The 239916-nt window shown below is 38.7% G+C and overlaps 2 protein-coding genes across 4 annotated transcripts; one reads left to right on the forward strand and one right to left on the reverse strand.

Annotated features, from left to right (window-relative positions):
* The first annotated feature begins 36241 nt into the window (after positions 1 to 36241).
* PPP2R1B (protein phosphatase 2 scaffold subunit Abeta) lies at positions 36242 to 62301 on the forward strand. 3 transcript variants are annotated; one of them, XM_072611136.1, is made up of 16 exons: positions 36262 to 36423; positions 37456 to 37546; positions 37991 to 38091; positions 40324 to 40389; positions 40564 to 40796; positions 41040 to 41187; positions 45246 to 45401; positions 47360 to 47474; positions 47825 to 47895; positions 48201 to 48335; positions 48910 to 49083; positions 52970 to 53030; positions 59000 to 59154; positions 59518 to 59660; positions 60405 to 60496; positions 60923 to 62301. In XM_072611136.1, the coding sequence occupies exons 1-16, from the start codon at positions 36310 to 36312 to the stop codon at positions 60937 to 60939; spliced, it is 1872 nt and encodes a 623-aa protein (XP_072467237.1). In that variant the 5' UTR covers positions 36262 to 36309; the 3' UTR covers positions 60940 to 62301. The 3 variants fall into 3 exon arrangements, with proteins under 3 accessions (XP_072467238.1, XP_072467237.1, XP_072467239.1); XM_072611137.1 differs by lacking the exon at positions 40324 to 40389 and having other exon boundaries at positions 36242 to 36423; XM_072611138.1 differs by lacking the exon at positions 40564 to 40796 and having other exon boundaries at positions 36299 to 36423; positions 40324 to 40524.
* A 16127-nt stretch (positions 62302 to 78428) lies between these two features.
* Positions 78429 to 239089, reverse strand: SIK2 (salt inducible kinase 2). The gene is made up of 15 exons (XM_072611135.1): positions 238778 to 239089; positions 209806 to 209922; positions 206558 to 206621; positions 128512 to 128673; positions 108957 to 109081; positions 105077 to 105200; positions 103642 to 103862; positions 101715 to 101867; positions 93892 to 94056; positions 86803 to 87031; positions 86130 to 86414; positions 85807 to 85970; positions 80921 to 81031; positions 80288 to 80379; positions 78429 to 79517 (listed from the first exon to the last, which is right to left on the reverse strand). Exons 1-15 carry the CDS (start codon positions 238910 to 238912, stop codon positions 78893 to 78895), a joined length of 2772 nt encoding a protein of 923 aa, XP_072467236.1. The 5' UTR covers positions 238913 to 239089; the 3' UTR covers positions 78429 to 78892.
* Between the last annotated feature and the right edge of the window lie 827 nt (positions 239090 to 239916).

The following is a 239916-nucleotide window of genomic DNA, read 5'->3' on the forward strand; positions in this document are numbered from 1 at the left end:
ACTCCTAGCTTAAATCGTATGGTCCTAACAGCAGACTGTGTTCATCATCAGAAAGCACAAGGGGATGGATTTTGGGGGCCATATTTATGCATAGGATCCCTTAAGGTATAGAGTGGTTTTAGTCTGCATTGATGAAGTATAAAACACAAAAAGCCTAATTCAGGACATGCATCAGAAATAGCACTCCCCCTTTGGATACTGGTGCATTGAAACAGTCAAACCAACAAATATTTATTGAGCACCTTCTCTGTGCAAGGTACAGTGCTACAAGTACCTGATGGAAGGAGACACAAAGAAGTTTAAAATAGTTCTTGGCCTCAGGGAACTTGTCATCTAATTGGGCTATCCCTGGGCACACATAAATGAAAAGGCATCCGTGTCTTTGCAACAGGTTTGAAGGGAGAAGTGTGATGGGAGCCAAGGTGAGCATTCCTAAAACAGAATCAACATCTAGCAGAAGGGTGGTTGCCCTTCTGGGGTGACTGGTCCAGTCATTGGGATGATAAAAAAAAAATTGTTTCTATAGATTGCATGTTGTTTGTCGGGTAAGGACTGTTAGACACAATTGAAGAGAAGGCTTTCAATTTTGTTTAATGTTTCTGGATTGAGGATGACTAGATATGAGAACCTATTCTTGGTGGATTAATTGCTGTTTGCACAAAAGTCCTTTGACCACCCAATTTTAACTTCTGACTTGGTGGCGCGGAGCAACATTGTCACACCGGTATTCAGTGTCTGTTTTATATCCAGTAGATTTAATCTGATCTGAAATCATTCACATCCTTTCATTTATTTTTTAAAGTTTTATTGGTGTCTTTTGTTTCTGCCACATCATTTCTGTATATCCTCCTCTTGTTCTTTGAAACAAAAGAGAAAGAGTTCACCAAAACCAACAGAGACCAGGTTTGACATTGTCTGCAGCACTTTATGCTTCTTCCATCTCTCCAATGAAAACTACACGATGTGTCTCCATCTTTTCTGCAGAGCTAAGACTGATCATTACAACTCCACTCTGCCCCTGGGGCTTCTTCCTCTAGTTGAATGATTCCTCCCATTTTAAGAAAAGTGCCCAGCCTAAGCATGGGTTCTCCAGAATCCATACCCCCTTGTGGGTTCCTCACCACTCTGTCAGCCTCCTTTTGTGTGTTTTCTCTCATCGGAATGAAAACTCTTTGATGGACTGTCTTTCTTTTTGCTTGTATTGGTATTTTCAGAACTTAGCATGGTGCCTGGCACATAGTAAGTGCTTAATAAGTTATTATTGATTCGGCTTGATGTTAACATCCAATTTTATTTAATGTTCTTTTATTCATGTAAGTATAATAACTTAAACTACTTTTCTGGTTCTACTTATTTTACTCTGTCAGTTCTTACAAATCTTTCTGTACTTCTCTGAATTCATCATATTTGTCATTTGTTAGGGTGCAATAATAGTCCATTATACTGATATATTAAATGGTTGTTCAACCATTCCCCAATTGCTGGGCGTTGACATTGTTTTCAGCTTTCCACAACCACAAAAAATTCTGCCAAGTGACATTTTGGCATATATGAGACCCCCTCCGTTCTTTATTTTCCTTGGGATATTTACCTATAGGAATGGGATCTCTGGGTCATTTTTATCAGATAATTCCAAATTGTTTTCCAGCACAGTTGGACCAATCTCACAATTGTAGCAATTGTGTATTAGGGTGCCTGGCTTTCCAGGGTCCCTTCCATAACTGACATTTCCATCCTTTATCATCTTTTCTGGGTTGCCAGGTGTGAGGTGAATTTCAGAGTTTTCAGTTTTCATTTTCTTAGTGATTTGGAACATGGTTGTTGCTAGCTTGGATTTCTGTTTTTGAAAGCTGTTCATGCCTTCTGACCATTACTAGTAAGAGATAATTTTAACCTTTTGGAATATTCATAGGTAATGGATATTCCCACCATAAGTATCTTGCCATACTTATGTTTAACTGAACACCAAACTTAAAAGCACTTTTACTTTAAACCAAGGTCGTATCTCCTGAATTTAGCTGAGTCGTTTTTCCCAGATGCAGAGGCTTGGGAGGGGGATAAGTCTTTGACTTCTACATAATCCTTATAACCATAGACTCTTTGCACTTGAAGAGATGTTAAAGATGATCTGTTCCAAGACCCTCATTTTATAGCAGAGAAAATTAAAACTAAATGAGGGTCTGAGTGACTTGCCAAAGTCCCACACCTCAGCAGAGCTCAGATTAGAGCCCAAAGCTTTAGCCATCCAGACTAGTTCCTCTTTCCATTATATTATTCTGCTCCTGGGGATGAAAGGAAAAGCATCTGGAAGACTAGCACAACTTTGGGAGTAGGGGAGAATAGTCATTGGTAAGAAACCTCCTGGGGAGACAGGTGGCACTCAGCTGTGCATTTAATGCAGGTATAGTGAAGGTGAAGATTGTATGGGGCCTAAAATATTCAAGTTGATATTAGGCAACTCCAGTTTTCATATATTCTCATAGTTTCCCTATCCCACCCCCACTCCCCCAGCATGGGGAGGGGGGAGAGAAAGAGTTTAATCTGACAGTCCATTCACACATTAAAAGTCTATGCATTGCTATATTCTTATGCTCTTCCACTAAATGTCTTGAGTAAATGGATTTAATGTTGTTTGGTGGGTTCTAACAGACATGTCTAGCTTTAATCTTTTGTAATAGACAGGCATCTTCTGTACAGTATCATTGGATTTTAGAGGCCCTCTGGTATGTCACTGAATCTAAACAAGTTCTGGCTTTAATCTTCCCAATGTTTTAAACTGTGTGATTCATATTGCAAATGAAATCAGGAAGCAGGCGGAACAGTATTGAGGCAAGGACACTGTCCATGCTGTCCTCTCCCTGGTCCTGGTTGCTTTGTTGTTTCACATATCACTGTTTACATTGTGTTCTTATTGTATTTACTGTGAAACAAAAGTCAAATAAATCCTATTGGTTTGATTTTTTTTTTTAATAGGTGATACTTTCTGCTTTGCTTTTCGGCTTTAATCCCTTATTTGAAACTGGCAGCGAAGGAAGACCTTTCACCATCATGTGGTGAACCATGTGGCTCTCAAAGAGCCAAGTGGTAAAGAATGTCCAGGAAACCCTTTGGAACTTCCAACAAGCTGGAGAGAAACTAACGCCAGTAGTAGTAGTAACTGGTATGCCTAAATACTAAAATCCTAGTCCTTTCTATAGTTTTTTGGATATGAAAATTCAGTCTGCATAGACATGTGAGTATAGTTATTTCAGTTGTTATGTGGTTTCCCCCTCCTGAGGGTCCCCAGGCATAGTGAAGCTGTTTTTTATGCTGAGACAGCTATGTGGCACAGTGGATAGAGCACTGGGTCTGAAGTCAGGAAGATCTGAGTTCAAATCTAGCCTCAGACACTTCCTAGTTGTGTGACCCTGGGGAAGTCACTTAACCCTGTTTGCCTCACTTTCCTCATCTGTAAAATGAGCCAGAGAAGGAAATGGCAAACCACTCCAGTATGAAAACCCCAAATGGTGGCACAAAGAGTCAGACAACAAGTGATGCCTCTGTGCTTATGCAGTTCACACCAAATGACTTATAACTCACCGCTCTGTTATTCTTTCAATTTTACCGTGTTTTTCTTCATAGTAATCTTATGAAGTATCATTAGTCATTGTCCCATTTTACAGATGAAGAACCTGAGGCCCTGGGTCATCCATCTAGTGAGTGTTAGCTCTGAGACTTGCAAGTCTTCTGACTCCAAATCCATCGCATGTTCTACTACACGGCATTACCTACCAGCCATTTCCTCTGCCAGGAGCATAGGTCTCACCCTCCTGTCTTTCTATTTTATGTCCCAGCTTGTCACATTTTCCTGTGAAATACTTATTAATTATTTCAATAAATTCAAAGTCAGCCATCTTTTATTAAATGCCTCCTATGTATCAGGTTCTGTGCAGGGTACTAGGGATACCAAGATGAATCTGCCCCCTCAAGGTGCACTACTGGGGTAGAAAGGACAGACATATGCATGTGGAAGCAATCACCAGTTACATACAAAATAAATACAGAGTAAATTCAGTGTTTGGTGGAAGGAGGAAGATCAAGAAAGGCCTTGAGTAGGAAATGGTTTTTGATCTCAGACCTAAGGATTTTAAGAGAAGAGCTTTCCGGCATGGGAAGTAGTCTGTGCAAAGGTATGGAGGTGAGAGGGACGATGGTAGGCCTCATTGACTGCAGAGTAGAGTGTGTATAGGATGCTCCAGGAGGGCTGCTGAGTCCTTTTCAGGGCTATTCATCCACCTTTAGTCTTACCTGTGACCCCAAGAAGCCGGAGCATGCCTGGTGGCCACACCCAGGTAAAATCTCAGTTGCCAAGCTCAGTCAGGTTGAGGGTAACCAACAAGTTTCCATTGGTGAGTTAGGGAGATGTCTGTGTGAAGACGTCCCCTATTTGTTGTAACGGCCATGAAGGCAGTTGAAGCAGGCACTAGGGAATGCTTAGAGCTTGGTCAAGCATTGAAGATGCCAGTTATCCGCTGCATCCCAGGCCATCCCCAGTCATTCTGACTTTTGTCTTACCACTGGATTTCGATAACTCTGGAAGAGAGAGTGAGGCTGATGACTGTGCAACTCTGCCTCGCTTAAATCCAATCCAGGCATGAGTCAAGACATCACCTTGGGATGTCTGGTCCTCTTCAGAAACGAAGGATGAACAACACCAAGAACATGTGAAAAAGTCTGGAAAAGTCAGCTGGAGCCTGATTATGAATAGCTTTAAATGCAAGCAGAGGAGTTTAAACTTTCCTATTTTATCCCTAGTGCCTTTGCACCCAGTAAGTATTTAAGAATTGTTTTGTTCATTCATTCATATTTGGAGATACTGAAGCTTTTTGAACAAGTAACAGACCTGTGTTCCTGCAGCACGCAGGGTATCTGTTCTGCTTATATTGATGTCCTGTTTCCTCATCTTGGTGATGGAGCCCTCATCTTAAAGCACCTTTTATGCCCCAGACCTTGCACAGTTCCCTGCAGGTAGTAGTAACTCCTTAACTGCTATCAGTAACTCCTATCAACTGCTGATGCAGTTGACAAGGAAAAAATAGTAAAGGAAACTTGAGAAACTCTCTAGCCTTTACCCCTCTACCTGGCCACAGTTTGTACCCAGAAAAAAAATGTAATTGACCATAAACTCTGTAAAGAGTCCTGATAACAACTCAGAATATGTTCAGGACGTGTAGTTTTCTTCACCTGCAGACTTTCACAAATGATGAATCCACACAGAGCAGACACAAGGGGCTGTGTCTTGCCCCCCTTTTTGCCAGTGTGCTTGGAGTATGATATTTCTTCCAAGAAAACTTCCAGGAAGCAAGTAGGAAGCAAAGGGGACCTGAAATCAGGAAGACCCGAGTCCAAGTCTGGCCTCAGAAATAGTGCTGGGCAAGTCACTTGAGCCCTGCCTCAGTTTTCTCAACTACAAAATGGGGATAATAATAGAACCTACTGTGAAACTCAAATCAGATAACATGTATAGAACTTAAGGTAGTGCCTAACACAATAAGCATTTAATAAATGCTTCCTATCCTTTATATTTCTTTCCCTACTTAATTTTTATGAACCTGCTATCTGGGGGTACTTGGATCCCATCAGCTTCTATGCCCTCTGAGGAAAGAAGATCTAGTAGCAAAATTCCTTTTTAATAATATGTGTTACATTTACATTAAGCGACAAGTAATGTTTTTAATGTAAAAGATTTAGGGTTGCCTTCAGCTGCTAATAATTTGTAGGCCAGTGCTTTGGATATCAGCCTAGACTTGACATTTAACCAAGTTATAATCAATAATGAGAAAATCATATCTAAACAAATGTAATAAACCAATAAGGAAATGGAGCCATTGAGAATGTGAGAGTGGGGTCATGAAGTTATGAAACATTGGTGATGCGATTGGACTAGAAATTTCCTGTTATAACCCCCTAGAACAAATAGACTCTGTTTAAATTAAGGATTAAAGGACATAATAATTACATTTGCATGAGAGTAAGAGAACTTTTTCCCCAAATTTCAAAGTATGTCTCCTATATCTTTGTAAAAAGCTTCAGGGTAGATATTCCCCTAAGAATGAGTTGATTTTCTATGGTTAGGTGCCTACCAGGCTAGTAGTAGGAGGCTAGTAGGACTCTTCTAAAATTGCAAGATAGCTCTCAAGTTTAGATTAGATAAAAGAATAGATTAGATTACTTCTCAGCTAGAGAAGTCTGTGATTTAAAACTAGCTACTCCTGATGGTTTCATCTTTCCCAGACCCACATCTATGGATTCAGGACAGTGCCTGCTCTACCCAGATTTTTTGGTTTTCATCAGCATCCAGACTTAGTAGTTTGCTATTCGAGTCTCTTCCCTATCATTTACCAGTTTAATTATGTAGTCCCAAGCAGTAGGATGAGGACATGCTGCAAATTGATGGGTTTAGTGGCTACCTTGAAAGGGGCCTCTTCATGCTGAAGAAGATAAGCTGAAAAGAGGGAGCAATGGAAGAGGTCCATGTGGCTGGGGAAAGCCTATTAAGCCTTTGGGCAAAATTACATAGAAGGAAGTCTTGGGGACAGAGCTCTTTCCACCCACTCAGTGCCCTCAAGCCACCCATTTGCTACCCAGGTTAGTAGCAAATATTTAGTCTCATGCCATGGAGACACAGTGACATAAGGAGAGTAGAATGCCATCTTCATTGTGGAAGGCTATTTTAGGTATGCAAGTTGTTTGGAACAAATCATTGGCTCCCCAATGCTTATAGTTTCCTGTTGTAATATATCTGGATTAATGAATGAAGTATTCATTAACTACTTACTATGTGTAATGCACCAGGGATACAGACAAAAATGAGACATCTCTGCTCTCGAGGAATGCACGTTGTAACGGGGGAAACAACACATTGGAAGATTTTTGCTGCAAACAGAAGTCCCATCATCCTGAGGGTGCAGTGGAAAGAAGATATCAATGCCTCTTTAATACCATTTCTATTGATAAAATAATTTGTTTCTGAGAACTTTTGATGGTAAGAACTTTCTTTTCTGTGTCTTAAATAGTTGTAGCTATAGCACCTACAAAGCAAATGCCAGGCTGTTTCTCTACTCGTATGACTCTCTAGGATGATGGTTGAAAGCACTGGTCTCTTCCCAAGGTCCTGGGTGGCCTCCATCAGGATCTGAGGGCAAATGCTGGTCAAGGTTGTGGTGATGATTAGACTTGACAGGCACATGCTACCTCCTCTCTTTCCCTTGGGTGGCCTTTCTGCTTCATCTAGACTGACCTGCCTGAGCTGCGTGTGGCAGTTGGGAGGTGACTGATCCCTTCTGCATGGGAATTGCCTTCCTGGATGATGGCTAGGAGGGCTGGGCTAGAAGCAGCACCAGAAGCCTGGGAAGTATTTCTATTCCCAGGGTTCCTGTGCCTATCTGACTTAGTGGTAGATGTCACTGGTAAAGGTAAGAAAGGTTGGCCCCTTCTCCAAGATTTTTCCCCTCAGTTATTGCTGTGAGGTCTGGGCTAGAAGCAAATCTAGTGTTTGGGGGTTATGGCTATTCCCAAGGCTCTTGAGCTCAAGGTTCGGTGCTATCTCCATTAGGATCTGAGGGGAAATGGTGGTCGAGGTAGTGATGGTGGTCTGACTTGCCTGGCACATGATGCCTCCTTTCTCTCATTTAAAGTCTGTTGCTGTTTCTTTTTGCCCTTACATAATCTGGCTGATTCCCCAACTTTGGCACTGCTTCTGTGGTCTTTGTCCCACCTCTTGCCTCATCCTTTGGATTTAGTAGTCTGATGAATTCTGGTTTAAACTGACATAATCTCTGGTTTTACCCTCTAATCATGATTTGGACCACACAGAATTCTTTTTCTGTTGATTGCCCATAATCACTGGTATTTATTACCCTATACCCATTTGATAAAATGAGAGTGGGTGTGGCAAAATGGATAAAATTCTAGACTTGGAGTCATGAGACCTGAGTTCAAATCCCATTTCAGACTCTTTATAATTCTATAATCATGGGCAAGAAATCCAATTTTCTCATCTGTAAAAGGGAGTAATAATTTTGTACTTCCTATCTCACAGGGTTATGAAAGAACCATTTTGCAAACTTTAAATCATTAAGTGTGGGTTATTATTGTCCTATGTCTTTCTGTGCCACCCACCACTCAGCCCTCCCCCCAGTCTTTCCATGACCTTGTGGTTCAGACAATGGTCAGGCTGATTGCTACCCAGCCAGCTCTCCAATTGAGGGTCACAGAGACTACAGTAGTGCAGTAGAAGCTAAAGCTGATTTCCAAGGAGCTGACCACATTTTGGGAAGGATTTTCAGGCTTGCAGTAAGTGAATAAATGGCTCCATAGGTGGGTGGAGTCCTCTGCCCTCCCAGTTGGCAGAAGTGAGTCCCCAGATTCTTTCACTGGGTGGACAGAAAGTCATGGGATTTCTGCTTCCTCGTACTCTCCAGCTTATTCCATAGTGCCCTTTGTCACATCTTTCTTGGCAGGACAGGATTCCTGCAGGGCTAATCCTCACTTTGTGGCAAGTATTCCCTATACTGACATGGTAGATAGAGTCCTGGACTTGGAGTCAGGGAGGCCCGAAGTAAGATGCAGCCTCAAACACTTACTAATTAGCTGTCTGATATGGGGGAAGGGAATGGAGATGATAATAGCACTGACCTCACAAGGTTGATGTGAGGATTCAGTGAGACATACATGTAAAGCACTTAGCAGACTTTAAATCACTACGTAAACGCTAAACAGTTATTTTTAATAATAAAGTGGGTGGATTCCTCAAAGACAGGGGTCTCTTAACCTGGGTTCCATGAACTTTTAAAAAAATACAAATATATGTACTCACCAATTATATACATTATATAGAGTATATCTACATAGAACACATTTGATATATATTCTGTATCTTACTTGCATAATACAAATGTATAAATACAAATATATATATATATAAAACTGTATTTCAAGGTAACCCTATATGTCTTATTTTATGCCTTTAATGACATATTCTGAAAAGAGATCCATATGCTTCACGTAAGGGTATGGGACAAAAAAAAAAAAAGAATTCCAGAGCTAGGAACTCAAGGCAGTTTTTGGCACCGTGACAGACTCTCCTATAATATAAAACTTTTCTAAAATTCTTCTGTGACTAGACCTTCTAAGTACTTGCCAGTATTGGATATCTAAGCTCAGTTAATTACTCCCTATGCTGGTATAAACTTGAGGAAGAAGGGTCAGTTTCTGGTAGACTTCTGCATTCTCTTTGTACCTAGAGGCCATCCCCTGGTGAGATGAGACTCAATGGACAACGTACCACCTCTGCCTTGTCTCCCCAGTTGCGGACTATATGGGCCTGTCTGAAATATTACATAGAGTTACCCAACCAGTTTGTAGTTTCTATGTCTATACACTTTCATCTATACAGTATGTCCCAAAAGTCTTAGTGCTGTTTTAAGCTAAGCTTAAAAGTTCATAGATGCCAGGTTAATGACGCTTAGATTAGTTTTATGCTAATTCAGTTCCACAAACATTTACTAACAGCAGCCTGTGTGCTGGGGATATGAAGACAAACATAAGATAATCTCTGCACTGCAGGAGATTACATGTGACCAAGGGGGTGTAAGATATACACAAACAGATAATTGCAAAGGAATTTGAGGAGGGAGAGAAAACATTAACAATTGAGAGGAGGGGCAGAGTGAAGGTGAGGAATCAGGAAAAGCTGTGTAATTCCAGAACTGGAGAGTGCCTTCTGACAAGGCCAGACAGCAATGTCACCCAGACTGAAGACTGAATATTGATTTCAAGGTGGGACACTTTGGTTGGCACATAGAGTGTGTAAGGGGAATAATAATAATAGAAAATAAATCTAAAAAAGTAGGTCAAAATCATGTTGCCATGAATACCAGGCCAGGTATCTGACTTTTCTCCCACAGGCAATGGGAAGCCACTGAAGATTTCTGTGCTGAGGAATGAATGATGGGAGTAATAACAGGCTATTTTTCATAGATATATGATGGCCCTGAATCACAGGGATCAGGTTTGAAGTAGGAGGGATTGGTAGCCATAGTTCTGGGAAGTATTAAGTGATTGGGGTCCTACTCTAGAAAGTCCTGTGATGAGGAAGGGCAGGACACTAGGGGATGGGGGTGGGACATTTAGGTTGGTGAATACATGGTGATGGATCTAAATCCATCTAAACTCATGGAGGAGATAGAGGGCTTGACATACCTAGGGTCAAAGGCCTAAGGAAAGAATGTGAGAGTCAGTACATAGTGTGTATCCCCCAGGGTTGGCAGAGGTTTTTCAACAATGTTTTTTGCTAAGCAATGCCTTGGATTTCTAGGGAAACGATCCCCAAGGAAGGATGAACTAGCATTTTGTGCACAAACTTACCGTTCCCCTTTGTGCAGTTTGCCCTGATATACTCTGCTGACTTCCCGGTTCTGTCTTTGGATTTGGCACTCCCATGAACTCTGGCTTGCACTGCACAGGCTTTGGTCACTCTTAGAGCCTTTTCCTAGAAGACTTCTTCCCTTGGGGCCTGTGGAATGCCCTGAATCACAGTTAGCCCCATTCTCTTTCAGAGGCTGGGATGGGACATATGCTCCCTGGTACTTCCCAGCCATAAAAGTAGCTATAGTGTATCCAGGTCTTTTAGGTCACCTGACAAGGGAACTAAGGAGCAAATTTGCTTGGTGAATTCTAATAAGTTAATGAAATAATTTCCCCATGCCCTCTTTTACTCTACATTTAAATAGAAATCTTCTGGGGGAAATATGCCAGGGATTCTTAACCATTTTTGTGTCACAGACTCTTTGGCAGTCCAATGAACCCTATGGATGCCTTCTTAGAATGTTTTTAAATATATAATAACAAAATGTAGGTTTGCAAAGGAAGCCAATTATATCAGAATACAGTTGTTAAAATAATACTTCCAAGTTCAGAGTCCCTTTCCTCCTTGAAATCTGTGGACTCCAGGTTAAGACCTTTACTCTGAGAGGAGTGACTATAATAGTGGGAATTTTAGGCAACATGGTAGGTAGGCCAGAAATGGAGTAAATTAGGAGTTGGGTTCCCTCATACAGGAAAGAGGTTCCCTGCTTTGCCCACATATAGAGCATAAAGCCATCTGAGAGCCGGTGAACAGAGAGAATCTATTGGAGACCACCCTGAGGGAAGGCATTGTAACAAGTTTGTTTTATATAATCTTTATACTTTGTTCTAAGGGAGGTGGAGTTAAAATGTAGGAGTGAGGGCCAGCATTTTTGCCCAGCTTACCCAACACACCTCCTCTACAACAACTTAAAAAAACATACTATACCAAATACTGATTGGAAAAGCCAAAAAAAAATTTGCAGCAAGTCATTTTTCCTGCCCAGGGCAGCTGAGAAAGACAAAGAGGTCTGCAGACATTGGGTGGGCGCTAGGCAGGAGCACAGCAGCAGTGGGAGCAGATATGAGATTCATTCCAGCATCCAGGGGCAGTAAGGGGTTGTGATTGACCACCAGGACTAGAAGCATTGGGATAAAAGAGATCCTAGGGGCCCCCTGAACCAGCACTGGGAACAGAAACAGGACCAGCCAGCCATTCTGTTGCCTATACTATTTTTTTTTTTCACAAAGTCAGCCAAGATCAAACTGCCTTTGTTCCTGTCTAAACACAGGTTTAGACTGCCTACTGCTAACACATTCTGGCCATATGTAGAAATGGCATGCTGGCTGCACTTTGGAGATGTTGCCATCACATACAAACATGAGGGCAGAAGGATAATCCTTTATGGGAGAATGAACTTCGAAATGTCAACTCAAGCAAGAAGAGTCAGGCATAACTTAGGGAGTGGCGCTGCCTTTTTCTTCTTTTCTTTGTTGACAACCTCTCAATGACTTCCTAGAATAGGTATCTAGTTTGTTTTTACTAGGGACCTTTCCCAGTTATTATCTCTTCTACATAAGCTTGGCCTCAAATTATAGGGTCATACATTTGAAGCAGGAAGGGACCTTTAAAGTCACCTAGTCCAACCTTTTTTATAGATGAGGAAATGGAGACCCAGAAAGATTAAATTATGTGTCTAAGGCTACAGGTGGCTGAGGTAAGGTGGATAATTACCTTTGTATTCAAGGAACTGTGCAAAGTAAAAATAATAAACATCAGGTTTGAGAGAAAGGCTGGGTTTGAGGCACTTGGCTTTTGAAGGCTAGGCCAATCAAGTACAACCTTTAGCAGGTTTTACAGTGTTTTAAGTATAGTTCCAGTTACAAACTGCTTTCTGAGGGCTAGCCTAGCTCAGTACAAAGAGTTTTATTAGCAACAGGCTGGCCACTTGGTGATGAATTTTTGGTTATGACAAACCATGTAACAAAGAAAAATACAAAGCAGCTCTCAGTCCTATGAAGACCCAGCCTTACATCTATAAGCATTAACGGGAGTGACTATTCTAAATTTGAGATCTCTGTCTGACAGCAGAATGGATATACTAATATAGAAACTGAATCGTATCTGACATTCTTGAAACCAGGAAACAAATAAAACCAGTTATAGCTAAATATCTGTATATATATAATATGCCTATAAGTACATGTATGTAGATGTACATATTTGTATATATGTGCATATATTTATATACATATAAAATATATTAAGGACTTACTGTGTACTATATGTGTATACATACTCCCATATGTATTCATATACACATATGTGTTTGTATATGCTTATGTCCACAACATATTTATATACATATAATTTATTAACTTATTTATGTATTTATTAACTTACTATGTGGCAGACATTGTGCTAAGTGCTGAGAATAAAAATAAAAGCAGGCAAGACAGTCCATGTCCTCAAAGGGCTTATATTCTAACAAGGAAAAGCAATATATCAAGGAAATTTGGAAAGAGGAGACAGTACACATAGGATAGCTGGAGATGTCTGGGAATTTCTGTGGACATCTATATCCAAGTAGCTTAAGGCCAGAGCTGGCCTTTCACAGCCCAAGGTGGTACAGGGACAGAGTCCAATGTTCTTGTGTGGAGGGAATGGAGAGGACAGTCCAAGTGGAGTCCAGAGAGCAAGGATGACTCACAGGTTCTTAGAGAGACAAATGAAGGAGTCTGTAGAGTTGGTTTTATTGGGTATCCAAAGGCAGAATTCCTTTTTAAAAATTTCATCTTGTTTTTACATCACCTTTGTTTCCAGAATATTGCTCTTAAAATCCCTACCTTTTATGATAAAAAAAGAAGAAAAGAAAAAAGTTGTTCAACAAAATCAACCTATCAACCAAGCCTGACTATACATGCAATACTCTACAACTGTAGGCTGCCACCAGACACCACAAAGAATGGAAGAAGATGTATTTTCTTAGTTATATTCTGGGGTTAAGCTTGGCTATTGACATTTCCTGGTGTTATATTTATTTTTGTTATTTGCATTTACAAATATATTGTTGTAGATATATTGTTTTCCTAGTTCAGAATACTGAAGCAGTTCAAATAAGTCTTCTGATGATCCTCTGAATGTTCACGTTATCCTCTTAAAGCACAGTAATGTTTTGTTATGTTTCTTCCTTCTGTATGTTAGCCTCTTCTCTACATTCTCTCCTTTCTGACCACGCTCAATCTCCTTTGCTGGATCATCATCACCACCATATATGCTGGGTCACTTGCAGTTGTCTTGACATGTCTTGCCATTGGACTCCAATGACCCTGGAGGAGAGAATGCACATCTCTGCTTCACTTAACTCCAACTCACTTGCAAGTCAAGACATCACCCCTCCTGAGGTCATTGGTCCTCTGAGAATGCAGGACAAACAAAGCACACCCCCTGAAAGTAGTTGTGTCCTAAGGCCTTTTTTCTGAGCCCCCTTCTCTATGCTCTCTCACTTGGTGACTTCATCATTCCCAAGGATTTCTGTGCAGATGACTCCAGCTCTGGTTCCTCTCTGATCCCACATCACCAACTGCCAGTTGGACACTTAGACTTCTCCCTCTGCCCTGCCTACCTCCACACCTCTTTAATAAATTCTAGTGGCTCTATATTATCTCTAGGATCAAATACAATGTCTAGGATTGGTATCTAAAGCTATTTATGACCTGGCCCCAAACTATGCTTCCAGCCTTATTCCAAATTTTCCTTTTCTCTGTGGTCTAGCCAAATTAGCCTCCATAAGGGTAAAGGTTGCTCTGTTTTTTCATATTCCCAGTGCCTGGCACATAGCAAGTGCCTAATAAATGCCTATTGATTGATTCATATACCACAATTTGTGTAGTCAAAGAAACACCAATTCAAGGGATACTTGGTCATCTCATGTTGCAGTACTGGTGATAAGTATTTGCAAAAGGGATTGTAATGGAAATGACTGCAGCTTATATTCCCATATCTGTTGTAGAAGATAAAAAGACAGAATTTCTGTGAAGAATGTGATAAGACCTTTCAAATTAAATCAATATATACTTTATTACTCAGTGCCTTTCAATAAAAAGGTAAGCATCAGTGAGAATGATAAAAAATGAAAATATGGTTGAGGAATATGCAGTTAGAGAGGTCAAACACTTCTAGTCATCAAAGAAATCTCACACTTCTATATCTGGAATACATTTCTTTAAGAAAAAAAACTTGGCAGCTCTGGTCATGGAAAGCATGTCCTAAAATGAAACTAATTTTATTTTGACAGACAGCAAATGCCTAATTAAAGATGTAGAAGTCACTCTTGGACCAGTTCTGTAAAGTCAAACCACCTACATCTTAGAGGAAAAAAAAGTCAAAATTAATACAAAGCAAGAAACAAGAATAAAGATGAGAAATGAAGAGAATGGTTTCAGAAAGGTCTGGGAAGACTTGTACAAATTCATGCAGAGTAAAGTAAGAAGAAACAGGAAAACAAAATAAATAATAAGTTGTAAAGACAGCTTTGAAAATCAGGAATTCTGATAAAAGTAACAACTAATTACAATTCCAGAGGACTCATAATGAAATAGACTACTCATCTCCTCACAGAGAAATGAACTCAGAGACAAATTTTAGACAACTTTTTGGGGACGGAAAGAAGTGAATTTTTGTTAATTAAAAAGAAGTTTAAAAATGACAGCACTGACTGGTTAGAAAAAAACCAAACAAACCTGAAAATACAAAAGTGAGGGAGGGTGAGGAGAAAGGAATGAGCATTTACATAACACCTACCATATACCAGGCACTGTGTTAAGCCCTTTTTACAAATATTATCTCATTTGATCTTCACAACAACCCTGGGAGGTAAGTGCTACTATTATCCCCATTTTACAGGTGAGGAAACTGAAGTAAAAAGAGGTTAAGTAACTTGTCTTGGGTTCACACAACTAGTAAGTGTTTGAGGCCAGATGTGAACTCAGGTCTTCCTGACTCTAGGTCCAGCACTGCACCTAGCAGCCTAATACAAAGTAGTAAAAAATAAAAATGAAAAATACAGCATTTGATTAAAATAACCCCAACCTGACCCCTTCAAAATGAGAAATGGATAAAGGAAAAGCTATCACTGATTATAACATTATAATGCAGAAGTTTAATTGATGTAAATAAATTTGCATAATGGGAGACCAAAGAACTTAGCCTACAAACACTTGACATATTTATCAAACTAAGAAATGTGACAGCCAAGGGCAACAGTGCTTTAGAATATAAACATATTTTAAAAATCTTATATTAAAGAATGATAGAAGATTATGAGCAGTATTTTTTTTAATCTGATATTTTATCAGTACAAAGAACATCTAGGGAGGCATTTCCTTTACCAATCCAACTTATTAGTCTTAGAGAGTTACCTTGGACACTGAGATGTTAAGTGATTTGACCAGCCCCTACACTACGTATCAGAAGCATGAACTGAACCCAGTTCTGCCTGACAACAAAGTCATGTCTCTATCCAAAATACCAAAAATCAGTAAAGGAAAAGTTTAAGGACTGTCTTATGTGAGCAAATCATCCTGAGAACACTTAAGCATGAAACTGAAAGGAAGATAATAAGTCAGTAATCAAAAAACATTAAATAATCTACCATGTTCCAGGTGCTACATCAGGTGCTATTGATACAATGACAAAAATGACACAGTCCCAGCCCTCAAAGAACTTACATTCTTTCTATGGAGCAGTGATGGTTCAAGGAATGATGGCTGACTTTTGAGTAAATACAAAATATATAACAATTGAATGCAAAATAATGGGAGGAGGTACTAATAGAAGGGGGATCAAGAGAATCCATACATAGGAGATGGCAAGTTAACTGAGTTTTAAAGGGAGCTAACTATTTTTAAGAGGCAGAGGTGAGAAGGGAGTTTATTCAAGCATAGGAGACTGCCTATACTTTCAAAGGTTCAACAAATGGGGACCAAAAGCTAATATACTTGTGTTTGTCCTTCGTTTTCAAAGAGGACTATGACATCAGAGAAATGATGATGTGACTTTTACTTGACTTTGTTTTGAGGGAGGGAGGGCTGTGCAAGGTCACCAGCCTCACTTTCTCCACCTGAGCCATCTGGATCCAGTGATCCAGATTCATTCATTAGAATGACTGGAGACTGCCCAGGATGCAGTGTTTCAGGTACTCACTTAAAGTGAGGTAATGACCATTCAGTGAATAGGCCTCTTTAAAAAGTAGTCAGAGAATGGCCCCTTTAAATAGAAAAGAAATAAATAAGTAAATAAATCAAGGTAGGAGGGGCAGGAGCCTCAGGGTTGTTGTTTGCAGCAGAAACCGTTAGTGTTGACATTCACTGTAAGCCAGGAGGGTCCAAAAACAGCCATTGAGTGGAACTTGGCAGAGCCCCATTGTTGTTCAATCTGAAGGAAGGAAGGAAAGAAGGAAGGAAGGAAGGAAGGAAGGAAGGAAGGAAGGAAGGAAGGAAGGAAGGAAGGAAGGAAGGAAGGAAAGAAGGAAGGAAGGAAGGAAGGAAGGAATCTAGCCAGTAAATCCCAAGTTAACTGGCCAGCTTCTGGCCATCAAAATTTACCTTCTTTTGGAGAGGAGAAGGAAGAGGAGAAGAGGAGAGGGAGAGGTTGAGAGACAAGATGAGCTGAGTCACCCAGCTACTTGGGTCCCGCTCAGGCACCTTGGTCTACTCATGGGTTGTGTTCATCCTTGGTGTTCGAAGAGGACAGCAGAGAAATGATGACATGACTTGCACTTCACTTTGTTTTGAGGGAGGGAGGGCTGTGCAAGGTCACCAGCCTCACTTTCTCCACCTGAGCCATCTGGATCCAGTGACCAGATATTCATCAGGATTATAAAAGCTATATACTAGGGACAGAAAGAAAGCCAGTTTAAAACCAGAATGTAGAATATATCCAGGGGAGTAGTAAATATGGACAATTTAGTTTGATTCTAAGTGCGAAGGGCTTTAGATGTCAAAAAGCAAGAAAAGTTTGTATTTTATCTTTGAGGCAATAGGGTGCCATGGGGGGAGGGAGAAGGAGCAAGTACTTATTAACCACCTACTACATGCCAGGCACTGTGTGAAGGGCTTTAAGAATATTATCTCATTCAATCCTCACCACAGCCTTGGTAGTTAGAGGCTATTATCTCCATTTTACAGTTAAGGAAACTGAGGCACACAGGTTAAATGACTTGTCCAAGGTGACAGTACTCTGTGTGCTAATTCTCCACCTAGCCGCCAACTCAGCCACTGAAGCTTCCTGAGCAGGGGAGGGACATGGTGAGGCCTATGCTTTTGGAAAATCCCTTTGGCAGCTGTAAGAAATATGGATTGGAGAAGGGAGAGACTTAACGGAAGAAGTTCAATTGTGTGAGGTGGTGAAAGGCCTGAACTAGGGAGCTTGTGTGTGCAGAGAGGTGCTGATAGGAGTAATATTGTGCAGGTACAATTTACAAAACTTGGGAACTGATTGAATATGGAGGATAAGTGACAGTGAAGGGTAGAGAATTATCCCAAGGTTGCAAACCTGGGTGAGTGGAAAGTTGGGTCTTCTCAACTGACTTGGGAAGATGAATGTTTTGGGGAAAGAGAAGCTTGATTTTGGATGTGCTGATGCCTATGAAACTTTCAATTCAAAATACGCAAAAGATGTTGAAGCAGGTCCAGAGCTCAGAGAAATGAGGGCTATATAAATACTTCTAAGAGTCATCAGTATAAAGATACCCTAACCCAGAGCCAATTAGTTAGTCAATGAGCATATATTAAGTACCTACTTTGTGCCAAGCACTGTGCTAAGTAGTAGTGATACAAAGAAAGACAAAAAACAGTCCTTACTCTCAAGGAGCTCAAAGTCTATTGGGAGAAGACAACATGAAAACAACTATCTACAAATAATAAATGTATAGGCAATAAATTAAGAGATAATTAAAAGAGGGAAAGGACTGGCATCAAGAGGGAAGACCCCTTGAAAAATAGAGTAAGAGAGATAAACTTGTTTGATGACCATTAATATTATACCCTGAAGGCAGGGCCTTTTTCATTTTCACATTTAAATCTCCAGTGCCTAGCATAGTATCTGGCACATAAATAACAGGCACTTAGCAAATGCTTATTGATTGATCAAATGAGACATAACCCAGGAGGATGTATGTTCACCAAAGAGGTTTACCACTATCATGAAGGAGACATCAACAGTCTAAAATGAAAGGGGATTCCCTCTAGATGGTGAGATCTTTGATGATACTATTTATAGATAACATTGTGCTAATGATATTGGGCCCCAGGACATTGCAGAGAATCCTGGAACAGATCCATAATCACTCTAAAGAAATTGTCCCAACTACTCACACAGGAAAAACCCAGTCGAGAAAGAATGCTTATGTCCAGATTATTTTAGGCAGCTAGACAGGCAGCCTATCTTATCAGTATATATACCTTGGATAGGTACTGCAAAAAGACAATGAATAAAGTCCAGAACTAGACAGGAAGAGAGTAGCTAGACTGCCTTTGCAAAAGTACAAAGTTACTGTAATAATTCCAAGTTTCTCCCTGCAACAAAGGTTCATTTTAAAAATATCATTAATTCTTCAGATGACATTGTATGGCTGCAGCATGGACCACTAGTTTCCAAAGATCTGAGGTTGAGGATCATCCCAAGGGCAATAAGAAGGCACATGATAGGTATGAATCAAAGAAGGGGTATAAAGGACATCATCAAAAAATTGAATACCTATAAACAAGACAGACTGGCCATGTGGTAAGAGTGAAGAATAAATAATGGGCAGCCCATATGCTCCATTGTATGTTTTTAAAAAAATTTATTGGTAGTTTATTTCTTATATCGCCATAGTATCTCATGTATACCTTCTCCTTGAGAGCCTTCTCATATGACAGAAAGTAATTTTTTAGAGGGAAAAACGTCAGTATAACTGATTGATACCTTGAAAAAGTCCAAAAACATGTGCAATGTGTAATGCCTGTGCACTTCCACCTCCACAAAGGAGTAAGTTGGGGGTGTCTTCTCTTTATTTAAGTCCCATTTGATCATTATAATTTATTTTACTTTTGATTTTTTGGCATATCATTGTTCTTTCCATTTACATTTTGTAGCTACTGGGTATATTGTTTTCTTGGCTCTACTTACTTCGTTCTGTATTTGTTTCATGCTTCTCTGTATTCATCACACATATATTTTCTTACATCACAGTACTTTTTGTCTTATTGATGGCTCATACAAAGACTTATTTCCTCATTCAACCACTTTCCTTCTTATCCTTGTGCCCTAATGCATGGTCAATTTTTATAAGACTTCTCTATGTGGTGCAGAGAAATAAGTCTATTCTTTTGCTGTTCCATTTAGAAGATGCCGTAAGTCTTTTAATTCTAGTTTCTCCAGAAATGTGTTCAGTTCTATATTTTCCCTTTTATCTTTGTTAGATTTATCCACAACTGATAAAGGTAACTGAAGTTTTATATCACTATTGTGTTACTGCTGTGTCTTCTTGAACCTCAGATATTTCTTTTACGAATTTGGACACTTAAGACATTTGAAGCATACTTATACTGGTTTGTTGTCTATGGTTCATTTCAACATAGTATAGTTTCTTTATCCCTTTTCAGTTTTTGAATATTTGCTTTTACTTTATCTAATAGCATGATGACAACTCCTAATTTTTTTGATTCATAATACATTTTTTCCATCTCCTAAGTTTTATTTTGTGTATTTGTATTTTAAATGTGTTTCCTGTAAGCAAGATTGTAGGGTTTTGTTTTCTTATCTAGTCTGTCACTCTTTTTCATTTTATTAGATTGTTTAATCCATTCACATTTAAAGTTTTAAGAATTAGGTTTATTTTTTCCTCCATCTCTAAAACTGTTTTTGCCCGCAAATTACAATTTTCTTTCCTCTTCTGCTCTAAACACAGTATTATATTCCTTCAGTTACTTTTTTTTAAGGTGTCCCTGTTCCCACAATCTCTTTTCTCCATCCCCCTTTTCTCCTCTTCTCATTCATTATCTCTTTCCCTTTAGGGTTTTATATATTAGTTTCTCTCTTGCTTTTATCTTTATATATTTCTTCTTTCTCTCAGGAAAATTCTCTCTTCTTCTCCTCCCCTTTAGCTAGTCTCTCTTATTATTTTTTCATTTTTTGCTCCCCTTTCCAAAAAGGATTTCTCTTACTCTTTTTATTATCTGCCTTCTCTTTCTTTTTACTCTAGATCCTCATTCTCTGATTCATAACCTCTATAATCATCTACTCTCTCTCTTTTTTTCTGAATTCTTTATGCAGTCAACACTTTCAGGATATTCACTCTAGACTCTGCTCTAGGTGCTTTCTATCACTGTCTTCTGTCTCTATGAATTCCCCTTTACCATTGTGTCTAACTCTCAGAATAATGCCAATTACTGCAGGTGTCAAAAAGGACACTGCTCCATGGTAGGGACCTTCCCCACTACCCCCTTACTGATCAAGTACCCTCGCTTGTTGATTTTCCTCCCCTACATTTGCCAGGAATCCACTTGTATCTACGCTCTCACCTTCTCCAGTTGCCAATTGCTCCCACTGTGTTTCACCTCCCCATCTTCCAGGATGAGCAGACCTCATCCAGCTTAAGGTACTTACCTCCTTTCACCCATAAGAGCATTCATCAGAGGAATCCCTTCTTATCTCCAAAGTAAGGTCTCCTCCCTTTCTAATCTTCTCTTCCTTCTCACCTACTCCCCTATAGGTTGAGACCACAGAAGTCACTTTCCCCTCATTGCTGACCCTGGATTTGACCCTGGCACATCACTCACTTCTCTCCATCCTCCTGTTTCACTCCGCTTCTTTTATGTATCCTCTTATGTTGTAATGGAGTCCCACAAAAAAAAGTATTCACCTATATAGGCAAGGTGTAACCAGGTTCTGTCTAAAATACCCCCATCTGCCTCTTCACTGTTACTTATGCTAGATTTCTGCCTTCACTCCTCTCTTTGTGTACCTTTCCAAAGAAGTTTCTTACCGGTCTTCTGTTGTCATTCTGTTGCTATTACTATCTGCATTTATTTACACTTCCTGTAATTCTGTTGTTTGAAGTGTTTGAGAAACAAATAATCTCTTTACCTCTGCTTTTCTTTACAAACTCTTATTTATTTAAGTTCATCTTTGGTCCTGTATGGTTAAGCCAGGGTTGGACACTCTGGGCTTCATTGTGAGCTCCCCTGCTCTTCAAACACATTCATCCCTTCCTTCTTTTTCTAATGCGTGCAGAATAGTCTCACATTTTTTGGAATGTTCTTTCCTTTGCATTTGCAAGTCTTTCTCCTGATGGCTTGTAGAACTTGTTTCTGAACTGAATTTTTAGATTTAACCACTAAGTGTCTACAACCTTTGGTCTTTTTTTCTGGAGGTAATCTGTTAAGTTTTTCAACTGGGATTTTATTTTCTACATTCAGAAGTTCTGTGAAGTTTTTTCTAATTTCTTTCATTGTTGTATCAAGATTTTTTTGTCCTATTGTGTTCTTCCAGAAAACCTGTGATCTTAGATTGTCTATGCATCCTGTCTTCAAGACACATATGCTTTGTTTGCATAGTGAGCATGTTTTCTTTTAATTGTTTTGTTTTTTGTTTCATTCCTGATCTATTGTTATTTCTTTTGTTTCTTTGGTGAGGCTTACCATTGCAGAGTCAAGTTTTTCTGTTTTGCTTGTTATTTTTACTGTGCAGGACATAAACTCTGCTCTCATAATTTTCATTTTTCTTTTAAACCACTTAGGAATAGCAAGCTATGTTTCCATGTTCTCCTCAAACTTCATAGGGTCCTCTGTCTTATCAAGTGTTTGATCAATTCCCTTCATTTTGCAGGATTTATTCAGGAATGCCAGAGCTCATTTACCTGATCTGGAGGTCACATTTCCTTCTGTTACTGTTTTACCTGCTAATTTGTCTGTTTATGTTCAGGGTCTTTGAGATTTCTTCTTCCTGAAATCTTTGGTACTTTTCAAGCTATTCTGCCTCCCTTCAAATCATGCAATGACACACCTGTGCTATAGGTGGGGAAAGGCCTTTGCCACACATGGGGTCCACCGTACAGCTTAATTTTGCAGATGAGAAAACAATCAGAGGGAGATGAAATTACTTGTCCAGTGTTGTGAATGTAGTTAGCAGAGCAGGGAATTGAATCCAGTTTTTTTTTGTCTCTTTCAGTTATATTATGCTGCTTCTGAAATTGATGTTTGTAGGGCTCATCAGTTTGTAGTTCAATAAAAGTTTGCTCACATCAAGTTCCTTCATCTCTATCTGACTGATGCCAGGAGTTTGCAACTTCTAAATTCTGGTTACTAAAACACAATAGATTAGATTTTTTTCTATTACAGTTAAATTTATCTATATGCTTAAAATAGCTACTTTCTCAAATGCCCCATTCTCAATATATTCCAGTCCTCTTTCCCCTTTCCCAGAAGGCAACTGCAATCAGCCACACCTTCCATCCCTTATGTCATTAGCCTAAACAGTGCATTATTGATAGTAGAGCCAGTTTAAACATCTCAGCTTTGGTTAAATACTTTTTTAATGCCAGATTTCTGAATTCTAGCTGGTCACATCAGCAATCTTCTTGGTACAGCTGTAAAAATTCCTTCTAAAAGTAAACTATTGAACACATTTTCTGGATAGCTGAATTAGCATAAAGTTCTGAAACTTCATGTGAATCTAAAATACAGGTAAGCTCTCCCTGAAACTTTTTTTAAAATGTATTTTATTAGAAATAATTTGATAATGAATTATCAGTTCATACTCAGCTATAGAATCATATATATAACACAGCTAATCATCATGGACAGTTATTGATGGATTGTGGTCTGCATCATGACAGGGAATACCCATAAGGATGAGGTCACAGATCTTTTATTGGAATATTGGAATCTTTTAACAAGGATCTTCTGGAATAGTTTGATACTTCTTAGAAGCTGACTATGGTTCTTATGCTTCCACCTCGTTTCTTCTGTACTTCTCATTGAATGGTAAAAAGTTCCTATAGGCATTCTGAAGGGGTTCTGTCTTCGTTTTCATCTATTAGCAACAGGCATCCTCATGGTCTTGGACATCCTGATGTTTCATTTGCCTAGCTCCCAGCAGAGGGGGCCCTGCTCTCACTCAAGCTATTAGGGCTGGGTCCCCTCCTGAAAAACTGACTTCCTGTTTGTTCTTGTGTTTGTGTGGTTCTTGGTAAGGGAATTTAGCTGCGGGGTTGGAATCCTTGGGTTATTTGTCTCTAGGATTCATCTCTGAATGGCATACTGCTATGGGGCAGCAGTGCTATAAACAGTTCCTGTAGACTCTGTGTCTTTGGCTTATTGGTGGGATTACACCAGAACTGAAGATATTTAACCGTCAATTTCTTGCTTCCCCCTTAGGACAGTACACAGACACTCAATCATGTCTTTTCCATTTCAGTCCTACTTGGAACACTGATTATTCCATGTATTAAGATATGTATGCATATAATGGAAGGAGTTTCAAAAATATCATATTCATTCCCTTGTTCTTGCCAGAAAAATTCGTGACTCAGCACAGAAAAATACTGACTCAGGCAACCCAGGTGCACTCAATGTCTAATAGCCCCTTTCAGCTTCTCCTTGCTACCAAAGTACAGTCAAAGTTCACTTAAACCATTTCTTCCATCATGAACCAACACACTGGCTTAAATGCAGCCACTTTCAAAGGTAACAGTCTTTGGTTTGCCTAAGTGCATGCAGCTTAGATTGGTTATCTGCTATAAAAAGGACACCAGAATTGCCTCGGATGACTGCTTCTGTTCAAGTCATGGGGTGGTGGTAAGAAGGAACTAAGCACTACAGAAGGAAATAGTATTTAACATTTAAATTTAAGTTGCATTTAAAAAGGCCTCACTGGAGATTCAGTGGTCTCCTTTAGGCCTTGCAGACCAGATACTGACAGGTAAAAAAGGGAATGCCCTGCTTCCATATGTGCATACTATCATACTTCCACTCAACTTCATTGTTAGATGCATTTTTTTTGGGGGGGGGGGGGAGGATGATTGATCAAGATTTGTCAAGGTTGTCCTCTTTGAAGTCTAAAATCCTATGATCTATGATTTCCTGGTATATTATGTTGGAGTCCATGAGACTGGATGGGCACTGATAAGGTTCAACTGAGCCCAAGTTCTTTTACTTTTCCATCACCTCTTTAATATGTTCCAAATAGCTGTGGTCTGTGGTAGGGGCTCTGCGAGGCCACCCTGGTAAATAAGCAGTGTACAGACATGGTAACCTTTAGTAGGGGCTCTGTCTGGAACGTGATGTGCCTCTGGCTAAAGTTTAATTGCAGGGCTGGATCAGAGAGGGAGCTGATTTCCTGAAGTCCTAGAAGTTAGTGGAAATTCCGGTGTCTGATTTCATTCCCTGTTGGATTCTTGCCGAGGCATGGACAGAGTGTCCAAGGGATCTTGGCACAGGTTTTTTCTTACTCCTGTGACCTCTCTGGGCAGTGGTGCCCAGATCAGAACAGGAAGTGGAGAAGAATACTCTTTCCAGCTGAGACCACAGGGGAAAGTTTTAGGGAAGATGGGGAGTATTTTATTTTATTTTATTTTTATTTAACTTTTAACATTTATTTTCACAAAATTTTGGGTTACAAATTTTTTCCCCTTTTATCCCTTCCCCCCCAACCCCAAGCATTCTAATTGCCCCTGTGACCAATCTGCTCTCTCTTCTATCCTCCCTCTCTGCCCTTGTCTCCGTCTTCTCTTTTGTCCTGTAGGGCCAGATAGCTTTCTTTACCCCTTAACCTGTATTTCTTATTTCCTAGTGGTAAGAACATTACAGTTGATCCTAACACTTTGAGTTCCAACTTCTTTAGCTCCCTCCCTCTCCACCCCTTCCCTTTGGAAGACAAGCAATTCAATATAGGCCAAATCTGTGTAGTTTTGCAAATGATTTCCATACTAGTTGTGTTGTATAGGACTAACTATATTTCCCTCCATCCTATCCTGTCCCCCATTACTTCTATTCTCTTATGATCCTTTCCCTCCCCATGAGTGTCGACCTCGGATTGGATTCTCCTCCCCATGCCCTCCCCTCTATCCTCCCCCCCACCCTGCTTGAGCCCTTGTCCCCCACTCTCCTGTATTGTGAGATAGGTTTTCCTATCAAAATGAGTGTGCATTTTATTCTTTCCTTTAGTGGAATGTGATGAGAGTAGACCTCATGATGGGGAGTATTTTAAACAAAATTTGCGACTGTCAAATTGAACCTCTGCTTTGGGATGGGGAGGCTTCTGAACAGCTGTTGCTTATATTGTTTAGTTTTGACACCAGGAATATTGATTCTGGGTTTAACAAAAATAAAGGAGAAATAAGAGGAAGCCCACACCCTGTAGGACCAGTTTGTCTGCCTAAGGACACAGGAAGAGCTGAGCAATGAGAGGGCTCTGGTGACTATGCATATTGATAGCTGGAGAGAACCTGCATTGGTAACTCCTACTAGGTACTTCACAAGAGTCATGCCTTTTTCCCCTCTCCAGTCCTCAATACTAGTCTCTCAGAAGGACTACTCTTGAACTCTGCATGTGGGTTCACAGATGAGTCTTTTGGGGGAGATCAAATCTAAGTAGAGTTGATTAGATGAATGGAATAGTGGAAGAAAATCTTTGGAGTGGTGACTGGGTTTCAAAGAGTTTTTGTTGAGCTCTGTCTGGCATCCACTAAGATAATCTGCTCTAATAATACCAATGGGACATAGGAGGAGTAGAGGGACTGAAAATCTTTATTTGATCTCAAGATCTGACACAGACTGAACATTTTCCCTGTAGTAAGGAAGCCCTGACTGCTGTGCAGAGATGGTTAGGGATTTGTTTGCTTTGATACTGGGACAGGCTCTCCAGTTTGTCTAAAAGTTTGTTTTTTTCCCTACATCCCCATTTTTCAAACTGAAGCTCAAAGAGGTTATAAGACTTGTCCATGGTCACATAGCTAGAACTGGGACTTAAACCTTCGCTTCCCGATTCCAGGTCCAATGTAATTTCTACATCACTCTTCCTTCTCCCTGGTTCCATACAAATGCCCATTCTTATTGGTTCTTTCTCCATGTATCTCACTTCAATAAATACCATACTATTCCCACTGACACCAATCTAGACTTGGATTAAGACAATCAGATACTGCAGATTTCCAGGCTTACAGGCCTTCCTTCCTCTGATTCTACAAACCACTATGAAATTAATAATTTTATTACAAATGTCTGATTATTTTACTGCTCAAAAATATTCAAGAACTTCCCAATATTTAAGACGTAAAGTTTGACTCTTTAGCATGATATTTAAGGGTTTCTACATTGTGGTTCCAATCTACCTCTAACCTTATCTCACACTATTCCCATTCCCAATTTTGTTCTCTAATCAAACTGCTCACCTCTTTTAATCTCCATACCTTCAATGTTCTTCTTTCCCATCTCTGCCTCTCAACATTCTATCCCTCTTTCAGTTAATATTTAAAAGCTTCTACCGTAAAAGTTTCCCTGATTCTCCTTTCCTCATCTGTTCTCCTAGCACTTTGCACTTTTTATAATAAGCTGACAGGTATATGGTGCTTTAAGATTATACTTTACAAACATTATTATGTTTGACCTTCATAACAACCTGGTGAGGTGAGTACCACAGGTACTGTCATTTTCTTTTAAAAAGAAATTATTCTTAAAAGTTTTAATTATTATGAACTTGATAAACATGAACAAAAATGAACATTTCCTTATACAAAGGACAGAGAGGATTTAAATGACATCACAAATCTCTATTATATCAGCTTTTTCAAAAGTATACAATTAGCTTATTTATTCAAATTATATTCAACCCAGTAGTTACAACACTGTCCTGCTTATCTTTCTCCTTCTGAATTTTAATTTGCTATCTTTTGTGTGTTGTCTTAATGTTTCATTAATAGGTTTTTCCCCCTTTGTCATCAGTATTATTGCATCTACCCTTCTACCTCACATTCCCACCTTCTCCCCAAAGTCCTCCCTTGAAACAAATAAGTTTAAGGGATAAGGATAAGACCTGTGATTTAAATGGTAGAGGAAATTCCCTGATGAGGAAAACTCCCTCTACCAATTCAGGCTGGCACCAGTTCTGTAACTTACAGTCTTGGAGAGATTAGGTGACTGCATGGAGCACAGCCAGTATGATTCAGAGGAAGGACTCTGTCTTCCAATACAGTTCTCTACCTACTACCCCATCCTGCTTCTAGCAACAAACATCTATGGTCAAGTAAGATAAATCGACATATTGACCATGTTGGACAATGTCTCTCTCATCTAGTCTGTCATTTCTCTATCAACAATAGGAAGCATAATTCATCATCAGTCATATGGGAATAAGCATTTATATGGTGCCTACCATGTGCCAGGGACTGTGCTAAGTGCTTTTTATAAAATTGTATCATTTTATCCTTACAAGTGAGACAGGTGCTATTATTATCCCCATTTGACAACTGAGGAAACCGAGGCAAAGAGAGGTTCAGTGATTTGCCTAGGATCACATAGCTAGTAAGTGTCTGAGGCCACATTTGAACTCAGATTTTCTTGACTCTAGGCCCAGCACTCTATCCACTGTGCTGGTGAGCTGTGAATGGTCATTGCAATGATCACAGTGCCTAAGTCTTTCACAGTTATTTTACTTTACAATGTTTTAATCATTGTATAAATTCTGCTCCCCTGACTCTGCATCAATGCATATAAGTCCTCCCAGGTTTCTCAATCTATTCTTTTTGTCATTTCTTATAGTACAATAATATTCTATTATGTCCACATAGCTATTCCCTGATTTTATGGGCACTAGTGTTTCCAGTTTTTTCCAAGAAAAATAGCTACTTTAAATATTTTTGTTCATATGAAACTTTTCCTTCTTTCATTGATTTATTTTACCCCCATTTTCCAAGTGAGATAGAGGTACAGAGTGGCTAAATGGTTTTGTCAGTGAGTACACAGTTGGCCAAGCATGAGAGGTGTGACTTGAGTCTAGGTCTCCTCCCAGTCTTACAGGTTCAGAACTTCAGTGTTATGCTTGACTGCTCTCACTCATTCCATGAAATCTTGTCACTTCTACCTTTACAACATATCTTGTACCAATCTGTTCCTCTCTACATAGTTACCATACTTGTACTTGATCACCTCTTGCCTGAACTACTGACATAGTTTTCTGATTGGTTTCCCTGCTCTAGGTCTTTTCCTACTCCAATCTATCTTCCACTTAGCTGCTGAAGGGATTTTTCCTAAAGCACAGGTCTTATCCTGTAATCTCATCCCCTTCCTCAATAAATTCTAATGGCTCCTTATTATCTTCTGGCTCAAGTATAAATCCTCTCTTTGGCATTTAAATCCCTTTACAACCGGACCCTTTTTTACATTTCCAATGTTCTTATATATTTACTCTTTCATGTATCCCATAATTCAGCTACAGTGGTGTATTTGCTGTTCTTCACACATTAATACTATATATCCTATTTCTGGGCATTGGCTCTGGCTGTCTTCCAAACCTAGAATCCTCTCCCTTTTTACTTCAGGCTCTTGGTTCCCTGGATTCCTTCAAGACTCAGCTCAAATCCTACCTTCTGCACCCATTCTCCCAGATGCCAGTCCCTTCCTTCCAAGATTACTTTCCACTAAGGGTGGATTTCATATGTAGCCATTTGTCAGCCATTTCCCCAATTAGAATGCTTTTCTTTGCATCCTCAGGGCTTAGCACAATGCTTGGTACCTAATAAGTGCTTAATAAATGCTTGTTGACTGAGGTTTTTCGGACTCCAAGTCTGGAATTCTTACTATTACACCATGCTGCCAAATTCTAAGCTGCGTACATTTCTAATCATCCCTCCTTCATTGTAAGGCCTTTGAAAGGAGGATGTCATCTATAATTTGTATCCCATCCAGTGCCTAGTACAGGGTTAGTATATAACAGGCACTTAAAAAAAAAGATTTTTGTTGAGAGTGAAATTTCAGATTCCCTTAAGATTGATCTTCCTGGTCCAGACCCATTGCCTTGGTGTTGAGCTCTAGGAATGCTACTAAGGCTATATAGCAACAGCTTGGGTGCATTTAGTGCTGATGCATGTTTCCTAAAATAGGTCTCCAATGTTCCTAATGACAGCTGAGTTTCCACTCATTCTCTGCAACCTGTTAGCTGTAAAGCCTAGGCAAGTCACTTAACCTCTTAGCTGTTCACTTTTTTTTTTAATCTGTAAAATCAGGGAGTTGAAATAAATGATTTTTAAGGTCCCTTCCAGGTCTGAAATTTAGAATTCTTTTTTTCTGAACTTTTTTTATTTAATGATATGACTTACTAAAACCAGACAAGTCTAACTCTGTCTTCTCTTCCCTGATTAACTAGATGTCTAAACTAACTGCATGTGGGTGTCAGTGCTGAGAAGGCTACTTTGTGTCTTGAGAGTTGTCTTGGTTTCTGTTTTCAGCTGTTGCCTCTGGCACTCACTCCTTGGACATTAGCAGCTTGCAGTATGTGAAGGAGGGTGGGTGACATAATATGGAACTAATTTATTGGTAATAATAACTCATCTTTTAAAAGTGACTTAAGGTTTGCAAAACATTGCTTAAAGTTTGCTGGCTACCGTACTTAGCTGAGCTACAATAATAGAGGAAGAGAGTGGGTATATGCTTAACCTTGTATGTACTACAGTAAACAGGCCATACATAGCTTACTAATGACTTGCACCTGTAGCCTGCTTGCTTCGAGACAGCAGCAGGTGGACTCTATTACATCTCTTTTCCATTACATCAGTGACTGAGCCCCTCTTTCTATAGAAATCATGATACCTGATGAACTTTCTCCCTTCATTTGATTTTCTTTTCCCACTTAGGTCAAAGTCTTTAAGCTTACTAAAGGTTATTTGCTGTTTTAAATACATATCAAGTTGAAAATGATGCTATAATTATAAGCTGGTTTTATTAGTATCTCTATATTTATTCTATCTTTCATCCTTACCACATTCTTAATAGCTACAGGAGAGACCACAGGTCGTTATCTGAATTTTATGAAGGGGAAATTGAAGCTTTGGAATGGGAAGATTGCATTGAGTCAAAGATAGTCTGGAATAGAATCTAGGACAACCCAAGCCAAAGGGCTTTCTCTATAGATACAACGCCCATTATTATGATTTCAGACTTTTTCTTCTTGCCCTTGGTGTTTAGAAGTAAAGGAATCTTGCTTTCTGACAGGTAGGACTGGGAATTGGTTTAAGGTATTTAAGGTATAAATGCTTTATACTATAGCTCTTTATGTAATGATAAAATGAAGCAAAGGATCATCTGGATATTTCAAGTAAAAACATGGCTAGAAAAGAGGGGCTTGAAACCTGAATAGGACTGGATGTGTACAGTTATCAGATGTTGCTAAAGTAAACCTAGCCTACATGTATTTTAAGTTCTGTCTTTAGCCTTTCAATTTCCAATATTCCAGTTCTTATACTAAAGTATCAATACACATAAATATTAAGCTTCAGTTGTTATCTAGGTTAGTTAGGCTTAAGGAACTAATCTAATCTGTTTCTTTTTGCTTTTGCTTTCTTCTTTTTGAGTATTGAAAAAAATTAAGGGAACTGGATTCTCCTTAGGTTTATAGAAGTTAGAATCAGAAGGGACCTTAGAAATCATCAACATAACCACCAACATTATACACATGAAGAAACTGAGGACCTGCGAGATGAGGTGCCTTACAACAGAGCAAGAATTCAAATCTAGGCCTTCTGGTTCCAAACTACACTAGATTTTTTCTTTGCATTGGCCATTGGCTGAGTAAGGGGAACTGGATTAGACAACCCATAGGCCTGTCAAACCTTAAAATTAGAATGGATCCTAGATATTATGGAGTCCAATCTCATTTGAAAGATCAGGAAGGTAAGGCCCCGTGATTCTGAATAATTTGCCAAAGGTTTCAGAGCTAGTCAGTAGGAGAATCCAGAACTAGCACCTAAGTTTTGGGATTCCCAATGCCTTATGCTGGCCATTACATCATGCTAATTCCCAAATCTAATTCCTTTCTTACCCAAGAAATCTGTTCACCAAGTAATTTTTATGGATTAAGCACCTGCTTCAATGACACGCTGTATGTAAACTGCTTTGCAAACCTTCAAATACCATAGAAATATTAGCTATTATTATTAATCACTCTACCTCAAGCTACTCACAGGGATGGTCACTCCTTAGTTTTCACAATGACCCATAACTGCTCTACCTCAATGACTTAATAATTGCTAAGGATAATCTCCTAGCCTTCTCTCTCACCCTGACCCACTCCAATAAACCTGTTGTCTTCTCTGCAACCTTGCTCTCTATACTTCCTTGCTTTTCAGTCTATCACCCTTGCTCTAGCCTACTCTTTCTTTTCCTTCATAGTCTTGACACGGTTAGTCAAGTTAATATATTTATATCATGTACCCTCGAATTCCTTGTTCTCTTGTCTTATTGTTGCTCATTTCATGCCAACCCCCAACATGTTATACCCTCCCTTATGATTTCCCTACTACTACCAGCATGTTGTTGAACACCAATAGTCATAATCTGTTAATTGGGTTTGCTGTAAATTCATGATATTTAATTACAACTGATCCTTTAACTTCATCATTGTAATTCTTTTATTTTTCCTGACTCTTTCTCATACTCCCCACAATGACAGTCTCACATATTCTCTTTACTTCCTAGGTACACTATGTTGCCATCTTACTTTATAGAGAAAATAGGGTCCATTTGTCTTAAGTGCCCCTTTCTTCCCCAACTCCACCAAGAAGTGGCTCTCCTTTTTGCCAAAGCCAACCTTTCAAGCTCTCCTTTATTCTGCACCCCTCCCCCCACACTTTTTTCCATTTTCAATCTCTCTTCATCCATTGGCTTCTTTCCCATTGCCTACAGATGTCCACATCTCTCCCATCCTTAAAAAACCTTCACTTGACTCTGATATCTCCTCAAACTATTATCCTATATCTCTCCTTCCCTTCATAGTCAAGACTCTTAGAAAAAGCCATGTTACACTAATTGCTTCCACATCCTCACCTCCCATTTATATTTCAATTCTTTGAAATGTCTTCTGATTCAACTGATTGAACTGTTCCATCCAAAGTTAACAATGACTTGTTAGTAAATAAATCCAATAATTTTTCAGAAATAGTCTTTACTTTTCTTGACCTATGGAGCTTTTGAAACTGAAGAGGACCTCATGGATGCTCGCTCTTCTCTGTTTCTTTAACTATGCTTTGATCTGGTTGTACTATTTACCTGATTTTTCTATGTCTCCTTTGATGGATTGTCATACATCTCTTTTCCTCATATAATGTGTTCCTTCAGGCCTTCTCTCTCTACACCTTTTCTTGGTAGTCTCATTAGTTCTCACAGGTTGATGATATTTTGCAGATGACTCCCCAGACTTCAAATCTAATCCTTTTCTCTCTTCTGAACTTATCTCATCTTTTAAAACTGCTTATTAGATATATCTTTTTAGATTTTACACAGATACCTCAAGCTCAACAAGTCAAAACTGGACCTCATCATCTTCCTTATAAAGCTAACTTTCTTCCAAACTTCCTTATTTCTATTGGGGACACCACCATCCTTTTAGTTACCAAGATTTATATACTTACCTCATTGTCTTTTAGATTCCACATTCATAATCTCTCATATCTGCCTCCTCTTTACTCACATGGCTTCCCTCTTGTTTAAGCCCTTATCATCTCTGCCTTGAAAGGCAATAGCCTCCTACAGGGTCCCCCAACCTCCAAAAGACATGCTCCAATGAGATGCCAAATTTATGCTCCTAAAACAGAAGTCTTACCATGACACTCTGCTCAAAAATTTTCAGTGGTAACTGGTTATTTCCAGGAAAAAATATAAACTTCTCAACTTGACATTTACAACCTTCATAATATGGCTCAAGCCTAACTTTCCAAATTTAATTTCACATTATTCTTCTTATACTCTGACTTCTGACCTCAGCATTCAACTGAAATTGTCCTTTCTAAAGTTACCAATGATCTCTTAATTGCCAAATCTAATGGTATTTGCTAAATCCTCATTCTTCTTGACCTCTTTATAGAATTAAACACTTGATCACTGTGTCCTCCTGCATACTCTCCTCTCTAGGCTTCCATGACATTGCTTTCTCCTTATACTCCTATCTGCTTGATCTCTCTTCAGTTTCCTCTGCTGGTTCTTCATTCATGTCATGCCGACTAATTGTGGGTATCCCCTAGAGGCAGCTAGTTGACACAATAGAGTACTAAACCTGAAGTTAGAAAAACCTTAGTTCAAATCCAGAAGTTAGGAAAACCTTAGTTCAAATCCAGCTTCAGATACTTACCAGCTGTAGGACCCAGGGCAAGTCACTTAACCTTTATCTGCCTCAGTTTCTTCAGCTGCAAAATGAGGATAATAAGCACCTATCCTCCAGGATTGTTATGTCCATGGGCCCTTTCCTCTTTTCTCACTATACTCTCATTTGGTGATTTCATTATCTTCTTTGGGTTCAATCATCATTTATGCAGATGATTCCCACACCTATATACTAAGCTATAGTTTCTCTCCTGAGCTTCAGTTCTGCATCACCGACTGCCTTTGGACATCCTGAATTGAAGGTTCCGTAGGCATCTCCAATTCTAAAATAGAACCTCATTGCCTTTCCCCTCAAGACCTCCCTTCTTTTTTTACTTCTCAATTACTATAAAGGGTATAACCATCCTCCCAATTTAATCAGACCAACATCTTTGAGTCCTCATTCTTACTCATTCCATATATTCACTCTTATCAAATCTTGTCCTGTCTACCTATATAATGTATCATATACATGTCCCTTTCTCTTCACTCAGTCATCACCCTCGCACACTCCCTCAATTCTATAAAATCCTTTTGCCTGGATTCTGAAACAGTTTTCTAATTCGGTATTCCTGCCTCAGGTCTCACTCCACTCCAATTCATCCTTTACTCAGCTACCAAAGTGATTTTTCTAAAGCATAGGCCTGACCCTGTCACTTCCCCTCTCTTCAATAAACTTTAAGTAGCCCCTTATTATCTCTCAGCTCTGATAGAAAATTTTGTTTGACATTTAAAGCCCTTCACCACCTGGCCTCTATGACACTCCATCTCCTCTCTAGGCATTCTCCCTGGCTTTCCCCCATGCCTGGAATGCTCTCCTTTGTCCACCCCAACAACTGACCTCCCTGGTTTCAAGAACCATATAAAATCTGACTTTCCACAGGAAGCCTTCCTCAATTCCTTTTAATTTCAGTGCTTTCCATCTGTTAATTATTTCCTGTTTATTTCACAAATTGCTTGCTTTGTATATCTTTCTTTGCCTGTTGTCTCCCTCATTAGACCGTAAGCTCCCTTCAGGAAGGAATTGTCTTTTTCCTCTTTTTTTGGGGTTTGTATCCCCAGTGCTTACCACAGTGCCTGGCATATAGGAAGCACTTAATATTGATTTTTATCCTTCCAATTTTCTTACACTTTACTCCCCTCCAACACTAGCCTTCTTGCTGTTCCTCACACGTGACATTCTACTTCCTTTCTCTGGGTGTTTGCCCTCAGCTGTCAACCACATTTGAAATGTTCTGCCCCTTATGTTTCTGACTTCCTTCAAGAATGAGTTTAAATCCTACCTTCTACAGGACTTCCCTAGTTCTGACAGGGGCTAGCACCTTCCCCTCTCAGATTACTACCTTGCACCCTCTCTGCATTGCATCTTGCACCTACACCGTCTCCACCACTAGAACATAAGCTCATTAAGTCCAGAGACTGCCTTTCTTTGCGTTCCCATGGTCTAGCAGAAGGTGAGGCTCCTAATGCTTATTTACTGACTCGTCCTTTCAGGCAAACTGGCCTACCTGCTAATCCCCTCCAGTATCCGTGTCTGGAGAGCCCTCCCTTTCCACTTTCATCCCTTAGAATCGATGCTTCCGCCAAAGTTCTGACCTTGTGCTGCTTGTACACAGAGGTCATGCCCCGTCCCCCCTCCCGCCCCCGCAGACGACAAGCTCCTGAAGGCAGGGGCTCCGCGAAGGCAGCTCCTTTGGATGGGGGCCTCCAGGAGCACTGGCACTGGTTTTTAGTTTTTATCTGCACCTCCGGCGTTTAACTTCGTGCCTGGCACACGGTAGGTACTTAATATTGTTTCACTTCCGTTGTGGTATCCTTAACACCCAGCGCGGCGTGCGGTACAGAGGAACGTCTTTATATATGTCGGTTTAATTTAATTCAGGAATAAGGGCCGGGGGGAGAAAAGCGTAGAGCAGGCACAATTTCAGGCCCGAGATGGAAAAGGAACACAACCCCAAGGGGGCAGCGAGCTTTTCCCGGCTTGCCCGGGGGCACCGGAATAAATACCGAGTGCAGGGTCCGGCCGGCTCTGCGCCGTCCTCCTCCGGTCACTCCTTGTTTTCCAGCAGTGCACGCTAGCTGTACGGGAGCTGCTGAAGGACGGGCCCTAGGCCGGGCCCTGCTCCCTGGGGTGCCGGGGAGGGGAGGAGGAGCGGAGAACTCACGGAGAAGGGCCTGGCCTGCTGGCTGGGCAAGAGGGAAGGGGCAGCGGGGCCTCCGTCCTCCGGGCCTCGCCGGGCACAGCCCTCGTGAGACCACAAGCGGGCGAGGGCCCTCCTCCGACCCCCTTGTAAAGCTCAGACGCGCTCGTCCGAACCCCTCTGGGCCCGAAGCCCGGGCGTCGAGAGGCATCTTCACGCTCCCGAAGGATCACGAAAGCAGTAAACGGCTCCGACGCACGCGCACGCCGTGTGTGGGTCGCAGCCCGGGGCGACGTGCAAGCGTGTGCGTGCGTGCGTGCGTGCGTGGGGCGGGGCGACGCTCTGAGCAGGAGGCGGCCGCGGCGGTGGCGGTAGCAGCCGGGGGAAGAACATGGCGGGTGCCGCGGGGCCCGGGAGCGGTCCTGGCGCCGCGGGCGGAGACGGAGACGACTCGCTGTACCCCATCGCGGTTTTGATCGACGAGCTCCGGAATGAGGATGTGCAGGTAGTGGGGCCGAAGCGGGCACCTGAGTCCGGGCCGGCGATGGGGAGACGGGGGGAGGTAGGACTGAGGCAGGAAGGCCCAGTGACTGGGGTGGGGGGGTAGCAGCCGGCCTGAGGCCGGGCCAGGTCGGCCAGGAACCCGGGGGAGACCAGAACCTGCCCCAGAGTTACCCCTACACACGCTGGGGCTCAGCCCTGACCCCGCAGAGGTTCTTCCGAGTCTCGGGGCCCAGCCCGGGCTGGGCCCGCGGCTTCCGAGGAAGACGCTTCCCAATTTCTTTGACGCCTCGTGGGGGCTGGTCTGTGGAAACAAACCCCGTCAGCCCCGGGAGAAACTGGGCCGCGTTAGCCCTAGCTTAAGAAGAAAAAAACCCTTTAGTATCAGTGGGGGGGGGGGGGTCGGGATTTCTGATCGGGGTGCTTCCTTCCCCCCTCCCCGCCCCCCAGGGGTTTCCCTTCAGGTCTTGTCCCAGTTCCACCGCGCCCCTAATTTCTCCTCTTCCCCCTACGCTAAGTAAATGCTGGGCCGAGGTTTAATTAACAGGATGCCCAGGGGTCCTTGGAGTTGTAGAGTTGAAATATGTCCAAGGTTTGCACATGGAAAAGCCGGTTGGGTGGAAGGAGGGATGCATGATTAAGCGAAATGAAATGTGTATTTTCAGGTTAAAAAGGAAAATGACAACAATTATCCTCCAGTTTATTCTTGCCCACCACACTCCTGTCAGCATTCTCTTTCCTGTTAAAAATTCTTTCACTTGTCAGGCTTTCTTTCATTTTTATTGTATTTTCCCAAAAAAGTATGACTGCTCAACTTGAGGAATCTTCTCTTGTTTATATGGTTAGGTTAACCTGACTTCTGGAAGCCTTCCATGCTACATCATCTTCTCTGAGAAATCTAAATTAGAAATTTAAATTTTATTTGTCTTCCTTGCCATCACTTGTCCATTTAGCACTTTTCTTTTAGATTTGCACTTTGTCTGCTTTGTACTGATTTGCCCCTTGCATCTCCATATGATTTTTTTTTTTTTGATAGCTAAGACTCAACAGTATTAAGAAGTTATCAACAATTGCTTTAGCTCTTGGAGTAGAGAGAACAAGAACTGAACTGCTGCCATTTCTTACTGGTATGTTAATTCTGTTTTCTTAGAAAGTGTGGGATTTTTAGTTTTTGTAGCATTTGTTTATTGATTTAGCCATTTCATAGGCTACGTTACTAACAGCATTACTGAATAGTCGTGTGAGTAAAGTGGTATAGAAAGACAACACCATCTGCCTTGGTCCAAATCAGAATATAATAATATGGACAGAAATATTACGGACATATTAAGCAAGTAGAAAAAATATTTACATGACACAGGAAAGGAGGTTGAGCAGTTTCCTAACTCAGTTCTGTAGGAGAGATTCTAGGTAGTATCTGTTGAAAGAAGGAAGAGTAGGCTTTCTTACTATTATAATTTGACTATGTTGCCATTTATATGTCTAATTTGTTTCCCCTTGTGTTTCATCTTGAGTGTTCAGCTGTTGGTCCCCTAACTCTGTTTATGAATTCCCCATTGTTGCTATTTTAGATACAATTTATGATGAAGATGAGGTATTATTGGCTCTTGCTGAACAGCTGGGAAATTTCACTGTCCTGGTAGGAGGTCCAGATTTTGCCCACTGTCTCCTGGTGAGTGGTGATGTGTGACCTATTCTCTCTATATTTTCTGAATTTTAAGAGATAAGGATAGGGACTGGACTTTTGATTTCTTTGGTAAAAGGAACTTCTAGATAAGGGAAAACCCCTCTATCAATGTGGGTTAGCATGTTTTATCCTAACTTCTTGTCTTAGAGACTTGCCTAAAGCATTGAGAGGGTAAATAATTTGCTTAAGGAACATAGCCATAATGTGTTAGAGGCAGGCCTTGTACCCAGGCTTTTCTGGTTCCAAGGCCTGCTCTTTCTTTTGTATGCCATGCACTTTCTTCTCTGTGGTTTAAATGCTGTATTATTTGGAGATGTATTGCTGCCACTCCCCCAACCCCCTACCTGCAAAGTTGTACGTACTTTTAGTGAAAGTTTATTCATTATCATGTTGTGCAAAGATGATCACAATTTCAGTCATTGAGAGCATAAACAGTATGTGTTCTATAGACTTAGCAAATTGACCTTCATGGCCAATCTCTTCTCTGTTCTTTGACCAGTCCTTATGGACTTATTTGTAAATCCACAAGATGGGGAACCTGAATTTAATTGTTTCTGAAAAATAGGGATTTCAAGTTCTCTCCTAGGTGTGTCATTTACCCTGGGAAACTTCATTATTTTTTGTTTTTAACACCTCTGTTGTAAAGATTAATAAATATGTATGCTTTTCTTATTCTAATGAATACAATGGCCTATGAGTGAGCTTTCATTGTGGTGTAGGTTTCTCCATATATACATATCAACAGTATTCTTTTCCAAATTGCTTCTTAAATGCCATATGGAGAGGGAGTGGGTTTAGCAAACTATCATAGGATCAGCTAGGTGGCACAGTGGATAGAGTGCCTGGTCTAGCAGAGTTAGGAGGACCTGAGTTTAAATCCAGCCTTAGTCACTTTACTAGTTGTGTGACTCTGGACAAATTATTTAATCCTGTTGGCCTTGGTTTTCTCTTCTTTAAAATGAGCTGGAGAAGAAAATGGCACTCCAATATCTTTGCTAAGAAAACTCCCAATTACAGCATTACGAAGAGTTGGAAGTGACTGAAAATGATTGAACAACAAACTCTTAGTTGTATTTTTAAGGGCATCTAGGTGGTACAGTGGATAGAATGCTGGGCCTGGAGTCAGAAAGATTTATTTTCCTGAGTTCAAATCTGTCTTCAGATACTTACTAACTGTGTGACTGAGCAGTTCACTTAACTCTGAGTTGGAGAAGGAAATGGCAAACCATTCCAGTATCTTTGCCAAGAAAACCCCAAATAGGGTTACAGACAGTAGGACCCAACTGAATACCAACAAATCACAGGATCATAGATTTAGAGTTGAAAGGGATATTAGAGACTATTGAGTCCAACCTCTTCATTTTATACATCAAGAAACTGAGGTGCAAGAGTTAAGTAATTTTTCCAGGGTTTCATAGCTAATAAGTGTCTGAAGTGGGATTTGAACCTAGCTCTTCCTCTGGATACTGTGCTTTATATATTTGACTGAGTGTCAGAGTTTGGGACAAACTTTACTTAACAGATATACATACTCCTTAGCTTCATTTTATCCTTCCACAAACATTACAGGTATACCTTGGTTCTCACATGGAGATTTTGTGGAACTGAGAGCATGCACTTTAACCTTTCCAGAAGCACAAAGATTTGTAGGTTAGCCTGGTGTTTCCAGAGCCCTGGGCTTTTAGAACCATCCTATAAACATTGTTTACTTTTCATGTGGCCATGTCATAGTCAGTTATTGAGACCTTTTGAGATATCCCTTAGGGTCTTTTCTGCTTATTTTCTTTCAGTCTCTGACATTGGCCTTATGTCTTTCATTCAGTTGTCATGACAAAGTGTCCTTGTTATGGGTGACTGGCTTAGATAAGGATTTGGAATATAATGTTGAGAGGCATCTGTGTTATAGTAGGATATTTAGTGGAATGGAGAAATGGAGGGTATGGAACTAACGTTGAGGTCAATGTTAGTATCACCTGCACTTCCAGTAATGGTGGTCTATGGGCTTAGTGGCTTGATGGAAAATGAAAGTAACTATAATGCCTAAAGAAATTCCTAAAGAAAAATGTTCCTCTTTTGTGTACTTTGCCTTTTTTAATATATCCTTGTTGAACTGTGTATTATACTTTTAACCCATATTTGACTACATGTCTTTTAAACTACCATTCAGCTCAGTACTGTTAATATTGTGGCAAGTCTCTTTCACTGTGTCATTTGTAGACACCATCTGTGAATTGCCATCTGGGACATGAGATCTTGGCTATCCTTCAGAAGTCGTGTCTTCAGGTTGGACATACCTTATGTTGCCACTGTGAACTGAAAGCTACCATTTGATGTTATGTAGTTAAAGTTCTGGTTACATGTACCACCTCCCTTCAGTCACTACAAAAGGTGATACTCTGCTGCTTCCAACTTGATCCAGTAAGTTTTCTTTGATTTTCCTTTTTGGTTCTCTCTCAGCCTCCTTTGGAAAGTTTGGCAACCGTGGAGGAGACTGTAGTTCGAGACAAGGCAGTGGAGTCACTGAGGCAGATCTCCCAGGAGCACACTCCTGTTGCTCTAGAAGCCCATTTTGTACCTCTTGTGAAACGCCTGGCCAGTGGGGATTGGTTCACTTCTCGCACCTCTGCATGTGGGTTGTTCAGTGTTTGCTATCCCAGGGCTTCAAGTTCTGTCAAGGCAGAAATTAGACAGTAAGATGTGGTATCTTTTCACTTATTTTGGGTTGTTGGGAACAAGTAATTAAAATCTGCAATTTCATCTATGGGCACCCTAAAGGGATAGTGGGAATGATGGTGAATCTTTTTATATGTAATACTCAGAAATCTAAGCATTGGTATTTTTGCTGCCCAACAGAAAGATTATAAAATGTGTTTTCTGATTATTGTAGTAATATTGTTGGAGGTGAAATGCATTTAGTATTTCATTTGCTGCAGGCACTTTCGTTCCCTGTGTTCTGATGACACCCCAATGGTCCGACGTGCTGCTGCTTCCAAACTGGGTGAATTTGCAAAAGTCTTGGAACTGGAAAGTGTTAAAAATGAAATTGTTCCATTATTCACTAACCTAGCTTCAGATGAACAGGTAAATATAAGTTATTGTCAACATATGTACTTGGATGGATAAATCTCTCACTTCCCCCTACCCCTTTCATGTTTCAAGAGTCTCTTGGCCCAGAGAGGAGAAGTGACTTGCTTGTTGCCAACAACTCTGGATATTTGATAGTGACCTTGTTCCTTCCTTAGAAAAATTAAGATTTCTATATGATATGGGTTAGTCCAGTCTATCTTAGTGCCTTTATGGGTTTGTTTGTTTTTTAGCAATTCCTGTTGCCTCTGTCCTCTTCCCCCTCCATAGAGTAAAAGAAAGGAGTAATCAAAGAGGAAATGGGAACTATAATTAGGAGGGTGGACCAAAACTGTAATACATAGTAATATAGCTTTATAATGTGGGGCAGTGAAATTTCCTGTCATTTTGGGCTTGCATCTTAACAAGAGGCACATAATCCTTCAGATTCTAATGTGTGACATGTATCAGATTCTTTAACATTAGTGTTTAGAGACATTTGGTATGAGTATAAGGAACTCCAAATCAAGAATATAGCCTTTTTCCTTTAATATGGTTAGGTTTTGGTTCCCTAGAGAATTATTATAACATGTAAATAACTGTTGGACTAGTCCTCAGAATTCTGGCATTAGCAAAGAGGGTCCTGATAATTTTTGAATTTGGTTGCTGTTCATATTTTAACTCTAAAACAGTCACTATGTTAAGGAGGTCAGGCTAGCTTATACATTGCCTGAGTCAAGAAACATTTGATCACCTTGTCAAGGAACAGATAAGAGAAAATAGGCAACAGCAGCGCTTAGAGTATAAGCTCATTTATAAAATATAGGAGAGGTTAACTCAAGATTACACAGATTACTGTCTCCAAACAGTTGAGGAAAAAAGCTTATAGACATTTTAGGATGAGACCCAACTAAGTCCAATCATCCTGAGAATATTTGTAAATGAAGTTGAAAGGTCATGAAATGGAACAGTGTTTCTGTGGTACTTTAGGGAGAGTAGTATGCCTCTTTCATCCAAACTTTGCTACCTAGGTAAGTGAGGTATCAGGTGAAGAAGTGATCAGGATACTTAAGCTGAGGTGGGGAAATCAGAAGAAACATCTGCTGTTACACTGAGGCAACCGAGGGAACACTTTAAAGTTCTCCAACTGAAGAAGACTAACAAAAGGGAAATAATTATAGTGGTTTTGTTTTTTCAAGTGAGAAACTAGTGACCCCTCTCTTCTCTCTTCTGAGAATGGTCTGTATACACATTAAGGATGTCATCAATGAAAGTATGAAAAGGGAATAGATAGACTTGCACTTTTTTTTTTTTTTAACTGCAGGCCACTTTTGTAATCACACAAATGGCTGAAAGATAATAGAGTGTATAAGATGTTGATGCTAACTTATTTGTTGATTTCAAGAAAGCATTTGACTTAATGAAATAGAAAGTGCCTAAAAGTGCCCTTCAGACAGGGTGTTGTCTCCCATTGGTATGTTAAATGATAAAAAATATTCTGTGCTAACAAAGATATTTAATGATTTTCCAATAGAACAGAACATGAAGCAAGGAGGTATATGTTCATTGTTCCTCAAAGGTGTATGCCAGTGGCATGGAGGTTTTTCCACGTAGAGTCTAGATAGGATTTTGCATCGATAGGAAGATTTTTCAAATGCTTACATATAGCATTAAATATGCACAGGAGTACTGTGTAACTCTAATGATATCCATACTTATTTGAAAGCGATTGGCCTAACTATCCATACATACCCACTCAGCGCAGTTATGTGACTTTCTCTAGCACTAATCCACAACATGCAGATAGGAATGTAAGTACCTGAGGAAGACCCCCTACCTAGTACATTGAGTAGATCCATTGTCAAATTTACAGAGAAATGTGGATGAAAATTCATGAATTAGATGAGGGGGGACTGTGCTATACTGATGATACCAAAAATCTGTTAAAACAAGAAATTTGCTTCACTTCAGATTTACTACTTGCCTAAGTGACAGAAAAGCCTGCTATGTAATACATATATGCTGATAAATCTTTTCATTATACTTACTCTGGATTTGTTATTTTATTCAAAATTTTTATGTTTTTGATTGCAAAAAGTGGGATTTTTTTCTTCCAGATTTAACATGAAAAACCACATTACTCAAGTATTTATCTTGGTTTTGGGAAGATAATGATATTTGACAGTACAGTTTAATGCCTAAATAAATATAGCTATTGAAAACCAATTATTCATTCACCAAACTTTAGGACTTAGTCTGGCACCTTCAACTCTCTTCATATGATACTGGTTCACTCAAGTCCACTCTCATTTATGCCCAGAGAATTACTTTCCAAAACAACAGGACAAACAGGGATGGCAGCATGATATAGTGGAAAGATAGTGGGTTAGGAATCAATTCTGCTACTCTACTGATTTTCCCATTTCTTAGTTTTGTATTCTTGTGTAAGCATTATGACCACCAGTGGTCCTGTGGATCATAATGAGTTCCATTGCTTTCCTGATAGTCATTCTTTTTGCCATTTCTTTTACACTATATGCAGTTCATTGCCTTATTTTTAAAATACTTTTGGATTCAATAACCAATTCTGTAGAACTGTTCTGTATTAGTATTCTTTGTTGATTTCTCTTTTTTTCCTCCTCCTTAGTTCTTGCCATCTGCTAAGTATTAGTCCTATAATTTGTTATATTTTGCTCAGTGCCCATCATTAGTTACTACAGTTATCCCTTCCACGTTGTGACTTTCCCCATCATGGTTTCACCATATTGAAGCATAAGAAATTAAATGAGAATTTTTGGGGAGTTTTGTGGAAGCCTTACATGACACATGAAAGCCAGCAGATAACAAAAAAAGTTTAGAAACTCAGAAATGCATAAAATATAATGTATAGTATTGCATAGTATCAACATGCTTTATCTTCTAATACCATAATAATTCAGACTTCTTCTCTGGTACGAAGGGAGACCCAAAATTTTGCACTTGGATTGTCTAGATCGCAGGGGGCGAGAAGGCAGTGAGGGGCACCATACTCCTAACCCCTACAATGTGGAAGGAATAGTGGTACTTTTGTGTGGGAAAACTCACAGATAGGCTTTTTTTTTTTTTAGCTCTTTTTTCACCATTGTTTTGGTCTGTGTCTTCATTTTTAAAGCTGATGTTTTTATATATATTATATATGTTACGTATACTATTATGTATAATTATATAATATGTAATACAACATAATAATATATTTTTAAAGCTGAGGTAATTATATTGACAAGATTTCTCTTAACTGCCCTCCATGCCCCCCAGTATTATGGTTCTTCCCAAATTCTAATCTCAAGAGTATTTTTCAAACTTTTTTCTTCCTTATACTCTTCTGCCTCCCCCTGACACAAATTGAAGTTTTGATCTTATTTTTTTATTGTCAATGACTACTTTTAATTCCACCACCATCATCTTAGTTCAGGTCTTTATCACCTTATGGCTAAACTAGTACTCCTGTATTGGATACACTTTCCTCAAATGCCTTTTTTTCATGTTCATCTTCTTACTGTATCAGAACTATTTTTTAAAAATTTATTTGTGTATTTATTTATTTGTATCAGAACTATTTAGCCGTAAAAGCTCTTCCCCAGCTTTTTCTTTTTCCCCCCATCTTACTGTGCTTTAAAGTCTGTGCTCTCACAGAATTTACTATCTAGTGTGTAGTTTGTATGTTTCTGCTTCCATATGTTTGACATACTATTCTCATTTGAGTAAACTTACTCTGCCATTCTGCATCTTTTTATCAGAAATGTATTTAAAAAGTCACCTCAGAGAGGCTTTACTAAATAGCTTCATTTATGTGACTTTTATAGTGCCTTTATTCTCTTGCATGTATAGAGAATATATATATATGTACTCAATTTCTAGCATACTGTTTGTTCTTATGCATGTATATATGTTCTGCCTCCCTAACTAGATTAGAAGAAACCTCCTTAGGTCAGGGAAATTATAGTTTATTTCTCCCAATATATGTTAAAATGTAGCATACAGACAGTTGGTATGCATTAAATATTACTGACTGACAGTATGAAGTATTTTTCTTTCAGGATTCTGTGCGTCTTTTAGCTGTAGAAGCATGTGTCAGCATTGCCCAGTTACTATCCCAAGATGATCTTGAAACTTTGGTGATGCCTACGCTCCGCCAGGCAGCAGAAGATAAATCTTGGCGAGTTCGATATATGGTGGCTGACAAATTTTCAGAGGTAAAAACACATGCAACTTTAAAAATTAAATAGGAAGGAATAATTTGGTGAAGTCTTTAGTATTTTGATGATATTTCAGTTTGAACTGCTTTTACTAAAGACTCCAAATTTACAGTTTCTCAGGTGGAAAAAACCTCAGAGGCCATCTAGTCCTATCAGTATTTGGACAAGAATCTCATCTATCATAACCTGCCAAATGGTCATCTAGCCTTCATTTAAAAACTTTCAGTGAAGGGAAATCCACTATCTCTTAAAGCAGCCTGTTCTCTTTTTGAATACTTTTAATGGTTAAGAGGTTTTTCCTTACATCAAGCTTTAATTTTTATCTTTTTGCAGATTCCTAGTTCTGTTCCCAAAGACCAGATAGAATAAGACTAATCCCTTTTTTGCTTTGCAGACAGTTATGTCTTCTTTAAGTCTTTATTTTTATTTGAACATCTCTAGTTCCTTCAAATGATAACTCATGTCATTAATATCTTTTATCCTTTTAGTTGCCTTTTTCCGGATACTTTTTAGTTAGTGGCCTTCCTAAAACATGGTGCTCTAACTGACCTGAACGTATTTGTTCAGATAAAGTCAGTAGACATTTATGGTCTTTTATGTGCAAAACACATAGGCGTGAGGGAAAATATGAAGATTAAGCAAGATGCAGCCTTGCCCTTGTGGAACATACATAATTAGTAAAAGGATATAACATAACTATAACATGATACGTAAATGCATAGAAGTGTAAACAAAGTGCTAGCTTAGGTCTGAGATGGGAAAGGTGATTACTGGGATCTGAGAGGAAAAATAATCAGAAAAGGCTTTTTTACACATTTAAGTGGCATTGAGTTGGACTATCGGTAGGATTTCAAAAGCAGAGTGTATTAAAGCTTGGGAAGTAAGATGATGTTGAGGAAGAGCTGTAAGGTGGTGCCAAACTGAACACCAGGTTAAGGGGTTTGAGTTTTAGTTAGTATAGAGTTGTTGAAATATTTGTAACACAGGCCTAATACAATGAGATCTTTGCCAAGGAGAATTTTTTTGGCATTGATTTGAAGGATCTATTAGGGTAGACTGGTGGTATGTAGGGGCTGGAAAATTGGTTAGAAAGCCAATCTAACTGTCAGGTGGATAAAAATTAGAATTTGGAGTAGGGTGCTGAAGAGACAAATGAAAAAGTATTAGGGTTTTTGTGGAAGCACAATCAACAAGACTTAGTGCTGTAATGGGATATGAGGGATAAGGAATAATGGAGTGGCAGGGTTTTGGATATGGGAGACTAGGTGAACGTTGGCACCACTTAGGAAAAATTATTAAGTCAGAAGATTGCGTTTTTTGAGGAAGGATAAGCTTGGCTTTGGACAAGATGGATTTGAGCTACTGTAGGTAGAGATATTCTGTAACCAGTCAGAGATTCAAATCTGGAGCTTAGAATAGAAGCCAGTGTAGGGATACGAATTTATAGAGAGTATGTAGTTAAAACTAGGGGAGTGAAAGAGATTTACAGGGAAAGAAACAGAGAAAAGAGGGGCAGGAGCAGATATTCGCTATTAGGATGAGGACAGGGAGCCATTGAAAGTTCTGGGTAATGGTAGAAATAACTTTTCATTTAAAGTCTGAAGACCTGCATTTGAATCCTGGCTCTGCCATTTACTAGTTGGGTGACTTGAGCACTTAATTTCCTTACCTATAAAATGAGGAGGTTGCATTTTATGGTATCCAATCAATGTCCGTTTTGGTTTTGTGAGAGACAGGAGGATGTGGGCAAGAAAAGGCAATTGTTATTGTCCTTAATGACCTCTTAGGTGACACCTGAAGAAGCTAACTCAGGCTTTATGACAAACTACCTAGGGTTGAGGAGAGAGTAGGTTGATGTGGAGGTAGAGGCATGGGTCCTAGATGGAAAGGTTACAGTGCTTTTATGCAGTCTTGCTGATGGCATTCACTAATAAATTGCACATATTCTTTGGTAGCTTCAAAAAGCAGTGGGACCAGAAATCACCCAAAATGACTTGGTTCCAGCCTTTCAGAACCTTCTTAAAGACTGTGAAGCTGAGGTCCGAGCTGCAGCCGCCCACAAAGTGAAAGGTAAAGAGTAAGCTCAGTAGTGTTTGCACCATTGGGGCACTTAGTGTTCATGACCTTTATGTTTGTTTTTACTTCCAGAAAATATATCCAAAATAGAGACCACTGTATATAATATGCAAAAATATCACAGGCAAGGTATTAAAAATGTCATTGCCTTTTTAAGTTTCAGAGTATGCTGATTGACAGATCAAATAAAAAAATATATTTAGATTGGGTAGTTTTTGACCCCCAAGTCTTGTTTGCTTAGATAAATAAAGTTGTTTGACTTTGAACTTTTGATAAACTTGAATAAATTTCTTCACTTTTGTGTAATTGATACCAAGCAGACATTTTCTCATTATGCCCTTTAGAACTTTGTGAGAACTTGCCGGTTGATGGTAGAGAAACTATAATTATGAATCACATTCTCCCCTTTGTTAAGGTAAGACTAATGTTGGCTTACTTTGTTTTCTCAAAGCTCTTTCAGCTCCATTGTAGGTATGGGAATCAAGTATTTTGTGAGATATTTCAATGTATGGCATACCTTAGTTCTCATGTTTTATAAATACAAAATGCTTTACCATCTTATTGTTTGTGTTACTTAATAGAAAGAGGAAACGCTGAACTAAAGGGAATATTAAAACAGTGCAGACTTCAAGTTTCTTGGGATTGATAAAGACCTACTATCTGGTAAAATGAAATGAAAGGATTTTAATATATATTTTTAAAAATATTTTTTAAATTTAGGAATTGGTGTCTGACTCCAATCAGCACGTCAAGTCTGCCTTAGCTTCTGTAATTATGGGATTATCTACCATTTTGGGCAAAGAGAATACCATTGAACACCTTCTGCCTCTTTTCTTAGCTCAGTTAAAGGATGAGGTGAGTCTAGAAATTTATTAACCTGTCTGTTTGATAGGATCCTATTTTTCAGTGTGGGTATCACTGCATAGAACCTCAAACAGTGAATTTCAAAACTCAGTAATGGAACATAGGATAGGTATATGGAAAACTTTGAAAATGACCACTGGGATATCCCTCTGTGAATTATGCTGAATTTAGATAAGTGATTCCTCACCAGTGGTGTGGACAAAAAGGGGATAATATGCTTCTTTTCCCTTAATTTATCAATTTTAGTTTAGTAATTTACTGATTTTAAATTCTTTAATGGTATTTTTGGCTGTAAATAATTTTGGATGACCAGTCATTTTATTTTTTATAACATACTTTTTTTCTTTTAAGAATTTATGTGATTGTGGTATGTGGAATTAATTATTTGGTGCTGTATGTCCTTTAAGCTATAATTCCCCAAATTTTACTTTGACTATTTTTATCTTTAATGTCTGTATTTTATATTTATTTTAACAAAATTATCCTGTATTGGTGATTTGAGCATTAGGCATCTTTTGTATAAGATCAACAATTACTTTCATTCTTTTTGGTTTGGTACTTTTAGTGTCCTGAAGTTCGTTTGAATATCATCTCCAATTTGGATTGTGTAAATGAAGTGATTGGAATCCGGCAGCTTTCTCAGTCTCTTCTTCCTGCCATTGTTGAGTTGGCTGAAGATGCCAAGTGGAGAGTACGATTGGCTATCATTGAGTACATGCCATTGTTGGCAGGTCAGCTGGTGAGTGTTTTACATTGCTCTATTTTTTTGGTAATAAATTGAAAGATAGCAAAGACAATGTATCATTTTAGATAATTGGCACATATGTAGTAGATAGAGAGCTAGGTAGAATTATGTTCAAGCCCTACTTCTGACACCACACTGGTTGCATGACCTTGGGTCAGTCACTTAACTCTCTAAGACTATAATTTGCAAATAAGTTGCTTATCTTTATTAGTAGGAAGAATTTCCTCATCAACTGTTCTCTTTGCCAGTGGAATTATAGGGCCCATCTCTAATAGGTACAAATAATTATATGAAAAAATGGAATATGTTTTTTGCCTTATTGAATTTGTTTTTGAGTTCTTCAGTAGAAATTCTATGTGTTTAAATATTTTTATTTGAAAAGTAGCAAATTTATGGTACCAGATTATATTAAAGGCTTTTGATATATTTTGTTGTTTTTCCCACTTAAGGATTTTTTTTAATCAGCCAAGAGGGGTGGCTAGGATGTTGAATGATATAAATGGGATTCAAAAATACCTCAGATTGGAAATAGTCTGATATTTTATTTATTGATATTAAATTTCTTCTACTTTGATTAAAACAATTGGTAGTCCCAGTTTGTGGAGTGAGATATTGCTAAATAGCAGTTCATGTGAAAGAGACCTAACTTTTTTTTGGTACTTAGAGCTCAATATGAATGTGGCATAGCAGTAAAAAAAAAAAAAAAAAAAAAGATAATGTAATTTTAAGGATACTTTAATAGAAGAATATAATTTTTTGAATGATAAAGGTGATAGAATTGTTGTACCCTTCCCTGTCCCTTCCTTCTACCTGTGACTTCATCTTGAATATCATGTCTAATTCTGTGCATTCTAGAAAGGATATGAAAAAGTTGTAGCTCATTTGGGTTGGTTTGAGGGCAAGATGGAAAGAGCTGGGTATTTTGCCTGAAGAAAACGCAGTCCTGGTATTCTAATATTTGCATGATTTTTGTGAAAAATAAAATTAAGACTTGATTTGTTTATTCCCCAAATTCAGAGCTAGGACTGATGAAAGATGGGGAAGCACATTTTAGCTTAGTATAAATGAAGTACTTCCTAACAGAGCTATCCAAAAAAAGGATTGTCTTGGAAGATAGTAGGTTCTCTGAAATGAGGAGCTGTTCTATTGGAAGGTAGATAATCACCATTGGGGGAATCTTGTTAAAGGGGATTCATGCTTCAGGTGAAGGATTGTACTAGAACTAGGTGATCTCTGAATTCTGTTCCAAATCTGGAAACTGCATAGTTCTTATAGTAGGGTGGAAATTCAAAATAAGGAAACTTGGGTTTATTTTTTAAGATCCTTTGACCTTTGTTTAGAGTAGAAGCTTTTTTGTCATACTGTTCCTAGGTCTTGACTGAGATTACCTTCTGTTTAAGAAAAAATTGAGAAATGATCATATGTTATGGAAGTATCAATACCATATTCTGTTGTCTCTGCTAGGGACCACATTAAAACTTGGTGGTTATGGTTTTTGTAGGTTCTACTGGTTTTTTAAACACTGGAAATTCTTAGCTTTTTCCTTTATAGTTGTCTTCAATTTTGATTGTCTTGAGTATGTGTTTATGTGTTTATGAAGTAGACACATACATACATACATACAAATCCAAGGTATCGAAAGAGAATAACTCCCTGAGTTTTATAGTATACTATAAAGGTTTTACTCTGTGAAAAGCCTGAGATAGATCTTAGTTTAGTGCTAACAATGATCTGTTTTTCTCTTCCTTTCAAATCTAAAGATATAGGATTTATTTTTTTTCTTTCCCAGAGTCATGGCTTCATTTTGGTGTATTTAGCCCTGAAATGTGACTGTTAGTGATAGATTATCTATCTTATTGAACTTTAAAGTACTACTTTTCAGGGCTGTCTATCCTTTGGGACCCAGTGTGACACCTTTTCCCCTTTCTGCCTGGGAATCCAGCTTCAGTCCATTGCAGTTCCTCAAGCCTCACAGAACAGGAGCCAACTGTTTAGGATTAAGTTAGGGTAGGTTTGAAGCTATTATCCAGAAGACTAAAGGAAAAATTTGATGATATTTCCTTTCAGTGTCTGTTCACATAGCAAGGCAGTCTTCCTAATTCCTGCTTCCTTTCAGTGGACTTGTAGCAAGGAGACCTAGTCCCAGCCATGCAGTGATGGGAAGAGGAAGTTAAAAACTGCAGAGCCTTTACTTTTCAATTTGTAGAATCTCTTTGTAGATTTGAGACTGAACTAGCTTTTATTTTTGCTTACTTAGAATCCAGGAATTGGATATTATAGAATAGAATATAATTAGAGCATAGAATATTATGGAACCAAAGCCAGGGGTGATTCTTGACAGTCATAGTCTCTGGCTTAATCCTGTGTTATGAACATTTTTCACAATTTCTTATGTATTAAGTGCATTTTTCTTCCTAAAATTTGTAAAACTTTTTTTTAAAAAATAAGGTAACCAAGAGAGAGAAGCAGCAAGCCATAGTGAATAGATAGCCAACTTTGAAGTCAGAAAGACTTGACTGATTTCAAGTCCTATCTTTCATCCATACTTCTCCTGTTACTGGGAAAGTCACTTACCCTTGTCAGTGTACCAGGCAACTCAAGATAGGCTTAAGTTGTAGAACAGACTCTGATCTGTACTTGTAAAGAAAATTTTCTCACTGGGAATTCCCTTCACCCGTGAAATCACAGGTCTGACCAAAAAACAAACATTAAACTTCAACCCATTAATTCTCATTTGCCAAGAATAATTTAATCCATAGATACAAAAAAGTGAAATTCAAATAAGACTTGAGGAAAATACTGTAAGATATTAAGTAGCATGGTATAAAAAGGGCTACTTTCAGAGCTGACACTGTAATTTGACAGTGTGATAATATAGAGGAATTAAAACCCAGTAACTCTATAGTATTATGCTATTTTTTAAAAATTGTTTTTTTCCTGGTTGGAAGGGACCAAAACCCCAGTTTTTGCATTGAATTAAAATTTTTAATAACTGACCAGGAAATTCCTTGGATTTCATCAGTATCTTCAACAAGTGTTATTAAGTGCTTAGTGTGCAATGCAAAAAAAAAAAAAAAAAGGCAAAAAATGTGGTCCCTGCCCTCACATTTTAATGGAGGAGACAGCATGCAAGATATATGCATGTAGATATGAGGAAATTCACAAGTGCTTATCAAAGATGAAAAATATAATTTGATCACAAGGGTTTAGATATCAAAGGGACAGGTGAGAAATACTTTATAAAAGAGCACACAAAATATTGTATAGGGACTAAAAGGCAGCCAACTATTTCTGATCTATACTCTTAATAGTTTTCTCATTAATAGTTCAAACTGAAACTGAGAGAAGATGGTTCAGAAGTTTACCTGAGTTCTTTAGCCTGTTTTCTTTTTCCTTTTCTCCTATCACTATTTTTCATCCTTTTTCTTTGGGAATGTCATTTTTCCTTAATCTCATTTTCATTATATAGCTGTGTCTACTTTCTCTTTTTTCCTTTCCCTCACTCTTTCCTTCCCTCTCTTCTTTCCTCTCCTTTCTTTAAGAAAGATATGTGCAGCAAGGCATAGTGGGTAGAGTGCTGGGCTTAGAATCAGGAAGACTTGAATTCTAATTTTCTATCTGACATTTACTAGCTATGTGTCCCTAGATAATAGGTCAGCTAACTTCTCTGTATCTCAGGCAGCTTCCTAGGACTGACTCATGTGGGTTGTGAGCTGTGTTGGAGGAATGAGAGTTCCCATACCTTGAATTTCCTGTGCTGCCTAAAACCCAAACCCTTTGTGCTTTAAATTTCCCAAATCACAACTTTGTGTAATGTAAATAGATTATCTTATTTCTTGGCTTGGGATGGTTGCATATTAACTGACCTCTCTGTGTATAGGGTGTGGAATTCTTTGATGAGAAACTGAATTCTTTGTGTATGGCCTGGCTTGTGGATCATGGTAAGTAGAAGTTGAGAATAATCAGATTATGAAAAGCAGATTTTCTTTGCTTTTTCTGAAAAATTTTAAGGCATTCATACTTTCTTTTTAGAAAGAAACACCAGTGAGTTATGATGAATGGCTTGGTTTCAAGAAATTTTCCTTTGGCTATGGATATATTTCCACCTTTTTCATTTTTTCTGTTCTTATTTTTCCCTTTTTTTCTTTGAGTTAAATGAACCCATATTCTGTCCCTTTTCTCTTATTTAATACCTATATCATACCTCTCTAACATTTTCCTTGTAACGTACAGATGTGTGTACATATATGTACATACTGACCCATTTTTCTCCCTACCTCAACTTATTTTGATCATATCACTAGTAATTATAATATTAAGTTGTATAGGGTTTGAGGACAGGCAAAAAAAAAAAACCCAGGAAAGTAAATTACTTGGACCTTTTTAAGTCAGAGTGTTTAAAGAAATGGAACATTCTCACTTTGTGAATCTGAGTGGTTGGGGGGTGGTTTGGGGCTGAGTCTCAGAGAAAGAGGGGGGATGAATTTCTTGATTTAGAAGAAGAAAGTAGTGGTACCACTACTGCTGTTAGACCTAAGACAATGATCCTGAGGTGGGACTAGTTGGCAAGTAGCAGTAGTTTGGATCCTGGTGGCATCCTCTGGCAGAAAGGAGTACTCTTTGCCTGTGGTGGTGGGAATGGATAGGCTCAAGCAGAAAGTGAAAGTACTGTGTTAACTTTGGGACCCTCTGCTGAATATGCTGGAGCTTATTGAGCAAAAGATGACTCGCTAGTATGTTAGTGACATCAGTTTTCATATCACCCAATGAAAGATGCAATGCGTTGTTGTACTCTTAAAGTACCCATGGTCAAACAATGGTATATTTTTGTAGCTATGTATGGATTTTATATTTATATGTATGAAGTGGAGAAATTTTGCACTTGTATGGCTGTTAGGTATTTATGTGCAGGCATATTTGTGTTTATTAGAGTTCATATGTAGTTGAGCAATTAATACTTGTCCATCAGTATCTGGGACAGACTACAAATGGATAGTGAGGTAGTTCTAGAATTGAAGAGAAGAGATTTGGGTAATTACAAAGTTCTTCTATGACACCATGTCTTTCCCTGAAACAAAGGCCCATCTTTTAATACCAATAGTCTTTGATGAGGTGATGTTACTTTGAATTGTGGAATACTGTAGCCTCCTAAGAATTGATAGTGAGGCTTTCCAGAAAGAGAGTGAAGAAGTACATGATGGGCATGAGTAGGCTGCCACACATAGATGATGAATCATGTAGGAGAAGTAGTGTGAAGCTAATCATAAGGGAACTGATGACCAGAAAAACCATGGGTTGGTCAGATAGCAAGAGTGGGGGAAGGTTAATATCTGTTCTTCTATTAGAAGAACAGTGTGAGGAGAACTCCCAGATTGCTAGGTGAACCCGTGCGCTGAATTTATGAGAGGACATAGAGACTTGCATAGGAGGAGCAGCTGTGGATAGGTTGCAGTGTGCATGGCTGAAGGAGATATCCATATCAGTAAGATAGCAGATATATTGCAGTATTGGAAGAGTATATAGTTAAAAAGAATGAGAGAGAAGAGTAAGAAGAAGGTAAGGTGAATATCTGTGTAACTGTATACATATAAATGTATATATATTTATATTTAAATGTGCATATATATGCATGTGTATGTATGTATGTGTGTGGGTAATTTACTTATTGAAAAAACTTTGTCCTAGAGTAACTTTTAACTTCCCTGTTTTCATAGAAATGGTCTCCTCTCCAACCAAAATCTCTTGATTATTTTCCTCCACTCTTGATTTGGTGGTATTGACTGACTAGTCTGCAACTAATATGGGCCCTTTTTGTCCTTTCCCTTTGTAACATGCATAAGTAGAGATAACAATCGTTGGTTTGGAAAGTAGCTCCTGAGTCAGTGAAATGTCTGAGATTATTTCTGTCCTAGAGGACTCACTTACTTACAAAGATGGTGTATCTCAGAAGTACTGCAGTTACCATTGGCAAAATATCTGTTTGGAGTTAACATCTTAGATTGTTTAAGTGTATTTACTGTTACTTTGTTATGACTTTGGTCTACGTGACCTTGCTAGAGAGGAAGATAGTTGTTAAGATCTAAATTACCAAAATCCATGAGTCCTAAATAATCAAGATATGGGTCATTTGTTACCAATGTAAATATCTTTCTAAAATCAACAATAAACTGTTTTTGTAGCATTCCTTTCTATCAATTTGGTAACAGTGGTAAAAAAAAAAAGTCTGGCATTCCCTGTCCTTGATGAAGCCATGTGCTTTGTTATCAGGGACCTTTTCGTTGTGTTCGCTAGCCCTTCAGTAATGTTCTAGAATTTTGTCAGTATTTAATGCCCAGCTTTATTTACATGTCTATAATCTGTAGATTTCATTCTCTTCCATTTTTTGGAAATCAGGACATTTGTTCTCTCAGATGTCACTGACAAGGGCTTAGCAGTAACACCTGCCAGTTCTTTCAGCACCTTAGGATGTAGTGAACTCACCAAGGGCAGCTGGTTATTCTTTACTATCTCTTTACATATCAGCTCTCTCTTAGCCACTTTTGTTCCTTTTTTCAGACCAGAGGTAATTTTCTTTGGCAGAAAAAGTTGAAAGAAACACATTAAGAATTAAGCATCTCTGCCTTGTCTTTCTCCTCGCTTAACATTGCACCATTCATCCTGAGTGAAGACCCTACTACTTTTTTGATCTATTTCTTTTGCTAAACAACAATTTTGTTGATTTTTAACTTTCCTGATCAGCCTCAACTCATTATGAGCTTAAACATTCCTGAATAGTGTTTGTAAGGTACCATTTTGTACCATTTTATGCTTTTGTTACTCATCCTTTGTTACTTAGCCCTTTCTTCCATTTTCTGTCCTTGTCTTTATAATCTGAGTTTGGCGTTTTTTTCCCCAGTGCATTCACCTTCATCTCTAAAAAGAAAGGTCTCCTTTACTACCAGAGTTGATTTTGCTTGATGTCTTTAGAATTTCCTAAAGTCTTGAATATTATGTATGGTCTCATTTGTATGTTGGAGGGCCTCCCATGTATGAAGCACTGTGTATCTACTGGGAATACCAGAAAATATAAGACATATTATGATTTTCACTCTCTTCAGAACTTTATAAAACTTGAAATCTTCTTAAAGTCCACCCTTGTTTTCACTTAGTTCGTACCTTTGTTAAAAACATTAAAGATTAATAATGTGACACAAAATAGCAAAAGAGTGTTGGAGATAGGATGTGCAGCAAGCAACAGTCTACATTTTATTTCTAACTGCTTCATTTTAAGAGATCTTGAGCTGGAAGAATTAGTTCAACTTAGTTCAACCTTGTCATAGCACAAAGAGGGCAGAGAACTAAGACCCAGAGAATTTAAGTCACTTGCTCTAGGTCACCAGGTACTAAGTGCTTGAGGTTTCAAGCCAAGGTCCCCTGGCCTAGAATCTAGCACTCCGTCTGCTGACCCTGGCTACGTGACAGCAGGTTTGGAAGTCACTGACTCACTCTTCCCTCCTTATATCAGAGGTTTCAGGAAGGACACCAGGATTTATCTGCAAGGCTTGATGATTTAATGTACATAAAAACCCTTGTGAGTTGTGCAGTATTAGTCGCTCTTGTCCCCAAGGCAGACAGTGCTGCATGTTCTGAATGTGAGACCCCTTCTTGCTTCTCCTCTGCAGAAAGTGAATGGACACCTGGCCACTCTCTAGTTCCAGTGTCTTTTGTGCCTGTCCCTTTACATTTCCACTGTCACTGCCTGTCCAGATCCTCCCTAACTGGATCCCTGAAAGGTAGCATCTTTCATGGAAAGAACACTGGACTCAGCCCAAAGAGTCTTGGCTCTCATTCTCTTCTTTGACTAGAGAATCATGACCTTGAGCAAATCACTTGATTTCTCTGAGCCTCCAGTTTCTTTATTTGGAAAACAACAGATGTTTCACATGGATTTTGTAAAGATGACATGAGACAATGTATATAAAATACTTTGCAGATGTTAAAGTGCTATGTGAATATCAGTTGTTAATGGTGATGTCAGATGTTAATGGTGATGATGATGAGGTTATTCTTAACAGCTCTTGTTGGCTTTCCTGACTTCCAGTCTCTTCCTGCTCCAATTTGAGCTAGATATCTGGGCAGTCATGTTTTTACTAAAGCTTCTTTTGAAAACCACTATCATCATGTCCTCTGCTTTAAAAAAGCCTTTGATGATTCCCTATTTTCATATCACTGACTTTTAAAATCTTCCACAATCTGCTCCTACCTAGCAAACCTCGTTTCTTACTGTCATAGTATATAGATTATAAGCTTCATGAGGAAAGGTGCCCTGTCTTAATTATTTTATCTCTCCCAAGGCCTAATGTAATGTTTTTCACATTGTAGGCTCTTAAAAAAATGGTTGCTAAATGAATGTACAAATAATACCTCAACTGTAAGCAAACTTGCTCATTCTATCAGAAATTATAATCATTTCCACCTGCACGCCTTTATTTATTATATTCTTCTGTTTTGGGAATTCTCTCCTTTTATCCAAATTGCACTCATCCTTTAAGGTTTCATTCATCTCTGCTGTGAAACCTCTGACTTTTTTACTTCTTATTCTTTTTTCTTCAACTTAAAAAAAAGTTTTCTTCTGATTTTGACAAACTTAAACAAAAACAAATATTTCCATATACACAGAACAAAAAAGAGACTTAAGCATGAAACCATGTGTCTATTTATAGCTTGCATTAAAATATATATATATATGTGTATATATATATATATATATATATATATATATATACACATATATATATGTAAAATTCAACATGGCTTATTTCAAAGCTCTTTGACTTGTTGACTCCTTTGGAACCTCCTCCTGTTCTCTTCTGTATGTCAAAAATGCTACAATGACACTCTTTTCTTTTTGGTATCACTATTGCTAGTCCTTATATCTCTCCTATATCTTCCTTCATCTCCAACTAAAAAAAAACCACAAAGTTTTTGTTAACAGTCATTCTCAAAAAAAAACCAAATCCACAAATTGACCATGATGTGTGGAAATGTATAGCTCAACCTGCGTCCCAGATGTCTCTTCAGCCACTGGGGTAGTGTGCTTCATCCTTGATCCTCTAGAATTATAGCTGATCATTGCATTGACCAGACCTCTAACATTTTCAGAATTATTTTTTTTTATACTGTCATAGTTACTGTTTGGATTATTCTTTTGTTTCTAACTCACTTTACTCTTCAATAGTTCAAGTCTTAGATTCCTCTGTATCTGTCCCTTTTGTTATTTCTCACAGTGTACTAACATTTGATCATATTGATCTACCACAATTTGTTTAGCCATTTCTCAATTGATGGATTCCCCCTTAGTTTCCAGTACTTTGTTACAACAGAAAAACCAATGGTGCTGTACATTTTTTTGTTCATGTAGCTCCTTTTCTTTTTCGGCTATCAGTGGAGTATAGGCTTAGTGGTGATATTGTTGGGTCAAACATTTTATAACACTAGCATGCAACTTAGCATTTACTTACATAGGGTTTTGTATTGTGTGATTTTATGTTGTTAGTCTTGTAACGCTCAATTAGATAAAGTAAGTTCCTTGAGGAACAGGGGCTTTATGATATGTCATATATCATAATCATATATCATATGTCATATATATATGTGAAAGATATGCATCTTTCACAATGCTGAACAGTTGGTAGCCACTCAGTAAATAGTTTTTGATTCATGAGTGTCATGTTCATTACTCACAGTTTTGCTTGGGTTTAATGTGGTTCTTTTGAAAGGGTATTAACTATAAGACTAGAGGAACTTATTGAAAATATGTCATTATAATGTAACAGTAAATTTTGTGTTTGCAAAAAAATGTGGTTGATTATTAATAAAATAGATTGTCTGTGATATGGACTTATTCAGAATTTGTTTACATTTCTTTTAGTGTATGCAATTCGAGAAGCTGCCACAAACAACCTAATGAAACTGGTAGAGAAATTTGGTGCTGAGTGGGCCCAAAATACCATTGTTCCCAAAGTACTAGTAATGGCAAATGATCCTAACTACTTACATAGGATGACCACTTTATTCTGTATTAATGTAAGTATGGAATGTATGTTATTGTTGAAGCATGACATTAAACCAGCTGTTCAAAAGCTTTTTTTCCAACTGGACACATTTGTTGTCATAATGCCTCCGTGAACCCTCTCTGTTAGTAGAAGGTAGTCATGTACTAAATGATTTTGAAAGCCTTCTCCAGATCTGAAAACTCTTTGATTCTTGGAATGCCACCTGCTGACTCATGTGCATTGATGGCTCATAGTACAGAAACTTAAATGTTGATTTTTTGCCAGAAACTTAGCTACTTATTTTCTTATCTTGGTAATTAAAAGTTTCATTAAATTCTAGAACAACTGTCACCTGGAAGGGTGTTCTTTGACTTGATGTTTTTCCTTTTTCTAGGCACTGTCTGAAGCCTGTGGCCAGGAAATCACAACTAAACAAATGCTACCCATCGTATTAAAAATGGCAGGAGACCAAGTAGCAAATGTTCGCTTTAATGTGGCTAAATCTCTACAAAAAATTGGTCCAATTTTAGATAGCAGGTATGATTTTAGTGTTTCCCTTCTTGTATATAAAGTAATTTTAAATTTTAATTCAGTGTGAAATATCACTGAGGTTAAAATGTTTACCAAAGAGAAAGTGCATTTTGGAAAAAACACTGATTTGGCGCCAGAGCTTCTGGGTTGAAATCCCAGCTCTGCTCCTTAGGTTCTTTGTGACCTTTGGCCAAACTTTTTCCTTCTCAGCTTAGTTTACTTATATGTAAAATGAAGAGATTTGTACTAGGTCAGGGGTGGGGAACCTGTGGCCTTGAGGCCACATGTGGCCCTCTAGGTCCTTAAGTGCAGTCCTTTGGCTGAATCCAAACTTCACAGGTAAAAATCCCCTTTATTAAAAGGATTTGTTCTGTAACACTTGGACTCAGAAGGCTGCACCCAAGGACCTAGAAGGCCACACATGGCCTCAAGGCCACCTGTACAGGGTGATTTCTATGATCCCTTCTAGCCACAAATCTTTGCTCATAAGGAGGTTTTTTTGGTTAAACATTTTGCAGCCACTATTAAGGATACCCATTCTAATTTTCTGTAACAAGACCTCATATAAAGGAACAGAAAATTACTTGATTCTGAAGATGTTCATATTAAGTTTCCATTAGTTCATGTCACATTTTTATTATAATTTTTAAAGATCTCTCTGATTTTTAAAGAAGCCATAGAGTTTACACCATTATTAGGTAGTAATTTTTATGATAGGCTACTTACTTTAGCAATAATATTTTGTTTTAGTGCATTGCATGTTGAAGTCAAGCCAGTGCTCCAGAAATTAGGGCAGGATGAGGACATGGATGTCAAGTATTTTGCTCAGGAAGCCATAAATGGTAGGTATTCTTTTTTGTGCTTCGTAATATTTTATACTGCTAACAGGGCATAACTCTTTGGCAAAAAGTACATCAGATTTTATAAGATACTATATTTGGGGAGATGTCCCTCCAAAGTCTGTTTTAAGATAAATATTGGTGGACAGACCCTTCATGTTCTGCTTTGCCCTCCCATAATGAACTTGCTCATTATATCTTTGACTAGGAGATGGGAAGAAAAGGATTATTACTATTAAGAAAAGTAGGAAAAGATAATTTCATTTTAATCTTAAGTTATAGACAAGTTAACTACTTGTGTAGCCTAGTAGAAATGAGGGACCTGGCCAGCTTGAGAACTTTATGCTTTATGGTAGGGTGAGAGTCTGATATAAACCTGTATCATGTAATGTCTGTATCGCTAACTTTATTTTATTTGGAATTTTCCAGTTCTTTCCTTGGCATAATGAGGAACAGGAGGGAAGAGATTTTACTAAATTCTTATCACAGATTTCTGGTCAATGTGTTCTTAAATGGGATGCAGAAAAAAAAAGGAAAACCTTCAAGATCTCATCCAAGCAAATGGCAGCAACTGTTAACAAGAAATCAGATTTCAGTGACTTGACTTTCTCAAGATAAAATGGGGTTTTTTTTAATTTGTTTTCTTTGCTAAGATAATTATTTAAGCCATTCTTATGGTTTCTGACTAATTCTCAGCATTTAGTACAGTCAACTCTCAATTATCCACTAATGGGTTATTCATGGCAATTTCTGTCTAGCCAGTTCTTGGGGACTTTCTTGTCAGGACCAAATTGGGGGCAGGATTGGGTGTTAGGGTTTTTAATTGAACATGGGACATGGAGTTGAGTCAGTGTCTGTGTGTTTATGTATTGTCTGAGTATTTCTGACTGCATTCCAAAGCTCTGTCCATGTGATTTAATACGACTTGTTATTTTATACCTCATTTCTCCATTTGTATGGATGATTGAGATTTGGCTGTAATGGAAGTCTCCTTTTATTGGATGATGGTGACTCGTCAGTGTCTCCTGAAAGGGGTGTGTGGAAACACAAGTTTAATGTATTGGTTGCTTTGGTTTTTATTTGCTTGATTTTGACTGTAATCATGTCATTCAGAAATCCAATACAGAAGCATAATATTGCTGCTTATCGTTGTGATGTTGAAACCTAACTGTATTGAAGCTCATTGGTGTGAGTACATCGAAAAATAATTTTCTTGTCTGAGAAGCCTTAAATTTAGTACTACTAGTAAGCAGTAGTTTTTCCCCTGTTTCACTGTGAGATTCCACTTTTGTGTTTCCCAAGAGTAAAGGAACACGGGTTTAATACTGTGTGGATTACCTATATAAACTGGTTCTGCTTCCAATAATGTTAAGATCCAGTCATTGATACTGTACAGTAACTTTTCAAACTGAAGTTTCATTGCTCTCTTTTTGAAATGGTGATGTCTTGTCTTTTTATAGCTTAAAATTTGTTTTTCTGCATCAACAGTAAAACCTCATTAATTCCTCTTGGAATTTGTGAAGATGGATTTCATAGAAGGGTTTGCTAAAACAAATTACCTGTGTACATCAGATGGAAGGAAGCATATTTGAACTATTTAAGAAGACAATCTATTTTCAAGCACTCTCAAGTCCTTTGAAAGGAGCCATATCATTTGTATGGTCCTTGATGTGCTAAGAACTGATCATTCTTATTATATAAAAGTGGGTCCATTAGGAGCTCTGCTAGGCAATATTTTTGTTAGCCTAGTTTGAGTTACTTTGTGTACTTGAAAAATAATAAAATTATATTTCATTAAAAATTTTAAACATGTAATTTTAAATTTGTAAATTTTAAACAGATTTTTCACTAACACAAGTTTATCTTCCTCATTATAAATTAGGGAGGTTTTACCATACTATATATATATATATTTTTTTAGATGATTCTAATGGTGTGGTTTTCGTCTTTTAGTGTTTTTTTTTTTGAGTTTGATTCATAATTTTTTAGCTTAATGAGCCCTACATATCCTGGTTTTGTGAAACCACTAGAAATCCTTGGTGACTTTGTATATTAAATAATTATATAAAACCCAGTTTTGACTAACTACTTTCAAATTTGTCTTAAATCCATTGAAAAAATTATTTTCTGTGAACATTTAAATAACATTTGTGTTTTGACTGTCAAAGTGCCTTTTAAGAAACCTATACTTTATTCCTTTTTTTGGATTTTATCTTTTCCTTAAAATCTTTTAGAATTTTCCATTTTACTTTCTAATAGACACTGATGACATTTTCTGACATATTCCCATAATTTCATGTATGAAAGAAGTAACTGGAAATAATAACCTTCAAATTCCAGAGATTATGTTTTAATGCCAAAAACCAGAACAGAAAACCAAGTTAACATTTGACTGAATATATCATTCCTGTTTCTGTTAAAAGGGATTCCATTTTCCACCATAGAAAGCTCTGTGCCTAGACTGTTCTAGCCGCTTCTTAAGTGTGTTTCAATACAGTCACTATTGGTCCCTCTTCTTTAGGGAGGGAGCTTTTTGTGAACTTAACCATGTCTTCTTAGTGGCTGGACAGAGCCATGCACCAGCAATAATAAGTTCCCTTTTCAGGCTTTTCAGCCAAGTTACTTGGCAGCTCTGATTGGGACACTCTCTCTTTAGGTCAGTTTTCCTATCTGTAAAATAGTCCCAGTGGTATATTGCACATGCATGGGATGAAACCAGTCTCATCTTTGCATTACTTGTTTCAGTTCCTTAAGAGGGTTGTGAGGACACTTCCTCTATCAGTATAGATAGCAATCTTTCCTTTTTTTGCCTAATGCATCTCATCTGGTCATCTTAATGGTGATGAGCTTTTCAGAATTCAGCTAGTCTTGTCTACAGACACATGGTCCTTTAATGGGCTTGTATTTTATTAACTGAACTTGGTGTAGGACCTGCTGCAATTTGTGATCTGGTGACCTAGCCTTCAGAAATATAGGGTCACAACAGCACAGAGAGTCATTGGAATTGGCCTTTATGTAATGTAGAAAATGATCATTTTTATGTACATACCTATTTCTTGGCATGCCATTTTTATAAGCTGTCTTCAGAGGATCACTAAAGATCACATGTTACTTTAGCTGATGCTTTACTTTCATCTGATTTTGCTTCTGCTATTTTCAGTGTTGAAGGGAGGTGAAACTTCTAATTTGGGATTATGTGGAGTTTTTCTGTACCTAGGGCTTGATGTTTTGGTCTTATTTTAGCATTTGTGGGATTTTTTTTCCTCTGTTTATATTATCTTTGCAGATTATTGTGGTCCAAGTACTTGATTTGTTAGGATGTGAAGAAATGGACACATGCAACGTTGTGCCCAAGAGCAGCCTCTATTTATTTAAGCCACAGCTCAGCTTTTTGTTGAATTTTCTAAACCAAACAGACAAATACTGGGTTGCTCAGAAACTTGTGCTCCTGAAATTACTTTTTAATGTAAAGAGCCAGAGTAGGCACTTAGCTTTCTGTACCAACCTAGACCCTTTCCTAAGTGTAAATTTGTTATAAATGTTTTCTTTCTTAAAAGGTTGGGTTTAGCTCAATCAGGATTACTAAAGCTGCTTTTTCCTATTTCTGTTGTATTGTCAGGCAGTTATTATTAATCAGACTGGCCTCTTAAGGTAGAAGAATAAGCCAGTGAACAGTTTGTGGTGAGGCTGTGTTGAAATATTGGTGATAGTCATCCCCGAAGAAGTAGCCTGACACTAATTGCATAATGGGGTCTCCAAGATGAAGTTGGACATCTTGACCATGCAGGGTGTATGAGAAAAAATTTTAGAAACTTTCAAAGGACCACTTTCTGATCCCAGATGTTATTCCTGACCCAGTTGTTGAGTTCTTATGTCATATCCTTTAGCCATACTTAATTTTTGCTTCTATGTGAAATAAGCATGTTGTGTGTGACATTAATGTTCTGGAAGAGATGTCTGTGGTTCGCAGGATTGTACAGAAGTATTTATTAGTGAAAGTCTAACTTTGGTAGGAAGTTGCTTAGGTAAATGGATACAAGAGTATGAGTTACTCAGTGACTTTTCTTCATTTTGCCTTTTGTTTACTTACCTTTAGTCTGTTTGAGTCTAAGCTTTTGCCATCCTCACATTGCATTTCACTAATTCTTAGTTGTCCTCTGTATCATAATGCATGTAGATGGCTTTGTTTTTCCCATTTCTACCTTACTAATCAACCTTTCTTTAATCACCTATGTTTCTTGCCCTATTGACTACCTAAAATATTCATGTTCCTTCTCTTGCAAGCCTGCTAATTCCTAGAACTGTCATACTGTTGGTGTGTGATATAAATCTTCATCTTGAGATTGAAAGGAATTAAAACTAAGTATAAAGTAGAAAAGATGGGGAGACCCTCCCCAAATTGTGTACCTTATATTGAGATGGTCCTTCCTTTAAAGATCAGGTTTCTAATGAGGAGGCTCTGTAAGTTATCATCACATGTATGTAACCAAATGTGTACATAGGACCACTCAGCTTGATGGCTGAAAATGGGATCCTTTTGGAATCGAGGGAAGGCACTTAGCTTTCTGTTTTTGTCTTGACCCTCTCATACATAGGACTTGAACAGTCCTCTCATTACACCATTTGGCCTCATATGTAAGTTATTGTGCCTACCATGTGTGCTTATGGTAGCTTTGGAAGCACAGAAGCTCATGGCAATGCAGTGGGTAGGGATTAGGCATGAGGCCAGGACAATGGAATATTGACCAGGAGAAGTGGTGGTACAGAAACATAGGAAGTTAAATCTGCCTGAGGACACAGGCCCCTGGGCTGCTGCTGACAGGAACTACTTGGGACCCGCAGGTCAGAGAGCATAGGTAAGGTCAGTGCTTCAGAAGACCAAAGTCCAAACTTAAGACAGTATTTTTTTTTTAAGAGAGCTGAGGTATTGGGGAGAATAGGCCAGTGAGTATGAGGTCTCTTTTAAGGAGAAGCAACATGGTCTAAAAGAAATAGACTAGGAGCCAAAAAGACCTAGGATTGTGTCTTGACTCTGCCAGCCACTATTACTATCTATGACCTTGGATGAATCACTTAACCTCTGAGTTTCACTTTTCTTTCATCACTTAACCTCTGAGTTTTACTCTTCTTTCATTGGTAAAATTAACACACTATAAGTGTACAGAATTTTGAGGATGGAGTGAGGTGTTGTAGGCAAAAGCAGTCTGTGACCACAATCTTTAACTCTTGGGTAGTTTAGGAGAGCTACGGCCAGAAGACCCAGCCAGATCCTCAAAACTCCTGTTTCTCATCTCCCAGAGTATTTTGGAAGAGCTCCCCTGTTGAGGTCGTGCACAGATCCATGTAAAAAGCTGCAAGCACAAGACTTAGATAAAAGCAGGGTAAGTTTGGTAGAGGAGTAGCCATGGAGAAGATTGTTCCATCTCTTGGTATTTTAAAAAGTTAATGTTTGCCAAGATTTTTCACAGGTAGTGATTTCCACTCAGAGAAAAAAAAAGCATTTGCTGAGCTCACTGTTTAGTATTCCAAATGTACTGCATGCCTTATGGGACACTGTTCTTCATCAAGGAGAGAACTCCCTTTAGGAAAGACACATGTCAAAGTTCTAGGCAGAGCAAATCCAGCTGGGGCTGACCTCAGCCCCGGGGCTGCAAGTTACAGAATTATTTAGAATTGACACTTTACACTTTTGGAAAAGAGTTCCTTTCATTGATGTGCTCAGACCTCTGAAAAATAAAAAAAACATTTAAAATTCAATTTGCATTAAAAAGGTTAGATGCTGGAGGGAAGAAGCAAAGCTGCCCAACTTTGGTTTGGTTTACTTGGAGTAGTTTATCATAACATCAAGCACTTTTTATGGAGGGGCAAGGATTCTTGACAAGGAGATTTTTTTCTCCCCTTGTGGCAGTTAAAGTGTTTGCTTGGGGGAAATGTCAGGGAAAAAAATGTTTGTCTTAGAAATCTCTTTGGCTTTTCCCTTTCTTGCATTTTGAACCGAAGGTGAGGTCATGAAACCTGGTGTTCCTCTGCCTAGTTCATTAGCCTAATATTGTGGCCGTTTATCTTGGAACTCTCCATCCTGAGATGCTGTACAGTTTGTTTCCTGGAGATGTATTCCATGAAACTTAAGACTGCCAAATGTCTGGCTCGGAACCCTGTAGGCAGAGGGTGTGAGGACAGCTAAGGAAACAGGTTGTCAGCAATAGGCATATTTTACCTGTATTTGGATGATCTTCAGCACAGGTCAGTGTTTGGAATCCTGGACTGAGATCTGACATGACTTTCGATACTGGAATATGTTGCAGTGTGAAGGGCATCTACATCCTACTGGGGTGAGATGTCCAGGCTGTTCTAAATTAGCATATGTTTCAGTCAGCATTTTGGGCACCTTAGCTTTGTAACTTGCTAACTTGACTTAGAGAGGTGTAGGCTAGGTGAGTTGCAATAGCAGTAGTATTATTTGAGATCTAAATCTTTACTATACTGGTTAGATAGGAACGTGGTTTTCCTAACAGATTTGGTATCCTCTCAGAATTTTAATACATGTCATGTGCTTGAAATGAGGATAGGATTGTGAGAGTTGAGATCACCTCAGTGGTGGTAGGGTTCCCTGGAAAGATGGAAAGTTGTATTTTTCCCTAATCCTTGAATCTGCCTTCCAGTGTTTTCATTTTGGGGGAGTTGGAGCCAGTATCAGAAGCCCAGCAATGTATAGACCTCAAGGGATTGTCCATTCAAACCTGAAAAATGTCATGCTACGTGGTGGTGGGAATTTCTCCTACATTTTGTTTCATATAAGGAAAGTATAACTGGGATGTGAGGAAAAAATGGAAATTGAGTACTACTGACACGGCAGGAAAGCTCTGCATCTCAGGCAGCCAAGTAGTTGGTAAAGTTGATGGAGTACTGGCCCTGGAGTTAGGAAGACCAAAGTTAAAATTTTCCTCAGATATTTAGCAGTTATGTGTCTCCGGAAAAGTCACCTCTCAAAGTTCAGGTTTCCTCATCTATAAAATGGGGACAATAGCCTTTCATGCTATGGTTTTCAGGATAAAATGACTTAAAATGTCTTCAAAGTATTTTGCTAAACCAGAGCCTTAGGTTGTGTCTTAAGGTCTCTCTCATGAACTGGGGGAATGGTTTAACTAGGTATGTAGAGAGTATGTAGGGAGGAAGCAGATTCTCCACCTTGTCCCAGACAGCCTCAGGTTTTTTAGTTTTAATTTCAGCCCTTACAAAGTGTTGTATGAAAGTGGATGCTGGAAGTTTCTGTCACTGAAGTGCCTGTTGGAGCACTATGCTGGAGGTAGCAGAGTGGGTTAGTTTCTCTCTTCTAAACCTTATCTTTAGGGAACATGCATCACCACAGCCTTGTGAGGCCAGTGCTGTTAGCCCCCTTTTGCTCTGGAGAAAACAGCCTCAGAGAGTTTGAAGTGACCGACTTGCCTAGGGTGACAGTGTCCGAGGCCTGATTCCAATTTCACTTCTTTCTCCACTTCACACTGTCTACAGTCTGACTTCCTGCCTTCAGCTGTCTTCTACTTTTGTCTCCAGGCAAAGTTCTGAAAACACAAAACTCCGGTGGGTTTCACTCTCCTCTGAGATGGAGGTGTAGTTGATTGCTTCCTGATGGATGATTTGTTGCCAGGCAAGGGTTAATGGAGATTTGTTTATTGAATCATGAAGTAGCTGTCACATGATTTTAATCAAAACACCATTTCCCTGACAACGGGTGATGTCAGTCTTGTTATTGTAGGAAGGAGCAGCTGTGAGGGACATTCAGTCTCCATGCTGAGCTGAAGTTGGAGACTGAAGTCAAGTGAAACATCAATAAATAGTGGTTACAAAACCCACTGTGGGTCACTGAATCCCTGCTCCTCCTCTTCCTCTTCTTCCTCTAAGCTAGGACAATCTGTCCTGGGCAAAGATAGTGACCAGAGCCAGCAGCCTGCATCCTCCAGTGACCAAGGCGGGAATCAAGGGAGAATGTCTGCTCTGCTTCTTCGGTTCCTTCATCCTTCTGCTCTTACCTCTTTCTTCACACTCAAGTTTTCACGGCTTTTAAATTTTTTTCTTTTAGTTCTGATGCTTCTGTATGCAACTTTCATTTGTTTCTGTATATCTATTGTCCATCTTCTTAACCAAGGACTCTGAATGAGTATAAGACTGACTTTATGGGTCCAAACCTATGGCCTGTACCTGTGATCCAGGAGTTGATTTTCCTTAACTGACTGCCTGGGATCCTAGTTCTGTTGCCACAGTAGGGTCAGAGTACAACTGGTTGTCTGTCACTGAAAAGTCTTACTCATAGAAGGTGGGCATCCCACTCAGTACATGGCTGTTCTAAAGAGTTTACCCATACTCTGGATGCCTGGTATCTGAAGCTTTGAATGACCAAATGTCTTTAAGAAAACCAGCTTTCTTGAATCAAGCAAGACAATTGACTGGGGAGTCTGCCAAGTCTAGTTGGGGGAGAATCTTTTCCTTCTTATGTTTAAAAGCAAACACTCTAACTGTGATTCCTAGCATCTGTAGTTGGTTTAACCTGGTCTATGAGCACTCAGTACTAATCAAGATTTGGGAGTTCAGAGGTGGAGTCCTAGGGATCATAAGAGCAGAACTGAGTAGGTAGTAATAGTGATTCCTTAGATTCTTCCAGTTCTCATCCTGAGAATTTATCCTTTACCTTAAAGCAGTACCTTTTTACTGGGATCGGGCAAAGAGCCCCTTAAGAAGGGTTAATGCTCATTTGTGGTAAAGCCTTTTCTGGTCAGTCCCACTCTCAGTTTCAGGAAATCAGGAGGAGAGGCTAATTCCCCATGACTGTGTTGGGACAACTCAGTGAACACTGAGGCCAAAGGGGTGAGGGGCTTAGATTTTTTGCAAGTGAACAGCGCTGACAGCCTAGTAAGAGCTAGATGAGAAGCAGGGATAGGTTACAAGGGAGGGCTTGTGGGAGTCAACTTTGGAGATTCAAAAGAAAATACTTGAATTTGCATAGTATTTTATGATTGTGAAATACACTGGACCCCCACAAACATCCTGCTAAGTATTAGCCTCACAGTGGAAAACAAACAAACCAACCCTGAAGCCTGGAGACTGATTTGCTTAAGTTCTTGCAGCTTGTAAAGTGACACAGGGCTGGACCCCAGCTTTGCTTCACTTTTCCTCCCTAGGTACTTTCCAGTTGATCATTATGATGGAATATGGGCAATCCCCATCCAAAGGGAGGGAGGGAGGGAAGGAAGGAAAGCAGAGACAGAGAGAAAAGCTCCAGAGTCTAAGATGCCCCAAGCTGATCAGTCACATGAGGCCATTTTGAAATGTACCATGAGAAATGCCAGCAGCTCACTGCTCCTTGCCTGGCCTCTCTGGAGACGGGGCCTTCTTTGTGCCACCATGGTAGCTTTTCTGACCCTGCTGTACAAGGACCCTGGTGCCTTTTGCAGATGTCCCTGTGTGAAGTCTGTAGCACTTTGACCGACTATTCCTAGAGCAAGGTTAATGCTTGTCAATATTCCTTTTCTGTGTTCTTCATTCCTGCCTGTCCTAGTCCCCTTCCCCCACTCCAGGGAATGGAGTATCCTGAGATGGAGAGTGACCACTGGCCCTGGGGCCCTGGGATTATTACTTCTCGCCTGGCCTCCCCCTCATACCTCCAAGATCCACATTTCCTATCTGAGAGGATCTGGTAGTGAACCCTCGGTGTCCTGTCTCCCTTCAGGAATTGCCCCAAGGGTTCACAGTTGTTCCTATCATAATTTTATTATAGTTCCTGTAGTAGCTGAGGTAGCAGCTAATGCTTACCTAGTGCTTTAAGGTGGGCAAAAGCACTTTACCAGCATTTGCTCATTTCATCCTCAGGATCCTGTGAGTTAAGGGATGTTATCCCCATTGTTTCTGTGGGTGGGAAACTGAGGTTGAAAGAGGTTGTGAGTGACTCGGAGGGTCTCAGCTCTGTGACTTCAGGTTCAGCACTATCCATGATGACAATAAGCTGCTTCTTTGAAACCAGTGATTTGTCTTGGGGCCTTCCTACTTCTCTTTGTGTTATATTACTTTCCTTTGTCTTTCCCAAACAATGCCTCCTCCCCTTCCCCCCAGCCTCTTCTTTGTAGCCTTATTAAATGAAGCCCACCCTGCCAAGAGAGTGCTTTGAAGTCTACCATTTTCCCCTCAAAGCCTGAGCTAGACTAGCTTGCCACTGGACAAGACTGAAGACTAATTCATACTGAAGTGCTAACAACTCCTAAGAGCTTAATATGTTACCTCTCATTTTATGAGTTTTGCTTTAACCTAAAGGTAAGACTCTCCAACAACAGGCAGTCGAATATCATTGGCAGCTCTTTTGAAAGAGGATATGAACTTTCCTGGCATCCTCCAAATTATGCAGTGTAGGCAGTTATCTCCTCTGCCTAGCCTAAGGACAGCCCCACTGTCTGTTAACTTGATCCCCTCTCTGAGCATAGTTTCTTGCCAGGCTGATGAGGGTTGATTGGCCAGAGATTATCCAAAGATCCAGCCACTTAGTTACCACCAAGACAAATATGAAGAGAAAGGCTTTGTCCCTCGTGGTTTGTGACCCAGCACCCATCTTTCCAGGACTTGAATAACTAATAACAATGTCCCAGTGAAAGCTAGAGTGATGTCTCTTGAGGCTGACACTTGTCAGGACAGCACCCTAGTCACCTTTGAAGATTCAGCATCCTTCCTTCCTGCTCTTTCATCATCTTTAGAGCGGTCATTAGGACTGGCAGGTGATCTCCCTAGGGAAGGTATGTTCTCCTGTTTGGCTTGAGAAGGGGGCTTATATAAGAGCACTGGTACAGTGCTGGGGAGGAGGAGGAAAAAGGATTATCTGTCTCTATCATTATGGCCAGAGAGCGCCCACAATCCTGTCCATAAAGGCTGAGCCTCCCATTTTAGATGTCAGTGGCAAACAGGCAAAACCGGCTTTCACTTGGAGAGAAGAAGAAAGCAGGCCCGCACTCTTGAAACTAGGGTTCTGGCTTGTGGGGGTTGGGAGATGAGTATTTAAGTTAGAAAAGCAGAGTTCTTCACTTTGCTGTCCCTTGTTATTTACTCATTTCCAGTTGTGTCCAACTCTTTGTGACCCCATTTCTTGGCAAAGATTGTGGAGTGGTTTGGCATTTCCTTCTCCAGATCACTTTGTAGATAAGAAAACTGAGGCAATCAGTTAAATGAGAGCTCAGGGTTATGAAGCTAATGTCTTGAGGTTGAATTTAAACCATCTTCCTGATTCCAGGCCCAGCACGCCATCGACTGCACCACCTAGCTGCTCTCAGATTCTAACAGAGGGTTAATCTGAGTTCTACTTTGTGATATAGTTCCACAAATGTTGCACTGAATGAGTTGACGCAGACAAGTCTTAGGAAGAGGCACTGCTATGTTTTTAGTCCCATTATGGAGGGACTTTAGAATATGTAGTAACTTTGGTGAATCATGCTGCATAATTTTTGAAATTTAAATGGAAGTTGGCAGAGTGGAGTTTTCTTATCCTAGCCATGCAGCTCAAGGTTAGACAGAGGCCCTGTGTTTGAGTGTAGGGACCCCTGGGCTGACTCCTTTATTTGCACACCTCACCCCAAAGGCTGCAGCCAAACCTGGATAACTCCAAAAGATCATTGACCGCAATGGGTGCCAGTGGGCAAGTAACTGGACTCACTTATCTGAATGGGACCTACAGATGGCAACAGTCTGTGAGGTTGGGCAAGCCTGGAGCTGGGCAGCTCCCTAACCCTGATGTTGCCAGGTTCTTGAATTGAAATATAATTTTTCGAGCTATTAGGATATTAGGAGGAGGATGGAGACAGCAGAAATGGCAAACGTGAAAAGAGCAAATGTGAGATGACAATTAGTAGTCAAAGTCTCCACAAACTTGTTTTGCTTCTGGTGTTTTTGGCTGCCACTAAAGAGTTTAAAAATGGCATAGATTTGATGGGTCATAAAAGCATGAGTAAAACATCCTGTTTTTATGCTGGGGTGGTCAGCAGGTACAAATGCAAATGTTTGGTTTATCGACTCCCTTGTCTACTTGGTTTCTAGTCAAAAGGGCTGACTATGGGGAAGGAGCTTCTTGGCCAGAATCTACTCCCTTCTATCCCCAGGAATCTCTGTAGGTTCTACTGCCTACACACATCTAATGAGTCAGCCATTAGCAATGTAGCAAGTTCATTCATCCAAAAACATTTGAGTGAGTGCCCACGATAAGTAAAGCGCCATGCTAGGTTAAAAAAAGTCTCAGTACCGTGTACCATGAGTACTATCTTAGCAAGAAAACTGGTCCTCAGAATAAAACTCCCTCATTGGTCATGGTCAGTGGCTCCCCTAGCATAGGAATATATTTGAATTTGAGAGCCAATCACATGACCCAGGGGTCGCCAGGGGGCTCATTCTATCCATAGTGTCATATAAATTTACAAGGAAGTCCTGCATCTGTGTGAGTGAGGGTTGCTATTAGCTTCTCCTCTGGTGATAGGATTTCTCCAAATTCCAGTCTTGATGATGGAGTGACTGCCCTACCTTGATATCCAGATTCCAGTCAAGGCTCTGTACAGTGTTGCTGAGGTGGGGACCGTGGGGGTGGGGCAGCAATGCCTGCGCTGTGGTTAGCAGCCTGCTTTAAAGAGTAACACATGCGAGGTATTATTTACCCTGTTGACGTCAATGAGAGCACATTATCCACTCTCCTTTGCTGCCTGAAATAAGCCCTGGAGCTCATAGGACAGCACCCTTCCCCCTCCCCCTACACACACACAGACACACACACACACACACACACACACACTTACAATGCCATGTAGGGTCTTCACAGCAAAGGAGTTAAGCCAGTGGAACAGATATCATTGAGTCCAAGGGCCTGGGAGTGTCAGGCCCTTCGAAATGCAGCTCACTCAAGTGCTAATAAAAACACTGTTGCCTTTATTTTCTGTTAATTCAACAGGGATTACACATAAAAACATTTTCCTTGCAGGAAACAACCCCATTAAATTACCTTTTGTTACAAAGATCACTGCATTTTCAACAATTTCCTAACACTGAGTGGTGACGGGGATACATTTTGATTTTTTCACACTGAGTTGTAATTTCTTTTCAAGATACCCCAAATCATCAAACTCACCAAAAAACTAAAAAGCCCCAAATGAAAAATTCATCAGACAGAATCTTATCAAAATTAACTCTTTCACAGACCAGCCCAAAGAATAATCACCCTCAGAAATAAAAGCAGCTTATTTTGCCCTTTTCTCCAATTCTGGTTGTTTTTATTGCAGTACAAAAAGAGAAGTAGCATCTAATTCTTGCCATTTTCTTCCTTTTCCATCATACTTTGCCAGCAATTGTATATTACCATCACTAGAACTGCCATAGTCTAGGTTAAAAACTCATTTAGTTCAGATATGGTCTAAACTGTATCTCAAGATGTTAGACCATTTAGATACAGCCTGTAGCAAACCATTTGATTGACTTTGCCAACTTAATACTGCTTATGTTTGGGATCATTTTCTGGATTTCTACTTCTCCCCCCTCCCCTGAAAGGATTTCAAGTTTTTGTCCAATCAAAGCAAATTATATTTTATCCCTGAAAAGATCTCGTCAGTAGTGGGAATCTTATCTGAAAAGGTGCAAGTCTGAAACCTTTGTTAGCTGAAGTTTAAAATTCCTCAGTCAAATTCTCTGAAGCTATGATAGAACAACTCTAAAACCTCAGTCATTATGGGAAGCAGTCTCTTTGGGGAAAATGTAGCAAAACAGGAATACGTGATGGCGTACAGGAAGGTAAAGTCATGGTATCTAGAAGTGGCAGGGGTTTAGAAGGGTTTGGTCCACCCTCTGACTTCAGACAAGATCACATAGGCCAAAGCAGGGAATCTTAATATATGAATCATCACATCTTGAAGTCATGCTATATACTCATTCATCAAGGATGATCATCTGTTTAACGCCATTGAACATATCCCAAAAGTAGAGAGGGAGCAATGAATTTGGTAGACAGCATTATTCTATTCTAATATTTATTCTCCCTCTTTCCCCACTTCTGACGTTGTAGTGAGAAGTAGGGAACAAGAAAGGTCAAAATTGGAAACTAAAGCTTTCTAAATCGTACCAGGCTTGTAAGACCAATATTGGTAAATTACATCAGTGTTGCTTTTTAAAAGTTAATGACTCATCAGGTTTGGAATGCAAGTTATTCAGAGCATGAACTTCTTTTAAATAGTGAGCTAAAGTAGAACTGTCTGACATTGACTTCTGAGCAGCATGCAGAACAGAAAACATTAGGAGCCTAAAATGTAGGTGGTTTGCCTGTGATGGTTTTATGACGTCTAAAGGCAGTAGCATCAGGGAAATGAAATTTTCCATAATCCTCCACCTACCTGGGGGGATGTCTCAATGAGCCTGTACCTAAAATAGTCTAACCAGTTGTAGCAGGAGTAAACGGAAGTTTCTGGGAATAACCTACCATTATCCCTACCTCAGATTGTAAGTAATAGAAGTATTTTTCCTTTAAAGGTTAAGAGCTGAGCTGCATTTTACTGCCCCCCCCCCACCCCCACCCCAATCTTATGATCCTAAGGTAATTAGCAGCGGCACAAAGGGTATAGGTTCTGAGCAACCATAAAAGGTTACCACCTCATCTCAAATGGTGACTTCTGTTGAGGCTATTATTACTATAACTAATGGGTTCATATATATCACTTCTCACTAATACTCAGTAGGTTGTTCCAAATCAGTTGGTCTGAGCTCTGGGCCTCTTTCTCAACTGATTTCATGAGGGGAGTTACCTATATCTCCCTAATCATGAAACTAAAATGGAAACATAAGGAGAAAAGGTCCATGTTTTAATTGTAGCCTAGGGCCCTCCTAGTCTCCCAAACTCGGTGTGTAGTTTAAAAAGCATCCTCCTTTTCCCCCCTCCCCTGACTGTCAGTTTTCAAGGGGAAAATGGTACCTAAAGAGACTGACATCAAATTCTCTCCTCCCTCATCCCCATCAAGTTGGGAGGAAGGTGTGAGGCAGAAGTCTAGGGTAAAAAATGGTCTAAGCTAGGGTGGGCTGAGTCCCTGAGTCGTGGCTCTTCTCAGTGGTGGGCCAGGTATTTTCTGTCGCTTGGATAAGGGAGGCCTACCACAGCAGATGCCCATTTTGTCCTTTGTCCATTCCCTTAAGTCATAAATGGCAGGAAAATAATGCTTGAAAGGAGGGGAGAGAGCTGGTGTTGAGTTTGGACCTGCTGGTGTGCAGCTTAGCCGCCAGTGATTTAAAAGCAGCTGCTGCGTCCTCTTGATTCTTTAGAGATACACTGCATTACAGGGTCCAGCACAGCAGCTGCATGTAAATGCTAATGATAAATACACCCAACTGGCACTCACATGGCAGGAGCCATTTTTCCCAAAGCAAAAGACTAATCAATCCCCGTGATCTAAAAGAAAAAAAATAAAAAGAATGTACCACACACATATTGCACTTTCCTCCATGTGAAGTTTTTACCCCAAAGTTTCTTCAGAGGCATCTCTTATTACAAGACAACAAAGCTAAGAATTACTGTACAGTAGTGTACACTCTGCTAATGTCAGACAGATGCAAACAGAAGCATCAATATACATGGGACTATGTCCTCTTAGTGTTCTTTTAGTAACTTTAAAGAAAACCATATGGAGTTGACAGGTCACTGATTAAGGAACAGAGCAAATAACCTCATCACGTGGAGCCACCTAACCGTAGGAAGAATCTTCTCTGCTTATCAGCTGAAACACTGGTAAATATAAATTGTTAGAGGAATTTATTGATTTCTCCTTGAAACACACTGATACTTGGTCTACACAGACCAGCCAGGTTTCCTCGCCAGTTTAAGCTGGTGTCAAGCCTCCGTTTTGGTAATTAATACTCTTAGGGTCCCACACTGTTGAATGTTGCGCTACTTCTCCTCTTTGTCCCTGATGCCTTTAACTTCTCCGCTCCTTTTTTCAACGGGATGGGCCTTTCCAGTGCCACATGACCCTGTGGGAGTTCCTGGGGGCAGTCAGCAACCCTACTGGCCTCTGGAGAGATTTAGTCAGTTGTCTGAGTGAAAGGGACATGGAGGGAGAACTGAGATGCAAATCTGGAACCAACAGAATTCCTGTGCTTTTGAAATGGTTCCTATGTTCAAAATGAAAAGTATTTCAATTTCATAAATACCAGAGAACAACACTAGTACATCTTTGAAAAAGCACCCATCCTCCTTCAATCTAAACATATCAAGCCATTTTAGGATCTGCAACTGTTTGCTGACTTGAAGCAGTAAGAGATCAATATCTCCTTAGAAAAGAACACAAAGAATAAAATAAATGTCTGTCATCTAGCAAACCAGGAAGCAATGTAAGGCAACTGCTGCTATTTATGTCAAAAAAATTTTTTTTCCCCTGGCTTAAGTTCTGTGGAATCTTAAAATGTGACAACTGGTAGGTAGCACTACCCAGAAGCTCCCTTGGTCACCTTTGCCAACTGTATATGCATATCAAGCCTTAAGTGTAAAGACCCTGCCTTCCTGCATACATTTTCTAGATAAATGAAGACTAGTTGTTCTCCAGGTTATGACTTGAAAATTACTGTAATTCTTTCGTTTCCACTAGCCCCTTTCTCTGTCACATGGAAGCGAACCAAAAATCAGTTCTTTACCTCCTGAGCTCAGAAGTGTGGGGGAGGTCATCAGTGCCACTTGTCTCTGTCCACCTGACCCAGAATGTTAAGTACATGATGACAGGTGAGTTGGCTTTACTGAGCCAACAACTGTGGGCCTCAGAAACAATACTGAGGCAGGGAGTGAGCAGGGTGGGGGCTGGTTTAAATGGAATTCTCAGTTTCCAATCCTGTCAGTGTATCAATGTAGTTTCTTACCTCCCTGCAGGAACAGTGCAGGATCCCTAGTCTTTGTGCTTTACTGCGCTCATCTGCTCTTTCTAGGAGCGGCCACTCTGAGGACAGGGATACTTATTCCATATCATTAATACTGAATTTCTAACACTTGGGTGACACTGTCCAAATGAGTAATCACTGATTCTAGGTATACAGGAACCTTGTAGTCACATCTGCTTTTAACTCATTTTTGATAAATTCTAAGGTATGAGGTGAGATTAAGTCAAGTGACTGGCAGAGGGTCTGCTGTGAGATGGTTACTATATCCAGAGTTCTTTGAATATTGCTGTCATACGTTTAACATTTCAAGCAGATAAGCAAGTCAGAACATCAGAGGCCATGAGCACTCTGTATCCCACATGGTGGAACACCCCCTCTGAAGTGACTTTGGATTCAGCATGGATACAATGGGGTGCTGCTGTCCAGCGAAGAACCCAGAAAGCATGGTGCTGCTCCTAGTTTACCTGGGATGCTGCCACTGCCGCAGCATTTGCTTGTCCTTAACAGGTGCTAAAACCCAACACCACTGTCCAACATACAAAGCTTAATAAACCACTAGAGATGTAGAGTTTAAATTCAATGTACAGTTATTACTTTTTAAGAGATTGCGGGACCCCTGTCGATCAGCTGCTCTGAGGCCACAAGTCTTCCCAATGGACTGTGCACAAGAAGGCTGCCTTCTTCTGCTCAGGGCTGGCCTTTGTGATGTTTCGAGTATTTCTCCTCTGTTACACAGATGATATCTTTGGAGAACAAAGAGCACTGACTCTGACAGTCACAGCAATCCTTAGAGCTGAAGCCCCCTGGGCTGGTCCCCTCTCTGCAGGGGTCTGCCCCTTCTGAGGGGTGGCCACTGTCGACCAGAGGGAGGTGAGGGTTCATCTCTAGCTTCTCTCAACATCGATGAGATGCTATTACTTATTAGTCAAAGAACAAAGCTCGTCACACTCCACATTCAATGCCACGACATGACTTTCTTTTACGATCACCGGTGCACCCACAATCATAAGCATTCTTGATTTACCTTTCAGTGCCTAACACTTTGTTGCTTTATTTCAGTGGAAAATATATTGCTGTTATTGCCAGGAAATAGGCCATGCTATGTTCTTGGTTTAACCAAGTTTCCCTCGGTAACTGACTGGTATAACTTGGTATAAAATGAAGGTGTGAATTCCTTTCTCCCTACAAAAATGTTTTCTGAGTCTTCCTCATGTCTGCTCCATCTGCCCAGAGGGCATGATCTCCAGCCTAACAACTACGTTCAGTACCTGCCTCTGAAGCTCCTGTGGACAAGGCCAGGTTGAACTAACCACTCAGCCTCAGCCAGGCCCTGACAGTTCCAGGTGGGCAACTTGCCATTTCTCCACTAGGAGAAATGCAGGAAAATAAGCTGTGAATTTCAAGGTTGGAATAAAAACACAAATTCACACTCTTTTCCTCTGCCTGCTCGCCTTGCTTCCTGACATGAACGCTCTGTGTGCTGGGCTAATTCACGAGGACGTAGCCACTGGGCTGGGGGTCGACAGCCTCCACCATTTCACAGTCAAAGAGTCCAGGCAGCTCCGAGAGCGCTAAGGGGTCATAGCCGGAGGGGGGCTCCCGTGGCCCCGAGCTCCTGGGACAGTCTGGTGATGCTACACTGCTTTGCTGAGCTGGGTCCATGGAATACTGACAAGGGGGAGGATAGTCCGGCTCAGGGGGGGGAGCACCTGACAGCTCACCAGTCTGATAAGAGAAGGGCAAGGGTGGGGGGGCTGCTGGTGGTTGTGGTGCCTGCTGCGGCAGCTGTGATGACAGCGGAGGAGGGGAGCCAGGAACCTGGGAGGAGGGCAAGGGCTGTAGCTGCAGTTTTCGGTACTGGCTGAGGAAGGGGTCGTACTGCATTTGCTCTGAGGAAGGCTCTAAGACTGGGCTTAGCGACTGGGCCAGGCCAAACTGAGGTGGCTGGGGCGGCTGTGGCGGCTGTGGCGGAGGACTGGAGAGCTGCTCTGGGTGGGGAAGCGGCAGCTGCTGGTTCGGCCTTGGGTAGGAATTCTCTGCTATCTGCATCTGGTTAAAGTATGCCTGCAGCTGGGACTGCTTCTGGAGGAAGAGTCTCTTCTGATGGAGCCTGAATCCGGGAGAGTAAAAGGCATGAATAAATACCTCAGGGAATTCTGTCTTTAAAGAAAAGACCCTGCCCAAGTTGCCCAACAGCCTTTCCTTCCCAGGAGAAAAGCCACAATAGTGACCAATCTTTGCTTCTAAAACCCCTGCCCACCCCAGCAGAGGGTTCTCCAAGGTTTTCCCTTTGACATAACGCCAAGCTCTACTTCTCAGGTCAGACTTGGGACTCCATATGTAAAACCAGAGGCTCCAGCTCACGTAGGGATAAGACAGGGCTTGTGCTCTGGCTACAAGGGAATAACCACCTGCTGGCAAGACCAAGAATGGCCCAGGGAGCTGGCCATCGCCAATGTCTGAGTAGGGGTGAGCTCCTGGCATTCCTAAGCACTGAACTAAGAGACTGGGGGAATTGGTCCTCCTCGGGGCAGATTCTGAGAATGGGGCCTTGAAGGCATGCCTGACCAGTTCCCTTTTGCAGCACCTGGCACCTTGTTTGGTTTGCACTGTTCTCTCCAGAAACTGACCATGACAAAGAGTGGAGAAAAACCTCCAGAGGATTAAGAGGCACGGTTGATGCCTGTTACCCCTTGCCAGGCCAATCAGTGCTTTGGTTAATGCACTGCAGAACCAGCAGCTCTCCTGATTAGAGAGATGCTCACAGAAGACCAGAGGACGTTGTTCCTTCACATCTACCCTGGGGCAGCAGGTGGCCTCTGGCTGGCCCACACAGAGGCTCTACCAGGAGCAGAGATCCTGGTGACCCGGGGCCCCCACCTGTGCTCCTGCAGCTGCTGTTCCAGGCTCCGAGGAGGGTCCTTACAGTAGAGCTGGCAGGTGTTCTGGGCTTTGGACAGAAGACTGGGTTTCTGCAACATTTAAATAAGGGAATTCAGGAAAAATGAGCTTACCAGGATATATCAATTAAGACTTCTTGGGCCTGGAGGAAAATCTTGAAGAAGAATGAGCTAGAATCTTTGTAGGATCTGAGACTAATACATCACTGTTAAGTCACTGACAGGGCAGCAGACCCTTATAGGTAAACATGGAATGCAATCAAGAGGAGTGACAGCCGTTTTCAGTTTTGACCCTTCTCATTCCTCAGTTACTCACTTCTATAACTTGAAGAACTACAAGGATTAACTGGGTTTGAAAAATAAGTTACTTACTTTTTCAGATTAGGGTCAGTTGGGGAACACAGAGGGGTCAGGTTGTCCCAGATCAATCAATACCTCCAGGACATTTATTTTTCTGGGTTTTGATGCCAGATTTTGGCCCAGGGTATGGGTCTAGTTACATTCCCAGAAGCCACAGAGAGCACATAATGATAAGAACGCAGCAGCTCCCAGAACCAATGTTTGTTCTGCTCAGCGGCAGAGCCTGGCAGAGGAGGAAGGGGAAGGATCCCACCTGGAGTCTATGCTGCAGGTAATGGGTCTCGAGACTTTGCCGTCTGGACAGCTGTGGATGCACAGTGTTAGGGAAAACAGAGGCATTCTCCTGTGGCTGAGTGGCTTCCTCCTGACAAGGGGAAGAAGAGAAAGAAAAGTAACTTAAAATCCTCGATGAGGGTCCCAGTTTGTCACCTTAAGGACTATCAAGAAGAATCTCAACTCTTTGTAAGGTAGCACCGAGATTCCTTTGTGCTAGGCAGTGCAGGGGCTACTCCTTTGTGGGGAAATATGGCCAATCAAATGGAGACTGCAAGTTACTCCAGCGGTGCCAGATCACTGCCATCTCACAGCTGACTCTCCTGGACCTGGCACAGTAGTTCTTGTGCTCCAGGTACTTCTGCTGGCTCACAAGCAGGTCTCAGTATTCTCATACTTCAGTCCTCAGACACATCTGTGATTTCACTGATGGGGTAATCCTCCCTTCAGTGATGCAGAGTGCTCCTGGATCCATGTTTCTCATATCGTGGATTCCAATCTGTGTCTTTCCCTACTTAACATGATGGAGTTGGGGTGGGAGGAGTGGAGGGGAAAGCTCCTTGAAAGTTCTTAATGTTACATGGGTACAACGTAGCAGAAAGGCTGACCATCTACCACTTTTACTAGTCCAGCTTCTCTTTTGCTGAGATATCTCTTTGATATCTTTTATGCAAGCCTTAAAACCCAATTTGCTCCTGGTAACATGCTAAAGTCTATGCATGCTTCTGTATGGTCTTTTCATGGCACTTTGGATGACTCACAGTTTTTATGGAGACTATAGTTCCATATTTTCAACCACATAGTATCAAAGAAAAAATATTGATGTTAAAAATGGAATTTTATTTTATTTACTGGGGCAGCTAGTGGACAGAGTGCCAGGCCTGGAGTCAAGAATAACTGAATTCAAATGCAACCTGAGACATTTACTAGCTGTGGGACCCTGGGCGAATTATTTGACCACATTTGCCTCAGTTTCCTCATCTGTAAATGAACTGGAGAAGGAAATGGCAAACACTTCAGTATCTTTGGCAAGAAAACCCCAAATGGGGTCATGAAGAGTTGGACAGGACTGAAATGACTGAACACTAGCAACAACAGACATCATAGAAAGAATGTTGGTGTTAAAAATTGGTATTTTATTTTTAGGAAAGAGCTTGGGGTTAATGGAAGTGATGCAGAATTTCCCAAATGTAGTACAGCTCATTCTCTTTTCCCTGATTAATTCTGGGCCCAGATCATCATAATGCACCTGCAGTGCCTGCTCCAGATCTATGGACTGGTGACCCAGCTCTACTGTGGATCCAACAGCATGTCATACTTTGGACAACAGGTACTCTTTATCTACTTGGGTTTTCCTGTGTAGATTATTAAGTTGGATTCTTCTGCATGTTGTGAATCTCATTTCACAACCAATGCTCTACAGTTTACAGAACTTTAAGCAGACTTTAAGCACAATATCTGCAAACATGTAGAGGACTTTTTGCATTTGCACTCTGCCCTGACATCTTCTATGACTGTAATAAACACCTTCAGAGAGCACACGTGGCTCCTTGATTTTAATAATCAGAGGGCTGACTGTCAAAGACCTCTCTGTTGTGCCCTTTAAGGAATCTTATTCAACCCTATAAAATCTCAAAAACAATCAACAAAGAATAAAGCACAGTGGGATCTTGTGTTCTCTATGCTGCTAGTTCTCAATCTTTTTGGTCTCATGACTTCTTTATACTCTTAAAATTAATGAGGACTCTAAAGGGTCAATGTTTATGTGGATTATATCGACCATTATTCACTATATTAAAATTTCCTGATATTATTATGAAAAATTTTCACCTCCCAGACCCCCTGAAAGGGTGTTGGAGTCTCCAGGGATCCCTAGGTCACACTTTAAGAAATACTGCTCTGTTACTTCTCCTTGACAGAGGTCATCTTTGGGGTGATAGAACTCATGCCTTCAAATCAATCAATAATAATTTATTAAATCCATACTAAGGGATGAACTTTGTGCTAGGCAATAAGAATGCAATGACAAAATGAAACAGTTTCTATCTTTGGGGAGCTAATTTTCTGTGAGGAAAAATAACACACATATACAAATGGGTAAATATAACATCTACACAAAATAAATAGAGGTAGCCTGGAATAGGGGAAAGAACCATGGTTTTGCAATCAGAAGACTGGTTCAAGTCCTGTCACTGATGCTTATTGCCTGTATGACTTTGGGCAAGTCTTCAATTTGCTGGTCTGGAAGAGGAAGGGGTTGGACTCTGATGTCACTTCCAGTTCTAGATTTATAGTCTCATGTTCCTAAAGAGGAGCTAATTCTGTGTGAATACTAGTGGTTGGGGGGCATCAAGGGCATCACCTAATCTGAGCAATGAAAGAAGTTAGAGGTTTGAAAAAGCACAGACAAGAAGGGAGATGGTTCATGTAGGAGGCACAGCCTATGCAAAGGCATGGTGATAGGAGGTGAATGGCTGTGTGTGAGGAACAACAAAAAAGACCAAGGTACTCTCTATCTTGTATTTATGTGTATCCATTCTCTTGGTATTCTGTAAATATTTATATACATAATTGCCTCTCCCATTAAAATGTGAGCTCCCTTATTTTTTGTATCTGTAACCCCAGTGACTAGCACATGGTAAGTACTTGAATGCTTACTGATTAACTCAAAGTCATCTGAACAGAAATGATCAGTGAACAGGCAGGAACTGATGAAATAACTGAGACAGAGTGTGTAGTAAGAGAAAAGGGCCCAGTACAGGGCTTTAGGAGATACCCACAGGGAGAAGGAAAACCAAGAGATGGCAATGTCATAGAAATCTAGAGAGGAGAAACTTGTCAATAGGATCAAATGTTGTAAGGCAAAAAAAAGAACACAAAGTGAGAAAAAAAATCACTTTGACCTGGCCAGTACAATCACTGGTAACTTTGGTTTCAGCTGAGTGATGAGGTCAGAAGTCAGACTACATGGGGCTGAGAAGTAAGGAAGAAAACAGAAAGTAATGAAAGCAAGTAGGTGCCCATTTTCCAGGATTTTAACTGAGAAAGGAAGGCAAGAGAGAAGGTCATATTCTGAGGGAATGGTAGGGTCAAGTCAGAATTTTTTAAGGATGGTGGAGACCTGGGCATGCTTCTATACAGTTTGTAAGAAGCCAATAGAAAGGTAGAGATTGAAGCTTAGAGAAAAGAAATGATTTTGGGGACAATGTAGGGGAGAAAATGGCAGCAAGGGTCCAAGTGGAGGAATGGCCTTGGTGAAAAGGAGGGACACCTTTTCGTCAAATACTAGAGGAAAGGAAGAAAAAAAGTGATACTAAGATATTTTGAAATGTAGGAGAGAAGAGAGTGTTTATGGTGATTAATTAGCCTCCATTTCCTCACTAAAGACTAAGGCAATGTTCTTTCCTAAAAGGGTTAATGATGGGGGTAGTCACATAGGAGACTTGAGGACAGAGGATAAGACTGGATATAGCTGTTCTAGAGAATCTGTTGGAGAGAATTAGGGAGGAGTCAAGATTGCCTTGGTGTAGTGAGGGCCCAGGTGAGAATAGCTAACATATGTAGTAGACTCAGTATGGTTATGCGATTTTCTCCAGTTCCAGTCAGCAATACATGAGTAGGAAAGGAGGGGGTCTATGGTAGGTATAATCCAGGGTTTAAGACTGGCAAGGGTAAAGCAACAGTACGATAAGGAGGCAAGGGATTTGAGACTGGTAAATTCTAGATTTAAGGCTGGGAAAGGAAGTGGAAAGTGAAGCCAGATCATGGGTGAAGGACTGGGAGATTATGAAGAGGGTGAATAACAGCTTTAGGGGAAGTAGGGCATTGAAAGAGAGGAGAAATGATAAAAAAGTCATGGCTGAAGAGGAGAATTTAAAAATTCTTTATCCTGAAAGTGGAGCACTTATGAACAACTGTGAGATCAAGGGTGTGAGTTGGGTGGCGCTGCAATGGAATGAAATGTAGCCTAGTTGAGGAGTCTAAGGAACTTTGACCTAAAGGAGGTATGAAGGATCATCAACTTGCAAGATGAAGTCATCTAGCATGACAGCAGGGAATGGGGCAGAGAGGAAAGCCAGGTACTGAACTTCATGAGAAAGAAGAGAGAATGACTTGGAGACAAGTAGATAACTACCATGAGGATATGGCTAGGATGATATATGTGGATAGAGTGACCTACCCTGGAGGTAAGGATGCTGAGAAGCTGCAGCAGGGGTCTGATAATGGCAATAGGAAGGAAGGCTTACACCTGCTCCTCTTGGACCAGAAAACTGAAGGTCATCAAGGAAGGTATATCCAATACTGGAAAAGACAGCCAGGAATGCAATATCTTTGGGAGCAGAGAAGAATGGGAGAAGAATCCAGGTCTTTATCAGTGCCAGACATGCAAGGAACATAAGAGGTAGAAGTCTAAAATGAGGGGAAATGTCTTAATGATGGAATTCTAGAAAGCATAATGGAAAGAACAGGAAGAGCTAGACTGGAATCTGGGAGTCCATGAAAGTGGATACACAAGGAAAAAGTGGACTGCTGGGGAGCTCAGGCTTCATCATCGTTGGGGCTGAGAGAATAAGAGTTAAGAGTTTAGTAGTTAAGACAGTATGAGAATGGTGTGGGGATGTAGTACCTTTTGTATGAAAAAGTCATGGCTCCAGAGCTTCCATATGCTGTGGAATTCAGTTTGGAATGCTTAGTTCTGTGGGGGACTTTACTGATGTTAAGTTAACAAGAAAAAAGTTAGGTTAACCTTCGGGTGCTAACCTGAAGGTTCTGGACAGAAGGAGGACTTGTTTATAGTTATGTGTTTCCAGGACTACTGTGTACCTTGAACTTGCACACATTATATAAAGGGCCTCCAGCACCCACCTGTGAGGCACTGCTGACGAGGTCTTGGAGCTGAGGAGCTGCTGAGGCTAAGCTAGGTTCTGCCTCTGACCCCATCTGTTCATACAGCAACTGGACTTTGTTCAGTTCAAGAATTCCTTTGGTTCGAGCCAAGTTCTGAAGATGCTGCCTAAATGCTACAAGCCCTAAAAAAAAGAAAATTAAAGAAAAAGAACAAAAAAGTGCAGACAAGTACCCAAGGTATTTTAGTAAATAATCTAACAAACATGATTACAAAGCCCCACTTAGCTCCTATTGTTTATAATTTTGAAAACTGGCCGAAAAGTAGAGAACAGAAGAGTTACCTTGTGTGAGAGAGGTATCTGATGCCCTTCGGCCTTCTCGGAAGCTTACTGGGGACCTGTTGTGAGCCTCTCGTTTCTGTGAGCTTAGCGCCTGCATGGCTGGATTGGCAGGTCGTATGCTTATGAAAGGAGGCGTCAAGCGATGTGTAGGCTGATTGGCCAACATGATGTCCTTCAGAGATGGGGTATCCTCCAGAAAGTTCAGATCCCTCTGAATGGATCCCATGTCATACTCAGAATCCACACTGCCCAAGGAGGGGTGATCGTTCACAGAAAAGACTTTTCCTTCAAAAACCAATAAAACAGATATAACCAAAAACAGTAAATCTTTCTTTGGGCATGTGATGCATAGCACAGCCTGCTAATTAATCAACCAATAGTTTCATAAACTTTTCACATTTCTAGGCTAAATTTTCTAGGGATGAAATGAACTATATTCCCAACCCCCAAATTTGAGAACAAATATAACGGACACGTTAGCACCAGTAGATGAGAACTCCTGAAAATGTCCAGATACACTGGGTTCTAGGATTTGTTGCTATATGGGTTATATAAAAAGTGAACACAGACTAAAACTTAGGACTTGATTCTTAAATGTAACCGACAACTCTCCGGTGGTAAGGGTACAAGTGAAATACTGAAAGTTTGACCTGATACCTATCCCAGTGTTTACCTGTGCCAGGCATCATGACTAGCTGATTGGTCACTTCTGCCAGTGTGTGACGTCTCTGCCCACAGCGTGTTGATTGGAAAGCATCAAATGTATGGCTGGGCTCTTCCTCAGACTCTCCTTCTGCCTCTATTCCTTCATCAATGGAGGTCTCCATCATATTACTAGGCAGGGATTGGCATCCTTTTCTCATCATTATGGGGGGCACTGGGTCTAGCAGACAACCATTCACCTACAATATCAAGAGTATGAGAGTAAAAATCATCAGTCACTGCTCTGCTGAAACACTAGATGTTTCTATAAAAGAAGATGGCACAGTTGTTCAGTCATTTTTCAGTTATGTCCAACTCTATGTGACCCCATTCAGGGCTTTCTTGGCAGATATATTTCCTTCTCCAGCTCATTTTACAGATGAAGAAAGCAAGGCAAACAGTGTTAAGTAACTTGCCCAGGGTCACCCATCTTAGTAAGTGTCTGAAGCCAGATTTGAACTCAGGAAGATAAGTGTTTCTGACTGCAGGCCTGGCACTCTATCCACTGTGCCACCTAGCTGCCCTAAGATGGTATAGACTTTGGAACAAAATGTAAACTTAATGAAATATGGAATCCTCATGTGGCATTTTGTTAAAGATTTAGGACCAAATCCCCATGATTAATCTAAGGATGATATACAATCATTGACATAGGGAGGTAGTGGATATCTCAGGATGGGCCAGGATGCCAGTAAATATCCTGAAAACCACTTTGATAGGAGGTACTATTATCTTAAGAGTGGGATAGTGGGAGTTGGGGTTTAGGGCAGAACCCACTTGCAAAATTTAGAAGAAATAAACCTGTTGTATTTTAAATAAACAAATTTGCAAGGCTAAAGGCACCTATACTGTATATACACACATATTACATATATATATATATAAAATTTTCCCTCCAATTACATGTTAAATTTTTTTTTAACATTTGGTTTTTTTTTTATTAAAGTTTTGAGTTCCAAATTCTATGCCTCCTTCTCTTCCCTCCCTTCCCCATTCCTTGAGATGGTAAGCAATCAGAAATAGGCTATACAATCATGTAAAATATTTCCCTGTTAGTCATTTTGTACAAGAAGACTTGTAAAGCAATGAAAGAAAGAAAGTTAAAAAAAAAGATTTAGGACCAAAGCTTCAGGCAAGACCACTGCTCTGCTGTCCACAAGATAAAGGCCTGCTCTACCACAGACTGGCATCTTCTTTGAGGCTGTTCTTTCTGTGGTTCTGCCTTCTCAGAGGTACTCCATACTGGGGAAAAGGGGGAGAAAAAGCGAAGCAGTGGAGAGGAACAAGAGCTCATTTGTTGTACTGTTCAGGAGGGAGGAACCTCCAATATTCTTCATGTTTTGAAGCCATAAACTACTCCAGAAGGTTCCCAGCACACTTCTGTTACCACAATCATACTTTCTGCCCACTGGATTTAACTTTTATCGTCCCCATGTGCCTGCGGTACCTAAGTGTGAACATTCTCCATTATGGCTGGAAACACAACAAAGGACTGAAATAATACTGCAAATGGTCAATGTCTTCCATTACAGAATAATAAATGACTTACATGCCCCCAAATCCAGGAGAGGTTAATGAATGCCAGAGTACTGAACTCACTCTGCGCAGACAACACTTCCAACAGAGATTAGCTCAGTTCCACTCAGAGGTGAGAATCTGGCATGGGGGAGCTTTTAGAAGCTATTGCCAAGAAAGCCCACTTACACTTGAAAGGTCCACAACAGGGTGGACAGAAGCATCCGGAAAGGAACTGTAGTCTGGCTCTCTCCTGGATGATAAAAGTTCCAAGAAAAAGCAAGTCTTTGTCTTGATACTCAAACTGTGCCGCCACTTTGTGTAATCATGTATACCCTGATAACAGCTTCTGAGAAACAGGGGAACTCAGTTCTAAACAACACTGTCACCTGGAAGACAGTGTAGAATGATTCTTTCCTTTGGAAGCTAGACAGACCCATCAGTGAGGTAAAGTAGGAGTTTCTTCGGCCAGAACCTTCCCCTTCCCTGGGGCCAATTGTTCCGGAGGAATTTTAGGTTCTTTATTTGGAGAGGGAGACTTGGGTGACTCAGACCTTTGTTTGCCGGTGTGCCATGAAAATAGCTTTGAGGTTGTGCCATCCTTGGGCATTTTAAAGAAAGAGCACTTGGAGATGAAGTCAAGTAAGGTCTCCAAAGGAGGGTTTCTGCCCAGTCTCCTGGCACCCCACAACTCTAATCCTGACAGTTACTTCTATTCTCAGCCTGGACTTTCCCCAGGCTTCACCCTTTCTTAGGTCGCTCAGTCTTCCAGAACCAAGCAGCTTCCTGAGAAGCATCTTCTAACTCCCACTTTGGCTTCTGAGACCTGTGCATACTCTACTGATTCAGTTTTCTGACACTGTCCAGGCACGTAATCATTCCATTTACTGGATGCCTACTTCATCTGAGAGATTTCAAGGACACAAAGATGGGGAAGCAAATAAGGTCACACTGCAAAGATCAGGGAGTGGAGCAGACTAAGTATGTTGCTGTTCAACAATGTTTAATTTATAATTTCTACTAACATCTTATTAGTGAGCAGGGACTGATGTGGATATCACAGTAGATCAGTTGTTATAACCACTTGGATACTCACAAAAATTTGCTACACACTGCTGTGACTCCTGGAGAAAAGAAACATCTACTTTTTGCTTCTTGGATGACAGAGACAGAAGGTTTGAATAGGCATAACTATGGGCTGCACAGCTCTACCTCACTCAAATCTAATTCAAGCACATGTCATTGGTCCTCTTTGAGAATGAAGGATCAACAACCACAACAGGTTTGCCCTGTACTTAAAAAGAGCAGACATTCATAGTGTCTTTTCTTTCTGGCACTCAGAGCCTTGCCCACCTGACCCTAGGTCATCTTTGGAAGAGGGCAACTTGATGGCACACCAAATGGATCCAGGAAAAGCTTGTGTTCACCATAGTCTTTGAGAAAGGGTAGTCTCTTAACTGTTAACTACAGCTTGGATTTGGGGAAATGAATGTTTTTATATATGATTAACCCATTTCCTCATGAGGTAATGGTGGAGAGGGTAGCCAGAATAATCTCTTGCTCTTATCAGCACACTTCAGAATCTGCTCTTTGTTGTAGCATATCCTTCTCCTATCAGTAAGAGCTGCTTAAATAGCCAGGTGATAAGACCAGGAGAAGACATTTTCAGATGCCCTCAGATGCCCTGATCAAGTTTAAGAATGTGTTCAAAAGTGGCCACCATTCTCTGGTTATGGCACAGCTGCTCTTGTCACAGGAAGCTTCTTGCCCTCCATACTAGGCTATTCTCCTCAGTCTGGTTTTAACAATTACCATTTATATAGAGTTGTAAGGCTTACTTTCCTCCAAGAACACTGTAAAGTAGGCAGTGAAAGTATTAGCCCTATTTTACAGATGGAGAAAGTGAGGCTCAAAGATGCTAAATAATGACTTGAATGTGATTATCTAACTTAAAAATAAGCTCAGGTTTCCTGACTCTAAGTCTACCTGTAACTCTTTTTTTCCATTATCTCATACCATCATAGGGAGGAAGCACTATGAATTCTAAGTATTCTGTCAGAGACCTGGCCCATGTTCTTCTTGTTCTTCCCTCGTTTGTCAGATTGGCCAAAGAGCCAAAAGCAGTTACTATGCCTGGCACAGACCATCTTATTCTGGCATTAAAACGGGCAAAGGTACCATTATCACACATTGTAACCTTAGTAGCAACAATAAAAAGTGCTTGTGTAACACTGGGAATGAAAGGCATCCACACTTGGCATCTGGACCGATTATTGATCAGATGAAATGGGATAAAATAATGCTTTCAACATCAGTTTGGGATTTCCTTCTTCCCAATACTTTAAAACTTTGGACATTCAGTGGCAAAAATAGCCGGCAAGTTTTCTGTGATATCAGCTATTAGAAATAAGATATTTTGTTCTAGAAATAATCTCTGCTGCCTGAGACACATGAATCAGAGGACTTCTAAAATGTAACAAGATCTGGACAGATCTCTAAAACTTTGAAAGACATTCCTTTTTCCTTCTCCTTGAAGTCAGTTCACAATTATAAGAAATTATACACACAGAAGTCAGTGAAGAGTTTAGGACAGAAATGGGATTCACAACAGTCAGTGCTCCTATCAACAAGGGATAAGGCTTTTTGCTCTATCATGGAAAAAAATGCTTGAAAAGTAAGAGGTTCCTGCACCAATAAATAGTATCATTTATAGCCAACAAAAATAGCAGAAATAAAATTATATTATACCACTGCATTTTGAAACAAATGTCACTGTTGTCTGAAAATTCATCACTATCCACACATTTTCATGGCCCAATTTCCCCCCTTTTGGTGGGCAGAAGAGGAGTGGTAATTTGGAAAATCTTATTATTGGACTCTGTGGTCCCCTCAAAATGAAAACAGGAAGGGATTATGAAATACATAGAAACACTTCTTTGCAGCACTCACCACCTTCAGAACAACAAATATAACCCCAAAATTCATTCTACAAACTCAAAATGAGACCAAGTACCAGTTTTCAGTGTCCATTTGTAGCTACCTTTGCCATGACCCTAAGCTTACTTCTACTGTTCAGAATATTTGGGCTGATAACCTGAATGTAGGGCAGCAAAGCAGACAGAATATTGGACCTGCTGCAAGGAAGCCCTGGATTTTATTACCACCTTTAACACTTAATGGCTGGGTGAACACATGAAAACTCACTTAATTCTGAGCCTCAGTTTTCTCATCTGTAAAATAGAAATAATAATACCTGTTAAGTACTTCCATCCCAGTGGTACTGTGAGCCTCAGATGAAGCAATGTACAAAGGTTTTGCAAACATTAAAACCTACACAAAACCATCACTTATCATCTGCCAACAAAATAATCATGAATATTATCAATGCAGATGCAGGATACTGAAAGTACTACCATTCCCTAACAGACTCAGGGATGAATGCAGTCTATCAAGAATATTTTAGACAGCTGTAAATAATCAAGAAGTTTGGATGAGAAGGGATCATGGAATTTGGAGCTTGGAGACATCTAGTCTAACCCTATTCATTTCACAAATAACAAAACTGAGGCCTGGAGAGGTGAAGTGATTTCTCCAAAGTTATATAGGTAAAACTGGACCAGGATTTGAACTCAGGTCCTCTAATTCCAAATTAAGAGGCCTCTATCTCTTATGCTACATGGACTCCTTAAGGTCTATCCCTGGCTCCTCTGGGACTGGAACCTGAGAGGTCTCATATTTTTAAGGAAGATCATAGGTCACCATAAATATCCTAGGGAGATGCAGTCCCCTTGAAATTTACTATAAATGTCAGTAACTGAGGACAGGAATGAAATTAGTGAATATATGAAGTTATGAAATGCTTCCTAAAAAATATGTTAGAAAATGCTATAACCAAATGCACATCAATCAAACTGAACACAGAGATGAGCTGTAGTCATATCTGACAAACCCTTAGAGCTATAGAGTTGAAGGAATGGATTATCTATTTCAACTCCTTTTCAAATCCCCTTTCTACCATCCCCAAGTGGTCATCCCACCTCTTCTTAAACACTGTCAGAAGCAAGACGTGTCCTGCTGGCTGAGTCAGCTCACTCCAGTTTTCTAAGGTTCTAATAGTTCCTATGTGTAGTGATTTATAGGTCCCAAAGGAGGCAGCATTAGGGAGGAGAACAAGCTAACAAAAATATAACAAGCAAAAAACAGACTTAGCTGGTTTGCATAGCAGAGTTATCCCAGGACTCTTGAATTGTTCCCTCCGTACAAAAGCCTCAAGTACACTCTGAATCCTCCCCCTTATCATTTTCCCTAGTTTGTTCCCTAGTTACAATAAAATTTGCACTCTTTAAGATAATCGCTCACTCTAAATAATAATGCAGACAGTGTCCCATTTGCATGTTTGGGGCCTGATGCCCTCATAGATGAAATTTTAATACTCTATGTTTGTCCTTCACAGAGCTTCAAAAGAGGTGAGGTTTTTTTTTGGGGGGGGGGCCTTCTAATTTCTTCTCTCCCAACTTGTGTCCATATTACAAGTATGCAAAGAAATGGAATAAGATGAGTTTTCTGACCAAGTGGGAAGGGAGGTAGTAGTAGTTCATAGGGTATACTGAACACCATTCTAAGCAGACAAATAAACCTTCTAAGTGTGAAAGAGTAGAGAAAGAAAAGCCTATCCCCGCAAATGACAATGTGTGTAGTAGTTATCATCACAACCTCTAAAGGTTAGCAGCAGCTCAGTTTTATATCTTATCAAAAGCACTGCATTCCTGTTTCATCCTAGCACTGAACTGTCTGCTCTCCATCTGAAATGGAATGTCATTTATACATATGCAAAAACTCATCTCCTTCAACTATGACCAAACTCCATCTATTTTAATTAGCAAGAAGATAGTTTCATGAGTTTACAGAACCACAGGAGAATCAGAGAGTAGTGGGAACAACAAACAAGGCCAAACTTTGTCCTTTGGAATAACTATTTTACAGCTATTTAGAAGTACTTTTTTCTTCTCCCCTCCCCTCAAAAAGTCCCCAAAACATAAAACCCCTCCAACTCACTAAAAGGAAAATGAGAAGGGACCTGGGTCTTTGAGGAACAGAGGAAAAACTTTTCAGAGGCAATGTGCTATAGCGGAGAGAGTGCTGAATTTGGAGGCTGGATCCTGCCTGGTCCAGCACTGACAAGCCACATGACCACAGGCAAATCACTTAACCTCTTAGCCTCAGTGTCTTTCTCTGTAACATAGGGATAACAATACTTCAGTGCTTCCCTCAGGGAACCATTGTGAAGATAAAATAAGATGTATACAGTGCTTTCCAAAACTTAAAAGTGCTACATAAATTTCAGTTATTAGGGCACAAAAGAAAAGTTCCAAACTAGGAAAATATCTAATTGATTACTGCAGAGGTACATGACTAGTATTTTTCCATGGATTCTTTTTGTAGTACCCTCCAGTTTGTGCGATTGAAAAACTGCCACTGCTGAATGCTGTGAGGAAACCAAACCTCCCATGAATTCAGCTCTGAACTATGTAAGAACACACTGTACCTTTGGTGTTTCAACTCGTTCTTCCTCCATGAATGTTGCCTCAGCCTGGCATCCAGAACTGGGAAAGGAAAAGGCCTCCACATTTGATGTCTGAGGGAGGATGGGGGACCTCATCAGTCTCATGTTCTGTGAACGTATGGTCATTGGGGGACCAACAGTTTGTGCCTGTAGAGCAAGAAGAATATATTCTGGTAAAATAAACACAATCCATCACAAACAAATAAGTTCAAAAAATAATATTCTTTGGGTACAAATAAAAAACAATCAAATGTTGAATTGTTGGTAGACAGTTATTTCTCCTATATAATAAGAGGAAAGGTCTGATATGTATAGCATTAATAAGGCACATTTATATGTTCTGAAATGATCTGACACATTAATTGTCCCAATGTTGGACTCTGGTCTCTGATTTTCACTATAGTTCCAAGTTGTGGGGCATGACTACGTCAGAGTGGCAGGGGATGTTTTGAGCAGGTCTCTGAACATGTATGTATCCCATGTTGTTTTGTTATATTTGTATTTTTGTGTGATAGGAGATAAAATATCTCTGTTGCTATGGTTGGAGTCAGCAAAACAAAAAAAGATGAGGGGAAGCAGAGGTGGAAAAAAAATATTCATTCACAGACTATTTACTCACCCATGAGAGAATGAGATTTATCTTGCATATCTCCATTCCACCCAGGTAATAGTGTAATCTGTGGTACTGAGCTTATTCTTGGAAAAAATGAACTTGCTTTAGAATGCTTCCAGTGACTCTGACTGCCTCTTGCCTTTAATGTCTTTTCTGCTAGGTATTCAAGGCTAACTGGCATAAGAAATACTTCTTTCAAAACAGGAGGAGAATTTGAAAGGTAGGAGGAGAGGGAAAGGAAAAGAAAGGAGTGAAAAAGGAGAAGGTAGGAAAGAAGAGTGCCTATTCTTTGTGATATGAATAGGGATTCTTTAATGCTATTATGGGACATGAAAAATGCTGTTTTAAAGAATGAACAGGATTATTGGTTTCCTACTCTCTATTTACATAAATCATACTCATTATATGGATACATAGAACAACTTGGGAGAATGTTCACCATACTGCATACTTTGGAAAGGTAGGGAAGGATTGCCAGGACAGCTAGTACATTTTATATTTATGGAACAAAAGGGAACAAATGATCATTTTCTAGGATTTATTTCTCCATGAAATGCTAGCTCCCTTCCATGAAATATGGTCTCATTAGTTATGTGCTGGTTCTACCATCTCACCAGGTACTCAACAATTCTTCAAATTAGTACACAATTAGGTCTCTCATTAGTATGATAAAGGAAAAAAAATGTAAATGAAAGCAAACACTAGTGAATTACTATGAAATTTTCGCCAAAATGGAAATTTCTCCCTAAATTTTATTGGATTTTTTATAAAGCAGTAAATACATCTTTAAAATGGTTTTTCTTATTGCCTGACATGAGATGCAACCAAAGAAGTACCAGGTGTTCAAAAGTCACCACAAGTGTGCAAAAGTAGCTACCTGCTTGGTAAAGTGTTAACAATGAACGTCTCCAAATCTCAAATCTTAAGCCTGGCAGGGAACTAACTCAAAGACCATCTAGGTTCAACTTTCTCATTTGACAGTTGAAGAATTTAACACCAGATTTAAATTTCTTTTATTTTTTAAATAATATTTTATTTTTTCCCCCAATTACTTGCCAAGACAATTTTCAGCATTCAGTTTTTAGAAGATTTTGAGTTCTAAATCCTCCCTCCCCTTTCTAAAATGGCAGGCAATTTGATACAGGTTATATATGTGCTATCCTGTAAAACATATTTCCATATTAGTCAACAGCTGTGTAAGAAGAAACAGATCAAAAGAAAAAAAACATGGAAAAGAATAAAGTGAAAAAAGTATGCTTCCTTTGCATTTAGAGTTCATCAGTTCTTTCCTGGGATGTGGACAGCATTTCCCTTCTTGAGTCCTTTGTACTTGTCTTCGATCATTGTGTTGCTAAAGAGTGGAGTCTACGTAGTTGATCATCACACAATGTTGCTGACACCTTGTACGATATTTTCCTGGTTCTGCTCATTTCACTTTGCATCAGTTCATACAAATCTTTCTAGGTTTTTCTAAAATCTGCCTGTTCATCGTTTCTTACTGAACAACAGTATTCCATCACATTTCTATGCTGCAGCTTGTTCAGTCCTTCCCCAATTAATGGGCATCCCCATTTCCAATATTTTTGCCATCATGAAAAGGGCTGCTATAAATATATGTGCACATATAGGTCCTCTTCCGTTTTTGAGGATCTCTTCAAGATACAGATATAGTAGTGGTATCGTTGGGTCAAAAGTTTGGTTGCCCTTTGCTCTCCAGAATGGCTGGATCAGTTCACAACTCTCCAAACAATGCATCAGTGCATCAATTTTCACACATCCTCTCCATTTTTCATTTCCTTTTTTGTCATGTTGGCCAGTCTGATAGGTGTGAGGTAGTACCTCAGAGTTGTTTTAATTTTCTCTAATTTCTCTAATCTAAAGAAATTTTGAGCACTTCTTTATATGCCTATAGAAAGCTTTGATTTCTTCATTTGAAAACTGCATGTTCATATCCTTTGACCATTTATCAATTGGGGAATGGCTTGTGTTCTTATAGGTTTGACTCAGTTCTCTATATATTTGAGAAATGAGGCCTTTATCAGAGACACTTGCTGTAAAGAGTGTTTCCCAGCTTTCTGTTTTCCTTCTAATCCTGGTTGCATTGCTTTTGTTTGTGTAAAAACTTTTTAATTTAATGTAATCAAAATTATCTGTTTTACATTTTGTAATGCACTGTATCACCTGTTGGGTCATAAACATGTAATGCACTTAACTTCTTTAAGAATTTGGATGCTATACTACTTGAAGCATACATGTTTAGCATTGACATTACTCCATTGTCTATGGTACCTTTTAGCAAGATGTAGTTTCCTTCCTTAACTCTTTTAATTAGGCCTAGTTTTGGTTTTGCTTCATGTGAGATCAGGATTGCTACCCCTGCTTCCTTTTTCGTTTATCTTCAGCTGAAGCACAACAGATTCTGCTCCAGCTCCTTATCTTTACTGTGTGTGTGTGTGTGTGTGTGTGTGTGTGTGTGTGTATGTTTATGTGCTTCAGATGTATTTCTTGTAAACAACCTGATGTAGGATTCTGGTTTTTGATCCACTCTGCTATCTGCTTCAGTTTTGTGGGAAAGTTCATGTCATTCACATTCACAGTTACGTTTACTAATTGTGTATTTTCCTCCACCCTATTTTTCCTCCTTTCTCTCTCCTTTCACCCTTTCCCTTCTCAACAGTGTTTTGCTTCTCTCTACTACCTCCCATAATCTTCCCTCTCTTCTGTCAGTCTGCTCCCCCCCCATCTCTTCCCTTCCTACTTTCCTTTTGGGTAAGATTGATTTCAATATTCAACTGGTTGCGTATATTATTCTCTCTTTGAGCCAGTACTGATGAGAGTAACGTCCAAGTGATACCCATTGCCTACTCTCCTATCTTTCCCTCTACTGTAACAGATTTTTCTCATCTTCTCAAGTGAAATAATTTACCCCATTCTATCTCTCCCTTCCTTCTGCACCCAGGTTACTCCTCTTTCTTATCCCTTAATTATTTTTGTATGTCATTCCCTCAAATTCACCTTACATCCTATTTTTGTATGTCATTCCTTCAAATTCACCTTACATCCATACTCTCTATCTATGTATATTCCTTTTAATTGTACTATTAGTGGTATAATTTTTAAGAATTACAAGTATCATCTTCCCATGTAGGGATGTAAACAGTTCAGCTCTATAAGGTGAATATAAGGTCTATATATATTTCCTTTTTTTCCCCTTAAAGTATTACCCTTAATTTTACCAGGTAGGTGATTCTTGGTTGTAGCTCCTTTGCCTTTCTGAATACCATGTTCCATGACCTCTGGTCCTTTTATGTTGAAGCTACTAAGTCCTGTGTAATCCTGATTGTGGCTCCCCAATATCTGAACTGTTTCTTTCTGGTCAATTGTGGGATTTTTTTCCTTGACCTGATAGTTCTGAAATTTGGCTATAATGTTTCCTGGGGTTTTTGTTTTGGGATCTCTTTCCTGAGGTGATGGGTGGATTCTTTCAATGCCTATTTGGCCCTCTGTTCCCAGGATATCAGGGGAATTTTCCTTGATAATTGCTTGAAAGATGCTGTCCAGGTCCTCCCTCTGATTATGGCTTTCAGGTAGTCCAATGATTCTAACATTGTCTCTCCTGGATCTATTTTCCAAGTCAGTTGTTTTTCCACTGAGGTATTTTACCTTTTCTTCTATTTTTTCATTCTTTTGAATTTGTTTGATTGATTCTTGATGTCTCATACAGTCACTAGCTTCCTTTTAAGGAGCTGTTTTCCTCAATTAGCTCTTGTACTTCCTTTTGTGGCCACTTGTACATTTTAAGGAGTTGTTTTCTTTAGTGGTTTTTCATATCTCCTTTTCCATTTGGTCAATTTGGCTTTGTAAGCAATTGTTTGCTTTTTCTGAGCTGTTGACTCTTTATTTTTTTTATAATTCTCTTGCATCACTCATTTTTTCCCCAATTTTTCTTCTACCTCTCTTATATGATTTTTAAGCTCCTTTTGGAGTTCTATCATGAGTTCTTTCTGGCCTTGAGACCACATCCCACTTTTCTTTGGGATTTTGCCCCATAGGTGTTTTGACATTACTGTCCTTTTCTGTGTTTGTGTCTTGATCTTTCCTGTCACTTTCTATGGTCAGATTCTTTTACTTTATTGTTTTTGCTCACCTTTTTTTCTTTCTTTTAAATTTGAGCTCTGCTCGAGGGGTGGAAGGGACACTGTCTCAGGCTTCTTGTTCCAAGGGCTACAGGCCCTCGATGTTTACTGGGTGCTTTGTTGCTGTTGCCCTGAGGCCCATGGGGGCCCCTCATGTCTGGTGCTGAACTGACGGGGTGAGAATAGGAGTGGCTGGTAATGATGGAGGCTGTAGGAATCTAGCAGCTTACCTGGTGCTAAGCCAAGGTCCCAGTGCTGGTGTCTAGCATGGGCTGAAGCCAGTGGGTTGTTTCTGAATTACCCTAGGGTTACACTGAAGCATGTGGGGGGGAGGTTCCTCAGAACTGGAGTCTGCCCTCTCTAGCAATGCTGAAGCATGTGGGGATGGTCCTGGTGTTGGTATTTGCCTGCTCCACCATACTAGGGCTCAGGATTATCTGCTGGTTTTCAGAGGTGGGGTTTGCTGGGACCCTTCCTTTCTTGGACTGCTTTTTCCTTTTATCCAAGTGAGAAAGGTCTTTCTTGCAGATCTTCCAAGTTTCTTGGGCCAAAAGATTGTTTCGCCCTGTCTTTTTGCTGCTCCTGGTATTCCAGGATTTGTTTGGGAGCACTAGGCTTTAAATTTCTAATGGATGCACTTTAATTTTTTAAATTCCATGAATTTTTAAGGAGTCTAACTGAAATGCTAAGGTGATGTTTTCCAAGGATCAGGAATAATGAAATTAAAAAAGGCAACATTATATTTGGTTCCTTGAAGTGGTTATCATACATGTATCATGGCATCATGATGACAGATTCAAAAGGTGAGAATATATTAGTATTTTGTATTGTATTATAGAACACAGAAGTGAAATATGTAATATATGAAAATTTCTCTTTAAAGAAAAGATGGTTCGCATTCCCTAACTGATAAATGGTTTTAGGACATCAATTGTCAAGGGAAGAAACTCAAGTTATCAATAGCCATATGAAAAAAAGCTCTAAATCACTAATAATTAGCACAGTGCAAATCAAAACAAGTGAGGTTTCACTTTAGACAAATGTTGGAGGGGCTGAGGGGAAATACATGCAATAATGTACCGTTGGTGGAACTATTAATTGGTTTATCAATTGTGGAAAGCAATCTGGAATTATGCCAAAAAATGATAACACCACTAGGCATATGTCCTAAAGAGAGAGAAAAAGGACATATATAAACACAAATATTTTATAGTAACTCTTTTTGTTGCAGCAAAGAACTGGAAGCAAAAGAGGGTATCCATCAATTTGGAAATACCTGAACAAATTATGGTACATGGATGAACTGAAATATTATTGCACTATAAGAAATGACAAAAGGGACAGATTCAGAGAAACCTGGGAAGATTTGTGTAAACTGATACAGAAAGTGAGCAGAACCAGGAGAAAATCTATACAACAAGTACACTGTAAAAAAGAACTTTGGAAAGCCATAAGAATTCTTATCAATGCAATGATCAAGCATGATTCCAGAAGAGAGATAATGAAGCAAGTTATCCACCTCCTGACAGAGAGGAAAGGGACTCACGATGCTGAATGAGACACCATGAAAGTGAGAATTTGTTTTGCTTGTCTATGCATATGTGTGACAAGAATTTTGGTGCAAAGAAGGTGGCAGGGAAAGAAAACAAATGCTTGTTCATTGAAAAAGCATATATAAAAAGATGGTTTATATTTCGTCACTCTCTAAACTGATCCTTCTGAAGTTACACATCACAAACCTTTTAAAAATCCTTAATAGCAACTTTTCAAACATTTTATGCATTATCAGCTACCCAATGACAGCAGCGAGATTATCCCTGTTAGAGAAAGAAAGCAAGCTAAGATCCAGAGAGGTTCAGAGACAGTGACTTGCCCAAGACACCACCATTCATATCAGGAGTCTTCTGACTCCTACACCCATGCCTCTGACCCTATATCATGCTGCTTTTCCAAGCAGAGGTGTTTTACTTGTGGCAAACTTATGGAAGAACACAGACAAGTTTCTCAGAAGAGTAGGCATAGATAACTTGGGCTTACCATCCCCGGAAAGAATACCTAGATTGATGAGATCATGGATCTGAGTATTAGAATATTCATTTCTTTTTATATAGTGTAAGGACTAATGCTAGGTCAAAAGTTACATAAAATGACCACATGAGACATATACAAAGCTGCAGCCATAGAGCTTAGGTAGATAGCACATAACTTGGGCAAGTCACTCTTTGAAGCTTAGCATTTCTTTCCCCTATAATGGGCATACATGCCTTTCCTGCTTCATAGGGTTATTATGAGTCCAAACGAAATGAAATCACTGTAAGGAATCTAAAAGGATACATAAATGTAAGATATTAAAACAGGAGGCAATGTGGTAAAATGGAAGGAGTACTGAAATAAGGAAATTAGGTGTGTGTTCTGGGCTCAGTTCTACTGCTATTTATCTGTGGGACCTTGGGAAAATGTCATTTAATTTCTGAGCTTCAGTTACTACATCTAATTCCAATACTTTTCACTACATAGGCTTGTGGTGAGGATCAAAAGAGATAATAAACTGTAAAATGCTCTACAAATGTAATGTATTGTTATGATCAGGAGACAGATAAATGAAGAACCAAATATGAAATGCAACAAGAGCTCAACTGGACCTATACTTTACAGTGACCACTACCCTTTCTTTGCTGTAAGGCATGCAGGGAGGTTGGCATAGCTAATAAGTGATAGGTCTGGGAAAGGAATGCAGATTTCACTCCAAATCCAGCCCTCCATTACTAGACCATGCTCCTAATTCAGTCAATTGTGAACAAGTAAAAAAGCCAAAAAATTTGAAATCCCTGAAGGGGGAAAAAAGAAGATTTTGGATTTATGAAGTCAATTCTTACAGAAAATGGGAAAGTATGAGAAATTTCCGAGATACTAATCAAAGGAACTATATGAAGATATTATAGTCAATAATATAGATGTAAATAGTAAAATCTCAACCCTTTCCTAATCGATGAAAAACCTGTCCAAAATAATTCCTTGTGTAATCAGACAAGACCACCAGCTGGATGAAGAGTTACCTTGGCAACTGTTTGTTCAGCAACGGTGCTGGGCCGACGCTGGCGGGCATCCACTCTCTGTTCCACGGGGAAGCTGCTCCGGTGAGATTTTAGCCTTTCCACCAATAAGTAATAGATAGCAGCAAAGTGGTTATAACTCTTGTTCTGCAAAGACTGAAAAGGAAAGAACAAATGTCTGAAGGCCAAGTGCAATAACTAGTCAAGTTCATGCTTCTACACTTTCCTCAAGAATCAGGGAAAATCATGTACTTTTGAGAATGAGGACAAAGTGAATTATGCCTCAAAGTGAAGTCCAAGCACCCAGGGTACGAAAGAGTAAATAGCAATGAAGAGTGATCAATAGTAACTCGCTTCTCTTCATTCAGAAGGTCATGAGGTCTCAATCCTCCTCCAGCATAGCCTTGGTGCCTACCAGGCCAGTCAGCAGTCTAAGCTGGGCAGGACTCATTTTGTATCCTTAACAGACCCAAACCACTCACAATACTAGACCAAGAATCATAGAATTTTGGGAAAACATTCTGGAATTTATTTGGTTTGTGGAAAAGATCTAGGAGCAGATTACAGAGATATTCTTTCTGTTCTTAGGTAATTTTTTCCTCCTGTTTTTGTAGTGCTACATTTTTGATACTTTGAAAACAGAGCTTCCTCCCAGTATTTTACTTCCTTGGCCTGCCCACTTTCCTGTCCCAAACAGAGCAGAGAGCCTAACTGCTCCTTTAGCTCATGGCTTCATCGGACAGGGAAGTGTGACTGCTGGGTGGAGCTTTAGTACAGAGCCAGAGCAGGGCTGTAGGATCTTTTTCTCTCTCCCTCTACCCCCCCCCCCCCCCCCAACTACCACTCTGGATGCCTTATAGGAATAAACAAAGAAAGACATCTGGGCAAATGAGAAAACCACAGTACAGTTTTTGCCCTGGGCTCCAGTGAAGAAAGAAAGGCTGGAAGGGTCTTCATCTCCAGAATAGCAACAAGTGTATTTTTTCAGCTCCTTTTTGTTCTCATTTTACAAAATGTACCTTAAGCTCTGTTCACTAACTTGTCAAAAGCCTTCTGAATCTGTGTAGCCTATCAAAATGATATCTTTTTCTGGATATAACAAAACAACTTATAAACATTTTACAAGTTCTCAGTTCTGTGACCTCTAAAACATCCAATTCAATCTAAATCTCCTTCTGTTTCTTGTTCACTTGTCTACTCTATTACCCCCCCCCCCCATTTCTTTTTTGTGTTTTCTTTGCCCTTTCCTTGCCTAAGGGCTCCCATCCCAATTCCCCCTCATTTTTCAACCATTTTTGACACACTGACATAACTTTATCCAACTTCTAGGAATTATCTTCCTAGAATTCACTTGCTAATCTTTTTCTTTTCTGAGTGGGAAAGCACAAGTCTTTACCTCTAGCAGCTCTTCTCATTTTTTTGGTAGAAAGTACAAGGGACGGGACTGATACAATATAAGTAAATGGATAGTAGGAGACTGCTCTAACCTGAACTACTTATTCTGGTGACAGTTCTGATTGCGAAGAAGGAAGGGGAATAAACATTCACTGAGTACCTACTATGTGCCAGGCACTGTGCAAAGGCATAATCACTGCATTACTTTAAGACATCAGTGCTGATCACAGCCCCTCTGAAGTTTTCCTCACTACCTCACTCAAGCTTTCCACAGATGATATGCCCAACAGACGGGAGGTCATTATCCAGATCTTCCTATTCCATGTGTACCAGTGCAGTACTCTGACTATCTCAGCTATTATCTATCTTGTTAGATGGCTGACCCACCTCCTCTTCCAATCTACTTACTTGAGGACAATGCCTTTTATTCTATTGCTTGTGCTATTTTACTTCTACTCACCGAGCATCTATCACATTATTTTTAGAGATGCCAAGAATAATCAAATCAGAAAACAGCTCTGGTTCCTTTCCTTACCTCCATTGTTTTCTGTTGATCTATTCCAAGGCTATGCATTAGCCGCAGGACCTGCTCATTATACTCCCCCAGAGAAGGTTCATTTTCTTGCTCTTGTGGATAAAGAACAGGTCTTTGTACAGGAACTTCCACTAGCATCCACTTGTGCTCTTTTATCTGGGCTATTGTCAGCCTCTTAGATGGATCTAAGACCAACATCCTTCGGATGAGATGCTCACACTCTAGGGAAAGGAAAAAGTTAAAAAGAAACAAACAAAACACCCGTCAAATACAATTATCTTTGCCTTATTTGAAATATAGGTCCATGTGCAAATGAATGCTGCTGAAATGTATGCTGGCAATCATGGAGAGTTAAAAACCATGGTCAGAGTTGCGTCTGTCCCATTTTTGTACTAAATGGACTTTCTCATTAACAGAAAACAAACTCCTGAGCTCTCTTAAAACTTTTTTAAAAAACCCTAAATTTTACTCTTGAAACAGGGAATTAAAAACCTGTTCATAAGTAGCTTCCAACCTTATTCATGTCTCTTAAGGAGTTTGTGATAAAGAGGAAAAACTTCTACTTAGCCTTTTCAGTAAATAAATGTACAGACTTCTGATAGATTTCACAGCATCCCTCTCTGAGAATGAGCTTCTTTGATAACTCTCAATGTTAGCCATAGTTTAGAAATTAGACAAGGTATTTTTAAGTAAAAAAGTTGAAGCAAGATTAGGATATTTATCATACATGTGTCCTTTAAGAGCTGCATAGGCTCTCGGGTAGATTTTACAGTAATTTACAAAGATTTCCCCCTAAATGACTTCTTCATTTAAAGATGTGTAATCAATAGTAAATTCAGGAAAAACTGCCAGTCAACTTTAGTTATTAACAGAATTAAGATTAGTAATTTCGTAACATGTTTGGGTTTACAGAGATGGAAATAACAGCAAGGATGACAATCTAAAATTTACTCAAAGAAGAGATATAAATAACTTCCTCCTATATAACAATCCGAAGGAGGCTGGAAGGTACTAGGAAATTATCAATTCAATTAAATAACTCTGCCAATTAGTTGTTACTAGTTTGTGACATCCTGCCAAAGGAAAAAGAAAAATCTATTTTCTATTCAGAATAAAAATGGTTGTGAATCTGTATTTTCAATGTGTTTGTCTAAAATAAAACTGAGATATTTATAGACTCAGGGTGAATGGGACTGAAAAGACTTGCTGCTTTTAATCTGTTAAACTGTTTCTGTTTTCAGTCACAAGGAAGGCTGGAACTCTTTGTGTCACCTACACAGAGTAGTTTTTTCTCATTTCCATAACTTCTGAAATGACTCAGTCACTTTTTTTCTTTTGCCACCTACAACTTTTGGAAAACATAGAGACTTTTAGGAAGGCAGTTCATTCAGAGCTTAAAATCTGTAAAGTATAATCAGCAACACAAATCGCTTACCTTCTGACATGAAATAAGGAATTCGGAATCTTCCTTCCAGAACCCTTTGCCTCAGGATAGGAAGAGTTGGTCCATCAAAAGGCAGAGCTCCACAGACAAGGACGTAAAGAACTACTCCCATGCTCTAAGATAAAAAATAATAATGCATCCACTGTACTATCTAATATTTCAAATGCAATTTACTTTGTTAAGTATCTTCAGTTACTATTAAAGTCTCATTGATTGAAGAAGGCAAAATTCCTGTTTGAATTTTTCAGAAACAGAGAATCTTAGAAATGAAAGAAATCTGAAACCTTGAGGTTTTTTTCCCCTACAATATCAAGAGCCCCTTAGATGACTGCTGAATTTTAAGAACTGTGGATCTAGGGAAGGTTCACACATTTGATATCAGAATCCCTTTCCTGGTTAGCCTGTTCAATGAGGTCTTATGACAGAGTCCAATGGACAGAAAAAACCAATATCTACTGCTTAAGTGCTGGGAACCTTGGGGATGAGTCAAAGGATTGAATATTATTAATCCATCAATCAATATTTATTAGGCACTAGACTATTAGGGATACAAATACAATAAATGAAAAAACCTATTTTCAAAGCATTTAGATTCTAAAGGGAGAAAAGTCTATCCATAACAATACACAGAATAAGTAAAAGTCAATACAAAGTGGTAAAATACAAGGGAAGGAGAGAGAGCTTTAGCAACTGGAAGAAATCAGGTAAAACTTTGAGGAGAAGGTGGTGCTTGAGTTTCATCTTGAAGGAAGAGCAGAATTGTATAAGGTACAGGTAAGGAGGGAATACATTCTAAGCAGTTAGTCGATAAAGAGGTATTAAGTAACTACTTGGGTGTTAGACACTATGGATAGGCCCGGCCTTTAAATGGCTTTATAATGGAGGAGACAATACACAAACAAATCTACACAAAGCAATCTGTATACAGCATACATAAAAAATAATTAATAGAGGGAAAGCACTGGAATTAAGAAGAGTTAAGGAAAGCTTGCTGGGAGAGGTGGAATTTTAGCTGGAACTTAAAGGCAGGAGGTCAGTAGTCAAAGTGGAAGAAGAAGAGCATTCCAGGCTTGGGGGTCAGACAGAGAAACTGCCCAGAGCCAAGAGACAGTCTTCTTTGTGGAAGAGTTCAGTGTCACTGGCTTGAAGATTATGTGTCTGGAAGTAAAGTGTAAGAAGACTGAAAAGGTAGGAGGGGGTTGGGTTATAAGGGGCTTTGAAGGTCAAACACAGCATTTTGTATTTGATAATACAGGAAACAGAGAGCCACTGTAGATTATAGAGTGTATATGTAGGGAAGACATGTCATATAGTCAGACCTGTGCTTCAGGAAAATGACTTTAGTGGACTGAATAAAGAATACACTGGAATGGGGAGAGACTTGAGGGAGGTAGGTGTACTATCAGGCTATTGCAATAGTCCAGGTGTGAGGTGATGAAGGTCTGCCCTAGAGTGGTGGAAATGTCAGAGGAGAGAAGGGGGCATATATATGAGAGATGTTGCAAAGGCAAAATCAATAGGCCTTGGCAACGATTAGACATAGGAGTGAGAGATAGTGAGGAATCCAGGATGACTCCTACTTTGTGAGCCTGAGAGATAGGTAGAATGGTGTTATCTGCTATAGTAACATGGAAAATAGGAAGGAAGGGGGAAGGTTTTTTGGCAAAAGATAATGGATTCTATTTTGGATATATTGAGTTTAAGATGTCTATTGGACATACATTTCGAGATATCTGAAAGGCAGTTGAAGATCTGAGGTTAAAGGTCAGCAGAGAGTTTAGGGCAGGATGGGTAGATTTGAGAATCATTAGTATAGAGATGATAATAAAACCCTAAGGGAGCTGATCACCAAGTGAAGTAGTTTACAAGAAGAGAGGAGGATTCAGGACAGAATCCTGAGAGAACCTAGAGTTAGAGGGTGTGACCTGGAGGAAGAGCCAGTGAAAGAAACAGAGAAGAAGCAGTCAGTGAGACAGCAGTATCTCTAAAACCTAGAGAGAGTATAGCATCAAACTGCAGTGATAGACACTATCCAAAGCTGCCGAGAGGTCAAGGAGAATCCACTGAGAAAAGGCCAGTGGATTTTGCAACCAAGAGATCATTAGTACATTGGGAGAGGGCAGTTTCAGAGAAGTGATAAGGTCAGAAGCTGAATTAGATAAGGGGTTAAGAAAAGAGTGACAGGAGAGAAGGCTGGGCACCTATTGTAGACAGCCTTTTTGAGGAGTTTAGCTACAAAAGATAGAAGACATATGGGACAATAGCAGGAATAGAAGAATAATGTGAGGATTTTTTCCAGAACGGGGGAGAAATGGGCATGTTTGTAGGCAATAGGAAATGAGCCAGTAGACAGATAGTAGAGAGAGACCAAAAATAAGTGATAAGTAGGCGATGACAGAGAGGGCAATCCATTGGAGGAGAAAGCATGGCAGTGGATTGCTTGAACAAGTTTAGAGGGTAAGGAGTAAAGCCATTTTAATGGCACCTAAGTAACTGAAGAAGAAGGAGGTCATGGCAAATGACTTCAGCTTTTTCTGGTAAATATGAAGGGAGGTTCTCAGCTGGGAGAGGGGAAAGGGGGAGCCATGAGATGTTTGAGGAGGGATGAAAAAGTTTGGAAAAGCTGCTCAGGAGAGTGGAAGAGTAAGTTGATAAGGGAAGTACAGCAGGATTTTCTTACAGCTGTGAGGGCCAAGATGACATTGTGCCAACTTAAATTTGTTGTGGACCCAGTCAGAATGGTTGTGTAATTTTCTCCATCTTCCTTCAGGAGTGTGTGTAGAAATGAAGGGGGTGAATGGTGGGAGAGATTCAAGGTTGAGTGTAATCGGGGATATGATAACAATGTTGAGTTGAATTGGCTCAGCAAGAAGTCAAGATGGGGAAAAGAGGAAAAAGAAGCTAGTGCAGGGGAGGTGGCTCTTGGGAGAGAATTGAGGGGTCAAGGGACTGGAGGTAACAGTGCATGAAAAGTAGGGTTTTTTGAAGGGAAGGCTGAAGGAGGCCCAGAAACAGGAAACAGAGTATTGTATATGACAAACAGAGAAAAAGGAGATTTGGCTAAAGAGGAGTGAATGATCTGTGGAAAGAGGTCAGGGTCAGGTTGTGAAGGGCTTTAAAAGCTGAACAAATGGAGTTATGTTTGATCCTGGTGTCCAGACGGGGCCCCTGGAGTTGACAAGAGTAATGAAGGTAACATAATCAGGTCTGCACTTTGGCAGAAATCTGACAGCTAGGAATGGAGGAGGCAGAGAGGCCAATCAGGAGGTTGGGGGAATGATCTTGGTGACAGGTGAATGGCTACTAGAGCAACAGAAAGAAGGGGCCTGACATAGGAGACAGCAAGGCAGAAAAGAGGCATCTCACAGGTTGCTTCTGACTGTTGTCCACCATTCTGACCACATAATGTAAGCTCCTTAGTGGCAGGGAGTGTTTCTGCTTTCCTCTGTATCTCTGGCACACAGAGAGCCCATTTTCATTCTTTCATTTATATCTGTGTGGGTACAGTGAGTAATCAAGGATAACACTGAGGTCATGAGCTTGGGGAGACTGAAGGTATGTTAGTATCTTTAAGGGAAATAGAGAAGTTTGCAAGACAAGTGGGTTTGTGGAGGAAGAGGAGTTAAGTTCGAGATGTGTACAGAACATCCAATTTGAAATGTACAACAGGTATTTAGTGACAGGAGATTCAAGCTTGGGGAAAGACTGGGAATGGATATATAAATCTGGGAGTTATCTACATAGGAATGACAATAAATCCATGAAAGCAGACGAGGTCATCAGGAGAGAATGTTGGGACAGGAAAAGTTCACAGGATAGAGAGTAAGGGAACACTCACAAGATATATTTAATATAGAAAGAAAGAAAATACCCAAATATCCAGTTGTGGTCCTTCATACTGTTGTCCTTCAAAGACCTCTGGGGCTGCATAAGGAGGGCTGCCACACCAGGTAGCCAGTGGTTCACCACTCTTAAAGAAATTTCCAAAACCAAAATCTGTTGAGATGGAAACACATGTTACTTTCATTTAAAGCTGTGAGACTATACTGAACCACTGTAAATATTCGTGAATATTAACAAAGGATCTTCTCTAAAGGAAAACCAGAGACAGAGGACTACCTTTCAAATAATTTCCCCCTCAAGGTTAAAGGAAAGTCCTTATTCATGTGGCTTATTCTTTCGATTTTTAATAATTCTAGCCCTCATAAATCCCACTTCAACTAGTTAGTGTTTCATTTTATTTGTCGTATCAGTAAGACAAAACACTGAACATTTAAGAACAGAGTGGGGACCCTGTGACCTCAAGAAAAGAATTTGTTCTGTGAAGTTTGGATTCAGTCAAAGGGCTGCACTCAAGGTTCTAGAGGGCCACATGTGGCCTCAGGGCCACAGGCTTCCCACCCCTGATTAAGAATAAAAAATAAGCTTTATGTAAAAAACAGTAACTAACATTGATGCTTTAAAGTTTGCCAAGTGTTTCATCAACAAGCCTGTGAGGCTTCTTCCCATCTCCCAGAGAAGTTCAGAGAGAGGAAGTCACTTGCTCATAGTCACCTAGTTCCTGGATATCAGAGGCAGAACGTGAAGCGCTGGAGTATGTCTCACTTCAAATCTAAGATCTGACCCACTATCCCATACATGTCCACTCATATGCCATTTTAAACTCACATAATGAAGGTTTTCCCACAGACAGAGCAGCAGGTTGTCAAAGTCTCATCTAACTTCCTGACAGTTCAGTGGAGAGTTCCTTAACTATCCTCTACTAAGTAATAGTAAGTTCTCTCAGTGCTAGTCTGCAGGTATTTCCTAGTTATGTGATCCAGAAACATTATGGTTATCCATGGACATCGTTAGTAAAATGTCTTTAATCATATTTGAAATATAATTATATGGCAAAACAGCAAGATTGTTTAAGTGTTGAGGTCCATTATGCAATTAAATTAAATTGATTAAACTACACTACAAAACCATGACATTACCCAAAATAAATTTTTAAAAAGTATTTAAAAGTAAAAATAATTTGTTCCTATCATGAGCTATTAAAAACAAGAAACAAGTTATTTTAATTTCTTCCTGAGAGATAAGTATCTGATGTCCTTTCCTTGCCCCCTGTCCTAGATGATCACAACAAAGAAGAATGATCAGTTCCCTGGTAACATGTAAATTTTTTTCCTGGTGAAATTTATTTTAATAATTTTCCAAACTATTTTTGTGTTGCAGAAGTTTTATTTCTTTCCATTTGTTCTTTTCAATGCCAAAAAGTCAGACAATTTAATGTCCATAACTATTCTGAATGACAGCGTCACTGATGAATCAGTGTACCAAACTAAATATTCTTTTTGTCTTTAACAGCATTTGTTACATGCTAGAGACCAAGATCTCTACTTGTGACCACCTAAAAGCAAACAGTATTACTGTCCAGAGGTCAAATTGTTTAGGCTTCCATTGTACCAATAAAAAGTTCACTAACTAAAGCAGGTTCAGTTTGACCTGAGTTATGTTGCATGGAAAAGGTTACCACAAACATGTTCAGATGCCTTTAATGTTCAAGAACATGGAAGGCAAACTTCAAGACTAATTTGTCCCCAGTAATATTGCTTTTATTTTTTTGCTAGCCTTCCAGCATTCGACCTCAATGTCCTCATATGCCTCATTATGGATTCAAATGGCCTTCTGAAATGTTCTATCGTAAATGCTCAAGCAAACTTTTTTTTTTTAATTAAATTAAATTTATTTATTTAACTTTTAACATTCATTTTCACAAAATTTTGGGTTACAAATTTTCTCCCCTTTTATCCCCTCCCCCACCAAACACCAAGCATTCTAATTGCCCCTATGACCAATCTGCTCTCTCTTCTATCATCCCTCTCTGCCCTTGTCTCCGTCTTCTCTTTTGTCCTGTAGGGCCAGATAGCTTTCTATACCCCTTTACCTGTATTTCTTATTTCCTAGTGGCAAGAACATTACTCGACAGTTGATCCTAACACTTTGAATTCCAACTTCTTTACCTCCTTCCCTCTCCACCCCTTCCCTTTGGAAGGCAAGCAATTCAATATAGGCCAAATCTGTGTAGTTTTGCAAATGACTTCCATAATAGTTGTGTTGTATAGGACTAACTATATTTCCCTCCATCCTATCCTGTCCCCCATTACTTCTATTCTCTTTTGATCCTATCCCTCCCCATGAGTGTCGACCTCGAATTGCACTTCCTCCCCATGCCCTCCCTTCTATCATCCCCCCCACCCTGCTTGTCCCCTTATCCCCCACTTTCCTGTATTGTGAGATAGGTTTTCCTACCAAAATGAGTGTGCATTTTATTCTTTCCTTTAGTGGAATGTGATGAGAGTAGACTTCATGTTTTTCTCTCACCTCCCCTCTTTATCCCTCCACTAATGAGTCTTTTGCTTGCCTCTTTTATGAGAGATAATTTGCCCCATTCCATTTCTCCCTTTCTCCTCCCAATATATTTCTCTCTCACTGCTTGATTTCACTTTTTTTTAAGATATGATCCCATCCTCTTCAATTCACTCTGTGCACTCTGTCTCTATGTATGTGTGCGTGTGTGCATGTGTGTATGTGTAATCCCACCCAGTACCCAGATACTGAAATGTTTCAAGAGTTACAAATATTGTCTTTCCATGTAGGAATGTAAACAGTTCAACTTTACTAAGTCCCTTATGACTTCTCTTTGCTGTTCCCCTTTTCATGGTTCTCTTCATTCTTGTGTTTGAAAGTCAAATTTTCTTTTCAGCTCTGGTCTTTTCATCAAGAATGCTTGAAAATCCTCTATTTCCCCTGAAGTATTATACTCAGTTTTGCTGGGTAGGTGATTCTTGGTTTTAGTGCTAGTTCCTTTGACTTCTGGAATATCCTATTCCATGCCCTTCGATCCCTTAATGTAGAGGCTGCTAGATCTTGCGTTATCCTGATTGTATTTCCACAATACTTGAATTGTTTCTTTCTAGCTGCTTGCAATATTTTCTCCTTGACCTGGGAACTCTGGAATTTGGCCACAATGTTCCTAGGAGTTTCTCTTTTTGGATCTCTTTCAGGCGGTGTTCTGTGGATTCCTTGAATATTTATTTTGCCCTCTGGTTCTAGAATCTCAGGGCAGTTTTCCTTGATAATTTCATGAAAGATGATGTCTAGGCTCTTCTTTTGATCATGGCTTTCAGGGAGTCCCATAATTTTTAAATTGTCTCTCCTGGATCTGTTTTCCAGGTCAGTTGTTTTTCCAATGAGATATTTCACATTATCTTCCATTTTTCCATTCTTCTGGCTTTGTTCTGTGATTTCTTGCTTTCTCATAAAGTCCTTAGCCTCCATCTGTGCCATTCTAATTTTGAAAGAACTATTTTCTTCAGTGAGCTTTTGAATCTCCTTTTCCATTTGGCTAATTCTGCTTTTGAAAGCATTCTTCTCCTCATTGGCTTTTTGAACCTCTTTTGCCAATTGAGTTAGGCTAGTTTTCAAGGTGTTATTTTCTTCAACATTTTTTTGGGTCTCCTTTAGCAGGGAGCTGATCTGTTGTTCATGCTTTGACTTCATGTCTCTCATTTCTCTTCCCAGCTTTTCCTCTACCTCTCTAACTTGATTTTCAAAATTCTTTTTGAGCTCTTCCATGGCCTGAGCCCACTGGGTGGGCTGGGACACAGAAGCCTTGATTTCTGTGTCTTTGCCTGATGGTAAGCATTGTTCTTCCTCATCAGAAAGGAAGGGAGGAAATGCCTGTTCACCAAGAAAGTAACCTTCTATAGTCTTATTTCTTTTCCCTTTTCTGGGCATTTTCCCAGCCAGTGACTTGACCTCTGAATATTCTCCTCACACCCACCTTGCCTCCTGATCCTCCCAGCCAGCGTTTGGGGTCTGAGATTCAAATGCTGCTTCCAGCCTTAGGGCTTTTGGTGGGGGCAGGGCTGCTATTCAGTGTGAGATTAAGTTCAGGTGCTGAGGTTGGGGCAGGGCTGCCTCTCAGGCTCAGTTCCCTCAGGGGGTTTATGCACAGACCTTCCACAATGGATCCAGGCTCCTGCCCCCTTGGGGAGCCCCGGTCTGCAGCTGCCTCTCAGCTTCTACCTCCCGGGGGGGGGCCTGAGTTATGGGGGCACCCCACTCCCCTCTCGACCCGCCAAAGAGACTCTCTCACCGACCCCCGTCACCTGTGGTTGGAGGGACTTGTGCGGCCGCTGGAGATCCCGTCCCTGAAGCCCGCTCGGATCTGTACCTCTCGGTGCTGTGGCCGCGGCAGGTCTGGGCTGGGCTCCACGTCTGCAGCGCGATGGACCTTTTGTGAGAGGTTTGCAGGTCCCTCTGTGGGTGGAGGGACCCGCGTGGCCGCTGGAGATCCTGTCCCTGAAGCCCCCTCAGATCTTTTCCTCTTGGTGCCGCGGCCGCGGCAGGGCAGGGCTGCACTCAGCTCCCAGTCCCGGTGCCCAGTCTGCAGCGTGAAGGACCCCCCGCGAGAGGTTTGCAGGTCTCTCCGGAACAGAAATCTCCCTCGCTCCAATGTTCCGTGGCCTCTGGGTGCAGAATTCGCCGTGAGTTACTTCCCTGTAGCCGTTCTATGGGTTGTGGGTTTGGAGTTATGTGTATGTGCGTCTTTCTACTCCGCCATCTTGGCTCCGCCCCCCCTCAAGCAAACTTTTAAAAATTTGTTCTCAATAATGGCTAATTTTGGCTGGAGTATAAGCACTCAATTAGCCTAAGTCATGTCATGGATAAATGGATTCTTCAACTGAAAGAAAAGCTTACCCAATTTTCTTGATCATTATGTTGTAGATTTGAACATGGAAGGCTAATTTCATTCATAGATCTACAGTTTAATTAGAATCCTAAACCTATTAACAAAGCACATACACACACACACACACACACACACATATATACGGTGGAGAGTTTATTCCTCAATACAAGTCCCATGACAACAGCACTATAGCACTGCAATAGTAATTTCTTGAAAATTGGAGTGAGGGGTGGGGTGTGTGTGAAAAGGATTTCCATGTGTACCAAATGGGTGGTAACTGCATAAAGCAGTGTAAGCCTGTAGTCTCCAAAGTGGGAGCCCAGGGGCCTTCCAGGGCCATAGTCTAATCAAAAGGGATATGTAATGTGAGCTGCCTATCAGAAGATAGGAAGTTGAGTTAAATCCTTTCTTCTCCAAGATGAATGAAAGAATAAAATATTTATGAAGCACTTATTATGGGCAAAACACTATGCTAAGTGCTGTGAATACACAAAGCAAGACAGTATCTGCCTTCAAGAAATTTACATTCTAATGGAGGAGACAACACATATGGAAGAAGTCAGCTAGCAAAGTATCAAGGTCCTTACGGTGCAAAGGCAAAGTAGATGTTAATGTCTCTTGTCCATGTCATTTCCACTAATAAAACGATGATCAGTTTCTGATTTTGAACCACCGGACAGTGCAAAGGACTTTGGTGGCAAGAACTTTCTTTTCTGGGACTTCAGCAGCTGTGGCTGCAGGCCCGACAGGAACAAATGCCAAGCTGTATCTCTGTAGGGGTTGTTTCCCAGGATGACAGCTGAGTGCAATGGGCTGGAAGCACTGCTAGTTCCAAGGCTCTTGGTTTCAAGGTCCTGGATGATCTTCATCAGGACCTGAGGGAAGATGGTGGTCAAGAAAATGGTGGTCTTGTTGCGTCAGCTAGGCCAGTCTGTCTGCCCGGTGTGTGGCAGTTGGTGGGGACCCCTTCTCCACAGGAGTTGCTTCCTTAGATGACTTCTGGGAGGGTTGGGCTAGAAGCCCAGTGGTCTGGGAGGTATCTCCACTCCCATAGCTCCTATGCCTATCTCAGACTTTGTGATGTTTGGTCAGCAGTTATTGCTGGTAGAAATGAGAAAAGTGGGAACCATCTCCACAGTGATTACTCTCTGATGATTCCAGTAGGTGCTTGGCTGGATAGCCAATCGTGGGTCTCATCCTTAATCCAACTATGCCTACCCTTATCTCCCAAGATTCCCCTATTTTCTACCCTCTCTCACAGTTGTGGAAGTCACCAAACTCCCCCCCGAGCCAAATCTAGGTTCCTCACGGCTGCTATAAACTATCTGTTCCCCCATTTGTATAGCAACAGCTTCATAGGTACCAATGGGGGAAGAGCCTGCCCCCTCCAAGCACGCCCAATCCCTATCTCTCAGATTCTTTCATGTCAGCCTCTTTGAGGGCTGTGACCAATAAGAAGCCTGCCTTCTTCTTTTTCATTCTAAATGGAACAGAATAAGTTGGCACGAGAGAGGAGCAGGACTGGATGAGTTGTAACAGATCACAAAACTTACTACATGATCTTTTCTTCCAAGGCCATCCCTCTTAGAACTTAACAATTCTTGCTGAGGACAGCACCACCACCCCTCTAGTCACGTAGGTTCACAATCTTGGGGTCACCCTCAACTTCTCACTTTTCCTTGACCTCATGTCCACAGTCAGCTGCTGTTTCTTCCTACGGATGTCTCACCTGCCCTTCTCTCTACTTACCCGGCCAATCCCCCAGTCCCAGCCTACATCATCTCTCACCTGACTGCTGAAGTGAACTTCTAACTGTTCCTTCCTCAGCACTTACCTCCTTTCAAACCATTATCTGTCCTTTTAAAAATCCATTTGTGAATATTGCACAATATACATAATTATAAGTAAAGAAAGAAGTATGTGCATATAATTTTGAAATCCATAAATACGCACATATTGAAGGGTGAATACTCAAAAATGAGAGAAGTGAGTGATTAAAGAGTTTAGAGACTTCTGCTTTAGTGGATGCCAGCCTACGCAGGTTCCAAAGCTTGATATTTCTATTATTAGATTTGCTGTCCAAGAACCTTCCAGAGACTGATACATCTGCCCTGAATTAAAAACAAAAAACCCCAACAAAACATTTTAAAGTGTTTACCACTGGTTAGGTCCCCTAATTAATTCATTATCATCTACTATAAACCTTGACAAGATCAAATCCCTGATTAAACAGGACATAGGAGAGAAACAGGAACTGGGAAAGAATGGAAAGAGAAGGAAAAGATACAAAAAAAATACAAACCACTCATGGTTGGTCCTAGGCAGCTAGACGCATTCCAGCAACTATATGTATTGGGGAGAGGAAAGGAAGGAGGAGGAGGGGCACCACAATAAGAAAAACAGAATTTTTTAAAAAATCGTCATTCCACAAGTTTACCTCGCTAGCTCAACATACAGATTTCCAAAGTTGTTTGAAAAACCTTTTCTATACCACACTTGTAAAGTCTGCCTATATGACCAACCACCTATTCTAGTCATACTACAATCCAAGTTACAAAGTTAACAGCTAAATAAAGTCTAAATTATCTGGAAAAAACCAACAACAGTCAAGGACGAGACATCCAAAGTAGTTTTAAAAGAGCAATGTTTTAATTTCATCCAATGCCAGGAAAGCAAAACAAGTAAACTCTGGGATACATGTACTTGTGATACAGACACAGTGAACATTAGTGTGGTGAATCATTTTTAAAGGAAAGTACGTGAGAACTGAGTCGGGACCCTTCCAAGCTAGCTCTCACTCCATAGCCCAATCACAAGATGACTTATACACTCATTAAATTGAGGATTCTAGCCAAACATATTTGAAAAGCTCTTCAAAGGGACTAAACCATTGACTTTAATGCCTGAAAGCCAAGGTTAATCAGTTGAACTTCCTGTATAAGTACATAGCACAAGGAAGGTCTTATTTTTAACATTCCCTTCCCCCACCAAAAGGAAAGGAAAGAATGCTCCCTTCTAGGCACAGATGGTGCCATTTCCAACAGTCACTTTCTGTTCTACCTTTCTAACAATGGAGAGGTGTTTGCCAGTCATAGAGGCCCATCTGGACTCTAGTAACAAGTGACTTTAAATAAAGACTACACAGGGAAGGTTCCTCTAGGAATGAAAGACTGGTTCTTCCACCTCAGTAGGCTCTCATAAAAACACTTCATGGGCAAAAGAAGTAAGGCAATAATGAGGGAAGAACCTACAGTGGGAACAACCTAGTTTTGATCCAGGCACAGGATCATAGGAAGGACACAACTCAAATCTGGCTCTCTTGATAAAGGCCCTGATACCATGCTATGGCCCACACTTTGCATTTCTTTAAGTGAGTGTGTGTGTGTGTGTGTGTGTGTACGTGTGTGTGTGTGGAGGAGGGGAGAGGGGTATAGAAGGGAGATTCAAGTGTATAGGGAAGAACATTTGCTTCACTGCATGGAAAGTCCTAGAGCGTATTTCTTTGTGGTAGGGCCTTCTACAGTATGCTTTTTCTCTAGCATAGATATGATGGGACATTCCTACTAATAAGTAGTTATTCCTAAACAATCTCTTAAGATTCAGGAAGCACCAATGGATAGGATGGCTAAGGAAATAACTTTCATTTTCTAATACAAAACTAGATAATTTGTTTCATTTATGATTAATACTTTATTCTTAAAGGTAAGTGGTAAAGTAAGTGTAAAAGGAAGCAAAGCTAGGTCACAAAACAGTCAGGAAGGTTGTATTTATTACTAGTCAATTACTTGGAATGCACTTCTGATTATTCATTCTAAAAAGGTATACATAATATAAAACAAAATACTGGATAATTCCTCGAAATAGCATTTAGTTATTGGAAAGTAATCAGAAACATACATATAGTCAGAATTACTCAGGTATTTACCATCAGTGTGGTAAGATGCCAGGCACTGTGCTAAGTACTAGGGATACAAAAAGAGAATAAGACAGCCCCTGCCCACAAGGAGTTCACAGTCCAATGGGGGAGACAACATGTAACCAAGTACATATAAACAAGTTCTATGCAGGACATCAGAAAATAATTAAAAGAGGGAAGATAGTAGAATTAAGAGAAGTTAGGAAAAAGCTTCCTACAGAAGATGGGATTTTCACTGGAATCTGAAGGAAGATAATAGGTAGAAATGAGAATGGAGAGCATTACAGGCACAGCAAACAGCCAAGAAGCCACTGGATCAAATCAGGGAGTAGGGTGCAAGAAAACTGGAAAGGCAGAAAGGGGCTTGGTTATGAAGGGCTTTGTATTTGATCCTGCAGATGACTGAAAACCTTTGGAAGTTAATGAGTGGGAGGGGGAGCTCTGTATGTGTGTGTGTGTGTGTGTGTGTGTGTGTGTGTGTGTGTGTGTGTGTGTGTGACATGATCAGACTTGCTCTTTAGGACAATTACTTTGGTGACTGAATGGAGGATAGACTGGAGTGGGGGAAGACCTGACAAAGGCAGATTCACCAGCAGGTTACTGCAGTAATTCAGGTATGACGTGATAAGGGCTTGCACCAGAGTGGTACCAGTGTCAGAGGAGAGAAGGGGGCTTACATTCAAGAGATATTACCAAGGTGAAATTGACAGGTCTTGGCAAAAGATTGGTCACAGGTAGTGAAGAGTCCAGGCTAAAACCAGGTTGTGAACCTGAGGGATTGAGATGAGGATTGATCTTGTGAAGATAGATGTGAGAGATGTAAAGAAAAAATGGACAAGATTTGGTAACAGATTAGACTGAGGGGCAGGGGAGGGAAGAAATGGGAGTAGAAGATGACCCCACGTTGTTGTGTTCATCCTTCTTTGCCAAAGACCATGCCATCAGAGAAATGATGACATGACTTGCACTTGACTTTGTTTTGAGTGAGAGGGCTGAGCAAGGTCACCAGCCTCACTTCTCCTCCAGAGCCATCTGAATCCAGTGACCAGATATTCATCAAGATGACTGGAGATGGCCCAGAATGCAATGAGAGTTGGCCCCTTTAGGCCAAGGTCTATGCAGGTACTCACTTAGGGTGAGGTAACGCCCAATCATTGAATGGGCCTATTTAAGAAGTAGCCAGGGCATGGCCCCTTTAATCAGGTAAACAGAAGGACATCAGACTGGGAGGGAAACAGCAACAGTGGGTAGAAGATGACCCCATACTTGGGTACCTGGAAGGCTGATGATGTTCGAGAGTAACAGGGTCATTTGGAATATGAGTGTGTTTTTTTTGGGGGGGTGGAGGAGCAGGAATAATATAATACTTGTGATTCAGAACAGAACTGATCCATGTTTGTTCATCCTGTGTGACTCACTCTGTTGTGTCTACAATAAAAAGCAGAGCCTGCATTCAGCCTGCTTCAATTATGAGGTGATTTGGGGGAAAAAGGGGTAAAAATTCCCTGTACTTGACTTTTTGATGCTATGGGCAGCTGTTATTTGAGGTTATAGATGCCCTAAGGGTTCAACACTTGGCTTAGAATGGAGAAAGATGGAAGCTTCATAGTAAAAGCAAAGACTAAAGTGTCAGGAGAAGATGAGGACAACAACAGAAAGAGGACAATTTCACCTTTGCAACATCTCTTAAATATGTCCCCTTCTCTCCTGACACTGCCATCACTCTGGTACAGGCCCTCATCATCTCACACCTGGACTATTGCAATAACCTGCTGCTGGATCTACCTACCTCAAGTCTCTTCTTACTTCAATTCTCAGAAAGAACCAAGGAACTACAAGCAGGATCACACAAGAATTGATAGCTACTAAAAAAATAAAAGGACACCTTGGAATACAATATTCTAAAAGACAAAAGAGGTAAGCTTACTACTAGGAATAACATCCTTCAAAAATGAGTATATTCCTACAGAGGACTAAAGATACACCTTTAATGGAACGTCTTTTAAGCATTTTTTTTTTCAAATTAAATGATCAGACCTGACTAGTAGCTTTAAAATAGAAACATAAGAGCCCAGAAAAACCTACACAGGTCAATTTATTATAGTAAAAAGAAGGAGCCATATGATGTGATGCTAACATTCAAATGGGTGAGAAAAAACAAGAATCTATTCAGAACCCTAGTGTCTTCAAAGTGTACTGAGGCTGTACTATAAGAAAGGATGAAAGGGATAGTTTTGGAAAAACACAGAAAAACTTATATAAGTGATGCAAAGCAAAGTGATGACAACAGAATAAGCAGAAAATTTATACAACAATATTGTAAAGATAATCAGCTCTGAAAGATTTAGGAACTCTGATCAACCCAAGGACCTACAACAATTCCCAAAGACTTATGATAAAACATGTTGTCTGCCTCCAGATAGAGAACTGATGGGCAATGCAGATGGAAGCATATTTTCTTTTCCTTCTTTCTTTCTTTGGGGGTAAAGAAACATGCTTAACGTGGGAATTTATTTTGGTACCAGACAAAGGAGGGTTCCAAAACATAAACACACAGGTCTGGCACAGAAATACATCTAACTCATCGTAACTAATAGGAAGACAAATAGGAATGGGGAGGGGTGTCTAATATGGGGGAGAGAATAGCTGCAAGAAAAAAAAACTTCCTGACCCTAAATTCAGAATAGAATGCAAAGGGTTATACTTTGTTGCATCTTAGACAACCGGAGAATGGCTGAATTAATCACGGTATATGAATGTAACAGAATATCAATAATGTAATGTAAGAAATTGAAAAAAGAATTACAGAGATTCCTGGGTAGCATCTACTGATATGGAGTAAAGTAAGTAGAACCAAAAAAACAATTTATATAAGGACAGCAACACTGTAACAATAAATAATTTTGAAACATTTAAGAACTCTGATCAATGGAAAAAGTGACCATGACTTCAGACAACCTCCTGACAAAGAGGAGAAAGACAAGATGTTCGAGTGTGCTCACACACAAGCATGAGGCACTCATACACAGGGTATATCTGTTTTTACCTGGCTATGTTATGGCGATTGTGGGTTTTTTAAAAAAATCTTTTCTTCTTTTAGTTTCTGAGTAGGAGTGTCAGGAGGAGGAATTAGCAACAACGATGCCAAAAAAGTGGGGCATTGTTTAACATTTAAAAAAATGCTTAGAAGAAAACAGAAGGAAACAGAGTAGTTTTTAAAGTAATATGCAGATTATATATACATTTCTGTATATATTTAAAAAGCATTATGAAATGGAGATTCATGATTTCATATACAATTCTCTGTGTGCTCTGTTGTGAGTATGGAAATGAAAGCATTATGAAATGGAGATTCATGATTTCATATACAATTCTCTGTGTGCTCTGTTGTGAGTATGGAAATGCTCTTTCTGGTTTAAGTTCAGAATAAAAAATTTTCAAAAAATAAAATAAAATCAGAGGTCACTAATATATATTGTTGTTCTTTAGTCATTTTTCAGTCATGTTTGATTCTATACCCCATTTAGTTTTTCTTGCCAAAGACAATGCAGTGATCGCCACTTCCTTTTCCAGTCTGTTTTCCAGTTGAGAAAACTGAGGCAAACTGGGTTATAAGTGACTTGTCCAGGGTCACACAGCTAGTAAGTGTACTAGGCCAGATTTGAACCCAGGAAGATAAATCTTCCTGATTCCAGGCCAGGCATCTATCCACTGGACTACCTGGCTGCCCTAGCTAATATAATACACACACACACACACACACACACACACACACACACACACACACACACTCATCCCCCTCCCTCAATAATAGTTATAAATTTGCCATGATTCATCCATACTCACTGGTTTTCCCCTGGGTGATTTTTAGAAGACTGGGTCAGTGCTGTATTCTGTTACAATAGAAATAATAGCTCCAGACTACATGAAGATTAAACTCATTTGGTCTAATCTGCTTCCTTCTCTAACCAAATGAGCCAACTAGACATGTAAAACAGATGCTATGAGAGGCAGCCTAGCATACTGGAATGGGACTTGGAATAAGGAAAGCAAGGCTAAAGTCTTGACTATTCTACATAGTAGCTGTGTGGCAAGTCAAATAACCTTTCTAGGTGTGAGCTCCCTCATATGTATAATGGACATAGTAAGACATACTAACTAACGACCTTGTAAGAATATTACGAGAGCATCACTTTAAAAACTATAAAGTGCTGCATAATTTTCAACTATTATTTCCTCTCTCATAGGGCTCAAGGATCAAGGATAAGTAAGGATCAAATGAGACAATATATGTCATCGCTTTGTGATGGTAACTAATAAACATGAGCTACCATTAGTGTATTGTATACAAAGTGTTCTAAACATTGTCTACAAATATCACATTTGATCATATTAGATATTATCAGAATATAACGTTAGATTCCTGTTATTTTGGTGTTCTGCATTTTAAATCCTCTTTTTGAAGCCATAAAGATGCTATTATCACAACATTTAAATAATACAGGACTTCTGATGTCAAATCCTCATGTAGGCATTAAGACATTATTTCAGTAATGCCTTACACACAGTACATGCTCATATATCTGATAACTGATTGTCTGACCCCACTTATTATTACCTAATGATGCCCAAGAACTCTAAAATGCTCTTTCATTTGAAAAAGGGAATAATCAAGATTTTTTCATTAAAGGCTGCCTGTGAAAAAGCTGCTTAATTTTTCATATGGTTTATATGCAAAGATTATTTATATTCTAAAATAATCCTTTGAAAATTCTTTTTTGCAAAACACAAAAATCTAAAAAATCTTAAGCCAGTGAGTTAATACTATTTAAAATATTAAAAAAATAAAATAAATATGATCAGAAATCAGTTTTCAAGGTGAGAGATATAAACTACAAAACAACACAGGCAATAGAATTTTTCATATATATTCAACAAAGTGATATAGTTTCTATTGTGTAGATTTAAAAAATTCTCCTGCAGAACAGTCTTTAGGGTTAATTCATTCTTTCAACTAATATTCAGCTAGCCTTGCCCAACAGAGATTCATTTACCTTTTGTTATTATGGTGACAGAAATGAGGGAGACAACTTGGAAGAAACAAAGGATGATAAATAAAAGGTAGAAGAATGAAAGAGGAAGTACTAACCCCACTGCAGGGACTGAATACTGATCGGCCCACACAGATATCAATGCTTATTTTGATAGTCATCAACAAGAAAAAGCCAGCTGCGAGTCTACTTTCAAATATCAGTCACTTTTTACCTAATGGGAGATTAAAGGAAAAAGTCCCAGTCAAGATAGAATGGGACCCTAATGATCAATGAGCAATATAGGACAGCTCCCTTTTTGGGTCAGCAAGTTCAATATACTTAGAAGCCAATGATCACTTTCTTCAAATTAAAGAAGAGAAGTATAAGATTGGCAGTAGTAAAGAAATGCTATCTCAATGTGGAAAATGCAAAAATATGTGCTGATGGTACTTGCAAGTTTCAGAGAGGAAGACAAAGCATTTCAATATTTGCTGACTCCAAGTTCATGCCACATTTGATAAGAACACCACAACAAAAAGTCAATAAAATATCATTGGGTCCAGATGACAGCTAAGAACATTTTATTTAAGACTAGGCTCATAGTCTATGCTTGTCAAGAGAAATAAATTTTCTTAAGAAGTATCAGTTATGTAGTAGAATCCTTCTTGAATCAGTTTGCCATTAAGCATTATATGCTTTGTATGAAACATTCTATTTTTTCTTCCCCTTCTGGTTCTGAATGGCACAAGGTACCACCTGAAGCTATTTAACAAAGAAAATCTGTCTGCTCCATCTTATAAAAAAAAAAAAAAAAAGGGCTAAATCATAGAAAACAGGAATCATTTTCCCATCTCCCACTGAGACTTTCCTTGGATCTACAACAGGAGACCTCTGATTCATGGACCAGTGTAATTGTATGGTTTATGTCTTACTAAATACATTTATTATCCTAGAAAAAAATTTGCTTTAAATATATGCAGTTTCACAATACATATTTCTGAAATATTTCTCAGTTCTTTCAAGGGTTGTGCTAATAAGGTATACCCCAAATCCTCAATTCAAGGAGGTGGCATCAAAGTATAAATAAATCATTACTTATATAATGCCCTAAGCCTCAGAAAAGCACTGTGAAGAAGGTAGTATATTATGATCCTCCTTTTACATGTGAAGTGATTTGAAAGGTGAAGTGACTTTGTTCATGAGTGATCACTGAGCTAGTAAATGTCTATGACGGGAACTGAGCCTACGGCCTTGACTTCCCTAAAGTTCATCACACCTCCCTTCTGAGAAGTGAAACGTTATTTCACTGTCAATTTTGTGAAATCACAATTAAATACTGAATTGATAAGTTTTCCACATCTTTCATTATGTGTGCCTTTACATTTATTCATATACCACAATTTATCAGTCATTCCTCAAATGACAGGCACCCATTTTTCTTGTTTCCTATCATGAAAAGTAATGCTATAAATATTTTTAGACATATGAGACCTTTTCCTCTTGCTTTGAACTCCCTGGATTATGTGCTTAATCACAGTTTCAACAATACTTTTAGTGATTTTTAGTATAATTTCTAGTCATTTTCTAGAATAGTTACGACAATTCACAGTTCTGTTCACAGTTAATCAGTATCTTTAATACTCATATTTTTGTTTTTTGTCATCTTTTTCAATCTGAGTCACCTTCCTTTCCATTCTTAGTCCAACCACCCTTGTACAGGCCTTCATCTATGCTTGATTAGATTACAATAGTTTCTTAACTGTGGTACCTTCCTTCAAGCAGTCCAGTCTTCAGGTATTCTAAGCATTTGCTTAGTAAAAGGTGCTTTTTCTGTTGCAATCTGAATTAGAATTTGAATACCTGGCAGTTCAGCTTGAGAAAGGACCTCTGTCCAGTATCTTATCTTACCAAGTGATCTTCAGAATCTTCTTAAGACAATTCAAACAGAAGCAATTCAGTTTCCTGGCATGGCGCTGGCATACTGTCCAGGTTTCTTTTGGCATACAACAATGGGTCTACAGACCTTCAGTTTGAGAAGCCAAATACCTCTTCTCTCCCACTCTTTCCTTTGGAGCCTCCCATATACTGAGTTAGCTCTGAAAATGTGTGCATCAACCTCATCATCTAGGTGTATATCCCTGGAAAGTGTACTGTGCCAAAGTGCTGAGTAGGAGTTGAATAATACGCATTCACACTCTATTGCAGAGAGTGCAACTCTGATGGGCTGGCCATGTTGTTTGAATGCCAAATGTACATTTGCCTAAAAGACAATTTTATGGAGAACTCACAAGGCAAGTGCTCACATGGAGGTCAGAAGAAGTGATACATGGATACTCTCAAGGTCTCTCTGAAGAACACTGAAATTGACTGTGAGACATGGGAAACACAGGAACAGGACCGCCCAGCATTGTGTGCCGGCATCAAAGAAGGCAATGTGTTCTATGAGCAAGGCAAAATTGCAGTAGCTCAAAAGAAACGTGAAGTGTGCAAATTTAGAGACATTTCCACTCCAAATGTTCATATGGCTATTTGTGCCCAGCCTGTGGTAGAGCCTTTCAAGCTCATATTGGTCTGGTCAGTCACAGTCGGACACGCTGCACTTTGATCACGACATAGTGATGTCATTTTGGTTCTCTGAGTACACAACAACCAGCCATCTGAATTAAGTATAAACTCTGGATGCTACCATTCAAGACTCCCTACAGTCTAGCTCCAACATACCTCTCTGATTTTAAAATGCTGTTCTTCACATATTCTATGACTGTTCTTTACCTCCCATTTTTATTCTTTTCTCTCGTGTCTTCATGCCTGGAATATACTCTTTCTTCAGCTTTCCTTAAGTTCACTTTAAGTACCAATCCCTCCATAAAGTTTTCCCTGACAGCTAAAATGATCTTTTCCTACTTAAATTTCTTATAGCACTTTACCTAGACTTCTCCTTTGCACCTATGAATGTTTTCTTGAATCAAAATTATTTGGGTTTGGTCTCTAAAAACTTACAAACTCTTCAAGAGCAAGATCGTTGGCACACTTCCCCAAATCACACACAGTGGGCCCTTAATTGGTTGAACTGAGTTCAGTTGAACTGACATAACAGCACTTTGTTCTCCTCTTGTACTGTGCTTATCTTTAGGTTACACTTAGTATTAAAATTATTGGTGTACATGCTTTATCTTTCCTATTAGATATGAAGCTTCATGAAAGTAGGGACCAAGGCCTCATGAAGGAGGCAGGATCAGAAACAGGTCAAACTTGACTGAAATGATAGATTTTTTTTTTTTTTTGGACAGGTTTACTAGATTGGTAGACAAGTAAAATACTTTTAATTTAGTCTACCCAAACTTCAATAAAGCAACTGATAGTCTCTCATCTATCCTTGTGGAGAAGAAGATGGTAAAATATGAGGTAGATGATAATATGCTTAAGGGGAATTTTGGAACCAGATGAATAACAAGTTTAAAAGAGAAGTCATTACAGATGAACCCAGAGGGAACTCTCTTCCCAGAGATATATTCTTGGCCCTATGCTATTCAATATTTTAAATAACAATTAGGATAAAAGGACAGATGTCATACTCATAAAATGTGCAGGTAGCTAACACTGGATAACAAAGAATCAAGATCGTGAAGGATCTCATTAGGCTGGAACAATGGGTCAAATATACAGTAGTAAGTATAAATGGTGAGTTCTATCCTTAGGCAAAAAAAAATTCAATTACCTAAGTCCAAAATGGGGAGGCACAGCTTAAGGATCAGAAGTTCAATTATGAATCAATAACATGATATGGCATCCACAAAAACTAATTTTTGACCTCGGACTAAATTAACATTAATAGTGTCCAGAAGGAAGAAGACATTAAGTCCCACTGTATTCTGCCTATATCAGACTGTAGAAGCTATGCATTGGGAAGAACATTGACAAACTGAAGTGCTTTCAGAAAACGATAACCAAGATAGTAAAGGGACTGGAGATTGTTTCATGAAAATTATTTGAAAGAACTGGAAATATCTGACTTGGAGAAGTTCCAGAAGACTTATGAAGATTATGTGATCTGTCTTTAAGAATTTGAGAGGCTGATAGTGATTAGACCTATTCTGCCTGGCCCCAGATGGCAGAATGAGTAACAGTGGGTGAAAGTAGCAGGAGGCACATAAAGTAAAGAAAAATTTCCTAACAATCAAAGCTCCCCAGATGGGTTCTCTTGATTGGGGGGGAGAAGGTATTTCCCTTTATTGGAGGTCTTCAAATAAAGACTGGAAAATAACTAGTAAGAGATGATTCTGGGTATGGGCTAGACTAGAATTCTCTCCCAACTTGAGATGCCATGATTATTAATTCTTTGTATCCCCCAGAGGGCCTAGAACATTGCCGTATGTACACAGTGGGCATTCAAAAACCAGCTGATGGATAAATATAAATGAATACAGTTATCTAATATAATTTTTTTTGTTATATTTATCCCATGAATTTAATGGTTCTTGCAGAAGGTATTTCATCTATCTACTTACCCTTTCTCTTTCTCTTTGGCCTGGATGTTTTCCTCTGCTTCTCTCTGATACTCCAGACCAACTCAATACCTCATAATTTCATAAGCTTTTACATCTATTATCTCATGTCCCTTATGTCCTTCAAAACCCAACCCAGAACACACCTCTTCCAGAAAGTCATTCCTTATTAACCCCAACCTAGCTGATTCCTCCTGTGCCTCATCACTTCAGCTTATATAATTGGTCTGAATGCATTGATTCATGGAATTAAGTACCCTGCCTCCTCCATTTGCAAAAAAATTGTGTTAGATTCTGGGGGAGACATAAACATAACATTGCACAAAATTAATTTGTACTTGATAGAAATGAAGCATTTTAGAGTTGAAAGAACCTTAGAAATTATCTGCAATGGTATATTAATATCTAACATCTTTTTAGTGCTTTAAAGTTGACCATGCTCTTTATAGACATTATTTCATTTGAATGCCACCACAATCCTGTGAGATGGGTACTTCAAGCATTATCCCCATTTTATATACAGTATAATTATACATATACTAGCTAAGTGACTTTTCTGTGGTCATAACTCAAGTTTATGTCAATTTTAAAATATTTTTCAACTGTAATCTTTTCTTTTCACTAGACTTCACAAAAGAATTAAATTAAATTCTTAGAATTTCAGAATATTAGTGTCAGAAGGAAGCCTAGAGAGATCATTTAGTCCAAAGCTGACATGTCAATATCATAAAAAGCAGAACGTTATTACAGATTGAGACAACTTGTGATACATCTAAAGCTGCTTTTCTCATCTCATTCTTCTACCTTCACCTCTCATCTGACATTACCTTGGCTGTAATCAACCAAACTATAGCTATCACCCAAGTAAAAGTACTGGGGATAGAGACATATTCAGGACTGCTCCTGTCTCCTTTCTGAGTGCTTTCAACATTTAATGCACACAGAAAAAATAGTGTCTCTCTTTCAAAAATATAACCACAATGGGAAGTAGATTACTCAAACTCTTGCCTCCAGCACACTACCATTTATGTTAACAACAAAATTATGTTTTCCTTCCTTTTAATTATACAAAATGCCAAGTATGAATAAGGAAAATATGCTTAGAATCTGTTTGCTTACTGTCTTTGGTCATGAAACAGACTACTTTCCTCTACAATTGCTGATCTATAACAACAAACATGAACGACTGTAGGTAGAATTTTATATTGTTTAGAACACATTCCAGTTACCTGCTATTTTGATATTCATGTTGTTATCTAGCAGCAGATTTTCAGCCTTGAGGTCACGGTGTACAATCTTCCGACTATGACAGTAATCTACTGCAGACAGGATTTGCCAGAATTTTCGTCTTGCCTCAGATTCATTCAACCGACCATGATTTGCAAGGTAATCTGTAGAAGAGAAAATTTTTGAGCTATTAGCCAAAGGAATATTTTACATATACATATATATACATACATACATAAATATTCTAATATTCAGGTTTTTCCTCATAGAAAGCTCTGCATTCTATCAACACAAATCTGTGCTCAATTACATTTTTTTCCCTAATCCCTTGCACTTCTGGCAATGTCAATCAAAATTCTTTGGGGTCCAGATATCGGTGAAAACCTGAAACCTGGTAAGGGTAAGCCAAATACTATTCTGGGATAGTTCACATTCTCTTTCACATCCAAACACAGTGCTTAGCTTTCTGATGAAAATTTTCATTGAATGTTCTTCATTACATAGTATTTTTTTAATAGAAAAGTAAGTTGGCATAAAGGGAAGAAAATGAATAGAAACCCAATTCTTAGACAAGGCACATCATTTAAACCATAGATTCTTAACCTGGTTTTGTCAGGCATCCCTTTGCAGTCTGGTGAAACCTATGGACCTTTTCTCAGAATAATGTTTTTAAATACATAAAGTAAAATACATCGGATTACAAAAGAAATCAATCATACTGAAGGACAGTTATCAAAATATAAAAAAAGAACAAACCCAACACATTCACAGACATTATGTTAAGAACTCCTGGCTTAAACAAACTTTTCAACAAGCTTTTAAAAAAGTTTTTGCTAACATGAATTATAATTGCTATCCAGAAGGAAGTAATTTATATCTTGCATCATATATTTTAAAGAATCAATTATGACCTACCCCCACATTAATGCAAGGACATTAAGTACACTTATATACTCTAAATTCATTATACATTTGCTACACCATTCATTGTGCAAATGTGTGTTGGGAGCTTACTATATATAAGTCACTCTGCTAGGTAATAAAGGAGAGAGAAAGTTGTAAAGGCATTAGAATATGACCTCTAAGCTATGGTTCTATAATCTATGATATGAAACATTTGTCCTTGCTCTCAAGTGAATTATAATCTAGTGTGAAGGGGAAAAAGCATAAATAACCATAATACAGCACAGAACATAAGTGATCTAACACATACCAAGTGATATATGGATTCAGAGGAAGGAGAAGGAAAGTAAGGGAAGTGAGAGAGAGAGGAAGAGGGAGGGAGAAGGGGAGAGAGAGGGAGAGGGAGGAGGAGAGAGAAGGGAGGGAGGGGAGGGAGGAAGAGAGGGAGAGATGGAGAGAGAGACAAAGAGAAAGAGACCAGACTTCAGGTTTAGGAAGATAACTTTGACAACTAAATAAAGAATGGACTGGAGTGGGGCAACACTCATGGCAGAGAGCCCAACCAGTCATGTGGATAGAGGAAAAGATACCTATTTGGATTTTCTAAAGACCTTCCATAATGTTCCATACTAAAAATTATGTTTTGAAAAATGAGTCACCACAGAAAGACGTTTTTCAGAGAAGAAACTAATCTAGAAAAAGGACACAAAGGGCAGAATTAATTTTTTTTATTGATGACTTAGATGGTGGTATAGATAGCATGCTTATCAAATATACAGACAATACAAAGATAGGAAGAATACCTCTCCAAGCTGGAAAAAAAAATTGTATCAAAAAAATATCCTAATAGTCTGAAATGGTTGTTCACATCTAATAAGATAAATTTTAAAGGAGATAAATCTAAAGCTCTGAACAGGGTTAAAAAAACCCCCAAAACTATTTAGGTACAGGAAAGAGTAACCAGAAGGGCTTTTATGAGATAAATATCTGGGTATTTTAAAGGATTATACCCTCAATATGAGCCCATTGTGTGGCATGGACTCCTCAGAAGCAATTCAATTGAACTTAACCTCTTCTAGAAGTACCATCCTACTCCTCCCAATTCCTATCCTTCCTTGTTCACTAGAACCCCTATTTCATTGTAAAACTTTACTTTATCCTGGCCACTTTTATATTGCTCCCACATCTCTGCATTAACTGAAAGTTTCTCTTGAGGATGTCACATGTCTAGATGGCCCTATAAAGATGGCAGTTCCTTTTCCCATTCTCCCTGTCTCATATAGAACAAAGATGTCATCACACTTCTTGCTCCATATTCCTACTTTCAGACCCTTGGCTTTACAAGTAACCTCAATCTCTTCCATTTGTCCTTTGAAATTCATGTTCATTTGTATGTTTTGTCCTTGACTCTGGCTGGTTGGGTCTTCCTCTTAATCCTTTCCCTTGCCATCATCTTAGGACCTCAGGTTGATTACCGTTCTAACATTCTGTTCTTGCAGGTCCTTAAATTCCAACTCTTACCATCTCTACCTCTACTCTACTTCAGCTATTCACCAGGATAATATCTTAGAACTCCTCATCATTTGAAACTGTTGTCTCCAAGAGCTTGACCTGTGAAACTGCTTTTTCTGACTACAATCTCCTATAGTTCAGTGAATTTAAGAGAACCAGGAGAACAACGCATACAGCATCCACAGCATTACAAAAGAATGTGAAAGATTTAAGACCTATGAGCAATGCAATGATAAATCACGACTCCAGAAAAGAGATGATGAATCATACTTCCCACCTTTTGGCAGAGAGATGATGGACTAGAGGTGCAGAACAAAACATAAATTTTCAGACACAGTCAATGTGTACACTTATTTTGCTTTATTAGATTAATTTGTTAAAAGGCAGAGCGTGTGTGTGTGTGTGTGTGTGTGTGTGTGTGTGTGTGTGTGTGTGTGTGTGTGTAGGGGAGAGAAATCATTACAAAACATAACAAAAGACTTTTCTTTCCTAAAACAAAAACACTACTTAAAAGTTTACAGAAGAGAGCAGAAGAAAGTCCAGAAGGGGACAGAAACAAAGAAGGCAGAATTGGAACCATTATATTAAATCTAATATATATTTTTTAAAAAACCAAACAAGCTATGTAATAGAATGGTGGTGCTATAAAAAACCCTTTATCTATTGTTTGTATAAGAAAATTTTTGTGTTTGTTGATGTTTGGCAAGCTCATATGAGTAGAAAAGAAAGTTTAATTTTAAAAAATCTCATTATCCACTTGTTACCTCTCCCAACTTTAGTATTTAGACCTTTAGTCTCTTGATTTCTCTTCATCCAGAGCCTGTTAGCTCTAGGCTGGCATAATTTCTCTCCCTATCAAACCTGTAATTTCAACAATGCCCTTCTATTCCTTACTCTCTTTCCTTTCAGCAGTTCCCCTTCCTACTAATCTTCAGCCCCAATATGATCTTGAGTTGAAGAATACTGCTAGAATCGTGCACAAAAATGCACTGCATCCACTATGAGCTTCTGTAACCTAAACACAACTGGGCCCTGACTGTCACATCTCATTATTTAGCTTATTGATTCTATCATATTCCCCACAATGGCTGTTCCAAAACATTTTTTTTTCAGGCTCCCAACACCCTTTCCCCCTCTCACTCTCAGAATAAGACTTTATCTTACTGAAAAGGCTGAGGTCCATTGATACGAACTCTAACTTTGCTCATGAACGTATCCTCTCAAAGTTTACTGGTTCAATTTCCTTAGCAATCACTTATTTAAACTCTTGTAATCTGGTGGCTTCTATCCCCACTACTCCACTTAAACTGCTCTCTGAATTACTGACTTCTTTGCTGATAAATGCTTTTTTTCTTTCTCTGACCACATCCTCCTTGACCTGTTTCATTTGATGCTCTTGAGGATTCTTTTCTTCTGGAAACCCATTTTTTTCTCCTAGCTTCTATGACATTACATTCTCATCATGGAGATTCTCTTGCCCCTAACCACTCCTTATTATCGTTTCATTCCTTAAACCTGAATACACCTGAAGGTTCTGTTTGGCATGCTTTTCTTTTCTCTTTACACCCTCTTCTCCATTCAATACCTCCTCCAACTCATTCTTTATAGCACCAGTCAAAATAATCTAATTTCTCAAAAACTTTCAGAGACACCCTATTGTCTTGTAAAATGTATAATCATATGAAGTGGAGGTCCCTTACAATCTAGCTCCAAACAAGCACTCCAGACTTTTCTCAGATGACTTTCTTTCCTGTACTCTACTCCTACAGCCCCTTCCTCTCACTAGTGAGTTCCTACCCAGAACCACTCTTTAAGGAACTAAATTCATGCACCTTCCAATTCTGCTCCCAACTTTTAACTTTTTCACCTTGCTCCTATGTAGATGTCACTCCCTCTTATATCAAACCCCTTTTATGTGTTGTTTCCTCCTCATTCCTATCTATGTCTTTGGTTATACTTTTACCTAACCTGGAATTTTTACTCATCTCCAATACTCTATACTTTATTCATTCATCAAAGCCTATCTCAAATATCACTTCTGCAATGAAGGTGTTCTCAAGGAACATCTAAGAGGAAGTTGGGTGGTTTAGTGGATAAAACATTGGGTCTAGAGTCAAGAAGTCTTGGGTTCAAATCTTGCCTCAGATATTTACTGTGTGATCCTGGGCAAGTTATTTTGCCTTGCTTGGCCTCAGTTTCCTCAACTGTAAAATAAAAAGGTTGGACTGGATGACTTAAGATCCTTTTAGATCCTCTAATCTATTAGATCCTCTAAATCTATGATACTACGAACTATAGAATACAAATGGGGGTATTAGAGCATATGGCCTAACTTCTCATTCAATGGAGGAAAATCTCTACTATTATCTCTGACAGGTGGTCACTGTATATTATGTTTAGCATAACTTCTGTGACCTCAGTTTCTACATTTGAAAAACAAAAGATAAACTTTTGGATCATTCATTCCAATGAAAGAGCGCAGAATGAATATTAGAGATTAAGAGACCAAACAGCCAGAGAAGCAGTACTTCAAAATTCCAACAAGTATACTAATGTATTAGATGTGTATCAGAAAATGGGAGCAAAGTCTGTGCTATATCTCAGTAGATTCCCTATTCTGTAAGGTTTCATCATAGTACAAGTAAGTGCAAAAATAACTACAGAAGAGAAATCCCTGGAATTGTTAAAGTAGAAGGTAGATGTAGCAGACCATTGTAAAGTTAATTTTACTAAAGTGGAATTATATCTTTGCCTTTCCAATTTTGTTATTTACCACTCAGAGAAACAAGGATAGACGCAGCTAACAGAAAGGCACATTTTCTGCTCTAAATGTATGAACAATACTATGGCTTTTTAATTAACAAATGGCATTTTGTCAGAAGAATCTTAAAATTTACAAAAGTGCCAAGGTTGATGGAGACACAGGCCCCATGAATATCAGTTTGGATATTCAGTGTGCAGAAGACATATGGGAGTCAGTACAGCTGTCTTCAAGTGGTCAGGCTTGTGTTAGAGGACTAAGATTTATTTTATATAACCCCAGAGTACAGCAAGTTAGGGTGAATGAGCATATTTTGGTTTAATATAAGGAGATCTTTCCAATAATTAGAGCTATCTAAAAACAGAATGTACAAGTCTCATAAAATAAAAAAACAACCCATGTTCAGGCAGACTATAGATGGCTACCTGTCAGACAGCTTGCTGTGGACTGGAAGACTGGACTAAAAGACCTCTAATGGTCTTTTAACCTTTTTAAGAGATTTCATGAATCTATTCAACCTGATGACATTTGGCTGCCATTCTGGTAATTCATTACTGGAGGGCAAATTCAGCAATAAAGAAAATCTTTATATCCTGCATCTTGCATGAGAAAGTAAAAACTGCCAAACAATGTGCTGGCATTTCAGATATACAATTAACTTTTGATCATTCATTCCAATGAAAGGGCACAGAATGAGTCTTGGAGATTAAGAGACTAAATAGTGAGAGAAATAGTACTTCCCCCTCTTTGATTGAAAGTTCCAGCAGGTATAAAAACATGTATGACCTTTCTTTATCATTCTTCATGATGCCTGCAGAGCTGGCACTTAGAAAACCGGAGCAAAGGCTATGTTCCATCTCAGCAGGTTCCGTACTTTGTAAGGTTTCATCATTATTAATGTTCAAAGATACATCAAGAAGAGCATTTAAGTGTCAATGTCATAACAGTGTACTTATTTAGATATCAACTAATAAAACTGATAAAGAAAAATAATGCTGGTGATTTTTTCTGGTTCTAGCTTTGACAAACTGAAAATTTGTTTATTTAGAAAAAATGATGTACTCTCCTGCAGAGAAAGCAATAACAAAAGTAAAAGAATCAGAAATGGTGACCATGAATATTATCATCAGGCCATTTGGAGCCAGAAGAGCAATTGAGTTCAACGCCTTCATTTCACGTTTAAGGAAACTGAGGTCTAGAGAGGTTAGGTGACTTGCTCAAGGTCATAGAGGTGATAAGTAGCAGAGTTGAGATTTACACACATATCTGTAACCCAAATCCAATATTCTTTCCACTACACACTTTCCCCAACCTTATCCATCTGCTTCTAGGAAATAACTACATGAATTCTCATGATATAATTCTCAAGATATAATCCTTTCATGGTTCTTCATATTTTTCAGTCAATGAATATCTCCTACAGTTCTAATTTAAGTGGTCTTCTGTGATTTCTATATCCACTGCAGAATCACTTCCATTTGACATACTTGCTTTTAACCTCTACAAACATGACTCCCAGATTTACCATTCTAATCATTACCTCTTACTACCCATTTAATTTTCTAAGGTCACATCTTTCTGATATAATTGAACACTTCTTCACTGTCTAAAACAGCATGGTAAAGGCCATGTTTATTCTTTTAATTTTCCCCACAGATCATCTTTCTAACCACCATGGAAAGCCCTGTGACCCAATCACTTTAGCTTCAGACTTTAATCATCTTTTATATCCTTAAATTATACAATCAGAAAATGTTAGTTGCAAGTGTTCTTAGAGGTCATCTAGTCCAACCTAAGCCTGCATAAAAATCTCTGCAACAACTGTTAATTCAGCTTTTTCTTCAAGGCCTCCAGTGAGGGGGAGACTACTCTATCTCCTGATGGAATCCATTCTACTTTTGGGTAGCTTTAATTGTTGTTATGTGTTTTCGTCCATCAAACCAAAATCTGCTTTTCCATAACTTTCATTAGTTGCTAGTTTTGTTACCTTAGACCAGTCTGAACAAATCTAATCCCTATTTCCCCTAGACAGACCTTCAGATACTGGGAGACAGACTATTTTTATCCTACCCCCCAAATCTTCTTCTCAGGCTAAATATCCAGGACCTCTTCTTTCCCCCGATCAGAATTTCCATTTCTGTGGATAGTAAATTTGCTTATCTGCTTAAAGTAATTCAGAGTGAGGTGTGAATGACTTGTTTAAGAAACATATCACACTTCTACTTTTCACCAAGCTCTTATAATACTTATAACAGTGGTGGCCAGGTAGATCTGTTTTCAGAAGTAGCCTGGTATAATGGAAAAAACATTAGATTTGGAATTAGAAGAACTGGATGAAAGTCCTGCTTCTACGATTACAAGCCCTGTGATCACAGATAAATCACTTAATCTCTCTTGTCTTGTTCCCTCATCTGTAAATGAGGGATAATACTTTGGTTACCTATTTCATGAAGGTTGTAAAGCTTGAATTTAAGTATTAAGTATATAAATTAAGTATTAAGTAGTGAATCGAAGTATATCAAACTTTTTGCAACCATAAAGTATTAGATAGATGTAGGCTTCTATCATTGATCTTTGTATCTATCCTTCATGGGGATTAGGGGAGAGAGAAAGAGGCAGAGAAAAAGAGAGAGAGAAAAAGAGAGGGAGAGAGAGAGACAGACAGAGGGACAGAGAGAGAGACAGAGAGAGATAGACAGAGAGACAGAGAGACAGACAGAGGGACAGAGAGAGAGAGACACAGACAGAGGGACAGAGAGAGAGACAGAGAGAGATAGACAGAGAGACAGACAGAATAACCCAGAAAGAGAGCACCTGATGAATTAACTACATGAAAGGAGTGAAAGGGCTATCCTCCCCAGCGGATATTTGTAGTTTAAAATAGGAGCTCATTAACTCAAAGAAGTCTATAATCAGTGGACAGCTAGTAAAATGTGAGGGGACAGGAAAAGGGGGCAAGGGGAAGGGATAAGTCCCTTAAAAGATTGAAATAAAAGACTCTGGCCACCCCCCTGATCCTACTTCTCTATCTTACCTTCATAGCAGATATTTTTTGGGGGAGTGAGGAAGGTGAGGGAAATGAGGGAAATACTTTCTAGTAGTACTCTGTCAGAGATAACGGGGAACTAAGCCACATGTACTGTTCAAAGTTATAGGAACCTCACCAGTATGCAATGATTTCTTACTTCAAGTTTCTCTCTTTTTGCCAGCATATAATAGGAAGATAAGCTAAATAATCACCTATAATTAGACAGAAATTTATTCTACTTATGGATATAAAAAGATTAATTTGTAATTGTATCAAAGGTGTAATTTGTAAAGGGGGAAAGGTTTTAATAAGGTTATGTATTTCACTAAAACATATGCTTATTTTTTTATAATATGAAATAAGATGAATTAATCTTTTAATAGTATTTTTCCATTTACATGTAAAGACAAATTTTAACATTAAGTAAAAAAAATTTTGAGTTCCAAATTTCCTTCCCCTCTCCCTCCCTAAGACAGTAAGCAATTTGATACAGGTTACTAAATGCAATCATGTAAAACATATTTCCATATTTGTCATGTTGTGAAACAAGAAACAGACTAAAAGAAAAAAACGCAAAAAATAAAGTGAAAATAGTATGCTTCAATCTACATTCCGACTCCATTCTTTCTTTCTCTGGATGTGAATGGCATTTTTCGTCATGAGTTCTTTGGAATTGTTGCTAGCTTGCCTCCATACTAATTTCTGTCTTCCTCTCCCAGCAAATGTATTGTTATGTTCTACCTCCATACCCCCACAGAACAGTTCAAAAGTACTTTAATCTTATCTGAAGCCTGAAGCCTTTGGTCTAATCAAAAGGCAGAGGTCAAAGGGATTGAGTGGTTTTAGGAAAATAATTCTCTAGGGTATACAGAAAGTTAGTTACAATTGTTCTTTTTGATGAAAACTGTTAACTACAACCCAAACTCAGTCTTAACTGTAAAATACTTTTCCTTCAAGAATCCTATACATTGTGACTTCAAAATGGCTTGTGTTAGATATAGGGAGGGGACTCTCAGTCTGGATGTTTTTCTTTCTAAGTATAAAAATCTTAGATTAGAACAGTCACAAATTAATAAAAAATTATTTCTGGCAGGCTTGTGCCTAAAAGAGAATACACAATTTTATTTAATACTAGAGCAGAACACAACTAATAATAAGAAACATTACAAAGTGCTAGCTGATTGGTTACAAGCACATTGACACACGCTATATGTGACTTATACTACAAAAACTTTTCTGGGCAGAATGAAGACTGGCTTATGTATATTCAGTACTACAGCTAGGAAACAATGCTCAAATACTAAAGACAACCTTTCAAGCCTGAAGAGGGCCTATGAATACAACTAATGCAAGTGGAGAATTTAAAAACTTTTTTCTTTTTTAAAACCACACAATCATTTTCAAATTTCATATTTGATAAAAATTAGGGGAAATTATTGCCTGCCTGTGTATTCTGACAATTTTATTGCATTTCTGGCAATATTATTGCAAGAGGCTGTTTGTATCTATCAGACTTCATACAGACCCTTCAAGCTATATGGAATTGCTTAGCCAAACTAAGGTCTGTTGATTTGGAAAACCAATTTCTGGTGTCACAATTTCAAGTTCTTAAGTTGGAACATCATTATTTGGAAACACTAGTTGCTAGGTGATAAAATATTAAACAAGGAAACAAAGAAATAAAGCCTAAAACTAGACAAAACTACTAGCTTGGTGACAGCAATGGAAATCAAGTTATACAACTTTTTCTTGCCTCTGCAAGTCAGATATAGTCATATAGCTACAGGTAGCAACTTCTGTCTCTACCTTCTTTTCTTAAGACATCCATACTGGTTCCAAAGGGTCCTAGTTTGAAAGAGCTAAGTGAGATTTAATTTAAGACATAGTTAATAAATACTGTGAATATTTTGCTAGGAAGATACAGAACGGCAGAAGAGTTTCTGCTATCATGGTGCTTAGTCGAGGAGACAAAAACAAAACATGGAATTAATTAAACAGAAAATATTTAATAAAATTCAAGAAAGAAATAGAAGTCACAAGGCAGTACATAACAAAATGTAAAACCGGCAAATGGCTAAAAGGCTCTAGATGAACTTCTGCCACAAACAATATCTACTCTTTTCAACTGTCCCAGGACAGTTCCTCATTCTCTTACCTCCTCCCAGCAAGTCCCTAACAATATCAATAATAATAATAGCTAGCATTTATATAGTGCCTACTATGGATTAGACACTGTGCTAAGAGATTTACAATTATTATTTCCTTTGATCCTCACCACCACCCTGGGAGGTAGGTGCTATTATTATCCTCCATTTACAGAAGAGGAAACTGAAGCAAACAGAGGTTAAATGACTTGTCCACAGTCACACAGCTAGTATCTGAGGCTGGAATTGAACTCGGGTCTTCTTGATTCCAGGCCTGGGAATATCCAAAGAGTCACCTAGATGCTCTGGGTTGCTTTGCTCTTAGAATGGAAATTACAAGACCTGGGTTCAAATCCAGTCCTTGAAGCTGACTACTTGATCAAGTCACTTAACCCTTATATACTATTATATCTACTGTCTCCATGCCTTTATTACCTCCCCCAAAGCCTTCAATGTACTTTCTCCTCAACTTAATCTCCTAAAAGCCTTTTGCTTTCTTCAAGGCTCAAGCACTGACTCCTACTCAGGGTCCTTCCAGATACTCTCAATTGTCACTCCAGTCTAGGTGGCATAATGGGTAGAACACTAGGCTTGGAGCCAGAAAGACCTACGTTGCTTGAAATAATTCTCAGCCATGTAATCCTGGGCAAATGACAACCTCTGATGATAACAGTGCCTCCCAGAGTTGTTAGGAGGTCCGAAAGAGGTAATATTTGTGATGTACTTAGCACCATGCTCAGCACACAGTACCTGCTTAATGAATACTTTCTATATATGGTGCGTTTACTTATCTGTCTACATGTTATTTCCCCCCAACAGAATGTGAATTCTTTCAGGATAATTTCATTTTTGTCTTTGTATTATTATTAGTTTCAAGCACATTATCAAGCAGGTACTTAATGAATACTCATTGAACTGAAACAGCATTTAGAGTTATAAGACATGCCATCATAGTGATAAACTGTTAAATATTCCTGGCCTCAGGCAAATCCTCAAATGTGTATCCTCACTCTATCTCAACTTTTTCTTTAGGACCTTACAGTATACCGTGAATTATTATCTAAGCAATGCAGATGAATGGACTGATAAGTGAGTCACATGTGTATTATTTACACATTTTATTATGGTGTTACAACAATATTTATAATGCAATATGGTCACACTCCTAACACTTTCTTTACACAAATACATCCAGATAGCTATTCTGATATGGAGTTATTTCCAAAAAAAGGAAAGAAATGTGGTCTGAAAGACAGACATCAATTAATTTTATTAGGAATTAAGGATGAAGCTGTAGAATCTGGGGTTGACATTTTTTTTAACATGGGGTCATATTTCTCAGTTTTTTCATTTTGACATGAGGACTATATATTTTCCTTTATAAAAAGGTGCTTTAAGATCTTTCATTAAAACAATTAACTGTTAATATCCTGTACTATATACTATAATGTTACATTTTGTCCAAAAATTACATGGTCCTGTGAACACAGAACCACAAAAACTTGCAAGGGTCCATTTATGACCTCCTTCCCACTGATGAATGGCCCCCTTCAACAACTTCAAAAATGGTCTTCCAACCTTGAACACTATCAGTAAAAAGGAAGCTCACTACCTCAGGGGGTAATCCATTCAATTTCTGGACCACTCTACTAGTCAAAGAAGTTCTTGTATTGAGTCAAATCTGCCTCCTTATGATGCCCACTCATTAAGTGATGGCACAAAAATACACCCAGATTTCCAGCCAGGATGTCTGCCTGAATGGAAGTAATAACTAACATATCTACTCAATAATGATCAAGATCTAAGAAATGAGTTAGTATCAGTAACTTCTTCCAATCCAATGGGCAACAGGAAGAGGGGCCAACAGCAAAGCCAGTACAAGCTCAGAAAAATAAGCTAGTAACCTTTCAGCACAGAGACATGGAGAGCCTAAAAAGCTGTGGATCTAAAGCCAGCAAAACTGGAGACCTTCCCTGAGAAAGCTCCAGGAACAAGAGAAATCCATCTCACAAGAAGTGACTAGAGTACTGTTGTAGCAGCACCCAGACTGGGACAACCCAGGATCAGAGATACTGTGAATACTTTGTCTTGAGATACCATAGAGGGGTCCTGAAGAAACAGCACTCTGAATCTCAATGATGCAGGAAGCAGATGGAAGGCCGGGTTTGGGTAGAACTAATCTGGGATGTCAGCTAAAGAATCCAGGGTCTCAAGTCAAGACCAAATAAAACTGACAATTCCACAGAAAAGTACAAAAGAGGGTTGAGCCTGGCCCTGGCACAAAGTCCTAATTCCATGACTAAGGTTGGAGAGATGAGTAAATTGAAAAGGACCCTGTACACTCTACAGTATTACTGTAGATAGATATGCTAAAATCCAACCTAGGAGAATAACTACATAACTAGAAACTCAAAGAAAAAAATAAATATTCCACAAGGATTACATGAAAGAAGAAATGAAGAGAATTAAAATGAAATTAATGCAATGTAGGAAAGAACTGAAGGAGAATAAGTGGCTTAGAACAGAAAGTAAACTTTACCCAAGTCCTAGACTCCCTGAAAATTATAATAGAGCAAAAAAGAACAATGATTCCATGAAGAAACAAGAAATATTAGAATGAAACAAAAAAATTTGCGGAAAAAAAACAGAAGAAAATATAAGGTATCTGCAATGGAAAACAACTGAGCTGGAGAACGGGTCAAGGAGAAAGAATTTTAAGAATCACTGGACTACCTCAAAGGTATGATTTTTAAAAAAGTCTATATATTATATTTCAACTTTAAAAAGTCTATAAACTCTATTTCAGTCATGAATGGAAACTACCTAGATGTACTGGAATCAGAGGGCAAAGTGTAGACAGAAAGAATCCATTGATCAAGGATCCATTGATCATTTCCTGAAAGGAAATGCAAAATAAGAAGTCTCAGGAATGTCATAACCAAAATGTAGCATTCCCGCTAGAAATACTGCAAGAAGGCAGAAAGGAGTTTAAGCACCAAGGAACCAGTTAGGATCATACAAAATATAGCAGCTTCTACTATAAAAAGAGGAAATCTTGTAATACAATATTCTGAAAGGTAAAAGCTACGTGTTTACAATCAATAAGAACAACCTTCAAAGCTCAGTATAATCCTGCAGGGGAAACAATAGACCTTTAATGGAATAGAGGAGTTTTAAGCATTCCTAAGGAAAAGACCAGAGCTAATTATGATCTCTGAAATGTAAAAACAGAAGTTAAGAGAAACCTAGGAAAGTAATTTATTTGAATATTTGGAAGGGCCATACCATGATGCAGTGCTAACATTCCAATAAGAGACAAAGAAACAAGTGTTTCCTGAGAACCTTAATGATTTCAAAGGGTACTGAAGGAGTTAAATAAGAAAAAACAGAAGGCCTGGAGGTGGGTTGGTCCAGTGGTGTAGAGAGGCAGAAGACGGGAGTGAAACTTACTATTTCTCATAATTGGGGTGTGTGAAAAGATAAGTATATAAACATGAAATTCACAATTACCCAAAGTGAATAAAGGAGCATGGAACAGATGCAAAAAATTATACCCAAAGAGTTTGTGGTAGAACCATATCAAATTCAACAAGGAAACAAGAGGGGCTAGGGAAGGAAGGGAAAAGAAGGAGCATAATTCTAAGGAATTTCACAAGCAAATTCACAAGAAGTAGTCACAAGTAAAACAAACTTCTTGATTCCAAAGTGAGTTAGGAATTAAAAGAAGTGGATACTAAAGAGGTGCCCTTAATTTGATCCTTATCTTAAGAGCTATGTTATCTAATCTTGCTTTATTCTCAGAGTCTAGTTCCTTCTTTTTAAAGCTTTGTTTTCCTTTTCAAATGTTTTATTGACTTTCCTTTACTGACATCATTATCACTCGCCCTCCTCAACTAAATCATTCCTTGTAACATATATAATTAAGCAAAAACAAATCAGCATGCCTCATTCCATACCTACAGTCCACCACTCTCTGCAAAGAGACAGGAGGCATGCTTCAACCAATTATAAATTCAATGAAGTCATGATTGATCACTGTGTAATTTACTCTCCTTAGTTGTGTTTATACAAGCATTCTCAAATTGCTCTAAACTCTTCACACTTGTCATTTTTTATGGCATATACTATTATCATACCTATGATAATCCATTCATGTTGCAATAATATGGTTGCTGATACCATATATATCTTCTTTTGAGAATTGCCTATTCATATCCTCTGATGATCTGTTTATTGAGGAATGGTTCTTGTTTTTATTTATTCATGCCACTTCTCTACATACATATATATATATATATATATACATATATATATATATATGTATATATATATATATATATATATATATAAAATGTTAGATAGTGAAGCGTTATCAGACACCTGCTGCAAGGATCTTTCCCAAGCAATTGTTTCTCTTCAAATTTTAGTTGCACTCACTTAATTTGTGAAAATGCTTTTCAATTCTCGGTAACACATACTATTACCTCTATCCCTAATCACATATATGGAAGCTACTAACTGCAATTCTCCTTTTAAAATATTATGTGACCTTTTATATTTAGGGTGTGTATTCTTTTGGAGCATATTATGGAATAAGATCTGAGTACAAAATTAAGTTCTGCCAAATTTTACCCTTTAGTCTTTGTTGAATAGGAAGCCCTTACCCAAGTAGTGAGAATTCTCAGGTCTACTGAGCATTAGGATACTGCTGCTTCTGGTTCTTCTTCACCTAATATGTTCCAATAATAAACTTTAAAAAAAGTTTGATTAATATGGCACTAAAATATAAATTAATTTAGTCATTTTATTACACTGGTGTGGTCCAAACATAAACAATGAATCTCTAATTATTTAAGTCTTCTGAAAAAAATGTTTTATACTTGTATTCATTTAAGTACTGGATATATCTTGATAGACTGACTCCAAGATATTTTATGCATTTTATAAATATCTTGTTTTGAATTTCCTTTCCTATCTGTTTGCTGGATTTCATTAGTAATATATTGAAAGGGTGATGATTTTTATGGGTATCTTCTATATCCTACTTACTTCACTGAAGTTACAGCTTTGATTTTTTCATCAACTCTGGAATTTTATAAATAAACCATCAGATCATCAGCAAATAAAGATAATTTTACCTCTTCTTTGCCTATGCTCTTCCTCTCAATTTACTTTCATCTATTATGTGATAACTATATTGGTGAATTAAGTAAGGAAGGCTTGAGGTTTGAGTCTCACTTCTGACACAAACTAGTCATTTAACTCCTTCATTGTCCTAGGCAAGGTTCTAAAACTCCAAGTGGCAGAACAGGTGCAAATCTTCTTTGGTAGAGGGAGTCTCCTATACCAGTGAAATCACATTCCCTCAAAAAGTGCAAAACTAAAATTTGTAAAATGATATTAAATAATAGCAGTGACAAAGGACTACCCTGATCTTCCTGGAAAAGCCACTAGTATCTCTTTTCCCACCAATGGAACACGTTAGAAAAAAAAAAATCTCCTTTAGGCTTTACTGGCTTAAAAGAGCAATAAGAATTTTTTAACATGTAACTTGTAAGCATGCCCTTGAGCTTCAAAAAGATGTTGTTTTTTTACTAGTCTGTTCCTCTCATAAGTTTTTCTCCCACTCCTCAATGGATTAAATTTTTTAAAAAAGCCTTCAATGCTTACATGTATAATCTGATGAAACAAATTCCTACACTGGTCATGTCTGAAAACGCTACCTCTTTGACAAGAGAGGGAGCAAGGTGGCACAGTGGATAGAATGCTAGACTTGGAACCAGGAAGACCCAAATTCAAATCTGGACTCAGATACTTAGTAGCTGTGTGATTCTGGACAAATCATTTAACTCCTGTTTGCCTCAGTTTCCTCATCTGTAAAATGGAGATAATAATGGTATCTACCTCCCAGGACTGTTGTGAGATCAAATGAAATTAATAATTGTAAAGACCTTAGCATACTGTTTGACCCAAAATGGGCACCAATATAATAACAGTTTATGTTTATTAGTTTTCTTTCTAACTTTAACTGAATTAGCTATTTTACAGGGAAAAAAGACCCTTTAAATTCTAAACTCTATAAAAATTGTCCATTTTAGCTTCTATGATCTTCTCTATCTCCTGTCTCACAATAGAACTGTCCCTCCCATCCAACTGTTCCCTCTCTAACTTATTACATGACCTTTTGCATCTAATTCATGTATCCACTGGGAGCTAATCCTGGTATATGGTATGAAATGCTGAACTAAATCTAATTTCTATATCCAGTTTTTGCAGCAGCCAATGTCAAATAGTGAGTCCTTCTCCCAGTAGCTAAGGTCTTCGGGTTTATCAAACACTATGTTATGATGTCTACTTATTTCTGTATGTTGTATACCTAATCTGTTCCATAGATCAACTTCTCTCTTCTTTAACCAGCATCAAATATTTTAATGATTACTGCTATGTAGTACAGCTTGAGATCTGGTGCCAATTATGCCCCTTCTATCCCACCCTTTTTTCATTAGCACCCTTGAGATTCTTTTCTTTTGTTATTCCGTATGAATTTCAACATTATTTTTTCTAGAGCTCTAAGACACTCCTTTGGAAGCCTGATTAGCAAGGCAATGAATAAGTAAATTTATTCAGGTAGTAGTGCCAATTTTTAAAAATATTGGCTCAACTTACCCATGAGCAATTAACATTTCTCTCATTATTGAGATCTGCCTTTAATTTTGCAAAGAATGTTTTATAATTAGATTTATATAGTTCCTGGATGCACCTTAGATTCTCAAATATTTTTTAGCTTCTGTAACTATTCTGAATGCAATTTCTCTGCTTGCTGGGTTTTGTTTATAATATACCAGAATATTGACCCTGCAACTTTGCTGAAGTTATTGTTTCCATTATTTTCAGTTGAATATATCTAGAGTTCTCTAAGTATACCATCATATTATCTGCACAAAACGATAATTGTTTCTTTTTTGTCTATGACTATTATCTAAATTTCTTTTTCTTATCTTTTGTTATAGCTAATATTTCTAGGAAACCGTTAAATAGTAGTGGTAAAAACAGGCATCCTTTATCTCTGGATCACACTGGACATGTCTCTAACTTTTCATTATTAAATATAATGCTTGCACTTAGATTTAGATAATATTTACTATATTAAATAAAGGTCAACTTATTCCTGGGATTTCTAGAGTTCTTAATAGAAATGAGTATTTTTTTTAAAAAGCTTTTTCTTTTAGCATCTATTGATATAATGATAGTTTTTATTATAACATTAATATGATTTGTTATATTAATTTTCATCCTTATACCGAACCAGTCTTGCATTTCTGGCAAAAACTCAATCTGGCCATAATATATAATCTAGTATGTTGTTGAAGACTACAAAGGTTGCAATTTTATTTAAATTGTATCTATTTTAATTAATTTTTTGCATCAATGTTCATTAGAAAAATTTGTTTAGTTTTCTTTCTCTGTATTTTCTCTGTTTTAGTCATCAACAAATTTTTGCCATAGGAAGAGATAATAAGAATGCCTTCTTTTTAAAATTATAGTTTGTGTAGTATTAGAATTGTTGCTTGAATGCCTGATAGAACTTACTTATAAAGTCATCTAGTCTTACAATTTTGGGGGGGGGGGGTGTGGAGTACATTTTTGGCTTGTTCATTTTTTTCTTCATATTTTTTCAGATATTTAGATATCTGATTATCTAAATAATTGTGCATTTCTTCTTTTATTGATCTAAGCATTTCAAATTTTAATAATTAATTTATTTCCTCTAAGTCATTAGTTCTCACAGCATTGGATTAGGCAAAAATGATTTCTCCTTAATTGATGTGAGTTTTTTCTTTCCTTTTTGCTACAATTTAGTTTTTCTCTCTTAGCTATTCATTAAGTGTTGTCCAAAATGTATATACAGCTATTCCTAGAAAATGAAGTTGTTCTTAGTTATCAGAAACATTTATAGATGACCTTTTAAAAATACTGCTTCCACATAAAAATTACAAAATTACAATACAGTATTATTAAATGAAGATTTTATGGAGTTTAAAAACAAGAGATTTGAAAGTAGTTTCTTTATAACCTATATGGATTTAACAAGATGAAAATGTATCACTAAGCTATCCAATTCTTTAGACAGAAAAAATGTGTATTTTACAATTACAACTGAAAATTTACTTGAGAATTCAGTGTGTCAAATAATTTGCTATATGTTGTATTCAAGTATACCAGGTAAGAAAATAAATAACAGATAGCATGGAAATAGAGGGCACCTTTTTAGGCACACATTCTCATCAGTTTTATGAATAAATTGGAAATTTTGCAGGACTGCTTATATACTTATATAAGACTTGATAAATTTAGTATAACTAAGTAACTAGCCATTTTAATAATGTTTATAAAAGATTAAGTATAATCTTAGATAACCTTTATTACTCTGATTATGTGTTTTCTAAAAATTCTGCAACTTATTTTAGCTTTATAAAAGGACCCAGAATATTATTTTATCATAGTTAAATAGATCCCACTAACATGTCTGGCACATTTCATTACACAAGGTCCATAATGGTATACATCTCCCTCCAAGAAGGGCTAGAACTTGAGTCTTAAGAGAATTCTAAATGCCCTATTTTAATCTTAGAGCTAACTGAGCACTTGGAATTATAAACACTTCAAAGAGATCAACCACAAAGCAATTATTTATGGATCATTAACCTCCCCTCTGTTAATTAGCTCCAATTTATCTGGTATATATCTTGTTTGCATATAGTTGTTTACATATTACCTCTTGCATTAGACTATGAGTGTCGAGAATAGGGACTATTTTTTGCCCTTTTTAAATAACTCCAATAACTTAGCACAGTGCTGGCACATAGTAGATGCTTAATAAATGCATGCTGACTTAATTTTTCTTTAAGTAAGGCTGATAGCTATTTCACACAAATTAGGGAAAGCCAGCAAATTACAACAGAAAACTACCAGGAATCATGAACTAAATGCCTACCATCTTCCAGGCACTATGCTAGACACTGGCAATACAAAGATGAAGACATAAGAATTCCAACCCTCACAGAGCTTACCTGGATTTAAATCTTAGAAGTCAGAGGCATAGCAGTGTTCACTGAGAGATGACAGTGACTTCATTCAGAATTCAAATACTGCACTTCAGCTCATTTTCAGCCTAAGTAAACTTAAAAAATTTCAAGTTTTCCAGGACTGACAATGTAAATAACAGTAACATGATACCTACTATGAGCCAGGTATTGTGCCAAGTGCTTTACAAATATCATCCCATTTGATTCTCACAACTACCCTGGGAGATTGGTACTATTATGTGATGTTAATGAAAGATCTTCCCTGCCCATTAACAGGCCTCAGGTGGAGCCCATTAAGGGAAGCTTGATTAGAGGATGCTTATTTTGTAGGAAGGCCCATAACTACCTTGTTAACTGTTAACTTTTTTTTTTTAATTTATTTAACTTTTAACATTCATTTTCACAAAATTTTGGATTCCAAATTTTCTCCCCATTTGTCCCCTCCTCCCACCCCAAAACACCGAGCATTCTGATCTCCCCTATCACCAATCTGCCCTCTCTTCTATCATCCCTCCCTTCCTTTGTCCCCATCTTCTCTTTTGTCCTGTAGGGCCAGATAACTTTCTATACCCCTTTACCTGTATTTCTTATTTTCTAGTAGCAAGAACAGTACTCAACAGTTGTTCCTATAACTTTGAGTTCCAACTTCTCTTCATCCCTCCCTCCCTACCCATTCTCTTTGGGAAGGCAAGCAATTCAATATAGGCCATATCTGTGTAGTTTTGCAAATGACTTCCATAATAGTCGTGTTGTGTAAGACTAACTATATTTCCCTCCATCCTATCCTGTCCCCCATTGCTTCTATTCTCTCTTTTGATCCTGTCCCTTCCCAAGAGTGTTGACTTCAGATTGCTCCCTCCTCCCACTGCCCTCCCTTCCATCATCCCCCCCACCCTGCTTATCCCCTTCTCCCCCACTTTCCTGTATTATAAGATAGGTTTTCATACCAAAATGAGTGTGTATTTTATTCCTTCCTTGAGTCAAGTGTGATGAGAGTAAACTTCATGTTTTTCTCTCACCTCCCCTCTTTTTCCCTCCACTAAAAAGTCTTTTGCTTGCCTCTTTTATGAGAGATAATTTGCCCCATTCCATTTCTCCCTTTCTCCTCCCAATATATTTCTCTCTCACCACTTAATTTCATTTTTTTTAAAGATATGATCCCATCCTATTCCATTCACTCTGTGCTCTGTCTCTGTGTGTGCGTGCGCGCGAGTGTGTGTATGTAATCCCACCAACTACCCAGATACTGAAAAGTTTCAAGATTTACAAATATTGTCTTTCCATGTAGGAATGTAAACAGTTCAACTTTAGTAAAGTCCCTTATGACTTCTCTTTGCTGTTTACCTTTTCATGCTTCTCTTCATTCTTGTGTTTGAAAGTCAAATTTTCTTTTCAGCTCTGGTCTTTTCATCAAGAATGCTTGAAAGTCCTTGATTTCATTGAAAGACAATTTTTTTCCCCTGAAGTATTACACTCAGTTTTGCTGCGTAGGTGATTCTTGGTTTTAGTCCTAGTTCCTTTGACTTCTGGAATATCCTATTCCACGCCCTTTGATCCCTTAATGTAGAAGCTGCTAGATCTTGTGTTATCCTGATTGTATTTCCACAATACTTGAATTGTTTCTTTCTAGCTGCTTGCAATATTTTCTCCTTGACCAGGGAACTCTGGAATTTGGCCACAATGTTCTTAGGAGTTTCTCTTTTTGTATCTCTTTCTGGTGGTGATCAGTGGATTCCTTGGATACTTATTTTGCCCTCTGGTTCTAGAATATTAGGGCAGTTTTCCTTGATAATTTCATGAAAGATGATGTCTAGGTTCTTTTTTTGATCATGGCTTTCAGGTAGTCCCATAATTTTTAAATTGTCTCTCCTGGATCTATTTTCCAAGTCAGTTGTTTTTCCAATGAGATATTTCATATCATCTTCCATTTTTTCATTCTTTTGGTTTTCTTTTGTGATTTCTTGGTTTCTCATAAAGTCATTAGCCTCCATCTGTTCCATTCTAATTTTTAAAGAACTATTTTCTTCAGTGAGCTTTTGGACCTCCTTTTCCATTTGGCTAATTCTGCTTTTGAAAGCATTCTTCTCCTCATTGGCTTTTTGAACCTCCTTTGCCAATTGAGTTAGCCTATTTTTCAAGGTGTTATTTTCTTCAGCATTTTTTTGGGTCTCCTTTAGCAAGGTGTTGACCTGCTTTTTATGCTTTTCTTTCATCTCTCTCATTTCTCTTCCCAGTTTTTCCTCCACCTCTCTAACTTGATTTTCAAAATCCTTTTTGAGCTCTTTCATGGCCTGAGCCCATGGAATATTTATTCTGGATGTCTGGGATACAGAAGCCTTGACTTCTGTGTCTTTCCCTGATGGTAAGCATTGTTTTTCCTCATCTGAAAGGAAGGAAGGAGATACCTGTTCACCAAGAAAGTAGCCTTCTATGGTCTTATTTTTTCTCCCGTTTCTGGGCATTTTCCCAGCCAGTGACTTGTCTTCTGAGCGTCCTCTCCACCCTCACCTCACCTCCAGATCCGCCCAGCCAGGGTTTGTGGTCTGAGATTCAAATGCTGCTTCCCAGCCTCAGGGCTTTGGGAGGGGGCAGGGCTGCTATTCAGTGTGAGATTAAGTTCAGGTGCTCAGGTGGGGGCAGGGCTCAGTTCCCTCAGGGGGTTTATGTGGAGACCTTCAACAATGGATCTAAGCTCCTGCCTGCTTTGGGAGCCCTTGTCCCCTGCTGCCTCCGCTGCTGCCTCCCGAGGAGGCCTGAGTTATGGGGACACCCCACTCCCCTCTTGACCAGCCAAAGAGACCCTCTCACCGACCTTCGGCACCTGTGGGTGGAGGGACCTGCGCTGCGCTGGAGATTCTGTCCATGAAGCCTGCTCAAATCTGCTCCTCTTGGTGCCACACGGCCAAGGCAGGACTGGGCTCTGCTCTGGGTCCGGTCGGTTTTTCAGGGATCTCTGGAACAGAAATCTCCTCCACTCCATTGTTCTGTGGCTTCTGCTGCTCCCGAATTTGTTGGGAGTTCTTTTTTACAGGTATTTTATGGGCTGTGGGTTTCAGAGCTAGCATATGTGTGTCTTTCTACTCCGCCATCTTGGCTCCTCCCTCACCACCACCCCCCCCACCCCAAAACCTAATTGTTAATTGTTAATGAGGCACTGGGTCACAAGGGACGTGATGCCCTCCAGCTCTGAAAAGTGTATATATATATATATATATATATATATATATATATATATATAGTCTGAGGTGAGGTTGTGCTTTGGAGTCTTTCTCTTTGGAAGAAGGTTCATGTGCCAGACGAGACTCTGGGTAACCGTTAAGGAGCCTCCCCTCCAGCTTTGAAAACTCAGATGTTGGTGCTTCTCTCTCTGGTAACTATGTATGCATGTAATGGTCAGACAGTTGGATCTGTCAATTGTTCTGTGAAGTATGTATTATAAAGAAGCCCTGTCCGTTGGTCTTTCTTTCTCTGCTTGTATTTTCTCTGTTGGTGAATGTAATTAAAGTAGATTGTTGACTCCTTTTAAGTTGCTTTCCTTAGAAAAGCAGATCTAAGAAGCTGTGCTAGCAGGTCATCCTGGATAGGTGTCAGGGTGCTTGCTGCTACATATTACCACCCCCTTTTTACAGTTGAGGAAACTGAGGCAGGCAGTTGTTAAATGACTTGCCCGAGGTTACACAGCTAGTGTCTGAGGCTAGATTATACTCAGGTCTTCCTGACTCCAGGTTCAGCACTCTATCCATTATGCCACTGAGTTATAGAGAGGGGAACCTTTTATAACACAGGTAGTTGGGAGGCAATCTTTATGACTATGGTGTACAACAGAATTACAGGAATTTAGAAGCTCTCCTAATTTAGATTTTTAACCTTTTACTTTTTTGCCACAGATAAAAATAGTTTAGGGAATGCATAAAACACACTGTCAAGTATTATACTGACTACGTAAGCAATTCTAGGGTTCTAAAGTGGTTGGAGCAGAAAGAACAACCAGTCAGGCAGAGAACCTAGGTCTGAAACTTAACTCTCTCATTTCCTACTGTGTAACGTCAGGCAAGCCACATTTTAGCCTTGGTGTGCACACAAACAGGGAGCTGGAGTGGTGAGGAGTGTTGCTGGAACTATAGTAAAGCGTAACTTGGAAATATTTAGCAAAACAAATAAAAATACAATAGAACATCGAGAATGTTAATATGTAGTTTTCTAAGTTAATATGTGACCAGTAGGGATCCTTAGTCCTTTGCAGATATAAAACTATAATTTTATGATTATATGAAGTTTTAAATTTAAGGAATTTTAAGTACATATTAATAATAGCTGACAAATAAAATTTTTAAAGGCTTACAAAGTACCTTACATTAACTCATTTAATGCTCACAACAATCTTGGAAAGTAGGCAACACGATGATAATTACATTCATCTTAGAAGTAACAAAACCATACTAGAAGAGCTTAAATGACTTGTTCATGTTAGTAAACATAGTAAGTTAATACGTCTTACACCACAGGATTCAAACTCTTCTTCCTCCTAATGATTCCAGTGCTCTTTAGTTACCTCACTGCAGCAGTACCTATTTATCCAACTGATGTGGAAGGCAGCTAGATGGCCTAGTGGACAGAATGCTGGACTTGGAACATGGAAAACCTGGGTTCAAATCCTACCTCAGACATTTATAAGTTGTAAATCTGGGCAAGTTGTGAGCTCTCCCTGCCTCACCTGTAAAATCTGTACCTCACAAGACTGTTGTGAGAATTATATGTAAGTCATTTTTCAAGGTGTTATGTAAGTGTTAACTGCTACCATTATCACCATTATCATCCAACGCAGGTGTATCAGATATGGTAAATAAATAGACAGAGAAGCTAGAGAACAGTTTTGGGAACTGTATGGAATAAGCGTTAAGAAAATGGCCTATTTGTCTAGAGAGTAGGAGGGGGAGTAAGAGGAAATGAAAGATTCCAGACTGGAAAAAGTAACGAAGCCAGAGAGATCTGGGACTTAAAAGGCGTGTGTGTGTAAACTATCAGGTGACGATTGTAAAGACATCCGGGTATACCAGATAGCCACAGGATGGGCCGTCCTTTTTCTGGTTGCACTCTAGAATTTCTCTACTACTTCCCAGTTCTTAATCCTGAACCTTTCCATAAAAGAGTTGTTAATAGTAGCTACTTTCACCCAAACTCTGGCAAGTTCAGTCTACCTACTAAACACAAGAAAGAAGGATGACAATAACATGACTATAGATCCATGTTTTATATATTACACAAAACATATTTATATACACATACATATATACAGACATATACTTTCTCTAACAAATTATACTTCTGATCTTTGTTTTTATGTTTGTGCATATCTCTTATTTCTTATCCTTCCTAAATCCTCTCCTTCTACCCTCTCCCTTGCCCTCCTATTACTTAACCTAGCCCTGCTCCAAGGATTCCCACCTTTACCCTCCAATTCCCTTAAATCCAAAAACCCTTCTATACTCCCCACCTTTGACCTATTCCCTCACCCTCCCCTCTAGAGATCCCTCCCCTCTCTTCTCCCCTTAGAGTTTTATTTCTTTCTTTCTAAATTTAGAAGACTTTTATACTATTCTAGATGTATTGTTCCTTCTTAAACCCATTCCCAATGAAAGTAAGTTTCCAGAACGAACAATCCTCCTCCCCCATCTAATCCCTTTGTATTTGTTCTTCCTCTTGGATATCATTTGTATAAAATAATTATTCATTTTAGCTGTTCCTAAATGTTTTTACTTTTTAAAGTCATATCATACTCAGGTCTACACAAATCTTTCTTACAAACTACCAAATTACTAAAAACAATCTTAGACATATGTTTTACATTTTACATACATAAAAGGTAAATAATCTGTCCTTATAGAGTCTCTTGTAATTAGTCTTTGGTGTGTACCTTATATTTCTCATGACTCTTGCATATCAACTCTTCTATTTAGTTCAGGTTTGTTGTTGTTTTTACAAAGTCCTGAAAGTTTGACTGACAGCTTACTAAATGTCCATTTAAAAAAAAAATTTAGGACTATGCTTAGCTTTGTTGGGTATGATATTTTTGGTTAGAACTTCCATTTTTTTGCTCTTTGATGTACAGTGTTCCAAGGCCTGTAGTCTTTTAATGTCACTGCTGCGGTCTTGTGTGATTTTAACTGTGGTACCACCATATTTAAGTTGTTTTTTTTCTTGTTGCTCATAATAGTTTATCCTTGAGCTGGGAATCTAGAATTTGACTATAATATTCCTATGGATTTTCCTCATAGTAAAACCCTTTTACAGTTGCCAAATTTTTCACAACCCCCACATTCAGTTACATGACCACATATGGGGTTGTGCTAATATAGTGGATAAGGAGCCAGCCTCAGAGTCAGATTACTGGTCATGTGATCATGCAAGTGATTTAACTCTCTTGCTGCCCCAAGTAATTGTGATCTGCATTAGTGGATATTTCTTAATTGGGATTTTGCCATACTGATGAAATAATAGATCTGGATTACCCCCGCCCCCCAAATACATGTGTGTGTGTGTGTGCATTTAGTCAGTAAAGATGTATTTATTAAGTGCTTACTATGTGTGAGACACTGTGCTAAGCATCAGGGATGAAAAGAAAGGCAAAAACTTGGTTCCATTTTACAGACAAGAAGACTGAAGCTGAAAGAGATCAGGATTGAAGCCAAGTCCTTTTAACTACAACACTGTTACATATGTAAGCACATAGACTTTATTTCAATGTCTCAGTTCAGCCTTCTAAGGTAATCTTGGACTCCTTGTGTGATAATAAAGATTACAGAAAACCCACAAAATTGGTATTTAGTTCAACAAGCATGTTATATACCAAGTACATGCCAGGTACTACATTTTGTGCTTGGGATACATACAAAGACAAAAATGAAACAGTCTCTGCCTTCAAAGAGCTTGTGTTCTATTGGGGGAAAAATCACTTCAGTACAAAATGGAAGCACCAATAACAGTGGCAATCAAAAACGGCCTACTGCGGGAAAGTAGCACCTGAGATGACCCTCGAAGGGGGCTGGAGACTTCAAGAGGCAAAAATGAAGAGCAATCCAGGACACACAGAGATCCTGAGCTCTCTGAGCAAGGTGGTGAGTGATGGCCTGTCATGCACACTGAGAGCAGGCAGTCAACTTGGCAGTTACATGAAGTCAGTGGAAAGCTAGACTGAAAAAAGATTGTAAAGGACTTTAAATGCCCAAAAGAGAGTTTTTATTTTACATGAGAAGCAATAAGATGCAACTTAAGATTCCTGAGCTTAAACTGGTGCAAAACTGGTGCTTTAGGAATACGAATTGTGGAGAAAGGCTCAGAGATGGGAGATATTAGAGGCAGGGAGATCAATTAAGAGGCTATGGTAGTAGTCCAGGTGAGAAGTAGAAACAATTCTCATAATGGATTAAAAAATAATTTAGTTTTCCTTGATTTCTTTAAGAAATGTTGTTATGAAAAAGGTTCTCTTGATTATCCTATCAGCAACACAAGACATTGACGATATAGTGGAAGGAGCACTGGATTTGGAGTTAAAGGTCCTAAGTTCCACTCTTGGCTTTATTATTTATTGTGTAACCTTAGGCAAATTACCTTATAAGTTCTCAATTTCCTCATCTCTAGAATAAGTGGACTAGATGATCTCCAAGGTCCTTTCTAGCTAAGTCTTGTGTTCTACAATATATGCTTTCAAATTACAACTCCTTTATTCTGCTTCCACAGATGAGGCACTGAGAACTTGCTAGAAATTTTACTTAAAAGAATTATGCAGGATCTATATAGATCTATAAAATTTGTATGATGTTGCAGGCAATGTCATGGTTTTCTTTTATTTTGTTTTTTTATATGATAAGTCAGGAGAAACTGGAAACTACCTTGGACTCAACTATAGAACAATAGGTGGAAGAAACATGCCTTATGCTTGGAAATGAGGTGGTTTCCTGTACTAGTTTCAGTAATAAAACCCATATTTGGATGCATAAAATATGTGGAAGTGTTAGGAAAATGGTTACGTTTCAAGGTATGTAAATTTATAGATAGACAGATGAAGTGTTTAGTATTAAAGATTTTATAATATATATGAAATATGTACATATTTAAAAATTACATTTCCCTTTGCAAAGCTGATATTTTTCCATAGGTATAAACAAAAGAAACTTAACACTGTAAAAAATTAGGAATACTGTAATGCAAAAATTTTTTAAAAGAAGAAATGAAAAGGCCTTTGAGCACCTAAAAAGGATGAAAATAGGTAAAGACCCAAGGGTTCAAAGAAATGTTTGTTTTATCTATCCTCCTACTCGCCATTTTAAACTCCATGAAGACAAGAATTGACTTAATCCAAACTCTGTTCCCTAAGCACAGAGTTGGTTTGTAATTAATGCTTGCCGAATGAATTAATGTAATAGGTTCACATTATACTAATACAACAAGTATAACGGTATAGAAAGGAAGGAGCACTCTAAGCTGGTGATGGCTGGAAAAGTCACCCTTTTTCTCAAAACTTAGTACAAAAAAGTCAAGAAATGGTAGGAAAAAGGGAAAACAATGAAACAAGAAAGAAGGAAAAGAATTTGGAAGACGGTGGAAAATTAACTGGGATAAAGTAAAATAATTAAATTTCTTGACATACAAAACCTTGCAACTTTTTATATCTCTTAAAAAACTTTTAATATATTTTATTTTGTCCTTTTGCTGCAGTCACTTGTTTTTATCTGATTTGACTGAATTCAGAAGATTCTGACACATGTTCTTAAGTCCTTCACCAAGAAACAACACTTTAATCACCTGAGATATCAGGCGTAGCTTTGATGAACAGTCCATTTTTCTAAATCTAGACTTGATTATAATAGCCTGTAGGTTTTTAGTGGAGTTTAAATCAGGCAAATTCCCAGGCTAATTAGGCATGTTTTATCTTCATCTCTTAGGTGAATTTCAAAATGTTTGTGAAATGCGGCATAGTGCAAGGTCACATTGCTGAATTCCATCTCCTTCTGGGAATTTTTGCAATTCTACAGTTGTGGTTTCTTTTTTTCTTTTTATTTTTTTTTGCAAATTTTCTCATTACATCAAAATATTCATAAGAGTTCATCATGTTCTCAATGGAGACAAGACTTCTAGTCTACTGGAAGTTAGGGGAAAAAAAATCTCCAAATTTTTCTTTTTTAGAAGATGTTTTATAGGCTGATGAAGATGCCCAGATCATTACAGGCTTACTTGGACTTCTGATTTCAACAAAAAAGTAAATTTTCCTGGGTAAAAATTACCTTTTTATAATCTTTAGTACTCTATTCAGGATTTTTTTTCCAAAAAACTTATCTTTATTGGTATTATTTATTTTCACATCACTTTAATTTGCTAATATATCACTCTCCTATCTCCCAACCAGTGAGATATCCTTGTAACAATGATCAAAGGGGAGAAGCTCAATAAAACTAATCAATACATTAGCCATGTCTCACAGTGTATATATTACTCCACACCCACAGTCCCATATCTCTACAGACAGAGGGAAGTACATTTTCTCAACACTCCTCCAACACCAATCTTGGCTATTACAGTTACACACTCTTGGGTTTCCTTCTTTTTTCTATTTATATTATTGTAACCATTGATTCAGTGAGTTCATAAAAAACCAAGAAAGGAGATGTAATCGTTAGGGGGTTGAGAGGATGGGGAGTGGGATGGGGTGGGGGCAGTGTCAGATGTCTTAGGAAAGCCCTTTCTTATTCCAGGAATATTCTATGACTGTAACTCAGCAGCACCTCTGTTGAGAACTGCCAATTTCCAACTTCTGTTTGTTCCTGTCTGTCTAAGCTACCAAAGTATTCCAGTCTTTTTACTGTCTTGCCCATGAAAAGAATGTTTTCTTCTTAGCCATGGCTAGTAGTTGCTGTTTTTGCACAGCTCTTTATTTTTTTAGATTTAGCCTCGCTTGTTTCCATAGGATCCCACCTGTCTTTTAATATATTGCTTTATGAGGTGAAGGAACCTACAGGTAGCTCTCCTTACTCTTTTTTTGATTAGTGCATCCCCTCTTGGTCCTAACACAGTGCCATCTTCCATAGCAGATATTTGTTTTTTGTTTTTGTTTTTTAATAAAGCTAAATAAATAAACTTCATAAATGTTTGTTATTAACTAAGCTATTCTTATATTAGAGGTAGATGGGTAGTACAATGGATAGAATTCTGGGTCTGGAGTCAAGAAGATGAATGCAAATCAAAACCTCAGATAACAGATCTGAGACTCTTCCCAAGTCACTTAACCTCTGCCTCAATTTCCTCATCTATAAAATGGGGATTATAGCATTTATTTCAAACCATGGTTGTTGTAAGGATCAAATGAAATAATATCTATAAAATGTTTAGTGCCTGGTACATAGTAGACATATGTTAGCTATTATTACTGTTGTTATTATCATTCTAATTGCCAGAAGTCTATTCTATACTGTAGAGCAATGGTGGCAAACTCCACCAGAAACAGATCCTTTACCAGGGGCACACTAACTTAGTTGTTTTGTTATAGATTTCCCAATTACATTCTAATCTGGTTCTAGCCTAGGACTACCTGAACCTCTGGTGTAAAAGTTAAAACCCTTACTCCCACTGCCAAGTCCCTCAGAATATCTTTGCTTGTTTTCTGAGGATTAGTTAGGCTATTTTGCATCAACTGTTTGTCAGTCCTTGGCACAGCTTTTAATTTTCTGCCATACCTTCCCATGACTTTCAGTGTGACTAATTCTGTTTCATTCTGGGCTTGATGATGCTTGAAACATTTGACTTCCCCTTATTTTTGTCTTTGTGCCCTCTTGCCTATCACTATGCCCAGCACATAGTAGGGACTTAAGAAATACTTTTTGGCAAAAAGGTTTATAAGCAGGGAAAGAAATGACCTAAGTCTTTTAGACTGGAAAAAGATAGACTGTGAAATCACTGGAAGGATAGTCTGAAAAGTGAATGGAAAGAATTTCAGTGTTCAAAAAAAAGAAGCTGAAGTTTCAGTAGTGTGGATACACTGGGTGGCATCTTTTCATGTGGGTGTTTTCATGTGTATTCCACTGATGTGTCGACTCTTTGGGGAAGTTAGTAGAGGGTAAAACTGTGTCTATGTCCTTCTCATCACAGTACTCTCTAATTCTCAGTAGAAGGCAAATTTATCATAAGAAAAAGTCTGTAAAGACAAGGCAATTCAGATCCAGCCAAGCTTGCATTCCGAAAAGGGTATTATTCTGGCAATGCACCATCACTCTAGGGCCTACTTGAAAGTCCTTACACTACTGTTTCATCAGAACCAGGGTGTAATCAGTCAAAGGATTGGTTGTTCAGGGTTTGGGGAACAACTGTACATCTCATAAGCTATAACTGCTAAGGTTATAGCAAAAATGATCTTTTCAACAAGTAGTCAAAAGATAGAAACAGTTTTCAAAAGACTATTAATAATCATATGAAAACATGCTACAAAATAAATAATCAGTAAAGAAACAGAAACTAACATAACTATGAGGTTTCATCTCGTATCTATCAAATTGGCAAAGATGACAAAACATGGAAACAGTTCATGTTGGAAGAACTGTAGGAAGGCGAACACACTAATACACTACTGGTGAAGCTGCAAACTGATTCAGCTGTTCCAGAAAACAATCTGAAATTATGCACACTGTTTCACCCTATGACCAGTGATCCCTTGGCAGAGAAGGACTGAGAGGACTGCAGAGAGAGTGTGGTATAGTAGAGTGCTGAATCTGAAATCAGGAAAACCTTGATATGAATCCTGCTCCTGACACCCAGCTGCATAATCTCAGGTTCAGCTACTATTGTAGCTATGATCCTGTGTGGATATGTCTAAGATAAGAAATGGTCCAAAGGCACCTCAAATAAGTTATCTACAGTTATGTCTATAATAGATTTAAATAGATATACATCACACACACACACACACACACACACACACACACACACACACACACACACACACACACACACACACACACACATACACACACCATTCCTCAATCCCTTGTACTTTCCCCAGTTATACCCAACACTGTCACAATAACTGTGGCCACGCAGATGTGAAAGACTGCTCTGTCTCCACCCTTCCAATCAGACCTACAGAGATTATCCTCCACAGGTTTGTGACAACCTACTCTCCTAGCGATTAAGTCAACAAGTATTTATATAAGACTCCAACAAGGTGCCAGGCACTGTGCTAGAGACAGAAAGAAAAACAAAAACAAAAAAGATTTACTTAAATGATTTTGATTGGTTTTTATAAACATCAGTAAAAATGAAAAATACCCTTTTTATCCTCCACACAGTAAACTGGTGATATATTAATTTTAGAAGACACTAAGATCAGGTATTTAGGGAAGGTCACAATTTCACAGTTAAGTCCAAGTAGTGTTCAATCTCTTCTGTCTCTGTTCTGCTCAAACTACTTCTGAATAAAAGTCTGAATTTTCTGTCTTTTTTGCATTTTAGTTAGATTAGGGATGAATATGTCAAGGTACACAGGCTATGAAAGTACCATCTCATTTTTGCCTTTTTGTTGCTCATACGATTTCTAACTAAACACTGCTTCAGGATATTTGAAGAAGAAATTACTTCCCTTTTGGGAGAGATTTCAAATCAGCTATGACAGAAATAATGGCTAAGGTATCATGAATCACTGGATTGGTTTTTCCCTAAAATATGCCTCATGTCTACCAACTGAAGGAATATATTCAACGTCCATGAAGATGGGAATGAGGAAGCTACTGAGAGTACACTACTACAGAATAGCAATAATGGAAGAAGAGATAAGGAGGGTAAGAGTGGAAGCCTAGACCAACTACGTGTAAATACCTGCTATATGCCCAGCTAGGTACTGTATTGGGAAAAGACAAAAATACATAAGAGAAACTAATTTCTCTTAAGTGATAGAAGCTACTCGCCTTTTCCTACTTCAGAAGAGGAAAAACACAAAGGCAGTATGGGATGGCAGAAAGAGTACTTGATCAAGAAGACTACAGACATAACTTCTAGTTCTAGATCAGATACAATTTGCTGTGTGGCCTTGGACAAGGCACTTTATCTCTCAGTGCCAAGATCTGCACTGGTAAAATAAGGGAGACAGACTAGAGGATCTCTAAGGTCCCTTCCAACTCACATCTATGATCCTAAGTCATATAACTTTTTAAAGTCTATTTCCTCATCAATAAAATTGAAATAAAAATATAACCTACAAGATTGTAGTGAGGATTAAATGGGGTAATATAGGTAAAGTGTTATATCAATGTGAGTTATTTTTATATCTTTTTTGCATTTTGTAAATCACTGCAAATGATATTTAACATGACCTTTGGGTATTAATGCAATTCTATAACAATTAAATATAACAGACTTACTTAACATTGAAAGTTTAGGCTTTTTACTTTTTATTTATGTTCCTTACTAATATTCTTGGGAACAACAATAATCAACAACATTAATGTGTTGGGTATTATTGTGTAAAAACCATCTCATTTAAAACTATTTTCAAATTTAATATTTCATGCAGTAATGTAATCTTAAAGCTACACGATGTCATATGGTCTGCTCCTATTGCTTCTGGACATAAATATCTGAATAAAGTCAGTGATGTTTTATTTATATTCCTTTTTTAAATTCAATACTTTATTTTTAAAAATTTCATTCTTAATTTATGGACTAAAACAAACTTTGCAATAATAGTATAATAAAGAAGATGATTGTACATAAAACTGCAAATCTCTTACGTACAACTTGCTATTCTTTTTAAAATATAAAATAAAGTCATCTCCCTCTCCCTCCCTTCCCCAGATGGCTACCTTTAGACAGCAACTCAATATCTTTGGGAGTATATGCCAGGGACTAACTATACTATACCCTATTAAAATTTTGCTTATCTTTCTCATTTATGTCCTTTGTGTTTGGGGAACACTTTCAAAAAAGTTTTCATACCTGTGCAAAATTAGTGTCTAAGGAATACTAATTCAATTAATTCAAACAAGTTTCAAAGATTTTTGCAACTAGGAATCATTGATCAAAAAAAGAATCTGTGAAGCTCCTACTATGTGCCAGATGCTATGGATAGAAAGACAAATAAGAAAACTCCCTTAGGGAGTTTACATTCAAACACGGGGAAACTGTATGTATATGTATATATGTAGATATAAAATGCCTATAAAGCAAATGCAAAGTAATTTTGGTGGGTACTAACATATGGGAGGGTCAGAGAAGGCATCATGTGGAAGGTGGATTTAAACTAAGCTTTGGGAAAAAAAACCTAGAGATTTTGATAGGTAGAGGTGTAGAGGGAGTGCACCTCAGGCACGAAGGTCTGTCTAAGTGAAGCACAGAGAGGATGTAGACATGCCTAGAACATGTACTGTGTGGGAGGCTGGGTCAGGGCTTTACATACCTTTATGGTTGTGAAAAAGAAAGAGCAAGAAGGTAATTTTGGCTAGACTACATGCATGGGGGGAAATGTCATGTGTAAGTCTAGAAAGGTAGGCTGGAGCTTTAAGAGCAGGGAAATAACATGGTCTGACCTGTGGTTTAGAAACAGCACTTTAATAACTGCATGAGAATGGACCAAAGTAGGGAGAGATATGAGGCAAGGGGACCAATCAAGAGCTACTGCAATAGTCAGACAAGATGTGACAAGGGCCTGAACAAGGGCAAAGATCATGGAAGTACAGAGAAAAGGACATATTGGAGATGCTGTGACAGTAGACTCAAAGACTTAGTAAATGACTATAGTCTATAGATTATGGCAACGTGAGGAAGAGTGATAAGTCAAAGGACCCAAAGACTGTGAAGAGTGGTGACTTCTAATTTACTTGCCAAATCTAATGGCAATTTCCTAACCCTTATTCTTTGGGTTTTTTAAAGGCAGGGTTGGTAGTATGTGAGATACTGGGTCATTTTTGGACATACTGAGTTTAAGATATCACCGGGACATCCAATTTAAAATATACTAGTTGGTTAGATGCCAAATCTAAAGGCCTTTTTAAAAGTCTTATCCTTCTTGATTTTACTGTAGCCTTTAAAATGGACCAACCTGTTTTCCTTGATAGTCTTTCTTTTCTAGGTTTTTGTGACACTGCCCCTTCCTGGTTCTCCTACTTGCCTTCCTCAGTTGCCTTTGCTGGATCCTCCTCCATGTTACATTCACTAACCATGAGTGTTTTGCAAAGCTCCGGAGAGGGCTCTCTTCTCTTCTTCTATATTATCTTGATTAGTGATCTCAGCTCCCATAATTTCCATTATCATCTTAATGCAGACGAATATCTTATCTATATATCCAGTCCTAATTTTTTTCCTCAACTCTAGTCTCACAATACCAGATGCCTTCTGGACACCTCAAACTCAACATGTCCAAAACTGAAGTTTATCTTTCCCCTCATACACTTCAGAGCTACTGTTGAGGGCACCTCCATCCTCCCAGACACCCAGGTTCACAACCTCAGTGTCAAGGTTCACAACCTCAGTGTCATCCTTCTCTCACATTTATTCCCATACATCTAATTTGTTAACAAGTCTGGCCATTTCAACCTTCACTGCATCTCCAGGCTACTCGTATAGCCACAAACTTGGTGCAGGGTATCATCAACTCACAAACAGACCACTACAATAACCCTTCTAATTAGTCTCCCTGCCCCATGTCTCTCACAATTTTAATCTACCTTCCAATCAACAGCCAAAGGGATTTTCCTAAAGTGCTAAAATTTGATCCCCTGCTCAATGAGCTTCACTAGCTCCCTAATACCTCTAAGTTCAAATAAAAAAAAAATTCTGTCATTTAAATCCCTATACAATCCGGCCCCTTCCTACTTTCCAGTCTTATATTTAGTACTCTTCATGTACTCTATGATCCAGGGACATTGGCTTTCTTGCTGTTCCTTGAATGGGAAATTGTATTTTTACTCTGTGCATTTTCACTAGCTATCTTTCATAGTTAGAATTCCTTCCTTCTTCCTTAATTTCCTTTAATATTCATCTCAAATTCAACCTTCTGAATAAGACCTTTTCCTGTCTCACACCCCACTCCAACTGTTAATGCTTTTTCTCTGGGATCCTATCTTCCATCTATTCTGCATATACCCTGTATGTTCATAGCAGTTTTAATACATATGGCATTAAAATGGGAGCTGTTTGAAGGCAGACCATGTGTTTACATTTATTTGCATATGCAGAGCTTATACAGTGCCAGGAACATAGCTTTTTGATTGACAATAAACTCTAAAATAGGGACTTGACCTTTTTTATGCTGTGAACCTTTCTGGTATTCTATTGAAATTTATAGACTCTCTTTTCAGAATAATGTTTTTAAACGCATAAAGTAAAATACATATGATTATAAAGGAAACTAATTATACCCAAATTATATATATATATATATATATATAAAAAGAGATCAAGTTCATGGATTCCAGATTAAGAATTCCTACTCAAAGATCAAATATAAACTCCTTTAGCAAAACTATTACTCTCGGCAGGTAATAAGATTCTTAAAGAACCCTAGAAAATCAACTAAAAAACTACTTGAAACAATTACCAACTTTAGAAAAGTTGCAAAATATAGAATAAACCCACATAAATCCTAGGTATTTCTATATAATTCCAACAAAACCCATCAGGAAGAGACAGAGAAATTTCATTTAAAATAACTGTAGGTAGTAGAAAAAACTTGAAAATCTACCTGCCAAGACACATCCAGGAACTCTATGAACACAATTACAAAATTCACATTAATAAAAACTGATCTAAACAATTGTAGAAATATTAATTGCTCATGGTAAGGATGAGCCAATATAACAAAAATTACAATTCGACTTATTCAATGCCACGCTAAAGTACCACATAATTAATTTGTAGAGCTAAAAAAAATTCATCTGAAAGAACAAAAAGTAAAAATTATGAAGGGAAATCAATTTAAAAAAAAGCAACATGAAGAAAGGCAGCCTAGCAGTACTAGATTTTAAATTACATTACAAAGAAGTAATCATCAAAACAATCTGATCCTGGCTAAGAAACAGAATGGAGGGTCGGTGGAGTAGATGAGGGACACCGTACACAGAAGCAAATGACTATAGTAATATAATACTTGATAAAGTCAAAGATACAGGCTTTGGGGCAAGTAAGAACTGATAATTCAACAAAGACTGCTGGGAAAACTGGAAAACAATCTGGCAGAAACTGGGCATATACTAAGAAAAGATCCAAATGGATCTATGAGTTAGATAAAGGGGGATATCATAAGCAAATTAGGGGAACATGGAGAAAATTATCTGTCTGATCTATGGATAAGGAAAGGTTTTATGTCCAAATGAAAGAATCACAAGAGGTAAAATGGATAATTTTGATTACATGCAATTAAAAAAGGTTTTTCACAAACAAAACAATGTAGACAAAATTAGAAAGAAAGCAGGAAACTGGGGGGAAAATTTTACAACAAGTTTCTCTGATAAAGACCTCATTTTTCAAATATAGATGGGAGTCAAAATTATAAAAATAAGAACTGTTCACTAATTGTTAAGTAGTCAACGGATGGTGGTACAGTGGATGGAATGCTGAGCCTGGGATTTGGAAGGCTCATCTCTATCAGTTAGGAACTCTCTTCAGACACTAACTGTGTGATCCTGAGTAAGTCATTTAACCCTGTTTGCCTCAGTTTCCTCATCTGTAAAATGAGCTGGAGAAGGAAATGGCAAACTATTATCTAAGCCAAGAGAACTTAAATGAAGAGTCAGACACAACTGAAAAACAACTCGAAAACAATAACAACAAAAGATATATATATATACACAGGTAAGTTTTCAGAAGGAAAATATCAGTTATCAATAGTCATATAGAAAAGTGCTCTAAATCACTAATAATTAGAGAAATGTAAATTAAAACAACTCTTGAGGTACCACCTTACATCTATTAGATTAGCTAACATGACAGAAAAAGAAAATGACAAATGCTGTAGGGAATGTGGAAAAATAAGGATACTAATGCACTGTTGGTGGAGCTGTGAACTGGTCCAACTATTTTGTCGAACAGTTTGGAACTGTGCCTAAAGGGCTATAAAATTCTGCCTGACTTTTGACCCAGCAATACCTCTACTAAGTCTGTATACCAAAGAGATAAAAGAAAAAGAGAAAAGGCCTATGGGACAGGTGGAGAGAATGAGAGAGGGAGAGGGAGGCGGGGGGGGGGGGGGGGGGGGAGAGAGAGAGAAGCTCTGGTAAAGAACTGGAAATTGAGGAGATATCTGTTAAGTGGGGAATGGCTGAACATACTGTGGTACATGATTATGATGGAATACTGTTGTGAAATAAGAAATGATGAAGGGGAAGTCATGTAAACTAATGCAGAGTGAAGTGAGCAGAGCCAGAAGAACATTATACACAATATTGTAAGGATGATAAACTGTGAAAATTACTCTGAACAGTACAATGATCCACAGTTCCAAAGAACTCATGATGAAAGACGTTATGTACCTCCAGAGAGAAAACTGATGAACTTGGAATGCGTATAGAAATATATATCTTTTTCACTTTATTTTTTCTTGCTTTTTAAAAAAACCATAGCTAATAAGGAAATATGTCTGCATGACTTCACATGACTTCACTGCTTGCCTTTTCAATGAGTGTAGGAGCAACTAGAGGGAGAGAATTTAGAACTCAAAATTTTAAAAAGGGTTATTTTTTAAGAATTTGAAAGATATATAAATTCCTTCATTTGGCATTTAAAGTTTTTCATAACCAGGAGCCTTCCTACATTTCTAGCATGCTTCCATATTACTCCCTTCCATGAAATTTTATGTACCAGTCATATTTGCCATACCTCATGTGCAACATCCCATTCCCTATCTCTATGTCTTTTCACTGGCTGTCCCCAATGCCTGGAATGCTTTGTTCTCTCAATCATTCTTGTTCAGTCACTTATCAGTCATGTCTGAAACCCCATTTGAGGTTTTCTTGGCAAAGATATTGGGAGTGCTTTGTCATTGCCTTTTCTAGCTCATTTTATATATGAGGAAACTGATGCAAACAGGATTAAGTGACTTGTCCAGGACTACATAGCTATTGAGAGTCAGAGGCCAGATTTGAACTCAGGAAGACTCATCTTCTTTTACTTTAGACCTGGCACTCTCTCCACTATGTCATGTAGTTGCCCTGCTCCCTTACCTCCCCCTATTATTTTCCTTGGCTTCCTTCAAGGCACAGTTCAAATCCAACTTTCTACTGGAGGCCCTTTCTGGTTCCCTAGATGCTAACGCTTTCCCTTCTCAGGTCTTCTTCCATTTGTTCTGTATACTGTTTATATGTAGCTAACATTTACACAAAGTAAGCTCCTTGAGGGAACAGAATTTATTTTAAACTTATCTTTGTAACTCTAGGACTTATCTCAGTGACTAGCACAAACAAGTGTTTAATAAAGGCATAATAACTGTCTGAGTCTAGTTCCCCCTGAGTCTTCACACTACATCCTAGAAAGAAAGGTTTCAGAACAAGGTGCTCTCAAAGGGTTTTTACATGTATGCCTTCCATCTATATAGCCTGTATGTATTTTGCATATACCTATTTGTATTTATTCCGTCTTCTTCTTTAGAATATAAGCTCCTGAAAGGCAGGAGCTGTCTTTGCTTTTCCTTTGTACCTCCAGAGCTTTGGACAGTACCTGACACATAGGAAATGCTTATTAAGTGGATTTTTTTTAAGGTATGGGTTGTACTAGTTGGTCCCTGAGATCCTTTTCACTGAAAATACTGTTATCTAAGTGATACCAGTGTGCTGCTGGGCCAAAAGTAAAACAAATTTTAAGAGACACAATCTCTTGTAAATTAATTTCAAAATTACAATACTAAAAAAGCAAAGCATTTATAAAATTATGCTTAGCAACCCAGAATATTTCATTGCTCCTTGCTACAAATCCAATATGATTTGCTTCTAAGTGAAAATGCTACCACTGACAGCAGCCCAACTTCACTCTACTAACAGTCTTAAGAAGCTACTTGAAAATGTGTTGAAGTGAAGAATATTTTAAGAACACTACAAACAGACCCTGCAACTGGAACCATCATTTTGTGGTTGCTATGGCATGAAACAATGAGGCAGTAGAGTGGCAATGATGCCATGTACATAGCTGGTTCAAAATTTTCCCTTATTAAAATCCAGCTGGGGACCATATTGTGAGGGCTTATGAGGACAACAAAAAATCTGTGCTGACCTCAATTTCATCAAACAGCGGCATGTGCTCCTCTCTAGTTCCATATTTCCATCTGTGTACAGACATTTCCACTTGGATAGCCCAGAGTTGCTTCAAACTGTGACTCAACATATCTATAACTGAAATCACGTAAACTATTCTCTCCAATACACTAGCCTGAAATATTTCCCCTTCCTGTTTTACATTTCTGAAATAATTATTCTTCTTGTCACCTTAATCATCTTTAATAACCATTCTTTTCTACCAACTTATCATGTATGCATCATGCCATATGCTGTCTTTTAAAACTTAAAGGTTGCATAGAGGTTTAGGAGCTAAGGCTCATGAATTAGCCTCCCTCATCCTGTTCTTTTCTCATTTCACTCTACTCCCTCTCAAATCCCCTCTTCACACAGTGACTTGAGTAATCTTTCTGATTATGCCAGTTCTCTTTTGTATGACTTCCTTCAAGTACTCTCTGTTCTAGTCAAACTGCTTTCTGTTCCCTGTTCTCATCTTGCTCCTGCTGATCTCTGTGCCTTTGGTCATAACATCCCTTGTGCCTTGAATAAAAATCCTCTTTTTCCATCTCACTCCATGTCATCCACCTCTCACCTCATCCCACCAATTCACAGCAATTCTTAAGGATGAACTGTTCCATTCCCCTTGCCTTTTCCCTACACAAACCTGCCACAGGTGGATGTGATGGTTCACTTCTCAGATTTCTTACAAAACCTTGCATGTACTCTCTCTACTATATCATGGTTTATGTGTATGTATGCATGTGTGTGCTGCTCTATGCATACATGCACACACACATAAGTCCATCCTCACCACCCTCACCAACTATTAGATCAGGAATAGGAAACCTGCGGCCTTGAGGCCATATGTGGCCCTCTAGGTCCTCAGGTGCGGCCCTTTGACTGAATCCAAACGTCAAAGAACAAATTCTTTTAAGACCTTGAAGCCACAGGTTCTCCACCCCTGCAGTATAGACTGTTAGCTCTTTGACAGATGGGAATCTGTCTTTTAGCTATGCTGCATTCTCTAATACTACCTCAAAGGTAATTCAGCATTTATAAGTGTTTGCTGAATTTTATTACAAGTTCAAAATGCAAGAGGCTGTTTTTCTTCCTAGGTACTTCTGATATTAGGACATACTGCTATTACACGGCAATAGGGTCTTCAGTTTACATGATTCAGATTATAAGGCTCACATTTTATCTAACATCTAGACATCTAGAGCACAACCATGAATTTTCCATTCAGTATTTAGTCCCACTCCAACATCTCATCATGGTGTGGAGGTAACCCTGAATTATGAGTTATAGAAAACTATGCCAGGAGACTGCAAGTTCTTTCAGGTCCCAACAAGCCAGAAAGTCTGGTTCCTGTCCCAGAAACAGACTAGGTCTGTTGTCTAAGGACCAGTCTAACTGGCTGGTTTGGAGAGACTCATAAGAAGGTTGGCCACTGAATGATAAGTGCTTTTGACAACAGCAACTCAACAAAGACTAAGACATGCTGTACTGATAGAGTATCCACATGGAAGAAATCAGATCCTTGAAACATCAAAGTACTTAAAAATAAAACTAGATATTATGAGAGCTTTGAATAAACACAAACCAGAGATAAAAATAATACATTTAAAATTTTTTTTTAAAAAAAGAAATACATAAGCACGATTTGGTACTTTTCTCACAAGTTCTTTATAAACCCTATTAATCTAATATTATTCACGCACCTCATTTTCCTATAAGAATGCTCACTCACCTTAAATCCTTATTCACATATATACTATCCTGTGGGAATCATCACAGGAGGGAGAGTTGATACTAGGGCCAAGATGAGGCAGTGAATATGAGACATTGTCAGGACCAGAGAGACAATCCTAGGATTGATCCATGCCATGACTTGACAGAATAAAACAAGAGAGCCAATGAAGGTGAAATGAAGGTGGAAAAAGAATGCATTCTAGGGCCACCTTTAAAGGAATATACATTATGAGTTGACCAAATGAGAGTTCTTGGACAACTTTTTTGCCTGAGGACCTACTCATTTGTGAGAGTCTGAACCTTGCCTCCTGGGGCTAATATATAGCTCAGGAATGTCAGTGAGCTTAGCATCAAAAGCTCTTCAAGATTTTCTGCAGAAACAACAACAGAAATTTTACTATTTCTCATATATCTATGCCCTTCCCTCTGGCTCTCTTTTTTCTCTCCTCCATGTGGGACAAGAATGAACACCTCTAAGGTCCCTTCTAACATTGATATTCTGTTACTATAAGTCATGTAACTGTCTAAACCTAGAGCAGAGATGTATAACTATTTTATATATATATACTTTACTCACAGGAATGAGAACTAAATATAACTCAAAATTTACACATAATCAAGCAGTCTCTGATTTTTGCCACAAGACAATCATGAAAGATATGTCAGGGTAGCAGAAGAATGAAAAATCAGGTTTTTTTTTCCTATTATATAGCCACTGTATAGCCTATGGCTACCCACCTTTTACCACTAGATGGCACCTTGGAATTGGTAAGGCAAATACAAGGAAAGCAATTCAGGAGATAAAACAAGTGAGACGAAGATAGTAAAAACTATGGGATGGGAAAAATGGCAACTGCCTGAAACTGCTTCCTTCTCCAAAATCTCCTGCTGTCTTCTCTTCCAGAGCTTTAAGTTACAAATCAAAGTTTAATCCATAATGTGACTTCAAGTTGTTTGTGTAAAAATATTTGTTGTAAAGAGATTTAAAGTAGTTTAATTATGTAACCTGGAAGGGGAAGCACAGAATTAGAAGATGATTTAGGAAATATCAACAGCAGACCTTCAAGAGATCTCAGAAGACCTGAATGTTAAATATCAGTTAATCACAAAAAAGCATTTATTAAGTGCCTACTTAATAATAGCACACTGCCAGATGCTAAAGATACAAAGACAAAAATAACACTGTTTCTACACTCAAGGAGCCAACATTCTATCAGAAGGGACAGCACAGACATACATATACATGTTTATATACATACATATATACAGAACATACAATATATACAAAACATGCACCTGTAAATATGTACATAAAATATACATATATACAAAAATATATGAGTTAAACATAAAACAAAAGGAGGGTATGGAGATAGCAGCTAGGGGAATAAGAAAACACTTCATGTGAGAGGTACAGTTGAACTGAGCTTTAAAGTAAATTAGAGATTTTACGAGGAACAGTGAGAAGGGAGTAAATTCCAGGCACAGAGAGCCACGACAAAGGCAAGAAGATGGGAGATGGACTGTTACATGTGAAGAATGGCCTGTTTGTTTCATCATAGAGTATGTAAAAAGGCAATAAGGTATAAAAAAGCTAGGAAGGTAGGTTGAAGCAACGTCATAAAGGGCTTTAAAAGCCAAATGAGGTGTTAGTATTGGATCTTAGAGCTAAGAAGAAGCCCCTGAACTTTTCTAATGTGCTTTAGGAATATGGCAACCGTGTGGACAATGGATTGGATGGAGAGAGACTTGAAACAAAGAGATCAGTTGGGAAATTGTTGCAATAGTCTAAGACAAGAAGTAATCAGGATCTGATTTCCATGGAAGAGCTGTTGCAGTGATAGAGAATAGACAAGAGTTGACAACTGAATGAACAGGCCTTCCTGACTCCAGGCCTAGGGCTTCATCCATTGTGCCAGTACTGTCTACTGATATAAATAGGTCCAGAAGGATGAACACTCTGAAGAGTCACTGGGGTCACTGATAACCTTGGGGAAAGCAGCTTCAGGTTAGTGAGGATGCTGGAAACTAGATTACAAGGGTTCAAGAAGTAAGTAAAAGGAGAGAAAGTGGAGGTAATGAGTATACACAGCTTTTCTTAGGAGTCTGACTGTGGAAAGGATATAGAATGAAAAGTTGAGGGGGTAGTAGGTCTTATTAAGGATGGGGGAGCCATGGGCATATTTGTAGTTAGCAGGGAAATAAGCCACACAGAGAAAGATAGAACTTGCTACAGTGAGGTCTCAGCTGAGATTAAATAACCTAATTTTGTGGTGGATCCAAACTGCCACCCTCACCCCCCAACTCCCACCACAGAAAATACTACTACCATCTGTAAGACCACCAAATGAAGCAGAATCCTGTTTCATAGCTATAACCGTTGTGGAAACTTCACGTAAAATGAGAGAAGGAAGAAAAAGGAGATACCAACTTCACAGTTAATTACAGAAACTTCAACCTACTTCAAGCTCGGTACAAAGGAATCAATCTTCGGACAGACCACTTCTGCCCTGCTCCACTTTGAACACTGACGTTCTGACCACGTGTTGTGTTGTAGTAACCCTGGACCTTGGCATCCCTGAACCGATCAATTCCTTTTTAATCAGCTTTTTGCTTGAATCCCATTCTCTCTTGGCCTCAGTCCTGCTCCTAGTCACTTCTCCCAATCACCAAAAGAGGTATCCTTTCTAAGGACAATGAATAACAATCCTCGCTTCTGCAGTTTCCTCAGGATTTCATATCCTTTATATTCAATCACCAGTTCACTGATTTAATCAGCAATCAGAAATTAGATGGTGCAGTGGATAGAGCATTGGGTATAAAGGCAGAAGGACATGTGTTCAAAACCAGCCTTACGGATTTATTAGCTGTGTGACTGCGGACAAGCCACTTAAACTGTTTGCCTCAGTTTCTTCAACTATAAAAGAAATAACAATTCTACCTACCTCCCAGGGTTGTGGTGAGTATTAAATGTGATAATATCTGTAAGATGCTAAGAACAGTGCCTGGCACTTAATAAATCCTGATTCCTTTCCCTTCAACAACTACCTGCCCTAGGATCCCCCTCACCCAGGAGCTGTAGGCTTTGTTCCTTCCTTTATATTCCTATTCACATCTGAGAACTCTCCTCCGATGGGCACTACTCCAAAAACCTCTTGCCTCCAATGTAGCAGAAAGCATACTGGAATTAGAATCAGAGGACGTGGGTTGAATCCTGTATCTATTTACTACCAAGATAAGTGTCTCATACTCCAGCATCTTCTGTCTGTAGATTTCATCCTTCCTTCTCCCTCATTAATCTCCCATTCCTTCAAAGTGGCTAATTTTAGTTTTGAGTAAAGCAATCTATTTACACAAAGATGTGAATGACCAATATGCTTAACCATCTCAGGTTTTATTTCCATTAAAAAAAGTTATATTATCACAAATGAATCTCCATTTGATGATACATAGGGGCAAGAGATATTTTAAGCATGGTAACTTCCCCTTAACTACTCTAGCCTATCAATCCTTTTTAATTTAGGAGGAACAAAAGAACAGGTGTCAACAATTCAGCAATTTACTTCTAAAAGGTTAATGATCTTCATTCTAAAGGATCAAGTCTAAACCTCTCATTTTGGCATTTAAGGCCTTTCACATTCCATGTTATACATCAAATTTCACTTCTCATTATTCCCTATTCCAGCTAGGTCATATTCCTCTTTTTCCCTGGAACAAACCATTCTTATTTCTATCAGCATACTTTAAAAATTCTTATCAAGCTTTCTAAGTAACTCTTCCAGCTATACTCCAAATGTGTTATAGTATCAGATTTCATATGTGTTACTAACCTCCAAAGTTTTTGTGTCTCTAGTAAGAAAGGGAAAGGGTCCTTATTGAGACAGAAAAAAAAATTTAATTCATCTAAGAGACAAAAATCAATCTCTCAAGTAACTGTAGCACACTCCCCAGAAGCAATGAATTGATGACGGTACAGATTCTTAAATCAGATGTAACAGATGGACATGGTTTCTAAGACATGGTTAACACTAAGGAGAGGAGGTAGCTGATGACAAGTAAGAAAATGTACAATTCTCACTTGTCTTACTTAGGTGTGGGGGACTAATTAAAAAGCTACTCAAATGGTTCTGTCTTAGATGTATAAAATAACACTTATAAAAAGGTCATTTTACTAATTATACAGAGCACAGTATTAGAGAATTTACCTTCCATTTGAAATAATCATTTAACATTAGTGTTGATGAAGCTATGATGAGAAAAATGCCAAGTGACAGAGGCACATGGCATAGGTAAGAAAGATGTTTTCAAGAAAAGTGGGCAGGGGTTAAATGTTATATTTATTTTGACTGAATTTCAAGACATGGTCAAGTAACAATACTGATAATGATTGATATCTTATAGTACAAGTGTGTTTGCAATAAGAAACTTAAGAACCTGATGAAAAATAGATCATTTCACAAGCTATGAGACAGCAAATGGAAAATTCAAAACAACTCAATGAAATATTCAACAGAAAGTGGGAAATTATAGATATTAATTAAACTTGTTACTGTAGCCTACTATGTAGATTTTTTTTCTTTCACAAGAGTTTGCATACCTATTTGAGGTTCTTAGTATAAATTTAAGATAAAGATTTGGAGGTTAGGAGAATGCTAGATACTATCTACTCCTTGGACTGTAAATTTGTTAAGGGCAAAGGATGTCTTACGTTGTTCAAAATGAGTACTACCCAGCATAGATATATTCTAGTGCTTTCTGCAAACAAGAAGACATTCTCCTAGGGTCACATAACTTGCATATGAGTTAAGATCTGAATTAAATTAATATATTAACTCCAAGTGCACCATCTCCCCACTATGACAACTAGATGTCACACTCAAATTTTGTAAAAACCAGATTTGAGGAGAAAGGCTTGACATCCTTGGACCAATACAGAATATCCAGGAAATGCCCCATGCTCCAAAACTATTGACCATTCCTCACTCTCTGATCAAAATTCCTGATTCCACTAGACTTCAAGTTTCTTGAGGGTAGGAAATGTCTTTTGCATCTTTTGTATCCCCAGTTCTTAGAACAGTGTCTAGCACACAGTAGTTGCTTAACAAATATTTACAGGTTCCCCTAAATTTTCTTTAGATATCAGGCAATCAAATAAAATGAGACATAAGCAGTCTTTTTTTTTTTTTGAAGACTTTATTAAATTTATTTATTTAACTTTTAACATTCATTTTCACAAAATTTTGGGTTACAAATTTTCTCCCCTTTTATCCCCTCCCCCGCCCAAACACCAAGCATTCTAATTGCCCCTATGGCCAATCTGCTCTCTCTTCTATCCTCCCTCTCTGCCCTTGTCTCTGTCTTCTCTTTTGTCCTGTAGGGCCAGATAGCTTTCTATACCCCTTTACCTGTATTTCTTATTTCCTAGTGGCAAGAACATTACTCGACAGTTGATCCTAACACGTTGAGTTCCAACTTCTTTACCTCCCTCCCTCTCCACCCCTTCCCTTTGGAAGGCAAGCAATTCAATATAGGCCAAATCTGTGTAGTTTTGCAAATGACTTCCACAATAGTTGTGTTGTATAGGACTAACTATATTTCCCTCCATCCTATCCTGTCCCCCATTACTTCTATTCTCTTTTGATCCTATCCCTCCCCATGAGTGTCGACCTCAAATTGCACTCTCCTCCCCATGCCCTCCCTTCTATCATCCCCCCCACCCTGCTTGTCCCCTTATCCCCCACTTTCCTGTATTGTGAGATAGGTTTTCCTACCAAAATGAGTGTGCATTTTATTCTTTCCTTTAGTGGAATGTGATGAGAGTAGACTTCATGTTTTTCTCTCACCTCCCCTCTTTATCCCTCCACTAATGAGTCTTTTGCTTGCCTCTTTTATGAGAGATAATTTGCCCCATTCAATTTCTCCCTTTCTCCTCCCAATATATTTCTCTCTCACTGCTTGATTTCATTTTTTTTTTTAAGATATGATCCCATCCTCTTCAATTCACTCTGTACACTCTGTCTCTATGTATGTGTGCGTGTGTGCATGTGTGTGTGTGTAATCCCACCCAGTACCCAGATACTGAAATGTTTCAAGAGTTACAAATATTGTCTTTCCATGTAGGAATGTAAACAGTTCAACTTTACTAAGTCCCTTATGACTTCTCTTTGCTGTTCACCTTTTCATGGTTCTCTTCATTCTTGTGTTTGAAAGTCAAATTTTCTTACCAGCTCTGGTCTTTTCATCAAGAATGCTTGAAAATCCTCTATTTCATTGAAAGACCAATTTTTCCCCTGAAGTATTATACTCAGTTTTGCTGGGTAGGTGATTCTTGGTTTTAGTCCTAGTTCCTTTGACTTTTGGAATATCCTATTCCATGCCCTTCGATCCCTTAATGTAGAGGCTGCCAGATCTTGCGTTATCCTGATTGTATTTCCACAATACTTGAATTGTTTCTTTCTAGCTGCTTGCAATATTTTCTCCTTGACCTGGGAACTCTGGAATTTGGCCACAATGTTCCTAGGAGTTTCTCTTTTTGGATCTCTTTCAGGCGGTGTTCTGTGGATTCCTTGAATATTTATTTTGCCCTCTGGTTCTAGAATCTCAGGGCAGTTTTCCTTGATAATTTCATGAAAGATGATGTCTAGGCTCTTCTTTTGATCATGGCTTTCAGGGAGTCCCATAATTTTTAAATTGTCTCTCCTGGATCTATTTTCCAGGTCAGTTGTTTTTCCAATGAGATATTTCACATTATCTTCCATTTTTCCATTCTTCTGGCTTTGTTCTGTGATTTCTTGCTTTCTCATAAAGTCCTTAGCCTCCATCTGTGCCATTCTAATTTTGAAAGAACTATTTTCTTCAGTGAGCTTTTGAATCTCCTTTTCCATTTGGCTAATTCTGCTTTTGAAAGCATTCTTCTCCTCATTGGCTTTTTGAACCTCTTTTGCCAATTGAGTTAGGCTAGTTTTCAAGGTGTTATTTTCTTCAACATTTTTTTGGGTCTCCTTTAGCAGGGAGCTGATCTGTTGTTCATGCTTTGACTTCATGTCTCTCATTTCTCTTCCCAGCTTTTCCTCTACCTCTCTAACTTGATTTTCAAAATTCTTTTTGAGCTCTTCCATGGCCTGAGCCCACTGGGTGGGCTGGGACACAGAAGCCTTGATTTCTGTGTCTTTGCCTGATGGTAAGCATTGTTCTTCCTCATCAGAAAGGAAGGGAGGAAATGTCTGTTCACCAAGAAAGTAACCTTCTATAGTCTTATTTCTTTTCCCTTTTCTGGGCATTTTCCCAGCCAGTGACTTGACCTCTGAATATTCTCCTCACACCCACCTTGCCTCCTGATCCTCCCAGCCAGCGTTTGGGGTCTGAGATTCAAATGCTGCTTCCAGCCTTAGGGCTTTTGGTGGGGGCAGGGCTGCTATTCAGTGTGAGATTAAGTTCAGGTGCTGAGGTTGGGGCAGGGCCGCCTCTCAGGCTCAGTTCCCTCAGGGGGTTTATGCACAGACCTTCCACAATGGATCCAGGCTCCTGCCCCCTTGGGGAGCCCCGGTCTGCAGCCACCTCTCAGCTTCTACCTCCGGGGGGGGGGGCCTGAGTTATGGGGGCACCCCACTCCCCTCTCGACCCGCCAAAGAGACTCTCTCACCGACCCCCGTCACCTGTGGGTGGAGGGACTTGTGCGGCTGCTGGAGATCCCATCCCTGAAGCCTGCTCGGATCTGTTTCTCTCGGTGCTGCGGCCATGGCCGGGGCAGGTCTGGGCTGGGCTCTGCGTCTGCAGCGCGACGGACCTTTTGCGAGAGGTTTGCAGGTCCCTCTGTGGGTAGAGGGACCCGCGTGGCCGCTGGAGATCCTGTCCCTGAAGCCCGCTCGGATCTTTTCCTCTTGGTGCTGCGGCCGCGGCAGGGCTGCACTCAGCTCCCAGTCCCGGCGCCCAGTCCGCAGCGCGAAGGACCCCCCCGCAAGAGGTTTGCAGGTCTCTCCGGAACAGAAATCTCCCTCGCTCCAATGTTCCGTGGCCTCTGGGTGCAGAATTCACCGTGAGTTACTTCCCTGTAGCCGTTCTATAGGTTGTGGGTTCAGAGTTATGTGTATGTGCGTCTTTCTACTCTGCCATCTTGGCTCCACAAGCAGTCTTTTTAATGAGAAATTCTGAGTCGTCTTAAGTCTTTAAAATACTATATTATTATTAAAGTGATATATGGAGGGGTGGGGGAAAAAAGCCTCAACCTGTGATGGAAATAGCATAGGAAACTTCATCTACTAATGTAGATCATCAATTATTCTGCAACTTTTAATGTTAAGAGAATTGTTTGGGGCACTGAGAGGTTAGGTGACTCTATGTAGTTTCATAGAGTTTGTGTATGCCAAAGCTTGGATTTGGATCCAGCTTTTCCTGAGGCCAGCTCTTTATGCATGATACTAGCTACTTCTCATTATTATTATTATTCAATATAATTAAAATAATTCATGTTAGACATAAATAGTAGGCTTAACTCTTCCAGAGGATATTGTATTTTAAAAGTGAAGACTGGTAAGCTAGAGTAATTGGTCGACTTGCAAGGGATGAGCCACAGATATACTGGGCCTCCCCATCCCATCTTGCCACCCTTAGTTCTTCAGGGCAGAACAATTATAAGGAACTGTTACAGATACAGAAGACATAAAGGCTTCCTTCCATCTTGGGACTTATTTTCTGAAAGGAGGAGCAAGTTTAATAACTACACTTGGGGATAAGAACAGAGTCAAAGCCTACTATAACTATCTTCATTTTACAGATGAAGAAATCAAAGCCAAGGGAGGTTTAATGACTCCCAGTCACAACTAATAAGAGTCTGAGACAAGAGGTGAACCTGGATCTTATTGACTCCCAGTCCAGGACTCTATCCATGACACCGCCTAGCAACTATACATACTTCTTAACTCAACAAAGATCCATGGAAGGAGACAAGCAATTATAACACACTTTCATAATTTGTCAGTCTCCAAAGAGTTGGCATGTCCAACTCTTTGTGACACCATTTGGGGTTTTCTTGGCAGAGATACTAGAATGGTTTGTCATCTTCTTCTCCAGCTCATTTTACAGATGAGGAAAACTGAGGCAAACAGGGTAAAGCAACTTGTCCAGGGTCACACAGCTAGTAAGTGTCTGAGGCTAAATTTGAACTCAGGCCCTCCTGATTCCAGATTAGGGTATCACCTAGCTGCCTCTATATAATTCAATCAATTTTCAAAGTTACTTTAATTATATATAGTTGCCTTTTTTTGCAAAGGAAATATAAATACAACAGTGAAACAAGCTCTGTGGTAAAAACATAAGTGAATCAGCAAAAATCCCCCCTGTAGCACAGTCCCCCCAACTGAGAAAAACAAAATAGAACAAAATAAAACTCTCTTACACATATGTATAGTCAAACAAAACAAATTTCTACATTGGCCAGGTCCAAAAATTGCAATGTCTCATTTTATACTCCGAGTCCTTCACTACTCTTTCAGGAAACAGCATGTTTTACCATTAGTCCTTTGGAATCATGGTTGGTCAATACACTAATCAGAGTTTTTTCAAAGTTTTTTTTTGCCCTTATCATATTGTTATCACAAAAATGTTCTTCTGGTTCTGTTTACTTCATTCTGTATTTAGCAATGCATTTTAAAAAATCCTTCACTTTTTGAAGAATCAAAGGACTGGAAAGAAAGTGGGTGCCCACTGATGATTGGGGGATGGCTGTAAAAACTGGAGTATAGAAATACAATGGAGTATCACTGTGCATCAAGAAATACTGAATATATGGAATCCAGAGAAATACGGTAAGATCTGTATGAAATGAAGAAAAGGGAAATAAGACCAGAAGAATACTATACACGAGGAGAACAATAAAAGTAATGAAAAGACCACTAAAAGAAAACTGAACTCTGAGTAACTAATAACTTAGCTTGGTATTAGAGAAAGTGAACTATATTGCCCTTCTCTTAGCAGAGAGGTGGGGGGTTACATGGGCAGAATGCTGTGTATAATATTAGATGAGATCACCATATTAGTTATTTTTGCTGGATTTTGTGGTTGTTGAATTCTGAGGGAGGGGTGTGTGGGGTAGGAGGGAGAAAATTCAGGAAACACTATAAGGACCAGAAATGTCAATAATATTACATTTGATTAATATGTCTCCAGGACTCAAATGCAGCATTCTCCAAAGATTATATATTCTTCAGTAATCACTTCATCTCAATAAAATGGTATTTTTTTCAAATATTTATAAAACGGCCTGGAAGACAGAAATAGTTTTTGAGACTCAATGCTTATTCTACTTAAATACTGAAGATACTAAGGTAAAAAATTATTAAGGAAATTAGAAGACCTGTGTTGTGAGACAATTAATATTGATACAAATCTAGAAGATGTAAGATTTAAAAGCAAATAAATGATATGAATAGACTTATTTCATAAGACTGGATTACAAGTGTTAAATTCTGATGCTGAAAGTTATTTGTCAATGTTGCAAAACAGAGAATGTCATTCAGGTATTTAGTTTGGAGTTCTGCCAAGTACATCTATCCCTCTTCCAACGTGGCAAGGACTGTGCACCGCACAACCTACAGCTCTTCTTTTTTCTCCCCTAATTTAGGTTTTTACACATTCTATAGCAAATGAAATAATGATAATAATAACAGACTTTTATATAACACTTACTATGTGCCAGGCACTGTGCGAAGTACTTTACAATTGTCTCATTTCATGAGATATTAATACATGCATATAAATTGAAATATGCAAAATCATAAAATAAACATGAAAGGCTTGAGATTGTCTCAATCCAGAAAAAGCTTCAATTTTTAGATAACAATGAAGTAACAAGCAGAAGATGCAGCAGAATTATTAGCGATAGTTAACAAACAAAACTAATTAGACAAAGATTTATGTAGTTAAAAGTTTATTAATGTTCAATTTTTTTCTTTCCTTGTTCTGAAAATGAGCTTTTTTTTTTTTTTTGCTACTTGATACTGTCAAGGCAGGTAGTGGCACTGTTGATGGGCTTGAAGTCAGGAAAACCTAAGCTGAAATCTGGGCAAGTCTCTTTGCCTCAGTTTCCTCATTGGTAAAATAAGGATAATAATAGCAACTGTCTCCCAGGGTTGTTGTAAGGATCAATAAGATAAAATTTGTTAATTAAAAAAAAAGCACTTAGCATAGTGTCCCACACCCTGTAGGCAGCTCTCTCTCCCTCTCCCCCCCCTCCTTCCCTTCCCTCTGTAGGAGGCACTAAGATTAACAGCTGAAAATATACAACAGGTGCTTTATGAGAGGTTGTGGGTGGATAAAGATTTGGGAGTCATTCTCATAAAGATGATAGCTAAAGGCATGGGAGTGGATAAAGGGAAAGGGTGTAAAATGAGAAGAGGAATAAAAGACAGAACTCTGACTAGGGTATACGTTTTGGAGAATGAAGTAGAAAAGCAAGACAATAAAAAAAAACACTTTTAAAACAGGTAATAAGACAGGTAGAAAGAGAACCAGGATAGTGATGTGACAAGGACATCATGGAACAAAAAAGCTTTAAGAAAAAGTGAATAGTTTCCAGTCAAGGAGGATGACTGAAAAAAAAAGCAGTGTGAGAAAAGGATTAACAACCAAGATCACAGAGTCAGAGTCTTCCAGAGTCAGAGTTGGAAGGGGTCTTAAGAGGTAATCAAGTACAATTCTCTCATTTTCAGATAAGTAAACTGAGACTGGAAGAGATTAAGTTACTTCGCCAAGGTCACCAAGTCTTCCTGACTCTCTAGAGTGTTTAGCACTCTAACTCCATGAAAATTTCAATAGTGGCATAGAAGATTTTTTTTTTAGTAGATTACACTGTTATCTCATATAGCAATAAGAGTATCTAAATTAATTCTTTTCTCCCCTTATTACCTCCAGCTTCTCCAAAAAGAAGGGGAAAGAGAGGGAGGAGGAGGATGAGTAAGAAAAGTTGAAAAGTCAAGTTAACAAGCATTAATTAAATGCCTACTATATGCCAGGCATTGTGCTCAGAGATGGGGGCATAAGCTCCTAAATGAGCTCACAGTCTATAGAAGAAAAAACAAAGTAGGGAGAAGAAGGAGTCTGATGACTTCTCTTGAAATTTACAAGTTCCCTAGGGTTGAAACCAAATAGGAAAATGCTCATTCTGAAAGAGGAAGAGCTAAAACAAGAGAAACAAGTGTGAACAAGTGAACATAAAGTTAAAATGAATGCTGCCTTTGCAAGACCGAGCTCTATGTTTATAAGTACAGCAGGGAGGAGGTTCTCACTGGAATTGCTTTTTTTTACTAGTCTTTTAGTAAGACAAGCAGTTCAGCCGTTACAATGACATTTGTCTCTATTTACATGAATTAACAAGAAATCCATTCATTAAATATCTATAAAGAATTTATTTATCTCATGAAAACTAGGCACATAAGAACATTAATAGAAATTAATTATATGCTTCTAAAACAGTTAAAGGTCTGGTCTGAAATAATTTCAAATGTATTATACACAATATCTTGTGTTACAATTCCATGGAGATTTCAGTAAAACACAGGGCAAAAACAATGTTGAACTGAACGTGAATAATTTCAAGTGGCTATCAAATATAATAGGCAAATTTCCCTCTCTGTATAAATACATGGCTTAAATATGCAGCATAAAATATAGTGAAATACTGTGATTCAAATTACAGAGGTACTTGGCTGCTGACACCAAAAAACTAGAAAACAGGGGGATCTAAAGCTGAGTTTTATCGGAAAGAAAATAATGTATTAAGAAAATAGCTACCTATACAAAATTAAATCAGTATCTAAAATTGAAGGTAATTCTCTCTTTAGAACTACAATTAGACATGTTATAATTATTCTGAGGAAGTGTTGATTTACAACAGATTTTACTTCTAAAAAAGAAAAGTAAAACAAAAACCTGAATTCTACCTTAGAGAACATGGGAAAGAGGCTTTGGCACAACCTGTAAGCCTTCCCTCTCCAGGAGGCAAGAGCTAATAATGGATTCCTTTTTTTAAAAAAAAAAAAAAATTGAATTTCTTCAGGTTTATTCAATTATCTCATGTTTGGTGTTTCAAAAGTTATCAAGGAACTTCTAGCTTGTCTAAAGCTAAACAGAACTCAACTCCCTCACAAAAGGCAGATAACGTGGACTATTCAGACAATTTGAGGATCCTTCTCAGATTCTCTGACTCCAAATCAGAATGCTCTAGCTACAATTCCCTCCTGTTTTGTTCACAAAATCTCAAACAAAAAAAGGAAGTCACAGTTGAAGACCTGACTCAGGATCTGCTCATTTCAGAACTCTTTCCTACTGCCTACCCTGAATCTGGAAAATTGAAAGCAACATTTCTCATACTTGTATAAGGCACCTAACTTGAATTGATCCTCAGCTCCAACTATCAAAACCATTCCTTTAAGGCATAAGCTAAAATGCTAACTATCATGATCAAGAAATTCCTCAGTTAGAAATAATTTTTCTGCAACTTTCTAAGCACTGCATTTACATTTCTCTTAATACCCTTACCATATGACCAAGTAGACTAAGATAGCTGGTCCCTAAATCTTGTTCTGCCTTGCCCCACCTCTTTGCACTCTTCAGGCTTGAAACCACTTTCTCCTTAACTTGGTCAATATAAATCCTGCTTTTTCCTTTAAAAACTTACTACAATGCCACCTTCTCCATGAAGCCTTCCTCATTCCCTGGGCTGAAGTGACCCTCTCAATTCAAAGAAATATAGAAGACATATGAAGTGAAAAATGCAGAACCAAGAGACAATATACACAATGACTGAACTAATGTAAAATCCAAATCTGATGAATTATGAGCAGTCTCTTTTATATTTCCTTTGCTTACCTCACTTTCCTTCCTTCCGTCTTCCTTCCCTTTCTTCATTCTTTCCTTTCACAGACAGCTAATGAACACTTCTGTAGTTGAAAGGACTTGAGTTCAAAACTTGCTTTTGACAACTACCTGCATTACCTGTGCCAAGTCCATTAAACTCTCCAGGCCTTAGTTTTCTCATTTGTGAAATGAGAAGGCTGGCCTAACTAATGTCCAGCTCTACACTGATAGGCCATTATAAAATAACTCCCTCCTCTTAGTAGAAATCTAGGAGTTTAGGGAGGTAGAACACTGTATATACAAACAGATCCCTGTGTCAGCCAGCTTTGCTTAAATTTGGTTTTTGTGGTTTTTTTTTTTTTTTGATAGGTACTAAGGGTTTCATGTATGGGGAGGTCAAAAGGAAATGACTGTGGCATAAAGAAAAAGACAACAATAAAACTTTTTAAAAAGTAAAATTATGATCTTTAAATATTCTTACCCTGTATCCTTAACTTTTCCTACTACATTCTACTTTTTCCAAACTCATAATTTATTAATGAGCCTATTACATTATACTATTTATATTCCTGTCATGGAGGTTTAAGCTCCTAGAAGGTCAAGGTTGTTTCAGTTATCTTTCTGTAATTCCCAGCACCCAGAACAATAGATTATGCTTATAGTAAACAGACACTGATGTAAAATCCCTTGACTCAAACCTGTATGCATGTTTTAATTCCTTATAGAGTGTAACTTAATTGAGTAGAGGGGACTTAAGCTTTCTATGCCTCACTTTCCTCATCTATAAAATGCATTAGAATAAGTGACCTTTAAGATTCTTTTCAGCTCTATATCATTGATATTAGGATATAAAAATAGAGTAAACTTGCAAGGACGATGATTTAGACTACTGAGCAACCAATCATTAGAGCACACTCTAATGCCTTCATTCTACAGATGAGGGAACTGAAGCACAGAAATTGTAAGTGACCTGCTCAAAGTCACAAAGGACATAAGTGATCAAGATGGGATCGGAAACCAGGTTTTCTGACTCCAGATCCAACACTCTCTTCTTTTGTACTGCGGATTTCTACAGATGTATTCATACTAGGATTCTTTCCTAAGACTTTTGGAGAACTAGGGGATTTTTTTTGGAAAGGATCTCAGAGGTCCATGTCCTTCATTTTTACAGTTGGGAAAACTAAGGTCCAGAGAGATTAAATGATTTGCCCAATACAGACACTGGTGTCTGTAGTCCAGCTCTCCTTACTGTAGTTTAAGACATTCTATTATATCCTACCATGCTTTAAAATGATAACAATTTGTCCAATCACATGTTGCTATTCTTTGCTACTAATAACTACAAAGCTATTGTAAGGAAAATACATTACACACTGTAAAGTGCTTATAAAAGTAAGCTGTTATTTAAACAAAACAAAAATTTGGACCCAAGACAAGAGATGTTTACAAAACTGTATCATTTACACAGGGGCAGCTAGGTGGTACAGTGGATAGAGCACCAATGCAGGAGTCAGGAGGACCTGAGTTCAAATCTCAACTCAGACACTTGACACTCACAAGCTGGGTGACCTTGGGCAAGTCACTTAACCCCAACTGCCTCATCCTGGGTCATCTCCAGTGATCCTGATGAATATCTGGTCACTGGATCCAGATGGCTCAGGAGGAGAAGTGAGGCTGGTGACCTGCACAGCCCTCCCTCACTCAAAACAAAGTCAGGTGCAAGTCATGTCATGACTTCTCTGATGGCATGGTCTTCTTTGGTAACGAAGGACAGACACACATCATTTACACAGTTTGCTGAGTCTAATAAGGTTTCACAAGAGAAATAATCATAAATTCCACTCTACTGAAAGGTTTAATTTCATATCCATAGGTCCAGCATATGTACTTCTCATTTCTAAAGAGTTCAGACTTTAAAACTGGACATTTTGTGTCATTTCATTTTATTTTGGAAGGCAATGTTTAGCAATTTTTTTGCATAGTGGATTATATTTTGGTCCAAAAGTACTGTATAAGAAAGACAGGTTCCCAAATCAGCAAGTATAAATACTAGCTCTCTTCAGTTTCACAGAACTGATATCTCAGTCCAGGAATATCTATTACCAAGAGACATACCACACATTCTGATCTCTTGTTGTTTTGAGTGTAATCAGACATATTCCTACCCAGAAGAGGTATCCCTATTCACATATAACTGTTGTGGAAACACTAATATTCCATTTTTGGCAATGATCATTATTTCACTTAAACCCACCAAAATGCCAGCAGTTAAATCTAATTCTGAGAGGTATATTTATGTTTGTAGGGATAAATTTTACAAGAAAAGAGAAAGCTCTGTGAATTAATCTGCTGTTGTTAAAGGGCTACAGATTTCTGATCTAGACAGACCTGGGTCTGCAGGTACAAGGAACTCCTGAGGCCCAAGTATATTTCTAACTTCTCATCTCAGAGAGTTGTTTCTAAGGCAGAAACTGAAGCATCTGATATAAGACTTGGTAATTCAAGGCGTTCCCCCCCACTTTGCCAACTCCATGTCCACTTATAAGAGACATGTTCACATCTCTCTTATCCACTACTCCATAATGCCTCAGTTTAATAATTGTTTACCTTAAATGGTATCTATCAAATCCAAACTCTACATGAGGAGTTCTTAACCTTTTTTTGTGTCACAGACCCCTTTGGCAAGCTGACAAAGTCCTAGGGGCCACTTCTCAGAAAAATATTTTTAAATGCATAATACTACACAGGATTACAAAGGAAACCAATTATACTGAAATAATTATCAAACTATTTTTAAAAATTCATGAACCCCAGGTTAAGGACCCTACTCTATATAATCCTCTACCTATGAACACCTTTGTTCCTTTGTCATATTGCCAATGACACCTTTACCTCTAGATTACTCTACTATCCACCTCTACTCCTCCTCATATGTTTACATGAAACTGAAGAAAATGACAAAACTGTGCAGAGAGAGTCCACTTTAAATTTACATTAACCCATCTCAACTAGACCCTAACTACAGGAAAGAAATCCTACTATTCCTCCCTAGATAACTTCCCGTCCCATTCACCACAGCATAAGTTCCAAACCTTTTCTTCTCTCTTCAAGACTCCGTCCCCTTATCCTCTATATGCTGAGGACCCCATCTCATACCTGGCTAAAGCTTGAGGCCACTACCGGCACCCTATTTTCCCTTCCTCATCTCACATCCCTCACTTTGACAGATGAGTGGAGGAAGGACTGGGATGGGGAGGGCCTTGAGGTAGGAGACCAATTAGGAGGGTATTGCAATAGTCTGGGCAGGAGATAATGAGAGTCTGCACCAGAGTGTGGACTGTATGAGTGGAAAGAAGGGGAATATGTGATGCTTTGAAGGCAGAAATGACAAAATTTCACAATTTATTGGTTGTATGGGGCAAGAGCAATTATCTCATCTTCCAAATGAGGAAATTGAGGTGCAGAAAGATTAAGGGACCCACCCAAGGTTAATGGTAGTAAACAGCAGAGCCAGAATTTCACAGAATTTGGGAATTGGAAGGATTCTCCATAACTATCTAATTCAACCCATACAAGAAAGGAATTCCCACTATAACAGACTCAATAAATGACCTCCCAGACCAAGTGAAGTCCTCAAAGAAGGTTCCTCAAGGTAGCCTTTTCCATTTTTGGACAGTTAGATTTGTTAGGAAATTTTTACACCCACTGTTCCTAGTTCTACCATAGGAGACAAACAGAACAAGGCTAATTTCTCCTCCATATCACAACTGTTCCAATAACTGAATATAGCTATTGTATCTGCCTTGAGTCTTCTCTTCTCTAGGGTAAACATTCTCTGTTCCTCCAACGAGTACAAGAATTCATATGTATAAAATACCGTCACACTATATTGTGGAGATGTTATTTTTATCTACTTAATTCTGTATATTGGATCCACTTTATATATAATTCTTGATCATTAAGACAAAGTTTAAATGACCAATGATGAAGTCTAATCAATTCTTCAAATTTATCACTCTCCTCAAACATGATTAGGATCTGGAAGGCAGTAATGCTATATCTGATTATAATCTATACACTTCCAAATCCTATTCTAAGTGTACTCTAAGAAATTAAACTCAGGAAATACTGGAACTTTAAATTCAAAATCACTAGTTTTGAGGGTCAGTTTAAGATTTCAAAAAGAATTTAGATTAAAAAAATATATATGACAATTATGTATGTATGTATATGGATATTACATACACATATGCAGACTGTGATTTCATTGATGTAGAGAATTCCCAGAATGAAAACTCCCTTTACCGATGCAGAGCTGCAAGCCACCAGCAATTTCTAACTCTTAAAAGGCTGTCTGAATACTAAGAGGTTAAGTAACTTGTCCATGGTGGCACAGCTAGTAGGCTGTCAGAAGCAAGACTGAAATCTAAGTCTTCCTGATTCCAAGGCTAAGCGACCTATCCAAATGCCATGCTTCTTTTCAAAAAAGTTGACCTTACTCTCTGTCTTCCTTAAGAAAGCGCTTTACATTTCTCCTCAAAAAAGCACTTTCTCATCTCTCTCTGTTATTTAGCACCTTTACCACCTATACTTGTGCCCATGTCTTCCCAGTTGTTGAAGGAACTGCCATTGATCTTGCCAACCCTTCACTCTATTGTCCAGTATTCTTTCTCACTTTCATAGTCAAACTTCTAGAAAGAGTTATCCATATTTTTATCTCCATTTTCTCAAACTCCTACTCTCTCTTTAACCCTCTGCAGTTGGGCTTCTGACCACAGCATTCGACAAAACCTACTCTCTCCAAAATTACCAACAACCTCTTAATTGCTGAATCCGATGGCCTTGTCTTAGTCTTCATTCTCTCTCTAGCTTCTGATACCAATGACCCAGAATCTGAGTCCTAAAAGAACCCAATGATTGTCTATATATACCTTTCTTGAAGGCCTACCATTGATTAGGCAAAGAATATCCGAAATAGAGCAACCAGAAATGGCAAATAGTCTCAAGTCCATACCACATGAAGATTAGCTTAAAGAACTGGGAATGTTTAGCCCAAAGAAGACCTGGGGGCCAAGAGGGGTGAGAGACATGATAGCTGGCTTCCAAAGTATGATTGAATGGCTATCATGTGGAAAGAGAGACCAGGCATGTCTGCTTGGGCCCAAGGGCAAAATGAGGAGCAACAGATAGAAGTTATTCAGAGAAAAATTTAAGCTCACTGTCAGGAAGAACTGCCTAACTACAAAAGCTACCCAATGCCTTAGAAAGTGGTGGGTTCCCACTCACTGGACATCTTCAAACAAAAGGGGACCATGAGCCCTCCTCAGGTATGTTATAGTGAGGATTTTTCTCATGTATGGATTGGACTAGATGGTCTCTGGGATTTCTTCCAGTTCTGAAACATTCTGGGACCAGCACTTCTCTCTTATGTGTATATTACTATTCCTTCTTAGTCTCAATTGCAGGATCATCACTCACAGTTCCATCCTAAGCCCACTTCTCTTTTGTCTCCATAGCCTTTCTCTCAGTGATTTTTATCAGCTTCCATGGGTTCAATTATTATCTCAGTGCAGATAACTTCCAAAATTGTATATCCAGTGCTAGTATCTCTTTGGACCTTGAGTCCCATATCATCTACTATCTGCCAGTGATGAGTAAGCAAACCCAAGAGCCACAGGAACAGCAGTAATATCCAAAGTATGAGTCTAGCTTCCAGCAGCCATCATTGGAGGAGTAACCTTTGTGGAAAAAGGGCTGACGCTGCCCCCACCCCATCATCTGAAAATCAACTTCCAAAATAGCTAAAGCAGCAAGGCATCCTGAAAGGGAGATGGGAGAAGAAAAGAAGCAGCACATGCTAGATAGGTCAAGGCCACTTCAACTACCACCTCCCCTCAGACCCTGATAGAGACAGGCCAGGATTCTGAGTCTAAGAACTGGGAGAATTACCATGTCTCTACACCAGCAGTCCTGCATCCAGCTCAGCCCTTGTAGCAATCATAAAGGGGATTCTCCTTGTGGAAAAGAAACCCATCCCTGCAGGCAAAAACATCAAATGCTGACCACATGCCATTAGTAAGTATGTAAGCTCAAGTCCTCAGAACAGCACATGTGTCCTCTACTTTGCCACTTGCACTATACTTGCACTATAAAGACCATAGGGTTTTTCATCTGAATTGCAGCTGAAATACATAAGTTTTTCCTTCTATTTGAATATGAGTTCCTTTAGGGCAGGGTCATCTTGTTTTTTATCCGTATCTATACTGCTCAGGACAGTGTTTCACATATAGTAAACATTTTGTAAATACTTCTTTAAAAAAAAATATCTGCTAGATATTTCCACCTGGATGTCCCATAGGCATCTTAACTCCAACCAACATCTCAAAATTGGAATCCATTATATTTTCTTAAAAGCCCATCCCTCCCCCAAACTTTCCTATTTGTTTGGTTCCAAGTTCACAACTTCACTGACACCTCCAATTCCATCACCCTCTAAATCCAATGTTGTCAAGTTTCACAAAAATCTCATACATCGGGCCCCTTTTCTCTACTCAAACAGCCTCTATTCAATAAGTGCTTGATTGTTTGCTTACCTTTGGCATGAACTACTCTAATAGTCTCATTAATTGGCCCCTCTGGTTTCAGTCTCTTCTCTCTCCAGTCTATCTTTTACACAGCTGCCAAATTAATATTCTCAAAATATAAATATTACCATGCTACTCCACTATTCAAGAAACCTTAGTGGCTTTCTAATGACTCGAATCAAAATCCTCAACCTGGCATTTAAAACCCTGCACATTATGGCTCTCTACCATTAACATTAGTCTTACTTCTTATTATTCTTTTTCATGCACTCAACATTCAGATTAAAGTAGCTTGTTAACTTGTTCTTTGTACAACTTTCCATATCTTGCTTCTGTCACTACATTCGACGTCCACCAGAAAAGGTGGTCCTGTTTACACTCAGAGTATTCCTTTCTCAATTCTACCTCAAAGATTCCATCTGCTCCTTAAAGCAGAGGGCAGTGCCAAATGCATGCACCGGGGCCTACAACACTCCAAAATGGCCCAACCAGATTAAAATGCAATTGGAAAATATTTAACACAATTTAAAAAAATATATAACAGAACACGGATAATGTTAGTGTAGTTTTCTAAGTCAATGTGCAGCCACTAGGGATCCTTATATATGATTTAGTGGCCTGCATTTCTATCTGAACTTGACTCCATTGCTTTAAAAGTGCAATATACTTGAGGCCTTTCCTAACCCTTCCAGTATTCAGTCTTCTCTCTTTCCTGAAATTCAGTAATCCTGGACAGTCATTTAACTTCTCCAGGCTCTAGACAATTCTCTAAGATTTTACATTGCAGATAAGCTGCTGACCTATGCAGGTAAAAAGAGACTGTCTTCACCTGGAATTTTCCCAGATCAGTAAAATCATAGTCCAGTCCCTATGGCTATTCCTTTTTGTTTGTCTCTATAAATGTTTTCCATAGTAAAATGTCAGCTTCTTGTAAGCAGGGACTATTCTGCCTTTGTCTTGAACCTTGAGTTCCTAGCACAAAGTGCATACTTAATAAATATTTGTTGAATTGAAATGGATCACAATTTCTACCTGTACCTTCTGACATTTGACAACCATTCCCTAGAATTCTTGTTATTAAGGTATCACACCGGCTTACAAGGTGTATAAAATTTATTTGAAACTAAGAATATTAATTAATCTGGCCATCTATAATCAAAAAAAGACTCATGCAAGTAAATGAGTCTACTAAAGTTAGGGAAAGCTGGGATCTCATCTAATCCAAACTATTTAAAACCACAAGTAGACCACAGTTTACACAGGAGAGTACTCAAATATAACATCTAGTATCAGAAAATTAGGTGTTTCAGCAATAGAAGGTATCAAAATCTACATTACATTCACATTGGTTATTTAGATTGAGCTAAGATATTATGGTTAAAATAGTTAAAATGAAATCATTCCGGAGATGATGAAAAAACTAATGGGAAAAAATTTTTTAAGCTGTAAATTAGTAGCCTAATGTAACTTCACTGCTGGGCAGGTCCTATTACTGAGCAGCCAAGTAGCCAAAGGTATTTTAGGATCAAACAAGGCCCTTCTAAAGTTTCCATTGCCAGCAGCTTAGTATGTTACCACTGAAGGAATGACAGGAAATGAATCAACAAACCTCAGGCACATGCTTGGCCTGGAGAGATAGTTATATCAAGGAGCAAAGATCTGAAAACAAAATCCCAGGGTAATTTAATTATGGGCAGGAATCTGCTGACTGTCCCAATGGTTGAATTGTTTGAACAGTGCCCAAATTATCTGAACCAAGAGACCATCCTAAGATTTTGTACCATCCACATCATGTAAGTACAGAGACAAATATAAGAAATTATTTCAAGAAGTCTTAGGATACCCTCCATTGTACTTATGACCAATTAAGAAAATTTAAAAGGTTTAAAGCATCAAAGTGTCGAATATTTATAAATTATATAAGGTTTTACTTGTAAAATTCATTTTCTATTACAATGTTATAGGCAGTCAGGGGGAAAGAATAAGTATTCTGGGGGGCAGTGCCAAAATGGCAGAGTAGAAAGATGCATATATTCTAGCACTTCCCCCACAGCCCACAAAATACCTGTAAAAAATGACTCTCAACAAATTCTAGAGCAGTAGAAGCCACAAAACGACAGAGCGAAAGAGATGTCCAGCCAAAAGTAACCTGGAAGGCCAACAGGAAAGGTGTATCTCACGGGTTCACAGAGCGGAGCCCAGCCATGGCTGTGCGGCACAGGAGGAAAAGGACCAGAACAGTTCTCTGGGGCAGAATCCCCAGCAGGGAGGGTCCCAGATCCCTCAACCCACAAGCGACAAAGAAAGCTTCAAAAGTCAGCATGGGAGGGCTTTCCCAGCTGGGTGAGAGGGGAGTGGGGTCCCCCCAGCCTGGCCCCAGGTAGTGGCAGAGGTGGCAGCAGCAGCAGCCAGTGGTGGGTGGCTACAGTGGCCATGGAAGCAGCCTGGGTCCACTGTCCCAGTGGCTCAGCTTAAAGCCTCTGGGGGAACTGAGCAGCTGATCTGAACCTCAGCCCTGAGCATGGCCCTGCAGGGAGGAGGAGCACTAGGACCCTCCTCTTGACAAAGGATTCAGAAGTCAAGTAACTGGCTGGGAAAATGCCCAAAAAAAGGAAAAAAATAAGACCACAGAATGTTACTTTCTTGGTGAACAGGTATCTCCTTCCATCCTTTCAGATGAAGTAGAATAATGCATATTATCAGAGAAAGTTAAGGCTTCTGCCTCCAGTACCTCCAAAATGAATGAGAAATGGGCCCAGGCCATAGAAGAGCTTGAAAAGTGAGTCAGCAGCTTGCTAAAGAAGACCCAAAAAATGCTGAGGAAAATAACACCTTTAAAAATAGGCTAACTCAATTAGAAAAAGAGGTCCAAAAAGTCAATGAGGAGAAGGTTTTAAAAAGCAGAATTAGCCAAAAGGAAAAGGAGGTTCAAAAGCTCACTGAACAAAATAGTTCTTTAAAAATGAGAGTGGAGTTCAGGGAAGCTAATGGCTATATGATAAACCAAGAAGTTACAAAATAAAACCAAAAGACTGAAAAAATAGAAGATAATGTGAAACATCTCATTGGAAAAACAACTGACCTGGAAAATAGATCCAAGAGAGACAATTTAGAAATTATAGGACTGCCTGAAAGTCATGATCAAAAAAAGAGCCTAGACATTATCCTTCAAGAAATTATCAAGGAAAACTGCCCTGATAGTCTAGAACCAGAGGGTAAAATAAATATTGAAAGAATACACTGATTACCTCCTAAAACAGACCTGAAAAAGAGAAACTCTTAGGAATACTGCAGCCAAATTTCAGAGTTCCCAGGTGAAGGAGAAAATATTGCAAGCAGCTAGAAAGAAACAATTTGAGTATTGTGGAAATACAATCAGGATAACACAGAATCTGGCAGCTTCTACGTTAAGGGATCACAGGGCTTGGAATAGAATATTTCAGAAGCCAGAACAACTGGGATTAAAACCAAGAATCACCTACCCAGCAAAACTGAATGTAATAATTCAAGGAAAAAAATGGTCATTCAATGATATAGAGGACTTTCAAGCATTCATGATGAAAAGACCAGAACTGAAGAGAAAATCTGACTTTCAAACACAAGAATCAAGAGAAGCATGAAAAGGTAAACAGGAAAGAGAAATCATAAGACTTTCTAAAGGTGAACTGTTTACATTCCTATATGGAATGATAATATTTTTAACTCTTGAGACTTTTCTCAGTATTTGGGTAGGTGCAGGGATTATACACACACACACACACACACACACACACACACACACACACACACACACACACAGAGAGATAGAGAGTACAGGTTGAGCTGACTCAGAAGAGATGATATCCATAAAAAAATAAAATAAATTTAAGGGGTGAGAGAGGAAAATATGGGGAGGAGAAAGGGAGAAAAGGAATGGGGCAGACTATCAGCCATAAAAGAGATAAGAAAAATCTTTTTCAATGGAGGAGAAAAGGGAGCAGGTGAGAGGGGAAATGTGAAGCTTACTCTCTTCACATATGGCTTAAGGAGGGAATAAAATGCTCACTAAATTTGGTATGAAAATCTATCTTATACTACAGGAAAGTAGGGGAGGAGGGGACAAGTGAGGTGAGGGGGATGATAGAAGGGAGGGCAAATGGAAAAGGGAATAACTAGAAGTAAACACTTTTGGGAAGGGACAACGTCAAATGAGAGAATAGAAAAAAAAAAAGGAGGGACAGGGTAGGATGGGGGGCAATATAGTTTGTTTTACACAACATGACCATTATGGAAGTCTTTTGCAAAATGACACATATATAGCCTGTATTGAATTGCTTGCCTTCTCAGCGGGGATGGGTGGGGAGGGAGAGAAGTTGGAATTCAAAGTATTAGAAACGAATGTTGAGAATTGTTATTGCATATAACTGGGAAATAAGAAATACAGGTAATGGGGTATAGAAATTTATCTTGCCCTATAAGAAAAGAAAGAAGATGGAGATAAGGGAAGGGTGTGGTGTGATAGAAGGGAGGGCATATTGAGGGAAGAGGTAATCAAAATGCACCTCATGGGTGGGGGGAGGGGAGAGATGGAGAGAAAAACTGGAACTCAAAATGTTGTGGAATGAATGTAGAAACCTAAAAATAAATAAATAAAGCTAAAAAAAAAAGAATAAGTATTCTGTAGGCTTCATACCAATCACTATCTAAAAGAGTAAATCAAATTATAATCTTGATTACATTTAAATGATTTTGTTAGATGTTTTCCTCTTGTGGCTAGATTTTCATGACACTGCTCTCTCCTGGTTCTCCTTTTTCTTGTCTGACTATCCCTTCTTAGTCTCTTTGCTGGAACTTCATCCAAGTCACATTCACTGATTGTGGCTTCCCCCAAAGCTCTGTCTGGGACCCTCTTCTCTTCTCCTTCAATTTGTATTCCTTTCAACTCCCCCAGATTCAACTATTATCTCTATGCAGATGATTCTCAGATTTATTTGTTGAGTCCTAATCTCTCCCTGACCTCCAGACTTGCATCTCCACATGACTACTGGGCATCTCAAACTAGATGTCCCATGGACACCTTAATGTCCAAAGACATAATTATATTCAAAACTGAACTCATTATCTTCTCCCAAAACCCTCCCCTTTTCCTAACTTCCATTTCCTAGGGTAGCACTATCCTCGCAGTCATTTAGGTTCACAGCTTAAGTGTCATCCTCACTATCTCTCACCTCCGATATCCAAATCAGTTGCCAAGTTCTGTAGTTCCTATCTTTGTAACATCTCTCTAATATCTCCCTTTCTCTCCTTTGACATAGTCACCACCCTGGTACAGGCTCTCATCACCTCATGCCTGGACTATTGCAGTAGCCTGCTGGTGGTTCTCCCCTGACTCAAGGCTCTCCCCAATCTAATCTGTTCTCCACTCAACTGTCAAACTGATCTTCCTAAACTTCTGACCATGTTACCATTCCTCTTTAATCAACTCCAGTGATTCCAACTCCAGTGATTCCCTATTGCCTCTGTTTGGTGTATAAGCTCTTCATAACCTAGTTCCCTCCTACCCTACCAGTCTTCGTGCACTTTTCACCCTGAGCCTGTCCCCCATGTACCATGTGATCTAGTGATACTGGCCTCCTTGCTCTTGCTCACATATAACACTCCATCTCCTCCAACATGGAGCATTTTCACTGGCTATAGATACACCATGTCTGGAATTCTCTTCCTCCTCACCTCTACTGTGGACCTTCCTTCAAGCCTCAGCTTAAGAAGCCTTTCCTTATCTCCTTTACTGTTAGCACCTATTCTCTCATCTACAATTTAGCCTGTGTCATCCTTTGCATAGATCTTTGCATAGAACTGTTTGTATGTTGTTTCCCACACTAGACTGTAAGCGCCTTGAGAAAACGGACTTTCCTTTGCCTTTCTTTGTATGCTCAGCATTAGCACAATGCTTGGCACACAGTTAATAAATGCTAGTTGACTGGCTGCCTATCATGCTGGAGAAAGATTTTTAAATATAGCAATAGACCAAGTTTGCTTAGCCTAGCTAAATATGGAGAGACTCATCACTAGTAGGCTTGACATTTGTTGATGAATTATTTGGCCACTGAAATCCATGCAACAAAGAAAAATACAAAATGGTCCTTGCTCTTACGCAGCCCCCTTCTGTTTCTGCAACAATGGTAGCAATGTGACAAAAAATGAGGAAGAGGCTGATAAGAATAATATAGTTTTTATACCATCTATAAACTTTAACTAGGCTCTTGGCACTATAAGTGTCAGATTACTGTCTGCTGACTAACAAATTAACAAGTGAACCTAATACTGGAAGAGCTCAATTATGCCAATCTTGGATTGTCACTACAAGCAAAACCAGGAAAAAGAAGTAAGTTTCAGTTAATGGCATTACTTTCAAGAGAGAGAAAAAAGGGGAGTTTTAGAAAATTTAAGGGACTTGGTTTTAGTATATTGTAATGTCCCGGGCTTTCTGCACTAATTTAAATATCCCATGCTCCTTTTACTTATTTAAATCTCCCGGGCTCCCTACACTAACTTTCCCTTCCTGGGCTTCGCTTGGAATCTTACCTCAAGATCTACGTCTTTGTCGGTCCTCAGGCGTCCCTGGTCCCTCCCGCGGGGGAGGGGAATAACTAGACAGAACACCCGAGTTGGCAGCAGTTCACTCTTTAATTGTTCATTCACTTCCCCCGGGATCCCCCCAATGCTCCAGTATATCTTTAGGCACCCGAGCTCCTCCCATGTTCCTCCCCGTAGGTGGAGCCTACCCTGTTACTGAGGCAGTCCCAGTACCTCGTAGCTTGCTAGACCAGCTAGCATGCCACGTAGGCAGGTTAACACCTCCAGGTGTCTCTACTTTCCATACAGGAGGTCACGGTCCAGAGCTGGGCCCTAACAGCATATGCCCAACAGCAACAAGACATGATTCCAGGGGAGATGCAGCCATCTTGTACTGCAATGCTTCAACATTATTTACAAAAAAGGGCACCACGAAAATAACTGCAGCTATGCCTGAATATTAGATGCAGAAGATGAAGTAGGGAATTTCTAAAAAGAGTTCAGTAAGAGCCTCCAAATTAAATCAATATACACTTTGATACTCATTCAATGCAAAGGTAAGGATAAGTGGAAATGGCAAAAATTTAGCAGAAAGCAGGAGGCAAGAGAAAGAATGAGAGAAAATGAAGACTATATAGAAGGTTCATGGCTTTACATCATGAATATTTTCTTTGAGAAAAGAATCTGCAGGCCCTGGGTATCATGATAGCCAAATAAAAGTCATACAAAAATTAAGTTGATTATATTTTAAAAGACAGGAAAAGGTTCCTTATTGATATGGATAAAGCAAAGATGAGAATTAGTAAAAAGCTAGCAGTGGAGTTAGAAAATTATATGGGATGCAATTGAATCAACTGAATCCTAAACTTCTTAAACAAGAAAATAGGAATGAAAATGGATAACAGACAACAGAATAACATTGATAACAATTATAATAATTTACACAGAGTCTAAAAAATGTAAATCAAGTGCCATTACAAAGGAGAACAAAGGAACCCAAGAAGAGCCTTAAGTGGGAAGCACTTGCCAAATGCAGGGAGCTATACCACTATGTATATCTGGGGCAGACAATTCAAATAGAAGAGTTTGACTAAGAATTTAATAGAAAGGAGGGAGGGTTGGAATGCCTTCAGGAAATTGTAAAGCTTCTTTAAATGACCTCACTGAGCTTCTCCTAGAAAAAAACACTTTTGTACCAATGTTCTACCAGTGCAGTTGTACAGCTCTGAAATATGCAATACATATAAACAAGGTGAAGAAGCAAGTACTAGTAGTTGGGGGATGGGGGGAAGAGAAATAGGGTCAGAAAAGATCTCACAGAGAAGGTGACATCTGTATTGAGATTTGAAGGAAATAAGGGATTCAAAGAGGCAGAGGTTAGGAGAGGTTACATTTCAGGTATGGAGAACAGTCTATTCAAAAGAAGGGACCAAAAATGGGAGTATGTCATGGGAGAAATAATCAGAAGGCCAGGTTAATGTGGGTAAGAGTGAATATCTAAGCTTGGAAGACAGGCTGGAGTCAGGTTGTTAAGGATATTAACTGCAAGCAGAAAAGTTTGTAAATACTAGAGATAATATGAAATTATTAGTATTTATTGAGCAGGGGATTGACATGGTCATAGCTATACTTTAGGAATATTATTCTGACAGCAGTGTGGAGGATGAATCTGAATGGGGAGAGACTAGAGGCAGGAAGGGATACTATAGTAGTAGATGCAAGAGAGGATGGCAGCTTGACCTAGGGTGGTGAGTGGAGAGAAGAGGACAGAGGTGAGAGGAGTGTTGGTAAAAGCCAACAAGGCTTAGCAATTTATACATCACGGCAGGGAAAGTCAAAGAGCACTGAGATTGTAAGCCTGCATAACTGGAAGGTTAGGGGTACCCTCACAGAAATAGGGAAATTAGAATAAATTTAAGTTTTGGAGGGGAGAAGATATGAGTTCTGGACATGGTGGATTTTGGACATGTTGAATTTGACATGTTTATGGTAGCCCAGTTTGAAATGTCCAATAGGTAGCTAGTGACAGAACTAATACTAAATAGACTAGAGTTGGTTATTTAGATCTGAGAGTCATCTGCACAGATGTGATCATTGTTTCTATGGGAGCTAATAAGGCCACCAACATAGAATGTGTAGAGAGAGAAAGGAAGAAAACTGAGGACAGAGTTTGGGGATAAATTCAGAGTTAGGGGACAAAACATAAAAAATGACTCAGCAAAGGAGATGAGGAAAGAATAATCAGACAGATGGAAGAGAACCAAAAGAGTAATATTATAAAAACCCAAAGAACAGAGAGTATCCGGAAGAAGAAGTTGGTCAATTCTGTTAAATGCTGCAGAAAGGTCAAGGATAAAGATTGAGGAAAAGGCAATCATATTTGGCAATTAAGAGACCACTGGTAACTTCAGAGAAGGCTGTTTTATTTGAGTAAAGAGGTCAAAAGCTAGATTGCAAGATGTTGGGAAACACGCAAGAGTAAGCAACAAGTACAGACTTTTTTTTTTTAATACGCTTATCTTTAAAAGACAAAAAAATATAAGACAATATCTTGAGGCTATTGTAAGGTTGAGGTTATTGTAAGGTATATAAAAAGTGAGGGTAATACATATGGAAAGAATACAAAACAAAAAAATACAATGGGATGATATCAGTGACAATGTCTTCTGGGTCAGTCTTAAAGAAAATATGTTATTTCAATTGGTATTTCAGGATGGGGAAAATGCATAACCAAACACACAAAGGTGAGAATGAGCAGAGTGAGAATGAGCCAGAGGCTGGTGTAAAGAAAACTACTTATCTCAGTTTTGAAATATCTTATTGAAACATGTTTTCCCCACAGTTCAACAATTACCTTCATAGAACAATTAATAATAATAGTGTATACTTATGTAACATTTTACAGTTTACAAAATACTTTCTAGAAATAATCCATTGAAGTAGATAATACTCGTATCACTCTGGTGATGGGGATCCCACTACTTCCCTAGGCAACATACTTTAGTTTGAAGAAATAGCTCTAATAGTTAGGAAATTTTTCCTTGTATTATACCTAAATCTGTCCCTAAAATTTCCATCCATTGTTCATAATGCAGTCCTCTGGGTCAAACAAAGCAAATCCAATCCCTCTTCCATGTGACAAGACTTTGAATATTTGAAGACAGCTATCCTATCTCCCATTAAACCTTCTCTTTTCTGGAGGATTTGAGGAGGTAGATCAGGGGCCCCAGGATTGTCAGATGTGAAGAGAGCACCAGGCTCCACAGGTGAGTCTCAGGAATTCTGGGAAAGTCTGAAGGATCTGAAAAATGGGTCAGAAGTTCTGATCCAGTCTTTCAGGAGGGGGCCCAGGTGTTCTTAGAAGGTCAGTTGACTCCAGAACATAACCTGCTCCTAATCACATAGTACATAGCTGGAACTCAAAACTTAGTCAACAAGCATTTACTGAGTACTTGCTATGTGCCAGTCACTGAGGTAGTAGTAGTAATACTACTAATAATTAACATTTCTGCAGCACTTACTATGCAGCAGGCACTGTGTTATGTGCTTTACAACTATTATCTCATTTGATCCTCACCACAATCCTGTAAAATAGATGCTAATGTTACCCCATTTTACAGATGAAGAAACTGAGCAACTTGTCCAGGGTCACATATCTAGCAAGTGACTACAGCTAGATTTGAACTCAGGTCTTCCTGCCTCTGGGCCTGTCACTCTAACCGTTGTGCTACCTAGTTGCTTTTATGTTACGTCAAGTACTAGAGATACAAAGAAAGGTAGAAAACGCAGTCCCTATTCTCTAGGATCCTGTCCACATTCTAATGAGGGCAACAACATGCAAACAATCATGACATGTAAGACACAACGTAAATGGAAGGTAATCTCAAAAGAAAGGGACTGAAGAGCAAGTAACGTGACCACTCGGAAGGTAGGATTTGAGCTGAGCCTTCCAGGAAGCCAGGGCAGCCAGGAAGGAAGGGGAAGAAGGAAAAACTTCATGAGGAGCAGCTAGTGCAAAGTCTGAGAGATGGAGGGATGCCAAGGCAAGCAGGCCAGTGTAGCTGAATCACAGAGTTCTGCAGAAGCTAGAGTATAAAAAGGCTTTAAGTCCCCAATAGAAGAATTTATATTTCATCCTGGAAGTAAAACAATACCATTAGAGTTCACTGAGTTGGGGAAAGGAGAGTCAGTATGGTCAGACCAGTGCTTTAGGAAATCACTTTGGCAGATAAGATCAGTGTTCTATTACATCTTGGCTACCAAATATGTATTTCTAGCACAAAATTCTCTCCTAAGCTCCTGTCCTACATTTCCAGCTCCCTACTGGATATTTATACCTGGATATCTCACTGGTATCTCAAATTTAACATCCTCCCTCTAATCCACTCCTCCTTTTGATTTGATTTCCCTGTTTCTGTTAATGAGTCAATAATTCTCCCCATGGGCAAGGTTCAAAAACTTTAGTAAAGAATCTTCAAGAAAAGTTAGAAAATGTAACAACTGATAGACAACCTAGTGATTAAACTCTCTGAATTTAGCTCAGTTTTCCTTGGAAAATATATATGTAGTGTTTGTTGTCACCAGATCCACACTCAAAGCTCTTCTGGTTTGGTAAGCCCTGATGAGGCTGATGCTCAACTAGCATGGCCTGCAAGTACTCAGAGTCACCTCCATGCCATGATGGAATTGCATGCCAAAAACACACCCCTTACTGTTCTTCAACTATACTTTATCCTTTCCAGCCTCTTTGCCTTTGATCATCATATTACCACCAACTACTAAAATTCTACTCATTCTTCAAAGACTAGTTCAAATGTTACCTTCTTTATAAAGAACTTCAGTCCTCTTCCTCATAGTCTCATAATAGTTTATTTGTAACTCTTATGGCACCTATCATACTGACTTGGACTGGAGTTTCTAGCAGAGGTGATAGAACATGATCAAAGGATATGAACAGACAGTTCTTAAAAAAGACAAGCGATTAATTATCTTATAAAAATGCTCTAAATCACTAAGAGAAATGCAACTTAAAACAATTCAGAAGCTACATCAGAGTGGCAAAGATGACAATAAAAGAAAATGATAATTGTATGGATTGTAGGAGACAAAACAGGTAGGTGTCACACTGAATAGTAGGCTGGGCCTGGAATCCAGAAGACACAAGTCTCAGACATGTACCTACTACGTGACCCTGAAAAAGTTATTTAACCCCTGTTTGCCTCAGTTTCCTCAACTGTAAAATGGGGATGATAATAGTACTTCCCCCACAGGGTTGTTATAAGGATAAAATGAGATGCCTGCGTAAGTACGTAACACAATGCTTGGCAAATAGTTGGCATTACATAAATTCATATTCCATACTATTCCTATGTTACAAACAAAATCCAGGAGGGAAAAGATAAAGAGAAATTCCATTTAAAGGATATATATAAATACAAATACGACAATCTATTCAGAAATAAATGAAGTCCTTGAGAAAGTTAATGTCATGACCAGACAATTTCATTATAACAAAATGTCAACATACCTAATTTAATATGCAGATATGGTGCTATATATAGAACTACAGAGTAGATATTTATAAAGGTAGAAAAAAATAAGAAAATTCATAGAAAAAACAAAAAGTCAAAAATTTCAATAGAGAAAGAAAAAAGAAAGAGAAAAAGAAGAGAAATAAAGAATCCCTAGCATCCAGATCTCAAAATTAAAAGGGTCAGTTAGTCAATAAACATTTATTAAGTGCCTACTATGTACCAGGAATGGTGCTAAGTGCTGGGGATACAAAGAAAGGCATAAGACAGTCCCTGCCCTCCAGGAGCTCACAATCTAGTGAGGGAGACAATACCTAAAAAGAAGTTGAAAAGCAGGTGCAGGAGGATACCTGAGGGGAGCGAGGGGGTGGTTGTGGGGCCACATCAAGATGAAGTCTTGAAGCCCTACTGGGAGATGACCTGAGGAAGTGTAAGTCTCTCAGCTGATTTCATCTTGCAGAACGTGGAGGTTCTAGAGATGATGAAGTGCAGGGGAGCAGCTAGGTGGGATAGAAATAGATACACACATATACACATATATAGGTGTATATATGTGTACATATACATATACATACATACATATGTATGTATTTATGTATGTATATACATATTTGTTGCCTGTGAAACATGGACAGTCTACCAGTTCCATGCCAGGAAACTGAAGCACTTTCATTTGAACTGTCTTAGGAAGATTCTGAAGATCACCTGGGAGGATAAGGTACCAGACACTGAAGTCCTTACTCGAACTAAACTGCCAAGCATTTAAACTCTGCTTCAGAGAGCACAATTCCGATGGGCGAGCCACATTGTTCGATGCAAAATGTACGCTTGCCAAAAAAACTATTTTATGCAGAACTCACACGGGACAAGTGCATATGTAGTAGTCAGAAGAGGTGATACAAGGACACTTTCAGGTCTCTCTCAAGAACTTTGGAATTGATTGGGTGACATGGGAGATACTGGCACAGGATCACTCTCAGCATGGCATGCCCACATCAGAGAAGGTGTTGTGCTCTACGAGCAAAGCAGAATTGAAACTGCTCAAATGAAACGTGGGATGCACAAATTCACCCCAAATGTTCACATAGACTATCTGTGCCCAATCTGTGGTAGAGCATTCCGAGCTCATATTGGTCTGATCAGCCACAGTTGGACACACTGAAACCTGACTTTATCACAGTGATGTCATTTTGATTCTCTTTAAGAACAAAGGACTACAACCATACAAACACACACACACAAATATATATCCCCAATCCATTTAAAACGCCAATGTACATATTAAGTATAAAACATATCTCATATATAAATATAAAATGTGTAAGTGAATGAAGGATGCTTAGTATTACCAAATTTCAAATTATGTTGTTTGTCCTTCATTCTTGAGGAGAACCAGTGACATCATGGGGTGATATCTTGACTTGCTCCTGAACTGCATTTAAGTGAGCTGGAGTTTACAAGGTTGTCACTCACTCTCTCTTTCAAAGTTATCAAAGTCCAGTGGCAAAACAAAAGTTAGAATGACTGGCAACGGTCTGAGATGCACTGGACGACTTTAGCTTTTTTGATGTCTAACCATGCTTCAGGTGCTTCATAGCGCCTGTTTCAGCTGGCCATGAAGGCCAATGGGACAAACTGTTCTCATCTGCCCATTCTTCCAGGGGAAGACTTTAGGAATTGTTTTATTTCGCATTTATTTATTTCTCTTATTAGTGATTTGAAGAACGGCAAGCTTTAAATGGCTTCATGAAAATGTCTCAAATCATTAATAGTAAGAGAAATGCATAATAAAGGAATTCCTAGATATTACTTCATAGCCATCAAATTGGCAAAAATGGCAAAAGGGAGAAATAGTCAATATTAGAAGTATTACAGGAAGATAGGCATCTTAATATACTAGTGATGAAGCTGTGAATTTGTCCAATCACCCTAGAAAACAATTTGAAATTCTGTGACAACGGTGCCTAAATCATTCATATTTTTTGATCCAGATCTCTCAATTAGATTTATACTCCACAAAAGTTGATGACAGTAAAAAAGGGCACACGTATAGCAAAATATTCACATTGAATATTCACACTACATAATTAGTAGTAAGAAAAAGCTGGAAATAAAATCTGTGCCCATTACCTGTATACAGAATGACTGAATTGTAGATAAATGTTATTGAATATTATTGCATCATAAGTAACAAAGATTATAAAGATCTGAGAGTACAGAAAGAATTTTTTGAACTGATGAAGAGTGAAGAAAACAGAACGAGGATACGAGTCTACATAATTACTACAATAATGAAAATGAACACAGCATTAAAATTCAGTAGGATTTAGATCAAATACAATCATTAGTGTTGGTTCTATAAGGCTAATAGGAAAACACTTCTATTCTGTTAAGAAATATTTCAGTTTTATGAGAAAAGTACTTTATAAACTGTACAGAACTACATAAATGTGAGTCATTACTTTAAAAAATAGACAATTATAATTGTTGAAAGACTAAAAAATATATATCTTTCCTGGGCTGAAGATAATTAAATATTTTGGGGTAAAACAAACAAATAAACACCTATCCTCTAGGCAGCCCATTTCACTGTAAAAGTAAAGAAATACGAATGGTATTAAATCTCCTATTCAATTTAATTATGTCAACAAAACATTGAAGATAACTTTTTCTACTAATTAGGTTTATGTCACTTGTTTATAAAATGCTTCAGGCTTTCCTTTTAAAAATCAGACCCTTCTTTTTAAATATTTAAGCTTCACTTACTAAAAATTTTACATGGAAAAGTCAGTTTTATATATCAAAAAGCCCAAATTGTAATTTGGTTCATATAAAAGAATGTAATCCAAACCCAAAGCAAAAGGTTATATCAAGAAACATCAATCTCAAACACCCTGTTTGCAATGTAATTATACCTTACCTGGGATAGTTATTTCTTTTTGTTGAGTTTTGAGATAAAAAAAGTCAAAAGTCTCGGTCTTAAATAAAAACTAAATATAAAACTTAGAAGATCATACCCTCAGACTTTACAATATAGCAAAACATCTTTACTGAATCCTTCCTAGTTGTTAAAAGCTTGTAAGAACATAAGATACAAGCTACCCTATTAAATATCAGAACTTTTGTAATTTATCATTTCATAAGAATTTATTATGAGAAATCCTTCCATTCCAGAACAAAGCTAAACAATAACTGGGTTTTCATCACATAATCATCATATCAGCATCAAAGAGAACAACACCTACATAACAGGGTCCCAGATATAATGAATACAGATATACAATATGTGTTTAATGAATGAAAGAAAAACTATAAAGTAGCTTCAAGAAGAAAATTAACCTTAAAAAAAAGAATAACTTCTAATGAAAGAAATAAGGGAGGGGATGAAGGTTTAAATAGGTTATATTTCCTGACAGTCAGGTGACAGATATGCTCACAACCAGAGTTGAAAATTTATTGTTCAACTTTTAAAAGTAAATTTTTAACAACAGACCAGAAGTATACAGAAGTTAAGAGGGCAAAATGGGCAATGTTGACCTTTGAGGCAAGGGTATAAGTCTGCCTTCTGGATATATGACCTTACACAAATCACTTCTATCCCTTTGATCCTCACTCTCCAATCTATAAAATGCACGTAAGTGCTTTGGAAGACTTTAAAGAATTATAATTATATATCTAAGCTTTTTTAATTAAAAAATTTAGACTTTTGAATTTAATATCTTGAAAAAAATACATACAACCTAACTGTCCACTTTTCATTTCAAAGACTACAAATTAACAACTGGGCACAACTTTTTTCTTTCACTCCTGTAGTAGTTGGAGAGAAAAATCCTCCCAACTTCATGTAAATTAAAAGACCATTTCCAGTATTTAACGGTACAATCTCTGTAACATAGGTCAAAGAACCTGGCTTGTAAAATGTGTTTTATATTCTTAAAGAAAGATTGGTGCATTTTATTGTCTTCCACTTCTTTGAAAATCCATGCATATGCATGGTGTACAAGCTAACTAGTCATCAAAGCATCTGATTAACAGTATTCTAATCAAACAATATAGTTCAGAACACTTTTCATACAACAAAAAAATTAAAGGAAAAAAGCTTACCAAAAATCTCTCCATTTTTGGCATATTCAGTGACAAGGTACAACATGCTTTTGGTCTCCATCACCTATTTAATAAAAAATTCCATATTAATTTAATAGGAAAAAATGAGGAATGACCACATCAAAGTCGATGTGACTCCCTAATTAAAACTACTTTTAAAAAAGTTATAAAAGGAAAAGCTGACTGACGAAGCATGTGATCATTTTCATATGTTACAGTATTATGAAGAATCCATATGTCAGAAGTCCTGAATGTCTATTTTGTAGCACATTTTCTTATTGACTTAATGAGAAAATGCATATGCAACAGTGTACTGGAAAAACTTATTGTCTCTGTTGTTTTTACACTAACAAAAGCCTTGATGGTGGATCCCAAGGGAAAAGTAGAAGAAAACAGTAAAATGGTTATTCTAGCTAGGAAGGAAATGATTTGATTTTTGTCTTGTATCCTGAGTGCTTAGAACAGTGCTCGACACATAGTAGGCATTTGTTAAATGCTCACCAATTGACCAATGTGTTGTGATACTGTTTTTATACACCTGCCCGGTATGTAATTCAAGGAGGTCATCCTGAAGCTGCTTCTCTGCAGTTCTGCTGCTTGTGTTTCTACAACAATTATTTAGCCTTCATTTAGAAAAGCAATATTATTAGAAGTTGGCTTCTGGAGTTATGCCTATTTAGGAAGATGATTTATATGCATTCATGATGTAAAACACATGCTGTTTATCCTACTCATTCTCTTATTATGTTTATTATAGAGACTACAACTTTGTGCTATCTGCTGAAAGGCTGAAAATTATTTTTCCTGTAAAATATGTCACTTTGGCCTAGTTCTCCAAGAATCAGTCTACAACAATGCAAAAGATACTGATAATTTGGGCCTAAACAAATCATATGCTAATGGGACTGTAACTTCTCTGGTTCAACTAAGATAAAATTATATGTGTGACTCACTGGTAATGTCTGCCCTTACTTTGGCCTTTAGTTTCACCACAATCTTGAAAGTATTTGAATAGTTGCTTGTAATTATCATCTTTAAAAATAGTCTAAGAAGAGCAAGACTCTGCAGGAAGGTAATGCAGACAGTTCCAATTCATGAAAGGATTGTAGTTTAAAAGTTCATTCACAAGTTGGTTGTTTGGTCCTTGGAACACATTTTCCCCAAAGAACAATGCCCTAAAGAGTTGCTAGGTTCCAGGCCATCACACAAAAACTCATTTAATTCATAATGTACCTGAAGTATAATACTGTATTCTATAAAACCCTTCACAATATGCATAATAAAATTTACAGGAGGCAATATATTCAGAATACCAATCTGGGATGCCAGGAACACACCCACACCACCCTATCCTGTAACCAAACCCCAGTAAGAAGACTGCAACTATCCCAACACTAAGTCTGTGATTTGAGGCAGCAGCAAGGACATGAGCAGAGGAAAGAATGGAAAGGAAGGTGAGAGATGGGAGGCAAAAGTGAGGAACTGTGCAGGGACTGGTGTAGAGACCATAAAGTGCCCCAAGGCTACTTTTCATGTGGGATGGATTCTCTTTCCCTTTATTTCCTTTCCTTTTATTTTTTATTTTTTGGAAGACCAGGAGGTTGGACCAGCTGCTTCTGACCAAATTTCCTCTGCTCCCCTGGCTCACTTAGAAAAACAATAATTTTTCTTTCTAGGTCTTCGAGCTCTGAAAGCACTAGAATCACTAGAAATTCTGCGCTAGAATCCTTCTTTGTTCCCCTCTACCCATTTCCTATAGATAAAAGAATTTCAGAGTTGGCAGAACTCAGAAAGCCATCTAATCCAATACATAAAAGAATCTTGATTACATAATCTCCAACAAGTGACTGTCCAGTTTCACAAAGGCTTCTAACGGGAGAAAACCCACCACTTCCTAAGGCAGTCCATTCCATTTCTGAATGGAAATTCTTCTGGACATCAAGTATAAAATTTCCCCTTTGTAATTTCTACCCAATGCTGCTAACTCTGACGTAGCAAGACTCTTCACGCAATATCCCTTCAACTACTTGAAGATATCTTTATCTTCAAGTGATGTCATGGCACTTCATGTCTTACCTGGGGTCTTCCCTTCTCCAGGCCATACAACCCTAGACATTTCCTTTAACTGATCTTCACTTAGCATGTGGCCCTTCACCACTATAGTGGCCACTCTTTGGACATTCTCCAACTTATCAACAGTAGATGATCAAGAAAGGCAGAAATGAATAAGAGCAGCTCTTTCAGGACTTGAACTGAATTAGTGAATCTCCTAGAACTGTGTGAGGGAAGCTTCCATCACTGCTTGAATGTAGCAGGAGTTCCTTGGTGGCCATGAGTTTGGGCCTTCTTTTCTCTTACTTTGGACTTACACAGATTAGATACTGCTTTCACTCAAGAGCTTGGAATCCTGGTTCTACCATTTCCTAGGAAACTGTGTGACCTCTGGAAAGTCACGTCATATCTCTAAGCCTCAGTTTTCTCATCTACAAAACAAGGAGGCTGAACTACATGATATTTTTGATCTTCTCCAGCTCTGACATAACATGATTTTTATAATGCATTTTTGTAGATGGAAATTATGGAATATTTTGAGGGATATACTTTCTTTTATACTAAAGCATATAAAATATCAACACATTGTTATACACAGGTGAAAAATATTTTCAAGCACAAAAAGTCCATCAATGACTAAAACCTTTAGTTATTTAATGTTATATATAACATTATCTTTTGATACTAATGTGTGTATTTTCTTAAGGAAAAGTAGGTATTTTCCTTTTAAAAATGCGTCTTAGTAAAGCACATTTGATAACATCATTTAAAATAAAATGCAAGCCTTAGCCATTTCCACATTTTACACAAAACAATGAACTTACATGTCACAAGCTATATAAATAAAACTTTATCAAGGTTTTATGATGCTGACAAAATAAATTTCCACAACATGGGCACCTTACCAAAATGTTTTGTGAGGCTACCATATTCATAACTGGTTAGACATGTTCACCAAAAATATCTTCAAGTCTAATTTATAAAAATACTCTCAGGTCCTATCTGGATGTAGAAGAATATCAGTGTTTTTCACTCTCTCAACATTTTCCATTTAGAGATAATTCTAATAATGTTCAGTATCACACCTACTCAGCTGAATAGCAAAGCTTGAATTATAAATCTTTTATAGATGGGAAAAGTAATAGAATAATTTTGTAATAAGATGGAGAGCAGAAACTGGAAAGTTTAAATCATACCTGATAGAGTTTTATTATGTGGGGGTGGTCTAACATTTTCATTATTTGGACTTCTCTGTAGATTTTCTCTAGATTCACTGCATCCAGCTGAGATTTATCTATGATTTTTATTGCCACCTGCATCACAAAGTAAAGAACAAGAGTTAGTTTACAGAAGCTAACCTTTACACAATTACAAATGGGAGATCTGAAATTTCAGTAAGAGTATCATGATTTTTGTTAGCTATTTTAGTTTTGACATTTATTGACAAATTTATTCATTCAACAAATACAGCATACCTAGTTTTGATTTGGAAAATGTCATTGTCATGCGGTGAATATCGTGCTGTGTTAATTCCAAAATAGTTTCTCTTCTAATACACTAAGTTCACAAAACTTAACACTTATTCCAGGCCATACAACCCATTTACAAACAAAACAAAGATAAATTCTCAGTGCTTTACACCACAATTATTAACAAACAACTGCCACTATAAATAAGATAAGGGCCAATTTATGAGCAAGGTGAATCCAGCATGCAAAAGGGGGCTAAGCCTTCACAGACTTCTGTCTTGGAAAAACCTCCTCCAACTCCCTCCTTCTTCTGCGCCCCCCCATACTCTGTGGAATTGTTGTAGTTGAAATGTTTCTCTAAAAATAATACTGAGGACTTAGGCTACTTGAGGATAATTTCTTAATGAAATGGAGATACATTTCTGAAAAGTGAGAAAATATAAGAAAATGCAATGAAAACAGGAAAAATAACGTATCTAGGTCAAGTTATAAGAAAATAGAAATAGTAATAATACAAAGAAATAACTTAGTCATACCAGGAATTTTTTCTCTCCTAATGTATAAGAAACCCTCAATTTAAGTATGTGTTATGCTCCCAGAATTTATTTTTAAGTGGATTGTCTGAACCTTAGAATTTCAGGAACTGATTCACCGGTAGATACAACCTATAAAATGACTGTGGATTAGTTTGTACAACTTCTCTTAGGTCTACTTCTATCTACCCTACATAAAGAAGAGAATAAAATAACTCAGTTTTGCAAAATCCTTATATCTACATCATCTCACTGGATTCTCCGAACAGCTCAGTGAGATAGAGATTATCATTATCTTCACTTTACATATGAGTAATTGTCTTTAGCAGGGTTGTGACTTTCCCAGCAATTTACAGCTAGGAAATGTCAGAGACTAGATTCAAATTTAAGTCTTCTTATCTCTGAATCTAGTTGTTTATCCACTTTTAGACAGCTTTAGGTTTTTGGAAGCTTTTCCTTATGTTGAGCTACAATTCACTTCTCTAGTACGTCCTAGCCATTTCTATCCCATTGGTTTCCAATGGGGCCATGATATCCACCTTCTCTCCATCAGAAAACTGGACTCTGCCTCTGGAATGGCTCTGGACCTTAACAAACCAGCTTTGGCTTTATCATGTCTAGAATACAGCACTCCTTGACCCACTAAACATTTCCTGGTTATCTTCACACCCTATCTTCACATACACATGCCTTTTTCCTGCTCCTTTTCATGAGTCTTCCCCATTAAAATGCAAGCTCCTTGAACAAAGGGACTGTTTACCTAGTTTGTTTTTGCCCAACCACTTAGCAGAATGCCCAGCAAGTAACAAGTACTTAATAAATGCTTCAGTTATCTGCCTTATCCCCACAGCTCCTAGTTCTGCCCTCTGAGGTCAAACAGAACAAGTATACTCCCCAAGTCTTCTTTATTAGAAACACAGGTGGTTCCTCTGGTCAGTCCGTAGAATGGCCTCAAAATTTCTTACCATCCTTACTATCCTTTCCTTGGATGCTCTCCAGCTTGTGAAAAAACTTCCAGACCTTAAAACCATGCTTTTCCTGCTGTCTCATCTTGGAACTTCCCTCAGGAACCCCCAGCTACTGTTGGGATCTCCCTCTGGAACACTCCCCCACCGGGCCCAAAGCTTTGTCACCCTGGTGAAGAGTCCAGCCCACCCCAGCTTCATTCCCTTCCAGTCCTACTCCTGATTTTCCAGACTTCTAGACCATTTCTCCCAGGCTATTTTTATCAACAACCCCTTCCCTTGCTTTTCAGTTCCCTTTTGATCTTTGTCTTCCTTTATTAGAACAAAAACTCAGGGAGGGTAGCAGTTTTCCTTTTTCCTTGTATTTCCATCCCCAGATAGGCACATAGGAGGCACTTAATAAATGCCTGTTTTCTTTTCAAAACGTGGCAATTAAAGCTAAAAACAATACTCTAGATTGGCTCGACAAACTATGGCCTGTGGACCAAATCCCAACATTGTTTTTGGGGCTATATGTTGGAAACTTTTTATTTTTTTTAAGTTGTATTATTTTTTTTTTTCTGTTTTATACCACAATGATTTCCTAATAATTCCTCCTTACTCTACAGGAAAAACAGTTAAGAAAAAACAGCCAACACAGTGTCTCACATAGCCTCTGTATCTTTTGGTATCCAGTCTCTACCAACCCCAGTACAGAGAGGAGGAGGATGGTATGTTCCATCATCTGTCCTCTTGAACTAGTACTAGCCAACATATTTCATTTTAGTTCAGCTGCCTTCTAATGTCATTCTCATTTACATCATTGTAGTCACTCTGTATATTGTTCTCTTGCTTCTTATTTCTTCTCTTTGGATGAGCTCACAAGTCTCAGCTTTCTGAACTCTTCATTAGTCATATCATACAGTATAATAATATGCTATTAAATTCACATAATGCAATTTCTTTGGACATTCTCGAATTGACAGGCTGTCACTTTGTTTCCAGGGTTGGAGGAAGGCTGCTTGCTACAAACTACTTTGGATATTTAAATATATGTGGGACATTTCTTCCTATATCTGACCCATCTTGTACTACATACCCAGTAGTGAATAAAACAGCTGAATAAAAGGGATGAAGAATTTGGAGTCATTGATTCATATAATTTCAATCTGTTTTCAAGAATTATTAGACTAATTCTGAGTTCCAACAGTATATCAGTATATCCATATTCCTCTAGCCCCTCCAACACTGTTTTTATTTTTTCTCATCTTTGCCAACTTGACAGGTATAAAGTGAAACTTCAGGGCTGTTTTGATTTGGATTTTTCTTGTTATTAATGATCTGGAGCATTTAAAAATATAATTGTTGATGGCAATTCTCCTTTCAAAAATTTCTTTGTTCACCCCTCAGATATTTATAATAATAATAATAATGCATTTATATCGTTCTTGCCATGTGCTAACTAAGAGCATGTTATAATGATTATCTAACAACCCTGGGAGGTAGGTGTAATTATGAGCCCCATTTAAAGTTAAGAGAACTGAGGGAAACAGAGATATTAAGTCACTTGCTCAGAATCACAAAGCTATTAAGTGTCTGAAGTTGGATTTTGAACTCAGTCTTTTTGAATCCAGTCCTAATATACTATCCATTGCACCACCTAGCTGCCATGTCGATTGAAAAATGGTCCTTGGTCTTCTATATGTCAATTCCACATATCTAAGTGTAAGTCTGTGTGTATATATATGCAAATATGCAGACATATACACACACATATATAATGTATCTATACGTGCACATATGTGTATATATAATATAGATATGGTAGGTTTCTTATCATATATCTTATGATGTTTTGTTTTGCCCTACTCAGTTTCCTTTCCTGGTAATTGCAAAGCTTTTGTTTATTCAAAAGCTTACTAGATCTTATATAATGTAAATGGTTTATGTTGCCTTTTGTGACTTTCCCTATTACTTGTTTCACTTTGAAACCGATTCCTAACTATACTTTTGAAAGGCATCAACTTATATTTTCTTTTTTGGAATCTGTCAAATTTAAATCACATCCATATGAAGTGTGCTATAGCATTTAGCGTTAGTAGCTGTCTAGTAGGTACTATTTTCTAGTTTTCCCAGTAGTTTTTATTGAATAGAGAGTCCTTCCCAAGTACTTTCTGTTCTTGGTTTATTGAATGTGTGACTGTGTTTCTTTTTAAATCTTTGCCTCAACAATTCCACCAATCTTTTCTGTTTTTAAATAGTACAAAAAAGTGATAATTATATATATATATATATATATATATATATATATTTGGTCATGGCTGTTCAAATGCCAAATGTAGGTCTGCCTAAAAGATTACTTTACAGAGAACTCACACAAGGCAAGCACTCACATGGAAGTCAGAAGAAGAGATATGAGGACACTCTCTAGGTCTCTCTGAAGAATTCCAGAATAGATTATGAGACATGGGAGACCCTGGCACTGGACTACCCAGCATGGCATGCTGGAATCAAAGAAGTTACTGTGTTCTATGAGCAATGTAGAATTGCAGTAGCTCAGAAGTAATATGAAATGAGCAAATTTAGAGACATCTCCATTCCAAATGTTCATATGGACTATTTGTGCCCAACCTATGGCAGGGCATTCTAAGATCATAATAGTCTGATCAGCCACAGTTGAACACACTATACATTGTCCAAGACGTAGTGATATAATTTTAGTCCTCTTCAATTATGAAAGATAACAATCAACCAGTCAATGGTTTATGGATTTTTTTAGTCTTTAAAAAAGTCTGTTAAATTATCTCTCATAAAAGAGGCAAGAAAAAGACTTTTCAGTGGAGGGAAAAAAGGGGGAGGTGAGAGAGAAAACATGAAGCTTACTCTCCTCACATTTGACTCAAAAAGGAATAAAATGCACACTCATTTTGGTATGAAAACCTATCTTACAATACAGGAAAGTGGGGGAGAAGGGGATAAGCAGGGTGGGGGGGATGATGGAAGGGAGGGCAATGGGAGGAGGGAGCAATTAGAAGTCAGCACTCTTGGGGAGGGACAAGGTCAAAAGAGAGAATAGAAGCAATGGGGGGTAGGATAGGATGGAGGAAAATCCAGTTAGTCTTACACAATATAACTATTATGGAAGTCATTTGCAAAACTACACAGATATGGCCTATATTGAATTGCTTGCCTTCCCAATGGGGATGGGTGGGGAGGGAAGAAGGAAGAGAAGTTCAAACTCAAAGTTTTAGGAATAACTGTTGAGTACTGTAATTGCATACAACTGGGAAATAAGAAATACAGGTAATGGGGTATAGAAATTTATCTTGCCCTACAGGACAAAAGAGAAGATGGGGATAAGGGACGGGAGGGATGTTAGAAGGAAGGGCAGATTGGTGATAGGGGTAATTAGAATGTTCAGTGTTGGGGTGGGGAGAGGGGAAAGATAGGGAGAAAATTTAGAACTCAAAATTTTGTGGAAATGAATACTGAAAGCTTAAAATAAATAAAATTTTAAAAGTTTATTAGAGAGTCTTTTGGAATTTCAATTCTATTTACTTAATTTTCAAAGTTCTTCTTTTGAGATTTACTTGCTAAGGTTAATTGTATGATAAATTAATTAATCCTGTTAATGTTTTAAAAGTTAGAAAAATTCCCGATTGCTTTAGCTGCTTCCCATAAATTTTAATAGGTAAATCTCATTGTTATCATTGAAACGTAACTACTTGTTCCTCTGTATTCTTTTTTTTTTAACCAGCTTTTTATTTTAGGAGCACCTTAGTCTACATTTACTTCAGTCTGTATCTTTAGAAGCACAGGATAACAGACCTTAGCGGAATAAAGGGAATTCAGTGGTCATCTGGTCCAATCCCCTTATTTTACAGAGGAGGAAACATACCCAGAAAGGTAAAGTGACTTCCCTGAGAATACACAGATAGTAAATGGCAAAACCAGGAATTAAGCCATTTCCTCTGCCTGCAGGCTCCATTCTTTCCCTTGTACCATATGCTGCCTTCTTGTTATTGGATTTTTAGTACTTAGTATAGTGCCTAGCATGTACATGGTTAAGAATTCAATACGCACTGAATTGAATTACTTATAAAGGATCATTCATTACAGACTGGTAGAAACATATTAGAGGTTGTTAGGATGCACTTATGGGTAAGCCTATGCATAGATAGCTGGAAGAAACAATGAACAAAAGGAATTCAGAGAAATTTGAGAATTTAGATCAGTATCCACTTATCATTTTTGTTTTATTATGGTCTGTAAAATAAATGTTTATTATTTGTACCTTCCTATATTTGACTTCTTTATGTACTTGCACATAAGGATACCATATGACATTAAAAATATACATTAAAAAAAAACTATCTCCAGAAGCTGCCAAAGTCTTTCTATTACTAATAGTTTGACCATCTTGTTCCTCCTTCATTTTCCCCCTCTTGGTTAAATTATATTTATCTTTTTATCTCCTGATAGAAAAATGGTAAAGCTGTCTTAGAAGTACTTTGTTACTATCCCTGTCTTTCTGAAATTAGGAATTTAGTCTACTAAAGAAAAAGGAAGATGCTAAGGAAAGAGTAAGTAGATGAAACAAACAAGTTAGTGAAAGAAGAGAAAGTCAGGTGAAGCCATCAAGTTGTCTTGGTGACAAAAGTCTAGAAAGGTCTAAACTAAGTAGGTAGGAGACTTGGAAAAACCCACTAAAAATGTGAAAACTGGGGTCATGATCTCAATTAGTATAGAAAGCAGAGAGGAATTTGAAGTGACTCATACTGACCGTGTGATGTCTGCATGTCTACTGCGGACAAGTAATTGCTCCTTATATTCAAAGTATAGGCTGGTCTCCCTCCTAGCAAAAGGTGAAGAGGTTCAGGGAATACCTTACTATCCTGCAGATTATCAGGATTAATGAATTATTCCTTTAAAAAAAACAAGAAACCAGAAGTAGAACTTCAATGAAACAAATTGCTCAGAAAAAGGAGGTTGGAGAACAGAAGAATGGAATGCACAGAGGAGGAAAGGAAAAAGAAACACTGGACAACTATAATTTTTTTTTAAAATCAAATCTGAATCTCTTCCTGAAGAACTATTAGAGTGAAGAAGCAGCTGTTTATCCTCTAAGGAACAAAAATAGATCCACAAGAGCTCTCGAGTAAGAGATATCCAATGTGTCAAAGGAAGAAAAGAGAAAAATAGTGGTGGATGGTGACTCCCTGCTCATGAGGTGCTATGGCAACTGTCAACCTAGAAACAACAAGAGAGGTCGACTGTCTTCCTAGGCCATGAATGAGACATAACAGAAACTTTTCAAGATGTGCCAAAACAGAAGATAACTATCTACCTCTGATGACTCACAGTGGCACAAATTATATTGCCAGAAGGAACCTAGACTGCACTGTCAAAGACCATTTTGTCTTGGACAATAAAATGAAGATTAAACGTGTAGAGAGGTGGCATTTGCCTGACTGCTATCCTTTGAGGGCAAGAGATGCAAAGAAAAAAAACAATTTAGAAAGTGGTTTTATTAAGATTAAATTTTTATCTGAGAACATAATTCAGAGTTCTGTAACACAGTTTAAAAAGGATCACAGGTTCCCGACCAGGGACAAAGTGTAACTAACAAAGGCAGGAAAGGGGGAGGAAAGAAAATCAATTTTTGTTAATTAAAAAAAACTAATTTAATCAAAAACATGTATTTGCCTTGTGTCTTGCAAATCTAACCAAAAGAGTTTTAAGCTAAAAGAGATGCAGAAAGAATAAAATTCCCTGTGTACCCCAAGCTAGATCTCATACTGAGTAAGTAAAATGTAAGAAAAATATCAGTTGAAACACACAGGAGTTAAGATCCAACAAAGGGTCCAAAAATAAAACCTGTGACCTCAAATGCCTATATGCAACTACACAAAATTAAGGCAACAAGCAATATGAACTAGAGATCCTAACATAAAAAGGCAAATTTGACTTTATAGGTATCACTAAGATTTTGATGAGATGAGACCCATGTCTAGAATAGGGCTCTGAATAAATATACCTTTTTTAAAAGAAGTAGCACATTTTAAAAAAATGTGCAAGGGGGGTTCCTTTTCTCATCATGGTTCAATGATCTCTACATAGATGATTCCCAGGATCTCTATAGAAGGCCTGGGATATTAGGCATCTCCAACTGTCTTTTGGACATTGTTGTTAGAGACACTCTTGATACTAATAAGGTATCAAAGAAAATTTATCGCAGCAGACTTCAGAGGAATTGAATACCTTTGGCCAAAAGCAGGCTCAACCTCATCCCTTAGGAATTGTTGTTTGTCTTTTGTTGCCGAAGAAGACCATGCCATCAGACTTCCTTAGGAAGGAAGAGCACTGAATACAGAAGCAAGATGAGCTATGTACCATTAGTTCAAGACAGATTCTCCTACCAGGAGATGGATTGGTCTGTTCTCCATTAGGTTACCTTCTTCTCTACATGCCCATTACATAATCACCCTTGGTGTGATTCCCCCCCTCCCAAACATGCTTTAACATAGGACCCATGATCAGAAAATATAGGGATAATTTTATGCAGTGTGTGTCTGCTTATATGCATGAGGCTCATTAAGCAAGCGCAGTGAAGAAAAGCCTTCTCCAGGTTATTCTAGGTCATTTTCTTGGCTAGTTCCTGCTAGCTGTAGATTTGGTTCCTTTACCAAAAACTTTGTAATTTTCTGAAGGTCACTGTCTGTCTCCCAATTGGTTGAGTCCACCTGCAGTCTGCTGGCCTTCTTATTATCTGACTTATTCTCAATAACTTCATCAACTAATAATAACTTCTATGGAAACTTAACTTTTGTTGTCTCTCACATCATGAACTGGCTCTCTCATCCATGAAATCTCAAACTCAATATGTCCAAAACAGAAATTATTATCTTTCCCTGAAAACTGCCCCCTCTCCTTCCAAACTTTCCTATTCTTTTCTGAGGGTACCACCATCCTTCCAATTACCCTAGACTCCCAACCTCCGTGTTACTCTTAATGGCCTCACTCTCACTCAGTCTTATATCTTATTAACACATGGTGAAATAGGATCTTTTCTACCTTCACAACATCTCTCATGTATATCCCTTTCCCTCCATTCATATAGCCACAACGCTAGTTCACCACCTTATCACATCTCAGACTGCTGCAATAGTCTTCTAATTGATTTTCTGGCTTCAAGTCTATCCCCATTCAAATCTATCCTCCACTAAGTTGCCAAAAGCAGATCTGACCATGACCAGCCTTCCAAATGAGCTCCAATGGCTTTCCTGTTACATCCAGGATCAAATGCAAAGTTGTCTGTCTGGTATTTAAAGCTCTTCATTACCTGGTCCCTGCCTACCTTTCTAACCTTCTTAGGCCCTTCTCTCCTCCATGATCCTGTTACACTGGTCTATTTGCAGTTCCTCAAACACAATAATCCATCTCCTCTCTCCATGCTTTTGTACAGATGTACCCCATGTCTGGAATGCTCTCCCTTTTACCTCTGCCTTATAGTTTCCATAATCTTCTTTCAAGATTCAGTTCAAATCCCACCTTTTGCAGTAGATGCTTCATGATCTCCCTGCTTCTAATGCCTTCCCTTTTCAGATTACCTTCACCAACTCTATACAGTTTGCAGGCACCTAATTATTTACATCTTGTCTTCTCCCTCAGAACATACCCTCCTTGAATACAGAGACTGTTTTTTGCCTTTTTTTTTGTATTCCTAGCACTTACCATAGCACCTAGGAAATAGTAAGTACCTTAATAAATGCTTGCTTACTAGCTCTTCATTGAAATGTCTATCTATGCCCTATTCTTGAGAAGTTCCCATCTCTCCTGAATTGACTTTCCTTATAGAGTTTTGGACCATGAAGTTATATGACAATGTATATTAATTAGACATATTCATGTGAAAAAATCTAAGCACCAGAGAGAGTTAAGTGTGGTAAAGAACATTTGGTTAAAGATCAATGGAAGGAAAAACAGAAGTGATTCACATAGCACTTGGGTATAAAGAAATATATGAGGAGTCTGGGAAACTGATTATAAACTGGACACAAACAAACATTATAATAGTAATGAGGGTCTTCAACTATCCACACATCTGATACAGGTTTCTGTATCAGAGCAGTTTTAATGGTAATTTCATCCTTTAAAAGGTGAAGGAACCAACAAAGAGAAATTCAATTCTAGATGTGAGTTTCACTAACAGGAAAGAACTTGTTGCTGGCATAGGAAATGATGGGGATCCTGAGGGAGAAGTGACCACTCCCTCTTATAATTTGTGATAAAGGAAACCCAGGCACAGTCTGACATGAACCTTAGATTTTGGCAGCACAGATTTCAAAAGATTCAGAAAAAAGACAGGTAGAACTTCATATTCCAAAATTCTATTGGAGAAATCAGTCCTGGAGAGATGGGAAACTACCAAGAATGAAATTTTGTGGGCACAAGGAAATACTTCCTATGAAAAAGAAAAAAATGGAAGTTTTATGAAGAGACAGATACAGATGAACAGAGAATTTACCAACCAACTTAAGTTTTAAAAAAGATATATACAAAAAAAAGATATACACAGAACATGAAAGCAAGTAACAGAGAACACAAACGCAATTTCATAAGAATATTATGCACAGTGCTAAAGTTCAGAACGAACTGAGGCCAGTAAGGAAGCTAATGGCAACAAAAAGTTTTGTTTTGTTTTTCAGCTATACTGGGGAAGAGAGAAGTTCCAAATGTAAAGGATCATTCTTTGGGGCAGATAGGACAATAATAACTGGGGGAAGAAAAAGAGAAAGAAGTTCAGTTCTTAAATTTGCTTCTGTCTTCTCTATTAAGGAGAAGGACCTTAGTACTGTAAAAGAGAGAATAAATTGACTAGTAGAGAGTTAATACTCATTATAAATAAGGAGACAGTTAGAAAGTACCTCAGTGACCTTGATGTGAAATTCAAATCATCTAGCCTACATGAACCACATCAAGTATGGGTGGATCTGACCTCTGCTCATAGAATTCCTCTTTTCCTTCATGACACTGCTCAAGTTGTTGTTGTTTGTCCTCCATTTTTGAAGAAGACCAATGTTATCAGGAAGGTGATGTCTTGACTTGTAAGTGAACTGGATTTAAGTGAGGGAAAGCTGTGCAAAGTCATCAGCCTCACTGTCTCCTCCAGGGTCCTCTGAGTACAGTTGCAAAATACAGGTCAGGATGACTGAAGATGACTCCAGATGCAGTTGGGAGACCATGGCCTTTTTAAGCTAAGGTCTTTCCAGGTCTCGGTTTCTGTGAAGCATGTCCCTTCAGAGATTCAAAGCTAGGTAAGAAATGAGGTAAAAGATGGCCTAACTTCCCTATTCAAAAAAAAAAAAATCAACCTGGGAGGAAAAGACTCTCAGGGCTTCTGGCCAGAACAGAAACAATTGCTATTTACACTCATTCTGAGCCATCAAAACCCAAATAATGACCAAGTGAGGCTTGGGTTGGGATCTATTACTGACCAGTCAGTGAGAATCAGAGTGATTTAGGTTTAAGGCATAGTCAAGTAGCTTCATTTGAATGCCAATGGATTTTATCAAAGCTTGGTTTTCCAGAGCTGTATTTAAGAAATCATAAACATGGGGCAAAAGAATTAATTGCACCAGTTTTTAAAACAATGATAGAATAAATAAGTAGGGAAGAGAAAAAAATTCTAGCCCCCAAACCCAAAGATATCTTGGGGATATCTTGGAAGATATGACATCTGCTCATAGAATTCCTCTCTTCCTTCAAGATACTTCTTTTTAGAAGAGCAAGCTCTGCACAATAAATATTTACAGTTTTATGTACAAGTCCTTCCTTCTGTTCTATAACATATATAGAAATGCTTCTTTTATTTGATATTTTTTAAGTTTGGAATTTTTAAAATAAAAATTTACATGAAGCTTTTCCTGATGAGCTCCTTGTATTTAACTATTTTGCATTTATTCTGCATATACTTATAGATGTAAGTGTTCTCTCACTCACAGAACATAAGCTCCTTGACAACAGGGACTTTACCACTCTTTGTACCAACATCTCCAGTCTGTGTCTGGCAAATAACTGGTGCTTAAAAATGCCTGCTAATTAATTACCTGCATATTGAGAGTTTGTCAGTAATGTATGAAGAGTGGAAAAACAGAAGGGCAAGGGTCAAAAAAAGGAAAAGAAAGCCTGCAAATTAGGCCAGCAACCTGGACCTGAATTTGTGGAACAAGTCTAATACATATTATTAAGATATGGTTAATCAATGTTTTGCGAAGAAAGTGGTGATCATAAAGAATTACCACATTACCACTAGGACAGATAATGACAGGCTAACCTTATTTGCTCTTCTGACTTGTTTACCAAACTGACAGAGCACAGAAATGCTGTTGATAGTGTTTTAGTAAATTTTACTAAAAGATTTGTTGAAACATCTCAATCAATCTGTAGGTATTTATAAGGGCTTACCTATTTATAAGGTATTTTAAGTGCCAGGGACTTTGCTAAGCACTGAAGGTACAAAAAAAAAAAAAAAAGCAAAAACAGTTCATGCTCTCAATGACTGTACTTTCATTTTAAAAGGGCACAAAAAATATGTATGTAGGTATAACTGAGATATACAGAATATAAATTCAAGGTAATCTTGGCAAGGAAGGTTCTAGCAGTTGGAGGGACAAGGGACAAAATCCTCGGGCAAGAGGAGGCATTTCAGTTGAGTTTTGAAGGGAGTCAGGGAAGGCAGGAGAGATATGAGGAAGCAGAGCATTCCATGCATGCATGAGGGACAGTGAGTAAAAATAATCAGTTAGGAGACGTTGTTCCTCTCAGGAACAGCAAAGAGGCTATTGCCATTGGATCAAAGAATACAAGGGAGGTTGAGGATGGTCAATAGTGTCAAATGCTATAGAGGTCAAAATGGATCAGGACTGACAAAAGTTCATTAGATATGGCAATCTCATGCTGTTCTTGTGGAAAACACAGAGGGGTGTAGGCTAGAAAACAGATTTGACAATGGCTACATGGCCAGACCCAAATAATAGTCATTTTTGATGTAACTTGGTAGGAGTTCACCAATAAAGTGATCCAGGACACTCTGCTTGGTGTTATAAACATTGTGGTTAATGACTTGGATAAAGGCATAGATAGCATTTATCAAGTCCTCAGATGGCACCAATCTGGCAGGGATAACTAATGCAATGAATGACTGAGTCAGGATCCAAAAATATCTTAAGACACTAGAACTGAATCTGTGTTGACAGTTAATAGGGATAAATATAAAGTTTTACTCTTGGGTTCAATAACTCAACTTTGCAAGTACAAGGTGAGGGAGGCATGGCTGGATAATAGTTTTTCTGAAAAAAAAAATCTAGTAGGAGTTTTAATGGTCTGCTAACAACAATCAGGATTGTGATGTGGCAACCCCAAAAGCTCATTTAATTTTGGGTTGCATTAAGAGAAGTATAACTTCAACAGAAGGATGTGCCAGTCCTGGTGTACTCTCCTCCCCCACCCCCAACTGACCAGATCTGATATAACGAATTCAGTTCTAGGGGCCAATTTAGGAAAGATATTGATAACCCTGAGACCATCAAAAGAGCAACCAGAAAGGTTGATGGACCTTGAGTTCATGTTATATGATAATCAACTGAAGAAATTGGGGAAGTTTAGCCGGGAAAAGAAAAGAGTCATGGAGGACATGACAGCTGTCTTGAAAGGCTATCCTGTGAAAGTGGGATTAGACTCCATTCTGTTTGGCCCTAAAGAGAAAAACAACTGGTAGAAGTTGTAAGAAAAAAAAGTTAGGTTTGAGATCAAGAAGAACTTCCTAATACCTGGAGCTATCTATAAGGAGAATCAACTCCTTCAGAAATACTAGATTCCCCTTCAAGCAAAGACTGGAGAAGCACTTTATGGACATGTTAGATGGGTGATTCCTTCCCAGAAAACAGGTTTGATGGAATGGTTAATGAGGACCCTTCCAATTCTAGTATGAATTGGTAGAAGAAAAAGTAGAATTGTTACAAAGTTAATTATCAATTATCACTTTGATTTGTTTATGCCACAGACTACATACAGTAAAAATCTGATAAAGAAGGGTTTGCTTATATGTTGAGGTGACAGTCTTGTCTCAACACTAATATTAATAACAAGTGTTTCACTGTACTATTGCCTTATAAGTGGATGAACTGGCTTTTATGTGCTCATTAAATAGGTTATGTTTATAATCCAGGGTATATTCAAAACTACCTTTCCAAATGTTTGTATACAACTGTTGACCTGTGTCTTAAATCAGAATTTGGGCTAATAAATCAATGACTATATGAAAGCAATTAGAATTTTATTATTTCAAGAAATTATGGCAAGATTAGATTTTGCCGAAGCTTAACAACAGAACATGCGGCTCTACTATGTCTCAGTCTGAAAGCCACATTAATACAAAAAGCAGCATTATTTATTACTATGGAATATTTAAAAGATTATTTCCCTTTTCATATGTACAACAAAAAACTCTTGAATTTAAGACACATACAAAAGTGTTAAAATTATCTTATGTAATAATGATTTTGCAGAGAATCCATCAACTCAAAAAAGTGGCATTGGGGGTTTGCAAGGAAGTTACATAGAAATACTTTTCTAACCACTACATCACGAAGCATTAACATACATTTGCTGTTTCAGATAATGTTTTATTACCATTTAGTTAATAATGCATCAATTCTTCAATATCATTTGAAGGCATCAGGTATTATCATCCCCATTACACAATGAGAGCTATCAGGGCAGGAATATACTTTTTCAAGAGAGGTGGGATCAAGGATAAAAGTGCAGATTCTAAATCGTGTTATGACATAGAACATTAAAGAACATGGCTAAAAAAATTCCAGTGAAAGAAGTACTAAATTTTACATCTGGATTAAAATTTACTTGACTGAATCTCTAAACTTTTAGAATAAATATTTTGGGATTTTTTTTCCTTTCAAATTTATACTTCAAATATGAGAGAATTTAATAATAAAAATGAATAGCTAAGTCTTAACTTGATTAAATGGTCTTTAGGATAAACCTTTTTGAATTGAAGAAATATTTAAAATCAAAGTATACTTTAATATCAACAAAAATGTAGCATACTTTTAGGTTTTTCAGGATTATGTAAAAAGCAACTTACTAGAGTATATATACCAGCAATTTGCTATTTTAAGATGTACTTAAAACTTAAATTTCAGTACAGATTTCCAGTTTACTTCATTCTGGGATCTACAATTATTCAGTTATATTCTTCAGCAATATTCTTTACAAAAGATACTTTATAGGAATAGTTTATATTTAAAAGACGGGAAAGAGATAAAGAGAAAATGTTTTAACAAACTTCTGGAATCCATTCAACTTCAAGGAAAGCAATGCGCAATCTACAATAGACTATTAATCAAACCTTCATGTGACTTCTACAAGAGAAGTCAGTTTCGGTTATTTCCAAATAAATATTTTCTTACATGCTTTATGTTAAAAGGATGAATTTCCCAGGAGAGAGATTTTACATCAGAAGTATTTGAAACTCTGCTAGAGTTCAAAATTTCTAAAGAATATTCAAGTTTTACACAATAGTTACTTTGCATTTGCATTGTATTTTTCCACTGGAAAAAATATTTTGAAAAATAATTCAAACAATTTTCCTTAGACTTCATTACCGAAAACTGGTAACATAACACTATGTACAGAACAATTACAAAATATTAAATACAGTATTTCTATTAAACGGCTAAAGCGTGAATTATTTAATTTATTCTATTATAGAATCAATCCTTGAGTAATGATAACGATAGCATTTACATAGTATCTCCCAGGCACTGTGCTAAACACTTGACAACTAATAACCCCCCTGGGAAGCAGGTGCTATTATTAACCCCTGTTTTACAGATGAGGAACCTATGCATGGCAAACCAAAAGAGGTTAAATGACTTGCCAAGGGTCACTTAGCTAGTAGGTGTTTGAGGGCAGATTTGAAGTCAGGTCCAGGCTTGGTGCTTTATCTACTGTGCCACCTATCTGCCTCAGTACCATATACATCACGGCTAAAATCTACGAATTTCCTGACTTGTGGATTGGACTGTGTATAAAGTTTACTACTAATATTCAACAGACATTTATTTGATGCTTACTCAGAGCTAGATAATGCGGCAAATAAGGAAAGAAACAAAGAGTATGAATAATTCTTCATGTAACCATCTAGTGGCAGAGAATAGACCACAAACTCATAGATTTAGAGATAAAAGGGACCTACAGGAAACTTGAAGGATCCCTGGAGGCTGCATATTGACTCAGAAAAATACAAATTAATATAATCTACATTGTATTATATTTTCATTTTTGTGTAAAACATTTCCCAACTACATTTTAATGTAGGTCTAGAAACCTCCAAATTAACATTACCTATGTTGAATTGTATTTTTATTTATTTTGTCAAACATTTCCCAATTATATTTTAATCTGGGTGAAGAATGGTGTCTGACACCTCTGACCTAGTCCAACCCTCTGAACTGACAAATGAGGAAATGGAACTACAGAGAAGTGACTTGTCCAAAGTCACTGTGATTTGAACTGAAGTTGTTTGATTCCAAATCCCACACATTTTCTACCATATCAGACTTCCTCTCAAGACACAGAATGTAACGGAGAAGCATTTACAATATTTACAGTGTGCCAAGCACAATGCTAAGTGATAGGATACAAAAAATAAGACTTCCTCTCCCTACATTCTAACTTAAAGGAGACATCACCTAAGGAGAATTTGGCTTTAGGGCAGCAGGAAAGGCTGATGGTCCTCAGGATTCAGTGGTAAGGTAGATGACAAATTCCAGGAATCCTGAGGGTATAATGGTAGGTAGATAAAATACCTATGGATCTGGAGGGCATAGTGGCAGGGCAGATGGTAAGGAACACTGAAATACCATCTTATCACAGGTATTGTAGCTAAAGACTCCCTGACCCATTCAAGCAGTAAAAAGTGGCCATGTCTCCAGCCAACAATTACTGGGAAGGGAGTAATTAGTAGACTCCAAGATTAGAGTGGAGCCAGCTTCTGGGTTACTTCTGGGACATGTATACAAAAAGCTATAATAAAAAGTGCAAGAAGAGAGGCATGGAATATGAGAGCTCAAGAAAAGAAGTACAAAGTTCTATAGGAATCTGAAATAGGGAGCTGAATTCTGGCTTGGGGAAAAGAAGATAACCAGGAAAAAGTTGAAAGAGGAAATGTGACATTTTTAAGAGTTTATTAACTGCTTAAAATATTAGGTTTTCTTAAAAAAACTGACAAAGCACAACTGCTTCTGAAAATCTCAAATACTTCACAAGAGAACACTATTCTAAAATGAAATTTTAAAAAAAGAAAAAGAAATGGACTGGATACATCTGCAACATGAGGGAAAAGAGACAGAGGATCTGAGTACTCCACTGGTACCCAAAAAGTAAAAAAAAAAAAAAAAGGTCAAAAGTAAACTGACAGAAATTAATTTTACATCAACATTTCACACCGTATGTCATAATGTGTTCCAAATGGATACATGATCAACATGTCATGGGTCATATCATAAATAAATCAGAGGGGAAGGGAAAACTTTAACAATTGTAGAGAGTTATTAACCAAACAGGAACTAGAAATGATCATAAAAGAAAAAAATGGATGATTTTGATTACATTAAATTGAAAAGCTCTTGCAAAAACAAAATTACATCAATTAGGAAAAGGGAAACAGTTAACTGGGAAATAAATCTTTGCACCAAAATTCTGATAGGAAGGTGTGATAACCAGAATATTTAGGGAACTGATGCAAATATAGAAGAACATGAGTCATTTCTCAATAGTTAAATGGTCAAAGGATAATAACTAGCAGTTCTCAAAAAGAGAAATGGAAAGCTATCAACAACCAAATAAAAATATGCTCCAAATCACTGACTAAAAGAGAAATACAAATTAAAACAACTCTAAAGCCTTACTTCAAACTTACCAAACTGATCTGTTTTTCAGTTGTTCAATCGTGTTTGACTTTTCATGAGCCCACCCTGGATCACACTGTCCATAGGACTTTCTTGGAGCAATTTACCATTTCCTTCTCCAGTGGATTAAGGCAGAGGTTAAGTGACTTGCCCAGGGTCACACAGCTAGTAGATGTCTGATGCCAGATTTGAATTCAGGAAGCTGAGTCTTCCTGACTCCAGACCCAGAATCTATCCCCTGTACCACTTAGCTACCTCCAACTGGAGAATGGCTGAATAAATTATGTGAGAAAGCAATGAAATATTATGTTATAAGAAATCATATAAGATCATAAATTTACAGCTACTGGCACTTGGGAGGCCAGTGAGTCCAAACTCTTCATTTTATAGATGAGGAAACCGAGGCCTAGAGAGATGAGGTAATTTGTGTAGGGTCATGTGGCTTTTGAGTATCTGAGGTAGGATCTGAACTCAAGTCCTCTGAACTCTTAAGTTAGACACTCCATGCACTGAGTCACCCAGCTACTTAGTAAGGAACAAAATATTCACCTGGAGAATAAGGAAGGCTTTTCAAGGGTGGTGGTGACACCTAAACTAAATCTTTTTCTTTTTTTCAAGAGATCTTTTTTGTTATTTTTGTTATATTTTGATTTCAGAGCTGACTTCCTCCCTCCCAATCCAGCACTGCAGAAGGCTAACATTTGACATATATGTGTGCAACCATTCAATACAAACTTCCACATAGTGGTTCTTTCTCTGAAAGTGGAGAGCATCTTCCTTCACAGGTCCTCTGTAGCTGATCTGAATATTCATATTACTCAGAATAGCTTAGTCATTCAGAGTTACTATTCAAACAATATTGCTGTTACTATATACAACAATCTCTTAAAGGATCTTACCCATTTCACTCTTCTATTTCATGCAAATCTTTCCATATTTTTAAAAAATCAACCTGCTCATCATTTCTTATAATAGAGTAGTATTCCATTACAATGATACACTAACCTGAATTGAATCTTAAAGAAATATATGCATTCTGAGAGTAGTAACTGAGGAGAGTATATTCTAGGAATAGGGATGGATTGAGTGACTGAGGCAGAGAGATGATAACACTTCAGGGTATAGCTAGTAGTTTGGTTGGAACACACAAAACATTCAGGAAGGTAATAATATAAAATGAAGCCAAAAAGGTAGGTGGAAACTATTTAATAAAAGAATGCCTTAAAATACAAGGCTAAGAAGTTTCTAAGAAATAGTTAAGTGGAAAAGAATTTTCTACCTATTCAAATAATGTGATTATGTGTCCTGGAGTAAGTGACAGTATCAAGAGCTGCACAGAGAAGTTAAGGAAGATGAGGAAGGTTAAAAGACCATACTGGATTTAACAATTAAGAGACTGTAATTATTCTCTCTCATTTTATCAACAGTCAAGTAGCTGGGGCTAGAAGTAGTATTATAAGAATGGTGAGGAAGAAAAGGCAAAGTATAGACAACTCTTTCAAGGAGTCTGGCAGTCAAAGGAAAGAAATGTATATAGTATGATAACTGAAAGGAATGTCAGGGTCAAGTGAAGTGTTTTGGTTTTTTGAAGAATTGGGTGTGTTTGATTATATTTGTAGACACCAGGGAAAGATCTAAGATCCTTGGCAAAAGAGTGAAAAAAAACAGAGTCAAGCTCTTGGAGGAGAGGGAGGAGAATGGATCAAGGGCAAGGTAGAAAAGTTGTCTTTGGAAAGGGGTATCTTCTTCTTCAAAGAAAGGATAAAAGGAAAAAGATGGATGAAGATTTAGATGGATAGTTCTGAGGGCAGAATAGAGAAAAGGGAAATCAAGAGCAGATAATCTGTATTTTCACAGTAAGGTAGGTAGTAAGGAGATATTAGAATTCCTAGCTTCCTTCAAGACTGGGCACAGATGATACCTCCAACATGAAGCCTATCCACCTCCTCTCAGGACCTGATGTACCTTCTCCTCAAAATTGCTTTGTATACAGAATCCCAGAATTTGAGAGTCAAAAGAGATGCCAGTGGCCACCTAGTCTAACACATACACAAAGAAATCCCTATTTTAATATAACTAACAAGTGGTTGTCCAAACTCTGCTTGAAATCTCTCTTCTCCAGGTTAAACATGCCAAGTGCCTTCAACTGCTGTTCCGAGGACGCTGACTTATGGCCCTTCTCCCTCCTGGCTGCGCTCTTCTAGATGTTCTCCCAGCTTATCAACATTCTTCCTCGATGGTAACAGCTCAATGCTCTGGTCTTTTAAGCCCCTTTTGGATACAGATTTTATCATCCAGTGGGTTAGTAGTTATCCTTCTCAGTTTTGTATCTCTAGTTTGTATCTCTCATCTACTTGGGAGACACTGGCATAGGACCTCTCAGCACGGTGTGCCCACATCAGAGAAGGTGCTGTGCTCTATAAGCAAAGCAGAATTGAAACAGGTCAACACAGGATGCACAAATTTAGACTATCCAACCCAAAAGTTCACATGGACTATTTGTGCCCAACCTGTGATAGAGCATTCCAAGCTCATATTGGTCTGATCAGCCACAGATGGACATACTGAACCTTGACTTTACCATATTGATGTCATTTTAGTCCTCTTCAAGAACCAAGGACAACAACCAACCCATCTCTAGTAAATATAAACTGTAACCCAGCCTTTATCAAAAACAATGATATAAATGTTAAATAGCAGCCCACATGCAGGTAATACTCCACTGAAGATCTCCTATCAAACTATTTGGTAGTTACTTATCAGCATACATGTTCCCCCCAATAGAAGGCAAATTCCTGTTTCGTTTCTATCCAATGCAGACCCTTAGGAGGCCCTTATAAACAAACAAGAGTTCAATGGATGGAGAAGAGCAGAGGAGGCACTGGGGATAGGGGTGGGGCTGAGGAGAAAGGAGACACTTGGAGAAAGACACTGAAGGAAACAGGATGGTCAATCAACAAACATTAAAAGTTTTGTTGTTCAGCAGGGAGGTAAAGTTGAGATTTTTTAATTTGTAATGGACCCAGTCAATAAGGTGGTATGACTTCTTTCAATAGCCGTCAACAAACTAAGAGCATAAAAGAATAAAGTAGATGGTAGAGTTGATTCAGAAGAATGTTAATCACAGGACAGCAAGGAGGCAATGGAACAGAAGCTAGAATGTAGCTGAACTGACCAAGACCATAAAGAAAGAAAAGTGAGGACAAAGCAGGAGTGGAAAAGTGAGCAAGAAATGTAAAAGGAGTAAAATGATAAAAAGGTCAGGAAATCGTGATGAGAGAAAAGAATTTCTGTGTTCAAATACAAAATCAAGTACAATTTTGGGTGATGGTGAGGTCTATGCTGTACCTATCCATGTGGACTGCCTGGGATAGAGAAAAGTTGTAGGTCATGGGAGGTAGGTGGTTAAGTCCAGTGTGTATGAGGGAACATCACCATGTGTCCTGAACTTCCCAAGTACAATTTCGTGGTTTGAATTGGAGAAGAAAATGTGAACCAGGTGAACTTCTTGACAAAGGAAATGACCTGGAAGCTAACAGATCACATTTGCAAGAATCTGGATGAATGAACCTCAAAGGAAGTGATGTTACTGATAAATGATGATGACAGACAAAAGTGGTATGGGAGGCCAAGTCTTTCAGTGTGTCAGAGACATAACAAAAACTGTAGTACTTGAGTCTCTGCCAGTGATAAATTGCCTTTTTGGGAGAGGCAGGTTTCCATGAAGGCAAGAATGTGAAAGGCAGATCTATAGGATGAAGAAAAGTTTGTCAGTAATTAAGCAAGGGTTACAGAGGACACAAAGGAAAAGGAGAGCCAAGGAAGAAGAGAACTGAAGGACTGAATCAGATGTGGCCAAGAATGTAGGGAGAGGTAGCAGAGGGAAGGACCTTTGAGTCCAAGAGAACTTGTCTACTATAAATCATTCCAATCAGGGGATGAGGTAATGATTGTTGCCTCTACTTTCCAGGGTTTTAGGATATATAGAAGAGCTGAGGAGTAGAGATACAAGAAGCAAAGTCAGGAGGCAAGTCTGGGTCTCCAGAGACTGGACTGGATTCACATGTGGCACAAGCTTAGTGGCTACATACTAGGAGAGTAGGGAATGAGGCACATCCCACCCCTCAAACACCCACTTGGTATATGTCCCCTAGTGTCCACAATCCTAGGTCTTCTTTTGTTCAGTCTTGTATGTGAGGTCCAAACTAGTTAGCAATAATAGGTCTCTGGCTATGGCCCAAACATCTCTAGTTCCAGGGAAGTTTTTTAAGGCATGGAGAGAATAAAATTAGGCCTTTGCCTAAAATCCCTGGCTATAGCTAAGACAAACCAGACTTTTTAACGTTGGTGCAGTACTACCAAATAGAAAGGCATCATGATACAATATAGAGAGCTTGCCTTGAAGTCATGAAGCCTGGGTATCAGTCCCTCTCACTGGTACTAGCTATGCAAACTTCTCAGTGCCCTAGGCAACTCTCCAGTCAGAGATTCTCAACCTTTTTGTGCCACAGACTCCTGTGGAAGTCTGGTGAGATCTATGGACCCCTTTTGAGGATAAAATAAAATACGTAGGATTACACAGAAAGTCAGAAATACAATTGGCCATTTTTTTTTAAAGTTCGTAGACTAGGTTAAAAATTTCTGCTCTAAGACTAGAGCTAAATTACAGCTAAGGAGCATTTAAGTTGCTCATCTAAATTAAGGGAAGATTTTCATACACAGGTCAGGACCAAAAAAAAAAAAAAATCCAAGAACCAAAAAAAGACACTAACCAACTACATAGACATGACAGCCTGTAAGGCATCACATTTTTGTCTGAAGGAATTCACTGTGAGTCTTGACTTGTAGTACCTGTTAATCAACTAGGAGATGCAAGTAGATGAGCAACCCACTGAATTAGTCCAGTTCTCCATAAAACTCAAACAGGTACCGCATATAGGCAATAAGCTGAACCCAGAATTGGAGCTGGAAAAGGTTATCAGGCTGAATTACAGCTAGGAAGTTATGTAGTGCTTTCAATGAGCCCAACCTGCTCCACCTCTTTTAATAGCAATACTTTCCCAGTAATGCAACATGACTGAGAATCACTTAACACCACAATGGAGGAAGAATAAATCACACATTATCTATCCAAAAGGGGATAAAAAGAGCAAACAGGCTGCCGTAAGTTACCAGTGATAACTTCCTCTTGAAAAATAGCATCCAAGCCTGGAAAAATAGGTTAGCTAATTAAGAATCAGACACTAGCTGTGTGACCATGGGTAAGTCACTTCACTGTTTGCCTCAGTTTCCTCATCTGTAAAATGAGCTGGAGAAGAAAATGGCAAACCACTTCAGTATCTTTGCCAAGAAAACCCCAAATGGGGTCACAAAGAGTCTGAAAAATGACTGAAAAAGCACTAAGAAGCAAAATTAAGGATCAAGAAAAAAACAGGTATACTGATACTCCTGATATGCTAAAAGAACAAGAATGACTGCTAATTGTTTAAGGATCCACTCAACTCACTGAAGAATATCCCTTATTAAAGATCTAAAATGTATCAAGCATTATGCCATGAAAACAGCTCCTGCTCTTAAGAAGTTTCCATCACAACTGAGGAAACAAAAATATATACAAAGTATTCCGGGGCATGTGGGGGTGGGAAGGGAGGTTTGGAATCCAGAAAGGTCTCAGGCAAGAGGTAGCACCTGAGACGAGCTCTGAGGGAATCTAGGAACACTAAAAGGCAGATGTGAGGAGGAATTACATTCCAAACATGGGTGGCAGCCTGTACAAAGATAAGGAGATGAGCAATGCATTGCTATGTGCAAGGAAAGAGAAGTAAGCTAGTTTGGTTAGGATGTAGAATGTATGAATGAGAGTAATGTGTACTAAATCTGGAAAGGTAGGTTACAGCCAAGTTATGTTAAATACCAAACAGAGGAGTCTGTATTTCTTCCTAAAGTCAAAAGAATGGTACTGGATTGGCATGGTCAAATCTGTGTTTTAGGAGTATTATTTTGACAAATGTATGGAGGATGCATCACAGAGAGGGGAGACTCAAAGCAGGATGATTAGTTAGAATACTGCTGCCACTGTCCAGGGCAGAAATGACGAAACAGTGAACTGGGGTGGTGGCCATGTGAGCAGAGAGAAGAGGACAGATGCAGGAGATACTGTGGCCATGGAATCCACAAGACTTGGCAACTAATTAGATAGGGCCATCTAGGGGACCAAGAGCTGAAGCCTGATTGTTGTCTGATTGTTTCAAACTACAAGAACAGTAATGTCGTTAAAAAATAGAAATATTAGGAGAAGGGATGGATTTAGGGGAAAAGATAATTTGTTTGGAAAAACCTGGGTAAGAATCACCTAGGATGAGAAGATATGGAGGTATAATTTGCAAGAGAGAAACAATAGTCAAGCCTACACAGATTCAATAGCATATGAAAGTACAACTAATCTGATCCAGACTAAAAGCCAAAAACAAATAGAAAACTTTTTTGAAATATACAATAAAAATAAGCCAGATTCTCCTATTGCCCAGTTTCTCCTTTTATGTAAAATTAAATTAACAAACGGAGATGCAAGAACTTCAGAAATAATCCAAAGGTACTGCTAACATGAAGTGATCTGAAAAACTAGGATGGGGTCAATAACTGTTTTAAGAGAGAAGAACTATTTATTTTACACTCAGGATACAGTTTTAAAAATAGACTATTTTGTGTGCATATAATATATATATGCATAAATATGCACATACATACATATATATTCAAATGATGTGATGGATGCTACATTAACTTCATCTGTTTTGATTCTTCTGTTATTTTCTTAATTTCAAGAGGTAGTTTAATAGAAGGATAACTTGGAATCCATTAGACGTGGATGCAAATTCTACTTCTAACATTTATTAGCTGTGAAATCCTCAGTAAATCACAAGGTCCCTGAGCCTCAGTTTATTAATCTGCAAAAAAAATGGACTAACACCTAAAGTATGGGTGTTATAGAACTGTTGTGAAATTTAAATAAGACAAATATACATAAAACACTATAACCTTTAAAGCACTTTATCTATAAATATTGGTTACTATTATTATTTACATAGGTTAATATAATAGACTAAGTAATAATTTCTCTCTACAAAGTTCCTATAAGCTATAAAAGCTTATATGTCTGTCCCAGAAAAAAATGAAGCTTATATGCTACCATTCCCTCACCATCTTCAGACTTCACATAGCACTTTGATAAACCTTGTATGCATTATTTTACATTATAACTCTTGGCATGTATCATGCCCCCTAGAAATCTTCAGTTCCTTAAGGCCAGATTCTTATCTAAACCTTTCATCTCCCTTATCGTGGCAGAGTTCTCTACATGTAACAGATGTTTAATAAATGCTTATTAAGTTAACACCCAAAGAGAAAAAGTCAAAAGAGAATACCCCAAAAGAGGGTGGAGGAGAGAGAAGAATGGAAATGACAGAAGGAGTTTAGGAGGGAAGAAGAAAAAAGGGAAGCTTAAGGGCTCTGAGCTTTAATGGACTCCAAGGCTAGTGATTCATTATTCCTAATCCAGGACAAGTTGGTGCAGATGAGTCACACAGGTACAGACTCATTCCCTTATTTTGGCTTAAAAAGAAGAAAGCTTATTCTCAAAGAGTCATGTGGTTCAGTAGTTTCAGAGCCTTGGATTAACCAAAAAGAAGTACAACCATATGATTTAAGACTGGAAGGGACCTTAGATCTTCAAAACCAAACCCCTCATTTACAGAGGAAGAGACTGAGTTAAATGATTTGCATAGGGGAGAAAGGGAGAAAGCAGAAGAAGCAGGATTTGAATCCAACAGTCCTCAACCAGAAAATCCAGTGTTCTTCATTTTAGCCATCTGGAGTCTTTGCTACAACGGAGACACAAAAATAAATTTGAATTCCTTAAGGTTCATACAATGAATACAGGGATAGGAACTGGACCTATGATTTCAGTGAATAATGTCAACTCCCAAAATACGGACACTCTCCTCTTGCAAGTCTCTTCTCTCGACAAATTCAGGAGGGCACCTTCATTGCAATTTCGTTTTAGAGAACTGCCTGATATACAGAGAGAAAAAGTGATTTGCCTACAGACATTTCACATATACTGTTTTTTTTCTTTAAATGAGACACAGGAGGAATCAATTAAAAACAGAACCAGTGTTTAGTTGTTTATGATGTTCTAGCAAAGCCTAAAATTTACCTTTAGCTTAAACTTGAGAACAACATCTAACTTCCAAAGCATATATTTACACTGCGTATTCAATTCTAAAGTCTACTCAAATAAAAAAAAAATTTCCCCCAAAATTGTAAGTATAATAATGTATTTAATAATATTATGTTCATTTATATTTTACTGCTACACATACAAATGCAGAATTATTTCTATTTAAATGCTCTCATAATTCATTCAATAGCATTATAACTTAAAATGATTAAAAATAAAATTAAGAAACAATTCCACTAGCAACCTAGTTTTGCAGGTTGAATTTAAACTGGCATTTCAATCTAGGCTTTACTAAGCTTTGACACAATTATTAAATTTATTTTAAAAATCATCCCAGAATATAAGAAAATTTGAACACATAAGGTCAAATTCCATCACGATAAATATATCAGGAAGTAAAATGAAGTTGATAGTTTCATAGCTCTTCACTGAATTAGTTATACACAATTCCAAACCTCAGACAACTCAGGACAACAAATGTCTTCTCTAGGTCCCATACATATACGTCATTGTCTATTAAAGGATAGCTAGAATTTATATAGCTCTTTAAGATTTTCAACCTGTTTTATATGTTATCTCATTTGATGCTCACAATAATTCTTTAAGGTAGGTGAAGTACCATACCTGAATCGCCTTATGACACTTCCCCTACCTTAAAGTACAAGCAATGTACTTTATGTACAGCAATTCTTACTTAAAAGCCACCATGAAAATTAAAGCTGGAACTAAAGACAAGCTAGTTCTTTACTGCTCTTTTGACTGGCTATTACCCTTCCACTTCTTTCACTTCATTTCTTTCTTCAAACATGAGCTAACACTATTAGGCCACTCACCAAACCACTGCACACAAGCCCAAGAACTGCGGAAGGGAGGGAGGGAAAATACCTCCTCCCTCTTTCAAAGTGGCTCCAAATTTCTCTACTTACTAATATAAACTCATCTTCAAAGCTAGATTCAGTTCTCTGTAGACTGGAAATTTAGTTTCTTGTATACTCAATCCTTTCTTGACCCTACCACACTGTTACAAAGAGTCTTGATACATCTAATTCATAGCTATTAGACCCTTCACTTTCATACTTCTATCCTTTTGATAGAAAGGGACATACAGCATAGTGACACCTAGCTCCAGAATAATGTATTCATTCAATACCAGCTCAAAAGGAAATACAGGGAGAATTTGGGTTACCATTTTCTAGGGGTCATATATAACACCTAGGTTGGCCATGACAAAGTGACACAACCTATTTAAATTCTGCTAAGATCATCAGAACTGATTTAAAAAGTACTGTTTGACTAAACTGTTTAGAATGAAACACAATGTATGAAACATGCAGATTCTAATCGTTACTTTGAATTTTTGCTCAGAAACGTTGTTCTTTAGTTTATATTTCAGTCATTGACCAAAAAGATGTGAAAATATAATTTCCATGTACTTAATTTCCTATGTTAGTTCTTAATTTGTGAGGGAATTACACAAATTTATGTGTAGTTGGACATTTTTTTTTGCTGTTTGTTTTAAAATTAAATAGGTGCTGAGATCATATGGATCAAAGAATCGGTAATTTCATGATATTTACTTCCTGGCTGTCAGCACAAACCTGATGCTGATAGTTAATGCTGGTAAATTTGGTGACCAAGAGAAAACAACCTTGTGACCTTGGTCCAGCTGTTAAAGGAAGGAGGAGGTATCTCACATTTGGGATGCTTTAGTTTCACCAGAGGCCAAAGATAGAAGATGACACAACAACCAAAACTCCCTTCTCCTAAGAAATGAGCCCACCAGGTCAGATTAAGAAGGGAATTTGGAGAAAATCATTCCGAAAGCCAACCGAAAAAAAAAGGCAAAAAATAATAATTGCGCTTGCAGGCCGCTTGGCATTTTGAAAACAACCCCTAGAAAGGGAAAGTATATTTAACTTTACCTCACGTTCAAACTAGGGTGGCCAAGAGTACAGAGTAAAAAAGGTGGTCAGGAAAAAGATTCTATTAGCAACTAAAATAAGACACAACGGCCTACCTCAAAAATACAGGGTTTTACCCTCCAAGAGAAGTGGTTTCCACGAATTTTCGAAGGTATTTGATTTGAAAGACTTAAAATAGAGAAAAAGAAGAAAGCAGCCTGAGGCAGTAAATAGAAATTGCAGGAGAATGAGTTTGACTAGAGAGGGAAGGTAGTGAGATCTGTGAGGAGCATCAGGATGTGCAATACATGGAAGGATGTCTACCTTCCCTTAGCCATGAAGCGGGTTTCTTTAGTCAAGAGTCACAATTTTCAGCCGTTTAAAGGAATAGGCTCCCAACTCCCAAGCGCCGGCGGCAAAGGCACGATCCCCCAGGCTAAAGCGCGGATTCCGGGCTAGGCTGACCCAGAGCTAACCAAGCCCTGACACCTTCAATACCTCTAAATACTTGAGCCGGTTCCATTGTCTCCGGAGTGAAATGCCAAAGCCACCGGGGTGAGAGACTTCAGCCGCCCGAGCCCAGAGACCTTAGAGCCCCTGGCAGGAGCGGCGAAAGGGCAGCGGCTGGCACAGACCTCCCCGGAGACAAGGGGGCTTCCTCTCGTGCGGGGCAAAAGGAAGAATCTTCCCTCCCCCCTCGTGGTACCCCGCGAGGCAAACCTCGCCACCCCTGCCCCGCACGATCTCACGCCTTCGGTCCCTTTTGCGAAACTCGGACCGCCGAGCCCCAGAAGGGGAGGGAAGACAGAGGCAGGGTCCCCTTCCTACCAATGGGGGTGATGCCACCCAACCCCACGAGGACCCAAGCCCCCCTGGCTGGGCGCCGGGAAGGGCGAAGACGCCGGGGCGCGGACTTGGGGGCGGTCGGGTTTCCGTGCCCGCAGCCACCTCGCCCGGTGCCGGTGCCCTCGGGTCGGACCCGCGCCCCGGGCTTTCTCCCAGGCCGCGCTGGCCTCGGCTTCGGGGATCCGGCCTTTCGGTCCGCCCGCCCGCGCCCCCTCCCCCCGGTGCCCGGGTCCCCGGGCCGCACCTCGGTCTTGGTGATGCGGTGGCGCCCCAGCTTCACCACGGCGAAGTTGCCCTTGCCCAGCGTGCCCTCGATGTCGTAGAACCCCACCCGAACCGGCCCGCGCTGCAAGTGCCTCGGGCCATCCGCCATGACCATGCTGGGCCCCGCTGCTGGACACGGGCGGACTCGAGGACTGGCGGGCGGGCGGGCGGACGCGGGCGCCGACACGGCTCCGGCTCGGGCTCGGCAGCGGCGGGGACGGCGGCGGCGGCGGCTCCGCTCGCTCCTTCTGCCCCTTTTCCCTCCCGCTCTGCGGGGCCCAGCCAGGCGCGCGCCGCCGCTGACGTCCGTCGACGTCAGGGAGGCCGGGATGGGGTGGGGGAGGGAAGCAAGGAGGGGGCGGGGCCGATACTCGATCCGTCACCATGGCGACCGGAGCCAACGCCGACGTCGGCGCTGGCGCAGGGACAAGGAGGGAGTCAGGGATGGGGAGGGGCACACGGAGCCAGGACTCCTCGCTCCCGCCCCCGCCCCCGCCTCCCGGCCCCGCCGGAGTTGGGGGGGAGAGCGGAGAGCTCGGGGCTCCTGGCGTTGCTCTCCGCAGAGGCGAAGAGAAAGAGCGACCTCTGGCGGACAGAGGGAATGCAGCGACTGTCTGCGTCAACCCCTTTCCGACCCCCTGCGGGGCTGTTCCCTTCGACACTTCCCCTGCCTGCTCTGGCCCCGAGGCAGCCCAAACCTCGTATCTGAGAGCGCAGCCCGCATCGCTTTGAAGGGTGCGAAGCCGAGCTTTAGGATGAAGCCGACTTTTGTGACCTGGACTAGGATCTGAGTCCAGGGACAATGCATGGTGCTTAACTCTGCGTTATACAATACTGTACAGAAGCTAGACTGGTCTCTCCCTTCAATGAACTTATATTCTAATAGAGTTAACATATGCGGAGGGTTGATGGGCCAGGAAGAGTGCTTTGGTTCGGGGTGGGATCAAGGAGGTAGATGGTGACTGTAGATCCAGGGCTACAGCGATCGATAGGTCCTTTCCTGGACACAGGACCTACCGGTGATTTGGTTACTTTGTTGCCAAGTCAAACCACATTACCGATGGGAGTTGCTGTGTTGGACAGAGGGCTGCCTCAGAACTCTGGGGAGGGAAGTGGGTC

Source organism: Notamacropus eugenii, chromosome 5 (genome assembly GCF_028372415.1).
Source record: "Notamacropus eugenii isolate mMacEug1 chromosome 5, mMacEug1.pri_v2, whole genome shotgun sequence".
NCBI lineage: Eukaryota > Metazoa > Chordata > Mammalia > Diprotodontia > Macropodidae > Notamacropus > Notamacropus eugenii.

Coding starts and splice junctions, on each gene's coding strand:
- PPP2R1B (XM_072611136.1), top strand. CDS start 36,310: ATGGCGGGTGCCGCGGGGCCCGGGAGCGGTCCTGGCGCCGCGGGCGGA. Junction 40,390..40,563: donor TTCAGAAGTCGTGTCTTCAG/GTTGGACATACC, acceptor GTTCTCTCTCAG/CCTCCTTTGGAAAGTTTGGC. Junction 48,336..48,909: donor TAGCTCAGTTAAAGGATGAG/GTGAGTCTAGAA, acceptor TGGTACTTTTAG/TGTCCTGAAGTTCGTTTGAA.
- SIK2 (XM_072611135.1), bottom strand. CDS start 238,912: ATGGTCATGGCGGATGGCCCGAGGCACTTGCAGCGCGGGCCGGTTCGG. Junction 105,201..108,956: donor GACCACAACTGGATATTTGG/GTATTTTCTTTC, acceptor TTTTTATCTTAG/AGCATGGGAGTAGTTCTTTA. Junction 79,518..80,287: donor CAGCAGCTGCAGGAGCACAG/GTGGGGGCCCCG, acceptor TCCCGGATTCAG/GCTCCATCAGAAGAGACTCT.